Here is a 288,358-nt window from a genome sequence, read left to right as displayed (position 1 = left end):
CCACCTTTTGAAAGAAGGGTCTTGGTATAGGGGATGGTGTATTTTGAAGGGGATATAGTAGGTGGGGTAAAGCCATCATTTTATACAAAGCAGCCCTGCCCATCCGAGAAAGCAGCAATGTTCACCAGTGTCCCATCGCTCGTTGGAGTCTGTCTACTATCCCATACAGATTCCTCCTCAGAAACTCTGTTGCATCCTGGGTAATCTATATGTCTAAATAGGCGAACCCCTCTAACTCTACTGGTAGTACTGATCCACATGGCATGCATGGTGTGTCACCTACCAGCGGGAACAAGCAGGATTCAATCCAATTAATACGATATACGAGTGGTCTCCGAATATCCGGAAGACTTGCAGGACTCTATCTATAGCCATGATAAGATTACTAAAGTAAAGCAAAATTTTGTATACGTAGAGGGAGGTGCATTATTCTTATTTACCTGAGCCCAGGCTGCCAACAGCTCCAGTGCAAGTGCAAATATCATGGGCGATAATAGACACCCTTGTTGGGTACCTTTACCCAGATTGAACATTCCGGACAGCACACCATTAACTCTGATCCCTGCCACCGATTTTGCATAGAGAAGATGGACCCATGACCAAAAGTCAGTGTCACCCTGGAGATGTTGGTGAGCGGCAAAGAGGTAGTCCCACTCAACACTATCAAAAGCCATCCGCACACCTAAAAATAGGATCACCGCCAGGCCTTTTTGGGCCTCCTGTGTAACACTCCATAGCGATGTCTCAAATTAAGACGTGTTCCCCTACGTGGCACACACCCTGACTGGTCAGGGTGTATTACCGTAGTGATTATCTTGCACAGTCTTAGTGCTAGGACCTTGGCTAACACCTAACTTCTGCATTCGGGAGAGGAGAGATATAGGCTGATAGGATGAGCACTCTGTTGGTGGTTTATTTTTTTGGGGGGAATCACTGCGATAGTTGCCAATCTTTGGTCTATGGGGAGCTCTCCTTCCTGAAGCGTCACATGATGCATCGCTAACAGGTGTTTAGACACCTTCTATGTCATTCCCTTGTATATTTTGACCGTTAGGCCACTGGTGTCACACACCTTCCAGACCTGTAGGGCTCTCAGGGCTCCTATGATTCCATTTTACGTGATCCCACTCTCCAGGGCAGGGGTCCTCAAACTTTTTAAACAGGGGGCCAGTTCACTGTCCCTTAGAGACTGTTGGGGGCCGGACTACAGTTTGAAAAAAATATGAACAAATTCCTATGCACATTGCACATATTTTACACCCAGTACAGTGATCAATAAATGCAGCCTAGGTGATCAACACCCCAACTTCAGTGTGCCACCCCACCCATGAGCAATAAGAACGTATTATGTCTATTGCACTTTTCGGCGGCCTGGCAGGTTGGTCACGCCCCACTGCACAGTCCCCACTGCTAATGACATAATAACCACATTCACACCTCTCACCCACTCTTTACTCTTTGGTTCCCCCAGTAAAAAAATGCACCTCTGAACTGCCAAATCCTAGTAGCACCATTGAAAAATTAAGGGCCTCTGGGACGGAGCCTAGACTTGAGGAGAATGAAAAATTTTCTAGCTTACGCGTTAAGAATTTTCAATTCTATTAAGGACACGGAGGCGAGGATTATGCTTTCTCTTTCTTTACTGGAAAATCACAGCAGCCAATTAAAACACATTTAAACAAAAAACAACATTTCCCAAGGTGCTCTAGTGTATAAGTCACATGCACCAATCATCCATAGTTACCTTAGTCCATAAAGCCCTTAACCTCGAACGTCATATCCTCTTTCTTTGCTTCAACCAAAAACTGTAATTCCTTTCTCACGAGCTCAAAGTCTTTAGATGATACCAACTCTCATCTAGGATGGAAGAAACCAACGAAGGAGACCAGACTGAACATCAAGTCGGTTTTCCAAGAACGTAGACAACTGGATGGAAAGAACTTCAGGAATTCTTCTGATCCGTTCCTAAGAAATAATAATAAAAAACCAGCCGGTAATATCTTCAAACTAATGGTAAAACCATTTAATATCTTTCACATCTTAATATACAATATAAAATTTGGGAGGGTAACAATGAATAAAAAAAAATTTAAGAGCAATAAAATTATCCATATTCATGAAAGGGTGGGATAATCCTCGCCTCCGTGTCCTTAATAGAATTGAAAATTCTTAACGCGTAAGCTAGAAAAATTTTCATTCTATATCAGGACAGGAGGCTCGGATTATGCTAGTTCAAAGCTGACCCATAACAACAGAGGCCACATCCAAAACAGGCTTAAAATAAAACTTACGAAAAGTACTTTCAGATGACTAGTCTGCAGATTTCATAATGTCCGTTAAACTGGAACCTAACATAAAAGACTTAGATGCCATTGCTCCTCTTACTGAATGAGCTCCAAAATGGCTAGTATCAATGCCTGCTTCATTCATATGCCATCTTAACCATCTCGCAAGAGTGGCCGAAGCAACTGGTTTAAAAGGTTTCTGAAGTGCAATTAATACTTGCCCATTCATGTCTTGTCTATGCTCTTCTGTAGATATTTCATAATCTTTAAGACACTGTGCCACACATAATTTTAAGTTATCTGGAAACCAAGGGTACGTTACTGACCTGCAATTGTTCTTGGTTCTTCTGGAGATAGAAAAGGTTACTCCCTCCGGAGAATAAAGTCTCCCAGCTAGATCTAGGGCTCTCACATCTGAGACTCTCTTGCATGAGACTAAACATAGTAACATAGTTAATTTAGCTGACAGTTGTTTCCGGGATAAGTACTTGTTACTAGGCCAAGAATCCAAGAATTTGAGGATCCGGCCTCCAACTGAAAAAATTCAGAACCTGGTTGTTGAGGCGAGACGCAAAAAGATCTATCTCACAGATACCCCAAGCCTGGACAATCTGTTGAAATATCTGTGGATCCAGCTTCCAATCCCTGGGATCCGTCAGATATCTGGAGTTCCAGTCTGCTACTATGTTCTGATCTCCCGGAAGATACTCCGCCAACACCACTAGTCTGTGACTCAGGCAATAATGCCAAAATTCCTTGGCAATCTCTGCCAGAATTCTGGATTGCGTCCCCCCCAGTTTGTTCACATATCGTACCGCCGATATATTGTCCATTCTCAGAAGAATGCAACAATCTGTCCTGATCGGGGATAAACTCTTTATTGCGAAAGACCCCGCCAAGAGCTCCAAGCAATTTATGTGCAAATCTTTCTTTGTTGATGACCACCGACCCCCTGTCGTCATTGAGCCGCAACGAGCTCCTCAGCCCCACTGGCTGGCGTCCGATTCTATGACAACTTCTGGGTGAGATCCGAAAATGGCCTTGCCATTCCACGCCTCCATGTGGTGAAGCCACCACTGAATCTCTTACTTGACCTTTGGCGTCAGCGGAACCTGGGCTGAGTAACTCAGACCTTGCCTCAAATATTGTATCTTCAATCTCTGGAGGGCCCGATAGTGTAAGGGGGCAGGAAATATTGCTTGAATGGATGAGGCTAACAGACCCACTAATCGAGCAATGCTCCTTAGAGAAATATTCGGGCTGAGAAGTGCCGCTCTCAATTCTCTTTTGATATTGCAAATTTTTGCAGCTGGAAGTATCAATAGGGAGAGAATGGAATCTATCCTGAAACCCAAAAACTCTATCGTTTGGGATGGTTTCAACAATGACTTCTGCGCATTGATAAGGAAACCTAATTCCTGTAGTAAAGTGACTGTCCAATTCAGATGTGTCAGTAACGTCGTTGCATCCTGCGCCATCAGTAAGATGTCATCCAGATATATGATAAGACGAACACCCTTGGTCCTCAACCATTCCACTACTGGTCTCAAGAGCTTTGTGAAGCACCAGGGAGCCGAGGATAGGCCGAATGGGAGAGCCATGAATTCTAGGCAACGCCCCTTCCACTGGAACTGAAGATACTTCCTGTGGGGGGCAAAAATCGGGATTGAGAGGTACGCATCTTTTAGATCCAAGTGAACCATCCAATCCCCTTCTAAAAGAATATCTCGCAACATGTGAATTCCTTCCATCTTGAAGTGTCTGTAAACAATCCAAGAATTGAAGTCTTTCAGATTTAATACCAACCGGTGACTGCCTCCTTTTTTGTCTACTACAAAAATAGGATTGCAGAATCCGGTAGGGTGTGGAGTTGAAAAAGTTACAGCACCTTTGTCTAACAAAGCTTGTACCTCTAGATCTATAAAATTCTGACTTGTTTGGGAAAAACACATGTTTATTGGAGGAGCATGCTGAAACGGAGTGTTGAGGAACTCCAGGGGAAAGCCTGACACTGTCTGAATAACCCAGGGATCTCCTGAAATCTCTCTCCATTTGTGCACAAACAGACCGACCCTTTCCCCAAGAATAACCTGTGAATGTAGAATAATTCTTACCGGTAAAGGAGGCGTCTTGTATAGCTCCTTGCTGGCCTCTACGGTACCCTCTGCGGAACCTGGCTCTTCCTCCACGGGGACGTGAAGGGTAGAACGTGGTGTCTGCTTGATCTCCAGACTAGTTACCTCTACCCCTCGGGTAGTAATTTTGGGGACTGACAAAACTACCTTGGCCGGGCATTCGTCCGCCGTAACGCCTGGCCCTGACAAAAAGGCCCCTTCGAAAAACCTTTTTAAGGGACAGTTGAGCCTTGTCCAAAGTCGAAAAAGTAGAGCAAAATTTGGCCAGTTCCTTAATAAAGGATGAGCCAAAGAGAAGACCTTCAGCTGCTGGTCCCGCTTCGGAGGAGGCCAAGTCTACTAGTTTAGGATCCATCCGCATCAGTATGGATTTCCTGCGTTCAGTGGAGATAGCACAGTTTGTATTGCCTAAAAGGCATACTGCCCTCTGGGCCCAGCCCAATAAAACATCAGTGTTCACTGGGGTGCCTGATTCCTTGGAAGTGGTAGCCAGATCTAAGATTTTTGTCAATGGGCCTGCCATGTCTAGTAATTTGTCCTGGCAAAGGCGCCAGGATCTGTCTAGACCCTTTTTAGGATCTTTCGCGTATTTCTTCATGAATGTAATCAATGTGGGGTCAATTTCGGGAGTTTCCGCCACATTATTATCTAGTTCCGGTCTGGGGCATTCTGCCTTGAGTCTGGAACGCACCTCTTTATCGAAACCCTTCCTTAAGTTCGCGTGAACGTAGAGTGCTACTTCAGGAGATGGAAGCCAATTTGAAGATCTAAGGTGTATAATCTCAGAAGGATTAAAATCTAAAATCTGAGGTGTAGTGGAGGAAGTTTTTGATTTTTTACTAAGGTTTAGGGTGGTAATATCATCCGAATCTGGATCATCGGAGTCTTCCGATGAAGAGGAATTACGATAGGAGCTATAATTGTGCTCCGCGCTTCTTTTCTTGCGCAATTTGTCAAACATGTTGGCATGTAACTCTACAACAGGATCCTCTTGTGAGATATTCTTAGATTTTGATTTTGTAGGAACAGGTGTAGCAGTGTCTTCGGAGGAGGGGGAGGGGTCCCCGGTCATCCAGCCCTGCGCTTGGGCGTACTCTAATAATTGGCCTGAAAAGGGGCCAAGAGCTCTTCCCAGAGCATCATTAACCGACTGTTGCACTCTGGAATCTAGTGCTTCAACCAAATTTATCTCTAGTTGGTTGTCGGTATCATCAGGGTAGAACCCTGCATCCAGGTGGCTCCATTGAGCCATAGTGATAAATATATGACCAGAAGACAAGAAGATAAAAGGGGGAGTGAAAAAACCCCAGCAGGTGAATTTAGCAGGTCAAAATTAAATATATATATTCTTAAAACCACATCCAGAGAGAGAAAAAAGTATATATATATACCACCAAGAGTGAGAAGAAGGATGCCTGCCACAAAAAAAAAAATTCACTCTAGGCCCAGCCTTTGTATACATTTTACAACCCACTAAGAGTCTTCCTTAACTGGGCGTCAGGGAGGAGGTGATTAATTGATCCAGGCAAGCTCCGATGCCCCACGCGCTGTCTATAAACGAACCGATCTCAAGCCAAGTCAAAGGGGAATGAGATTGGCTCGTAAAAGACGCGCGCATTTGGCAACACCGGTTGCCAGTGAAAACAGACTGCGCGTATAGCGCGCAGTCCTCTCTCGGGTTCCCTTCACAAGGGGAATCCAATTAAAGGAATAACTCGACGGGAAGCCGAGCCGAAAAGCGCCGCGCGCTCTGCATTTAAGAGAAAAATCAATAAACAAGAGAATTCCCTCGGCGAGGGAAAAAATCAATAAATGAAATTAACTCGGCGGGAAGCCGACTTGCACAGCTAAACGCTAATAGCTTTTTAAGCAAAACTCAATAAAACACAATTAACTCGGCGAGAAGCCGAAACCAAAGAATTAAAGTGAACACTAAAGCACGCGGAATCGCGGCGCCTATAACATTTAACAATTCTTTAACTGTAATACATCATTATAATAGATTTTAAATAAAGTGAAAAGTTACTTATCTGCTGCGAAGCAGCAAAGAAAGAGGATATGACGTTCGAGGTTAAGGGCTTTATGGACTAAGGTCACTATGGATGATTGGTGCATGTGACTTATACACTAGAGCACCTTGGGAAATGTTGTTTTTTGTTTAAATGTGTTTTAATTGGCTGCTGTGATTTTCCAGTAAAGAAAGAGAAAGCATAATCCGAGCCTCCGGTCCCGATATAGAATTGGTGCTCGATAACACGACTCTGCTGAGCTCGGCCCTTCAATATGTGAATCAGGAATTTTTATGGACATTGACATACCTTATCTGACTGGGAAATCACAAAGAGGTTGGAGGCTTCTGCTACAGCCCGAGATGCGAATTCCAGTGAAAATGTTGTGAGGAAAATGGAAAGCACACGGAAGAAGGATTCAGGTGTGTGCGGGTAGCGCCGAGATACACATTTCCCTTGGTAATATTACAGATACATACACACAGACATACATACATATGCATACACACACACAGACAGACACATACTAACATACATACATATGCATACATACTGACATACACACAGCAAATTTTTCTTACCTTTTTTTTTTTTGCAGGAGTGTGGCTGTGGCTGATGGAAGTCGGTGCGGCTCTCCTGTCATCGTGGCTTGTCTCTCTTCCCTCCCGCGCGGAGGGAGCTGGGAGGAAGTGGCCGGCCGTCACTTAGTCCCAGCATAACCTTACGGCTCCAACTTTTTCAAGATGCCCGGTTGCGTTATTGCACAGCTGCAGCGCTGACCGGGCCCCTGAAGCTATAAGGCTCATCTGGTGGTCAGGGGTTCAGGACCCCTGCCAGGCCGGATCCGGCCTGCAGGCCGTAGTTTGCGGACCCCTGCTCTAGGGCCTCCCTATCAACATGCAACAGGGTTTGGACTAGATTAACACCAAGAAACCTAGCGCAATCCTCCAATGTGTCCCCCAAGGAGGTTGCATAGAGTGTCTCATAGTAATCAACAAAGGCCTATGTGATCCCATCCGCTGATCTACAGAGTTCTCCTCTATCTCGTCGGATTTGGAGCACCCCTCCCCTATCTTGGTCTCTCCTCTCTAGCCCCACCATGAGTCTGCCCGCTTTATTTCCAACCTAGTACAATCGGCGTTGTGTGCTGAGTGCTTTGCCTGATCCTGGTCCCCACCCACCAGCTCCTGAAACTCTCTTTCTACAACTTCCAATGCTGCCCGTTGTTCTTTCTTGATTCCCGCGATCATAGAGATCGCTTACCCACGTCTTACCATTTTGAACGCTTCCCAGCATGTGCTGAGGGATTCTACTGTACCTACGTTGTCCTGACAGCACTGCTCTGCAGCCGCTTTTATACAGGGATCTATACACGGAATCACTTTCCATCGTGACATTAACCCTTGAAAGGTTGTTTCTAGAGGTGTGTGATTTGAAATGCTCCTGGCCTTATGTCAGGACCCCACAAATCTATGCACGTTTGTACGATAGGTCAATAGGTAGTCTAAGCGAGAGCCGTTGGTGTGGGCTGCAAAGTAGAAGCTATATTGGTGTTCGAGGGATAATGTTCTCTCCAAATGTCTACCAAGCTGAAGGCATCCATTAATGTAGGCTACAGGGAAGACCTGCCCTCACCGTCCCTTAGCCCTGACCTGTCTGTCGCAGAATCCACGACTGTGTTCCAGTCCCCCCCCATTAATCAAGAACCCAGGTGGAGTTCTCACTATAGTTGCAGTAAGTTCTGGCAGTGTTTGTGCGTGTGGAAGGGGTGGAATGTATACTGAACATATGTTTCAGGAACAACCCTGCCAACTGCCGGATTGTGTCACGAATCTCCCTAAAGAGTTGTGCAATGTAGTTTGTGGAATGTATGGGAGAGACTCTTTAGTCTGTATTCCAACCCTTCTGGAATTGGATATGAAACCTGCATGTGCCATCAGGACATATCCCATCCTGTCAAGAGCATGATATTTGTTGCCCTTTGAATTAGTCTCTTGTATAAGGGCTATGTCTGGGGACTGCTGATTCACCTACTGCAGCACCTTCGTTCTCTTTATTTTATTTCCCATCCCATTAACATTCCAGGTCATTATCTGTAAAGTATTCCTGGACAAGGACTGTCACCCCCCAGGTGCCGGCCAACATATCATCCCTGTATGGCATAGTCATCCTGTCCATAATAAACCCACCTAGCTATGCCCCTTGGCCAAAGCTTCACCTCTATCACAGACCTGGCCTGCAGCTAAAACAGCTTACAGTAAAAAACTAAAACATCACGTGCAGTGAACTGAAATCTTACTCCTCCCCCACACCCTCGTGCAAGGCAGGCATAAAACTGCCCACCACCCCAACATGCAGAGTGCCTGTCGCCCCAATATAAGCATAATATAATCAGAGCATTACTTGTGCGACGGTCCAAAAATCAATTGTCAATGAAACATCCCAATGCAGAATAATTCTTGTCGTAGTATGCGTGTGGCCTAACATGCCCTTTAACAATATCACAGAAACAGACAAGTGTGACTGGTAATTGGTCCTTCTTTACAGTCTTTACATCTCAGAAAGGGTTCTCCGTCCACAACTCTGAGATCATTCCGGACCCTCACGATTGTCTTTCTTATTGTTCTTGTGTCTCTTCCTCACGACTTGCGAGTCCCCTAACCAGTCCCATGCCTCCTCAGGTGTACCAAAGTGCCAGACCTTACCTTTGGCAATGACTATGAGTCTGGCGGGGAGAAACGTATATTTCAATTACACATCTTGAAGGGCTTTCTTAACCTCCAGGAAGCTGCAATACTGGTGTTGTACCTGAAGTGTAAAGTCTGGGAAGAAATGGATTGTTGTGTTGTGTTTTCAAATTGAAGATCAACCCGGAGTCTTATGAACTCTCGTCTTGATTACAGCAACTCCCTGTATCCCTGTAACTCCAAGTAGTTCAAACTGCTGCCAATAGAATTCTTCATAAGCTACCAAAGCATCAATCAGCCAGACAAGCTCTAGCAGCCCTGAACTGGCGTCCAGTTCAAAAGATAATTCACTTTAAGGTTCTCTGCATAGCGCACCGGGCCCTTTATAGAAACTGCCCTCTGATTATCTGATCCCTGCTTACTCCTTATGCTCCAGAAAGAAACCTTTCTAATAACCAGGGACTACTAGTGGTGCCAAAGATCAAAAGAGCAAAGAGAAGAGATCGCTCTTTTGCTTTTCTCACCTCCAGGCTTTGGAATGCGCTCCTGGTTCCCCTTTGAAAGCAACTGCTGGAAGCATGTTTTAAGACTCATCTTTTTTTAAAGTTGGCCTGGGGAAAATGATCGATCTTGGTTTTCTGGAAGGGTTGTCTTACATTTAGCTCTGGGAAGCCCAGTTGCGTAGCCATGCACTATAAAACTATAACTGAACTGAACTGAATTACTTGAGCCGTTTAGAGTATGGCTTTCCGGTTCCTGTAGATGAATATCAGTGCATAGTGGTTCTGGGCGGCACGCCCAACTTGGGTTGTGAGACTGATGCCCTGTGTGCCCTCTCAACTGTGAAGAAGTGGAAGAGTATCTTTGGTTTTAGGTTTCTGGTGATGAGCTCCTCCAGAAAGAGCTCAACACTCGGGCCTTCTGCCTTCTCCGGTACTCCCACTTCCCGGATATTATTGCACTCGGCCCTACCATCCTGGTCTTCCAGTTTTCCCACCATCAGATGAAGAAGAACCTTCTCTTCAAGAGATTTTGTGGACACTTGCAGGGCGACAACATTTGATCCGTCAAAGTGACCTTCTCCAACATTTAGTCTTTAGTCTGAGTATAATCCTTTCTCTTACCTCTTACGCTGACCTCAGTCTTGTGTCCTCCTTCACTTTTCCCACGGTATTCTTCTTTTCTTCAGTATTTGGTATTGTCTCCCCCTTTCTGTTTTTCAGTGTCCTGAAAAGAACGTGAAGAACAGCTATCAGAACATTGATACCGGTCCAGGTTTGTAATTTTCTCGTGGGCTCCAGTTATAACCATCCCTGCCGGATTCCTGAGAAGCGAACAATCCAGTCTGTCTTTGACTTTTTGCATTTCTCTTCCCTTCCATTGCAGATTTCTCCTTAACAGATCCCTAAGTGTAATTTTTAGGTTTTAAGTGTGGTTTGACAGGCTGAGTACCTAAGGTATCTCTGCCTACAGCGGTTTAAACTTACACAATTACTTTCAGTGTTTTCCATTCACGGTCTTGAACTGGAACTGCTTCCAGTCTCTTACACCTAGCCAGAACTGAAGCTTTTCCCTTTATGTTGCTTATGATGATGCAGAAAAGTTCCCCATTAATTTCATTCCTAAATCCAAACCTGGTGCAGTTCTATGCGGGGAGGACTACTAATAAAGTCATGCCATTGATACTGGTGTAAATGCATGCAAAGATTAATCCCCATGAGTTACCCTCTCTACTTGAGGCACAATCCCAAGAGAATAACACATAGTCAATACTCTGTATTTATCCTGTGGGGTAGTGTACGGATACACTGCTTCTAACTGGTTGGTCTAATGAGCAATACAGAATGCCATTTCATCACAATTTGTGGACACTTTTTCCACAAAGGAGTTAATAGGCTGTGGACTAATGGTTTGTATTTGTGCAGGAGTGGCAAGCCCTGCTGCCCTGTCAGGTCTGGAGCTCAAAGTTCATTGTACAAACTGTACAAACCTCCTATATAAGGCAACTGTTTAATTTAATACCCCTACTACCTCGGTATGCGGTAAGTAGTCAGGGCAAGGAACAGGCGTGTAACTAGCCAAGACTGGCCACGTAGCCCCATCGTTGTTCAGAGGCCCCACAGGGACATGTCTGTGCATAAGTGGCAATTGACAACCAAACCAATGTTGGTGTCCCTGATAAGTTAAAGGGATTTCCAAATCTAGGTAAGCCCTATAATGTGCTGGCGGGTCTACCCCTGTATATTCATGTAACTACCGAGAGGGATCATCAATAGGTTCAAACTCCACCCAGGAGTAAAAAGTTTAAAAAGCATATGCTGGATGTGTAGCTATTACAAAAGTAACTGCTCCCCCCCACTTCAAGGGTGCCTCGTGATTTGAGGTGTTGTGTAACAGTTTCTCAGAAATATACCCCCTATAACTATACTATTTTGGTTGTATGTCTGTATGTATTCTTAATTATCCTTAACATGGTGAAAGGTGACCCAGACAAATTCAGTTGTGTCTGTTTCATTAATCGAATAGCTTGACAGTTTCACAGTTATCAGAAAGATAACGACAGGTGACATCTGTATTGAATGGCAGACATGATAATGATTTTGCATAAATTGGGAAAGATGGTGACTTCCAATCTGTGAAAGTGGGAAGATGGTGACATCCTCTAGTCTAGGCGAGGCCTACATACGATGGATCTGGACCTTAGGCCCTTTACATCACACTGGAACCCCTGTACAGGTCACACTTCCCAGAGCGACCCCAATTCCCAACAGACTAGCCCAGCAAAGAATAAAAGTTGTTTAAACTGACAACTGAGCTTGAAGAGATTGTTAAGGGCAATGTGGTATTAGACATTTTGGGACACTACACTGAGAGTAAATTGAGCTACTTAAGCAAATAAACTACAAGGGTGGCACAGGAAGCATATGCAAGGCTGGTGACACTGGCGGATGAGTGTGGGTATGATCTGACTCATAGAAAGAAGTTAGAAAGCAATTCTAGGATGACTACCAGTGGCAGGGACTAAAGGGCACTGAAATCAAAGGGGTTAAGGAGCTCATCGAATGCATCAAAGAATGGAGTGACTTGGAGAAGTTCAAGGCGCAATGATCTAAGAAAGAGATTATGTGCATGTTCCGTAGTTTTGAGCAGATCTGTTTCACTTCACCAATACCCTCCCTACATTATTGGAAAACCCAGACAAGTCATATACATAAACAGATCAGATTGTGACTATCTCAAAGGTGTTATGGGAAGAGTTGTATATGTTGTTCAAAGTGGCAGTCTGGAAGGATGTATGGGCAGAATACTGGTTGACACAAGAGTAGCAAACACAAATGTTTCACCACTGATAGTGAAAGCCAAATATGATGCATTTATTGCCCACCATAAAACAAAGGTCTCCCAGAAGGAAACCAGTTGGCCCAAGATCTTCAGAAGCCAACAGTAATACAAGTAATCAATCCATGTTTATTACAAGTGACTGATATAGGTGTATAGAGAACAGACCAGCAAGAACGATCCACTGGGTGAAAACATGGGAGACTTCTTCATGTTCTTTGTGTATGGGCTCCAACCTGAGATCAGTTCACAGTTATTACAAGTTGTGCTTTGCTCGTATTCAAAGCCGTTGGATGAGATCCTACACTATGCCAAGCATCATAGGAACTTTTGAGAGGCCAGTTGAAAGGGGTTGAATGAAAGGTCTATGATAGCCCAGACCAAACTGGTGCAGAGTGGAGGAATGAGTATGACTGACACAAGATTTGGGTTAGAAGCGAACAATGGAATAAACATGCAGGGAGTCACCATGCCATAAGAAGGGAGTGTGCGTTGGCATGCAAGTGACTAGGGAGTGTGAAAGGTAACGAACGTTGGTGCTTTAAAGGAAGTTACCTCATGTAACATTTGCAACAAGGTTGGTCACTGAAAGAGGGATTGCCATTACAGTCCTGCTAGAGTGCACACTGATGCTCAAATATCAACCCTCATGAGTCAAGAGGAAGTTCCTCCAATGCTAAAGCCCCTGACAAACCCTAAATTTCTAGGACAGGGTTGCACCAAGCCCCTTTTAGTTTTAGTTAGTTTAGTTTTACAGTTTTATAAAGCGCGTAGCTACCCTAGGGCATCCCAGCGCTGAAGATACGTTACAACAGCTGAGGTGAAAAAAGCGGTAGAACCGAAGTTAACTACTAAAAAGGACGGTTTTAAGTTTTTTGCTGAACTAACTATCCGAGGGCTCGTGCCGAAGCTCTGAAGGGAGTGCATTCCAGAGACGTGCAGCTTTGACCAAAAAGGAATTACCTCCCCACGATCTCTTAAACCGTGCTATATGAGCTAGCCGGGAGGTAGAGGATCTCAGACTTCTAATAGGAGTGTGAAAGAAAATGCGTTGTCTGAGAAAGAGAGGACCCTTATTGTGAAGGGCTTTATTGGTCAAACATAGGGCTTTGAAATGGACACGTTGCTTTATGGGCAGCCAATAAAGTGATGTAAGAGCTGGCTTCGCCGAGTGATGTCTGGGTAGGTTTGTGAGGAGCCTGGCTGCTGCATTTTGCACAACCTGTAGTTTTTTCACCACATATTCAGGGGAGCTAAGAAATAAAGAGTTACCGTAGTCGAGGTGGGAGAGAATCATAGTCTGAATGAGGATTCTTCTGGCCGTAAAAGGTAGAAGATAAAAAATCTTCCTAAGAGATCTTAAGAGCCCAAAACATATGGAAGAGATTTCTTTGGACTGATGTTCCATGGTTAGACAGGGATCCAGCCAAAAACCCAGGCTTTTAATGTGTGCCTTGGGAGCGGGAGACTATTAAAAGCCTCCGAATACAATGCCAAAGGGATAGACCCATTGCCCACAATCCTCATCTCTGATTTCCCGTCGTTAAATTTCAATTTAGATCGGGTCATCCAGTTACCAATGTCAGCCAAACAACGGGACCGATTGGTAGAAGAGGAAGCCCCGGTACTCGAGAGGGATACTATTAATTGGGTATCATCAGCGTAGGTGACCCTTGAGAGGTTGTGGGTGTTAACAACTTTAGCCAGGGAAGATAAATAGATATTAAAAAGAGTCGGCTCAAGGAGGAGCCCTGGGGAACTCCACAGGTCAAAGGACAGATATCACATAGGAATGAGCGGTCTAATACTTGAAAGGTTCTTCCTATCAGAAAAGAGGAGAGCCAGGATAATGTAGTGCCTTCTATCCCCATCTTAGAAAGTCTGTGGCGGAAGAGGTTATGATCCACCGTGTCAAAGGCTGCACTGAGATCAAACAGGATGATGGCTGCATGTCCTCCATGATCTAGAATTCAACTCAGTGCTGTGTTGGGCTCTACAACCCATTTGGGTGGGGTCTAGGAGCTCATGATTCTCAAGAAATCTGGTCAGTTGGTAATTAACATGCTTTTCCAGGATCTTTGCTAGAATGGGGAGAAGAGCAATAAGCCTATAGTTATCGAGAACAGCGGGGTCTAATTTGGGCTTTTTCAAAAGGGGTTTGATAATGGCGTGCTTAAAGGACTGAGGCAAGGAACCTGGGGAGAGGGAATGATTTAAGATTTTCGTCAGGGGCGGAACAATGATGTCTGAGGCCAGGGACAGAATAGACGGAGGGGCGGGATCAAGAGGAGAGCCCGATTTAATATTAAGAAGAGAGTTGGTGACCAGAGCGTCTGTAAGAGGTTGAAAGACAGTCAGCGAGATCCCTGAGAGTAGAGGAACAAGAGCCTGGCAATCCGGAGGTTCTTGTGGTGAGGCAGAGGAGAACGAAGAATATATATTAGTGATTTTATCCTGAAAGGGAGCAGCTAACAGGTTACTGTGTATAATAGATGCTTCTATAGGAGAGTCGGTTTGGGAGGCCAAGGTAAGTTCCTTAAAAATCTGGAAGATTTATTTCTGAGAGTTGGCTGATTGTTCAATTTTGGTGCTATAGTAAGCGACTGAGCTAATTTGATGTTTTGATGGTAACATCTGATGGCTTACCTATAGGTTTCCTTGGAAGAGGAGTTGTAATTGTTCCTCCAAATTCTTTCCATTTTTTTACAGTTCTTTTTATGTTCTAACAGAAAAGGAGCAAACCAAGGATTAACCTTGTGAGTTGCTTTTTTTAATCTAGTCTTAATAGGCAGGATGAAGTCCAGGGAGGTAGAGATCAACTTATTAAACAACTCTACAGTGGTAGGGTTAGAATGGTTGTGAGACGAAGAAGAGGAGCAAAGTGCCTTGTGCCATTCATTTGGCACCAGTTTTGACCAGATATGCCCAGAGATTTTAGTCAGGACTTGCAAACCCGAAGGGAAGTTGTACGAGGGAGTGAATGACAAGAGATAATGATCTGTCCAGGGGAGAGGCAGAGGGGAACAGATAGAGAGATCAGGGGAGTTGCTAAATACAAGATCAATAGTATGGCCCTTAAAGTGGGTGGATCCAGTAGAGTACTCACACTCATGCAGATGTAGAATGGAAATCCCTATTTCCAGCCCAGTCACAGAACTCAGGTTCTCAGACTTCACAGGTCCCCATCATGTTTGAGAATTAATTTGGAGTCAAACAGGCCCAATGACAGGAGCCTGAGGGGGAAGGGGGATTGCATAATTGGCACAGCTCTGGAAGTGGATCAGAGTGGCCCTTATGTGGAGGGAAAAGTTAATGGTCACCTTGAGTCCTTTGTGATTGACACTAGAGCTACTAGTTCAGCCTTGTGGATGGTTGCGTCCTGAACCTACCCCTCTCGGGAAAAAAAGTACAAGTTGTAGGCCAGTTGTTCCCAACCTGTGGTCAAGGGACCCCTGGGGGTCCGCGAAGCCTCCGAAGGAGGGGCGTGAATGCTTAGAAAATTAAATAATATTAACAGATTTGGTCCCCAGATTTTAGTAATGACTCAGTGGGTGGTCCCTGGCTTTCAATAACGATTCAGTGGGGGTCCTGAGTTCCAGTAATGATAAAGTGAGGGTCCACAGAAGTCAAAAGGTTGGGAACTGCTGTTGTAGGCATTTTAAATCAGCAACACACAAATGAAGTTTCTGCTTCTGTCCCAGTAAATATAGGAACAATCAAAGATCAGCACCAATTTGTCATTTGCGACTCCAGCCCTGTGAATTTCATTGGCAGCAAAGATGCTGCCCCTTTAAAGATCACCTTTAGTCCTGGTGCATTTTTCACCCAAACATGCCCTTACAAACTGGCACCAGAAGCAAAATCTGGGATAACACTAATCAATGAGAATATGAATGAACAGGGCATCTTGAAGGAGGTCATTGGGAGTCCATATACCTCCCTGACTATGGCTTGGCAAAACACAAATAAGAAGTGGAGAGTAGTGCAGGACCTTAGACAAAGAAATCAACTAGTCGTTCCATGCTGTCCTACGGTACCGAACCCAGCCACGATCCTGTTCCAAGTTCCCCCAGAAGCTGGGTGATTCATGGTCAATGACTTATGTCAGGCACTCCATTCTTCTCCAAGAAGAGAGCCAGTATCTCTTTGCATTTGGTTATAGGAGAAAACTCTTATGTGGTGCTGTGCTCTTCAAGGGTTTAGAGAGAGTTTCTCATACTTCAACCAGGTTTTAAAACAAAATCTGGAGACACTGCAACTACTGTGCAGTTCCACTCAGGTTCATTAAACTGATGACTTGCTTGTGGCATTGATAACAAAAGAAGTTTCCAGACAAGATACCATAGCTCTACTCCACCATCTTGCTTAGAATAGTCATAAGGTTTCTCCCGAGAAATTACAGTACTATCAAAGACAGGTCAAATACTTGGGACAATAGTTTTGGAAGGGAGTCAGGAGAGAGTCCCTTAAGTACATTTAGGTTGTCCTCAAAATTAAATTCCCGACCACACAGGGAGGAGGGCACATGTTTTGGACATGGTTGGCTACTGCCAATATTGGATTCCCAACTTTTCGGTTGTGGTGAATCTCCTACAGTGGCTTATGCATACTGATATCAGTGACCTAGTACCAAAGGATGACGAGAACATGGAAGCCTTCCAAGAGCTCAAAAATATACTCTGCAGTGCACCGGCTCTTGGAATGCCCGGCTACACCAAAGATCTTGCACTGTTTTGTCATCAACAAGGTTGGTGTCTGTTGTCTGTGTTGACACAGGCTCAGGGTGACTCAAGGAGATTTGTAGCTTACCTATCTGTGACTCTTTATCCTACAGCCAGAACACTGACTTGCTATCTCAAAGAAGTTGCAGGTTAGCTTGAGTATCCAACAAATTAAAGACACCATACTGGTTCACTTGTTAATTGTCATAGTGCATCATTCCATCAAGATCCTCATGACCCTTATACACATACAGAAACTCACAAATAGTCACCTAACCCACAAAGAGACAATCATTCTAGCAGCAGAAAAAGTGTCTTTGAGCCGGTGTAATGGCCTCAATCTTGCAACTTTGTTGCCTACCCCAGACAAAGGTGATGAATGTGAGTTCGACCATAACTGTGTAGATGCAACGGAATTACACACAAAACAGAGACCAGACATATTCCATGCGTCCCTTACTGAACCAGATCAGAACCTGTGTGTCAATAGCTCATGTTTTATAGACAGACATGGGCTGTGTGTACCTTCAGTGGAATCGTAGAAGCCTCCTTCCTGTGCCATGTAACTTCTGCACAAGCGGCCAATCGATTACCCTCATGAGAGCCTGTTGTACCTCTCACAGATTGTGAATCTTTGAGAATCACCATTTACACCAACAGCTAGTATGGCATCATAGCTGTGCATGATGTTGGGCAGCTGTAATCCCAGAGAGGCTTACTGACCTCCTCTGGTTCACCTATTAAAAATTGCTTGTACATTTTGAACTTGTTGAATGTACTCCACTTAGCAAAGAAGATTGCGGTTTTGAAATGTGCTGCACATAAGAGCAGTGATGATTTTGTGACCTGAGTTAATTGCTATTCAGAAGAAATGGCCCAATATTGCGCTTTTAAGTCCATCACATGCCACTTGCAATGCTGAAAGAGGAGCAATTTAAAAAATGTTGAGGGAGTTACAACATAAAGTACCCAAAGGAGAAACAGGAGAAAGAAGGGTGTACGAAAGTTGCTAGTAACATTTGGTTGTCAAGGGATGGTAAACCTGTCTAGCCCAATTCCATGTTACCCGCCATGAAACGAGGCATGCATGTCCTGACCCATGTAGGATAAAAAGGTGTGGTGCTAACCTTCAAACGTTATTGGGACATTCCCTAGTTTCAAAACATGGCTGAGAACCTATGTCAGCAATGTATTGTGTGACAGAAGCAAAATGATGGCAAAAGGGTTATGGTGACCATAAGTCACATAGGAAGATCCAATGGTACTTTCAACTGTCTCCAGATTGATTGTGAGGAGATGCCCAATGTAACCAGCTAAGGTACATATTAGTTATTGTTTGTTTATTTTCTCACTGGGTCATGACATATCCCACCAGGAGATGGGACAAACTTAGAGTTGTCAAGATGCTATTAAGAGAGCTGATTCCTTTTTTTGGGGTGCCAGTTCACCTCGCAACAGATAAAGGAAGTTACTTCAGGAATTAAGTAATCCAGTTACCTTGCGCTACGTTAAGGCTTACCAGAGATTGCATTGCAGTTACCAGAAACATCAGGAGCAGTGGAGAGGGTAAATGGGACGATCAAAGCAAAGCTGAAGAGTCCCTGAAGTGTCTGAAGTGTCCTGATGCTCTTCCTTAGTACTCATGGGTGTTCGAAGCACTCCTTGCAGGAGAAGAGGAGGAATGTCATGAGAATCCATTCTGTTCTAGCGGCTGCTCTTGTGACTATCACAGTTTAACTGGTTCTCGGGTACTGCAAAGCACTGGCTGGTGTGGTGCTTTATCTTTCACCACGTCGATGTTTTTACCCCATCCGAGAGCACACCCCTGTCATGACTCTGGAGACTGGGTTCATGTCATGGGTATGTTCGCAAGTCATGCTTGGAAGAATAGTGGAGAGGTCCCTGCCAGATCATTCTGACAACCGTCATAGTTGTGAAATGCAACAAGCAGAGGAAGAAGTAGAGCCAACATCTGCCAATTCGCCAAGTCCACCTCGATTTGAAGTCTCTGAAGAATTCAAAGAGGAGGAGGAAAAAGGCCAATCTGAGGCTCCTTGCCTTCAGAAGAGAAGCAGCAATCCCCAAAGCAGAGATGGAGATCATGGTCAACAGTCACCAAAAATCGAGAATCTAGAGTAAGAATGCGCATCCACAGAAAAGACAGAGATAATTGGAGAACTGAGAATGAACAGCCTGGAACAAGTGCTTCAGAATCTGAGAGCATATGCGGAGGCACTATCAAGGAAAACTCTGCTTCAGAAAGTGAACTTGTCCCTCGTGCTTCAGAAATAAGCAGTATTTATGAAGAAAAGGTGTATGAAGAAAGCTGGCCAAAGACAGGACTTGGATGGAAGAGACTGCTATGTAGTCAGACGGGCTCTGCTAGCAATTTCTGCAAATGTACCAGAGGACAGGAGATGATTAGAACAAATTGATACAATTATGTGTAGAGTAGGCTAAATGTACTTTCCAAGGACTTGAACAGTGGAAGCACTGACTAAAAGACTGTGGGCAACAATTTTGTTACCTGGAGAGCCTGTTGATGTTCTTATAGACAGAAGGACCAATCATATTAATGGAACTTGATACTTGAACCGACGCAAACAAGTGGGAAACAAAAACTATAGGTTAGAATCATAACCCCTGATGAGGTTGACCAATTAGCAATTTGTGGGACGGACTGAGAGACCCTAATAAAAAGTCATGACAAGGGAAGGAAATTCAGAGCGGAGAGGCAAAGGTTGATGACGTCAGGAGACGCTGTCTGAAGTGCTGATAGTTGGGCTTACTCTCTGTGAGCCTGATACTTGCTGATGACTGATGACCTGGAGACAAAGACTGACTCATTGCTGATCTATCTTGGAAAGGTAGCTATAACAATGTGACTGATTAATGTGTGCTTTCTCTTCGAGGTACCAACTGCTCTGTTTTAAAATGTTTTTCTCTCTTAGATAGATTTTTCCAAATTAATGATTTTTGCCTAAATTGTTTTCGCATGAAGACCCACATGCTGATGCTGATCTGAGTTAGGAAGGCTGACAAGGGTGACTTAACGGTGACAGTTGACTGACTGATTTGCATTGCTGAATTATTCAAATGTTAAAGAATTTGCTGACTTATGTTGATGCTCGTTTTTGCGTATCAATAAAATCTTGGTGAATAGTAGCTTATGATGCTCATAAAGTTTGATTAACAAATAAAGTCGAAATAAAGGTTTTGATTAGAATTGTAACTAATAGGGAATAAAAAAACGATTAACCTTTTTGAGAGTGATGGTATTTTCTTATTAGATAAGGCTTTTTCATGGTGTTTTCTTATTGATTATAATGTTTATTGATGATCCATTGGTTACCGCTCGACTAGGATACTCCATGCGATCCAAAAGATTCATCGACCTATACGCGTCCCCTTGTAAGTTTACTTACAAAGGACTAGGCGCGCTAGCAGTTTTTGGTAGCAGCTTGATGGTTAGTTTACTTGGGGAACTAGTTAGGTGGTGACTAGTGGTTATGGTAGTAGTTTAAGTTAGGTACAGTTGTTTGAATTTTATGAGGTTTGAATTTTCTTTTTCTAAAATGGCAATGGTAGCAAAGATAATGTCCCCTTAAACCCAGAAATGACTTTCCCAGATCCTGGATCCACTTTGGTAAGATTGAGTATGTTCTTGGCATATTTTGAAATAGTAGGAGAGTAGTAGATTGCGCTTGCACAAGCTTAAGCAAATCGCAGGTGAATTGTGATGTATGTGAGGTAAAAGTAGGGAGTCTGCGTACTCCAGTTAAGGGTTAGTAGGAGTGTGCGTACTCCAAGGTGTGAGAGTAGGGAAGTCATCGAACTTCATATGTGTGTGGCGTTTTGTGCTAAAAAATTGTCCACGTGGTTGTTGATGATGTACGGACCTTGCGTGGTCTAAGACTCCGGAGTATTTTGACAAGTGTAGGAGACACTTGGTTATATGTTGTAATCTGTCTGGTTTAGTGGGTTGATCAGGCGTGGTCAACAAGTCGGAGTGAATGTTAGACGAATAAAAGAAGCTTTAACCGAGATTTGGCGAGTCCTATGTGCACCAGGACAGACCCATTGATCAGTTAAGAGTAAAGTTTGCGGGTCGAATTTTACTTGCAAATATGGGGGAATGAGAAAGAGGAATAGCTAAAGAGCCAATAAGAGGCATTAGTGAAAATCCGTAAGGTCCCTGAAGTGACTGTGTCCCTTCCTGTAGTAAACCAGTAGGTTTGTTTTAATTATTATTTGGTGAAAACACTTGCAATAAATTGCATTAGTTGAGTGAAATTGAGTTGAGGAGGACAAGCTGCAAGACTTTGTCAGCCGCTGTGAGTCAGTGTGTGCCGCGCTGGGATAGGTCAGTTAGTGAGAAGAGCCGCAACCGGCTTGGCAGCCGTCCGTAAGAGGCAACTGGTTGAGTAAACGGGTGAAGGGAATCTTGGGAGTAAAAGTCATTTCATTTATTGAATTTGTAGTTCACAAAACAGGCAAAATGAAGTTTTTCAAGGCATTTAAGAGTGCAATGAAGGGTGATTCTTACATCAAGGCGTCAGTGGGGGAGTCAAACCCACCGGAGAATACGCCGGCGCATCTTGTGATGACAGAGAAAGGCATAGCTTTGTGTCTTTGGTTAAAGCAATGGAGTAAATTGACTAAGAATTAAGGGACATTTTCCGGAGCATGGAACATTTAATTTGAGAATTTTGGACCAGTTGCGATTATCATTGTCTGACATGAGGCCGTTACCGAGACCAGTTTGAGGCTTTAGCAATTTGGGAGTTAGTGGCCAGACAGCAGCAAAGGCTGAAGTTCAATAGAAGGATGAAGAAGATAGAAAAGTCACTAGCAGAAGCTAGATGGGATTGAGAGCAAAAGAGATGGAGGATGGCAACTATGAAAGAGATTAAGATGTTCCCAGCAATCACAGAGGGTGGTGACTCAGATAAAGGGGATAGTGCCAAGGAAGAGGAGAGTGAGGAGAAAAAGAAAAGAAAGAAGTCTTATGTGGATGATGATGATTCTGAAGTTGAGGATCTCATTACACAGTTGCTGAGAGACAGACCTCCACCTATGACGACCTATGCAGGGGGTCCGGGAACTAGTGCTACTGCCCCTCCTGCTACTCCTGGAACATCCCTGGGAGCTGTACAAGCAGAAGGAGGACAGTTGGCAGGGGCAGTACAGAGTACACCTGTCACAGGAACTAGTGTGGTAGCTCAGGCGCAGGTACATACACCTTTGGTACCAAGGGTTTATCCAGATGTGCCAGTTCTTGAGACTGTTTCAAATATCATAGTGCTGAGGGAGCAGGTACTTCTGAAACCAATGTTGGTTCAGACAGACCCAACACCAATGTTATTACCCCCAGCACAGACAAAGGGTATGACGAAGTTTAACCTGGTGACAGGGACTTCGGTGGATCTCACACCAGTGATGAACCAGACAATGGGAGTACCACTCACACAGGGTGCAGGTGCTAGGGCAGCCCCAGATGCGATATTGCTACCAATCACTGTTGGTCCAGCAGTACCTTTATATGCACAGAAGAAAACGGAAGCAGGGGAACAGACTGAGATGTCACAGAGTTTGGTGAGAAGTGGAGCGGGAGATTCAATACAATCGACATCATCTGCAGGACCCTGTCCTGGTGAGCTTAGATCTCCTACGGGTTTTAGTCCTCTTGTAACATTGCCGGATGCGGCAAACGTCTCTAATGCAAATCAGAGCTTGAGACTCTTGACACTGCAAGCCTTGGGTACAGTGGCACAGCAGCTGCCAGTCAGTAATGCGAGTAATATCTCATTACAACGGTTAATAGCTCAGCAGTTAACTAGTTGGATGGATAGTTTAAATTCTTCGCAAGGTGCATCAAAAGGGGAAGATCTGCTGAACCGAGTGGGACTAAATATCGAAGCAAATTAATTAGTCGAGGGAACAATGGGATTGAATAGGTTAGAATCCTACACTGAAGAAGAGCTGGGGTATTTATGCCCAAGGATCACAAAAGAGATAGGGAAAATACACCAGAAATTAGCAGAAGTGGCAGAGAAGCATGACGTTGATCTTAAAACAATGAAGCATTTAAGACGAAGTTACAGATTAGGTTTCGAGGCAAAAGTTTTTGAACACATGAGATCAGCTGGAATGAAAGCACATTTGAGGGACTTGCTGCAGAGTGCACAAATTTGGGTAGCATTAGAGAAGTGGGAAGGCAGATGGGCAAGGAAAAAGGAGAAACAAAAACGAGATTCTCAAGAAGAAAGCCCACATCCCCCACCCAGACACCTCGTAAAGCACGCAGTGTCAGCTGAATGAGACTGTACTCCCCCCCTTGTGGCTGCTGTGATGCCCTCAAGAGCACATCCAACTCCGGATATGCCACCACCAGGATCCGGAACATCAGGGGGGTCATGGTGCGACGGGCACCCCTTCCACGTTGGGAGGCCATCCCCAGCTTGGCCTCCGCCGTCTTCTTGCTCTAGCAGCGCAGGTCCTCCCATCTCCTGCGACAGTAAGTGCTCCATCTATGATAGACCCCCAGGGTCCGCACTTCCTTGGCGATGGCATGCCAAATACCCTTCTTCTGGTGGGCGCTGACCTAGAGGAAAGGTACAGGATGAAAGGAAATTACTCTCCCGTCCGGACCGTCATACTCATTGCCCACCAATTTCCACCCATGCCCTGACGCACATACACTCACCATCCTCACATGCAGGCCTCAGCCCCCACATGTATTCCATCCACACCACTTACATACATTCATGGCCCACGCATCATGCTCACAGTGTACTCACCTGTTTGTCTGGAGGGCCATAGAGTAGCGTGTACTGGGGGAGGACCCCATCCACCAGTTTGTCCAACTCCTCCGCGGTGAAGGAAGGGACCCTTTCCACAGACACATGAGCCATTGTCGCTTCCAGACTGAAGTCAAGCAGTACTTGCAGTGTAGGTCCTCTCCTGTTGAAGGTCAGGTATCAAGTGAGTGAACAGATAGAAAATGGTGGTCACGTCCACGGCGGTGCGTACCGTCACCGGGGGAGTACATTGTCATTGGCTCCTGGAACCCATCGGGCCCAATGATAACCAATGCTAAATTGCGCTGCGGTCTTCGGCCGCCTACCGTGACGCTGCACAATGCCAGCGCAGTTACCTCATTTCCTCTTGTCCCTCCTTATAGGTCAGGCAGCCGCCATTTCAGGGCGGCACATGGCATGGCACCTAACTGCGTCACAGCACATTTTGGCAGACATAAGGAATAAGTATGCCACACATGGATTTACTCACATTACAGCAAAAACACCTGTGCAACCTATGTGGTACATGACCCTCTGCTCACCACTCTCCTCCATAGGGCACATCCACTGGGGCAGATGATGAGATGGCATCATCCTCCAGTGTACAGACCCCTGGTGGACCTGTCGACAATGGAAGACAGAACCATCATTATCACCTACAGACTTGATAGTGTCACAATCCAAGAACTTTGCACCCAATTGGAGCCAGAACTGATGTCAGCTATACGCCATCTCACAGGAATACCCCCTCTACTGCAGGTCCTGTCATTGCTCCATTTTCTGGCAAGTGGCCCCTTTCAAACTACAGTGGCCATGACATCAGGGATGTCTCAGCCAATGTTTTCTAACGTGTTGACCAGGGTGTTGTCAGCCCTGCTGAAACACATGCACAGCTACATCGTACTCCCCCAGGTGGAGGATTTGCCCACAGTGAAAGCTGATTTCTATGCCCTGGGACATATCCCCAACATCATTGATGCCATTGATGGTACACATGTAGCATTTGTCCCCCCTGGAGAAATGAACAAGTTTTCAGCAATAGAAAAAGCTATCACTCTATGAATGTGCAGATGGTGTGTTTGGCGGACCAGCACATCTCCCATGTGAATGCCAAGTATCCTGGCTCTGTGCATGACGCCTTTATCTTGAGGAACAGCAGCATCCCATATGTGATGAGCCATTGATGGTACACTGCAGCAGAAATGAACAGGTGTACAGAAAGTGAAAAAGCTACCATTCTATGAACGTGCAGATGGTGTGTTTGGCAGACCAGTACATCTCTCATGTGAATGCCAAGTATCCTGGCTCTGTGCATGATGCTTACATTTTGACATTTTGAGGAATAGCAGCATCCCTTATGTGATGGGCAAACTCCAGAGGCACCGGGTGTGGCTAATAGGTGAGCCCAAGGTCACCACACAGTATTAATAGGTGTCCGGGTATGTGGTAGTCACTAAGGGTTAGTGTGTGTCTAACAGATTTCCCTCGACATTTGCAGGTGACTCTGGTTACCCCAGCCTCTCATGGCTACTGACCCCAGTGAGGAATGCCAGGACAAGGGCAGAGGAACGCTACAATGAGGCACATGGGCGAACTAGGCGTATTATTGAGAGGCCTTTCAGCCTCCTGAAGGCCAGATTCTGGTGCCTCCATCTAACAGGTGGCTCCCTATACTGCTCACCGAAGAAGGTGTGCTAGATAATCATGGCATGCTGCATTTTGCACAACCTGGCTTTGCGACGCCAGGTGCCTTTTCTGCAGGAGGATGGGCCTGATGATGGTATTGTGGCAGCTGTGGAGCCTGTGGACAGTGAGGAAGAGGAAGCAGAGGAAGAAGATATTGACAACCAAAACAACATCATCATGCAGTACTTCCAGTGAGACACAGGTAAGAGACCGGAACTGCTCATCTCATATCTGGCTACTGTAGGACATTGTATAAGTCAGCCTCTTAACCTCTGTGTATGGACACTGACAGTTCACTTTGGCTTTCCATTTCACGGATCTGGGTACCTCATTCTGCCTTCTGCTATATTTACTGCTGCCCAACAACTGTCATACATTGGTATGTGCAAATGAACATTTACATTGATATTTGTGGAAGAAGTTGTAATTATACATTTGTGAAAGTACAGACTGACTCCAGATTGGTTTTGTGATTCAAGGGTGTTTATTTATGGGCTAATGTGTATTGGGGTATGTGGAAGGGGCTGGGGTGATGGTGGAGGAAGGTCCATAGTAGAGTCCACTCTCTCGGTATCACAGGTGCATTGTCCAAGGGGGCATAGGAAGTGAAGCAATGTCAGTTAAAGGTGGACAGGGTGACAGAGTGGGACACAAGGGTAACAATCAGGAGAGTCTTATTTCCTGGCGGGGGTCTTGGCAATATTCTCTGTCTTCTGCTTGGATCACAGTGACCGTTTGCGGGGTGGTTCTCCTTCTGCAGGGGGTGGGGTGCTGGTGGCCTGTTGGCCCTGTGGCGGGACCTCCTGTCCACTAGCGCCGGCGGACGTGGAAGGCTGTTCATCATTCGGGCTGGTGTCAGGGGCCCGGTGGTATGCCACTGTCTCCCTCATGGTGTTGGCCATGTCTACCAGCACCCCTGCAATGGTGACCAGGGTGGTGTTAATGGACTTCAAGGTACTGTCCTTCCTGCAGCCACTGGGTCTCCTGAAACTTGGCCAGTACCGTGCCCATGGTCTCCTGGGAATGGTGGTATGCTCCCATGATGTTTGGTAGTGCCTCGTGGAGGGTCGGTTCCCTGAGCCTTTCCCCCCTCCCTGTCGCACAGCAGCCCTCCCAGCTTCCCTGTTATCCTGTGCCTCTGTCCCCTGAACCGTGTGCCCACTGCCACTGACCCCAGGTCCCTGATTTGCTCGGGTTAGTGGGTTTGCCTGGGGTCCCTGTAGTGGTGGACACACTGCTGACTGACGTGTTGCGGGACAGAGGCATGGGCCCGCTGGGTGGGTGCTGTGGTGGTATTTCCTGAGGGGGGAGGTTCTGTGGTGGGTTGGGACTGTGGCAGGGGAACCGACTGTCCAGAGTTCACTGATGGGCCGGGTTGGTCATCTTGATCCAGGTGTGCAGAGCTGCTGTCATCACTGTGGGCCTCTTCTGTGGGGGGGCTGGATATGGCTGGCACCTCCTGTCCGGTGACGTTGTGTAGGGGTCCTGTTCGGGTGTAAATGCATTGTTATTGTATCTGTTTGTGCCATCTTGTGCAATGGGTGTGTTTCCCTCTACTACTGTGCTTGCAATATCGCCTTGGCCCTTGTGTGAGTGGTGATTGTTTGCCCTGGGTGAGTCTCTCCCTTGGACATGCTGGTCTGTGATGGGTGTCCATGCATTGGTGTAACATGCAGGGCTTCGTATTGGGATGGGTGGGTTGTAATAGTGGGGTATATGTGAGGTGGTGGAGTGATGGGTGCGAGGGTAGGGGTAGGTGTTTGTGGTGGCATGCAGGTAGGGTGAGGGATATAGTAGTAAAGATTTGCCTTACCAGAGTCCAGTCCTCCTGCTACTCCTGCGAGGCCCTCAGGATGCATGATCGCCAAGACTTACTCCTCCCATGTTGTTAGTTGTGGGGGAGAGATGGGGGTCCACCGCCAGTCCTCTGTACGGCTACCTGGTGTGTAGATACCACGGAACATACCTTCCCCGTAGGTCGTTCCACCTCTTCCTGATGTCATCCTGTGTTCTTGGATGCTGTCCCACTGCGTTGACCCTGTCGACAATTCTCCGCCATAGCTCCACCTTCCTAGCAATGGATGTCTGCTGCACCTGTGATCCAAATAGCTGTGGCTCTACCTGGATTATTTCCTCCATCATGACCCTGAGCTCCTCTTCAGAAAACCTGGGGTGTCTTTGAGGTGCCATGATGTGGTGTGAGTGATGTGTGAGGTGATGTGTGTGTTGATGTTTTGGGGTGTGTGGTGTTTTGTGCGTGGATGGTGTATGAGTGATGGTGTTGTGTGCCTCTGGATGCTGGTGTGGTCTTTTCTTTTCTGTCTCTCTGCTTCTTCAAAACATTTCGTTGTAAGGGGTTGTGGGTAATGTGGGTGTGTGTTTTGTATTGGATTGGGTGTGTGGTTGTGGTGTGTGTAGGTGTATCAGGTGTGTGTATTGTCCAATGTGGTTGTGTTATGTAAGTGTGTGTGTATTTTGAGCGTAGCGGTGTGTACCGCCAATGGTTTACCGCGATTGAATGACCGCTGTGTTGATTCGTGGGTCGTGATAGTGTGGGCATATTCCTGTTGGTGTAACGGTGTGGGTTTTGCGACCGCCAATTTATCACTGACCTTTGGTGTGGCGAACTTTTGTGGGTGTCTGTGTTGTGGAGGATTTCTAAGTGTGGGTCATAATACCCGTAGCGGATTTCCGCCACGGACACGGTATGTTGGCAGCCGTCGGCACGGCGGTCAGCTGCCTTTACCGCAAGGGTTGTAATGAGGGCCATAGTAAGTAACATTTCATGTGCTAAGAACATATGTACTGAACATTAGAACTTTACATAGTAGCATAGTGAGGAAATCTTCAGATGTATTCAGTCACAACTGTTGCACCTTTGCTTGATTTCTATTGACTATGAGCATGTGAACCATGTACTGATGTAGTAAACGTATGAAGCTTTTAGCCAAAGCACTGTTAAAGATTGTAATTTCTCCATGCTAGGAAGAGACCCTTTCCCCACCCTTTTAAGGCAAATCTATGTAGAATTTTATTTTTACTGAGTTCTTTGCTATATTCTTTATTGCTCCGTATGTATGTTGACTATATCATTTGATGGCCCAACTTGTGCATTTCTGTACTTTAGTTTATTGAGTAAACCCTTAAACTGAGATCCTTGTCTGTTGGTCTGGAACAGAAATGCTTTAGTCTTGCCTTCTGTACCTTCACATTTTAACTTTAAAAGAGACGGGTCCAGTGGGGAGCACCAAAGGTAGATAGGTATTACATCTGAGGGAGATCACTTTTAATTAATTAATTAACGGCATAGAAGTAGCATATGGCAACTAATAAATCTGCAGTTTAAAAGTTTAACTGAGAAAAATATTGTAGAAATGAAAATGTGAACGTTTGAATTACAGTGAGCCATTTGTGCCTAGTAATCGTATTCTGACACCATGTTTAACAAGAAAACATTGTGCATTTATTTTTGAGTGAATTATTAATAAATATTAACTTTAAAGTATTATTTTCAGTGAAAGCTGCAGAAGACTTAGGGGGTCATTCTAACCCTGGCGGTAAAAACCGCCAGGGCGAATGACCGCGGTAGCACCGCCAACAGGCTGGCGGTGCACCGCTGGGCATTCTGACCGCGGCGGTTCTGCCGCGGTCAGTAGCGGGAAACCGGCGGTCTCCCGCCGGTTTCCCGCTGCCCTGCAGAATCCCCCATGGCGGCGGAGCGCGCTCCGCCGCCATGGGGATTCTGACACCCCCTACCGCCATCCTGTTCCTGGTGGGTCTCCCGCCAGGAACAGGATGGCGGTAGGGGGTGCCGCGGGGCCCCTGGGGGCCCCTGCAGTGCCCATGCCAATGGCATGGGCACTGCAGGGGCCCCCGTAAGCGGGCCCCAAAAGGAATTTCAGTGTCTGCTTTGCAGACACTGAAATTCTCGACGGGTGCTACTGCACCCGTCGCACTCCAGCAACTCCGCCGGCTCCATTCAGAGCCGGCTTCATTGTTGCTGGGTCTTTCTCGCTGTGCTGGCGGACGGCCTTTTGGCGGTCGCCCGCCAGCACAGCGGGAAAGCCAGAATGGCCGCCGCGGTCTTGTGACCGCGGTGCGGTCATTTGGCGGTAACCGCATGGCGGGCGGCGACCGCCGCCCGCCGCGGTTAGAATCACCACCTTAATGTATTATGAGTGTTAATTAAACACACTTACATTGATCATAATGAATTATGTGTTTAGAATATGAATACATGTTTAAAAACTGCTTTAACATAACATAAATAATTAGTTTTGCATATTTGATTTGAATTTAAGGTGAGCAATAGTTTTAGTAATGTATTAATTGTATTAATGCACATTAGGCTTCCTTAACATGGCTAGGCCTGAAAGTTCATTTCTGCAAGCAGCAGTGGAAACGTTTCTATTAATTTGTCCTTTAACCTGAATTCGTTTTCATATGCAGCAAATGTAATGTTGAATGTTCTATTGTATTCCATAAGCTAATGTAACAATATTTGTTCTAGCTGCTGAGTTCCACAGGAAGATTCATGAAGCTTATGTGAAAGAACATTAGCATAGTTTATTGTGTGCCAGGGGGAAAGGAAATGTTACTTGCATATTTTTAGAAACTGTAATATTTTAGTGGAACCATATTAAGTTATAGTAGAAACAATTGACTATTGCTGAAGGAATCTCTGTATGTATCAAAACTTGGTGGTGCTATCTACAATGACTGGATGCTGAGATCAACGTCCAGTGTGTGCCCACCCAACGGACCTATCAAATGGATTCTGGCTATTTTAATTAGTGAAGAACTTTGGAACAGAAGTCAGTTCCCCCTGAACTTTCTTGAAGTCAGTTCTCCTCCTGCCTCGGTGCTGTCCAGAACCCAGCTTAAGTCTGCTCGCTCATATTTCTGTTCTGAGTTTCCTGATGAGTTCCCTCAGCATAGTCTTAACTGTCCTATTTTGGTATGTGGTGCAGTAGTAATAAGACTAACTAATTCTGAATTGCTGATCTGTCTTATGTGCAGCTTGTGTTCTGCACTGTCTTGATGCTGCTGCCAATGGATGCCGGAAGAAAGTTAATTTTCTGCACGACCATTCAACGCATCATGCTGTCCCATGAAGAGAGGTGTAACTAAATGTGGTTTCCTCTTTCCCTTTTTCAGTTAGGAATTTACACCAGCATATTTTTATAGTTAGTTATCCTAGTTAGATGTTTTCAAAATTAATATTGTCTTCTTTTATTTTTGCTTTTGCCCACTTTAGCCTGTTCCCACATATACAAGTCACAATTCTGGTTAGTGTTAGGAATGACCCAGCTCTGAAACCTGAAATTGATTGGCAAAACTGTATTTTGTGCATATTGTGTTGTTTAGTAGATTGAATCTTTCCAGACGCATTAGTCAGCCTATGATATTTATGTATGTTTACAATTTAGTTTTGTGCACCAATTATGTGACATTGATTTTGGGATTGTAATAAAGCTTTGAAACTTATTCAGTTTGGAGTTTTGTTTTAGTGTTGAATTATTCTTGGATATTTAATATTGTTTATTAGGTTTATGTTGTTGGTTTGTGGTTGATTCATCCTAACTACTGACTTCGTCATCAAGTCCAAAAGTTCAGTCAACCTCTGAGGTTGAGTATTTATGATGATATCTCACCTGTGAATGCTTTGACAGTTTGGTAGAAGAGTTAATGGTTTTGTCTTATGAGGAGAGTTAGGAATGGTTATGTTTTGTGAAGAGTAGAGTCAGAATTTTCCCACATTGTGAGTTGTTCTTGGTGTAATGTAAGGGTTGATGAAATCTCAGCTTTGTGTCACAAGTGTGCGGTATGTAATTTGATTAGGGTTTTGAGCTTGAAATGCTTTGGCAAATTGGGGTGAAATGTAATGTATGAGTGAAGTAGGGAGTTTGCGTACTCTGAGGTAGTTGAGTAGGGAGTTGGCGTACTCCAAGGTGTGAGAGTAGGGGAGTTGGCATACTCCAAGTGAATGTGGCGCTTTGTGCTAAAAAATTGCCCATGTGGTTGATGTTGACGGGTGATCCTGGGAGACCTAAGGCTTTGGAGTGTATAAAGTGTATGGAGACACTTGATTAATTTATTGTCTGCAGGTAAGGTATTGGTCGATTGAGCACTGTCGAAAACCCCTGTAGTATTTCCTTGAGAGTGTGTGTTGTTAGTTGGTATTAGGTGAATTCTGGGTGCACATGGAGGATCCGTACTAATCAGAGTGAGGTTGCGGGTCAAATCTTACTTGTGTTTGTGAAAAAAACACAGGCAGAAGAGTAGCTGTTTGTGCGAAAGGCCACAATTTCTGTACCACTTCCGAAGTGCTTGAATCTTATCTGCAGTGAGCAGACAGGTTTTTCTGCTCGCAATATTTTGCATTTAGGGTTGCGTGAGAGATGTATGAGACGGCTCCGAAGTGAGTCACAGCTGCTGAACGGAGTGAGTGTAACGTCATTTGGTCCACGCTGAGATTGGTCAGTTGCTGTGAAAGGCTGCACACAGATTGGTGGACAAGACTGCACCGCTATAGGTTGAGAACAGCTTACGAAAAGCACTGTGGAATTGAAAATTACTTCCTGGTTTTGTAGATTTGTGTTTGTGAATTAGATTTGTGCAAAAATTACGTTTTTCAAAGCTTTATAGAGAGCGCTGAGAGGAGATGTTTTTATTCCAGTTAGGGAGGGTGAGCCTACTCCACCTCAGGGTACACAAGCATTCGAGGTAATGGAAGAGAGAAGCATTTAAGCATGTCTTTGGGTAAATCAATGGTGCAAATTAACTTAGAAGGAAGGTACCATAGCCTTTCCTAGTTATGGAACATTTAATTTAAGAATTTTGTAGAATCTGATGAGGGTGATGTATGAATCAAAGCCCCTTCCTAGACCTGAACAATTTGAAGCACTTGTCGTTTAGGAATTGGTTACGAGACAAAAAGAGGCTCAGAAATTCAAAGGGAGAATAAGGAAAGCAGAGAACACGCTAGCAGAAGCTAGGTGGGATGCGTAGCAGAAAATGTGGAGAACAAATACTTTACATGCAGTGAAATTATTTCCAACAATTACTCAGGAAGGTGATGGAAGTGTTAAGCCTAAAGCCAAAATGAAATCTGAGGAAGATATAGAACAGAAATTGAGTGAAAATTAATGGGTAGCTGATTTTGAGAGTGATTCAGATGATGAATTTATAACTAAGTTGTTGCAGAATCGTCCCCCACCGTATAATGCAGTTGAATCAGTAAATCAGAATGTAGTCCCGAATGTTGCCACAGCTCCAGTTGTACAAGGCTAGACTCTGCCAGTGCTTTTTCAGACAATTCCAAATGTTAACACAGTTCAGAAATGTCCCAATTCAGGTTACGCCACGGCCAAATCAGAATGCAGGAATGACTCAGTTTGAGTCCCCACCTAATGTACAGACTCCTGCACAGATTGTGAATCAGAGACAAGTAATGCCAATGTATTCCCCTGTAATGACACTGCAGAATGTCGTCCCAAATCAGTCAAATCAGACTTTTGGTACAGAATTGACTGGCCAAAGTAAAGGATTAATGTTCCCGCAAAGTCAGACGAATTTGACAGGTCCAGAAGCATAAATAGTTCCTGTAACTATAGGTCCAGTAGTCCTGTTGTATGCCCAGGGTGATAACGAGAGTGGACCCCAGATTTCAAATCCAGTATCACCGATGAATTCAACTTTCAGACCAACTACAGAAACTGAGCACTCCTGTGCCAGCCATGACCCCTATGAATTATTTTGGTTCGAACCCGACAGATAATGGATTTAGTCCACTAATTGACGTGACATGTCCTCCATGCTCAATGGGATCATCTGTGATGATTCAAGAGCAGGTTATAAGAGCCCATTGTAATGTTCCACAGTTTGTGCCCCTAAATAACGGCAATAACTTTAGCTTACAAGGATTGACAGCCCAACAACTGACTGAATGGTTAGACAATTTGAGTGGAACTTTCGCTTCAGGAAATATGCCTGAGGGAGAAAGAACATTGAACATGGTAGATGAAAACTGGGATTACATTAAATGATTGAGGGAACCCTTGAATTAGATAGACTGGATTCTTACAATGAGAATGAATTGTACTATATGTCCGAGGATGCTACTCTTAGAGCAGGGCATGTTTATCAGAAATTTGCTAATTTGGCAGAGAAATAGGAAATTGAGATGAATACATCCAAACAGTTAAAGAAGAGTTACAGATTAGAATTTGATTCAAGAGACATTGCAAACATATTATCACATGGAATGAAAATTCACATTAAGGAATTAATCCAGAATAATAAAAAATGGGGAGCATTAGATAAATGGGAAGGTTGATGGGCAAAGAAAAGAGAACAGAAGAAAAAGCTGAGTGCATCTTTAAGTGATGTACAGCAGCCTGAAGGAGTTAGAAGTGACATATTGTCATTTACAAATGATTACCCAAAGTTGAGGGAGAAACCAGTAGAATGGTACCAGCAAACAGAGAGGTTTGTCAAGCTTGCAAAGTGTTTGTAAGAAGACATATATACTAAATTTGAAATTGTGGTTCGAGCAGATTTGTGGGTTGAGTGTAAGAGGAGTATTGATTGGCCAATGCATGAGCTGCCAAAAGATCCAGTAACAGGTGCGCCGTCAGGAGAGGTCATAAAAAACTATTACAAGGTGATTGAGTTTCTGAAAACTAGAGTTTCCCCTAAAGATATTGATTGGCAAATAATTGACAAGACATCTCAGGAAGCAAAGGAGTCAGTTCATGTATATCATAAGAGACTGCTGAAAGCATTTAGACAATACAATGACACAAAGATTATTGAGCCGAGAGATATGATTCATTTTGTGTTTAGATTTGTTCAAAGATTGAAGCCTGAAATTAGTAACATGATTAATAGTCATTTGATTTGCTGGAAAGGAAAGCTGATTGATAAAGTGCTGCAGTATGCTAAATACTGTAATGATGAGATTGAAATGAACAAGTAAAAGTTGAAGTAAAAGGTAATGGTAGCATGTATGCAGAGATCGCATGGTATGGTGAATGCAGGAGAAATGCAAGGGATACAACAGCAAGGCAATTTGGTGCCTCGCTTCAGAGGTAGAGGTCATAGCGTTAGCGTAGATCGGAATATGAATGTGGCAGATGTTCAGAACATGAAAAAAAATGCTGCTTTGCTATGCATCAAGCATTGTCGGACATTGGAAACGGAAGTGCCCCTTTAATAATGTAAATAATTTGGTGCAAGGTGGTGGTGCTGCACAGATGATTGACAACAGTCGATTTAAAAAAGCAAGAGTTTTAAGACCCCAAAATCAAAGCATGAATGTCCCTAAGGAAGCAGTCCAAATGCAGGTTCCTCAGCAACACGTACAATTTCCCCAAAAGCAAATTCATGTCCCACAGCAGATGCAGATACCACAAGCTCCGATGGCACAGCAACAGGTGATGGTTCCTCAGCAGAACTTGAACCAAAGAGTAAATCAAATGGAAAAAAGTTAATAACACAGTACCAATTGAGTAATTTCAGCAATGATGAAGCGAGTGAAGAATGCATGAGTGAAAGTTCGGAAGAAGAATGTGTGTTGGATGCCTCTTTGGAGGTAGATCAGCGTGGTCCTTATGTGAATGCAAATGTTATGGGTCATGATGTTTCATTCCTTGTTGACACAGAAGTAACACGTTACTATGTCAGACCTGAAGAAGTCCCAGATGTGCCCCTTTCAGGAAGGTCAGTTCAGGTTGTAGGAGTAGCAAACCAGCACTTCGTAAATCCAATTACAGAGCCTATTCTAGTTAAGATAGGTACTGTTGAAGGTCTGCACCGATTTGTAGTTTACGATTCAAGTCCTGTGAGTCTGTTAGAAAGATACTTACTATGCAAGTTAAAATGTTGCATTCATTTTACACACAAAGGAACAGAAATTCTGACTAATAGCAATGATGAAGCTTCTAGTCAAATTGATGAGATGTATCCTCTTGTTACGTTATTTCCTGCCATGACAGTTAAAGATTTGCCTGAGAATTACAAGAGACAGTAACACTGAGAGTTTTGGATCTCTCTGGAAAGGATATTGGACTTATTAGAGGAGTTGATCCAGTCAAAGTGACTGTAAAGCCAAATGCCGTTTTCTCCAGAACACCACAGTATCACATGACCCCAGAAATTATTGAAGAAATGACCGCAGTAATTGCAGATTTTGTTAAGAAGGGTGTATTTAAAGAAGTAATTAGCAACCCATGCAACTCACCAATTATAGATGTGCAAAAGCCAAGAGGGAAATATCGCATAGTTCAGGATTTAAGAAAAGTGAATGAATTTGTGGCATCCTTTTGTCCCACAATGCCAAATTCAGCAGTGATTTTTTTTCAGATTCCATGTGAAGCAGGGTGTTTTTCAGTGATTGATTTGTCGCAAGCATTTTTCTCAGTGACACTGCACAAGGATAGTCAGTCCTCGTTTGTTTCCGATTTGGCAACTGTGTGTATTCATGGTGCCGTACTCGACAGGGATTTTCAGAATCACCGTCTATTTTCAATCAGATCCTGAAGAAGAATTTAGAGTCTTCGAAAATGCCATTTAAGTCTGCCTTAGTGCAATACATTGATGGCCTGATGGTTGTGTCCAATACACGTGAAGCTTGCAGATTCCATAGCGTTACTGAATCATCTACGTGGAAACAGACACAAGGTTCCCCCTGCTAATTGCTAAATTACAGTATTGTCAGAAAAAAGTGAAGTATTTGGGTCATCAAATTGAGAAAGGTGCAAGAAAAGTGTCCAGAGAGAGAGCTGCAGCAATTATGCAAAGTAATCCACCAGTTACACTGAGATATGTCAGAATGTTTTGGGGAATGGTGAGCTATTGTCGCCAATGGATCCCAAATTTTTCAGTAATTTCCAAACTGTTGCAGAATTTGACACATAAAGAAGTCACAGATCCAGTCCCCTTTGATGAAGATTGAATGAAAGTGTTTACTAAGTTGAGAGAGAGTTTGTGCAGAGCTCTAGCTTTGGGAATGGCTGATTACAAGAAAGGTTTTGCACTGTTTTGTCATGAACATGATGGTTGTGCTCTTTCTGTTTTAATGCAGTCACATGGAGTAACGAACAAGCCAGTGGCATATTTTTCCACCACACTGCATCTTGTTGGTGCTGCTTTGCCTGGTGGTTTAAAAGCCACTACTGGTGTGAGAAATAGCCAATATTAAGGCATTGTGATGGGACATACTTTAACTGCTTTCGTCCCTCACTCGGTTGAAATTCTCTTGACTCAATCCAAAACCCAATATTTGACCAGTGCCTGTCCTCCTAATGTAGTGATCAAGGGGTGTTTGCGTTTGAACCCCGCCAAATTAATGCCTGTACATGTTGATGATACAGTTGATGTTAATAAAAGGGAACATGACTGCCTCCATGTTACTGAACTGTGCACCAAACCCAGACCTGATACTCACGATATTCCTCTAGAGGAGGAAAATGACCAAGTTGTCTTTGTTGATGGCTCCTGTTTAAGAGACAGTGAAGGTACTCTGAGAGCTACCTATGCAGTTTGCCCACTCTCAGGAGTTGTTGAAACTTCATGGCTTCAAGGAGTCATTTTAGACCAAGTAGCTGAATTGGTTGCTCTTACAAGAGTATGTATCTGAGCAGCTCAAAGTGACAAAATTCACAGATAGTCAATATGGATTTGGTGTTGTACACCCCTCGGGCAGTTATGGCACCAGCGAGGTTTAATTACCTCTTCTGGATCCCCTATTCGAAATGGTGAAAGAATTCATGATTTGTTAAAAGCTTTACAGTTACCTCAGAAGATTGCTGTTGTGAAATATACCACTCATGTAAAAGTGAATGACTATGTATTGTTGGGTAAGGCCTATGCTGACCAAATTGCCAGATATTGTGCACTTCATTGCATCACCTTCTATGAAGAGTGGAGTAATGAAAGTGACACCAGTGAGACACATCCACATTTCTTGCTATCAGTAGTTGATACCTGGGATGAAATTAAGAGGTTGCCGGAAGAGGCAATGGAGGAAGAAAACAGAGGTTGGATAAAATCAGGTTGTGCCCAGAGAGAGGGAGATGATGTCTGGATTTCAAATGAAGGGAAAGTCGTTTTGTCAGATTGTTTGTTGAACTCAATGGTGAGGTATTATCATGGTTACGTTCACCTCGGCAGAGATGCAATGATTCACATTTTCAAACAGATAAGGTACAACCCCAAATTTAGATTGGTTGCTAGAGCGGTTTGTCAGAGATGTGTTATATGCCAACAAATGAATGTAGGGAAACACACTATGTTAATTTGAGCCACATAGGCAGATCGGGAGGTCCACTTAACAGAATGCAACTTGATTTCATTGAGATGCCGGCTTGCAATGGATTGAAGTATGTGTTAGTCATGGTGTATGTTCGTTAAGTGGATAGAGGCTTATCCAACACAAAGGTATGATAGTCTCAATGTAGCTAAGCTGCTGCTCAGGGAACTTATTCCATATATTGGATTCCCGACTTCTTTGGAATCAAATCGAGGAATACACTTTACTAATGAGATCATAAAGTTGTTGTGTGCAGCATTCAACATTGAGCAAAAATTGCATTGCAGTTACCGACCAGAGGCATCTGGATTGGTGGAGCAAATGAACGGAACACTGAAAGCTCGACTGGCAAAGGTTTGTGCCTCCACAGCAATGAAATGGCCTGATGCATTGCTACTTGCCCTAATGAGCATGCGTATCACCCCTAACAGGAAGACAGGACTGTTCCCTCATAAAGTCCTGATGGGTCGTGCAATGAGATTAAAGATAACTTAGTGCTGGAGTATTGCAAAGGTCTAGCTGATGTGGTTCAATCTTTGTCTCATCAAGTTGAAGCAACAACAATTCAACCAGCACAAGAACAATGCCACAGCCAGAAGGCTGGTGAGTGGGTTTTGGATAAGAAGCAGTAAGGAAGACTTGCCTAGAGCTAAAGAGGAAAGGTCCTTTTTAAATCATCTTGGTGACGACAACAGCTGTGAAGTGTGCTGGTCTTCCGAACTTGATCTATGCAAGCCACACGCACAAAGTTCTGTGTCCTCTTGAAAACACAGAGTCTAGTCCTGGAAGAGCAAATGCTGATGAAGAAGTTGTTCAACTTGACAAAGCTGTGAGGACGGAACCAGTGACTGATGCAGAAAACATGCAAAGTGGTGAAGGCACAAGCCGGTTACATATAGACAAAGCCCTTGATAAAGGCGCAAACAAAAATGCAGGCTGGCTGTAAAAATACAAAAGTGCAGGAGAACCCAATCGAAGTCAAAATCAACTGATTCCAATTATTACAGCAAATGTTCTGAAAGCAGTTGCATCCAGGAAAAAAACTGAGAAAGGGGACAAATGGCCTGCAGCTTTACATGAACAGGTTGCTGATAAATTCCCATCAGTAGCAAAAGTAGTCGAAGAGTCAAATCAGAGTGAAGATGAAGATGATGCTGTGAGGACAAAGAAAAGAAAAAGAGTGCCAAGTCACAGATACTCCTCAGCTGAATGGAACTATCTTGTCACAAATTAATGGGAGAACAAGTTTTGACTGTGAGAATTCAGCTGAATATTCTGGAACTTGAAATCGCATTTGAATTGAATTTTGAAATAAGCTTGCCAATTGATCAGCAAAGACATTACACTCTGGACGTTCTGATAAGTGATCAACAGAGTGTGTTCTACTGAAACCGAACATTTGAACTATTTTTTTGATGATTTTTGCTGAGCTCAAGAACTTTCTTGAAGCTTGAGAACTGCTGCAATAGTGCAAAAAGACTTTAAAAGAAATTGTTTGTTTTCATTTTTGTTTGCTTTTGTTTTTTATATAATTTTCTTTTTCTTTCTGTCTCAGACGCCATTAATCCTGTACAGGGCAAACATAGTAGATGTAAATATGCGTGCATTGGTTGGATAATAGTATGTATTGCGAGCATTGTATTGATTGCAGGAATTAATGTTTTAATGAAAGGAGAGGTGCAAAGAACAGAGACTCCAGTGCTGAGAATGGCAACATCTAAGCAGGATACGTTTTATGACAGTGAGGGATTGCTTCACTTAGATGACACAAAGAGAGATTTATTTTCCAATGTACATTATACCTCCCTGTATGGGTATGTGAACATGATGAATGTGCGTGGTTATTATATGTGTGCACAAATTCCTTCATGAGTGCAAGAAGGAATCACCTATCGTAGCTTACCATTAACTTATGTGATTAGTTGTAGTCTATTATTAACACGTTTGTACAACCAGGAGCACATTCAGTATTTTTATTCAAACTTCAACATACTCTTTTCTTTGTTCCCATTAATCATCATTTGAGTAGCATTTCAAAGGCTAGGATTCTTTGAGCCTACGCTGACTTTTGGCACAGCATATGCACACAGGAATAACCTAACATGCATTCTTACACAGGTAGAAAAGAAGTTCATTAACCAGGTAGATGACAGAAGAAAAGCAATGAAAGAAAGGATATAAAAGGGTATTGTTAGCAAGAAGAGATAATTTCACAACACACCTGATACACAATGGTGCTTAGCTTTAAATTGGCAACATGTAGGAGTGCTTTGTATATACAGGCCACCATCAAAAGCTGACAATAAGTTTGTGGGTATGAGTGAATGTTGACATGTATTTCTGTTCAAGAGTATATGGGATTTTTTGCTGAATGGACAAGCCCCTGCTGTACCTGGTGTTTCTTACATCTGTGGTAAGAACGCTTATTATAAATTGCCAAAAGGCTGGTATGGTACATGCTATTTGGGAGTGGTATTCCCGCCATAAACAAACATGTATTAATACGAGGAAATAATATCTGATTAAATTGTATTGTGTTTAATAATAATTTAATGTACTGAAAAATAAATATTAATATATACTAAAAGGATTAATAGTATAAATAGTATGAAATGTTTTCTTCTTCATGTTTTAGCATTGGTTTTAAAAGGCCTCACGTTTTAGTAATTTCCCAGAGGCAATGTTTTAAAAGTGTTAACTCTGCAAAATGATGTTCCTCTGAGCATCCTTTGTGACTTGCTCACTGTGGAAAAGTTATGTTCTTCTGTTGTAACATTTGTCTGTCTTCCTGGGATGAGATAATGTGTCCCCAGGAATAATAGTCTTCAGTACGTATGTATAACCAGCCACAAATGTATTCTACTGTGGAAACTGGTGACCAGGAGAAGAGAGGAAGAGCCAATCGTGAGTGCAGAAAATGAAGAAAGATACTTTTGAAACGTGGATCAGAAGTTATTGGTCGAACACTAAAACACCCCATAGTCTGACCAATAGAAACTTAGTTAGTTGCTTTCTATGGTTAAATATAGCAAAGTTTAGATGGTGTACGCTCAGATTCATTCTTTCTAAGCTAGAGAGATGATGTGCTCCTGTTTCTTAGCACTTTGCTTATGATTCTGTCAGTTCAGATGCATTAAGGCCAAACATTACTGAACTGTTCCCTTTTATGCCATTGCTCAATGAAAAAAACCAGATGCTCAACTGATGAAGATGGTGCTGCTTGCTGATCCATTAAGGAGAGGTATAACCTAATGTGCATTTGTTTCTCCTTACAGATTTTCAAGTTTTCTCTATTTAGAAACTCCAACCACTTGTTTTTGGTTAGCGCCATAGCTACAGGGTGTGAGAAAGTAGCCTCTTTTTAGCATGGTTATCCCCATTTTTGGCCTGTTTGTCAGTGTGTTTAGTTGTGTTACTGGGATCCTGCTAGTTAGGACCCCAATGCTTATGGTTTTTGCCCCACTTGTCAGTATGTTTCACTTTTTTCTGTCAGTATGCTTGACTGTGTCACTGGGATCCTGCTAACCGGGACCCCAGTGCTTATGCTCTCTGTTCCAAAATTTGTCACTACATACTGGTAACCTAGTATTTCATCCCAAATTGGCATACTGGTCACCCATTATAAGTGCCTAGTACATGGTACTTAGGTACCCACGGCATTGGGGTTCCAGGGGATCCCTATGGGCTGCAGCATTACTCTTGCCACCCATAGGGAGCCCATGCAAGGACTTCTACAGGACTGCCATTGCAGCCTGTGTGAAATGGTGCATGCACCATTTCACAACCATTCACACTGCACCAGGTCACTTATAAGTCACCTATATGTCAGCCCTTCCAACCCTGAAGGCTGGGTGCAAAGTACCTGTGTGTGAGGGCACCCCTGCACTAGCAGAGGTGCCCCCACATTGTCCAGAGCTATTTTCCTGGACTTCGTGAGAGTGGAGACTCCATTTTACCCGTGCACTGGACATAGGTCAATACCTATGCCCAGCTTCACAATGGTAACCCCAAATAAGGCCATGTAAGGTGTCTAACAACTGGGAATTGTACCCCAATACGGATTCCAGTATTGGTTGTACAATCCTATGCACTCTGGGGGCTCCACAGTGGACCCCCAGTACTGCCATACCAGCCTTCTGAGGTTTTCCAGGCAGCCCCAGCTGCTGCCATCTCACAGACAGGTTTCTGCCCTCCTGTTGCTTGAGCAGCTCAATCCCAGGAAGGCAGAACAAATGATTTTTTTGGGAGGGGGTGTTACACCCTCTCCCTTTGGAAATAGGTGCTACAGGCATGGGAGGGGTAGCCTCCCAGAGCCTCTGGAAATGCTTTGAAGGGCACAGATCGTGCCCTCCTTGCATAATCCAGTCTACACCGGTTCAGGGACCCCCAATCCCTGCTCTGGTGTGAAAATGGACAAAGGAAAGGGGAGTGACCACACCCCTGTCTATCACCACGCCAGGGGTGGTGCCTAGAGCTCCTCCAGAGTGTCCCTGGGTTTTGCCATCTTGGATTCCAAGGTGGTGGGCACTCTGGAAGCATCTGAGTGGCCAGTGCCAGCAGGTGATGTCAGAGGCCTCCCCTGATAGGTGCTTACCCGGTTAGGTGACCAATCCACCTTTCAGGGCTATTTAGGGTCTCTCCTCCGGGTGTTTCTTCAGATTCGGATTGCAAGACTCCAGCAGGAATCCTCTGCATCCTTTACTTCATCTTCTACCCACAGAACCACAACTGAACCCTCCATGAGCTCTACAGACTGCAACAAAGAAGCAAAGACAACTTCTGCAACATTGTATCTTCAGCTCCTGCCAGCAACTGCAACAATTTCCAGGTCGTGCATCCTCCGAGGACTGTCTGTCTTCAGTCTGCACCAGAAGAACCGAAGGAATCTCCAGTGGAGTGATGGAGTCACTTCCTTGCTTCAGCAGGCACCTCCCTCCAGTTATGACTGTTGGCGTGGGTCCCCTCTCCAGACGATGAGCTTGGATCCAGCAACAGGCTGGTGGACAAAAGTGACCCCGACAGTCCCAACGTCCAACTTTGGTGGAGGTAAGAGCTTGCCTCCCCACGCATGATAGTACCCCCGTGCACTGCGTGACTTACAGTTGCAAAAGCTTGTGTGCGATCTTCCGCGAAGTTCTTCGTACACAGCACAGCTTAGGCCTACAGCACTCCATCCTGCGAAGCACAGCTTCTCCGGCGGTGTGGGATCCCTTTGTGTCATACTGCGTGGGCCTCCATTTGCACCTTCTTTGTCCCCGTGTCCTGTGCATGCTGCCTGGTCTTCTGAGGGCTCTCTGAGTTGCCGAGCACCGCCTCTGTCTCCCCCTCCTGGGTAGAGGCCACCAGGTCCCTCCTGGTCCCAGGCAGCACCATTTCCCTCCAACCGAGATCATTGCGTGTGCCAAGGCTTGTTGGCGGAATCCAGTGATGCAAACCAAACTGCAATCGTCCATCCGGCCTGTGGCATCTTCTGCACCAACCAGGAACCCACATCTGTCTTCTTGGGTGCATAACTGACTTTGTCTTCTCACCGGTGGTACTTCTTTTGCACCTTCATCCGGGTTAGCAGGGGCTCCTGTTCTCCCTGGACTCTTCAATGATTCTTGGATTTGGTCCCCTTCTTCCACAGGTCTTGAGGTCCAGGAATTAATTGTTGGTGTCTTGCAGTCTCTTCTGGTTCTTGCATAATCTTCTATCACAACTTCTTGTGTGTTTCAGGAACCTTACTGTGATTTACTCCTGTTTTCCTGGGTTCGGGTGGGTTCTATTACTTACCTTTAGTGTTTTCTTATACTCCCAGCACCACTCTACACACTACACTTGCCTAGGTGGGAAACCGACTTTCGCATTCCACTATTTTAGTATATGGTTTGTGTTCCCTCTAGACCCACTACAACCTATTGTGATTTTTACTATTTGCACTGTTTTCTGACTGTGTACTTACCTGATTTGGGATACTAGAGTAAATATTGTGTATATTACTTACCTCCTAAGGGAGTATAGTCTCTAAGGTATTTTTGGCATTTGTGTCACCAAAATAAAGTACCTTTATTTTTGTAACACTAAGTATTTTCTTTCATGTGTGTGAGTCCTATGTGACTACAGTGGTATTTCAAGAGCTTTACATGTCTCCTAGTTCAGTCTTGGCTGCTCTGCTACAGCTACCCTAGCTACTAGACACTGACTACATTTCACTAATAAAGGATATCTGGACCTGGTATATGGTGTAAGTACTTTTGGTACCCACTACAAACCAGGCCAGCCTCCTACAGAGGGTTTCCAAATTAATGTTTGTCTTCTTTTCTTTTTGCATGAAGCCCAAACATGCTTATTGAATTGAAGTAACAGTTAAGGATGCCAATTTCTAAATTTGACTGTTTTATATAATTTGATTGTAATTCAATTAATCTGCGATAACTAAGGGGTCGTTACGACCCTGGCGGTCGCTCTGGTGGTCTGACGACTGCAAAGTGTTGGTCCGACAGCTTTGGACGGTGTCTAACCGCCACATTACGACCGTGGCAGTTGCGCCACAGTCGGACTGCCAGCACCACCAGTTTCCCTCCACAGGAGGGGTTGGCGGTGGTGGTGGTCCTAATCCGCCAGGGCAGCGCTGCATGCAGCACTGCTCTGGGGAATACGACCCCCTCTCTGCCAGCTTTTAAATGGCGGTAGCACCGCCATGTAAAGGCTGGCGGAGTCTGGGTACAGGGGCCCCCCGCAGCATGCCCTGTCCTACAATTCACTGATTGCAGACAGTGAACTGCGCAACGGGTGCTGGTGAACCATAAGCACTGCAAAATTGCTGCTGGCTCAATTAGGACCTGCTGTCAAAGTTGTAAGCCGTTCCCCGCTGGGCCAGTGGGCGGAGTTGACTCAGCAGGGAACTCATAATGGGGCCCGTGGGAAGGCAGCCGCACTCGCGGCAACCTGACCGTGGGAGTTTGGCGGGCAGTCTTTTCTGTTCGCCAAACTTAAAATGACACCCTAAATGTATGCTGTTTCTATCATTCATCTATTATTGTTATTCTGCATTGTGATTCTAGAATGTTTATTGATAAATATTCTGTCTAGGTTAAGATTCTTCCGAAGATTTGGTCAGCCTGTGTTATCCTTGTATTTTTATCATTTGGTCTTGTGTTTGAGTTATATGATCTTAGCATTGTTAATCTAAAGATCAATACATGTTTGAACTTTTGGTAAACCGGTGCGGTGATTCATGGCAACATAGGTCATGGTGCCTATAAATTACTGACTCCAAAATTAAAAGTGATGTTTATTGATTTGATTTTGTTAATGTTGATTGCTAGGACATTATTACACTCTAATCTGAGTCCGAAGATATGTGTCAACCTCTAAGGGTAATTGATGGTTACCCGATACGTGTCACCTCATAAATAAAATATCAAAAGAAATGTTTGGACACGCCCACAACACTGCCTTATGCCACAATTCTGCTATTTTCCAAATCAAATTAAGAATGCACCCACCCCTTCATAAGCAGCTCTGGTAACGAGTGTTTTCCATATGTAGCAGTCAATAATGATTTCTCCAAATGACCTTAGTTCTCTAACAAATGAATGGTGTGTTGTTACCGCAAAACATTAAAAAGAAAAGTCTGGGAGTCGCATGCCCCCTCTACCCACAGAAGTGCTTTACATGGAAATACAAAAGTGCAGGTAATCACTATTTAGAGTACCTATTTAAACCTGAAAAATGCTGGTACTCCCCCTTTAAATGTATTGCAACAGTGCTGGGAAAATATTTTGCAGCACCTAAAGACAATGAGACAGGAAGACCCACTTTACCACTGATATTCGTCCCATGACTGAAAGGTGTAGCGTTTTCCAGCACACGCGTGAGAATTAATCGCAGCTTATATTTTTAAGCAAAAGAGGCAATCTTAAATTATATCCAGGTAACCATGACTTTGGCCACACTTGCGAAGCCTATTATGCGGAGTTCGTTGCATAGATCTGCCTCTGACGTATACTTTCTACTTCATCTCTAGCACCGTCCCCAGAGTCTGTAGGTGGTCTTGTCAAACATAGGAAAAAGTACACGAGCCACATACGTCCTGTCTCTCTGTCTGCATAAGGGGGTTTCGGCTACTTCAACGGACACCATTTCCCACAAGGCCATCGGTCGGATCAGGAAGTGAGTGAGTCTCCGGTGCTTGCATTCTGTTGAGCGCGTTGCATTGTGGGAGGGAGGGGGGCTTCCATCATGGCGGCTTCCATTTCTGGTTATACCTTCAGTTCCGTGTGTTTCCACAGCGCCAACAGCGGAGCGGACCATGTGAGCGGGGCAGGGGGAAAGAGGGAGGAGGGCAAGGGAAAGGTGGGCAACTTGTTGTTAGGGATGGTTTGTTGTGATAACTTGGCAGATTACAAGAGAGAGTAAGATCCTGGAGTTAGAGTGTAGTGGGGCGTGGGCAGATGGGGCTAAAAAGAGGAAGCCTCATTAATAGACAGCGACCTGAGGAATGGAACCTCTGACAGCCTGTGTAGTAGTAACGATGAATCGCTTGCCCGGTGAAGCAGTGCCTTGAAAAAACATTTACAGTATGTTCTTTGAGGAACGTGAGTCCTTAAAATGCAGTGTCATGAGAACGAGACTTGTAACAGATAGACATTCATTGACATGTGGGAGGAGACAACCTCTGGAAGCCGACAACTTGGGGAATGACACCAGTGGCAGTACAGACAATTTTGGCAGGCAGTGTACCGTGAATATTGATGCCAACGAGGAATGAATGAGGCCTCGTGAAGGGTGGTTCTCTGAAGAATGTAAGCTAATTAAAGGCCTTTCAGGAATGAGATCTTGTGACGGTGGGCTGAGACCGATATCACAGGCAGCTGGTGGGTGCGTTGAAGAGTAAGCAGCCCTGACAGGTTGAATCCTAAGGAATAGCCACTCCACTCTTCGGTAATGCCCCGAGGAATGAGACTCAATGATCCTATGTGACAGGTGGTCTCTAAAGACGCTCTACCTATTGACAGGTGGTGTCCTAATTAACACGACTTTAGTAAAGATAGTGTCCCTGGGAGTGACACAGTGTGATAGGTGCTGCCCTCAAGATTGAAACCCAGTGACAGGTTGTGCTTTGAGAATGGAGTCCTAATTTGGGCAGAGGATTCAGGCCAAGCGATAGGCAGTGTTCTGAGGAATGGATCACAGTTAGTGACATGAGACCGCTGATGAATGGTGAACTGAGGAGTGAAAGCCACCAAGCTACAGTAGCCCGAGTAATGCAATTCCACTACCTACTTATGTCGCTGTGAACGATACTCCTATCAGGCAATGTTGAGGTCTATGTCCTTAGGTGCCTCGTAAAATACGACCCACTGCTATGTCTTGCCCTCAGGAGAGAAACCTAGTAATAAGTGTGCATTCTTGATCAGTGCCTTTGACTGGTGGCACCCTAAGGAATTAGACCTAGTGACAGTGTCTATATGAGAGAAATCCAGTTGTAGTGTGTTGGGGAGTGAGCCATTCTGCCATGTTCTGCACTGAGGAATCCCCCCTCCCCCACAAGCTATAACTTGTGGCGTGGTCCCTTTAGAATGCCACTTCTGACATGATCTCTGAGAGATGAGACCTGACAGTAGGTGCCCATAGGAATACGACCGGGTGACTCGCAGCACCATGAGCAATAAGCAGTCATGGCAACCAGTCCCTAGAGTTAGGATACCTGGTGACAGGCTTTTCTTTGTCTGAGCAATGAGATGTCATATCTGACCGTAAACGGAGACTTAGGCACCCTAATTTCTTTTTTTATTATTCACTTTTATTTACCCCTACCGTACAGCAGTGAATGCCCGAGGTGCAATACGAGCTACAATTAATAATAGCAGATGAGCAGATGTGTAGATTAGGTGACTGTGCAATTTGAGAACAGTTTGCCACCATTATGTTTTTTAGTAGAAGCCATAGGTGAGGTTTGGGTTAACGTTCTTTGGAGAGGCGTTTGCAAGCTAGAGCATGGCTAATGAATATCCAGGGACAGTGATTTGTAAATTGTGGTATAAGTGGTTGTGCAGATTTGAGCAGTGGGCTTCGGTTTTTCTGTAGAGATTAATTTTAAGATAATTTTTACTATAGGCGTGAAGGAGCAATTCCTAATTAGAACGTAGCATGGTATTTGGAATTTACTTTCTTTCTAGTTTCTTATTTGAAGGTAATGGATTTTCAATATTTAGCTGGTTTCTAAGAGCACGCTTCAACTGTCACTGCATCATAACGAATTGCTCTTTAAAGAGGTATATTATCAGTTCTTTTCTAAATTAAAACAATGTTGGGGCAGACCTTATGGATACCAGGAATGTATTTGGCCTGTTGCATTGTTTTTTGCACTACTCTGCCTCCAGGCTGTTGGTGTCCTGTCTGTGGATGTACTGAAAGCCATAGCAGTTGTAAAATATGTTAGTCACCAGGGGTGTGGAATTTTATCAAATATCTATTTGTCCATGGAACAGGTTGCTTCATACATCTTCTTGACCTGTAAACAATCTACTTGTCCCTTTGATACCATGTAGTGCAGTGACACATTGTGGCAGCAATCTCATTATTTAAGAGCTCTGTTACTAGCCTCTCTAATTATGCCAGGGCTCATACTATTGTAGGGGTTTAATATTAGCAATTCCTTTATTATGGCACCTTTCAACAGATCAACATCCTGAGGCTGTAGATGGGGGTGAGCAATAATTCTAAGACTAGAATGCCCTTTTAGACTGTGTAAACTCAATAACATGCATTCTTTAAGGGTTTTCATCATCTCGTCTGTAATCATTTCCATGCAGAGAAAGGTTGGAAATTTACTCCTGACAAGGGCAGAAATAAAACTACTTCCTGGGTTGAGAAAAAGTGGTTGGAGGGAAAGAGAATTTGTAAGCACTCAACAGATTTGACATGAGCAAATCTACACATGCGTATTTGCTCATGCTAAAATGCAATTCGGAAATATTTTGCTTTTCTTGGCCTACCTCTGTAAGTTCATGTGAATTCATGAGTGCAGTAAACCTGCACGAATGGGAGAACATTTACTGTTTGTACACTTTTGTGATTTTTCTTGAAGAAGTGGACCCCTAATTGGTTATCCAAAATGTTTTGTTTTTATTAAAATTCTAACTCTCTGTATTTATTGGCTGTCTTCACTTTGAGTAACAACATTCTACTCTTTCACAAGGAACATATTGACACATAGATTTGTTCAGTTTTCTGAACTACTATAGCAAGGTGTGCTTTTTAAGACCAAAAATATTTTTTGCTTTGCCAATGTTTGTTATGATGGTGAGGGCCCGACAGCTCCCACAACAATAACATTTTTACAAAAACTAAGTCAAAACACGGCACACATTGACAAAACCAAAAGGTTAATCACCAAAGTCAGAGCTATTGGCTTAGCTAATGCTAGTTTATTTTCATGTTTCCCATAATCTTTTTGGAAATGGTTACACTGATCTTTCCATTATGAATATCTTTTTTGGAAAAAGTACCATGCATCAACACATTTCACTGAATGATGCTTCAAAGAAATGGTACCTAAATTTCACAGTAGCAAAACGTTTTTTTCCTGTTTGCATTTTTTTGTGCACATTGTATTTTGAAAGCCGATATTCCATAATCTTGCTTTCAAGCTTCTGCAAATATTTGCATCAAACCAGAGAGTATGCTGGTAGCATTATACATAGCTGCATATTATCAAACTTTGCAAATGTGTGTACACATTTTTATACTACAACAACTGTCAGTGCAGTTCGAGCTTACGTTTTCTTAGTCTTCACCCTAATAATAAAGACTTTGCATTAGTGAACCATAAATATTAGTTTGAACATCACTAACATTTGGGCACAAATATTACCTTATTTGCAGGCAGTGCTCTTCCTTGAACCATAATGTGGTACTGTAACTGGCAGCTAAAGGGTTTGTGCTGCAGGGGTCTGGGCCTACTTGTCCTAAGGAGAACATAAACATAAAAACATGTTCTCCTTGACCCCAAACAGTATGTCCTGAGAGTCGGTGGTCATATAAGCATAAGTGCGTGGCAGTTGTGATGGCTTTTTAGATGATGCAGCTCATTTTGAAGATAGTGTGGGCTGGCACTGCCAGCCAGTGGAGTTATTTGAGGGTGGGGGTTGATGATGTCGTAGTTTTTCAAGCCAATGAGACATGCTGATGCATGTCCTTAATAGAGGCAAGTGTGGCCTCTGTGAGACTTTGGGGCATCGTAGTGCCACCATTCATGTGCGAGTGTGCGAGAGCTCGAACAGTGGTTCTGAATTCAATTCTGGTAAGAATGGCTTTGCTTTCTTTAGTGTAGAGCTTGGTACCATGCCATCTTAATTTTATTGGTGATATTTTCTTTGAGAGTAAGATCGGTCTCCAGGGTGGATGTCAATGACTTGGCACTGTGTGAAAGTTGCAGTTTGAATCTGTCAAAGTTCATACCGTTGATCTAGGTTTGAACTAGATAGTGCCTATTCTTGACAAACAGCAGTCATTCCCTTTTAGTAGAGTTATGCCTCAGGTAGGTGTTGGCATCTGAATGATATACAACCAGCGTTTAAGGCATTGGTTGTCTGGAGCAGAGGAGACCTTCAAATAGAGCCTGAATGTCGTTAGTTTATTGGTGAATTTTTTTGTTATCTCGGATGAGAGCCCAAGGTGTTCCATGTTGAGGTTAAAGATGACAGGGTACAAGATAGGACACTGAGAACATTGCAGGTGCTCAGGTCTTCTTGGGCCTGGTGATGCCCATGTGAAGGAACTGATAATGGCTCGATAAGTAGGATGTAAACTAGTGAGTCCTGTTTGAGACTTTGTGGTCTGGATGAGGTTGTAGATACTGTTGAAGGCATTTGACAGGTTAAGTAATGTCAGAAGGAAAGGGTCATCTTTTTCTCTGGTCAGGAATGGATAGTCTGTGAGTTTGTAAGGTAGTTGTCGCTGTGCTGCAGTATGTTCTGAAGTATACAAAAAGTTATAGATGGAATACTTGAATTAATCTCAGCCACTGGTAATTACTCTGACTGCATCCGAATCCATCACTCCTTGTATTCCGGTTCAGGGAGGGCCTGGCAGTTCGGGCTAGACTGTTCCCATTGGAGCAGGGTCAGGACTGATTTGTGTATTGCTGAGTCCAAACTAAGGTGGCATGGAGTGCAAATTAATGATGGACTTGAAAGCAACCCCCAAGTAATTACCAATGGCGTTTTGTGTATACTGCAGTATGATCTGAAGCTGAATTTATAGCCATGTAGGAGATGGTTGGTGTTAATGTGGTCTTGAAGTAGGGCGGTGAATGCTTTTTCAATGTGAGCTTGCTGATGCAGGGTAGGTGAACAGTAGGTTGATAGCTGACAAGGTCTTATTTGCTGTGCGTGTTAAACATTTGCAAGACTTTGGAAAGTACAGTAGAATTGCTCACCTGATTGTATAAGCTACCCTACTTGTAGGGGGTACTTTCCCCATAGTTTAGGGTTGTAGGATGATTGAGGTTTCTGCATAGAGGTAGTCTGAGCTTTGAGTTAGATCTTGGGATAACCTCATGCAGATACTCCCAACATTGTACTACTTGGCCTCCACAAATGCCTAAAAATTGCTTTGGAGGGGGTCTGAAATGTTTAGTAAGTCTCAGCTTACTCCTAGCTAAATGAGAGATTGTAAAGACGTGGAGAAACAGAGAAGCACCTTGGGCCTCGGTGAGTTACTAGGTAGCATGGATAGGTGATGTCTTTTAGACACACACATGTATTTGGATGAGTTTGAGTTGCCTCCCCCTGTAAACACAATGTGATTTGGGGTCAGTGCCTAGAACATTTTACCATTGCTACTTGGTGGTGACATGGGCTGGAATATGCTCATTTGCTGCAGACCTCAGGAATCTCCTGTACCATTAAACTACTTGTGGGAGAGAGGCAACAGGGGAGGTTCTGAGTTGTCATACTGTTGCTCTCTTTTGTGCTGGCAACTGATTGCTCTCTTTCATATTGCTGTTGTCATTACCACACTAAATTTCATAATTTTGTTGCTTGTTCTCAAACTCCTATGGAGCTGTTTATATAAAAAAAACATTTATTTAACTCCAGGCAAGAGGTGTAAAGGATTGTACACTAGCTTTTAGGGTGTAGGAAGACAAATCTTAGATTCATTTCTGAGGTGCAGTTTTGCAGGAATGACTAGAAACAGGCTGTGGAATTTGGTGTCAGTGGTGAAAACATTGATTTTGCATAAGATTGACAATGGAGCAAGCAGATTTGTAAGGGTCGACAGTATGAGCTTTGGAGTCTAAAGTTAGGGTACAATAATTCAAAGATATAGAGGGGGTGAGTGTTCGGTATTGGATAATGGTCAGTATTAGAAAGATTACATTGAAGGAGGTTCATGGACTTTGGCTTCCAAATTCATTGAGGCAGTTTTTCACCTAGTAGTGTCTCTCACATCTGTTACCTTGATGGAGAATGTTTCTAAAGTAAATGCTTATTAGTATTAAAATCGTACATAGTATTTCTGTGTAAATTTTGAAGAGAGATGGCAGCAGTAGAGCTTTGAGGCATTCTGTAATGCACGGTCTGCACAAATTGTCAACAGTCTGACATGAAGGATGAGAGCTTCTGAGTTGTAATAATCATGCATGGGGAATATCTAATCAACAAGTTGAAGGATGCTGTTCTCAGTGCTATAGCTAGACTGGAATCTAGAGCAATAGAGTCAAAGGGCATAATGTGAATTGTTGTTCTAGATGATGCTTAGCACTACCTTTCAGAATATTACTGGAATATGTTTCATTAGCTAGGGTGTGACAGTATCATTAACGCAACACGTCTGTTTCATATTATGGAGAAAGGTTCTTGAATTCCACAGAGTTTCTCATAACAAACTGACTATTTTGAAATTGATGAATCAGTTGGACCAGGCACTCTTCTTCTGGATTTTGACTGAGTTTTCACAGAACACTGTAACTGGGACAGCTTAAGATGGCAATCATTTGGTCTGGAAGAAATGCTATGCTGATTTTAGTATTGTATTTGCTTTGTGCAATATTACTTGGGATTTTAAGTCATTGATGAGGACTTGGGGCTATGTGCTTATGCCAGAGCTTTAAATGCATAGCATTCTGTTTCTCTCCAGGGCTCGAAAAATTATAAAAATGTTACTAGACCTGCAGGTTGAGTAACTTAAATAGTCTACTTGACCTAACTGTAATGACCTTGAACCGTAAACGGGTTTCAAATTGTGTGATCCTAGACAAATAGTTTACAGAGTCGCCTTATTTCAATGTAAAAATGTGATGTGTCCATGTTGCATTTCCTGTCGCGAGCATTAGGCCTACCCACGTAGGTGAGGTACCATTTCTATCAGGAGACTTTGGGGAACACAGAATAGCAAAACAAGTGCTATTTCCCCTGTCTTTCTCTACATTTCTTCCTTCCAAATATAAGACAGTGTGTAAAAAAGACATCTATTTGAGAAATGCCCTGTAGTTCACATGCTAATATGGGCACCCCAGAATTCAGAGATGTGCAAATTACCACTGCTTCTTAACACCTTATCTTGTGCCAATTTTGGAAATAGAAAGGTTTTCTTGATACTTATTTTTCACTCTTTATATTTCAGCAAATGAATTGCTGTATATCCGGTATAGAATGAAAACTCATTGCAAGGTGCAGCTCATTTATTGGCTCTGGGTACCTAGAGTTCTTGATGAACCTACAAGCCCTAAATACCCGAAGCAGAAGTCAAGCAGACGTAACGGTATATTGCTTTGAAAAATCTGACATCGCAGGAAAAAGTTACAGAGTAAAACGTGGAGAAAAAAGGCTGTATTTTTTCACCTCAATTTCAATATTGTTTTTATTTCAGATGTTATTTTCTGTAGGAAACCCTTGTCGGATCTACACAAATTACCCCATGCTGAATTCAGAATTTTGTCTACTTTTCAGAAATGTTTTGCTTTCTGGGATCCAGCACTGGTTTCACACCCGTTTCTGTCACTAAGTGGAAGGAGGCTGAAAGCACAAAAAATAGTAAAAACGGGGTATGGCCCAGTAAAATGACAAAATTGTGTTGAAAAATTAGGTTTTCTGATTCAAGTCTGCCTGTTCCTAAAAGCTGGGAAAATTGTGATTTTAGCACCGTAAACCCTTTGATGCCATTTTCAGGGGAAAAACCACAATCCTTCTTCTGCAGCACTTTTTTCAAATTTTTTTTTTTAACAAGATTTTCACTGTATTTTGGCTACTTTCTTGGTCTCCTTCAGGGGAACACACAAAGTCTGCCTACCTCTAAATCCCTAGGATGTTGGGAAAAAAAGAACGCAAATTCGGCTTGGGTTGCTTATGTGGACAAAAAGTTATGAGGGCCTAAGCGCGAACTGCCCCAAACAACCAAAAAAAAGGCTTGGCACCTGAAGGGGAAAGGCCTGGCAGCGAGGGGGTTAAACACTCAATTTTAATAAATATATTACTAAACCATAATGTGGTATCATATTGTCGCCTACAAAAGTAACTTTCCAAGAAATGTCCAAAAACCTCTCCACTAACTTGCAGCTTTACTGATAAAACTACATAGTGTTTTAACAATCTGTGAAAATTGGGTATTTTGATTTGCTTTCATCCTATTAAAATATTTTTTCATCTCACTGAAATATAAAAAAGGGCTTTCACAACTACTGAAATATATTTTGAAATGTTTGCACAGTTGACTTAGTAATTTAAATGATGTGTGTTAGGAAAAAAACTGACACCTTATATCCTTTTATTTTCATTCTGAGCAGCAGGTCACACAGTTCAATTTACCAAGTCCTGGAACCCTGCAGTGAGAATGAAAATTAATTGTAAGAAAAACTGAATTTTGCCCTCTGTCTGTGAACACAGCAAATGTGACATAAGAACAAGATTCATAGGCATCTTTTATTGTCCCTCCACATTTCAACTGAACAGAACACCTGTTCAGTGCCTTCTTACCAGAAGGGATGACTAAGTATTAAAAATAGCGGAACCTGATCAAGTAAGACTCGCCAATGCTAGTGGTCGAGTGGATATTTCGAGCCCTGCTCTCATTTGAGGTTGGGAGTGAACTGGGCTTAGGACAGGCTTTAATGTTTTTTTATTTTTTTTTAAGTAAAGCGGTGCTAGACTGTTAATGATGATGTGAGTTTTCTTGTTGTGTTTGCATACAGAGGAGTCTATATCCAGAGTGTCTGGGTCATTGGGGGTGAAAATGCTGTAAAGGTTCAGGTTGGAGATTTTTTAGGCCATTGGGGAAGTTTCCGTGCGTTTTGAAAAGTGTAGAATGGGAAAGTAAGTGGTTATGATAGTAAATTTAATTTTGTATAGCACTTCTTAAGCTGATTGTAAGTACTGTAAATATTAGGGAGCACAATTACCCAATTTGATATTCAGTTTATTGACCATAGGAGAATATAAGGAGTTGCCCTTGCCTGAATTTGTACATATGACTCTGCAGATGGAACTAAATGTCAGCGGCAACTGAAATGGTTGGGAAATTGGTTGTAAGAGCTGATATAGATATTGTTTAAACACATATGTATGTGTGTGTGAATTGGGGTGATAATGGCAGAAGAGAGCTGGCTGCCACAAGGACAGCTTTCTGAAACTTTGCCATTTAGAACAATATCCTGTTTCATCATGTTTAGACGGCCCCATACCTGTGACACAGTGTGACTGTGAAGAGTCATCTGCTGAGATAAGATGTTTCCCTGGGCCTTGTGTCTAAGCCTTCTGCCCTCTAACTACTGGTTCTGCTTAAGCCCAGCAGTGAAGAGGGGCTGTTGCCAATGCTATAGGGCTGACACTGTGTTCAAGCTTCCATATAAGCTAGGACTGTGACATGCACAGAAGACTGCTACAACTTGGTCTGGTGGGAGCAGGTTGGTGAGTGCGGCTGGACGCCATCCTTGCCTGCTTTCTGGTGCATCAGATTGGTGGTGGTCTCCATTTTGAACATACTGGCTTGCCATTTGAAGCCAGGCTGAACTACTGTGCGTGTTACTACTGCTTCAGGGCACGTGTGGCTAGCCTGGTCTACCTCTTCAGCCTCTGCTCCACTGACCGGAGGCGCCATGGAACACAAATATCTGACAGCGATAATACATGTAACTGGTGGAGTTGTGATCCTGAGGCTTTCTTATGGTGTATGTGGTTACAGCATCTCAAGGGGCAGTGATATTTGCAGCAATTGCCTTCTCCAATCACCAGTGTTCTAGGAAAGCAGTTAACTTTGCAGATTGATAAGGCCACACCCTGATGTATTGATTGCCTCCAATATCCCAGCCTGACTGAGGTTATATTTGCTTTGTCCTGTCCTGCAAGATGAAGGTGCCAGGGCACTACACAGGACAAGGTGCACTTAGTTGTCCCACCAACTTATCTTAACTCTTCTGTAACCTAGCTCTCGGTTAACAACAATTGATCTCGGGGAACCTGCATCTGCTCAGGTTTGGTTCTAAGAAGATATAAGGGGTGCTGAACAAATATCACATCCCTGAACAAAGTGCACAATATGAAAAGGTGGAAATACAGCATGGTCTGAGGTGAATGACCTGTTTATGTCCATGCAGAAGAAATGTACGTACTAATGTTATGAACCTTGAGTGCTTCGAACCTCAACTTTAACCAAATGGCAAGTCACTTGGATTCTTCCTGGACACCAGCTTCACCCTGAACAACATATTCACAAAAAACAACAATAGTAGTGTTCCAGCTCTCTCTTTTAAAGAACGTGAAACAGTTTCTTTCAAAAAGAAACTTCAGAAATGCTGTTTTAAGCCCTAATTTTTTAACAATTTTTTTTATTGAGATTTATACCCATTCAGTGTACAGTTCTTTGGAAAATCGTATTACCGAATCGTAGCATACATAACGATAATAAATCGGCATACAAGTTTAGAATCAAGTAGTACACTGTCCAAGAATAAAAAAATAAACACAACTGAACTCAGTTTGATGAAATCTCCCCTTCCCCACCCACCCCAGGAGTCGGGACTATGAAGAGCACAGCTTTATGTCGCCACACCCGGTTTACTATCTGCGTGTTTTAGGGGGCAGTCCACTGAGGTTCTCGTGAGGGGTGTTCTACCTTACATCTTGTGTGCCTCTGTGGTGTGAGGGGTAGTATCTCCCTTAGTGTGTTTCAGGTGCAGGTGAATCCCGGGTGGGGATCCCAAAGATGTAGGGTCTGGATCTTTCAGGCTATCTACTATCACCTCCCAGACTTGGGCCGTCTTGACTGTTCCTATGCCTATTTGCACTTCTTGCAGCAGGACTGCTCCCGCGTACCCTGCCCATCTCTCCAGCTTCCTGTGCCTGATGGCTACTCTTGGACCCCATGGGGCTTTTCAATGTCTCGTAAGTTCTCGTTTTGCGAATGATAGTGCTAAGTCCTGGAACTTGCTAGTGACATTGTTTGTTTTTTGTGGTATGGGGAAATCAGTGTAGTAAGCAATGGCCCTGGGAGATAGGGACTTCTTTCTCAGTGACTCTCACCAGTACCCTCCTCCCCTCCTCCCAGTAAGAATTAGTACAGGGCAGTCCCATGGCATGTGAAGTAACTCTGCATTCCACTGAGCCACTCCTAGGGCGAGCTGCATCTGCCGTGTGAAAATATTTGTTAATACACCCCAGTGTAAGATATGCCCTGTATAGCATGTAGTATTTATCAATTTGAACCTGGCATTCCTAGAAACTCTGTGGACTCTGACCAGCAGTGCTTCTCAGTCTCTGTCTGCTGTCGGGGGTCGCTAAATCTTCTTCCCACTTGGCCCTCAACTTCTATAGCAGTTGGACTGTGTCCTCCAACGATCTCTTAGCGCCTTGAATGTTCCTGAAGAGAGTTCCTTGTATTGGTGACATCTGAGTCGAAGAGGTTTGGTGGATCCCGTCTTCCAATGTTTGCAGAAGGCCGCCATTACTGCTTGGTGTAATAAAAAGTGTCTCTATGGGAGGTCAAACGCCGTGCGGAAGTCCTCGAATGGTAGAGGTTTTGCCTCTCGGAACAGGTCACCAACTGTTGTTGTCCCTGCTTACATCCACTCCTGTACTATTATCACCACTGCACCGTGTGACCACCATGGGGCAAAACTGTCAGTGTTTTCATAGGGACCACCGGAGAGTAGGGGACATGGTTAAGTGTCTTCTGAAGGCATTTGTCTCAACATTCCACATGATCATGAACTCCCTGGACCCTTCAGTCAACAGGCACCCTGCCTTCAGCAGCACTCTGGTAAGGTTGCCAATATCAGGGATAATTGGACCAATTGTCCTTCCCGGGGCCTGTATGCCCTTAGCCATTGTTTGTACCATTTTAGTTGCCATGCAAGGTAGTATGCCTCGAAGTATGGAACTGCTAGTCAACACCAACCCCCACCCCCACAATGTCCGACATTGTAGCATGGATAGCGCCACCTGACTATGGCCATGTTCACATATGAATGCAGAAATTAGGGACCAACCTTGGGAGTGTCCCAAAAAAAGTATAATAAGCGGTAGAGAGCCACCATTTTCAGTAAGGCCATGCGCATCCCAACTGAGCAGTAGTGACTGGCAAAATTCGGTGTGCACTTTCAACTTTCTCTCCTCTGAACCCAGGTTCCCCTCTAACAGGTCAGACGGATCGTGAAAGATTGTCTCCCCCAGATAAGGCAGGAAACGAGATTCCCACTGTAGATCTCCCAATCCCTCTTGTGCTCCACGATTCTCTTCTATTGGGAAAAGCTTTGTTTTCTACCAGTTGGCCCTCAGGCCTGAAAGTGATCCAGTTTCTTCCAGAATATTCTCAGCCCCTTTGAGATCTGTCTCTGAGGAAAATCTGTCAATTAGCCACGAAGAGCGCAGTGTGTTGATGGGTCACACCAATCTGTATTCCCTGTTAGTGGTTGCCCGTTCTTGCCAGGCTAGCCAAAGTTTCCATGGCCAGCACAAAGAGCAGGCTCTAGAGGGGGCAACTATGCCGCATCCCTCGCCCACACTACAACTGTTGTATATAATCTGGCCTGTGTGGATTCTGGCCATCTGGTCTGTATAGAGTGCTGTTTAAGCCCTCATGCTGTCACATCTGGATGGTGTTAACACCCTGCTGATTAGCCTTCCAGACTCCACACTGGCACCCCATAGAGCCATTCAACATGCAGTAGAAAGTCTCATCCAGAGTTTGCAGAATCGTGATCACACCACCCCATACCGGTGCAACTTTATTGGTTTCCTTGCCAGCTTGCATCATCTTCTAAACCAGCTACATCATTTACAAAGCTATCAAATCAGCACCCTTCTTCACTTGCAGACAAACGTGCTATCTAAGGTGGTTCTTGGCACCCAGAAGCAAGATTTCATCAGACTGTAAACTAAAAAGTGTATACTCTATTAATAGCCTGCAACCATGCTACCTCTTCTATCACCGGTTGACTTTTTATGCTAGTCCTTGATTATATAGAGAGCTCTGCTTCCTTTTAAAAAAAAAAATATATATTTGGACAATAGACATACCATATACATACATACAATTTGCAACATAGACACGCTTATGATACACGTGGACCACATAAAAGAACAAGCAGATAATGTAGATTCACATGGTCAAGCAGAGAAGTTACATTGGAAGGTGACACGGCAACTTGAGGCAAGAAGCTGCTCATGATAACTGGGATCCTGGAGGTGGTCTGCAGAAGGAGTGAAGGCCTCCGGATCAACCCCAGTATAGTAATAATTGAATTGTTAGCATTCTGGAGTTGATAAAGATGACTTAGATGGAATCTTTAAAGGAAAGACAAGTGTGATAAAATGTTGGGCAAAGCAAACATCTCTAATTTACTTGTCTTCAGGAAGTCCCACATCACTCATGCTCAGAGGCTTGCCTCATTTAAGCAGCATAGGCATGTCAGCCTGCTTCCTCAGTTTCAGGGACCGAGACATCAGCCTTCACCTGGTGCACAAAAAGTATAGTCTGTCTTAAAACAGCACAGCTCTGTTTGTGTACATGGACTTCACCATGGTATTGCGGTAGGTGCGATGAACGTTGCCATGTGTGAAGAAGAGACTGCAAAAGATGGAGATTCTCAATGCAAACCTGTGCATGGTCAAATGTAAGCAGAAGATGCATGTTTTTGCTGATCCGTAGGCACCAGTGGCTTTCATAAAGCGGCACCTACAGTAGGACTGAGGGAACAGATGGAGAAACATCCTGAAGCAGGAGACTCGAATATCAGTATTATCAAGAACATGCTGAACTGCTTATGTTTTTCCTTCCTTGTGTGCTGGGAGGAATTCTGCTATTCTAACGCTTGAACATGATTGGGTGATAGCAACACTTATGTGTGAAGAGTTGCGACAGTGCAACTAAATGACCTCTGTTGTGCTCTCTGTCTCTACTGATACTCACTGGGATGTTTTTTTTAAGGTTGAGCTTGGCAGCACGCAGTGCTGTCTGCAAGGCATGTTGTATTATATCTCTAGGCTTTTAACCACGCCCACTCTTGCTATTCATTCTTTGTTGTGCTGGTCTTAAATGCTCCCTTTTTATTGGTGCATCTTTCAAAATGTCCCTTTCTTTGTGTGCTTAGTTCCTTCCCAGACGATTTCACTAAGAGAACATTATTGTTGGCCATTACACTACGTCACGCTTCCTCAAATTACAGCGTGTGTTGGCCCTGCCTCTCGTCTGGTTTCAGCTTTCCCTTCAAATTATGCTTTATGAAATTAGTACCTAACAAAGTGTAACATTACCCCTTATCTATTTTTTTTATATATATATATAAAATATACATATAGTGAAAAGTTTCTGGTTCAGTGAAAGCTGTACCATATTTTAAGTGGTAGTGTATTGTAAAAAGGCTACCGTATTTTTGTTACTGGAAGAAGCTTTTCCTGCATTTCAACTCTCGCTTTCACATCACAGGCGTGTAAATCGCATTTTATCAAGCCGCTTGCTGTCTTAGTTACCAAACACCCCGTGGGAAAAAGGTGGGCTCTTTATCAGGGGCGTTGATCACAAAATGTATGTGGCACTATTGTCAAGCTAGTTTCTTTTAATAGTGTAAGAAAAGTGGTGCATAGAATATAGGAAATAAAGGCATGTCCAAATCCATTGGATGACTGAGAACACATAAACATAAACACATAAACATACCATGCACTGTGCATCATCGACTTGTGTGCCTATTAGTAATGGAGTTTTTGTGCTGCCCGTGGCAGTTGAAAAGCGAGCGTACTAATTGTAGTTTTTTTAAAACATAATTTTTTAGCACCATAAATGATCTGTTACTTTTATCGAATTAATTGATGATTATTTATCACTCGACTTGAGAAGGATGAAGGGCTGCATTTATATTTCCGCAAATTGAGCTCATGACGTACAGCTCACTGCTGGTGTCAGCAGCCAGTCTTTAACTCACTGCAGGAGTGTGCAGGCTGTTGGTTATTAATTCACCTTGTTTCAGTGTTCCTGCGATATTTCGTCGTGCCAGTGTTCCTACGATTTAGACTGTGCCATCAGCCTCGTCGCTGAATGCTTGACACTCCACATATTTATGATGGCAATTTTATCTGGATATCAGTTGGTCTCACGTTTATACATGTGGGTCAACAGCCTGAATCTCTTCCAAGTGGATATTCGCCAGAAACATTGGTGCAATTTTAAAGTGTTTCGAATCCGATATGGTGTGTTGCTTTTGTTTTTTGTATCACAACAGGTTTCAAGCCAAAAATGTTGGATAAACTACCAGAAGATGGATAAACTCCCTAATATCTCTTGTTTCTGACATGTCTGGAGAGTGGAGGAGAAGAGTTTGTTTCAAAGGGCTTCCGAAAACTGACGCTGACAAGCAGTGCAGAAGCTCCTCTTCCGTTTATGGAGGCGTGAAGGCAGAACAGGGAGGAACGTCCTGCCACCCTAGTGAATCCTATTTTCGCAACATACAATTAAAATCCCTGAAATGGAACCTGGAGCAGTTACCGGCTAACAGAGATTTGGGTACAGGCACTATACTGCAGCGAGCATGGCTGTGTTCTCAAGTTCTTATCACTTGACAACCACAATACTTTCCCAGATATTGTAGTCTTTCAGCTCTTTCATTTGGAGACTGTTGTATTGTAATGTATGTATATAGTGTTTACTACCCCTAACAAGGTGTTTAAGTGCTTTGCACTGGGCAGGATGCTGCTGCGGAGCCCAAGCTTAGTGTTAGTTCTGTGTTACTGGTTATTGGGTTTATTTGGCTAGATTACTGTAGATGTTTTACCTTCGATACTTAAACTCCCATTTTCCCCTCTGAGTGAAGGGTTGAGGAACATCGGAATGAGAAACTAATACTATATCTGTGGTACCTGTTAATTTTTTAGGACAATTTGCAGTGACTTTGTCATTTTAAGTAAAAAGCTCCAAAATGATGGAAAACGCAGTTCAAAAAAGTCTGAAAACAAACCAGTTGAAAACAAAGCTTTGAAGAGTTTGAGAAGGTAGTTTAATTTCTTTTTTTCAGGTCCTGTCTCGTTTTCTTCATGGCACCTGGTTGTGGCACTGAAAAGAACATTTATAGCTGTGTTTGTATGCACAGCTTTATCTGCTGAAAACTTCAATCAATCAGTCGACTTGTAGCGCATGTCTTGTCACCCATGAGGGTATCCAGGCGCTGGCAGGATCCAGGGTCTCAAAGAGCCAGGTTTTTAGCATCCAACCCAACTCCCATAGAGTAGGGGGTTTCCTGAAGTGCAGGGGGAGGCCGTTCTAGGCTTTTGCTGTGAGGTAGGAGTGTCCTCATGCTCTGCTGCATTGTATGTGGGTGAGGGTGTGGGCCAGCACGATGGAGGCGAAGCAGGGGTGTCTGGAGGGTTTGTGGAATCTCAAATAATAACTCCTCCTACCTTTCAGTGTCTTTTTAAGCTCTCCCATGGCTGGAACGTTAGTCTTGAGGCTGAGAGTAGTTTGTGTTTTAAGGGTCTTGTTTGTAATATCATTATAGTAGGCCTGCTAGCCTTGAAAATGTGTAATGCACTATGCCCTCTAAGGGCTAAATATATGGTTGCACTGCATTATTTTCTGCCATTCTGTTTTTTGTGTGGCTGTGCCCCTAGGGGCTAACTATATGGTTACATGACCATGTTTCTTACAAATGCTATTTGTATTGTGGTGTCCTCTAGGGGCTCTTGTAAGCATTAAAGTCAACATACTATAGTATTTGCGGCACTCCGAAACTCATTCCATAATGAGTTCAAAACATTTTTGCCCATAATTCAGCCTATGGTGGTCCACCTTCAAAACGTTCACAAACGTTCACCACAACGTGGTTTACCATGGCCCAGTAAGGCCATTTGTGGATCTGACTCAAGTGTTTGGTCAAGCATGCGAGAGAGTGTAGTATAAAGGTCCTCCCAAAATGATTTGATCAGTGCACAGTTCCAATTAGGTGTGCGAAGTCTGCTTGATCAACCTTTTATTTGAGATAATGTTGGGGTCTATTGGTGTCCAGGATGTCTAGGTCCTTGTGGGTGGTGTATGCTCGATGTAAAAACGTATAGTGTAAAAGTTTATGACATTGATTGTTGGAAACATGATTGGTCTGCATGCAGCAGTAGTACCAGGTTTTATCTGGTGACTCAAGTTGTGCTGCCAGGCAGCTCTGAATCTCTCCACGCCAACGGGAGCTGCAGAGAGGTGTGACAAAACCTGGATATAATGTGGCAACTATCCGGGGAGGCGATAACCAATGTGAGGGGTGGAAAATCTTTGGGTTTCTTAGGATTCGCTGCCAAGTTATTGCAAAGCCTGCTAAGCATGCTATGCAATCAGTGGAATATAAACCCATTCATTGGAGTTGAGCGCCCTGTTTCTGCCATAGTGGAGCTGGGTTTAAGAGTGCAGTTAACAAATAGATCACCGACACCTGTAGTTTATGAGGAGCTAGGGAGCACTGAACCAGACGTTCCTGAGTCAGAGGCAACCAAGGGTTGTTTATGATGGGTATATGTGGGGAGTATACTGCTTTTCTGCCGATGTAGTGCAGGAGCTTAGACCAGGGCCTGCAGGTGTTAGCTATAGTCTGTATCTCAGTGGGGTTTCTAGGCAAGCCCCGCAGTAGTAGGGAGGAAAGGGCTAATTTTGGCACCTGAGCTCTTTCAGGCTTGAGTTCTGCTAGTCAGACATATAGGTGATACCAATAGTGAGCAAAGTTTGATTGAGCCATTAAGTAGTATTTCAGGTCGGGGACCTCAGATCCACCACGGTCATATGGAAGGGTCAGCGTGTTCCATCGTATTCTGGGCTGTCGACCTGCCCGTGGTAGGTTTGAGAGCAAGCCTCTTAGTGTGTTAGAAAACTGTTAGTAAGTGTAATGGGGATATTTAAAAATGGATAGAAAAAATATGGAAAAAAACACCATTTTAATTATGGCTATGTGTCCAGACATAGCTAGTGGCAATTTAATCCAGCATACTATTTGGGTTATGACTTTATCAATAGCAGGGCCATACTTGTGTCTTACTGCCTCTGAGTTATCTGTGTGTGTGTGTGTATATGTGTGTGTGTGTATATATATATATATATATATATATATATATATATACATACACATAATGTCCAGATACTTGAGGGAATATCTCTGATTTATTTCAGTTAATGGACAGCCCAAATAAAGTTCCCCTCGCAGATGAGCAGGGGTGATTGATGGGCGGGGTCACAAACAAACAGCAGGATGTCTTTGACATATAGAGATGCTAATAATGTACTGTGGGCGAGTCACTAAGTGTCGTTCTTGCAGATGCCTAACTAATGGGTCCATGGCAATAATGAGTAGGAGAGAGAAAAGCGGGGAGCCCTGTTGAGTGCCTCTTGTTAGGGCAAGGGTTCAGATAATGTGCCATTGACTTGGAGGTAGGCTAGGGGAGCCTTGTAGAGTAATATAATAAGGTTCCCGAAGCCATTCGGGATTCCCAGTTTGGTTAAAGTGGTGTGGAGGAAAGGCTTATCAAGGGAGTCAAATGCTTTTTTTAGCATCTAACAGGGTAACCGCTGCAGGGATACTAGGTGAGACCTGATTAATGACCTCAAACTGAGTGCGGGGATTTATTAATTTGGAATAAATCTTGATTGCGTGGGAGAGATTATGCATTTCAGTAACAGGGAAAGGCGTGTGGCTAATACCTTGGCCAGAATTGTATTACCATGATTTAATAACAATAGTGGTCTGTAAGAAGTGCGGAGCTATTGGATTTGAGTAGTAGGGCGATGACAGTTTTGTGCAATGTGGGAGGAAGTGTGCCTAGTTCAAGGGACTTCGCATACACTTCCAACAAGTGTGGAGCCAAAATTGTCTTATATGCTTTATAAAAGTTACTGGTGAAGCCATCCATCCCGGGGGCCCTGGAGCTGCTCAAGGCTTCAATAGCCTGTGTGATTCTCTCGCAGGTGACTGGGCAGGAAGGAATTGCTGTTGGCCAGATTCTAGTCAGACCATTGCAGTTTCGGATAGTCAGTTAGGGCAGTACTATCACTGGGCAAACAGGAAGTGTAGAGTTGCATATAGTATGCACTGAATTCATCTATAATGGTGCTGTTGGGGATGACAGTGACTTCGGATCTCTGAAGACTGGGCACATGGCATGCTAAGAAGGGCAGAGAAGACCAGCCAGCGTGAGACCTGGTCACTCACCCTTGCCGTATTGATGTTCCTTAGCATACTTTCCCAGATAGCTCACCTCTCGCGAATCCAGATCATGAAACTCCTGCAGTAGCATGGCTCTAGCGTGCAGAGACATGGAACCCGTGGCGGACATGATAAGTTCATCAGTATCACATAGTTGCCCCTCAATTTGGCTAAGTAATTTCTAATGCTGCAGAGGACCCCAGCAGGCTTTGCAATACAAATGCCTCTAATATAAGCCTTAGAGGCCTCCCACAGGGTAGAGAACGCCTGTCCAGTGCCAGTGTTGGTAACAAAATATTCAGCACAAATTTCTATATGAAAGACCTCATTAAGGAGGGTGTTTTCAGTCAAACGCCAGGGCTAGAAAAGTGTGAAGTGGCACAGGACATGCATTGTGGTAGCAACAGGGGGATTATCCAAAAGAATGCAGGCTGGTGCACAATGTCACCAAGCCATAACAACACTGCAGGAAAAGTACCAGTAATCAGTAAAGGTCCAAACATTATGCAGGGCTGAATAAAATGTATAGTCTCTCTCTGCGGATGCTGAAACCACCACATGTCTGAGAGTTGAAACGTATCTAAAAGGTCTGGGAGGGCCTTCAGTGAATGGGGTTTGGTGACCACAGTACATCCAGTGGAGTCAATGGCAGGGTGGTATGCAATATTAAAATCTCCCCCCAGCAAGGACGAAGTCAGCCTGAAACTGACCCATTTGGGTGGAAAGTTCATAATAGAACTCTGGGTTATTGATATTGGGTGCATATACATTCACTAGTAGCATGGATTTCCCATCCAGCTTCCCACCACCAGTAGGTAGCAACCTTCAGGGTTCGAGATACACCCTTGTGACATAAAAGGTATACTTCTGTTTATTAGAATACAGACTCCAGATGAATATGAGCTATAGCCGGCAAAGTATAGGTTGGGGCCCCTCTGAGTCGCATTAAAGCAGTCCGGGCATGGCATAGGTGGGTCTCTTGCAAATAGGCCCTCTTAATACCATGTTTGTGAAGATATGCGAGGACTTCCAATTCCACGTCCTGCAGGAGAGTAAGTGTCGGCCACCTAATGTGCATTGTCATAGAGCCAAAGATGAAAGTGAGTCATAAAGTAAGGAATGCAATGGTGTAGATTCAAATATTGAAGTGGAATTATTCTTCTGCAAACAAATACAAGAACATCATGAAATTCCCTCCTCCCACCCACACCAGCTCACACAGCTTCTGGCGAATCCTGAAAAAACCCAAACAAATCGGAAAAACAGCCATGTCGGTGTACACCTCGAGGTTCGGTGTGACAACGCTTAGGAGAAGCAGCACCCATCTAAACAAAACAGTATGTAAGACTGACATTTGACCATCCAGCAGGTCTGGCAGCCAGCAAGGTCACTTGTGACTTTGAATGTATGATGTAAGCACCAAGTCAGTTATACGACCAAACGCCTCACAGTCTAATGATAGTGTAGCAAAATTGGGGGGTCAGCGTGTAGATCTGATGCAAAAGCAGTGGGGTGCTCAGAGGGCAGGGTATGCCTCAACAAGGTCCCACCCCCTTTCATGTTGCTTACAGAACTTGACTGCATCAGCTGGGGTATTACACAAATATTGCCGCCCATGCATTTCCAAACGTAACCGTGTTGGGTAGATCATGCCATACTTGCCTTGTTTCTGAAAAGTATTTTTGACGTCTGCAAATTTGCGTTGTGCTTCTTGGACCAGTTGTGTTTAATCTTGAAAGAGAGACAGTGTGGCGCCCTAATATTGCAGTGAGACTTACTCCTGGAGAGGTGTAGGACCGTGTCCTGATCACTAAAATTGAGGAGCCTTGCACTGATTGAGCGTGGTGGCACTCCAGGTATGGGTTGGCGACTGATCGACCTGTGGGCTCTCTCAACAACAGGGTGTCAAATCTGGTGTCAATCGCCTTGAAGCAAGCCAGCCCTCAATTCGGCCATTATAGCAGCAGTACCATTGAGTGGGGGGGTTGGAGTCAGAGTTGGAAGGCAGCCCTTGCCACCTGGAGGAGAATGCTGCGTTTGCGGAGTCCGTGCTGCCTCAAGGGTAAATTGCTTTTGCTTAGGGTCTCCTCTGTCTGTTTTGACTGCGCTGGCGCTGACCAGGGAGCAACAGGAGTGCGACTGTCAAATACACAGTGTAGAGCACTAACTCAAGTCAGGACGACACTGAAATAAGGCAGTCAACCAGCTGATAATCTAAAAGTGTTGCTAATGGTGTCTGCCTTGGCGCATAGTATGCAGCAGGGGTGAGGACGGCGAACTAGGCCTAGATCCAGTACCACGGGGGGCCTCAACTGTATAGTTGAGGAAGTTGTAGATTGCAAGGGAGCCTCAGCTGGCAAGGTCCGGCATAGTGGCGAGGGCAGCACTGTCAGCAGACACCTGGGGCAATGTAGCATAGTTAACAGGTTACAAAATGCAACATTGGCGGATGGCAGGTCAAACAGCATGCCTCGTATAGTCAGTGCAGCACTGGGGCCGTGATATTTTGGCCTCGGGCACCATAGATGTTGGGGGGAATTATGGGTGCTGCAGTGTTAGCACTTTGGGCCCCCCAAGGGGCCAGATCAGTGACTCACCAACATTGCCATCGATGAGTGAGAGAACGAGCACGGACCTCTCCTCGGGCAAAAAGAACAAGTGATCGGAATGCTGAACAACGTCAAACGTTCACCCCCAATACAGAGATCTGGGCATAAATTCATCAATTCCACCCCCCCCCCTTCTCATGCCATTCTAGTTTGGACTCCGCCATATGCAAATCAGTTTTGACTCTTCTCCCCATGGGAACATTCCAGCCTGAACTGCCAAGCCAGGTCTTCACTGGACTGGAAACAAGCATCCTGGGCCCGGTTTCAGGGTATCACCCTTCATCAGCCAGGCTGGTTGACTCCCGGTTCATGGGGAGCAAGGGACCCACATCTGGGCATACTCTTCCCACTTAGGGTGACAAATGCAAAAAGAACAAGTGATGGACGGGCCGTAGCATCAATTGCAGGCTGCCACAGAAATCTCGGGTTGGCTGGGACAGGTCCATAAGGGTAGAGATCATTGGGTGCTGCAAGGAATCCTGAATGAGTCTCTGGTCCAAGATGATCCGGTCAGGAGAGCTTCCCAGGAGTGGAGCACCTAGTCTTATTCAGGGAGCCCCTGCGCCGCATCGAGAACGCCGTGGCTCCAGGCATCCTAACGATGCGAGGGCAGTAAGCAGGGAGGCCAGGGGCTATCCATGAAGTCTTGTAGCGGCTGAAGAGCTCTGCATGCGCGACAGCCCTGCCCTCACGCTCACCCACGGGCCGTGTCCCCACGGGCCCCCCTAAGGGCTCATCAGGCTGCAATGGCGGGCTCAAGCAGCAGCACCTGTTTTATCAGTCTCTCCACACACGGGCTGCATTACAAAGCAAGGCACTTCTTGTGTCATGGAAATCAATGAATTAAAGGCATTGCATCTGTCTTCCAGAGCTTCAGTGCCGAGCAGCCATTTTTGTAGCTGACTTGACCATGCCCCTCCCCCCGCTCCTCTATTGTGTTTTTTCTTCTGGGAGTCGTTTTTGGCTCTCTTTGGTGTTACCCTTTTCCCTGGTGAAATGGCAGTATGTGTTTCTACCCTTATTTTAAAGTGGCGAGCCCTCTGTCAGTAGACTTATCATCTGCACAGGAGCGGTTGGCCAACCGAAGAAGAGCCTGGAACCTGCCATTGGCTCAAAAAGAGGGTTTTGAGCTGATGGCGACCACCTTTCTTTAGTCTTAGTTGTTTCATTGAAGTTCTGTATTATCAACGGTACACTGATCAATATGGGAGATTTAGGTATGGATGATTGCATGGTGGCAGGAGTTGGCTTGTTTTCTTCTTTTTGGTTCATAAAATGGCTTATGTATGTATGTAAGACACCAAATACAGGTGCTGCTGTGGCTGCTTTCTTAAATTCTTAATTGCACGTGCCCAACTGAACTGATATGCATTGGATAAAATTGCACATGGCTGAGAATGTATGTTCCAGCCGTTAATCTGCATGGACTAAATGATGCATGCAAGACTTGTAACTTACTGGCACAATTTGGTGTTTGCATGTCTTTAGGTAACAGACCAGTCTTTTACTACCAATAGTTAGTTTGCGTGTAGATGAAGCAGTCATATATATTTAGCTTCAGGCCTCGAAAAATCTAAAAAATGTTAATAGACTTGCAGGTCGAGTAGCTTGAATAATCTACTCGACCTAACTGTAATGTACTTGACCCGGAAACGGGTCTCAAATTGTGTGATCCTAGGCAAATATTGTCACCTTTTTCTTCATTGTTACATATGAGTGCACATTCAAATATGTGAGTTCAGCATTTCTGCTGTTAAAAAAAAAAAAAAAAAAAAATGCATCCTCTTTTGTTTGATTAAATACACTAAACATTTTCTCCAGGTATAACAACAAATCTAGCCCACATATAGGGTACACATGATCCATGCATTACTTGTCTCTTTGTTTACTAATAGCTTTTTCATCAGGGCAAGAGTGTTTCTCAGTTTGTTTCAACACTCACTTTTTATAAATATATTACTAAAGCATGATGTGGTAGTAGACTGTCATTTGCAGACAGTAAATTTCCAAGAAATGTCAAAGAAACCTTCCCACTAACTTGAAGCTTTAATGAAAAAAACGATATAGCATATTAACGATAATCTGTGAAAATTGGATCCCAGAAAATATTTATCATTTGCACATCACCAAGTAAAGTGTTCTGACTTTTTTCATCCTATTAAAATATTTTTTTCATCACACAGAAGTACAGAAAACGGTCTTTCACTGCTACTGAAATATATTTTGAAATGTTTGTAAAGTTGACTTAGTTATATAAATGCTGTGTGTTTGGGAAAACCTGATACCAAAAGCCTTTCATTTCACATAGGTCAGACAGTACTCCTTGCAAAATCCTGGAACTCTGCAGTCACAAGGAAAAGTATTTGCATTGCAAGAAGACAAACTGACATTTGACCCCTGTCTCTGAACACAGAGCAAATGTGACAAGAATAAGATTTAAAGGCATCTTAATTGCTAATTCAGTTTCTGACTGAACAGAACACCTGTTCTTTGTCCACTTCCTGAAGGGTTGATTGGAATCTAAAAATAGCTCAACCTCATAAAATAGAACTCACCATAGGAGTGGTCCAGTATATTTTTTCTAGCCCTGAGCTTCTACAATACTTAACTCAAAGGAACTGAACTTTGTGCTTGTTACCACATTTACTGAATGATTGTACAAGTCATACTTGAAGGTAGACACATTTCCTTATTGAATTTTTATGGTCCTGTGAAATACTTACAATCCAAAGAAGATGCAATGAATGCACGTTTGTGACTGCATCCGGGCACTCTTATTTGGGATGTAGGCTTTAATCCAGTCTTTGATCATGCCTGTCATAGATTGATGTGTACGGACAGAGTGTTGATGCCGATGGCCAAAGCACTACCCCATATTGGTTGGCTGATACTAGGCAGTATGGACAGCCCTGAAACAATGTCAGTTCATGGCTTGATATCCCCAATTCGACTTTGTTTGTCAGGCAGATCATGGCAGGCTGGGACGTATCTGAGACTTTATCAGAGTACTCTCCTCTTGTGCTTTCATTTGCTCATCCTTCTGAAATCCACTATATATTGGGGATAGAAATTTCCTTTATAAGCTCTCCTGAACACAGTAGTTTGAAGTTGCTGTTATTGAGTAATTCAGTATTTAGTAGGATTCTCTTGCCAGTAGGCGCATGGGTTGGAAATATTTCAAAGCGTGTTTTTTTCCATTTTTTTTTCTCCATTTTTTTTTTTCAGAGGCTACTGGCTAAGTTAAAGGTCAAGCTTTCAGGCTTCGATTCTCATTATGCTGCCATGCACCAGGGGTACAGTATCAGAACTAAAAGCTGACCATGAGAATAAGTATCTCAGCAAGAACTTCTGCGCTAGGTTAGGGTGAGTGATCCTTTTGGACTTTGGCCAGACAGTTACAGAAGGCCTAGGGGCATCAAACTAGAGAGGCACACATGTGCTATAATACAAATGAGATACTTTGTGTATTCTGTAGATAAGAATTTTACCTTGCCACTTGTAAATTTACCTCCACCACAAACCTTAGTATCAAGATAAGAGAGTGATGTCCACAAAAGAGAATGCAGTAACTACTGTAACAGCTGACGTGGTACTGGAAATAAAATGTACAATCAAAAATTAGGCAAGGTGTGGGTTCACTTAATAATACAGATAAGAAAATGCTGCCAGTACTGTGGCCAACAGGCTTCTCCCATCATGTCTGGTGCGACTAAGCAGAATTCGTTCCTGCCAGGTCTTCTGCTCGCAGTCTGCTTACTATCTTTGCCTTATTGTACCAACTGCTTTCTGAAATACTATGAGCTGCAGCATTCTTAAATGCAGAAACATAATTCTGCCTCATAGAGTGAAATTTTATATTCAAAAAGTTGCAAAGAACCACAATAGGGATTGAAACCATGCACTTAGTACGTATGTTATATTCTAGACAGTTTCCCGGTTAATGCTAATTAATCCTTCTCTGCTCTTACGGGGCACCAGACAGTTACCTGCCCTTGCTGTCCCTATTTGGTGAACAGAGGAAGCAAAGTGCTTCCCCAATGAAAGTGTTTCTTTTTTTTTGTTTTCTTTTTTTTTAAACCCTCAAAAAAGTTTATGAACTGATGTTAAACTAACCTCTTCCTCCCCCCTCCTCCCCAGTGGAGAATGGTGGCTACATTGAAATTATGTAGAAAATCAAAAACAAAACAAGTTAGGTATTTCAATAATCAGATCTCCCAGTCACGCATATCACCATCTTTCACTTGTGAACAACCAAACACAATCATCAAATCATCGTATAGCCATATGGTAACCAATTCTCAGGAATATTTGGGGGGGGGGGGGCAAAAAAAACATAACTAAACAAATTGCTCGTAATCAACAATGCATCAGCTGCTTCTGTGGTCAGTCTGACAAATCAACGAGAAAGCCATAGAAAAAACTTACTATCAGTCATCATAGGGTTTGCTCTGCAAATGGAAAAATGTCTCTCAACTTCAAATTATGGGTGGTGTTCCATACAATCCAATATTTTTCATGATCATTACATCCAGCACAAGTGGTGGTGTTGCTCTAAGAAGACTGCAATGTCCAGCAGTGATAACAAGGATAACCTCCTATGATCAGAAGGTTTTTTCAGCATCTGCATTCCTCTGGATCAGTGGACATTGCCGGTGTATGAAAACCCATATATTTCCTTAATTCCTGCAGAGTGCTGACTTTTTGGTGTGCACCCAACTGACGATGCTGCCAAATTTATACTGGAATCATTTAGGTGATCTGTGCTTAATATCTACCGCTTACATTGGGCGAAGTCCATAGAATAAGGGCAGTTAGAAAAGGTTGGCTATCTGGCAACCCACAAAGGGGGAAATGTATTCTTCTGCCTCCCTGATCATGAACTGAGATCTCCAGAGTGTCCTTTTATTCTGACTTTGCCTGATGCATGAAGTAAATATTTTTCACGGGCAACTTCTAATTCGATCACAGATGTCTTCCAATCCCTCTGTGGAATGGCTGACGGACCAGATAGGTGGATGGTATTCCCTCTGTGGCTAGTTGAATTGTTCTACTTAATTCTCCATATATCTTCTGAACATACTGATCCTCTTGCTTCAAACATTTTTTTTTACACTCAATTCCTATGAGATTGTTATTGATGAACAGACCATCACGTATAACAAGGGCCCTCCGGCAGTATGAGTTTTGGAGTTCTAATCCTATGGAGCGCATTTTTTTATTTTTTATGTTTTTTAATTTATTTTTTTGCAGCCTGGTGCCATTGACATGAAAGGGGGGGAGAAGGGCAACCCAGTAACCCCTTGTGAGCTTGAATAATAGTATAAACTAAGGTAAATGTTCTACAAAGTGATCATTAAAAGAAATTTACAAGAAATTAGTCCATATTTATGCATCTTAGCAATCTTGGATGCGCTGAACAAAATGAACGCAAATTAATCAAAAGGTAAACTATACAGAAACCTACAAAAAGCGTAAAGAGAATAAATGAAGGAACAGGCACACCAAGAGTGTTAGTACAAACAATTAGCCTGTATTGAAACATCAGATACACAAAATTTTCAGGTACTTTTTTGTTGTTGTTGTAAATGATCCTCATGTAGGCCATTTACCTTAGTTCATACTATTGACATTGCCACCCCTGTTTCTACTGCATATGGTATTAGGAAAACCTGTCTGCTTCTAGATCAATGTGCACTGCTCTTGCATCCTCACTTTCCAGCCCTCAATCCCGAATTCTTACAGTGACGTTCACTAACTGACCAGTATTTTACCTAGGGATTGGATGGATGTTCTCTATGCCCATTAATACTGTTGTCCCTTTTCATTTGAATCTGGAGTCTGCGTGCAGTTGGATAAGTTGGGACTAACCTCTGGTTTATTCATGACACTAGCACACCTGAGAGATGAGTGGCAGTCATGGCATTGGAATTTTTCTATATAATTTAGATTGCATAAGACAATAAGGGCCATATGTACGAACACATTTTCCCATTGACACAGAATGGGAAAAACCCTTTGGTACATCTGGCCCTAAGATTCTAGAACCCTGCTTTGCCTGCCATATCTCAACATATCACTACTCTACAAATATGAGTAATACGACATTGGAACTACACTCACTTACTTGCTGGATATGTGTGGCAGTTTCGGAGAGTTGCAAGATTGGAAAGGGGAGGCTAGAAGCAGACGAAATGCTGAGCTAGGCATTGTGTCTTCTTAGAACCAAGGGTCTTTTTTGCAGTTTGCAAATTAGGAAGGTCTCCCAAATAATCAATACAGGATGTTAAACTACAGGTTTATGCACAGGGTCTACTACACTTTCATGAGGCTCAAAGAGTTCGCATTGAATGTGGGCACTGAATGTCTGAGATTCAGTCTCCACAACGCAGATGTTACAGCGCTATTCAGGTCTATTAGGATGATGGTTATTGAACCCTCAGCTATAACGTGGTGCAAAGTTGACTCAAATCAAGACTGGCTCTGTTCTAGTAAGTGTGCAAAATCTACTGTGTGGTATGGAAATTCACAACCCTGCTGGTATTAAAAAATAAAATTCTGACGATCATGTGATGATGTATGAGTCCAATACTATGCGTCTCAGCTGGGATAAAGTACATGGTTTACTCTAGGGATATGGTAATGGCATTTGACAGCCTGATGCCTAGTGCCACCTGCCTAAGGGATATCTGGGATCCCGTGAGAGACTGCATGGGAAACTTAGGATGATGGGTGGCGATTACCCTTTGTGGCAGCCTTATGTAAGCTGCTGATCATGTCCCCTATGCAGTGTTTAACATTAATCTATGTATATGGTGACAATCTTGTGCTTTAGTCGTACACCATTAGAAAATTAAATAAAGTTTAAAAATGGGAGACCATGAAGTACCATTACCTCAATCGAGAACAAGGAAAAAGATGTTATGAGAGGTAAGATGATTTCAGAACTTGGGCTCAACATTAACACTTATAACAAACAGCCTGACACATTGATAAGAAAGATACTGGAGTTCATTGAATGCATTGCTCAATAAATGTTTAACATAGTTGCAGAATGGAAGGTTGTAGGCAGTGTCCTGAGCATTGAGCCTTTGGGCTAAGTGGTATTCTGAAAAATTAAACCTAATGATCAGTAGTGCATTGAGAAATTAAGTCCCTGAAAGTCGGTGCCCAGAAGACTGAAACACCTGACGTTTGAAATCAAGTGATATATATAACAAAACAAAAATTGGTGGTTCATGCTAAATGTTCGCACATCCGCGTTCAGATGTCTGACAAGTAGTTAAAGTTCAATATGATTGTTGGGGGTGCCAACCTGGTAAGACACCCAACCACCACGGGTGTGAGTGCACTGATCGAAAAATCAATCTGTGCTGGAGCAAAATCAAAGAAAGCCAGGGCACACCATAAGTAGTCAGAGAAATAATTCCGAAGTGGAAAGAAGAGTTCAGAGTCCAAACACTCTGTAGAGATTGATGAAGATTTTATTCCTTGTAGACAAAGTATGGTCTCCGAACAGCCGACACGTGTTTCGTCACATGGACTTTTTCAAGGCTGTAGGTCAAAAACCATGGACACAGAACAATGTCTGATGTGAAGGAGACATTCACATAGAGTTTTTGTCATTGGTGAATCTTGATGATGTTTTGATCAGTGAATAGAGTCCCAATCTCTTTAAAGCTGAAAATGACTGGGGATGCGATTGAAACACTCTAGAAATTCATTGCGTGGATTAGAGCTGGATATTTGATGTCAAAGGCAGTTGAATGTTTCAGTAATGTAAGTAATGGGGCATCAACTATATCTGTTTTCTGTGATTTGTAAAATAACTGTCTACAAGCTGGACCTTTATGACGATTCAGAGTGATAGCCATAGAGGAGGCGTTCGGTATTGATGCAATAAATGGCAAGGTCATCAGGTCTAGTGCAAGTATCTTGCATCTAGTGCAAGGGTCAGGAGGCTATGGCTTGTTTTGGTAGTTTCTAGTAAGAATTCTTGATAATCGAACGCACCTCACCCAAACACTGTCAGATTTACCCACTGGCATACAATGAACGTTTGTTAAAAAACAAACGGCTATAGGCCATCTCCACTAAATGATAGGCATTCAGTTCAGGTGAATCTTTCACTCTTTGTCTCTGCAGAACAAGTCTAAGCAATCTCTAGAACTCCGTTTCACTCTTGTTTACACATATGAGGGATGCATCCATCCATTCCTGTCTTTCTTCATCTCGTAATTAAGTGGACATCTTTGAAGGCAGTTCGTGGGCTGTAAGGAACACTGTGCTGTACTAAGCAGAGAGCAGGTACATCTTTTGATACAAGATCAAAAAGCAGCCTGAAGACATGCCATTCTTATAGATAGACTGTAGTCTATTAGACAGGGATTTATAAGTACTCAGGAGCCATTCTTGCTTACTGCTTTGCAGGTTTAAACCTTTTAATTGGAAAATAGAGGATCATTTAATACTTCATTCAGGTATTAATAAGCAAACAAGTGTAATGTATGAGAATTATAAGCTGTTGATATTTATTACATATCTATAATAAAGGCGTAAAGTAAGTCCTGTTTAATAAATCCTTTTCAAACATACACATAATTTTGATAATAGGGACCAATTTCAGTCACAGGTTAAGTAGTGTTGAACTTTCAGTTTGTTATAATTGAAACCAGTGTTAATGTAATGACCCTTTGGCAGTTACTGTTCTGTAAATAATTTCTTAGATAGGCAGAAGGTAGATCCTGACATTGTAGCAAGAAACCAACCAATACATGTTTTGTTCCATCTGGAACTTTTTTCAATTAACAACTCATACAAGTTGAGATCCAGCAAGGCCTATATCATAAATCTACCTCTGTGACAACATGTTGGTCTGTTAAGGTGGTGTAAAAGGGACCAGGGCTCATATGTAGTCCCTCCCAATAGGTAAATGTATTCCAGAAAGAGTAAGTGAAATTTAAGTTGACTATGTTCAGAGAAAAGTGTGTCTGGGCAGAAAATGTCAGATAATGGAAGAATAGGGTATGATGACAATATGACAGTGAGGGTGAAATTTCATTACAAGTGTTGAAACAGTTTTTGTACATATGCTTACAGACAAGTGATGAGTATTTAAATAAAAGGGGAAATGAACGTCTGCAGCATGAAGTGGTATCACAATATTAATGTGTGTCTTGTTGAAATTGTATGATGAGAATCATGGTGGTAGAAATTACCCTTCTGGTGTAGTACAAAGGACTGAAGGTAATTAAAGAAAGGGCATAAGTCTTGAAGTAATGTTGCCTGGTCAATACCAAATTTTAGTCAGTAGAGGTGATGTTCTAGAATACACTCACCATTGTGATACTGTGAACAGAGGAGGTATTGAACCGTAGAACTGTAAATCGAAATAAAATATCAGTGGTTTACATGTGGGTCGGCCTTAGTTAGAAATATTATTAGGTATGATTATCTAGTCAATCCAGTTCTCAGTCAGAATTAACAAATGAAAGCTGGTAGTTATAGTTTGAAGTGTTTAAATGAAGGCAAGATGATATCAGATCATCTTAAAAATTGCTCATTACAAATCAAGATTGTAGTATGAAGTAAAAAATTGGCAATCTAGTCTGGTTATTAGGTATCCGTTGTAGTGTGGTAATAAAATGCCAAAAGAATGTGGTTATGAACCAGAAGGTATTTGGGCAGGTAAGCATGTAAAGGGGGTAAAACAATCATTTGGAAACTGATGCTGGGGTAAAGAGGAAATCAGGAGTAATAAGCTTGGGGATGCTGAAGAAAAACATTGTCTCTTGATTATAGTGATATCAGTATTTACAGTGAAAGCCAAAACTTCCTCAAAAGTTAAATTATTTGTGTATATATAGAGCTTTTGAAAATACAAAGCTGAATTAATCAGAAACATTTAGGGAAATAAAATCATATTTGTGTCAGGCTGCAGAAGAATGAAAATAAGTTGAAATTAAGGTTTCTCATAATGATAGGATGAAAACTATAAGCTTGGAAATTAGACAAACTGAATCATGTTAGTAGGTTTTGGTATCCTGCTCATGTAGATAGGAACAAGAATAATAAAGTAATTTTGCCTCAAATTAAAGTGAATTTCTTTTTCGAAAAATTGTATATAAACACTTTGAAGTAGAATCAATTCCAGTTTACGCTGCCTCCGGTAGATGTAGCCTACTACCATAATCGGCAAAGAAGAAAATATAATAGAGAAATATTGTTTAAAGCCAGCTTCTACTAATGTTTTTAGCTGAAATAAAGAGCTTACCAGCCTGGGTTTAAAGCTCGCGTCAAGTCAGTTTGAATAAAATTGAAAAGTAGAGGTGCCAGAAAACTCGGACTTTAATAGTCTAATGGATGTGTTTGTATAAGGGTTGTTGAATGGGTCAAAACATAGTCCATTTTGGAAGAATGTGAAAATAGTTAAGTGGTGGTAATACAACAACCAAAGAGAAAAAGTATGATAGAACAATTTTTGGGTAAAGACATAGTGTACAAAATATTTATACCAAAAAACCTAAACCTGGCATACTAAGTTTGAGCATATGTTGAGTCATTTTCAATGTAGGTGAAGTGCTGAGTTACCCGAAAAGCACCTGTTTGAGTAGTGAACCAGAACTGTTAGTGTGTGGGTCAGTGGGACAAAGTGCACATCATATCAGAAGAGTATGTGAATCAACCAAGTACCACTAAAGTAAGAGAAGAGGAAAAGGCGTGATATTACAAAGTGTACATTTTCTAGTTATTTTCTGCTGTAATGTTGACAGATGTTTGTGTTATACATTCTGAAAGTTGAAAACTGTAACATCACAATGTAAGACATTAGACTTTTGTTGGATAACAACTTAATGTTCTTCAGTGACATATTCCGCACAGTGTATATATGCTACATCAGATGCATGATATGAAGAATGAGTTTTCATTTCACTCATATGGGCTGCATGATACACACATAAACCAAACAGCTAGGTTACTAAGTTAATATACGTGCTGAATAACCATGTGTTGAGAATATAATCACTTTACATCTCTATCATTATATTCCTTTTAATACCAACATTAAAGCTATTGTGTAACATAAAATACAATAGACACTTTGTAAATTCAGTAATTAATACTCGTTCCGATCAGAAACATGTATTTTATCAAGTTCAGCTAGTGGATCAAATCTTTCACTGTTGTACATTTTAGAAGGAAAAGTGTACACTTTTTTTTTCATGACATACAAACTTTTTTGACTTGTCTTAGAGAGGAAGATAGTACTTTGACATTGAAAACTATTGCTCAGATGGATCTCTAAATTATGTTGTGTTGGCTGTGGATTCGACCTAGAGAGGCCCCTGCGTTAATTACTTAACACTAAAAACCAACACTAGAGCCTTTCTTGGTAACATACAGGAACACTGGTTTCAGAGTCATGTTGGGTATAGTCCGTAATTCTTTCTGAAACAGACAACAAGAGGGAAACATTTGGTCTACTACTACTTGATAAAGTGTATGTTTTTGCTTATCTGTACTATATTGGAGTGATAGCATATCTATTTTAAAGTGCTTACTGTTGGAGGTTTTTAATATACTAAACAACTGTATATGCAACAAACTGTTAGTTGGCATGAGTACTTTTAAGGTTTGAGATACCCTGAATCCAAACAACTATTTGCAGTTTCATCAACTACAATTTAATTCTGGAAGGAAGTATGAATGCGGTTGCATATAACACTGTCACCTCCCTGTAATTGATTTCTTAATCTTTAATTTGGCTCCTGTCATCACGTGCAAAGTCATCTAGAGGGTCTGTTCGCTGACTTCCAATCCTTTAGAGGCTAGTTTTAACCTAACGTCCAACTAGAGGGCTACCATTTGTAATACCCGTAAACAGATTTGTGCATCTTATGTGGCTGCTCATCCATGATAGCCACTCACTAATCTCTTCAAAGACTCTTTCTCTTATCCACCACAAGGAGAAGGAAGCCACCTGATCGTTCTGAATCATTGGAGGCATTCTTTCCTCAGGGGACCTAAAGCATTGCTTCAAGGGAGCCTTGTAGTTCCCTGCTTATCTCTCAGATACCTCTAACCTGACATGTCTGAATGATCTTCTGTAATGCTCTTTGTTTTTTTTAAAAATTGTTTTTATTAACGTTTTGCTGTTGTACCGATTCAAATCAATTTATGGCATTAACAGACTCTTATCGCACCCATTGGCGCCATTGATTACTACTCCTGGACATATTCCTTGATCTAACATTTACATCACATTGTTACTATATCATTACTTCCCTTTTGTATGTCCCCGGTATTGTACTTATAGGTGTTGCACCTACATAATCACGCCTGTCACATACCATATTATCATTCACTTACCCTCATAACAGTCTTTGTCAAACTCTAAACAACATCTTAACATGATGGTGCACTTGGGGGCGGGTAAAGTCTAGTTGCTGGGGGATGCCTCAGTGTATCTATGCCTAGGAGGGGCCTGGTCCCTCGCTCAATCTCCGTCAATACGTTTGTGTGTCAGGGGCCACTCAGTTCGATACTGTACCACTCTCCCACCCCTCTCTGTTCAGAATCCTCGAAGACCTACATCCCAGACCGGTAGCCAGCCACCCCCTTCTCTCGCTTAATATTGGTTCAGGTCCCTTCCATGCAGCTTGTTATGATATACAATGAGGCTCCTCACCTCTGATGTCTCCATTCCTTGTCTTGTATGTCAATCCGTCTCCTCCACAGCGTCTCCCCTGCCCCCATCACCATGCGCTCCCATTTCACCAATACTTCCTCCCACGCCGGGGCGATTGGTTTCTGGCGTAGGCCCGTGCCTCCTCGCTCTTCAGGACTTATAGTTCAGCCCTAGCCCATCTCGACACGTCTCGTCTCCATTCAGTCAAGGAAGGGCACCTGGGTGACCTCCAGCCCAAAGTGATTAATCTCCTCTATAGTACTAAGGTTAAATCCAGAAAACGTTCATTTACCTTCCCAATTGCTAATCCCGCTTTCAGGCCCAATAGTTACACAGTCGGGGCCAGGGTCATTTCCACTCCTAACAGGCCCTTCAAGTCCATTATCACTGCCCCCCAGCCCCGCTGGAGTTCAGGGCAGCACCATACCATGTGGTCGAAATCAGCATCTAAGTCGTCACATTTGGAGCACACCTTAGGGACACCTCCGTATATAAGAGTCAAGCGATGTGGAGTGAGATACAATTTTATCCACAGAACGTATTGGATGTATCTTAGGTGTGTGTTCCTCGAGACCACCCGTGGGTATGCTAACACCTTCCGCCATTCCGTGTCCGACAGATCCCTACCCAGTGTCCTTTCCCATCTCTCCCTCTGGGATTGTAGTGGGTCTAATATACGTTCCGTTTGAGCTCTGTACACTTTAGTGATTAGATGAGTATCTTCTCCCGATGTTAGCAGCAGGTGCAAGACCCGGTGTGTGGCGGGCTCTGCATTAACCGTGCCCCAATGTTCCCTTAAAATGTGTATCAGTCTCTGATATAATAGGAACTGTCCACGTGGAACCCCACTACTGTCCATTAGGTCAGCGAAGGGTCTCAGTACCCTATCGCGGAAGAGGCCTCCAATTGTCTCCACCCGCCTTCGTCTATACTCCCAGTCCTGCGCCCGTCAGGCTCCCTTCCACCGTATCTAACGTTAGTACCGATAATGGTAAGGCGGGGGAGTAACCCAGGCCCATTCCAACCTGCCGCCAGCATCTCTTCTAACAGGCTAAGGCTACTTTCGTCATTGCACTTTTTTCCTGGGGTTCCACCCTCCGGTTTATCATTTGTGCTATGATCCCATCGCTACTCTTCTCGCCATTGGCAGTACATCTATCCAGGTGACCTCTTCCTGCAAACCACCTGGAGGTCCACTGTAACTGGCACGCCAGGTAATAGAATTCAAAATCTGGGGCACCAAGTCCTCCCTCAAGGGTCGGCCTACAGAGAATCGAGAGTGCCGTGCGCCTTCGACCTCCATCCCATACAAGGTCCCTCCCTGAGCAGTGTTTTCAACTCCTGGAACCACGACAAGGGGATCAGTCCTGGCAGATTAGCAAAGTAATAAAGGAGGCGAGGTAACATATTCATTTTAGACAACGATATTCTGGCCATTATAGATAGCTTCAGTGACCGCCAGAACCCAACAGACGCCCGGAGGGAGCAGATCGCTCTACCAATGTTCCCGTCACGGAGGTCCTTCATGTCATGGAATACCTGTATACCCAGGTACTTAAAAGTGTGCGGTGCCTATACCACGACCCCCGGGCACGAGGAGGGGCGGTCAAATCCCGCCGTAATTGGGAAGACGAATGTCTTGCCCCTATTGAGGCGTAGTCCCGAGAGACCTCCGAAATAGTCTAGTTTGCAGGGCCCAGGGAAACCCAGACTCCCCATCTCTGAGATAGATTAGAATATCGTCAGCATAGAGTGAAATAATGTGTTCAGTCTGTCCCCACTCCACTCCCCTACCCACGCCATCTATCCGTAGCTGGGTCGCCAGAGACTCAATAGCCAGGGCGAATAGTAATGGTGACAACGTACATCCCTGCCTGGCGCCCCTGTATATGGGGTAGGGTTCTGAAATCATCATACCGGTTCTCCCTCTCGCTAGTGGGGTTGCCTATAGCAGGTCCACCCATCTTACCCATCCTTCCCCCAGACCCATCCTAAGCACCACTGTCCTCAAGTAGTCCCATCGAACCGAGTCAAAAGCTTTCTTGAAATCTATTGCAAGTAACGTCCCGGATGGGGGTCTCTTTGCCCTTGGTATTTGTAAGATGGCAAAGAGGCGTCTGAGATTCAGCGAGGTGCTACGGTTTGGAACAAACCCATTTTGGTCTGTGTGTACTAATGTGGGTTATATTATATGGGTTATAATATTGAAGCAAACCATTGGGCAGGATCTTGCTGAGAATTTTGACATCACTGTTCAACATTGATAGTGGACGAAAATCGGCGACGGATGCCCCTGGTGGGCAGAGGGACCACCAGGGCCTCCCTAAGCAAATCTGCTAGCAGGCCACGGTGTAATGCCTCCGCGTACAGTTCCACCAACTGGGGAGCTAACAGCGCTGCTTACTTCTTGTAAAAGTCCATTGGTAGACCGTCTGTACCGGGTGTCTTCCCTGGGGCTAGCTGCGAAATGGCTTCCTGTACCTCCTCCACTGTCACCGCCCCCCCCAGCCCGTCCCTTTCCTCGTGTGACAGGGTAGGCAGTGGGAGCGGGTGGAAAAAACTGTCTAGGCAGTCTGTCTCAAGTTTGTCCGAACTCCTTTACAGGGAGGTATAGTAATCTTTAAAATCATTCTTTATGGGGCCCGGCCTGAATCTGCGCTCACCTTTCATATCACGTACACTAACAATGGGCGCCCCATCCCCTCCCAGGCTCACCAACCAGGCCAGCATCTTACCGGACCTGCCCTCCTCTGCCTGCACCGAGGCTAAGTATCTCTGCGTACAATGGCATTGGAGCTGTTCTTCAACCTGAGAGTGGTATCTCCTCGCTTGCTCATACTCCTCCTGTTCTAGCGTCCCACTGCTCCCTCTCTTTTCCCCCTCGTGTATGGTTTTCTTTAGGCTAATCAGTTCCCGTTCCATTGTGTGTCTTATCCCGGCCATCTGTCCTATACTTGCTACTTTAAGTGTTTCCCACTCCATATATCTGGAGGAGGCAGATCCCTTATTAATATTGATGTGGTCTGTCAGATATAAGCGGAGCGCCTCTCTGAATGCCTGGTCCTCCAGAGCAGCTGGGGACAATCTCCACAGCGGTATGGGGGGTCTGTATTCATTCACCCTCCAGGTGAGCAACAAGGGATTGTGATCGGATAAGGTGCGCCCCAAGTATTCAGAGAATGGGTCATTACCCGCGCTAGGTTGGCTGAGCATACCACCCTGTCTATCCTAGTATGTACCAGGTGAAGGCCTAAGTAATATGAGTAGTCCTTGTCGTCAGGGTGCTGCTTGCGCCAAATGTCAATCAAGCCCCAGACGTGTACCCACTCTTTCAGTTTTCTAGCTGCTTTATGCGTTACTGCTCCTGGCAGCGGTGGAGTAGAGCGGTCCAGGTCTATATCCAGTATGCTGTTAGTCTTCCCCCTGTAACGACTCTCCATGCTGCTGGCGAGTAAGGTGGCTCGATAAACGCTGTAGGAAGGGGATCTGATCCTGGTTAGTGGCGTAAAAACTACCCAGTACTATTGGAACTCCATGAAGTTTCCCCTCCACTATCACAAACCTGCCCTCCTGATCTATGTCAGTAGATACTACCTCAAAGGGGACTCCTACACGAACCCAGACCAGCGCTCCTATGGCGTAAGCGGAGTACTTAGTAGCGAACACCTGCCCTCTCCATCTACGCCTCAGTTTCTCTGCCTCACCTGCTGTCAAATGGGTCTTCTGCAGCATTGCTACATGTATGCCTGTCCTCTTTAGGTGGGACAATATTCTGTGCCTTTTAGCTGGTGACCCCATCCCCCGTATATTCCACGTTAGGAAACTATAGTCTGTCATCTAGATATATCAAGAAAGTTGCAGGCCCCACCACCTCCCTCGGCATCCTGCTCCCCTTTGTCCATTTTCATGTGCCTCATATGAACAATCCACAATCCCCAAGCACCATCAAAACTCAAAATTGGAAAACCCAACTCCCCATCTCCAGGGCGCCTCCAACAGAAGGCTGCCCAAATAAACAGTGCAACTTTGTCAAGCAAGTAAATATAGTTCTCGCCAGTCTGAGTGGACGAGAAGCCGGTAGGGGGGTGGTCCATGCCCGTCGGGGCCTACTATCTACACAGTGCACCTCACCTCAGGACCAGTTTATGGATACAGTTACCCTAGTTCATCCGCCGTCTGCGATGTCACCCTCAGGGGCAGCCCTGAGCAGTCGGAGCCTTCCACTGATGAGACGATTGTGCCATCCAAGTCTCCCCCATTACTCTCCAGTGGGGATGCCTCTCTGCCCATGGAGGCCACTGCCTTCAGGGCCTCTTTCTTCCCCAACTCCTTTTGGGTCTGTGGTGGTTTGGCACAGGGGCGGGCCCGGTTCCGCTGCCTCCTTGGGCCCCCGCGAGACCCACGTCGCTCGACCCCGCATGCTGTCCTCTCTGTCCTCCGCGGGCCTTCAGCCACTCCCATACCTCCTCAGGGTTCTGGAAGAATGTGGTCCTGTCCTCCACGATCACTCTGTCTCGCTGGGAAGAGAAGCGAGTATTGGATCCCTTCGTCCCTAAGGGCCCTTTTCACTGCCAAAAACGAAGCTCTTTTAATTTGCACATCGATTGTAAAATCCGGGAAGAGAGTCACCTCTCCATTCTCCACTCTAAAGGGACCCGCCTCTCTAGCCCTCTGGAGCAGGATATCTCTGTCCTTGTAGTGGAGTAACCTGGCTACCACCACTCGGGTGGCCTCCCAGGTGCTAGGGGTCTTGAGGGAACTCAATGCGCTCGTTCCAGTGTGAAGAACGGAGTCAGTCGTCCTGGTGCTACAACTCTACGCAACCACTCCTTGCGGAATTCCACCATGTTCGTGCCTTCCACACATCCCGGGAGGCCTACCACTCGTAGATTGTTCCTTCGATTTCTACCCTCTGCATCCTCTGCTCTTTGTTCCAGCCGCGTCACTCTATCCGTTAGATTCATCACTGTTGCCGATAGTTCCTTTTGTCTCGGTGTGAGATCCGCTAGGGTGACCTCCGTCTCCTTAACTCTGTCAGCTTTTGGTGGTCCGCCCGTAGGAGGCCTACTTCCACTGCAACCTGCTTAATGTCATGCTGTAGAGTTGCTTTTGTGTCCTCAATTGCACCCAAAATATTGTCCAGAGTGTCCTGGACTTTAGACTGCGTGAGGTCTCGCAGGTCCCCTCCACTGTGGTCTGCAGATATTGTGTGATCCATAGCTTTACCCCCGCGTTGGTTCCTGGAGGTCATCGGCGCTAGAGGGCTTTGTACCAGGGTTTCCAATGTGGCTTGCAGCCCTTTACTGCGACACCGCTGACACCCACCGCTCCCAGACCAAGTTACTATGCCTGAGCGGTAGTGTCCTGGACCATTAGCGGCCCGTTCCTTTGGTCGTCGTGAAGTAGCAGATTCTTTGTGTGCCGGTTGCAATTATGCGGGAATGGCTGGGTCTGACTGTGCTCATCCTTCAAGGCCAGCCACGGGATCAACGTGGTGCCTCACTCAGCGCCGCAGGGTTTGAATCAGGGGCCGCCGGGCCCCCCTCGAATTCACAGGGCCAGCCGGCCTCGCACTGTCTCCAGGGGCTCCTCGGGCTTGTCCGCTATTAGGCTCAGGTCCTCTTCAGGGCACCGCCGGCGGCCTTGGCGTTCCGGCAGCCCAGCGCGGCCGGCGACAGCAGGGCTCCCACACCGAAGTCCGTGAGGGATCCTGCCCTGCAAATGGCGCTGCGAGTGGATGGGTGTCCCGCCTCGCCCTGCCGTGGTGCCCTGACGTCACCAAGGAGACCGAAACGTCCCCTGGCACTCTTCACTCCGCCGTTGAGGCTGAATCTTGGGCCCCTTGGCCCAGTGCCGTCCACGCGTTCAGGCTCCGGCATGCAGCTCCGTCCCTCTGGGACCGTCGCACGGAGGTCACCACGCGTTTCCACCGGAGTAGGTCAGGTCCGCCACTTCCCCGGGGTCCAGAGCAGACAAGACAGCCTTTGCCTCCAGCTGCAGGGGCCTCCGAGTTCGGGGCCGCCGTCTCTCCCTCCGTCGCGTCCCACGGTCCGGGTTGACCGCAGTCAGGCAGGACCCACCACTCGAGCCCACGGCTTCTGCGCCACGCTCCGGGCCGCCCCGCCGTCCCCGTTTGGAATTGCCTCAGGGGCCCGGAGACCAGGCTCCGCCATCAGCCCCGACGGGCTCCGCTCGCGGCACCTTCGCCGGTGGCCCCGAGGTTGGGCTCGATTTGTCGGATCATTGGTAGGCCCCTTCGGCGCCGACGAATTATGCACCCGCCATCTTGGCCTGTGTAGCCACGCCCCTCTGTAATGCTCTTTGTAATAACCATCAGCTCCATCTTGACCACTGACTCCATTTTGTGCTTGGCTTCAAACGCTGTCACATTGGTGGTGCAGGTACTTTTCCACACACAGCTTGTTAATGTGTTTCGCTGTTTCTCACCAAGGATGGGAACATAACATGGAGGAGTAAGGGAGATAGGGATGTACCAGGCTGAGATTATGTATGGTAGAGCCGGGTACAGCTCAGTCATGGAAGTACACCTTGGGATCTGGCCAGTCTCTAGCATGTTCTTTCAACGCTGACCTGGTATGGCCAGTGTTTGAACAACAACTTACTCCAAGGGAGGGGGGGTTTCTAGAACCTTCCTCTTTAAGTTTGTTTAAAGTAAGGTGGGGAAGCTTCACAACAGAGAGAAGAAGGAGCTCATCTGGGAATGGATGCATTGCCCAGAGTGTAAATCCCATCGGGTTTGTTCTCCCTCCTGTTTCAGTTGTCTAGGGTTCCGCAACCTGAAGTTGACAGATAAGGGATGATGTCAGAGTCCAGTCCCATGGTGATGCATTTTTTATTCTTATTTTTAGCTTTGCGGTGTGCATGCATGAATACGTAGTCACTATATACATATATAATTATATATATATATGTGTGTGTGTGTGTATATATATATATATATATATATTTGAAGTATTGCATTATCTTTGATCATGATCATTCTACTGTGATTGTGTTGCATGTGTGTTTCTGAATTTGAAATAAAAGCTCACGTTATTCTTTTTGTTTATGAAACTTGGAAAGTGCCTTAATAAATTAATTACTCAGACTAAGAATGCTGCATTCTTTGCATTTTATTCACTTAGTTTCCTCTCAGTTTGAAGCAGAGCAGAACACCTCCTCTATAAACTGGGGGCTAGATGTACAAAATATCAAGCCACTTGCCAGCCATAAACTCTGCAGAGGCTGTTTAATATTTACGAAACCCATTTTGTAATTCAGTAAGTGCTTACCATATAGCTAATTGGGGTTAGAAATTAACGTCGATTTGCGATTTGAAGGGGGGTACTAAGGGTGTCCCTTTTAAGCTGCGATTTGGAGTGCTGTGTATCAATGATTTGCAACGTCAATTTCAGTCACAAACCATTGATAGGTTACCTACTCCTCAACGGAGGTGGTAACTCATTTGCAATTCCCCTTTTTTTAAAGTAAAAAAAAAAAAAAAGTTTGGGATTAGACTGTGGTCTAGGGCTTTTTATATAAAGTAAATGTTTCCTTTAATGCAGACCTGTTTCCTTTAAGGAAAACAGCCTTCTAATAAAAAAAAAAAGCTTTATCTAAATGCTGTAACAGGCATGATGGTTTACTTAACCTAGCAGTGATGCATCCAATTTGTAGCTATGAGGTAGGTCAAATTGGGGTCCACTCTGAATAGTGATTTTGCAAACCAACCTAATATATATATATATAGGTTGGTTCAAAAAGTCAGAATCGATTCACAAAAGGTCGGTGTGCCTTTTCTTTTTCAGTCAAATCGATTTTTGGATCTGGCTCAAGGTCCCTACAGTGAAACTTTGCAAGTCATGCCATAAGCTCATTTACCTCCCAGTCTACACTCCTGCTGCTCATTCATGCAAACTCCAGGCACTCCACTCATTCACCTGGTCAGTTGCAGACTGCAGTTCATGACAGCCGCCTGGCTGTGCCACATTCTTTTTAATTGGACTTTTTTTATTGGTATGTTTTTGCAATAATGAAACACAGAGAAAATAGCTTACAATCCACGACTCGTGAGCACTGAGATGACAACATCACCCTTCAGAGATGTATTAACAGCACATATAGCACATACCATAACATAACATAACATGACAGGATGAACGCTAGAACCTGTAGAGGCGTCAAACAAGTAATGGAGCAGCATGTCATCATAGAAATAATATTTAAACAGAACTTAAATAGAATATGAAAGAAGAGAAGTAGCAAAATATCCAAGGTAAACCGAGACATATGAATATTGCTACTGCTCCGTGGAGGGGAGGGACTGAACAGAGACCAAAAGGGCAAGTCTGCAGGCTAAGGTGTGGACATGGAAGGGAACGGTGTGATAATTTCTTATGCAGCTAACATAGTGAGGGCCCATGAGTCCAGTGCAGAGCTCGAAGGTCACTTGAAATGTGTGTTTGATGAGGTGGCCTTTAGTGGTAGCTCTCGTTTAGTCCTTATTTAAGCTAGTCCATGACCCTCTGACTGTCCCTTGGATAGTACTTAAAGAAGAAATAGGCTCACACTCCGTCATTAGAGGATCCATAATACAATATCACAATAACTCATATAAAAGGTGCAGGAATTCTTATAGCCCGACTCCCAGGATATATAGTTTGGGTTCAAGGACAACAAGTTTTCATGTTTATTTTGTCTTTTGGACAAGTAGGCTGAACCCCCTGCAGCACAAACCCTTTGCCTGCCAGTTTAAGGTACCACATTATGGATCAAAGAAGGGTATAGTCTGCAGTTCAAGTAATATTTGTGTCCCTATGTTAATGCTGTTTGAACGTCTATTTATGGTTCAGTAAATCTTTTACTATTAGGGTGAGCTTTCTAAGGAATTGTTATAAGCTGGGACTGCACTGCTGATAATGGTCCCAGTATAAAAATGTGTACACACGTTTGCAAAGTTTAACAATATGAGGCTACGTATAATGATCCCAGAAGGCTCTCTATTTAGATGCAAATATTTGCAGAAGCTTGAAAGTAAGACTGAGGAGTCTTTGCTTTCAAATTCAATGGTCACAAAAACTGCAACTAGGAAAATAACTTTCTGCTTTAAACTAATGTGAAATTTAAGGTACCATTCTTTGAAGCATCATCCACTAAAACGTGTTGATGCATGCTAGTACTTCCAAAAACTATTCATAATTGAAAATCAGTGCAAACAGTTTCAACAAGATTATTGGAAACATGAAAATAAACAATCATTTGCAAAAACCAATAAGCCTGACATAGATGGTAAGTCTTTTAGTTTTGTCAATGCGTGTCTAGTTTTGACATGGTTTTTGTAAAACTTTGTTGTGGGAGCTGCTAGGCCCTCACCATTATAACAAACATTGGCAAAAAGCAATAATATTGTTTGGTCTCAAAAAGCACACATTGCCACATTAATCTCTGGCACTGAACAGAACTAATGTGTGTGCCGATATGCTTCTTGTGAAAGAGCAGAATGGTGTTACAGTGAAGCCAGTCTATAGATAGAAAGACAGAGACAGAATTTTAATTAAAACAAAAAGGCACTAATAATCTATGTCCTTGCATTAGTGCAGATTTACAGCTTTCATGTATTCACAATAATTTACAGAAGTAGGCCAGGAAATCATACTCGTAGTAAATATTTGTGAACTGCATTTTAGCACAAGCAAATATACAGCTGTTGATTTGCTTACGTGAAAATCTGTTGAACGTTTACAAGTTCACTTTCCCTCCAACCACTTTTTCCCCTACATTGGAAGAACTTATTTCTGCCCTTGTCAGGAGTAAATTTCCAACCTTTCTCAGTAAGAGCTGGTGAAAACCCCTATAACATGCAAAGTAGTAGGTTTGCATAGACTCCAGGGCACATTCGTCCCCTGGAACTATTGCTTAGTGCTACCTCCAGCCCATGTATGTAGATCTGTAAAAAGGTGACAAAATGTGAGAATTGCTAACATTCAAACACTACCCTGGTAGGGTTTGAATTCTAGTATAATCAGAATTATGCCATAATCAGAGGCTATTATCGGAGCTCTTATATAATGGGATTGCTGCCTCAATTTATCACCGCACTACGTGGCAACAAAGGGACAAGTGGATTTTTTCACAGGGCAAGTATATTTATAAAGGAGTCTGTCCCATGGACAAGTAGATATTTTTATAAAATTCCACCCCCTGAATTTGTAAACCTAATCTAAACAATGTGCCTGTTTCAGGACATTTCTTAGCTCATTCAAATATGTTTTACCCTTGATCTGTCTTGCTGCACTGTTTCCTTTGGTGTAAAGTTGCTCACTTGCTGTTTGTGTTATCTTGCTTATCTTCTCCTGCCTACAGTGTCTTGTTTCTCTCACCCCATTTGTTGTGCGCAGCTTTGGTAATTGATGTTTCTGCTCCTCTTCTGCAGGAAGGATTCCTACTTGGCGAGGTGAGGCAGGAAGAGACCTTCAACATCAGCGATTCCCATATCGGCAACACAGAATTGCTGCAAGTAATTGGTAAGCAGAAATCTCAGCCAATTAGAAAACCTCAAAGCCACACGGGTGAGGGTTGAAATGATAGTGTGGCAGACAATGCAGCAACCAGCCGTGTGGGTGGTGTCGGTCAGCATCCATAGTAAAGCACTTTCCCTATTGAAGACCGTCACTGTCTGCCTGTGAAGTGCGTGGCCTTCCTTAGCATAGTCCTGCTGTTTTGCTTTCAGCACTTGGTAAGCCATGCTGTGAAGTTAGGAGCTGCATTATCCTCGTGAAAAATGTGCCCTGCAGAATCAGCACAAAGTACAGCATCTCAAATAGTTTATCAACCTTTAAGAATTTGGATGAAGTACAACACCTAATTGAGGGGAGCCCTTCAGTGCATGCATGAAGAACAGCACCTCTTAGTACAGCCCTGCAGTGGCTGCGTGCAGTGCAGCAAAGACCTATTGGCAGGTTCCCAGTCTTACATGCTTACATAGCAGATGTTCAAAATAGCAGGCACTGCTTGTGGCACTAACAAAGATTTAAACTGTCCTTCACTTAGCATCATAGACATGTCCTGAGGACTTAAAGATTCATAGTGTCACAGTGAGAAAGAAAGGAAGGCACAACATGTCGCGTTGTGCTGCTGCTAGAGCCTCACTCTGAGTACTGATCAGATCAAACGTTTTGAATAGTCTTTGCTCAAGAGGCAATTGATGTCAATGGTAATGGATACTCCCTACACAGATGCCTCAGGGGGCAGCCTTATGTTAGGGCATCTATAACTCTCAGAATCAGTGGCTTTTGCCTGTTTCCAAACCCAACAATTGCCTGCTTGCCTTGTTTATTGTGGCCAGAAGTCATATTATTTGCCACTCTTATGTTAGCCTTTGTATGTGGCAGTTTCAAGCATCCTACCTTCAGGTTACAAGCAGCAATCTACTGATTACATTGAATATTGAAGGCAGTGACCATACTTACAGCAGGCCCTTTAATGCTTATTTCTCCAAGAGCCCAAAGGTGGATCATTTTATTCACCCCCCAGGGTAAGCTATGGTTCTGTGGCTGTTTACTTGTTTACTTGTTCACTCTCTCTCTTTTAGAGGCACCAAAGACATGTGATGCAGGACTGCTTATGAGTTACATGCCTATTATACATTAGGTTCATTTCTTTCTGGGTTAGGTCCATAGCAGAGCTTATTGGTCTTCTCTGTGCTTCTCTTAGATGTGGATGATTGCCTGGCAAAGCAAAGGTCCACTTACTCTGGACCTGTGAGCGGGTCACATGCTTTTTTTCACTTTATACCTACATCTACCCTCCAGGGATGTGGTGAGCTCTGATCTTACAACTGCTTTAGTCACTTCGTGGGGAATACCCCAAAGCAGGAAAAGTCTGACGAGACACTGTTTTTTCAAAGTGTTTACAGCAACAAAATAAGGTCCTATTTGGCAAAATAGCTCAGGCAGTTAAACATTTGTCACTGACATTTGCTATGATGTGCAGGTAATACATTCAGATCCTGTAAAGGGTGACTCAGCATCCGTCCATGTGAGGTAGGTGCACTGACAATCATTACATTGAGTGTTAGCAATTCCTGTAATGTAAAGTACTTCAGTATGGCAATGGTGGTGATCTAACATACTACATAAAGATTTTTTTTTATTATTGACATCCGCTTTGGTTTCTGGATGGTGTACCTCTTGGGTATAACAATATCATCTAGCTGTAATGCCAGGAAAATGCCCGTCGCCCAATCTTGTTTTGAATTTAAGTTAAGTTCCTTCTAAATGTAAAGTTCAGGCCATTTGTAAGGTTCTGGCCAATCAAAGGCTGCTTGGTATTCCTGAACACCATTTTTCCAGAACATCGCTTGACAAAGATTCTAACTTGGATTTCTTTGTAGAAATGCACCACATCTACGTGTCCAGGAGCCTACATTTGGTCAAGTCTTCTTATTCTAGTTTCTCACATTTCATTGATACTGTGGCTGATCTCCGATTTAGCACTAACGTGAGACTGCTGCTTTTGTCAGGGTCCTCCTACTTTATGAGCTCTTGAATAGCATTTGTTTGTTCTTAAGGGTTTGTGCAGCCATTCACATGGAGCTCTTTAAGAGTGAGTTCTACCAATTGGTTCCTCCATCACCCTACATCTTCTCTGGCTCCATTATGGGTCTGGTCGATGCTTTGCAAAGATTGTTGTCAGTTGTTGATAAAACTGCAGACCGAAATGGATTCAGCGGTGGTCGGTTCAGTGGAGTTCGGTGGTGTAGGTGAAGGTGACGTGGCTGCTGGTGGAGAAGATAGCGTTGAGTGTGTGGGCGGCTGAGTGGGTGGGTGTTGTAACGAGTTGCGTGAGGCTGAGGTTGGCAAGGCTGTCCAGTAGGGCTGAGGAGTTGCTGTCGCCGGTGTTTTCCAGGTGAAAATTCAGGACGCCGAGGAGCATGTAGTCCGTGGAGGTGAGGGCGTGGGTGCTGATTGTGTCGGCGATGGCGTTGCAGAATGGTAGGTGGGGGCCCAGGGGTCTGTAGACGAGGGTTCCTCTCAGGGTGGTGTTGGCGTTGACGTAAATCTAGAAGTGCAGCTGTTCAGCGGCATCTAGGGCGTCGTGGGTGTCGGTTGAGATCCTGATGGAGCTCCTGTGGACTATGGGGATTCCTCCTCCTGGTTTGTTGGTGCGGTCTCTTCGGGTGATTTTGTAGCCCTCAGGGATGGCTATGGTGATGTTGGGTTCCGAGGAGGGGTTCACCCAGGTTTCGGTGAGGAAGGAGATGTCTGGGGAGGTAAATTTGAGCAGGTCCCAGAGTTCGACGGCGTGCTTGTGGACGGAGTGGGTGTTGAGGAGGATGCCGCTGAGGTGGTTGTTGTGGGTGGCGTTGTTGTGGTGCTTGGTGGCTTGAACGCAGGTGAAGTTGCACGTCCGGCACGAGAAGGGTCCATGGGTGTGCCCAGGGGAGGTCTGGACGCAGGCAGAGGGTCGGCCAGGGTTGAATGCGTGGACTTCTTCTGCGGTGTAGCAGCGTCTGGCGGCGCGGGGTGCATGGGACAGGGGGACTGGCGCTAGGTGTGGTCCAGGTGCAGACGGGATTGCCTCTGGCGCGGCTGCCATTAAGAAGGGGAGGTGGGAGGGAGGAGCAGCTGGGAGGCGGGAGGTAGGGAGCGGTGGGCAAATGGAGGTCTGAGGGGGGCAGGGCCGCTGAGGAAGCAGCAGCGGGAACATGGGGAGCAGGACAAGCCGAAAATCAGTGAAAACTGGGCAAAAAAGACGAACAGAGCCAGAGAGCAGGAAAGGAACAGAAAGCAAAGTCCGAGAATGGAAAAGGCACAAAAAGGCACGCGAAGAGGAAAAACTGAAAAAAATAACACACAGACAAACTACAGGACAGACACACAATACTTACGGCAGCCACTAGACACCAGGGATGAGGCGCAGGCGGGTGCCTGCGGGTGGTGGAGGGCTTTGAACTCGCAGCAGTGAGAGCGGGGTCGGGGGCACAGAGGCAGACAGGTTGACCTGCGCAGCGCATAGAGTGAAACCTGGCCTTAAAGCAGGTCAAGGGTCACTCTGTGCACCACGCAGCGGCCACCATTAAGAAGGGGAGGTGGGAGGGAGGAGCAGCTGGGAGGGGTGGAGCAGTGGGCAAATGGGGGGATGGGGCCGCAGGGGAAGCAGCGGCGGGACGAGCCGAAAATCGGCAAAAACTGGGCATAAAAGACGAACAGAGCCAGAGAGCAGAAAAGGCACAGAAAGCAGAGTCTGAGAACAGAAAATGCACAAGAAGAGGAAAAATGGCACATCAGTTGTACTGATTAAGCAGATTATACCTTGGAGATTGGTGCGCCTAGCCGCCTGATTTTTCCTACAGCTGGTATATCCTGAGACTCAAAATAAAAATCTAAAAGGCCACTGGTATGAAACTTATGATCCCATAAATAAAGTTAATCTCAAGGATGAACTCTGCACAAATGGGAACGCCCCCAGCAGCATACTATTAAAATCTCATTAACACCCTGACAAAATCAGGATTTGTTTATTTTTTTACATTGTAGTCATCCTTACGAATTCTACTCATTGTACAAATGTAATCCTATCATCACATAATCTACTCTGTAATCGTTCAAGTTATTTCAGGAAAATAATGACATGCGTAAGACTTTTCAGGGTGTCCCCTACTTTTGAAATTCCTCCTCCGTGGTGACTGAACCTGAAAAGAAGATTCATGCCTTCTTTTTACTGAACATTTTTCCTACTTCACAGAATGGCATTAGAACAAGAATTTGGGATATTTAATCTGGCATGATACTGAAACCTCTGTTATGACTCTCATTAAGAGGAGCAGGATGAACAGTATTTCACTGAACGTTTGATCCTCTATAATAAATCCTTCTCTAAATGCAACATTTCTATTTGCATTGTCATACAGTTCCTAAGAACATGTCCACTTTGAATCCAGCAATAAAAGTCAGTTTTTAGCTTGTTTCTCAACTCACTTTTCCTACAAAAGTAAGGGAAACGTTTTGAACAAAGAACTCTGGTTTTTTTTTTTTTTTTTTTTTAGAAGAAAATAAACTTCTCGAGCAGATTCACTCTATGTTTAGACCCAACATTGCCCAGAGGTAGTCACTGGCCTTTACTTAATGATTGAAGTGGCCATGATCAAGGTAGCGTGACTGCGCTGGTGCTCTTTAGTCGTTCAGCTGCATTTATACAGCTTCTCATTCGAACACTCATCACAGAGTACCACTTTCTTCAGCCTGTGTGGCTCGCTTGGCAGAATGGATTCCTTTCCTATTTCACATAAGTTGGTGAAACTCACCTGGTATGGCAAGCTGAGTGACAAGTATGGCCAAAGACATTTACCTTTGAGGACTGCTGACTGGCTGAATTCTTGCATACAAATTCTTAATTCTCACCCTAATAGATGATGCTGTCTTTGCTAACCTTGAGAACACTTGGACTGAACACAACGCTGAATGTGGTTCCTCAACCTCCTTCTCTGAGTGTAATATCAGGAGTCATCTTCAATTCTGACCTTGCATATGAGGATCATAAGCATATGGTTGCCTTCTTATTTGATTTACTATCTCAAATTGGTTAAAAATTTTGCAACATGCATTCTGCCGGGTCTTAATTCATGCTCCCATATTTCCCCCCATTTGACTTTGCTTTGTTATTTCCATTTGCTAAGAGGTACATTTTCAAGGCACTTTGCCTCTTTCACAAGGCCTTTTACTAACAGAGCCCTCCTTTTGTTAGAAAACATTTTTCCCAGATTCAGACTTCTGGTCCTTTGGAACACACCTCCTGATGATTTCAAAGGTTCATTTAACATGTCTTGGGATTGGGTCTTTTCTATGTTGCCTGCCAATGCTTGGGGCTCTCTTCTTGTCAATTTAAGAGCCACAGATAATCATTTCATTTTTAGGTCTGGCCTCTTGCCCTTCTCTTGAGTTCCCAAAAATATCATATAAAAATAAATATATAGGGGCTGTCAAGCAACTTGTTTTTTTACCACGTATATGTTCCAATTCTTTCAAATTATGCTCTTTCCAACCACAGTCTATCCCATCATAATGCCAGAGCTTTAGTTAGTGCAAAGAGGAAATTGACAAGACATAGATAATTCAAGGTAATAACATTAGTAAGTCATCTAGAGGAATCTTTGATCGTGATGTTTTCCCTTCACTTCTTTAATGTCCTTTTCTGTAAAATTCCTGATAACCTAGCCTCACTATATATTTTAGCTGCTGAAGGTATCCCTTAAAAGCAGGTTTGTGGCCTCCGAGTTTGAAACCATAATAACTGATGGATGCCAACCTCTCCATCGAAAAGGCTCAAAACAACTACCATTGCGGCTTTGATGCCCCCTACTGTCTCTGAAAATAAAACTTGCCATGCCCTTTGAAACTTCAGTATTCCAAGCCCCAACACTTTAGCTGTTTATTACATTTAAAAACTGTGTTGGGGATTACAACAGTTAATACTCAGAAGCTTGTGAAAAACAATGCAGTTGAGCTGATATTTGGCATGGAAAGGGATAGCATTCCACAACATAGCTCCTAGATAAGCAAATATGTGAATACTGTGCAGAGATTACTGACTATTAGGCAGCACCAGGAGTTTAGAAGAATTACAAAGTGCTTTGGAAACAACATAAGGATTTAATATATGCTATAGAAAAGTAGGGTCGGTGTGGTCAATATCCCTTTGGCGTATGCACAGGCCTTTTAACAATAAATGCTTTGTGTTGGGGAGCCAGGGTAATTAGTCAGTAAGATCAAATGATCCTGTTGCTCTTCTTTGCTTGACCTTTCCAGGCTCATGCACTTTGTTCCCTAATAATCTCTTTCCATCCAATGGCATGTCTGAGACTGTCATTAGAAAACTCAACTTAATGGATCCAAGCATGTCTGTAGAGCATTGTTCCTGATCCCCTGGATATGGACATAACTTTCATTATCAAGGCCTATGTACAATCTTAAGTTCAGTGCTTTGGCTGCTTCACAATATGTGGTAAAAGAAGACAAATTCTAACACTCTAAAAATGAGCCAGAGAACAATATTGTGATTGAAGTATTAAGCCTGCTTACACTTTTCATGCCTGGAAAGAGACCCACCTCTGTGTCCACGATATGCAGCAAATTGTCAACCTATAATTCAATATCTTTGTCTCTAGTATTTAAAAAAGATATTTTGATCTGTAGCTCTGTAAGAACTTCAGTCCAAAAATGTTTTTTGTCCCAATTTAATTATCAGAGGGTTCCCATTACTAGTTTAAATTTGTATGTCTTCCCCTATTTCTGTCACTAGTATCCATATTTGTACCTCAACACTCTTACTCAGAAGTCAGTAGGAAGCAGTGCTTTGCCAATAAGGTACCAAGGGAGGCCCTAACACAAGCCTTCAGAGGGGCATTAGTCCTCAGTGGCACCTCGAGATGCTGAGACGAACTAGTGATCTGGCAAAAGAGTGTCAAAGTTCAGCTTTATTTAGGTCTTTGGATATCTGCATCATTGGCTACCAGAAGTTCTCACACTGCTCAAAGCTAGGTGAGGGTGAATGAAATAGTGCATGCAGCATTTATACACCCTAATTTGCTCCTTTGATGAAGATGGTAATAACTTTAGTGGAGCAAAGGAGAATATATTGACCAGTGCCTTTCAGAGCAGAAACCAAATGCAATCTCTTTCTTTCTTTTTTCTTATGGCAGCTGAAATAAGGGGATGAGTGGTGCCTCTAATCTCCTTGCAGTACCTTGTCTCAGATGATGCTTGTTTAGTGACTACAATGATCTGCTCCATACATAGGAGCAACTCAGAGTCCTCTCAAAATAATGGAGAGCCCAGACCTACTTTTGTATCCTTTCCTCGAATAGCCTTTAAATGTATCTGAAGGTGGGTCTTGCACATAGTCATATGTGAACTAGCACTGCTAAAGATCCATCACAAATTATCAGAGTTTACAAGAGTGAACATTTCACTCCTTTATCTTAGGAGTAGACCTAAAATCACCAAAAGGCCAGAAGACCTGTGCAGCTGTATTCATGCTGTTGTTGCATGCGGAAAAGGTATAAGGACATTGGTGGCATCCTTATTTACTATTTCTCTCGCCTGTAATGATGCTTCAGCAGCTTCACTTCTGGAGCAGTTCCCCTTTACCTAAAGTCCATTAAAAGGTGATGGTAAACATTTCTCAAACCAGTCTTGCACCTTCCTTATTTGTAGATGAGCAATCTGTGGAAAGTACTATTTGCTAGACACTGGACAGTAATTTGCAAAATCGAGTTGGGCATGATTTTTATCTTTTTTTTTTTTGTGTGTGTGTTTTTTTAAATTATAATTTCATCTTTACAGTCACTACAAGGTAAGCAAAGAAAGAAAGAGCACTGACCTTGCAGAAGAAAGGTGTCACAAGTTTGCATATGCAGGCCCCAGGAGTTGATGATGTGGTTAGCTCAGATTATCCGTTATTCACCAAAAAAGTTAAACAATTCTGGTCCTTAATGTTGACCATTAGCTACTCATCAAAAAACGGATAGCAGGCTTGATTTCACTCGAAAGTACTGTTCAATTAACATCAAACAAACTCTTTGCACATCTTCAGAGCGGATTCATATTATGTGTTAAGTTCATGAAATGTATGGATCAAAGTTAATTTTGTACAAATAAATAACGGAACACTGTAAGTTGCATGAGGGGTTAGGAGATGACCTACAAGATCATATACATCAAGTGGGGAATTAAATAAACATATTTTGTAGACCTGACATTAACATTTGTAACCACAGAGAGGTTAAATGATTTGCCCAGAATAACATGATGAGTCAAGAGTTGAGGCCAGGTTTTGAACTTGGATCAACAGATTCCAAAGGCAGTAGATCTAGCTTCTATGCCGCATCTCCTAGGGATTGTGGCCATTTCCTTTAGGGCTTCTATACTCATTCAGCTATAACGTTTAACAAAATACAGCTGCTATGCTAAGCTTTTATCAGTTCTAGGTGCAGTGGCTTAGATTATTTCAACCATTCCACGTTTTGGGATGGCGGTGTCTCCTGCATTATGTACAGGTGTCTCCCCTTTGCTGTGTGCCTAAACTGCAGATCTGTGATTCTGTTTTTAGGCTGAAGCCTACCAGACAGCACAGCACAGCTGTCTGTTTGCAAAGGCATACGGTGGACTGTAGGAAGCTGGCTCTTTATGATTTATCAAAATGAGGTATATCGTGCAGTCAAGAGGTTCCCTTACTAATGGACAGGGGCTTGCTCTGGAAATCCCAAGGTGCTCTTTTATGGGGTAGTGTGCTTGAGCAGCCTTAGGCTTATCAGAGAAGGAGATCCACACCAATTTACAAAAATAACAAGTATCTTTATGTGTTTTGGCACCAGACTCTATTTGTTCAGATAAATAGGTTTTGCAAGTAAAATCTTTACAGTTTTGAAAAGTCGACAGTGTAATTTCTAAAAAGTTGCAATGTTATCCTATGGGGGAAAACAAGTACTGCATTCAGGTATAACACAGCGACTTACGGGACCAGTCCCCTGGACTTAAGGTTAGTATTGGGCATGGGTCAGGACCACACGAACCGGTCACACCGTGCCACACTGAGGCGTCCAGGTGCAGAGGTGTAGGACTGTGTTGGATGCCCAATGTTAGTCAAAGGGGATCAGGCTGACTGCAAAGATGCTGCAGGTGAGGACTGGGGATCCAGTCAGGGGTGTGGGGGGTTCCAATCTTGGTATGTCTGGGGATGTGGGCCCATCTCGGGTCCTCTTTTCCATGGACCAGGGACGACAGGTGTAGAGGTTTCTTGTGGCTTTGGGTTTTCTTCACTGGAGCACTCGTGGTTGAGGGGGCCTGCAGAAAGAAGCTGCAGATGGCTTTGGTGAGTCAACAGTGGGCAAGCCCAAAGTAGGCTTCGTCTCTGGAGGACTGGGAGGACCACATTGGCACCCTCGGCCCACTTCAGCTCGGGCTAGGTGGCAAGGGTACAGTGGTGCTTCCTGGTGTTGGGGTTTCTGTGGCCTGGAGTCCTTGCTGTTGTCTTGGGGTGCCTGCAAGATGCAGGGAAGCAGCTTTGCTGATCAACAGGAGTTCCTGGGTCTTTGTTGAAGGCAGGAAGGCCTTTCGGGCTTTTGGGGGATCAGTAGCTTGCAGGATGAGTCAACTTTGGCACAAAAACAGGCTGGGGCAGCAGATAGGCCAGCAGGACTGAGGCCAAGTTAGGTGCTTCTTCCTCAGGCTTTGCTTTTGTAGCGCTTGGGTGTCCTTCGTACGTCAGCAGGGGCATTTCGGGGAGTATAGGCTAAGAGCCAATGGGCTACTTGCCCCAGTGGTCACTACACCCCTATATGACCACTTCCTGTGGGAACTGGGCATAACCATGTCCCAGAGTTCCTAAATCTGCCAACACCATAATGGCAGATTTCTAAAAGTTGTATCTACATCAGGCAGCTCGTAGGCCAAGCACATAGTCTAAAGCGTCTTTCTTGGTAACTAAATTATTTTCTAACTAACGCATCAAGAATTTTAGATTCTATTAGGGACTCGGAGGCGAAGATTATGCTTCTTCTTCTTTGCTGTTTATTAACTAGAAATCGGCAGTAGCCAATCAATTAGACTTTCTTCTTCAACAAACTATCTTTCCCATAAAACACAGCATGACATAATTTCACATGCACCAATCTCCATGCCTCTGTTCTATAAATTGCAGTGTCACCATGTTGACCACCTCTTTCTTTGCCTCAACAGCTGGATGAACTTCAGAGCATCTTCTTCCTTAGCCTGGTATGATTGGAGTGCTTCTCTCACAAACGAAAGATGAGGATAAACTTGGAAGTTAGAAAATTCAAGAGACCAATAGGGTCTTGAAGAATAGGAAAACTGTAGCACTACTCCTTAAAATATTTAGGCTTTTGATCAGACTCTGAAGAAAATAGAGAAAAAATACTATTGCAATATCCAATACTTTGCAGAATAAAAAATATCACATAGGAATGTCATATTACATATTACTTAAATGATGTAAAATTGGAGGGAGGAACAACATCAGAATACTTTATTACATGTTGGCAGGTAACATAATCAGCTTATGTTGCAGTGAATTAATCTAACATTATTAAAGTATGGGTGGGATAATCCTCACCTTTGAGTCCTTAATAGTCCTTTTGTGCTGCCCTGTATAGTGGAGCTTTTTACCCTGGTTCTACTTAACTGAGGTTTGCTACCCCTCTAATCTCCTTAACTCACTTGGTTATTTGCCGGGTGATATTTCTATTCCGTCAGCGTGTTTGATGTGAGTGGCATTTTCTTTTTAAGTAACTTGTAAAGGGTCTTCTATCCTGGTACCGGATCTATCGGGGGATCCAGCGACAAACTTTTACGGGATTTTTACTCAGGCTGCTTGCTTCAAATACATGGACAGCGATTTGACTGTTACCATTTAAGAATCTTTGTCGCTGCTGCAATTTGATTCTCAGTGTTCTCCTGTATTCTACAAACATTTTTTAGTAGTATATTGGGGGCACATCTTTACTTTATACCTCTGATTTGAGGTTTTATTGTTATTTATTTCTTCTTTCCTTCTAGAGGTCTAGTGAATATTGTGGAAAATATGAGGTTATTGTAACCATTAGAGTTTACCTTGGATGCTGGTGGGTTTGTTTGCAAATTAGGCTCCCTTAATCTTCCATCTTGAGCAAATGGAAGGCTGCTGATGCTGCCCTCCCCTCCTCAACAAACCTGATGTGCCAGGAATGTTAGGGATTCAAGTACCCTCAGCTAAATCAATGATGAGGTTGAGGCGGTTCTAACTCCTTCCCAACCCCATCTGAAACAGGGCCTGTGAATTGCACAAAAACCACAATACCCAATATTTTAGGCAAAAAGCCTAATTGAGCTCGGGCTAGTATGAGCAACCCTTCGCATGCCCTGGGTCTGTACAACTCGAAACCGTGGATGGGAGTCATCCAATGCTCCCTTGGTGCAACTCTCTCCCCCCCTACTTGAACCTGAAGTGGTTTGTTCCAACAAGTTCACTTCACTGTTGGAAACTGCAGGAATAGAACCACTACTACCAGATTGTAAGGGAGAAGAGGCTAGCATTATTACCTGGTCTCATGATGCAACAACTCATCTGTATGAGTCTGTTCTGGCCCTGCGCAATGAAGTAGTCTAAGATGGGTGGTTGAATCCCTAGAATCTAAATTGAATACAGTTACTCAGCTGTTAACACAGGCTATTAAATCACAGGGAAGTAGGGCTACTTCTGTTTTCCCTTTGCCTCTTCATCAACCAGCTCCTAGTATTCCTTGGTTAAATATATTGAGTAAGTCCTCGGATACATGTGGGTCATCACTAGCTTTCTCAGACCCTCCTTGCCTACTTATTAGGCATCACGGCAGACAAAGTGGGGCAGGTACTGGGCAGGATCCTTGAAGTGATCCAGTAGTCCTGATCCCTACAATGGAATTGCAGCCCTTGGATCTTGTGGGCCGTTGACCCTGGTGGTGGGAGGAGGGATAGCTCATCGACTGGGAATGCCTGTGGGGTAACCCATGAAAGGCACGATTACCTGGTTAATCCCTGTGTGGGTCATCCCAGGTTTTTCACTGGTTAACGTTCCTAAATTGGTAAAAGAGTGTTTTGAGCGCAGGGAGTCTCTATGCAACAATGTTTTTTATATCGGATAAGAGGTAGCTATACGTGCAAGTCGGTATTGTAATGCAAGACATTTTGAGTGTCCACAGGAGCTGGCTTAAGCCGGGATTATGATACTATTGAGGTTGTGGTTGCCTATTGGCAATAGAGCTTATCTATTCCCTTTTCTGTGTGGTTAGTCACTCTTCTTATTATTTATTTCACACAGATTATACTGTTACATATCGGGTGATTCCCCGCATCGGTAACTAATTGTGGAGCTATTAGTTGGGATGTCAAGGCCCCTAGTGACTGTTTTGTGGTCTATACACTTTGTGATGACTTCACAAGGGTGTTGGTCTCTTATATAGGTGGGTGTGCCTTTATGATCTTATATACATATACTAGCTATAATTATTGTACGATTGAGGCATTCTGCTACCCCTTCTTAGGGTAGAGCGCAGAAAGCGCCCTGTCCATGGTGTAATTACTCAATGGGCTTTTAACCACACCCATGTCGCGCCCATCAGTTTGGTTGGTTTGTGGGCTTGCCTTAAAATTCGCTTGAATGCACACGTCATGCCTTTTCCAGTGTTTAGCCTTCCTCGAGCGCATCGGCCAACTACTGAAAACATACGAGGCTCAATGTTTTCCCTATGGTTTCTGGACTACTTTTCTTTTTATTTCGTAGGCAGCGCGATCTCGCTGGGCAGTAATCGAGCACTTTGCATGCTTATTTAGACTTGTGTTCTCTTTTATAGGTTGCAACTATATTTTGTCCTGAGTCCCCCCCCCCCCCCCCAATCCTTTAAGATGGTCAAAACACCATTGAGTGTTACTAAGTGAACCTTACATTATGACCCTTTGTAATTAATTGGGTGTATAATTGGACAATTTATTATTTTAGGTCACTTGCATTTTGAATGTTGGAAACCTGTTTTTAAATGTGGTGAATGAGTTTTTATTTATTTTTTATTTTAAACTATGATGTTGTGGGTTCCATTTTGATTTGGACACCTTCCTTTACAATTTTTTTCTCACTTCAATGTTTTGATGTCTTTATATTTTGTCATATGAATAGAATTTTGACCAAATGTCAAAACAATTTTGGTTTCTTAATCAAAAGTGTGTTTCTTTTAGTCATCCTATAAGATTATCATCAATGTGATTGTGGCACTTATTATCAATTATACATATATTGGTTGACAAGAACCACTGTTCTTGATAGGCACTATATGGCCCAGGTTCTTAGCAAATAGGGCTGCGCTTGTTGTAATGTACATACTAGTGACAATAAAAGCACATGGGATCCGCACCACTAGTACAGGGATTCAACTCTCCTTTTGTAATATAGGGCAGGGTGGTTGGTCAAGAGTGGGGGAGCGCAATCACACAAGTGATTGACCTTTGAGTGTTGTTGATTGACTTTGGCCATACCTGCTCCTGGTTTCCCCGTGTCTTTCCCAAAGAAGTAGTGTATTGTTGTAGCCTAGGTAATTCAGTTAGAGACCGAGGCAGATGCAGTTCCTGGGGGTAATGATCATCTGAAGAACACTGTGACTGAGCAACACAAAAACCTCTAGATTTCTTCCTATTCTTTCTTGGAATCTTGCTGGGTTAAGGAGTAAGTTGGCCGATTCACACTGGAACAATTACATTGATTCTTTTCATCTCTGCCTCTTCCAGGAGAGTTCGGCCTTAGAGCCGTTACACAGGTCTGGTTTCGTCAGCTATTCAGTGTACGCACTGCTCTCATGGTCTGGTCACCCCTCTGGGAGCCTTCTGATATGGGATAAAATCTCACTGTATTGGGCCATCGAGGAGCTGGCCACTGGGACTCCTGATGTTTTGGGGGAGTCAAGAGTGATTATAATCCTTTGCACATTTAAGGCAGTGTTGTTCGATTCTAATACCCAGCCTAAAGCCTCTTAGTTCTCCATGGGGAACTTCAGGAGGGCCTTAAAGTGGTAACAGCTTGCCTTAATTTATTATCTCTTTACCTCTACTTTAGCACCATAAAAGAATACCAATATGCATGTTATCCCCCTCCTTTATTCATAGCAGAGGGTACTGGCAAATCGAAAATAGCTGCCACTGAATCAGCCTCTTTGTTCACAAATGAATGAAGATAGGCTAAGGCTTGTCTGATAACAGCCACAAGGTCCTTAAACCCTCTATTGATCTGAGAGGCTAGACAGCATTACAAGAAGGTGCCTGCAGCTAGCAAAAAGAGTTGGGAGGATCAGAACTGGCAAGACCTATTAGAGGCTTCCAAAAGGAAAGATACCTCCTCCTTTTGGCACATAATTGCTTATGGCAGTTTGAATGCTCGCACTATGAATGTACATCACATTCAACAGCAAGCATTGGTCCAACATTTTACTAAGCTATATTAACACCCCCCCCCCCCACCACCATTGTCCAGCAGTTATGTGCTGCGTTTGCCAGTTGATATTAATCCTTTGGCATCTGCCATAGACTTATTTTCCATGTCCAATAGTAAGGAAGCATTAGCATCTTTGAAACTTGGGAAATCTCCCCGCATGGATCTGATTCCAGGTGACTTGTACCATTCAGAGATTGAAATTTGGGAAATATCTTGTCCAACACCTTTAGGGCTGGTGCTCCCCTTCCTAAATCTTGGAGGGGTGCTGTAATTAAACCAATTTCTAAGAAGAGAGCCAGATCTGACCCTAGAAATTATAGGCCCATTAGTTTAATCAACATCCTCCAAAGGGTATTTTGCTGTCTGATTTAGCTAAACTCCAGGCGCGGGTTCTTGTTGAAGACCTTCTCTCTCCCTTTCCGGACAGGTTTAGATTTAAGGTTGGAACAGTTCACCAAATCCTCAGGGTTATGTAAATTTCATGGAAATACATCAAAATTCAAAAGGACCATATCTGTGTTGCCTCATCGGCCTCAGAGCTGCATTTGATCTGGTTCCCAGATCCTGTCTCTGGGACTCCCTTAGGTTGATGGGCGTACCTCTCCCCTTTGAAAGGATCTTAGAGAGGCTCGAAAAGAATAATTATGGTCAAGTATGGTGGGTTAAGGATAGGGTACTATCGGAGAGAATAAGCATTACGCCAGAGGTTCAGAAGAGATGCATCCTCGAGCAGACACTTTGTTTGCTGTATATAAATGATGTATTTAACCACCTAAATGACTCTATTCAGGGTGCATCTGGTGTTCCTATTCCCAGGTTGCAGGGTTTGCAGACATCTGCTCATCTCAAGAACTACTTTCGGAATTCAGAATTTACTAAAGTCCAAGACTTTTGTAACCTACGAGGGCTAGAGATAAATGTTCAGAAAACTAATTCCATGACCTTACAACCACATAGATTGTTCTGCAAGAACCTGTCACTCAGAAATGCATTACTTGAGAAGGTCAACTAATTTGATTACCTGGAAGTCCGAAACAGTAGTTCCCCGATGTGGTCCACTCACATTGAGAAGTGCAAGGCTACTATTTTGCATAAAACAGCTGCTAATGGAAGGCAAAAAATATTGTACTGTCTGCTTGTATCTGGTGAAAAACATTGAACATGTTCTATTTAGCTGCCCGATGTACAAACGTACCAGAACAAAGTGGTTGAAACCTTAATGCCAGAATCTAGAGTTACGGCATTATTCACCTGCTCTTCGTATACTCAGCTCAGACATGAGAAGGTTAACTGTCTTCTGTTTGATCATGATCTTATTAGCAGTGGGAGTGACCTGGAAGCCTCCCCCTCTAGTAGATGTGTGCTCTGGTCTTGGGGCATTAAATGAACCTGCAGCTTTTTCTCACCCAGGGTTGGAAGATCTGGATGTATTTAAGATGATTGGTTTCCTAGCATGCCTTTGTCTCTTGAGTCATTGCAAGTTATATGATTATATTTTTCCATTGTCTCGCCTACATCTTTTGAAGCCTGTATGTAAACTCATCGACAATTCAAATTGAGGACAACGAATCCGCCTGGTCAACCGAGGATCATTTTTCTCTACTTACAATGTTTTTATTGTAGAGCTGTTTTTGAGCACCTGCATTTTATCTAATTCAGTTGACCAGTGATATTTCAATGGGTGCAAATTTTTACTGTATGGGGCCTCTTTAGTTGCCTGCTGTGTGCTGTTACCATGGAGGGTCATACTGCGGTTTTTATACTTTTATATCAATGTTTGTTTTATACTTTGTAATTTTTTTGGAGCTTATCGGTGATTTGTAATGATTCACTTGTGTATACTGCTTTTGTGGTCCTCATGACTGAAATAGTGTTTGAGATGAGTATTGTAGATCATGCGTATAGTTGGAGATATTCACTCTTTATGAATTTCTGTGAAGGAGAACAGTTATGTTAATTTTCCTCAAACATTTGAAAATGTCTTTCTTGGGAATCCTAAAAGTTAGATTGTCTAGAAAATGTTTTACTGGCAAGCAGCATTAAAGTTTATTGACTGAGGAAAAAAATACCTTTAATTAGAACCATTTACCCAAGATGAAGCATCTTCTGATTTCTTCGCAAATGTTCAGCTCCCCTACCTGCTTCTCTCATTTAGGCCCTGTGTCCCTTCATGAGCCCGATGAGAAGTTCAGGTATTGTTTTTGGCTCAGGGCATTTGAGCTGGAGGCACATATGCTACACTCCTGTTAGTGCTACGATTGCTTTCTTCTAATTGGACTAACTTGAGAACTGGAATTATGCTTTCATCATTGTCCCTGAGAGCAGCATAGAGCTAAATTCCACACCAGTGCTGGTTTCTGTCTGTTCCTCTCATGAGTTTGACTGAGACAGAACTGATGGAAAGGGTTATGCAGAGGAAAGGAGAGAATAGAGCTTGTAAAAACCTATAATGAAAACACTGTTGACATCTTAAATTCCTTAAAATAACCTTTTAATGGTGTCCTTGATCTCCCTACAAATGCTCATCAGAGGTTTTCTTCCTATTTCACCATCAGTCTTCAATTGACAGGTGCAGTGAATGAAATATAATCTTCTGCTAGTATGAAAAAAAAATCCACTAAGCTGAAAACAGAACTTGCTCTTCTCATGTTTGGTAAATAACTGTCTTTTAAACTATCCTAGTTCTACGTTGCATAAATGGATGCGTTTGTGTACATGGTGGTATCATTTGTTTACATTCCTTTAATCTCCTTATTTTCTGGCTAATTTCTGTCACTTGTCTTGGAATTAGTTGTAGGAGCTATATTTGTTTTTAGTATTCCTGTACGGCCTGCTTTGGAGTGGTGTACCAACAGAAAATCCTCCCTTTGGTGAAGGAGATAAGGAAGTGCTGAATCTGAAGTAAATGCTGTTCGATGAGTTTCCACCTCCATAAGTATAATATCGTTCAGCAAATTCTGCCATTGGACATTAGCATGTTAGCACAAAACTCTAAATTGAGCCAATACTTTAATGTCGAACTTCTAACAAATATTTAATAGCAGTAGGCTTAAATGTTCAATAGCGCATGCACTTCGTATTCATGTACGGCTGTACAGATATATGCAGATTTGGATACACAGCCCCATATTTACTGACATCCTCTCCTACATAGCCACCCTTGAATACCTTCACACATAGTGTAGCAGGAAACATGCAGGAGTGCCATCAGCTATGGTCATTATTGTATTGTAATTGCATTCTATAATATTATATAATTTATATAATGCTTACTACTCCTGCCGGGGCATTGAAGCAGTTTGTACTGGCCAGCATGCTGCTCTGAAATTCAAGGTTTGTGATCTATCCAGTGGTTTTTGGTTGTTGGTGATTGTGGGGATTAGGTTTATGCTCTGAAAGCGACTATTCAATGCATTTTTTCAGTGTCTTTATGATGGTTTAAATTAGTAGGTGTTAGGTGTGATTATTAGTCGGGGGTATGTGAGTTCATGCAGTTGGTTACTGGGATTAATAGATGAGCTAGAGAAGATTAGGTATTGCTAGGTTGCAGGGTATGACTTTCAAAAGAAGACAGGTTATGATTTTTGAGATGAGGTGTGGGCAGTTTTCAGGAATACAGTAATAGATATGCAAACATGCACATCATTTAGATTAGACTGCTCAGACATGTGGCATGCAGAGACAGAAAAGTAAAGTGAGGTCATTCAAATAAAAAAAACGAGGGAACAATCAAAAGTTTTACGTCAAGGTAAAACATTTTCATGCAGGGTTCTAGGAACATTTGAGATAGCAAGCACTCTATGGATGCAACAATATAGAAATAATGGTCGTTATTTACATATAAGAGACTATTATTTGATAGCCTCTAGAATCAGATGAGGCTTATCAACTTTACAGTATTTATTGCTCAGTAGCCTCCTAAAAAAAAACGAAAGCATGGTAAACCCTTCAAAGACTACACATCCCAAGAGTGTATAATTTTTTTTTTTTAAATAAGCAGACCTCCTATAATGCACGGTCTTCAGGAAATAGCACTTCCTCTTTTTTGTGCTTCCATGTCAGCCACAGCATGTCCTTTTCCTCCTACTGCTAATCTTGCATCTGATTTATTCCTAATAGAAAGGATTAAGACACGTCTTTTTAACCCCCCCCCCCCCAACCTTCACACGCTTATCTATTCACAACTTTAGACTTTTACCCTCACTTAGACATTTACTAAACAACATTACAATATGTGTTAGCATTTTAGGTAAAAAGCATACTTATACCAGCCGGTGTTGTATAATCTTTTATTCAGGGTGAGTTGTTGAACGTCTGCGGCCAAGGGTGGATAATCCTCACCCCTGTGTCCTTAATACAATTTGAACTTTCCTTCACAATTTTCAGGAAATTTTACATTCTGTGTTAGGACTTCAGGCTTGTATTATGTGAGTTTAAAGGTTATTACCAATGATGTACAAAACCCTCTATCATGATGTAAATCACAACAACGTAGCTAGTTTACTTAAAAACTCCTTTCCTGACAAATATTGACTACCTTGTCATGATTCCAGAGGATTCAGGGCACAATTTATGTCCCATTACTGGATGTACCTTAGTTTTAGAGGAAAAGATAATCTAATACCCCTGAAGCAATTTGCATACAAGGAGGTGTTTCTCCTGCCTCCCCCATCCCAGCCCCCTAGCCTCCACTGGCACCCCATTGAGGAGCATATGATCCACCAAATCACTGAAATATAGGTTTTAACAGTTCTGGATGCAAACATTCTGTCAGCCACTTCAGAGAGAAAATATAATACTGCCAGTATATGTGCTCATGGAATCCAGATTCTGTCCCAAACACCACCGAGTCAATTTTGCCATGCTGACCTCCATCTCTTAGATGTAGTCTCTGCCCGTGCTTTCTTGAAGAAATGTGTAGCTTGCTCTGAAAGAAACGTAATTTCCCAGCCTCTGGTAATCTTCCATGCCATCACTGTAGTATTCTTTCCTCTGCCAGTTGGTTTAAGTTGCCCTCATAATCATTCAGAATATTTCGATGTTGGAGGGAAGAAGGATTGAAGAATCCCAATAAAGTTCCGTAACTGGAAACTAAGCATGCAGTCTCCTTACTGTTGTCACCAGAACCTGTTCTGTATTCTCACTTGCACCTTCAGTCAGTCATTGAGAAAAGAGGAAATTCATAATTAAAACTGTGGCTCCAATCTTGAGAGAGAAAGTCTGCAGTCTCTGCTGTATGGATTTGGCCTACACTAATAATATCTTTTGGACCTGGTGGCCGGGTAAAGATTCAAACAGATCAATCTCACATTGTCCCCATTTGCTTATCATCATCTGCCAGATCCAGTCTTCTTAAGTTTGTTTTTCAGGTGCCTAACATTCCTTTTCAGAATCCCTTTAATTTTTTCTAGTAGTACAATATTTTTATTGCATTAATCATAGTGATTACAATAAATAAAACGGTAGTTGTTCCACACTCGTCAAAGTTGATTTATAAAACAACATTAAAAAACGGCATTAAACATACGTAAATATGATTGCTTAACATTTTAGACGTTAACACTAACAATGTCATTAATTTGATAATCGAACGAGTTTTTTAAAATTAACAGTTTTTAACTGCTTCTGAGATTGATCCTGTATTAATGTCCTTAACAATGTTCCGCAAATAGCATCTCCTTAGGGGCAGAATTCTGGGGCAAATGCATAATAGGTGAGTGACTAAGGGTTTCCTCTTTATTGCCACAGAAACAACATGTCTTCTTTCACTGTGGAGACTGCTACCACAACCCCTCAAATTCAATGAAAGGATTATATATAGTAGTCGAAATCTTAACTACTTCCTATTTATCGCACCTTTTCAAGTTTGAATTGATACATTCCTAGTAAATAGTTTTGTATGCCAGATCCATGTGCTCATATATTTCGAACAAGATTAGAGCTTTTGAACGTGAGTTAAGATCTTCCTTACTGCATTCTTCTGTACAGATTGATTCATTTAGTTAAACTCTCAAAATCTCCTACATTAGGTGCTCTCATCACCTTGTTTAAAGAATAAATATTCCGTTCCATATCATTGTTTTTCTTGAGGTACAGATAAATCATAGATTTTAGGGTGGTGGGTTCTGTGTTTATACAGTCACACAGATAACTAAGTAGCTTCAATATGGGGTGACGAGATTGGTTTTAGATAAAACTCCACCCTGATGACGCACTGAAGGGTAGCTGATCGAAGATGTACAAGTTGTCAAAAACTCTGTAAATAGGTTTTCTCAAGTTCCATGACCGTCTTCCCATTCAAAACTGGCAAAGCGTAAATTAGGAATGTAGTGAGTTTCATTCATAAGGCTTTTAGAAAACAGTCTAAACCTCTGCCTCCAAATGCTTTGGCAAATCTCATAATTAATTTAGTCATGACGGTAGATTTGGACTTCCTGATTAAGAGATGACTTGACCATGATAAACTACTATTGATCAAGGTTCCAAGGTAATTGTACTGGTTAACAATTTCCGTGATGGCCCCACAGAGTTCCCAGGCTATCTTCCTTGTTGTCTTTCAAAACACTGTTATTTTGGTTTTAGAGTAATTTGTTGTTAATCCATTCACAAGATTGAACTTGTTTAATTGCCCTAAAAGATGTAATCTATTTGGCTTTTGTGAAAGAATCACTAAATCATCAGCATATGCCAAATGTGAGATCCTACACGTTCATTTTGGGGATACCGCTTGATCCTGATTGTGGAACTAGGGCAAGTTGGCCTTATATAATGGAAAATGTGAGTGGTGCCAAGACACAGCCTTGTTTGAGTCTGTTCTTGGTCTTTATTGTCGTAGACAGGATGTTCTCTGTAGTAAGTCTTATTTGTAGCCATATAGCGAAATGTAGCTTGATTAAAAGGTGCAGGAGTGTTGCGCGAATTTTCCATTTACTACGCTTATTCCACAGATGATGACGATCAACCTTGTTTAAAGCTGTGGAATAATCCGCAAAACGAGCATAAAGAGCTGTTATATTCTAGAATGCCTTTTTTTTAAGAAGGAACAGCGCAGCAGTATTATCAATTGTTGAGCATCTTGAGCAAAAATCTTTTTGAGATAAAGGTATTAGGACTTGATCCTTCGTCCACTTGTTTGAATAATTCAACAAGTATTTCACAAAAGGCTTACCCTTAATATCCAAAAGGCCAATTAGCCAATATTTTTTGGGGGATCTTGCTTTGAGCACTTCTTATGGATAGACTGTACTATTGATATACTATTGCTACTTCGGTAGTGATTATCTTTGAAAATAGATGACAAAGAAGAGTGCTCCAGAACCGGAAATTAGGTTGCAGCTTTCGATTGGTGGGTGTTATTAAAGTTATCGCCACCTGTAAAGTTGATACATAGGTTACTCTACAAATCTGAGGAATAGGAATGATTGATGTCTACAGTTCATTAGTATGCAAGCCCAATTTATCGTTTGAGATCAACAAGTCGTTTGTGCGTCGATAGGCCCCTGATCCATGTCTGATTTAAAAAAAAAAAAACAAAAAAAAAAAAATCCAGAATGCTTTCCCGTTCTGGGTTTTGATTGCATGCGATAATGTAGCCCAAGCTATTTTGTGTTATTTCCTTAATTCTGTTCCTGAGTTTTATCTTTAAATTCTTGATTTTTATACTACTAGCTTCAGAACGTGGGAGCTTCATAGTGAGAATTAAGCTGTTGCAGTATAGCCATTTGGCATTCACTATTTCCGGAGAAAAGGGATCAGTGACACCTTGATTTCCTTTTTGCCCCCCTGATAGTTTCCATGTTCAATGCTCTAGGATACACAGATTAATACTTGCCAAGATTGAATCCAGTCGCAATTGATGGTACCAAAAAAATGCATCAATCTGAGAAATTGGCGGTAGTGGAGGGAGGGCTATTTGAAGATTCAGAGCTTTAATCCTATTTTTTTTTTATTCCAAACAAGTTTCTTCCTGTTTACCACAAACATGTGGTTGCTATTTAAGGTTTTCTCTGTTTAAAACTGATTGAATTTAAGATCAAGTGTTTCCTTCCGGGAATCATGATCATTTTGAGTTCTAATTATTTCAAAGTTTTTGCATATAGTTGAAGCAGGTGTAATCAATGATGACTGCAAGGTCCTTGTGCACATTGTAGATTTCACTGGCTGATCCTTTGGCATTCTGCCATTTTGGCAGATCTGTACCCTGAGTTAGTTAAAAGATTCTGTTTATGTACTCAGTAAAGACCGTTGCTTATGTTTCTCTGACAAGTTTGCTTGAGGACATGGCATATTATAGGTTAAGTCTGGGTTTTTCTGCACTTGGATTGTATAACGTAGGTAGTAAGAGGTTTGATTTATTAAATTCCCAGTGATTTCTTTCTTTTTAAATCTGTAACTATGTTTATTGACATTTTTCAATAGAGAATAACAACTACAATGGCATACATTACAACATCATATCAGATTGGTTTTCATTCTGTCCCAGTTGGTGTCTGTGGTACAAAACCCAGAACACAGTATTGCAGTTAAGAGTCCTTCAAACAGTGGTTGAGATGAAGAACACATAAAACAGTTTTAGACATACGACGAGTGCAATATGTAAATGACAATGTAAAAGTACAGTAGAACAAAGAAAGCTTAAAACTAATAATAATAATAATGATAATAATAAGAGTAGGCAAACAGTGAGTTCCGATTGGTTGAGTTGGTAAGGCACAAAAATAGGAGACCAAGTAATGAGGAATGCGAAAGTGGACTGGAGAGGTTTGGTCCAGGACCACTCAATGGCGGCACCACAGTCGCGCCGCGCAGACAGGGCAGGACAAGACATACAGTGATACCACCATAGCATGACATTCTTGTCACTTCAAAGGGCAACCCAATCATGGTCCTGACAGCCACTAGCCATGGCTAGTTCCCCATTATGGTATAGCTGAATGTCCCTCATCTCCACTCCCAGACATCGAGACCTCCAAGGAAGACCCCTCGGGATCTCCTCGACCATCAAATGCTTTCAACACCTCCACCCACAAAGGCGCAATGGGGCGTCTACAGAGCACCTGATCCGCTGCTGTCACTAAATCCCTCACTGCTGATTCCCATCTGACCAGCACTAGCCCAGCGGCTGCCTTCCATGTCAAAGCAATGAGCCTCTTAGCCATGAAATCCCAAGTTATGATAAACAACAGATGGCTATATTTCTGTAAAAGAGTTTAACTCTACAAGTTTTGCTTCATATTTGTGTTTGTTTTTTTATAACTCTTGTGGAAAGTAGATATTCAGAATCAAATTTCCAATTGTGATGATTTATCAAAACTGCCAATATGTAGTTGGAAGTTAGATTGAGCCTATGACTCTTCAAGTTCAGTTTATTGTTGACCATAGTCAACAGGCATCCAGTAGGCCTTCCGATATCAGCTCTTCTTGCCAATGTTTTGTGGTAGAAAACGGTGGAATCAAAAGGTTTGTGGCCATCCAGTTTCCTGTAAACATATTATATGATGGGTAACCAAAAAAGAACTCGGGTTTTCTCCAGATAGATTTAAGTGTCTAACTAGACCCTCTGAATTCCATAGAATTAGGGATAGCTCTCCAAAAGAGTCGTACATTTTCTTAGAAACATTAGGTTTGCTGATTCATGAGTGGAGTTAATAAAGAGGTTTGACCACAAGGTTCTCCTGGAAGAAGTATTGAGCATCCAGATTGTAGATGTGCATTAGATGTAATCTCTCTCTCTTTATTTTGTTTTATTTTTAGCCCTTATCTTTCAGTTTCCGAAAACAACACATAAGTAAATCAGTAGTCCGTGATATGCACATGACATGTAATGTAGCATGACATTTTGACGGACAAGGTCATGTGCCATGTATCTGCAGCCCCCAATTTGGGCGAATCGGGCATTATGCTCTTGTAACTCTCCCTTGACAGCGTCCCGCAGTCTGAACCCTCTGTATTTTCCACACAGTCCCAAGCCTCGCCACAATCATTTGTTTGCATCATCGCTGTCTTCCGACACCATGTTAGAGTTTGGGTCAAGTAATGTGATACACAGTTCTCTCCACTCAGTTAGGGCATCCCCCACACTTTCATCATGTCTGTTGAGCTGCATGTGAGTCTCCTCCGCCAGGGTCCACTCCTTAGTATCCTTGTGCCATTGTGGTGGCTCTGGTGCCCTCTGCCCCATCCATGTGATAGCTACCCTCCATCTGGTTAAGACTAACACCAATTGCAGGAACTGTACTACACTTTGTTGACCTTCGGGTGCTTAATGTTGCCCAGCAGGCAACACTGGGGGGTGCATGTCATGTGTAGAGGCGTGAATCTGTTTGTCCGAACCCACCTGAGTCCAGAAGTCCATCCTGCACTGCCAATCTAAATGCATGAAGTCTACATCTCCCACACCACAGCGAGGCAACTGTTAGCTCGGGTTGGGGATATGCGATGCAGGTCCTGGGTGTTAAATATGTCTTCTGAAGGAAATTATAATGTATCAGTTGGAAGCAGGCATTACATGAAACAGTGTGTGCAAGCTCATTAACTCCTGACCAGTCCCCGTTTCCCAAGGGGATATCTAGATCAATGTCCCTGCCCGTGCTGGCCTGCGGAAGAGGCACCTCCGCATTCATGCACATGGCTGTGTTCAACACTGTGATCAAATGGCAGCCTGAACCACAAGATAGAAGAATTACAAGGGTTTGCATTGGTGCAGGCGCTGCAGGGGTAGCGTGGGAAAGCTGCCCTGACAATTTCGGCAAGGCCGGCATGATGCAAAAATTGACCAGGGCAGAGAGAGAATTCTTGGCAGGCATCCTCAAAGGAGAGAAGTCTCCTCTTGGTAGAGATTCGCCAAACAGGCACACCCTCCTTCCTGCTATGCCCTTAAGGACAGGTACTTTGTCATCTGCTGGACCAGTTTCAATGCTCAAACTATAAGTTCTTTATGGAAAGGGACCCATCTCAGAACTACCTGAGCAAATTGTTGCCAAATTGTTGCGGTCTGCCTGATTTTTTTGTATGGAATGTCAGCTGAAAGTCGGCGCTCTCCATCAGTAACGCGGGCAACCGTTCCACTGCAATTCTGCTAGACAATAGAAGTTTTTCCCAACTACCACCCAGCGGGCTGCATGCTTTGACACCGTCTGCCACCACACACTCCGCACACGCTTCCACAACATAAGAATTCACCACAAATCCTTAGACTGGCTCACCTCCTTCCTCACCGACCGGACCCAGAGAGTCCGCCTTCCACTCCACCGCTACCTAGATCATCTGCTGAGTCCCCCAGGGGTCCTCCCTCAGCCCCACACTCTTCAACATCTACATGATCCCCCTAGCCAACATCCTCTGATCACACGGAATCACTCTCCTCTCCTACCCAGATGACACCCAACTCATCCTCTCCCTCACCCGCAACCCCACCACCGCCAAAACCAACCTACACGCTGCTCTCCTCGACACCGCCAACTGGATGACAACTAACCACCTCAAGCTTAACTCCAACAAAACCGAGATCATCATCTTTGGCCCCAACAAAACCACATGGGACGACTCCTGGTGGCCCACCGCCCTAGGCCCCGCACCCACCCCCGAAAACCACGCACGCAACCTCGGCATCATCCTGGATCCCTCCCTCTCCATGACACAGCAAATCAATGCTCTAACCTCCTTCTGCTTCCACACACTCCGCACTCTAAAAAAAAAAAAAAAAAAAGAAAATCCTTCAAATGGATTCCCCCAGAGACCAGGAAGACAATCACCCATGCACTCATCAGCAGCAGACTAGACTACAGTAACGCCCTCTATGCCGGCACCACACTCCAACTCAAATGCAAACTCCAGAGAATCCAGAACACAGCTGCACGCCTTGTCCTTGGCCTCCCCTGCCACAAACGAATCTCACCACACCACAAATCCCTTCACTGGCTCCCCATAGACAAGAGAATCACTTTCAAGGTCCTCATCCACGCACACAAATCCCTCCACAACACCGGCCCAACCTACCTCAACGAAAGAGTGAACTTCCACACGCAACCTCCGATCAGCCGACCTCGCCCTAGCCACAGTCCCCCGTATCCAACGCACCACAACAGGTCCTTCTCCTACCTCGCCCCCAAAACCTGGAACTCCCTCCCCACCAACCTTCGCAAAACCAATGACCTCCTGCTCTTCAGAAAGAACCTCAAGACATGGTTGTTCGAACAGTGACCCTCCCTGCCCCCCCTTGACCTCCCCCAGCGCCTTGAGACTCTCACGGGTGAGTAGCACGCTCTATAAAATTTTTTGATTGATTGATTGTATTCAACATCTAGTCATTGTCGCCAAGGCTACTCTACTACACCAGCTTGCCTATAGCAGCGAGATAAGGGTGGAGTCTAGTTGCTTAAAAGCCCTTGAGGCGGAGTGGGGGCACAAAGAGTTCTGCAGCTCATACAGGCATCTGGGGAAGAGAGCCAATGACCGTCCTCGCCATCAAGGAGAGCAGCAGTGTGTTCCAGAAGGTAAGGGGTGACCTCAAGGCCTCCAAGACCCTGTCTACATTTAGTTGTAGCTGTAACTTCCATGTGTGCGCTACCTGAATCCCAAGGTACCTGAACTGCATCAGCTCACAGCGAAGTCCCATCAAGGGTAAGTGATCTATCAGAGTACCAACTAGTGAGGCAATAGGGAACAACTGAGATTTGTCGCGGTTAAGCCAGAGACCTGAAAGCTTCCTAAAGTTATCCAGAATCCGAAACATCACGGTGTCACTAGGGGATGAGAGATAAGAGGGCATTGCCTGCATAGAGTGAAATTACATGTGAAGTATCCCCTGTTAGTGAGCCATAATCGTGCATGTCCCAATGCTCCCACATCCCTAAGGACTCTATTGTGAGGGCAAATAAAAGCAGCAACAAAGGACAGCCCTGCTGTGTACCACAGCCCAGCCTCCATGGCTCTGGGCGGCATCTCCCCACACGCACCTTTGCAGTCTGTTCCGTGTAAAGCAACTGGATCCAGCCACAGAACCGTGGGCCAAAGCCTATAAGCCTCAGCACCTCGAACAGTCTACCATGTCGAAGCCTCTCTCGAGGTCGATCAAGACCAGAGGGAACTCCTCATCCCGGTGTTCATCCTCGTGCTGGATATGAGTCTATCGTCGAAGGTTCATGCTGGTACTGAAACCTGGAGCCAGTGATTTGCAAAGCACTTTAAAGTCAGAATTAATCACTTAGAGTAGGGTTGTCTGTGGCACCCCTTGGTTTAAGTAGTATGAAAATGTCACCCTCCAGCATGGTCGAGGGCAGTATCCCTACCTCCAGGAGGTCCTGCATTAAAGGGGCGAAGTACACCTGATAGAAGTCTGCCAGGAACTCATCGCTCCAAGATATCTTAGACCGGGAAAGCGATTCCAATGCCGTTCTGACCTATTCCAGGGCTAGTGGCTCATCCCAAGGCCTCTATCACAACCAGTTCAAGCCTGGGGAGGTCTAAACCTTCCAGGAATGGTGAGCGTGTATGAGGGACTATAGTTGGCTCTGCGGCATAGACTTTGTGCATGAAACGTGTCTACAGTACCCACTCTGGAGGTGAAGAAGCCACCACCTGGGGTGTCCAGACAAGTCATGAGTGGTGGTGAATGTTCTCTATGGAGGATCCAGGCCAGCAGCCACCCAGACTTATCGCTCTTCGGGTGCAGTCTTTGTCGATATTGTATCAAAGTGTACTTATCAAGACAGTTCCAAATATCTGTTACGTGCCTATGAATCGTATGCTCCTCTTGAGTGTGTTCTCTGTATATGGGTGCGCTGTTTGTACCTCAGTTAGGGCTGACTCCTCTCTAGTCGATTCGGCCTGCAGTTGTCACCGTACATCGCAGGTCAAGCCCATGCAGGCACCCCACAAGCCTGCTTTAAGAGTCTCCCATTCCATGGATCTACTCCCAGTAGAGCCTCAGTTTGTTGCAAAGTACCCTGTCGAGAACTGTGGTGTCTCTCAGTATACTTATAACAATTGAATTAATTTGTTCTTGTCTTTCTTTTCCCTCCTGGGTTATTTTAGTACTCATGTTTGCACATTAACTCTGTGTTCCTAAGAATGTTCTTTCACACCTTTAGGTTATGCTTGTCCCTCATATTTACTGTGTCTAATCCCACACAACGCTTCCCCCCGGCTCTACTTTCGCATTTGCTTCAGGTTCAGATCCCATAGCGTTAATAAACCAAGAAACCAGAGCAAAAGTCGCATTCTACACATCTTAAAAGTAATTACATCTTAAAAGTAATTATTTTACAAATAAACAGCAAGGTTATATACACAAGAAATGCGGTCTTGTTGAATAGCCCTCTAACTGGCTGTAGTGCTTTCCTCTTATTTAGTTTCTAAGCACATACATAAACCACTAGAAATGCACTTGTGAGGTCAAAGAAGACTTTTATTGTTGTTAATTCTTCCCCAACCACAATATTTATGTATGACGAATTAGTAGCTTTCAAGTCCGCGTTAATCAAACAAAATATATCAGTTTGCAATATACACAGCAGGTTATATTTATAAGATATTGAATGCAAAGCAAAACAAATACTTCACCGTGTGGGAACTATTCACAGCTTCATCTTTCTAAGGTCTGCAAGCTGATGACCCCTGTCAGCCGCGAGAAAGAGAGATTCATCTACCCACACGGGATTGCTGGCAGCTGGTGCCAAGCTCCAGCACGAGGTCCGGCAGATTCGAATCTGACTCTCTGCAGCCTGTTACATTCGTTACAAAGGTGTGCCCCCTCCTCTCAGACCTGGGAAACTGAGCAAGCCTTTTGGAGACTGGCCAGGTCTCCAAGACTACTCCTGTTCCCAAGCTCAAGCGAAGAAAAAACAACACCCATGTACTCTCTCTTATCAGGTCTAGTCTACTGTGAGAGCAAAACATCTTGGTTCATCTGGTGCAAAAACACAGCCTGGAAAAATACAGCTTGGATTCTCAACTGCAATGTCTAACTCCACGTTAAAGGCAATAGGCAGCTAACCTAGATATCAAATGCAATGTCATGTTAAAGGCAATTGGCAGCTAACCTAAATATCAAATGCAATGTCTAGTGTCATGTCAAAGCCAATAGGCAGCTGAGCTGAATACAAAATGCAATATATAATATCATGTCAAAGCCCATAGGCAGCTGAGCTGAATACAAAATGCAATATATAATATCATGTCAAAGCCCATAGGCAGAATATCTAATAGCATGTCAAAGTCAATAGGCAGCTAAATTGAATACATCATGTCAAAGCCAATAGGAATGCAATGTCAAAGCCAATAGGCGGCTAGACTGGATAAAACATACCATGTGCTACTGGTGAACATTGAGCAACTAATAGGCGCAGTGGTGAAACACAAAGTCATTGGTCAAAACAAAATTTATCAAATGGCAGTACATTCCGCCCTTTGACCAATGAATTTTTGTTTCACATATCTCCTGTTTCAAACAAAAACAAAAAAACATCAGCACAAAAAAAAAAACATTATCAGCCAATCAGATTTGAATGATCAAAGCAATCCCTGTAAAGCAATAGAAGTGAATTAACACATTGATTTCATAACCTTTCACATCAGATACATCTACATAGAAAAGACTGGGCAATTTTTATACTCTGAGTGAGTTTCTAATTCAACAGCGTTAGCAATTTGATGTGGCATGAGTTCTACTCATGTAAAGATGCACGGTCCACCTGAAAGGTTTGCTGGAAGGTAAGCAAAACTCAGAGTTCCATACGAGAAGGGAAAAAAAAAAATCACAGCTTAGTTCCAGTGGAAGAATGCAATCAAACAAGTTGAACTTGAACTGAAGGCGCAGTTTGAGCAAAATGGATCCATGGTGCTGGCACTTTACTCAGCCAGGTTCAGGTTGGGGATTCGGTCCCTTCCCCGACCCCACACGCACACACCGGAAGGGGGACCACACAGCACACTCAGGGACAGTGGCGAAACGTGGTAGGATCTGCAAAAGAAACAAGTATGACTTTTCTTGCAAACAACATTTTTCATTTAAACTGCACCCTTCCTCTTTCTTTCCCTGTTTTATAATCAGCAGGACGTTTTTGGGGCCCTTTGTTATATTCACTGCAGGTTCTGGAGGATCACTTGGGGCTTCAGCCCACACATCAGTACTGAGGTTTTTATCTGCTGCGCCACAGCTTCCCTTTTCTTGCACTGTCAGAAGGGCTGGGGCAGACTCATTCTTTACCAAACCTCCATTCACTGCATTTTTGCCAAGTTGGGCCATTCTGTCTCCAATTTGTATGAATGAATCAGATTCTTTTCTAGGTATCAGCATAATTTCTATTTTTCCTTGGTAATTTGCAGCAATCACTCTCCCTAAAACCTGATCAATTTGCCATTTCTGATCTGGTAACTTTCCTCTCCCCAACTGCTCTGTGACTGCTTGCATGACAGATTGCTTTTGTGCGTGCTGCACAGTCTTTATCAAATCTAGGGGAATGTGCATCTCTCTCATCTCTGCCCACCTGTAAGTGGCTTTTTCTCTCAGCTGTTCACATTTCTGGGGCACCCACTTAGCCATCCCCACTAAGGCAGAATTCTGGGTGAACACTTCTCTCTCTGAATTTTTCTCATTAACATCTGCAAGGTAATTGAACCAGTTAGGTGCTAAAACATTAGCAATGAACCAAAAATCAGCGTAAAAATGACACATCTCACGTAGCTCTTGCTTTAAAATCTTACACACATTATACAACGCTGTTCCTTCTCCTGTGCCAGAAAACATTATTTCAGTCAATGAATCATTAGTAAAACAAACATGCTTTTTATCTTCAGTAGACACGAATTCAAATGGTGCACACAACTTCATTGATAACTCTTTTACCTGTGGTACTCTAGCCCTGTCTTGCAAGTACCAGATCCATTGTATGATTCTATCTAGGGGCACTATTTTCTTTCCTTGTTCTTGATTTACATGTACATCAGTTTTTCCTTCTTGCACTGCGCAAAAACCTAAAGTCTGCATTATTTCATTTGCCAAATCACAAGCGCGCAACTGCATATAATTTTTCACAGTGACCATATACAAAAGTGTTAGCATTTCTCTCAAATGAGGGCTATTCTTTTTCCAAAAATCAAACAAGCTAATGAAACTCGGGGTGTATTGCTCTAAAATCCTTCGTTTTACTTGTGCATTTTGCAACGGTAACTCGTAAATCACATTCTGGTCTCTCTCGTCCGTGTTATCAGTTAAGGAATGCATTTTGGCTGCCAAAAACCCTGGCTCACACGGAAACTCAGTGCAGCTCGGAGCTGTCTTAACCCCCTCATTACTGGAATGGGACAAGAAAGATTCTTCAAAAACAGCCCTTTTATAACTTTCAGTCGGGCTAATTTGCTCACGTAAATTCCTATTTTCATGTTCCAACTTCCTACATTTCTCCTGCATTTGTCTGTAAGCAGATAAAGGTATCCAAACCTTTCTGTCATCATTACTTCCAAAAGACACGTTTTCTACAGGCATTTTAGCTACACATGCATTTTCTTCTGTAATTCCCCAAACAGAAAACAATTCACAGTTTTTCGTAGCACCATCAGGCAGTTTACCAATACATGCATTCCCAGACATGGTCTGCCGTGCTACTGTGATTCTCCAACAAAAAACTATTTCTGTAATTCTCAAAACAACAAAAAACAATTACACTTTTAAAGTGTGCACTTAGAAATCTACCAACTCGTCAACACCCTCTTAATCACCTCTTAATGACCGACCCCACTTCTGGTACCAATTGTAGTGCTTTCCTCTTATTTAGTTTCTAAGCACATACATAAACCACTAGAAATGCACTTGTGAGGTCAAAGAAGACTTTTATTGTTGTTAATTCTTCCCCAACCACAATATTTATGTATGACGAATTAGTAGCTTTCAAGTCCGCGTTAATCAAACAAAATATATCAGTTTGCAATATACACAGCAGGTTATATTTATAAGATATTGAATGCAAAGCAAAACAAATACTTCACCGTGTGGGAACTATTCACAGCTTCATCTTTCTAAGGTCTGCAAGCTGATGACCCCTGTCAGCCGCGAGAAAGAGAGATTCATCTACCCACACGGGATTGCTGGCAGCTGGCGCCAAGCTCCAGCACGAGGTCCGGCAGATTCGAATCTGACTCTCTGCAGCCTGTTACATTCGTTACAAAAGTGTGCCCCCTCCTCTCAGACCTGGGAAACTGAGCAAGCCTTTTGGAGACTGGCCAGGTCTCCAAGACTACTCCTGTTCCCAAGCTCAAGCGAAGAAAAAAACAACACCCATGTACTCTCTCTTATCAGGTCTAGTCTACTGTGAGAGCAAAACATCTTGGTTCATCTGGTGCAAAAACACAGCTTGGAAAAATACAGCTTGGATTCTCAACTGCAATGTTTAACTCCACGTTAAAGGCAATAGGCAGCTAACCTAGATATCAAATGCAATGTCATGTTAAAGGCAATAGGCAGCTAACCTAAATATCAAATGCAATGTCTAGTGTCATGTCAAAGCCAATAGGCAGCTGAGCTGAATACAAAATGCAATATATAATATCATGTCAAAGCCCATAGGCAGCTGAGCTGAATACAAAATGCAATATATAATATCATGTCAAAGCCCATAGGCAGAATATCTAATAGCATGTCAAAGTCAATAGGCAGCTAAATTGAATACATCATGTCAAAGCCAATAGGAATGCAATGTCAAAGCCAATAGGCGGCTAGACTGGATAAAACATACCATGTGCTACTGGTGAACATTGAGCAACTAATATGCGCAGTGGTGAAACACAAAGTCATTGGTCAAAACAAAATTTATCAAATGGCAGTACACTGGCAAAATATGTCACCTTAGTATCAGCATCCACATTTTTTTTAAAATGGGTCAAGAAATACCCCTCTTCAGGTGTGGTTAAGAGGCATATATCTTGTGGTTACCTTGCTGTTTAAAACTATTCACGAGTTATTGGGTAAAATCTTTACTTGCAAGGTAAGTGCAACACCTATTTTGCTAGTGACCTTTGGTGTGTTAAAGCTTTCTATGAGTGTGGTAAACCACGTAGGAGTGAGAAAATGTGTGAGTGGACCATAACTTGACCTCCCGGTTGCAACATGAATATACTAACAAGAGGGTCAGAGAGCACAAAACAATTGTGTGGATAGTGTAGTCTCATAAAAGTAATTTATAATTGTGCCAAGTAGAACGTATATAGAATTCTCTTTTTTTGGGGGGAAATCTATCTTGATTCTTATTTGAACTTAACACGTGGGTAAACTATTTTCATGACACTAAACTATTCAAAGTTTCTGCATCATCCGGATAGTGTCTTCTCTTTGTGCACTGTTTTTGGGTTTGATCTGATTCATAGTGACATCTTTGTTCTTTTCTCCATAACAGAGATCCATAACCACGAACCTTGCTCCAAGCTCTTCAGGTGAGTTTCCTGAATGCATTTTACTCTGTTTTCTTTAGTTATACCCTAAACGGAGCTGAGGAACAGTGTTGGTTAAATTCACTGCAAGACATGGGCACTTACCAAGATATTGTGGGGTTAGCACTATCTCAGGCACACTGGTGTAAAATCCTACTGAGGGATGGTGTTGACAGTACTCACTGAGAACACTGCTTTGAAAGTGCATTGAAGGACACTACCTTGAACACTCACTGAGGGACGTAGCCAGTAACACTCATCAATGGTCACTGCTGTCTGCATTATTTTAGATAATATGTAACAACTCCATGCTCACTTTATTTGTGAAATCTAAATTCGATACTCCATTTGTCTTATATGCATCTAATCCACAGCTATTTTCACACAAATGTAATTTGGTTTTCGAGACTAATAGATTTAACACACATTTTAGCAAAATAAGCATTACAGGCAACATCTAAATATACATTTATTTAGCATCATAGTCACAAATTGGATTCAGATGTTATTTCCAAGATGTGTGGAAAACCTTGCACGATAGACGATGTGTGCAGCAATCCTAATTCTGAAATGTTTTTGATCAAGAATTTTAAAACTGAACTTGACATAGTGGGAAGAACGAATGCTAATTACTAAGCATTAGGTGCTTTTGCTTCCTAACCTATGTCTTCACATCTAACCACTCAAGACTTCTTCACCATCCATTCTCCCATTATTTCTCCTGAATGTAAGATTTCCTGGCTCCAAAATGCTGTCTGTCGAAAGGTTTCTCTGGCCCCTCATGGAGCCTTCCCTTTGAGGAAACACTCCTTCTGTCATAGAGGACTTTAATCTGTTCCCTTGGAGGCCATAGTGTGACCTCTCCTCTCCAATCTATTCCACTCCACTCCAAAAAATCCAACCTGCTCCAAGAAAGCCACCCCACTCCAATCCACCTGACTCAATCTACCCCACCTGAATCCAATCCACCTCATTTCAGTCCACCCCAGCCCAATCCAAGCCACCCCAATCCAATTCAGTCCACCTCACTCCAATCCACCCCACTGCAACCCAATCCACTCCTGTCCACTTTACCCCACTCAACCAAGTCAACGTTAAAAGTACCCTCAACCATGAGGCACCCCTTGACTGCAGGATCGCCGCCAGTGGTGAAACGACGATGACTGACGTCGAGAGACTATTCAACTGAGTCCCCATCGGCGACCATACGCTATCTCAAGCCGTCGAACCCTGCGACATCGAGGGAAGTCCAATTGTCGTCTCACCATCACTCAACGTCAACGCAAATGTCTCCATCGTTGCCAGGTCCCCACGAGTCGACGACGTATGGTTCACAGTGGTATCCAAACATTACCAGTACTATGTGATGCTGTTTGGCCTGAAGTCAGCACTTTGCATATTTTCGAAGTGCATGGACGTCATAGCAGCAGTCTTACGAAGGAAAAGAATATTCGTGTACACATACTTACATGACTGGCTGGCCAAAAGCTCCTCTCCAGATCAGGCGAGAAAAACCTACCAAATCTGCATTTACACCATTCAGTCTTTAGGTCACAAAAGTGTGTCCTTCGGAGAAGAGACTATCATCAATTGCTCAGAAATATGCCAACCTACTCCACACCATCAGCCAGGCAGACAGCACCTCGTTTGGGATCAATGGCTTCATGCATCTACTTTGTTCCCAGTGACAGACTGCACATGAGACTTGCAGCAGAATCTGGAGGATCAGTGCAATCAACTCAGACCTTTGGGACAACAAGCTCACCCTGTCTCAGATTGCAAAAGCTTTAATACCGTGGTGGTCTCAACAACAAAACCTGATGATCGACGTCCCCTTTCACCAGGTCACTCCTACACAAGCGCTCATTACAGATGCGTCTCTCCAGGTCTGGGGTGGTCACATGGGTTCCCCACAGATGTAGGGCATGTGGTCGGCCAAGGAGCAAAGATACCATATCAACATGTTGGAACTCAAGTCGTTTTTTCCATCCATCCGTTCAAATCAGCTCTCTCGTGGCCCAAACCGACAACACGACCACTATGCACTATCTAAACAAACAAGGGGGCACATGATCCTGCCCTCTGTCCCTGGAAGTGCACTCCATCTGGCACTGCACTGGCTCATAGTGAGGAAGTTAACAATATCAGCTATTCACCTGCCAGGAGTCCAGAACACACAGACGGACTCTCTGTTGAAGTCGACACTTCGCAGAAATGCACAAACGGATTCTGCACAACAATGTCGTACAAGACATTTTCAGAAAATGGGGACATCTGCAAGAAGACCTGTTCGCTGAGGAAAGCAACAAAAAATGCCCAGTCTTCACATCCAGCTTCTACCCACCCGGGACAAAGGGGAATGCCTTCTTGATAAACTGATCCGGGACATTTCTTTTTGCGTTTTCCCCCATTCGTTGATCCCTGCAGTCATCAACTAACTGTACACAGACAGGACTAAAATGATCCTGAGAGCCTAGGTATGGCCCCGCCAGTGGTGGTACCCAAATCTCCTACACCTATCAGAAAGACCACACAGGAGGCTGCCATGTAGAGAGGCTCTACTCCACAAGTCCAGAGGGAAGATTTACCACCCCAACCTTCCCTCGTTGAGCTTGACAGCATGGCTCCTGAATTCCTCCAGTATGGACATTTAGGTCTCTCGCAGGGGTGCATGAATGTTCTTAGGGAGTCCAGATGGACATCAACTAGGTGTCCTTATACTTTTGTTTGGAAAAGATTTGACATGTGATGTGTACAGAATGACTTCCATGCAATATTGGGTTAGGAGGAAATTATATTACTGTATTCTCCTCTGCTTAGCAAAATCTGATCTACAATCAACCTCTATTCGGGTACTCTTCGCAGCGATTACTGCGTTCAGAAAGTCCCCTACACAGAGATCATTCTTTCACATACCTGTAGTAAATGATTTTTTAGAAGGACTGAGGAAGGTGTTCCCACCTGTCCGCAACCCCTCCCATCCTTGGGAATTGAATGCAGGGCTTTCAAATCTCGTGTATCCCCCTTTCCAACCTATATACAAAGCATCCTTGCAACACCTTACCTGGAAAACTGCTTTTCTGGTAGCTATTACTTCGACATGCAGAATCAGTGAGATTCAATCTCTCTGTGCCAAAGAGCCTTATAAGATGTTCCATGCCAACAGAGGGGTATTGAGAACTCATCCAAGTTTCCTTCCCAAAGTGATGTCTAATTACCACATTTACCAGACGATTTCACTTTTTTACATTCTTCCTTAGTTCCTCCTCACTGGCGGAAAGAGCGTTCCACTCTATAGCTCTTAAGTGAGTGCTGAAATACTATTTGAACAAGACCAAAACTATCTGACCATCTGTTTAACTATGGCCCTATAAGGACCGTCATTGATTCCTCTAAGGAGACCATTTCTAGATGGATAGTTTCTTGTATTCTATTGACATACCAGTTAGCCGATAAGAGGTTGTTTGCCAGACCCGAGCCCACTTTACCAGGGGCAAGTCGGCAACAACAGCCCTACTAAAGAATGTTCCCATTCTGAAATCTGCAAAGCTGCTACTTGGAGATCAGTGCATACTTTCACAAGGCATTACTGTGTAGATTCAGACACTAAGACAGACACCCAAGTAGGCATGGATGTCATTTAGGGGTCGCAGCTGTGACCCCCTGGTTTGCCCTTTGCAACCTCTGGCACTGCCTTTGCGACCCCTGGCCTCAGAGGTGGCAAACTCAGTACCAGGAACACAGGGGGTAGCTCATCCTAATGTTTATTCAGTCAATTTGTATTACCCCAATAGTGAATAATAACATATTATTCACTATTGGGGTAATAAAAATTCAGTTACCCGGGAATATGTCCTTCCATGGCAGCTGAGGTAAGTAAAAATGTCTTTAAATATATGTTGTGTGCATGCTTGCGGGTGAGAGTGTGTTAATGTGAGAATGTGTGTGTGTGTGTGTGTGTGTGTGTGTAACAGTAGAAGTCAAAGGGTGGGTGATGTAATTTCCACCCTTTGGCATTTTGGTGAATTGACGTCCTTGCAAGTAGGGCAGGCCCCCTTAAATCTATTTTGATAACGATGACATGTTTGTGCTTGCTCTTGATTCTTGCGCAGTGGTGTGAGATGGACTTGCTACTCTATTCAGTGCTTATGACTATTGATGAGGATCCCCTGGAAGAGAAGGAAAAGTTACTTACCTGTAATCCTAGTTCTCTTCCAGAGGAATCCTCATGAAAGTCAAAAGCAACCGGCCCACCTCCCCGGACGAATCTGGCATACAGCAGTTCATACATGTCTGTGTTGTATTCTTCATGTCACCGTAAAAAAAAGTACTGACCTAACTGTCACCATTGGGGCATGATGAGATACAGGAGGTCCTATGGGCCTTAAAGGTACGGTGCCCGTTTTCACTTGTGCTTTTAATGCAGCCTATTGGTTAACAATGCCTTTGTATTTTCTTGCAGTTTTATCCTCAATAAAGGCTGTTTTTTGCACCTTATAGTCTGGTAAGAGGTTTATTAAAGGAAAACTCAATATAAATTGGGCAGTTTTAGCCATTAATATAGGCTGCATAGATATATATATGTGTCTGTTACAGTACTACATACTTTTTTATGCTATACATACAGGGAGTGCAGAATTATTAGGCAAGTTGTATTTTTGAGGATTAATTTTATTATTGAACAACAACCATGTTCTCAATGAACCCAAAAAACTCATTAATATCAAAGCTGAATATTTTTGGAAGTAGTTTTTAGTTTGTTTTTAGTTTTAGCTATGTTAGGGGGATATCTGTGTGTGCAGGTGACTATTACTGTGCATAATTATTAGGCAACTTAACAAAAAAAAATATATACCCATTTCAATTATTTATTATTACCAGTGAAACCAATATAACATCTCAACATTCACAAATATACATTTCTGACATTCAAAAACAAAACAAAAACAAATCAGTGACCAATATAGCCACCTTTCTTTGCAAGGACACTCAAAAGCCTGCCATCCATGGATTCTGTCAGTGGTTTGATCTGTTCACCATCAACATTGCGTGCAGCAGCAACCACAGCCTCCCAGACACTGTTCAGAGAGGTGTACTGTTTTCCCTCCTTGTAAATCTCACATTTGATGATGGACCACAGGTTCTCAATGGGGTTCAGATCAGGTGAACAAGGAGGCCATGTCATTAGATTTCCTTCTTTTATACCCTTTCTTGCCAGCCACGCTGTGGAGTACTTGGACGCGTGTGATGGAGCATTGTCCTGCATGTAAACCATGTTTTTCTTGAAGGATGCAGACTTCTTCCTGTACCACTGCTTGAAGAGGGTGTCTTCCAGGAACTGGCAGTAGGACTGGGAGTTGAGCTTGACTCCATCCTCAACCCGAAAAGGCCCCACAAGCTCATCTTTGATGATACCAGCCCAAACTAGTACTCCACCTCCACCTTGCTGGCGTCTGAGTCGGACTGGAGCTCTCTGCCCTTTACCAATCCAGCCACGGGCCCATCCATCTGGCCCATCAAGACTCACTCTCATTTCATCAGTCCATAAAACCTTAGAAAAATCAGTCATGAGATATTTCTTGGCCCAGTCTTGACGTTTCAGCTTGTGTGTCTTGTTCAGTGGTGGTCGTCTTTCAGCCTTTCTTACCTTGGCCATGTCTCTGAGTATTGCACACCTTGTGCTTTTGGGCACTCCAGTGATGTTGCAGCTCTGAAATATGGCCAAACTGGTGGCAAGTGGCATCGTGGCAGCTGCACGCTTGACTTTTCTCAGTTCATGGGCAGTTATTTTGCGCCTTGGTTTTTCCACACGCTTCTTGCGACCCTGTTGACTATTTTGAATGAAACGCTTGATTGTTCGATGATCACGCTTCAGAAGCTTTGCAATTTTAAGAGTGCTGCATCCCTCTGCAAGATATCTCACTATTTTTGACTTTTCTGAGCCTGTCAAGTCCTTCTTTTGACCCATTTTGCCAAAGGAAAGGAAGTTGCCTAATAATTATGCACACCTGATATAGGGTGTTGATGTCATTAGACCACACCCCTTCTCATTACAGAGATGCACATCACCTAATATGCTTAATTGGTAGTAGGCTTTCGAGCCTATACAGCTTGGAGTAAGACAACATGCATAAAGAGGATGATGCGGTCAAAATACTAATTTGCCTAATAATTCTGCACTCCCTGTAGATATATATTTAATATGCGCTCTGGGTCCCTGCACGTAGGCAGGAATATTCAGTGCTTATGACTTTGATGAAGAGAAGAGAACTTGGATTACAGGTAAGTAACTTATTCTACTACTATAATATCATTTAGACATCAGAAGCAATATTACCAGACTAGCTAAATGTTTATGAATTTCGAACATTGCTTTTTTTTTTAAGCAGGGTGGCATAGATTTCTCTCTGGCAACTGTTACGTGGCTACCTCAACTTTAGACAACATGCATAGGATACCTCTGAGCTAATTTCAGTGCCCAGATGCTAAAGAGAATTATCCTGAAAGTTTGAGAGTTGAGGTAGCTGTTGACAGGGGCACCCCCAGGTGTTCAGTTTAGTGTAGTCATTGTACATAAGGACTCCTTACACCAGCAGTTCTTACCCTGGGGCCCATGGGCCTCTGGGAGTCCACCACATCTGTGCAGAGTCTACAACAATTTTGAAAATTAAATATTAGCCTATTTCTTCACCAAATCAACAGATGCAGCATTGCACCCCACTTACCATAAAAAGCACATTTTAAATGTTAACATTTGAAAACACCCCTGAAATTGGAGGCTGAAAATCATCTTTGTTTCCCTAACCACATTTGTGGGAGCAGCACAAGCATAGAACGCTGAACCTTCTATGGACAGTTGGCCTCAATCCAAGCACTTGCATGTGCTGACAGACAGAGCATTCATAACTAGCACTGGCATAGTCTGTGATAATGTCATGCTTTTAGTGGGAAGGTGGCAACTGAAGACACTCATACTATATTGAATTACGTTTTGGTTCTATATTAGTTTTTGTATGGCACTTTGTAGTGTGTAGTTTGCTAATGGGTGTGGCATTCCAAAGTGAGCATGGTGGATAAGAAATTGAACAGAGAACTAGCAGATGTTCTTAAATGTGTTTTTATAACAGTGGAAGTGGCAAAAGGCAGATCAGGAAGCTTTTCCAATAGTCTGGTTTGCACTGTAGTCTAACATGTAGTCCATGATATAATTGAATGATAAGTGGGGTACAATCCTGCATCTGGTGATTTGGTGGAGCACTTGAGATGATGCAAGGTAACTCTGTGTAGTTGTCTTAATGGAACGGAGGCTCTTGATTGAGAGCGCATAGATAATGATATCAGGCGAGAAGGGCTCTTTGTATAGCAGTGTCTTTGCACTGAATTATGGCAGTCAGTTCCTGTGGTTTGAAAATGAGAGTTGGATGAAGGGGGAAAGGCACATTTGGGTATGATTTCCAAAAAGACACTTGAATAAACCTAAAGAGGATATGCATACTAGAGAAATAGTTTCAAGTAAAAAGATTGGAAACTTGCACTAAGTGTGGGGGGCATGTCCATGGGTGTAGGCTGTATGAGGTACACCAACACCCTGTGCAGGATCAATCTGGTTTTCCAGGGCCTCATGTACATTTGATCATGGAATGGGATTTCTGTTTAGTGTATGATCCTTTTCACCACTTATATGTTATTTTTGTTATTTCATTTTTTAGCTTTTATGACTTTGCGAGTAAAGTCGACGAGGAGAGTTTGGACCAGATTCTTAAAGATCGACGAAAAGTAAGTGCTTTAAATACAACCAACATATATTGTCTTGTTAGCAGTCTTCTATAGCTGCAAATGCACCACATTACTCTTGGTGTCACCTGTAATTTTTTGCATTTCTTTACCATTGATAATTCTCATCTCTGCAAGGTGTGTAATATGGTAGGTCTTTTGAAGCAATTTCACGGTTTGTGCAGGCTCCTGATGCAATGATAATCCTTCGAAGAAGGAACCTAAACATAAACTTGGCAAGCAAATGAGCAGTGCTGAATTTTGAATGGAGACCCTAGAGAGGCATGTTTTACTAATTTTACGTTTTTAGTTGCTTTGTTAAACCAACTTTCCTGAAATGTTTCCCTGGGGTTGGGGTGTGGATGGATGAATGGGGGCGATTGGATACCGAATAGAACTTAAGTTCATCAAGGTCTGCATTCTGTGTTTTTGAACTTTAGAGTGACTGGACAAATTTTTAGACAGTCAGGGATTTTACCATAAGATTATAAAGTCTTAAATTAGTTGGATATGGAGTTAATAATGTACTTATTTTTCACATTTATCTCTGTCAAAGGGCCCACAAAGTGTGAGAAGGGCCTGATCTCAGCACCTGTTTTAGCTTGTTCAAGGATGTCCATCCTTTTGTGGATTTGCGGGATGGGGATTAGTTTGAAAACATTTCAGTTACGGAGAGGGAGAACTCTTTTTTTTTTTTTTTGTCAAGGAAATGCACCAATTTCTCAAGATTCTCTTTGAAGTTTGAAATAGATGGCACCATCTTATGCTGCTGGGGCCTTGTCACAATGTCAGAAAGCTTCTAGGAATAGTTTTTTGCCATGTTGTTATTCATCCTGAGTAACAGAATGATGCTTTTGCTTTTAAGATACATTTTTCTAAGCCTTGCATCAAATGCAGAGCGATTCCAAATCTCTGTTTAGATGGGTTCTGCTCCAGATTCTTTGGATCCATCAAAGCAATTTCCTCTCCTTATTTAGTGGACAAGATCATCAGTGATCATCATCTTGACTGAGATGTAGTTTTCTTTAATGGTGTTTGCATTCAGCTGCAATTGGTATTCTTCTAAAGTTCGAAGAAGCTTGGAAGGGATATGTGTTCACAGAATAGCCTGGTTAATTTATTTGAACTCTCACCCAGTCCTTTTTTATTTGACTATAGATTGATGTGTTGGTGCTTCATGAATGATGTAAGGTAGCGATATGCCCTATCTATTTTTACAGGAGAAGGCTTTCAGTACTGCCATTGTTTGAGTTTGACGGGAAGAATTACCCCCCTTTTTTTTTTTAAACCACTCTAGTTTGGCATTTGAAGGAACCAATTAGGTCATTTCAGTTAGGAGCGGTACAGTGAACAGGTAATTCCATCAGTAGGTACAATGTTTCTGTTTGATGTTAGTGGCAGAAAAGTACATTCTTTTTATAGGTTTGATTTGATTAATGGGTGTATATTGCATTCTCACAACCATCCACCTTAGTCTATGCAAAGCAGCATTATCTTCATTATCTCATAGGGGAGACATTGCCCATAACAGTTGAAATCTCTTTTGTCATGTGGGTGACAAAAGGGAGCCTTACCCTTTCAAACCTAGACACTGTCATGAATGTTTTTCATCGCACACAAAATATACCATACCTTTTCCTAACATATATTGTTTGATGAAGCGGTCTGTAGCTTCCTTATCTGGGCTAATGCCAATCTAGCTTTCAACAAGAGATGCAAGATTTGTTTCCCTATTAGAGTGATTGAATGGTACACATTATTTTCTCCCTGGTCCGGTTGAAGTGGCAATGTAATTTGCATTATAGCTCCAATGAGGGATAACATTTTGTACAAATATGTTTGAATGTGGATTCAGGGCCACCATATATGAAGCAATGTGCCTCCATATTTGCACTGTTTCCAGCAAATGTTGGACCCAAAAGCATTTCCTTTTATCTTGTGTGGAGAGTTTCCACCTGTTCAAGAGTTTATAGGCATTGTCCTTATGCTTTGTGCATATGAAGGAATTGGAAGCTATTTTCCAGATAGCTGACCAGGTTTCCTCTGGAATCTCTATTCCTGTATAGCCATCCCAGTTCAGTACATGTTTGTTGTTGCTGTCTGAGTTCTTGAATGTGTCAGTATAATCATGTGGTGCCCTTATGTTCCAATGTATTGGTGAACATGGATTGCAAGTGTTATCTTTTCTAACTTAGTCCTGAATTTCTCATTTACTAACCCACTATAATACCAGGGATAGATGAAATTCGTCTCCACAAGTTAGGCCTAGATTTCTCTGATTTTTCCCTTCGTAGGAGGTCACCGTCTTCGAAAAAGTCACCTTGGAGCAGCGGTTGTGCTTGGTTACAGCTAAAGAAACTGGTGTTATTGGGGAGGGATAAAAGAAGGAGGCATTTTTTCCTTGCGATTGATTGTCAGTTTTCTAGGAGGTTTTAAGTGGTATGCGAGTCTGGGACTAGCTACAGGGGAAAGCCATAACAAATACAGTAGTGCGTCTTTACAAAATGCGTGTCCTACATGAATCCACATTTGTTTTCTCAGGGTTGTAATCCAGTCTGAGGCGGGAAGGTTTTGGGCCTCTTCAATGTAAGTGTTTGTCTGGGGCTCCCAAGGAACCTATGCTGCAGTGTGGCATTGTGTAGTTTTCAAAAATCTTTGGTGCTCTATTGTGCCAGACCTAAGTCCAACATTTTTCTTTGTATTTGAATTATGTTTGTTTTGGTGAATTTGAGAGTTAGTGTCTTGGTCACATATAAAAGGCTTTATATAAAAAGATTATCTTTCTGTTAAAATATTGCATCTTTTCCATTGTAGGCATTACCTTGCTTGAGTGTGACTGTCGGTCAAAAAGTTAATGCTGAATGCTTGTGATGAGTGACACATTTTTAGTTAATATTACTGAATTCTGCAATGTAATAACCAATCTTACATGATTATATTTACAATATTTAATTTTAATGCTCACTGCTTTGTGTTACATTAGCTTGCAACCCCCTGCAGTAGCACTGTAAAATCTGTCTCCAGGCCTACCATTGTAGCCTAGCTGTGCAGTTTTAAACTGCAAATTCAACCTTGGTAAATAATCCTTTTTGACAGACCTAACGCTTTTAAATAATAATAATAAGGCCCCTCTAAGTCGGTCTTATTGCTCATAAGGCACAGTGCATGGTATTTAAAAGTAGGATATGTAAACGTTTAATGTTAAACATATCCTTAAAGGGAAAAAGCCTTTAAAGCTATTTTCACTGTGGGGGAGTTGGCTTCAGTTCTAGTTTAATAAGTGTTACCTCTGGCTAGGAAATGGACACAGATTTCATTTTTGAATATTATAAAATATTTTTTTTACAAGGCCATTTCACTGGTGAAGTTGGATTTGTAATACATATTTTTGAACAGGGACTTCTGGAAAGTTATGCTTGCCCTGCCTGATGTCCCTGGAATCGAAATCTTCATTTTGCTCTTCCACTTTGAGCAGTCAGTAATAAGAATTTGAAGGCGTGCATGAGGTGTGAACTTGCTCCCAGAAGCAAACAATACACTGACCTGAATGTGCAAACATTACCATGTGAACCTGAAAGAATGCCCAGGGTGGAGCTGTGAGAATACCTTTTAACGTTAATGTCAAACCCTGCTTGAATTTTACATCCTGCTTGATAGGTCTGCTGGGGTATTTCGTGAGACACTTGGGGCAGACTTCAGAGAAGCCTCCCCTGTCACAGGCAAATGTTAGCTGACACTTGGGTAGGGTCCTTCGTTAATCCCCCTCAGCCAGACAGAATTGGCCTCTTTTTTGACATTTAATTGTCACTGCTAGATTTTGCATTTTACTGTTGGGGTCCACTTCAAAGTAAGGAAACATGATGCCAAAGTAATTTGTATGTATCCAGTGTCTGATTGCTGAAAACACAGCTTTTGTTCTGCCAGACTTCTCTCTCTGAGGTTTTTGCCTCAAACTGGATGGATTTTAATGTGAAATGTGGGCGTACACTATGCTTATCATAGTACACTCTCCACAGCCCTCACATCCCAGGTTTAGTGCAGCTGAAGACTTTGTCAATCTTGAAAATGCCCAAAGTGGGTGGGGTTTGTCCCAGAAAACCTTTACCCTATTGGTTAGGACATTCCCAGAGGGGCATAAATGTGGCATCTCCAGGCACCTGCTCAGAACATTCCTGTGGAAGATCAGCAGAGGACTGAACCTGCTGTATGAACCCTGAAAAGAGCCTTGAAGACTGGATCTGCTCTCCCTCTTCTACCAAGGACAAAGGAGTGGACTCAGTGGGTCATGAGACTGACTTCCCATGTGAGCTGCAAGGGTTTTTTCCTGCAACTGCCCAGCTAACCACTGACAACTAGATATGGACCTATCTGTCCTGCTGATCTCTGCTTGACACCATGTTAGTCTCTGAGTGCTCCCCTGAAGTCCTGTGTTGTTTCAGAAGTGCACTCCTATGATGGATTCAGACTGAAAGGACCACTTTAGAAGGTAAAATATAGGAACAGGACGAACTGGATTAGTGTATCCGTCCAGCACTCCATCACAGTTGGCTTCAAATTGCGCCTAGGTCTCGTTCTACCATGACCATTGACTATCATCGGCGCTTTGTGCGTCTTGGCACTATTTCTCCTTGAAAACTTTAAAAAATCATATCTCAGGGTCCCCTTATTGGATTGTTTTCATTTTGGTGTCACTTTGTTTGTTACATTTTACTCTAATTCATTTTGTGATTTTTTTTAATTTATTTTTTTTAATTGTTTTGTGCTTCAACTTTATTACTATTTTAGTACTGCTTAAATATTTTACAAATTGTCTCTAAATTAATCCTATCTCCTCTGTGCCCTAGCTACCAAGGTGTTGAGTTCAGGTTAATAGGTTAATTTGGAGATTTTATGGGTTCACCCGGACAAGGATTATGATTATTACTTACTCCCCTTAACTAATGAGACAATTTCTTACAGTGTGCTTTTTGTAATGAGATTGGATAAATGCTTTCACGTTTGGGCCTGTTTAGATTTTATCAGGCAGTTTCTTCAAACACGACTAACCAACCCTGTCGAAGGCAGTCTTCGCATCTCGTGAAGGCCATCAGCTATTTATTTCATTCTGCCACTTCCATCCGAGCAACTTGCCAGTATTGTGTTGTCCCCTGTCCTTTGGTTTCTCCTGAAGCCAGACTGTTAACCCCTTGAGAGCCATTGACGTAATGGTTACATCCATGGCTGTGCCTCTTAGGCGCCACAGACGTAACCATTATGTCCGTTTACCGGCCCTTGGGGGAAGCGCTTAAGCCTCCCCCGAGGGCCCCAGTGACGTCTAACGATGTCAGCATGCAATCGTGTGCTGACTTCATCAGAGGTCACCTCCCATTGCGCTGATGCGGAAGAGAAATTCAAAAGTATTTCTCTTTCGCTCGGGAGGAGGGGGCCAGCAGAGACATAAAAGGAAAGGAAAGGCCTTTCCTTTCATGTCTCTGCAAGCATTTCTGCTGCCCGACTGCGATGCGATCAGGCAGCAGAAATGCCCAGTAGACACCAGGGATTTATTTTTTTGTTTGAAATGGACATGAGGGGAGCGGCCCCTTGGGCAAGGACCACTCCCCAGGGGGGGAAATAATTTTTCAGCCTAATATAATTAGTCTGATCTGCCCCCAAGGGGGACAGAAAACCCCTAGACACCAGGGATAAAACATTTTTCTTTCTTTTATGTGTAGAGAGCGACCCCTTAGGCAAGGGTCGCTCCCTGGGGGCCAAATTGTTTTTAGGCCATTTCTGCCCGTGGGGGGCAGAAACCACTGGACACCAGGTCTTTATTTGCCACTTATTGCAGAGTCCACAGAGGCTTATAATGTTTCATCTAGTGTGGTTTTCCAGTTTCTCAAGCATTGTTTATTGAGTCAAGGGCTATTCAGTCTCTTTTGTGTAACTATTCTGCCAAATTATCCTCCGTCTAGTCGCACTTCAGTTTTCTGAAGTGAGTGGTGTAATGCAGAGGGTGACTTGTTGAAGTTGTATCCAAATGAGTTGATGTCCTTCCTAAATTCAGTTAGACGTGATTGTGTTGTAATGTGGCTCACGGCTATATCTGTGTATTCTTGAGCCGCGAGCCTGGAATGTTTGTACGGCGTTCTCTCTCCCGGCAGTTGCTTGCTGACGGGGGAAAAGAGCACCGCGTTGGGAAAGAGCTCGGCAAGGAAAGGCTTTGATCAATAAATATTACCTTTTCAAGTACAACGCTGTTCCGGTTTCCATCTTTACATTTGTGGCGACGAGCATCAGCAAGCAGGTAGATTTCCTCCTCACGCGGATGCTATGAATCCACGCTTTCAGGTTTCGGCGTGGGAATCCTGATGCTGCATAAGGACCGGCGATCTGTGATGGTGTTTTTATTTTTTTCAGCTGTACTGTAATCTGACCGACGGCTGGGTGTTCATGAGTTTTAAATATTTGGCACCTGTTTAAAGTCGTGCACCTTTGTGAAGGCTGCACTGTGCACACGCTGTTTGAACTGCTGCTTCTCACCTGTTTGGTTTCCTGGCAACGCTGTGTTGACGTTAGCTGACGCTTCTGTGCGTTAGGAGGTGGCCATCTTTGAGAGTTGGGACTCATTTAACCAGACAGTGCCTACGAGGAATCGCTCACCATTGCATGGACGACTTGCCAGTTCTCTTCGTTTCTGTAAAAGGATTCCTTTACTGTGATAGGTACACATAATTACTCAAGGAGATAAGTGCCTTCTGCGGTGATAGGCACACTTGGACTCTACTGTGTTGCTACTTCGTGGTTGATCTGGCCTGTCAAACATCTGTGTGGGGGAACTTTACATTTTTTTCTTTTTTTCTCCTCTTTTGATCATACGGACATACTTGCTCTTAATGAACTTAATCACTAGTTTCGGATTTTTATGATGAATCTAGCGACCACTGTTGTGCACTCGCCTCCTCAGTTTTTGGTGCAACCTGGAAGTCCGCCCATACTTTGGGAGGAGTGGATAGACGTATTTGATAATTATCTTGAAGCTCTGGAAGGTTTAGAATTCTCCTCCAGTAGGAAGAAAGCTATCTTACTTAGTTCTTTAGGCAATGAAGGTCAGCATGTGTTCAAGTACTTGCCTATTTTTGGAAGCGAGGTGGAGATTAGAGTTGAGGTTTGCCAAGACTGAGAATGTGGTCATGCAAAGGTTTAAGTTTTACACACAACCGCAAAAGGAGGGTGAATCTGTGGATGAATTTGTTGCTCGGTTAAGGGAGCTTTCTGTTAGATGTAGATTTGGAGCGATCACGGACGAGTTAATTCGTGATCAGCTCATAGTACAGTGTAGGAGTAAGAAAATGCAGGAGAGATTGTGGGCAGCGAAGGACCCTAAGTTGAAGAATGCTATAGAAATTGCGAATGTGGTTGAAGAGTCGGAGTTTTGTATGAAACAAATGGAGAGGAGAGAAGTTAAGGGTTCTAAGGAGGTATCGCTGATTGAGGGTGATATAGCTGTTGCGGGTAAATCGTCCCGGGGAAGGTCCAGTGGTACTTCCTTTAATTTGAATAGGGTTAGTAGCGGGATGTGTAACAGGTGTGGGAGCAAGTATCATACTTCGGAGTCCAGAAATTGCTTTGCTCTGGGGAAAGAGTGTCGGAAGTGTGGGCGCAAAGGGCATTTTGCGAGAGTGTGTAGGGAGAAGGAACAGGTAATAGTGAAGGTGGCCATGGTTAGTGATGCTGTTGGTGACGTGCTCATGGGTGACAAATTTGAAAGTGTTTTGTGTGTGTCTGGGTCTGATAATGCGGGGGTGAAAGCGGAAAGAATGCAGAGTCCTAAGGCAGAATTTACTGTAAAAAATGTGCCTGTGGAACTAATGGGGGATTCTGGTTCTTTATATTCCATTGTTCCTAAAGATTTGTTTTGCCTGAAGTGACCTTCAACCAGATTATTGCGAAAGGGCATCAACCCTGGGGGTTGTTAAGGTAAATAGATAGATATCATCGGTTATATGCCCTCTGAAATAGAGTTTAAGGGAGAAAGGTGGTAGGCAAGGTTTATGTAGCGGAGTCCGGTCCACCTGTTTTGGGTTGACAACACTAGTATGACCTTCGCATCGTCATCAATCAATGTGCCCCTAGTCAGGTAGCAGTGATTGAGGATGTTTATCTTGCTGATATTTTGAATGGGGCTAATGAGGTGTTTAGAGAAGAGATGGGAGAGTTGAAAGGCTATGTTCATGAAATTAAGTTGAAGGTGGGTGCTGTTCCTGTGCAGTACAAGGTTAGGAAGGTTCCAGTGTCTGTAAGAGGGGGCTTAAAAGAGCTTCTAAAAGAAATTCTTGACTGTGGGGTGATTGTGCCTGTGGAGGCCTCTGAGTGGTTGTCGCCTGTTGTGATTTCTAAGAAGAGAGACGGCAAATTGAGGTTCTGTGTAGATTTGAGGGGGTTGAACCAGAACATTGTCACAGACAATTTTCCCTTGCCAAACATTAATGAATTGATCTTGCTTATGAAAGATGCTAAATATTTTTCAAAGTTGGATTTGAAGCACGCATATGACCAGATCAAACTTCATCCGGCTTCCAAAGCCCTCAACTCTTTCATCACCATGGAGGGTCCATTTCAGTTTACCCGGATGCCTTTTGGTCTGGCGTCGGCTGCCACCGTTTTTCAGAGGATGATGAACCATATTTTCAAAGGGTTGGACAATATTCTATTTTTTCAGCATGATATTCTAGTGTTCGGTGACACTATTGAGAACCATAATGTCTCTCTTAAGATGTTGTTGGACAGATTGTTGCAATCTGGTTTGACCTTACGTCGGGAAAAATGCCAATTTTTGATGAAGGAGGTGGAGTATCTTGGCCATTAACTGTCGCAAGATGGTGTTACGCCAAAGAAAGACCTGTTAGTTGCTATTAGATCTGCTCCAGTTCCCAAAGACAAGGATCAACTGCGGTCCTTTTTGTGTTTGATTGAGTACTACTCCAAATTCGTCAAGAACTTTGCCAGCAAGACTGAATGTCTGAAAGTACTTTTGCGCAAGGGAGCTAGTTTTGTATTGGAAGAAGCGCAATGCCAATGTTTTCAGTTGATAAAGGACGAAGTGTGCAATGCTGGTATTCTGGTACCTTTTGATACAAGGAGAAAAACAATTATTACTGTTGATGAAAGTGCAACGGATATTGGAGCTGTCTTGTCTCAAATGCATGGGTCTGCGGAGAAGACAGTTGCCTTCGCTTCACGGACTTTGACTACTGCTGAGAGACATTATGTGGTCGTTGAGCGTGAGACTTTGGCTGCAACATGGGGTGTGGCGTATTTTCGCATATATATCTGGGGCAGTACCATCACTCTGCGTTCTGATCATAAACCTTTGTTAAAATCTTTGTCACCTAGTGGGACTGGTAAGGGCAGCGAGACTAGCTAGGTTGGCCTCCCGTTTACAAGAATTTAATTATAAGATTGAGTTCATTCCTGGTTGGAAGAATGTGCAAGCGGACTGTCTTTCCCGTCTGCCTCTTGAGTGGCAGTCTGTTAATGGGGATAATGTGTTAGAGCATGAACAAGAGGGAGCTGTTGCGCCTGTAGGTGAAGTTGTGCATTAGAGTAAAGGTGCTGTGAAAGAAAATGACTGGTATTCTGCTATGAAAGGAGATGACGTTTTGTTGAAGATTGTTGATTTGATAAGGAAGGGTGGGAGGAGAGACAGTACTCTTCCAGCTTCAGTACGGCCTTTCAACAAAGTGTTGAATGAACTTTAAGAAGTTGATGGTCGGATGATCCTGCTGAGTGAAAAGGTTGTTTCGCCTGCGGGGGTGCGCAAATGTTTGTTTGATATTGCCCACGAAGGTCATCTTGGTCAAACAATTACCAAAAGAAGATTGAGAACGGAGTTTTGGTGGCCTGGCATGGATGATGATGTGGTGAGGTGGGTAGAGAGATGTTCTGAGTGTGTTCAGAGTGAGAAACGGTTAAGAGTAGGGGAGCAGTCTGTTGGGGTAGCATAACTGATCCTGGTAAATCTTGGCATAGTGTCTGCTTGGACTTCATTGGACCTTGGTCTGGTATCGTCAGAGGAAGGAATTTTTCCATGCTTATGATGGATGTGCACTCCAAATGGCTCATTGTCAAGTTTATGTGTGAGATTACAACGTCAGCTACCATAAGTGTCTTAAGAGAGATTTTTGCGGCGGAGGGGTTTCCATTGGTTTTGATTATGGTACTCAGTTAACGTCTGAGGAGATGAAAGCCTTTTTAGACTCATGTGGTATAAGGCATGCACGTAAAGCACTGTACAATCCTCGTGCCAATGGCATTGTGGAACAGGCTAACCGCATGATCAAGGGTGGCCTGCAATTGCCTGTGGTCAATGATTTAGATGCTGGATCAGTGATCTCGGAATTAGTGTGGGCATATCGCACCACAGTGAATACAACTTCAGGTAGAATACCGTTTGTTGACACGAGAGGTAGGAAACCTGTCAGTAAACTCAAACCTTCATGGATGGAGACATTGTTGGGAGGTGGTGGTGCATTCAGTGGGGACCTGGTGGGTGGAACTGGGTGCAATGTTGTGAGGATTAAACCTGGTGATTGGGTGAAAATTAAATCGGGAAGAGTAAAAAAATGACTTTGTAAGTTTTTAGGTCTGTTCAGAGTTTATCAAGTACACAGGTGGCATATTGTGCTTGAAAATGGTCAACGCTGGAATTTCAGGCGTGTTGCAGAATTTGCTGCTTCACTGAGTGAAAGGAATGGAGAGAGGTGTGATGATTGTAGTAGATATATGTTGATGAAAGATGAAGGTGTGACTGATCCTCGTGGTGGTGATGGTGATGCGAATGTTGGTGGCAGTGAAGGTGTTTCTAATGCTCGTTTGGGTTCCATGAGAGCTTCTCCTTGTGATCTGAGTGTTAGGTCTCCTAGGACTCCCAGACTCAGGAGACCTCCTGTGTTTTTGAATGATTATGTAACATGATATAAACATCTTTGTTTTGACTGTTATTTTCTGTGCTTTAGACTCTTATGTTTTTTCTTTGTTTTTATTTGTTCTGAAAGGGTTTTTTCACGTTCTTTAAATTGGGGTTTTTATTGTGGGTGTTAACGGAGAGGGATGTGTTATGATGTGGCTTGCGGCTGTATCTGTGTATTGTTGAGCCGCAAGCCTGGAAAGGTTGTACGGCGTTCTCCCTCCCGGCAGTTGCTTGCTGACAGGGGAAAAGAGCACCGCGTTGAGGAAGAGCTCAGCGAAGAAAGGCTTTGATCAATAAATCTTACCTGTTCAAGTACGACGCTGTTCCGGTTTCCATCTTTACAGGTTGTATATCCTTAATGACCGGTTGCTTGCCGGTCAGCACTCTCTGCTAAGTTTTATTTTTGAGCTGAAGAGGATTCAGTGTAAAGTTGGGTCTGTGTGAGGTCAGATTTCTGTACATCGGGCATGTCTCTTATTGACACTGGTTTGCTTGTTTTTGCCATGCTTCAAGCTCTTCACAGTGTAAGTTTGTTTTAGGAGAATTTAAAAAGATTGAGTAATCTGGAAGGGTCAGCACGGCCATACCTGTGCGATTTATTTATTGTATATGAAGTGGATTCTTTTGGAGTAAGCCCGGCCCTAAGTACACAGTGTTTCATGCCCTTGTACTTGTGAAATGAGGCCCAGTTTCCCAGTAGGTGACCATTAGCCTGAACACTAATTAGTAGAGCTTCTAGAGGGAAGTGTAGCTGGCAGCCCCCATTTTAATATAACTTAGTTTGTGATATGTTTGTCACCAAAAATACTCAAAGCAACATCAGGTGAGTGAAGTGTTGCCTGGCCGATCCCAGACTCTCCCGCTTTGCCCCCACCTCCTTCACCTTCCCAGGCAAGGTTCTAGTATTTGATTTCTGTGCGGCTTGTTCCTTCAAAAGCTTAACAGTATATTGTTTGAGTGTCTCCATTAGAGACCTCATTTAGCCTACCATCATGTATGGGGGGGGGTCATGAATACGTCCTCTTTTTAGTGTCGGATTGCCTTTCTGTTACATCACTTCTGTTATGGCCTCCTTGGTGCCTCCACATGCTCTGGCCCACTCCTCCAACTCTGAAGCTCATATGGCAGCTACCTTGGGAGAGCCTAGGTGGCTCCCAGAACTCCACTGAGTATAGGGCATCAAAATGGACATAACATAGCTCACCTCCGCCTGCTCTCGGCACCCCGCTCATGACATCAAATTTTGTCTGTGCTGACTTCCAGTGGCATTGTGGGACTCAGCAAGGGTTGGGCTCATGGAGCTTAGTGAGGATGCATCTTTGTGGGTCCTTACCTTGACCACGCCACCCAGTATTGCTCATTTTGAATGGGTTCCTATATGAGGATTGGTAAACTAGTAGTTAGAGATAGACATAGTTCTCAAGTATTATTTTCTTCATGAGACAAATAGATAATGAAAGGTATTTTTTTATTTCTGTATACGCAGAATCTGTACTAAATATTGATGCCAAGGATTTCTGCAGTTGGTTGGACAGAGTGGTTTGACATGTTGCTCAAAGGAGTACCTGATGTATTTTTCACAGTCAGCTTTAATTGTGGTGTAGGTGAGTCAAGGATCAAATATAGAGACAGTACAGCTTTTATGGTTCCATTTTGTCTCTGCACGGTGGTGTACAGATAAGGAGGTGTGTTCATTGCTGAGGAAGATATGATTGAAGTCCTTTTAGCTGATAGGTATTTAAATATGAGAGTACTGTGTGAGGAATCCATGATTGATGAGGGCCTCCTGTTAAGTGTAACACTTGTATTTGAAAACTGAGAGCGAGAGATGAGGTTGCTTGTTTGTATTCTAATGTATGCTTGTGAAGGACTATTGGGTAGGTGGGAAGAGGAAACATGTTTGAGAAGTGTAGGAGCATTTTACCGGGAAATAAGGTGGTTAGTGAAATGGATGTTAAATTGGACAAGAGCCTCATCTGGGGATTAAATCGTGATTTTGCCATTGTTACAAATTGAGTTGATACCTTATATTTCATGTGGAATGTGGCCACTTTTTCTCAGTATAAAGCAAGCTGCATGTTTGTGGAAATACTGCATTTTTATGAAAACTCCAGTAACTAGTTTACCCTCTTCTGCCTTGTACACCAGCACTGTGAAAAAAACGTGATGACGCCTCACTTTCCCAGCAAAGTTTATTTCCTCTCACTGCCTCAACTGTCCATCTCTCATCTAGCCTCGTACTTCCTGACCTGTTAGCAGAATTTGATACTGTACATAAGCCTGCATTATTGTCCTCCCCATACAAGAACAATATCATAGGATCTGCATTATAGTGGTTCTCTTCACGCCTCTCTAATCAGTCTTTTTCTAGTCTTGGGGTTTTAATCTGTCCCCATCTACTTATTTATAAGTTGCATCACCAAAGACTCACTCTGAAGACCACTTACTTTGTCTGCTCTATGTTGATGTCACTGCGTCTGGCTTTTCCTACCATTTATATGCCAGTAACAGCCACATCATCTACTTTCCCACCTGCTCTTCCTGCTCAAGGCAGGCATATCTGACAGCCATTCTCAAATGGATGGCCCTACGATCTTGTATGCTTAGTGCTTCAACTCCATCCGCTTCTACCTCCCTTCCTGTGGTTATTGATTTGGATTACAGTCTTTTCCCTCCAGTTTATAAAGACGATTGCATTATGTATAACAAAGGCATAATTGCATGCTCGATCAAGGAGAATTTCCAATGTATATTGGCACCCTCTTCGTAGCCCTAAAAGGTGCATTGGGATACTTTTTTTACTAGTGTGGTTTTGTTGCTTTCTTCTGTTTTGCAATCTTGATGTGTCCATGCTATGTTCACTAGGTAGTTCTATGTGACCACGAAACCAAGGAAGACTGTCATTGGATGTTGGAAGATGTAAATATATACCAGTATCCTTATACAGATGTACCCTCTGATATAACTTATACTGCAGAGTACCATAAATAATAAAAAATAAAAAAATAATAATGAGACAAATGAACTATGAGGAGAAGCCACAGTATGTGCGAAGAAGTTGGCCACCTTATTTGCCAGTGACCCTATATCAGCGGATGGTCATGCAAGAGGCCTGACTGCATCAACAGTGTTGTTGCTTTGGTCTTTTTAAGAAAGTCATACCTGGTACCTTTTGCAGATCTTCTGTTCTGGCAGATGCTCAGAAATGGAGCTTTGTTTTGTACTTCGACTGAGGAGCATGCAGCTTGGTGCTGCTAAATGTGAAGGTTTGTGTTGTATGTAGTTATGTGTTGAATTCCTGTGTCTGCTTAGTGCTTGTATCAACGATTGAAGAGTTCTTGAAATTATAATTTAGTGAAATGTTCTACATCCAAAGTTGAAAGTAGTGGTGGTGGGGGGAGTGCTGTGTGTGTGTTGGCCTGTAAATCAGCAGTAAGCTGTGACACCAGGACAGTCCTACTTTATCACTTATAAAGTGAGAGAAGGATTGATCATAGTTAATGGGGGCAACATAAATAGGCGAATCAACCAAAGCAGGCTATACATTCCCCAAGTAAACAGACCCACACTATCCTCAAAATGGATGGACAGCGTTAGCTCTGTGAGCGCTCCAAAGCATGCAATACATTGCCCTGCAGTACTAGTGTGTACCTAGAAGTGATAGTTATGTTGTTGGCATAATTATAGCATTATATAAAAAGAAATGCATGAAAGTTCTCTGAACACATCTTTATGCTTTTTGTGCCACACATAATATCTGTGTCAGACACTTCCATTCAGTCTGTCACCTAAAACCCATCTTGGACAGCATCTGGTGATCCTTATGCCCCATATCTTGCTTTTGTAGCCTGTTTTGCCACCCTCTGTGGGAATTCCGAGCCACACTTATGAAAGTTTTTGATCTTGCTAGGCACGCTTTGTGCCATAACTAATATCATATTCAGACATGACGTGTCACTTTTTGTGCCACTGTTAATTGTAACCCTGAGCTTACTTAGCTGTTTTTGTCTTCACAATAGCCCATCTCGCTCTGTTGCTGTTTATGACCACTTTAGCTCATCTTCGGTGGTGATTCTTTGCCTGTCTTAGCTTACACTATTTAAGCTCTACTCATAATGCTTGCCCCAGTCCATCTTAACGCAAACTAGATGCCAATCTAAATATCTCCCCTTCCTGTTGATGCCCTGCTTAGTCATGGTCTCAGTCATTTATAATAAACTAAAACCCATGCTTCATTTTATCCTTGCCCTAGTGGTCCATCTTGATTAAGCTTTTGAGCCAAGGATTGTTTAAGCAATGTGCTCTTCTTTTTTTTTTTTTTTTTTTTTTTTTTTTACAGAAAGTAATTGGCTGGTACAGATTTCGAAGGAACACACAACAACAAATGTCATATCGAGAGCAGATTCTCCACAAACAGCTTACTGAACTTCTTGGTGTTCCAGATCTCGTCTTTCTACTTATCAGCTTCATCTCTACCGCAAACAACTCAACCCATGCCCTGGAGCATGTGCTCTTCAGACCGAACCGCAGGTATCATGTTTGGAAGTTTTCTTAAACTATTATAATATCACTGTCTTTTCTACTGATGTGTTTTATGTTACATTTGGGAAACCAAGGGTGAGATGTACTGAAGTGAGGATGTTCATTGGCATGTAATATCTTCTGTTTGAAACTTTCTTGCTGAACACGCTCAGGTTTCACACTCTACACAAAATTACCTACTGTTGTGACATACCCTTTAAAGACGCATGGAGTTTAATTTAATCTTTCACATGTTGCCTACGTTTTTTGAGTCATCTATGCATCGCACAGATCTGTTTTATATTTAGAGGCTCTTGCCATGTGGAAGACGTGAACAGTCTTTGCAAACTTGAAAAACAAATCAGTTGACATCAGCCAGATGATGAAAGTGAACCCCTCTAGAATTGGCACATTCGACAAAAGTGATATAACTGCTATTATAAGAATGTTGCTTGCCCTCAGGAGGTGATTGTGTTCATCACAATAGACGTTTTGGCAAAGCCAGAGCTTTACAAAACAAAGCAGTATTGGTAAGTTGTGCCCACACAATCATGATCCGTGGCTTGGAACTGTATTTGCAACAATAAAAATGCAGTTCTTCTAAAATAATAATAAAATAAAATCTTAACAGTATTTAATCTTGCAAGGTTTGAAACTGGTGAGTATAATTGATGGAGAAGAGATTGTCCTCAACATTAGGAGTAAAAAAACATGTTGAACTGCTTGAAAAGAACTTGGGAAGTGTTCCACTCCGGGCAATAAAACTGTTGACCTGTGTATATTGTGAAGGTAGTCATCCCTGAAAGATAATCATCCCCAACATTTACACATAATTTTCCTGCTATACCGTTGGCCAACATGTTACTTTACCTTCAAATAATTGTATTACTTTGTCCGCTCTATATGTACAGATTAAACCAACTTGAAACATGCCTTGAAGTGTGTAATGGTATTATCCCACTGATGACAATTGCATTTTTTAGTATGAATATAATATTTTATATCAGATAACACCATATCCAATACCTGACGGGCAACATATTCCCCCCTTTTTTTAAATATATATATATATTTTTTTACTACCAAGTGAAGTTGCGTTGTACCAAGGCTTATAAATGGAATAGTAGACACCACAAATACGGACATGAAACAAAGATCTGAGGTAGGAAAAATATACTAGGGAGGAATGCCTGTTGGGTATCAGATCGCATGCTCAAATACAGTCAGTTAGCATTGTTATTTATATAAGACAAGGTTTTCACGTTTCAAGAAAAGTTAATTAATCAACCCTAACACTGTATGTCAGTCCCTACATCCAGTTCAGGTTTGTTCTGTTATATCAAAAATTTACCCATAGGTGCGAAGGAATATTTTTCGGTAGTGTTTTCTGTGAGACACAATATTTATTTATTCAAACTTCTGGAATATATTTGTGCTAGATTGCTTCCTTTAGACTGCCAAGAGTAACTTTTTCGTGTGACTGTTTAGCTTCCAATCTCTTGGTAATACATATTCTTCTATCAGTTTGTGATCTTTTAACACTCCACTTTCAAAAGCACAAAGGTAACATCTACCATCTTGAAAACATATTTTCGGTGATCAAATTATTTGTCTTTGCTGACCAATATATCATTATTACTGAAAAAGTTGAGTATATAGTTCATAGTTCACACAGGAAGTGTTAGAAATTTTCTCAGATACAGTACTGTATATTTTTTTTAAGTTGTTGTTTCAGTCAGATCTTTTTAGCAGAGATAGAAAATATGATGATGGGTTATTTTTTGAACACTTTTACGATCTTGCGATCTGTAGACCCAACTTAATGTAAAATAAAGGTTTGGCCTTGTTTTGTTTCTGTTATTAAAGATTGGTTTGGATATAAGGGCCATATGTACGAAAGCATTTTCCCATAGACACAGAATGGGTAAAATCCTTAGGTACATCTGGCCCCAAGTCTGCTTAGTCTCATATTTAAAATATACCTTGCAATAGATCACAGGGCTTCAGCTAGATGATATCATGAATTGTGGCATGTGTAGCTGAAGATGCGCATGCTGTGCATAGTTCTACCACCCAGTGTTGGGCTCAGACGTTTACAACATGTTTTTCTTTGAAGGAAGTCTTTCTGGGTCACGGGGTCTAGTGACTTCAAATATTAGTCGTATTGTGCATGTGCATCGGCTCCATAGTTTGTCATCCACGTCTCTGGTTTGACACCTTGTGGTGTTTTTGCCAGGCCCTTGGATCTGTCCTCTCGTTACCATCTACAAACAATCCTGCATTCTCGTCAGTTTACCACCATCGCGTACCTTTGACTCTGTGTCAAACATACACCCTCGACTCCAAACCGCTCGGGTTGAAAATGTTCCTGTGATGTAAAAGACTCCGTTTGAGTTCTGTCCTAGGTGTCAGACCAAGTATCCAAGATCAGATCTTCACGAAGTCCACGACCTCTGTTTGTCTCCGACCACAGTGAGGATAAAACTCTTTGGAACCGACATGCACGTTGTATCGCCTCCGCCGCCACGATGCAAAGATGGGAGGAAGAGGAGACTCCTGACATCTTTGCAGAGCATTAGAAGTCAGATGTCGAAGGGGTCTCCTGGTGTTGAAATAGAGGCAGCTTTTTCACATTAAACCGTGAATTCTGAGGCATATGTTGAGTCCGAAGAGCCACCGTCATCCTAGCGCCCTCAAAGTCACATTGATTATGGGTGTTCCCATGACTCCCCACACAAAGAAGCACGCCTCTAGCTCTCAGGTTGCTTATAAGGCCTCTGGTACACCCCTGCCATCCGGCCATGGTCTGCATCGGCATTCGGAGACAGACCAAGCTCCCCAGCCACATTCAGTCCCAAAGTCCCACTTCTAACCTTGAGCCTCAAGCACAGCTTCAGCACTGAAGGCATGTCCTCGGTCACGCTCTGATTTGAAAGGGCTGGAGAATTTTTTTTCGTAGCCGGGATATCCTGTCCCGAGACGTTCTGAGCGATGCAGAGTACGGCTCCGGTCCGCAAACATCTGCATTCCCATAAAAGATGCCTTCTACTGTGGCATCCTTTGCTGCTTCAGAGGAATTTGATCAGCCAGTTCGCGAATGGCTGTAGAAACACTTGGATGCTTGACAACAGTGCATTGATATCCAACTAGGCACAGGTCAGAGCTTAGCAAAGCCTCCACATGTGACAAAGCACCAAGAGTCTTCAAACGTTTTGGTAGTGGTGGTCGCCATTCTCCTGAGAAGCCGCATCCACGTGTTCCCCTTCCTAGACTGATCAAGAGGGCCAGGCAGCAATTCAGTCAAGAGCACACGCAGACCATAATTCACACCCTGCATAGTCTGGGTTGCGAGTGTGGGAAAAGCTTGCCACAGCCCAGTCAGGGTATGAGGCCTTCCAAAACTTGCTGCCTCTTTTTCAGCCAGATTGGCAGCTAACAGTCAGAACTGTGATGCCGCTACTAGGCATGGCTATAGTCCCTCATGCCAGGCTCCACATGAGCCTGTTACAAGAGTGCTCAGGCAGAGCGTCATCCAGAAGATCTAATGTTGTTGTTGGGCTGCACATTGCTTTTCTGCAGTGGTGGAATACAAGCAACCTGTTGCACAGGCGAAACAATTCCCCAAGAGACCATAACAGCGGACACCTCACTCAAAGGTTTGGGAGCCCATCTCAAACTGTTCAGGGTCATTGGTCCCTTACCCAGCAACTTCTTCACATCAAGCACCTGGAGCTGCTGGCGTTTGAGCCTGGTCTATGTGCTTTTCTCCCCAATATTCACAACAAGACTGCCGAACACAACCCAACTGTCATGCTCTACCTGTTTAAAGAGAGGGGTACGCATTCACCACAGCTGTCCAGCGTATCGAGGTGGGCCATACATCACAGAATACTACTACTCATACAACATATTCCTAGGGTGGGCAATGATATTGCAGACCTGCTCAGCAGGACGCATCAACAAATGGGAACTGGGAACACCCCCAGATCCTACTCTGTACTTTAAGCACTGGGGTTTCCCACAAATAGTTCTGTTCGCCACTGCAGTCCATGGGCAACGCACAATGAATAGACTGGTCGAGAATATTTGCCTATGCTTTTCTGCCTCACCCTTGCCTACTAATTGTGGTGAAGGAACTGAGACACACATCTCTCGTGCTCATTCTAGTGGCGTCAACCTGGGCACATCATCCATGGTACTCCACGCTTCTAGAAAGCTCTGTAGTCATACACAAGAAGCTCCCCAACAGACCAGACCTTCTCGCACAAAACCACAGCACTCTCAGGCATTTCAGCCATCAGGAACTCAATCTTCCAACCTGGCTCCTGAGGTCTTAGAATTTGGTTACCTCAGGCTTACCAGAAGAGTGTATGTCTGTTTCTAAAGAGGCACTTAGACCCACTACCAGGGCTTGTTACGCAGCCAGATGGAAACGTTTTGTACACTACTGCCTCTCAAAACACATTAATCTCCTCACAGCAGTTGTGCAGAACATTATTTGTCACCTTCTGCACTTTCAGAAATCAGACCTAGCCTATACTTCGATCCGATTACACTTGGCTGTCGTAACTGCCTACCTACAGTACAGACAACACATTTCCTTGTTCAGTATACCCATTATTAAGGCATTCATAGAAGGCCTTAAAGTTATTTCACCCAGGACACCCCCTGCTCCAGTTTGGAACCTAAACACTGTCCTCACTAGGCTTATGAGTCCTCCTTTTGATACCCTACACTCTTGCCCACTGCATTTCCTGTCTTGAACGATGGCCTTCATTGTGGATATCTCTTAAGACAAGTCAGTGAGATACACCCTCTTACCGTAGAAGAGTCCTTTTTCCAGGTACATTAAGATAGAGTGGTCCTCAGAACCAATCCAAAATTCCTTCCTAAGGAAGGTCTCCAGCTTCCACCTTTATCAGACAATTGAACTGCCAGAAACTGTAGCAGAATGTGCGGTGCATACCTTTGATGTCAAAAGAGCACTCATGTACTATATTGATAGAATAAAACCATTTCGTAAGACCCAACAACTATTTGTATCATACTCCAAGTCTCACAAGGGTTCTTCTCTCTCTCTCCAAAGCAAGCCTAGCACGTTGCTTATTGAATGTAAAGGGACTTGTTGTGCCAAAGCTAAAAGAACCCTTCCTGTACCTCTGAAACCCCATTACACTTGTAAGAAATGGGCTTCCAGGGCTTTTCTGGGTAATATACCATTTGCTAACATTTGGAAAGCAGCTATGTGGTCTGCCCTACATACCTTCACTAAACATTACTGTGAGGATGTTCTCATCAGAGAGCAAGCTAGATTTGGCCAGGCTGTCCTCCTTGCACTTTTTCAGCCTACTGTAACATTCTGTGGCTAAGCCACCACTTTTTAGGAGGACTGCTTTATAGTTGATGCACAGCATGTGTATTTACAGCTACACATGACACAAACTAAAAATTTTACCAAGTAAACATCTATTTGTGGCATATGGTGCTCTAGATTATCATGCACCCACCCCCTCCTCCGTCGCCTGAGGTTGTTGCAGGTTCTATTCTTTTTCTGTCATTCTTATTATTCTCCTTTGCATGGTGATCATCTTTTCTGCATTGAGTATGCTCCATCTTCAGACTTGCCCTCCGTGCGGGGGAAAAAACAGTCTAACACTGGAGCCTATGCGAATGTGCAATACCATTTATAGGTGGAGTCACTAGACCTGTGACCCGAAAGACTTCCTTAGAAGAAAAACAAGTTGTGTACATCCGAGCCTAACGCTGGATGGCGGAGGTTTTGCACAGATTATGAATCTACAGCACTACATACCACAAACTAATGATTACAGAGTTAGTAACATTTTCCTTTTGGTAATTAATCACTTGATTGGTTTATAATATTTGTGTCTGTCTAGATTTCCTTGATGTTTGCCAAAACATAAATATTTGTGATTTTCCAAATAGGAGAGATTTGAAGGGATGTGTTTTTTCATTTTAGATATCTTGATACTTGTCTTGATTGAAACGATTCCAAACAAAATGTGTATTTATATTTGTCTGTTTCTAAAGCATGAGGGCAGTAAAGAAAGTCAAAGTGAGGGTATCAAAAGACTCAATATGGATTCAAAGCCCATGTAGAGCATTGTGTCAACCACAGTGAATGAAGCAGTAGATTTAGCAGAATACTAGCGTAGGTGCTCAACAGTGATAGAATAAGACTTGGAAGAAAGGGGCTACATAAAAAAATATTCTTCACAGAGGAACTTGCATTAGGAATGAGATAGATCACCTAAGGCTTTTTGACCATTATGCCAGATTACATGGTATACTATGGAGAAAGCAATACTATCTTCCATCTAAGGGAAATGGTGTTCACAGAATTCCACCCAAGACTAGAAAAGTGTCCTAGATATTTAGCTGTGGTTTTGGGTGCTAGGAAGGCATGATTTGAAGACCGTGTTGTAGCTTGTAGTTGTGTTTTAGAAAGTGTTTTCAAAGGATGGTATTTAAACTGACTTTGACAATTCTTGAGCTTCTTAATGGTACCATTGTGGAATTTGATGTAGTGCGAAGATCTAATGGATTTACTTGGTTTGGAAAACCAATTTGGTCAATGAGTTTCTGATCTGTGGCCATTGCACAGTAACTCCTAACTGAACCATCCTCCTTTTCAGGATTATAGTCTAACTGCCTTCTCAATGAGTAATTATATATTTTGCTACAACATCTCCAAATTAGGCACAGCTTGACAGTAGTGCCTTTGGGCCTTTGCACCGGGCATACTGTTTCAGGCTTTTTTTTTTGCCATCTTCAGTGAGACTCTCTAAAGTGTTACATAACTGAAACACACAATGATGATGTCTATTTCTAGTATTCACTTTCAAAATAATAATATACATGTTTTGAAGCAGTCTAGGGCACGTCCCCTGTCTAATTATGCAATTAATGTTCTTTCTATTCAGACCGATCACATTTCTGAGCTCGGTTTAGAGTTTTGAAACTTTGATCATAAAGCTGGCATTTCTTACTCGTTTTGTCCACATTGTATGTACTCAGTTGTTGTAAATATTGATAAAGATGTTTATTTGACTCTGGCTTTAGTCTGGCAGGATGCAACTCTTTCAGTCTTATTCTCACTCACATCACCATAATGCAGGACTGCCTCTGGCAAACTTGAATAATAGCATTGAGGAACCAGAGCCATCATTCTCAATATTGTCATGAACTCTGAATAAATTGTTCCTTCAGATTCTGATGGGTTTTTAAATATTAATTTTCCTAATGAATATTTGATATTGAAATTTGCTTAGAAAACCATATAGGCCACGTCCCATCACCATTCTCACTAAAATAACCCCGGTATAATTTATTAGCCTACAGCAGGACCACTTATCTCCTGTGTTATTCAGCTGACCCTTAGAAATGACTTTCTGCTTCTTGCAGCAAATATAATACCTTGTATGAGTGACGGAGCTTGCCCTACTAATCATACGAAGTCTTTTAGCTTGAAAAAGACTTGAAATAAATAACAGCCATGGATGCTTTATAATCGTCTATCCAATGTTGATTCTTATAAAAGAGTAATAGTGTGTTAGACTGCCAAGATTTTAACCAGTATTCTCATAAATGTTTTGCTAATGATTTATACAGGTACATCAAAATAACAATATGGATTTAGCCATATTTTCCCGTCAGTACCTTATAACAATCTTAATCAATAAGATATCCTTTTTGTCAGCTTTTATCCTAGAGCTAGAAATAGGCGAATTATCCTAAATACCTAAAACCATAGGTTAAAGATCATTATATCCAGTTCCATTGTTGACACACAAGACACATTTTTTAGGCACCCTTGCCGTCAGGTCGCTGTGCCAAATGTTCAGTTATTGTTAGTAGTAGTGTTGTTGTTATCAGTATTATCCGCTTCAACCCTCGCTTCATTGTTTCACTATAGTTAACACAAAGTTTTGCAGCATGACTCCTTTTCTGGATTCACAGGCTGTGCATCATTCTGCCATCTAGTGGTTGGGTCCCGAATTGTCCCTTTGTTCTTAAGCCCCCCCCCCCCCCCCCCCCCGAACTGCCACCATAAAGTTGCTAAGTGCAACCTGCATGGTTTGCAACCTCTGCTTTCCAAAAGACCATGGAGATCAGGGCTGCGAGGCCTGCGTCACTTTTGTACCCAAAATCCTTAGGGCAGAGCGAATAACACCATGCAGCAACGCAGAGACAAAAACACCAGGAATCACTGAACGAATTGGCCTATCTAGCAACAAAGAATAACAGGCAGGAGGCTCAAAGTCGACCCACGGAGGGGGTCGGACGTCTAATTCCTCGAGAGGGACGCAGAGAAAAAACACCTGCTTAAGAAAACGATAAAGGATGATGAAAAAGGGCCGGAGAAGGTAAATAAACCACTGAAAATCTTGGAGGAGATAATCCCCCAGAAAATGTACCACAAGACAGCTCGACGTCAGAGAAAACAATGATCGAGGGCCAGCCACGAACAACAGTCCCATGGATCCCAGACATGGGATACCGAAAATAACCTGGCGCCAAAACAGGTGAAGCCCTCCACGGGGAAACAAACCCCAAAACCATTGGAGGAACAAATACTGAAAAAACTATTGTCGCTGACACAAGACGTCAAAGTCATCGAAGTTGGAGAAAAAGAGGCTTTGTCTAGAGGATGAAATGGCAGCGTTCCTGCAAAGAAAGAAAGTTTGATGACGCACTAAAGCAACTTCGAATCCCACCAATACCCTCGAAGGCCACAGATGCCGAAGAGGATAAGACTGTGCTTTTGAGGCATTGGTAATCCCTGACCCTCACGAAGAAGAGGCGAAGGAGGAACTCTACAACCCCGAAGGAGAGGAAGCAACAGGGAGTTTCGAGGACGATTGAAATGACCTCTAAACGGAGAGCCCAGAAGAGTAGGTTGACAGCTACTCCTTGAAGCCTTAGCTCCCCTGACATGACATATGCTATAACAGCGTAGTGAAGAGGGCAGCAGACCCCTGGAAGAAGAGAGGGGAGACTCCTGCTTCCTACTGGAAACCCTCATGCCATCAAGCAAGGGAAACCTCTATCTCCCCATGCTACCCACCATACTGGATCAGGGTAAGGAGGCCTTCAGAGAACCTGTGGCAGCAAAAGGATTGACACCAAGGGTGGAGAAGAAATACAAGCCCAAAGGACCCCAAATATATTTAGTGGAACACAGAAACACACTCCATTATTGTCACAACAGTAAGATGGAGCAGCAACGCACACACATCCACAGGCCCCCCTCCAGAAGGGGAAAGCAAGAGGCTGGACATAGGGGGGGACAAAGATGGAGAGAGAAGCGGCAACCCAGTGGTGTATAGCCAACTCCAACGCCCTTCTCAACATATATGGTCATCAGCAGTGGGATGAAATTGAAGAGCTCATGAAGAAATGCCCAGACGGAGATAAGAAAAGAGCAAAAGCGATTATACAGGAGGGGAAAATATTCGTCTATGCCTGCCGCAAATCGGCACTGGACGCCGCCGACACAACCAGCAGACAAATGTGCAAAGGAACAACACTGAGGAGGCATGCATGGCTCAGGAAATACGGCTTCAAACCTGAGGCACAGGCCTCTATAACAAACAAACGTTTCACTGGAGAGGCCTTATCACTGGATGAGTCCTTGCAGCAAATCAAAGAGGACAACGAAACAGCAAAGGCAATAGGGGTACTCCAATACAGAGGCAACTTCAAAAGAGCAAGCACCATCAGAAGGCCCATAGGAAGAGGAGCCTTTGCAGCAGGGCAGCAGCAACCACCCCAGGGAAGAACCCAACAAAGTGGCCAACAAACCTGGTACCAGCAATGGAAACACCCCGTGAGACAGCATTTTTTTAGGTAGATGGAGAGCAAGGGGCCAATGCGTGCCCCTCCCCCCCCCCCCCCCTCTCTCCACTGCTCCCCACCCCTCACCCCAAGGAGCAGGAGGAGAAGGAGGAAGAACCGCTAAGTGACTCGCAAATAGTCACAAGCCCACACACAACCCAGAGCAATGGGAAGAAATGACTACAGACAGTTGGATTTTAAACATGGGACGCCACAGCTACTGTATAGAACTCTCGAGCCTACCTCCACCAAACCCACCAAAGAAGAAAATATGTCAAAGAACAGAACTGGTAAAACTAAGAGGAGAAATTAAAGAACTCTTCCAAAAAACAAGCAATAGAAAGAGTACCAAAAATAAATTAAACAAGGGAAACTACTCCCTACAACCTGGTACCAAAAGAAGACCTTACTCGAAGGTCAATCCTAGACCTCAGGTTCGTAAACCAATTCATTCGCAATCAGCATTTCAAAATGACAACCCTACAGGAGGTAATCCCACTCCTGCAAAGAAGAGACTACATGGCAATCATAGACCTTCAGGACACTTATCAGCACATACCGATGACCCAGGCGCACAAAAGATACTTCAGATTCGTACTCAAAGGAGTTCACTATCAATTCAAGGTCTCACCCTTCGGAACAAAGTCCACACCAAGGGTTTTCACAAAATGCCTAGCGACAGTAGCAGCATTCTTAAGAAGAAAGGGAATTCACTTAAACCCTACCTGGACGACTGGCTTTTAAAGGCACATTCAAAGGAGAAATGTCAAAGGGATACCAGAAGAGTGATCACAACCCTACAAAAGCTAGGGTTCAGCATAAATCACAAAATATCACCAAAACCACAGCAAGAAAAGATCTTCCTAGGAGCCAGACTTGATGCAAGGAAGGCATAGACCAGGAAAGGACAGTACAGAGGCAGACAGACTAAGCTAATAGGAAAGCAGCACACATGAATGTGAGATGAAACAAAGGAGCCTAGAAAGAATCTTCATGATTTGGTGCACACCAATAATAGACTTTTTTGCTTCGGCAGAAAACAGAAAGTACCAACACTTCACCTCCATGTTTCCACACCACTGATCAGAAGGGAATACCCTATCACTAAACTGGTCAAGAAGATTTGCCTACGCCTTTCTGCCGATTTCCCCTAATACCAAAGATACTGGAAAGGGCCAGGAAACTAGTGAAAAACCTCATCCTAATAGCTCCTCAGTATGTTTCAACCCTACTAAGGGACAAATGAAAAAGATCAAAGTGGAACGGGACCTACTCACAATACAAAAGGAGGCAAGTGTCCCATCCGTAACCAGCAACACTCAATCAAGCAGAATGGTGCCTGAATACATAGAATTCGGACACTTCAACCTACCACCCAGAACCATGGAGATACTAAAGGAAGCTAGAAAACCAACAAGAAGAAAATGGTACGCATCAAAATGAAAGATACCTCCTATGGTGCACCGGAAATAATACCCAAGAAGCAATGTCTATGCAGGAAACAGTAATAACCTATGTCACACACTTGCTAGATAGCGGAATCAACTACTCTTCTCTCAAGGTACACTAGGTGACTACTGTGGCCTACACCAGAGGAGCATTATGTAAAAGTTTCATCACAACACCTGTTTATAAAGAGGTTTCTGGAAGGATCCAGCACTAAACCCCCCCCCCACCCCCCCATCCCCCCAAATACCCCCCCAATCTCTCACCACTCCCGAGATGGACACCAGCCTCGATGTTGAGCTTAAGCACAGTGACACAACTTATGACAAAACCATTTGAACCCATGCACAAAGCTGAACTCTGGTTTACCACACTAAAGACCTCCTTCCTCAAAGCTATCACATCACTACAAAGGGTATGCGAAATTCAAGCGATAACAATACAGGAACCATACATGAAAATTCACAACGACATGGTAGTTCTCAAGACGAACCCCCAATTCGTACCTAAAGTGGTGAATAAATTCCATGTCAACCAAACAATATAGTTGCCAGTCTTCTTTAAGAACCCTCAAACCCAACTGGAAAGAAAACTGCATACACTGGACGTAAGAAGGGCATTAATGTACCGCTTGGAGGAGACCAAGTGGCTCCGCAAAGGGAACCAACCATGGAAACAATCCAATCATGCTATGCAGCAGCTGGCAAACAACTTCCTCGCCGTCCAAAAGCACACTCAACAAGGAAAAAGGGCGCGTCACTAGCTCTCATGGCAAATGTACCCATAGACACTATCTGCGCATCAGCAACATTCCCACACACATTCACAAAACAGTATTGCGTGGTCATCCAAATGCATAAAGAAACCCAAGTGGGAGAGAAGGTACTATAACACCTGCTTGCAAGCTTATTTCAACCCACCAACCCAAATAAAGGGAAAATCCTCTGCACTATCTGATGCACAGCATGTGAATCCAGGAGAGGATTCATGCTGCAAAACGAAATGGTTACTTACCAGTAGGAGTAGTTTTGCAGTCTGGGGAGTTTTCTGGATTCACATGTGGACCCCAGGTGGGGATGACTTCTGATGTACATTAAAGCAATAAAAAAAAAAGAGAAGAAAAGGAAAAAGAGCTAAAGGAAAACACACAAAAATAATCTGAAGATGGCTACCACGCACAGGAACATCTGGGGTGCCCTCTGACATCATACAAGCGATGGGCCAAGCACCAAATGGTGGTTGACGACAAAATTGGGGGGGAGTGGGGGGAGAGAAACAAGAAAAAATATAGAATTCTGGACCGAACCACTAGATGGAATGATGCACAGCGTGTGTATCCAGAAAACTGTTCAGGCTGCAAAACTACTCCTACTGGTAAGTAACCGTTTCGTTTGGGATTTAATGAATAAAAAAAAAAAAATTCAAAACTAAATAGGTCATCCATCTTTTTCAGCCATGTTGACAGAAAATAGTGAGCTGATTCTTCCCAGATATTTTTCTCCGAAACAGTCCTAGACTAAGGTCTGGCTGTACAGGGAATATTAATCTATACTAAACAATTATTACTGTGTTCCTTGTCTTGTTTCTGTGTTTATTTTGTTATTATTATTTTTTGTAAGTATAAACCTGGCAAGGCTTTTGTTGTTTCTTCTGTCTTTTCATGGGTGAAAAACTTTTCTCACCAGATTTGTTTCAACCCTGGCAGTTCATTGCCCCAAGTGTAGCAATGACCTGCCATGCAAGGATCCTTGGTGGTCTTCAAGGTTTTACTAGTTTTAGTACCACAAAAGGATATTGCCAGTTGAGCTTGTCAAATACCCTTCTGGCTTCAAGACCATTGATGATTATTTGAATGAAATCAATGACTTTTCTAGTATTAATAGTGCTGTGTTTTTGTTGACGTCATTGGTTAACAAGTTCCTTTGCCACAAGCTGAGTTATTTTGAATGACAGCATTTTTTTAAATATATAGTGCTGGTGAACTTTATTCAGTTGAGGAATTAAGAATCCCTCCTACATTTCCATTGACATTGCCAGTATATTAGATATTAATGTAACTGCCTCATTAAGTTCTGGCTTTGTTTTTGCATTGTGTACTTCTCTGACGTGTTTGCAAAATCTGTTGTTAAACTGATTGAATATTTTGCTTTGAGATTTGCAGTTTCATTAGGGCTGTACTCAATTTCTATAAGTAATTTTAAGGCCTGACCTATAGGTCAACAAATGATGTACCATTTGTACGTAGCTTATATTATATGCCTGTATCACAGGCAAAGTTCTTTGGGAGTGGGGGTCCCCAATGTTTAAAGTGCAGGGCCCTGGATGCAGATTTTTTTGCATCTGGCATTAGAGTGCCCCTCGATCAGGCATTATTGGAATTAGGTGTTTAGAACCCTAAATGCAATGACGAGCCTGCCGCTGGCCGCAGACTCACTGATATCACTTCTGAGCTAGGTTAGGAAGGTCCCCAAGAATGTTCAAAACATTTTTGGGTCTGGTGCTACTGATGAGCAATTGAAGAGTAGCCATGCACTGGGGTAAAGGTAGGATGCGTATGACGGCAAAGTGGATCGCAGGCATGGTCACAGGTCGCTCACATACTGAGACTTATGATGAATTGCTGCCTACAAAATCTCACCTGAAAGACATGTAGTTACCATGGAGATCACACTTGGCAAAGGCTGTGGCTAGCCCAGACAGTGATACATCAAGGTCTAGTGACCTGTTGGTATAGTCACGTCGACTACACAACATGCAGGGCGCAACACATATCATGGATATTAATTCCGTCGCTGTATGATGACATAGTAAAGTTCAAATATATGATGTCTGACTGATCACATTATGGCAAGTGTGTACCTGATTATGACATATCAAACAGTTCTGTATTGCTGACAGTTTGATAGCTGCGCGATAAAGATAAAAAAATGATTTCTCAAATAATTTGTAAATTGTCATGTTTCTATATGTTAAATGTCTTGAATCTTTCATTTAGGGGGTTGTTTTGGATATATTGAAAATTGGTGGGGTTGTGTTATCCATTACCTGCCATCTCCTGAAAATCAAAGATATTTTATTTGATCCGTCCGATGTGATGGAACTGATCCATAGGAGATTTAACTGGAGTAAGTCTGAATATCACAGTACATAAAGCATGGCACTCAAGCTGCATGTAACAACTGTGCCAACTCGTACATGTTAAATAATAGCAATGATAATACAGATCTTTTGGGGTCACAACAGTTGAGTTTTTTCAGTCTCAGGATTAAAAAGGGGAAGGATAATGGTTTGTTCCATCTTGGCTAGAAAAACCTTCACTCACTTCTCTAGACTCTCACAGCTTTTATCTTCTTGGAGTCTAGTGATGAGAATGCAGTTATTAATGGTGTTAAAGGCATTGTAAAAAATTAAAAGAATCCGCACCCAACACCATCTTTATCCACCGTTCTTCCTACATCACCAATAACTGCAGTCGCCACCAATTTTGGGCACAAGACTTGGTTGACTTTGAGAAAGGCTTGTAACAGCGATATTACGTGATTTCCAAGTATTTTGCACTAATATGGTACCAATTTGTTAAACCAAATTTTGTTAAGCTAATCTGGTGAAGGAGAATGTTTTCAATAATCGCTCAGTTATGGCTATTTTTCGAATTGTGGTAATTGAATTGCCATGGAGGTTGGTGATAGTATTTTCATTATTTTAGCTGAACAAAGATCAGCTGGAGACTGTGATGGGTGGCTATTAGTGATGTGTTTTTCTCGTTCCTCTGAAGTGATTTCCTTAAACGGGCGCTGCCTTTGAGTATTGGTAAGTTCTAGGCCTGCAGGCAGCTGCTATTACGGAAGGTGCTGTGGACTCCTATACGATGTGGGCTCTTTGGTATTGTATTGTTTTATTGACATATCAAAACATAAAATTTAATAGCCAGACAAAAATCACAGTTTAAAAAAGCCGAAAGTAAAATCCCCAATACAATTTGCTGAATCGTTTAGAAATTCTTCCACCTAGATCGCAGTATACCACATTTTAAATATCAATAGTTAAAAATCATATAAATACAAATAATTAACGTGAGCATTAAAACAGTTCAATCTTAAAATTAGTTACAATTAATACCTTATAAAAAGAGACAAACCCTTCCTACCTAGGGCTGGGGAAATGCCCGTACGTGAAACTTCGCAGCTGTGACATTGTGTGCACGTTGATGAAGGTAGTAAAGAAAAAAATATTTAAATTTCTGTTATAACTAACAGCTTTGGGCTATGGTGGTACTAGCACCTATAAAGTACATCGGTGAAAACCACAAAGACAGAGTTCACATTGCAATACATATCAAACGTGGAAGCCATACAAATAGTCAGTGCAATCTTGAAACTTTGATTCAAATGGAGCTGTTAGAAATGGGGTCTCTAGTTGGCAGTCAGTTTGCACCCTGTCCAAGTAGGGATCCTCACTCTAGTCAGGATAAGGGAGATACCCGCTCAGATAACCCCTGCTGATCCCCTTGGTAGCTTGGCACAAGCATTCAGGCTTATCTCAGATGCAATGTGTAAAGTATTTGCATATAACGCATAGTAACACAGTGAAAACACTACAAAAGGACACCACACCAGTTTGAGCAAAATAGCCAAAATGTATATATTTAAAACAAGACCAAATATGATAAAAATCCAACATACAGTAATAAAAATATGAATTCTGCAAGATTTACTCAAAAATACAGTTCATTGAAGTCAGTAGCTCCACCTGGGGCTATCACTGCGTCCTAATCAACAAAACCAACAGTTAAGGCCAGCTGTGGCATTTCGGGCCAGCTACGGTGTCGTGTAGACCCGCAAACAGTACCTTGGATTTATAGGGCACCGTGATCCTCACGGTGAGCCCCGGAGAGTGGCGTCTCTGACATCACGGTGTCGGTTCCAGAATCGGTGCAGGCGTCATCGAGCCTTTGGAATCACACGCATTGCAGATCAAACTCTCGGCTGATGAAGTCAGGAGAGCTGGTGTGGATGGTGTTGGGGCTGCGGTGTGAATCGGGTCAATGTAACGTGCAGTGCCCACAGGTCACGGTGCACTGAGTGGCTCAATGATGGCGTCCAGCGGCATCTGTGTGCAACGTGCAGTGTCCACAGGTCACAGTGGAGGCTGCGCGTTGACGTTGTGGAAGTGCTGTCGTTGGTAGGCCCAAGCCAGTGGTGGGGACGGGACGGTGCTTTGTGACCCTCACAAGCAGTGTCCACAAGCCACGGTGCAGGCAGGATGCCTGGTGAGACACTGGAGTCGATGGTGCTGGTGTTGGTGGACCGGGGCTGCGTTGCGGGACGGGACAGTGCTTCGCGCTCCTCACGAGCGGTGCCCAGAGGCCACGGTGCATGCAGCGGCACTGGTGTCGGCAGGAGCATCATCAAGGCCCAGGCTGCGGTGTGAGCAGGTGATTCCGGAGGGTGGGGCCCACAGGTCGCGGTGCGAGCAGCGGCTCGGTGAAGTCATCTGATGACGGCGTCGGTGAGACCAGGATTGGGGTGTGCAGCGGGGCAATGCAGCTCCGTGCGGTGTCAGCAGGTCACGGTGCAGGCCAGTGGCGTCGTTGGTGGTGTCGCAGTGGTTTCTCCTTTTGAACAGCACAAAACACACAGCTCCCAGTGCTGCAGGTCGAGGAAACTGAAGTCTTTGGTGTCCCTGAGCCTTCCAGCAGGAAGCAAGCTCTACTCCCAGCCCTTGGAGAACTTTCTCACAAAACAAAGTTCACCCTTTGCACTCTTTTTCAGGCAGAAGCAGCAAAGCAAAGGGACAGTACTCCTCCTCCAGCTCTTCTCCTTCCTCATGATTCCAGAAAGATTCTGAAAGCCTGGGGTTTTGGGTCTTCTTCTTATACCCCTTTCTGCCTTTGAAGTTGGAAAGCTTCAAAGCAAAGTCTCAAGTGTTTGTGAGATACTTCCTTGTCCAGGCCAGGCTCTAGACTCACACCAGGGGGTTGGAGACTGCATTGTGTGAAGGCAGGCACAATCCTTTCAGGTGTGAACGACCACTTCTCCCTCCCCTCTAGCTCAGATGGCTCATCAGGATATGCAGGCTACACCCCTGCCCCGTTTGTGTCACTTGTCTAGTGAGGCGCAAACCAGCCCAACTGTCAAACTGACCCAGACAGACAATCCACAAAAGGGCAGAGTCAAAGAATGGTTTAAGCAAGAGAATGCCTACTTTCTAAAAGAGCCATTTTCAAACAGACAATTTAAAAACCAACTACACTAAAAGATATATTTTTAAATTGTGAGTTCAGAGACCCTAAACTCCACATTTTTATCTGCTCTCCAAGAGAATCTGTGCTACAAGGACATTTAAAGGCAGCCCCCATGTTAACCTATGAGAGAAACAGGCCTTGCACCTTGAAAACCGAATTTGGCAGTATTTCACTGTTAGAATATGTAAAACACACTAATATATGACCTACCTTAAACAAACACTGCACCCTGCCCCTAGGGCTACCTAGGTCCTATCTTAAGGGTGCCCGACCTGTAGTAAAAGGGAAGGTTTAGGCCTGGCAAGTGGGTACACTTGCCAAGTCGAATTGACAGTTTAAAACTGCATACACAGACACTGCAGTGGCAGGTCTGAGACATGTTTACAGGGCTACTAATGTGGGTATCACAACCAGTGCTGCAGGCCCACTAATAGCATTTGATTTACAGGCTCTGGGCACCTCTAGTGCACTTTACTAGGGACTTACCAGTAAATCAAATATGCCAGTCATGGATAAACCAATCAGCAGTACAATTTACACAGAGAGCATATACACTTTAGCAATGTTTTAGCAGTGGTAAAGTGCCCAGAGTCCGAAAGCCAACACAAGCTGGTCAGAAAAATTAGGAGCAAGGAGGCACTAAGACTAGAGATGACCCTGCAAAAAGGGCCATGTGCAACAGGAGCCATATAAGACCATTCTTACCGAGGGCTGGAACAATAATCACGTGCAAAACATCACAAAAAGATCATTAAATAAGCATTGATGAGGGTACAATAATAAAAATAGAAATTTACATTTTCTGGACTATGGAACTGGTCCCATTTCCCTGAGCAAACCAGCGCAAATAAACTCTCTATTTAAACATTCCCACCTAGATGCTATAAAAACTCTGGACCATTTCAGCCAAAAATTCTTATTCTGTGCCTTCCCCTCCCAAGTGCTATGAAGGCCCTACGGTGTGTGGACCAGGCAGCTGACAGATATTTGGTAACTGCACTTACTGCCAATGTAGATGTATAATTTTTGCAAATTCTGTAGGCGTTGGCGCGGTCATATAGATGCAAGGTCTTGCAAAGTGGTATGATACTTTTTTTTTTTTTTTTACTAGGTATCTTGTATGAAGGACAGAAGAAGAAAAAATATTCAGTTGTTTCCACACATGATTTGCACAGTTTACATTTGTTACCTTCAGAGCTATTTGGTGATCAGAAGGCATTGAAGGCATTAACAGGTAAAGTACCATATCTAAACTGAAGGAATAGGGAGCGAGCATAGGCCGGTATTGTCAGGTCAAAGAATTGTTCAGCACGTGGCTTCTGTTCGACAAGCAAAAATTCTGATGTTAATCGTCCCACCCCGTTCCTACGGAAGATCTGCTTGTTTACCTTGCTCCAATATCGCTGCTTAATTAATGTAGCAACATTGGTTGGGATTGAATCGGAGTTCCCCCCAAAACTGGCGGAAGCCCAGTTCGAAGCAGGCAGATTTATTTTCCCTCAGCCAACTAACCCTATGCCAACAGCTTGAGTTCTCCTTATAAGTCTCCGACTGTCTCTCGGAAAGGCTCCAATTCCTCTGTCTTCCAGAGGCGAATCCAGTATAAGGGAGACTTCAGGGCCACATGATCTTCAATATTATTCAACCCAAGATCCAATCTAGGGGGGGGATTAGTGGAGTGCTCTTCCCATCCTGGCTTTGTATCTGATGAAATTATTTTCTTTAACTTGTAGGATATTCTGTCTGTTAAAGCCCCACAATTCTGGGCTTTATAAATGTTTATGATAGGGTTTAATGGGGGACTAACTACAGCTTTAGCTTTGAGGCCCCATGCCAACCCCCAGGACACATAATATGGGACTTTTACTATTGTGTACATCCTATCTGGCCGAGTCCATCAATCTGATCCCTAAATAGTCGATCTCATTAACCCTTTCTAATATAATAGAGTTCATCATTATACCAGCATTCACTTTTTTCTTTCCATGGCAACAGATCATCAACTTTGTTTTCCCATTATTGACCTCCAGATCATAGTCTTTGCAAAACAGGCAGAATTGGTTGACTAAGTTTTGTAATCCCATAGGTGATTTTGCCATGATGATAGTATCATCCGCATAAAGCAGCCCTGGGATTTTCTGACCAACCAACTGTGACAAATCATTCTTGTAGCTGTTTAGATACTTAATGCAATTATTTATATACAGAAGAAAGAGAGTGGGGGCAAGAACACAGCCTTGCCGCACACCTTTCTCAGTAATGACTGGGTCTTTCAGTTCACCGTTCCTGACACATCTGATTTGGGCAAAAGTGCCTTCGTGGAGTCGTACGATTAAGTTCAAGAGTGCACTAGGAACTCCCATTTTGTTCAATGTCTGCTGCAGCTTATAAATCTGGGAACCAGGTCGAAGGCTGCATGGAGATAGATGAAGGCAACATATACGTTTCCTCCACCGATCTCCACTGTCTTCCATCCGATTGTCATGAACCTTACTATTTGATTGATTGTACTGACTGCAGGCCTAAATCCTGCCTATAAACTAGAAATGGCCCCACTCTCTTCAATCCATTCCTCCAGGTGAATCAGAATCTGCTTTGCAAAATTTCTTTGAGGTTATCTAACAGGCTTATAGGCCGATAGTTGGATGGATCACTAGGATTTCCCTTCTTGTAGCGGGGGACTATTTCTGCTCCTTTCCATGTATAGGGAACAGGTGCGCCTTCAGCCACTGCATTACAGACCTTATTTAAATAAGGTTCCCAGATATCAGGATTTGACCTATAGAGGTCACCTGGTATTTTCTCAAGGCCGGGGGCTTTGCCCAGCTTGAGGGATGCTATTGCTGCCTTGGTCTCGGCTAAGGAAAACTTAGTTAGGGATACACTTGCTTCCCTATTAATACTCTGCTGCATGGAGTCTAGCTCATCTCTCCCTGAGTAGAGTGAACTAAAATGTTTGACCCAAACATCTGGAAGAATTGATTCCCCAAGTGGAGGCTGGGATTCACCACTTTCAATCGAGACCAGTTCCCAAAACTTACAAGTGTCTTAAATTCTTGCAGCCTCTAAAAGGGCTGCCCAACGCTTCTCTTCCCAACTTCTCTGCGCCTTGGATAAATCCAACCTATAGTTCTCCCTCGATTGTTTAATTGGGTCTCTTATCCCCCTTCTGAGATCCCTCAATATCCTATTCTTAGCTTCTCTGCATGATCCATTAAACCACCTTTCACTGCGCTTGGTTCTCATTTTGCCAGTGGCTGCTTTGACGATTATTTTTTTCAGGCAGTCAAATAAATTTGAGTTTTCGGCTAGTACCCTTCTCTCATCCTGCCCGAGGCAGAGCATGTTCCATTTGGTCTGCCAGCAGTCTCTATATAGCTGCAGTGGTACATGGGGAGGAATTAATAGTGTCCCACTTAACATTCAGTTTGTTGTTTGTCATGGCGAGATACCCATCAAAAATCCCTAGAAACAGGCGACCCTATTACAGGTAGCAAATCCCTGATGGAAAGTATCAATGGGCATGGTCACTTTCCTCGTGCTCCTCTAGCACCATGTCCACTATGTGTCCCCACAAACTGATATCTAGTAAGAAATAGTCGATATGACTCCTATATGCTCCTCATCTAAATGTAGGAGAGGGATTTACATCTGAGCAAGAGCGCCCATTACATGCATGGAGACCGTGGGCAAGTGTAATATTAACAATTTGATGGGCCACCCAACCCAATCTATATCCTTTGTTCTTAGCTAATTGCAGAATGCCCCATAGAATATCCTCTTCTTCAAAGGTGGCATTGAAATACCCGGCAATCGGGATATAGTGGGTACTATTTCTGCTAGCTAAAATATTATCCAACGCACTTAAAACATCAGATTCACAACTTTTATCCACATTCCTGCTATAGATGTTTACCAGTAATAATGATTGTTCGCTTAGGGTGGACAGAAGTGAGCCCTGAAGATCAGCACAGCCTATGTTCAATTCTCTCACTTAGCACTTGATGGAGCAACTAATCCAAATGAGTTAACCCCCCCTTCCTGAACTTCTTCCAGAGGACACCCTTCTTGCTTGGGTCCCAGTAGTTCTTAAATGTTCCAGCTAATGACATTGGCTGGGGTCTCAGCCAATGCTTGTGGTGGAATCTGCGTTAAACCCACAGGAATAAAGTTTTCCATTAATTCTGCCTCTGTGCTATCATCTCTGTGCGTCTGTGCTACTCTGTACCTGGGCGCATCAGGTGCTGCCATCAACTCCCCATTCCCTGGAGGTCTCTGCTTAACCCCAACTTTGAGTCCGTCTACTTCTGACAATGTGGATGAAGTCCACCTACACTCAGTCTGTTGGAAAGAAGGATCTCCCTTTTGGGCACAGGAGCTGGGAGAGCCTCTGGGGCCGTATTCCACACTCCTTGTAAAAATTATAACCTGTTTGGGGATAGAAAGCTGCAAGTCTGCACAAAAAAATCCCCTGGACAAGGGGCCGACTTCACAACAATTAAAAAAGATCTGGTGAACTACAACAGGTGAGTTAAAATTTACAACAATGCATCCTCCATCACATAGCTTCCTCGACGAGCCAACCCAACCTATCCTCCTCACCATTTGTTTTGAGGATACCATTGAAAATAAAACATTGGCATTAACATGTAACCATTGGATGATCTTACTTTTCAGTTCTGTGTAGTCTCTGTACCATTTAACTGTAACCTAGGTGCATTAGTAATCACTGCCACGTATGGGCTGGCGTCTGGGTGGGAGGGGATGGGGGGGGGGGATGGGGGTAGGTGTAGTGCCCCATGCTGAACCCCATAATAACTAATGCTGGTTCTTACTAACTTCAGTGTATTTGCTGCTTGGCATTTATGGATCACCCCATCGGATTTGGTCATTGAATTGGTGCCAATTTCTCCCATATTAGTGGTAGTTGTGTCTGCAATGTGACAATCCTCCGAAACTTGACCGAAGCCCCCAGCCAATCCCTTTCTGATTATCAATCCAGATGAAGCATTTTCGCGGGCGCGATTAGATGTGCTGGGTTTCCTCATGGCGTAGTGGGCCTCCATCTTCTGTCCTCAGTGATGGAGAATTGCTCCGGGGTTTGGGATTGAAGGGAGGCTACCTTACTCAATAAATGATTAGACGTGCATAATTTGGCAATTCCCCCCCTCCCCCCCCCCGTCCCCCCCTGTTTCTCTTCAATGGCTATTATGCGGTTCTCTAAAGGACACAATCTTTTAGTTAACTCCTCTAATATATGCTCTGTCACTAAGGTGACTAAATCAGCAGGAACCTCTTGAAGCCTTTGTCAGGCCTCTTTCGATTCTAGAGCTGCTGGGGCCCACAATGCATGCACGCTTGTTATTTAGGGAGTTGTCACCGCGCTTTCTTTTCCCTTTTACTGTAGGAAGCTCTAAATTTGGTACACCAGCCAAAATGCCCAATGACACCGGTGGAGTTTCTGCCCCAGATAAACCAGTTCGGCAGGTGTCTGATGTACCTGACAACCGTCTTGCATGACTTTTGGGGCTAACTGAGATGTCTGCAACAACTGGGGTGGGGGGTGGCAGACCGAGGAAGCTGTGGTAGACGTCGCTCAGCAGATACAATCTTCTTTTCTATGGCTTCAACAGCCCTTTTTAGAACTGTCCTGGGAGGTTACTACCTTCATTTACCCTGCTTTGTGCTGGTGCCTAGTATCAAAGATGCAGTTGAAAACACTCTGCTTGCTTACCTCCCTTTGCTTGAGCCTGTATCTGCGTCTGCCGCTATTCTATGCTAGTGGGTCCTGTTCCTAATGAGGTCTTCAAAAAATACATTTGGTAGCCTCCTACACAGGGTTTGTAAAGGAGTGATTGATGTTTATATTGCTAAAGGTGACTTTAATTCCCCAGTAACGCAAAAACGTTCTTTCGTGTGATAAGGATTGATGGAATATGTATTTTCTATGAGTTTGGTTTAAGAGACTAGATTTTGAATGATTGCTACTAAGAATAAGACAGGGAGAAGTTATGATGTATATCTAGGTGTGCACAGGTCTTGATGCCAGAAAAGAACTATGTACATCATGCTTGGCAGCACACTCAAAACTAGCCAATATTTGCCCATTGATAGATATGTTGGATATAAATGGTGCAAGGTATATAATTAGCCACCTGGAATCTAAAGGGAATTAGTGATTATGTAAAAAGGTAGGCATGGGAGAAAAATTACTTTCCTACAACCAGCACACCTAATGGACACAGAGGAATGCAAGGTTAAAAAAAATGGAGGAGTCCGTTGTATTCTGTTCCATATTTTGCATACGCCAGTGGAATGTCACTTTGAATGACCCCTGGCGTCCCCTGTCAGTACTTCTGTTTCTCACCAGTGGAGGCAGAGGGGAGCTATGTGGTAGTGCTTGGGTTCTTAAATGGTATAGAACAATGCTTTATTAATGTACATGCACCAAATGTTGATGACAAAACCTTTTACTGGTGTCTTGTTATGGGAAATTACACCTTACCTCGGTCCTTCGATAATGGTGGGACTGGGGTGACTTTAACTGTATTCTGAACGATAATAAGGATAGGTACCCTGCTTTGACTATTCCACTGTCTGAAGTAATGTCTGAGATTGATTGAATTAATGGGTGGCAAGACCACACCTGCCTGACATAGAAAACAGTTATAGTAAGCTTGATTGTGTTAATTATAAGGGACATAGTTTCTAAGTTGCAGATGGCTAAACACTTGAATACATTCTCCTTGGATCACTTGCTCCTTATGAGAGTGCACTGATACTTCTGTTAGAGTACCCATACCAACATTGCAACTAAAATGAAAGAGCCTACCCTCCGTGGCAGCATGCGGGAAGTGCTAGATCATTTTTGCCAAGAACTGGAACATAACATCCACAAGGGCAAATGAGTGGGTCTGACAGTGGTACTACTGAGTGAGTGTATAACTAAAATATATTCAAATAAATGGTATTCGATAACAGCTACCGATTAATTTGTCCCAGAGAGAATGTTTGGTTAACAAACTACAGACAAGGCAAGAGTAAGATCCAAACTACCATTAACGATCCCATACACAAATATCTATCAAAACTGTACTTTTGATCCGCAACATCACAGCCAAACCTGATGGATAACATGTCCTGAGTCTCAAGTCTCAAGTGGAGAAGTGTGGCACAATGGTTAGAGCGGCAGACCCTGATGCAGAGATCTGGCCCGGGACCAGGGTTCAATTCCCGCCTCAGCAGTTCTTGGGCTCAATTCCCTTCGACCAGATAATTCTCGCCTTGGCGCCTAATCTAGTTAATGGGTCCCACTCTGTAACTCTGGGCAACAGCTTGCTTAATCTCCACAACGGCCCTGACAGCGCTTGGATGCCTGGCTTCACCCTGGGGGTTGCCCAGGAGTGGGCGCCTCACAGGGAAAAGCAAGGAGGGGTTCCACAGCGGTATGCGTACAGCACCTTGAGACCTTAACGGGTGAGTAGTGCGCTATACAAGTGCAAAGTTTACAGTTTTCAAGGTTGAACAGTCAGAGGGACTGGAGGAAACTCCCAAAAGGTAGATTTGATAGCAGCCATTCCAAGTATGTCTAGGGGGAAGCCCCAGGAATGAATTCTCTGCCTCTAGGGTTTTACCAATTATATCATGCATTTTTCTCTGAGAAATATCAGGAGGTTCATATGGAAGCCAAGCAGTTAGTCTCAATACCCTAATCTATGAGGGAAGCCAGTATAATTATGCTGTTAAAACCAGGTAAAAGCCCTGAGCTTCCAGGGTCCTATAAGTCTCTCTCAGAGATAGGAATAAATGTTAAGATGTTTAATGCAAGCCACCAGTCCTATGGAGCCTTTGGAACAGTCTGGAACTATATGTAAACTGTCCTATAACAAATGGGATTTGGCCCATATTTCCTGGGGTGGATTTACCTGTTCTGTACGGACCTACTGGCTGTGTTCAGGTCAGAAGGAGTAATATCTGAAAAATGGGAGATTCAGAGAGGTACCAGAAAGTTGCCCCCCTGTCACAGTTACTCTTTGCCATAGTGACAGAGCCCTTAGCAATTAGAGTGAAGAAGGTACTGCAGGAGTGGGAATATGTATTTGGTATGAGGTCCGTACTGTATCAGTGTAGTCCAACAACACATTGGTTTATTTGAGTCAACTCCAGAGATCGGTCCTTGTTCTCTTGCAGGAGTTGGAATTTTTTGACAACATGTTGTGCTACTTGTAAATAGGACAAAAATGTGCTATTTTCTTTGTGGCTCTTATTGCAAAAGAGAGATGTAAATCTGTTTTAGACTGGCTTGTGCTGACTAGCTTTTGATAACTGGGTATGCAGATTGCCCACTCTCAGGAGAAGCAGTATGATTACAACATAAGATGAGTAGTGAGGAGACTAGAACTATTGATATGATTCTGGAACACTATTCCACCTGTCAGTAGGGTAGGTTCACAGTGGCGAATAATTCAGTTTCTGCTTTGCTGTCTGTATGTACTGCAGAACACACTTTACCCCTCCACAAAGCTAATTAAAAAAATACATCATATTGATATCCCATGTATGGGTGGTGAAGAGGAGCAAGGTTTGATTAGAAATCCTAACATGCATTTGCAATGCAATAGGTTTCACATTTGCTTGAGTTAGAGCTATTGGCATTGTAAATGCATAACTGGACTTTTCGTGCCACATAAATTGGTAAACCTTGCCGCTAATTTGGTCTTCAATGCCACATAATTCCAGTGGCCCTGCATATAACTAAAGTACTTCCATTTATTGCAGTGACTCTTGCTCTGATGACGTTGAACATTTCTTAGATTGTTTTTAGTACTGTTTTCTTTTAATTTCTTTTTAATTTGGGTGTGAGGGACTGCTACTGACATTTTCAGAGAAATGTTGTTTGTTTCATGCAGCATCCATAAACAAAAGTTTCTTTAGGACCAAAACAGAACCTCACATATGAAAAAGGGGAGTGTGTCACAGAGATTATATGCTGTAATATTAGTGAGCTCGGCTATGTTACAAGCATTGAAAACACACATTAGTATCCCTGAATATTAGATGCAAACACATTAAGAATTTGGACGGGTGTGCCTGTGCATTGTCAGTGACCTGGCCAAAGAGGGCAAGAAAGAGCTGGATCATAAATTCAAATCTGGTATGAACCGGGCCCCCTGAAATAAATGTTTGTCCCAGGGACCCCAAAATCCTTAAGATGCCTGAGGAGAGAAAGAGAGCAAAAGTATGATAAATGTGGTTGCAAAAGTAGGGAAGTGAATTAGGCTGCAGTTGTCAGTAGCTGGGAGAGTATATTTTATGAAGACGGTTCTTCTCCTGAAAAGCATTTGCTAAAGAGTTAATGACAGACGTTGAGCTTTACATGAGGGAAAATTGAATCATGATGGCCGACATCTCCTTGCTGCTGTTACTAAGTAGAAGTTGGAACTGGAAGGGGCAGCTTTTAATCAACGTGACAAGCGCTAGTCTGTGTAGACACACTTTTTCATCCCACACTTTCAATGGCTGAAACATACTATTGTATGGTAAGCAGGGCACCCAAGAGGGGCTTAAAGGGCAGCAGAAAGAGTGACGAATGCGGATTTGTAGATGTAATCAGTGGGATAAAGCACATTACTTTGTGAAATGACCAACATTTTTTAAGTCTTTCCAAACGAAGAGAATTAGAGTGTGGATGCATTTTTGCCCGTGTGTAAAAATTCCTGGTGAAATTCGACACACTGCACCATACCCAACTGAAAGCACCTTTTCCGTGCCACAAAGGATGACAGGGTATACATTTTAAAGCGGCTTCAAGCTTGGCATCTATGTGAATTCTTGGTGCTGGACGACATATGGCTTAAAATCTTCTCTAAAATCATTGCGGTTATTTTGCAGTTTTATATAGCTTGAACTTGACAAGCAGGCATCAAAGCACTTTACAGGAGCACCAGTTATATTACACAAGTGCAGAGTCATTTGCTGGTGGCCATGGGGAGATTAAGTGAATTGCCCAGAATCATGGGATGGTGAACCGGTGGCGATACTCAAATTTTGTTGCCCAGTTACAAAGGGAGCAGCTTTGGTGCTATGCCAAGTTTGAGACATTTGTTGACAGAGAGTGTTAATTACAGAGGTAACTCTTTGGACAGCATCGACCAAAAAAACAAAACAAGATGAAGTAAAGCATGTGAAATGTAATCAGAAAGAACATGTTTACGTTAACACTTTTATACTTATAATATACTGGCTGCAAAAAACCTGTAACATTTACCGTTCTAATGTGCACAAAACAAGGAAAGGGTGCTGTATTGCAGACTGTCCCTAGGTGTCCCTTGGGACCTCTTATGACCACATAAGGTACTGCACCTTGCATTCTTGAATTCCACACATCTCCAATGACTTTCTGGCACTGTGCTGAAAAATGAAGAGAGGCGCCAATTTTGTGAAACATTTTACGCTCTGCATTCAGGTTATGAGACGAGGGGAGAAGAGTAATATGCCGGCTGAAAAAAACAAACATACAGACACCTTTGACAGTTGTGGAATGGGGAAGAGTATGTACAAGATTAAGTAAAGCATGTGAAATGTAAGCAGGAACAACATGGTTATGTTAACGTTTTTATACTTGTAATATGCTGGCTGCAAAACATCTAGAACATTTACTATTGTAATGTGCTTGTAGCAAGGAAAGGGTGCAGTACCACAGGCTGTCCCTAGGGGAAACTTGAGACCTCTTTTGGCCACATAAGGCACTGCACCCTGCAATGTTGAATTAAACACATCCTCAGTGATTTGCAGGTGCCCTGCTGAACAATGAAGCGTAGTGCCCATTTTGAGAAATGTTTTTCGCTGTGCAGTCAGGTTATGAGGGAGGGGAGATAAGAGTAATATGCTGGTTGGGAGAAAAAAAAAAAGTACAAGGTTGCGCTATTTGTAACTTCACGTAGTGATGAAAAGTGCTTTTCTGATTGAGTAAGCGATACATGCGTAGTAATGTAAAGCACTCTTCAACCAAGTTCAAGCTATATGCGTAGTCATGTAAATTGCTCTTCTGATCGAGTTCGTGCTATATGAAACTCCACATCCTCATGTAGAGCGCTCAGACACCACAAAGATATAGTGGCATGCCCAAAACAAGGAAGAGGAAGAAACAACAAATGGGCACGCAGTGCGAAGCGGCGAGACAAAAGAAAAAATAATAATTGTGCGCCACACTATAACCTTAGAACCCGCCGTAGCGGGCTCTACCGGCTATTAAAGGCCCGCTCCCCGCGTTAAATGCCCGAGCCGAAGTGAGTTTGGGGATCCGTTTGTGGCCTCTCCCTTTCGTCTCTTTGGCTATTAGCTATATGGCCGATCGTGCAATAACCCATGTAACCGGGTCGGTCTGCAAGGCGGTAACAAAACAGTCTCAAGGCAGAACAAACGTGAAGCATTTACCTACAAAATCAAGGGAATTGTGAAAGGCAGGCCAACAAAGGAATGAAAGTGATGGGCATGAGATGGGTCTGGTTAAAGCCCACAGATGTAGATTTCAACATGTTGAGAGACAGCGTTTATGTGCTGCCTAGACTCGACCTAAAAAGAGCTGGGGCAGAGGGCGACCTTAGTCTGCTGGACTTACAATTTGACTTCCTGGCAGCGCAACTGTAGCACGCAGCAAAATGGCATGATGAAACAAGCAACTTGGAAAAATAATGAGTAGGCAGCTCACTAGAAGGAGATATATTGCCCCAGGTGCTGATGATAGGAGTAAGTTTAGGAGGGCACCACACTTGTTTTGAGTGACATCGTCAGAATGTGAGGCATCTATGAAAAGCATTCTGAGATCAAACCCATCCCTCTTCTCAAGAAGTTTCGTCATTTGGTGGGTACAATTCTTCACACAACTTAGTAAGGACATATCATTGTCTCAGTTTGGGAGGGGAGGGAGAGACAGAGACCGACCGCGAGAGAGAGAGACCGCAAATCTCTGGGGAATTTGCAAATTCATCCACTTTGCAGAGACACATGAGGCCTTTTCGCAATTTCTTCAATATGACAGGCTGTCAAGAGCAGACATGGAGATCTGGCTAGATTTCCCTAATTCTCCAAACATCTCAGCCACTTTATGTTAATGCTGCTAACAATCCTTGAGAGCAAACAAAGTACAAATTCTGATACCAGCTAGATAATGAGAGATAAACATACAGAGACCTTTGACAGTTGTGGAATGGGGGAGGGTATGTACTGTGTTGCAGTATGTTTCTAGCGGTGCTAAATTTAAATTATTCCAGTTTAATTTCCTACGTACATGACCTCCCAGAATCTTAAGAAAATCAACCTTGACACATATGGTATGGCCATATAGATCCCAAAGGGCATATTGGAAGCAAATTGCAATATTGAGGGTGCAGTGCTAGATTGCCAATCAGGGATCATACCCAGAGCCGAGGACCACAAGCCCCGAGATAAACTTGTGAATGAAGGAGTCCCACTGTGTATCTCTAGCCACTGGATGTGCTGTAGTGGCCTAACTAATGAGGTATGGAAAATGACCTGTTGGAATGGGCTCCGGCAGAAGAGACATGAATCTAAGCAGTCAGGACAGAGGAACACATTCATTTTCCATGTGTTTCCAAATATAAATATCGATGTACACTTTTAAGCCTTAAGGATACAAGCTTCAACAGCAGTGAGAACATAGCAGCACCAAAATAACAAATATTAATTAGCCAAAGAATTTTCGAAAAACGGCGACAATCAATAAAGCTAGAGAGTGTAATGGTTAAGGAGATAACAGGTATAGAATGATTATTTGGAGAGCTGCAATTACTTTCCAAAGTTATTATATTAATTTGTAATCTAGCACAACGTCTGAAGATTTAATATTAAAACTCTAGATAACGTATGATTTCAGTAATCATGATACAATTAAGATGATTTTCATTGATGGTGATCAACACTACTTCTGTCTATAGATACCGAAAGTATAATATTGTTTGAACTTGATGTGGAAAAGGTTTCATTTTAATCATTTTATGAAATTTCTCCGTGGTGCAGCATGTGAATTGCTTATATGTTTTACGAACCTGCGTACATTCTAAATTTCGCATTCAATTTGTTGCAACAGCTGGAATGATATTTTACCTGTTGATTGCGTCACCTGCCCCCAGAATCCTGTGACCCAGTACAGGCCAGAGATGGATATTTTGTTAACGCAATCGCACGGAATACTTTAAGGGTTTTGGATCTTGCCACCCACTTTGACATATCCAGGTGGTTCCACTGTGATCATTGTTGTTAGGCCCTGTTGAGAAGGGCTTATATTGTTTTACAAGCTGCATATTGCTACGTATTTGTAATTTTAGAGGTGTATGAATAAGTGTACCAGTTTATGTGCTGATAAGGTGTGTTTAAAGTTCATGCATATTGTATAAACCATATAGACCTTTTTAGTTCCCTAGGAAAGCTATGCCGGATTCCATAGGCTTGATCCATTTATTGTGAAACATTATGACAAAGCCAGTTGGCCAAATGTATTATGAAAAGCATCTGTTTGAGTTAGTAGGCTTTTAAGAATGGATTATTATTACACTTTGCTGAAGCCTGTAGACGGATATTTTGTTTCATGGAGTTTCACAGATTACCATAGTAAGCAAGTGTTTCGGTGTTGGTGACCCACCCAAACAAACTGTGGTTAATGAATATTTACACTGTGAGAATTGTTAGGCCCTCTTAGGAGAGAATGTATTTTGCTTTGCCAACTGTAATGTCTTTGTACTTTTGTAATGTAAAGCCTATGCAAGATGGTTGACTTGTGTAAAAGCAAATGCACAATACATTTAGGCATATATGTTGGTTATGGTGACTAGCCAGTGATAATAGCTGAGAGGGCTGTTTGCTTGTCCCTCTGTAGTGCCCTGTATTTCAGCATTACCTCCTCTAAAACAGGCAACAATTTTGGGATGCTGTTGTCTGTTTGTGCATTATTGTTTTACTGTTCCTAGATGCTCAGCAGAGTCTAAAAATAGCAGCCGTGCTGGAACTTTAAAACAGTTATAGATTACGTGCAGCACCACTGGAACACTGACACCCGCTGCTATGTTTAGGTTCGTTATTGCAAACATATGAGCGCTATGTTTAGGCAGAAGAGTGTTTTCTTTTCTCTCCTTGCATTCTTTTAATTTATCTTGCATATTCTGGTGTGTTTGTGAGCATTTTATTGTGTTTGTGTCAGACAGATAATGAAGGAATGAGCTAGTGGATGGAAGAATGAGTGCAAAGATGATTGACAGAGTGCTTGTATGGTGACTTATTGAGTGCCTAAACCCATCAATGACACACAAGGCACTTACATTCCTAAGCCAAACCTATTGTCATTGCCAATGCTTGTCTGCAACCAAACTGTGAAGCAGCATGAAAATGGGACACCTTTCCCAGATCTTTACCATCAGAATAAGTTAACAATCATATTATTAATACTTTTTAAAGATGCCAGGCCTTTGCTCCAAGAAGATTCAATGATGCCAGTACATTTAATTCCAGTTCATAACTCCTGAAGTACCTCACTCATGAAGTACTTCAGTTCCTTTTAAGGAACACACATTTACAAATTGCAATGCACCTCTCGGGTTGAAGTTGTCGTGACCTATCAGCCAAAAAAGTGCATTTATGTCTCCTCTTCCCTAGATGGGCGGGGGTCCTCTTCAGAGAAAAAAACTCTTACCCTGCTGCTTCACAGCCTGATTCCCAGCCATTTCAGAAAAATACAATTTGATTCCCTCGAAAACCATCAGCTTTCCAATAGACGTCATAGTTTCTCGGAATGGTATGCTGTGTACCACACCTACTAAATAGATTATATTTCAGGAAGATCTTCTTTTTCCCAACGCCATGTCTCATAATCAAAATCAAGGTTGAGATTGTACCATAATTAAACATGTAGTGCACCATTATCACAAGCATTACTTGTGCTTATAGACCCATTAGACTACATTGCACCATATGGCAGAAATGTTATGTTACGTTAAGTTATGCTGTGGTGTTTTATAGTTACCACACATGCCGTTATATAATGCATGTAATACAGCATGCTGGCCTTTACAAGGCATTGTATTACATCATCATTGTATTTTACCACACAACTACTAGTATTTATTTTTATCTATGTTACACAGTGGCAGATGCCGTTGTTTAGCTATTGTTAGGTCAGAATTTCCATAGGAAGAGCAATTTTTGTTTCACTAATAACTTTGGTGCCATTTGACGAATCTTTGTTAAGCTTTTCCTAAAACAAGTTAATCCCTCTCAACTCCTTCCCGGAACATTTCACATTGATCCATCAAGCAGAGGCCAAGAAATGCTGGGGGTCCCAAAATATTGAGAGCCTGTGTTAATTTTTACAGGAAATTTTGGGAATAATATAGAAAAACATCTGAATCGAATTACACCAAATTTGCCTAAAAGTTTGAACTTTACTCAGTGCGTTTTTTGTTATTTTGGTGTAACTCTATTAAGCTGTTTTTGAGAAATTAATATTTAAAGAGGTGCTTGGAATGGTCATGAAGGGTTTAAAAAGTTAGTGATATTTGGACTGTTGTTGTCCAATTATGCTCTAGTCGGCCAATTTAAAGGGGACTAGTCAATCCTGATTGGCTGGCCACAACTTGAACAATATTTGACATGGTGTCTGTGTCCTGAAAACGGATTAAAAAATAAGGGGCAGGATAAGCACACCCTGATCACTAAGGGAATGTGGGGTGTTCTCAAAGGACTCCCTCTGATTGGCTAGTCCTCCACATGGACATCCTATTGTAGCAGCCATTATAAGACTTGGGGACATGGTTTCCATTGAAATGTATGTAGTCAATCCCTGTTGAATAGGGTGACAAAATGCTACCTAAATGTCACCCCCTTGTTGTTACTTGCACACCACAAACTTGCCATACTCTATCACACATCTTCCCAACCCCTCCCCCGTCCACTTAGTTTCCTGGACCGGTTGGCTCTCACTCTTAAGCACACCACCCATGGACTCTGGGTTACCATACAGAATTTATGTGTAGCTCAAGAACTGGCTCACAGTTTGAGTTTCTCACTAAATCCTTACGAGTTACAAGCAATGTTGAACACTAGCTACTTTAATGTCTTCCTGTAAGAACAAATGAAACTATATGCTAGATACATGTGTAGTTGCCCATGCCGTAGAAAACCGAAAACTCAATAAAGATGGTTAAAATAAAAATAACAATAGTAGTGACAAAAGGAGCACATATAAAGTGTGAAAACAATTGATAATCCTAATATGAAGTACTTCTTGGTAGTACCTGTAGGTGTATGGCTCAGTTTATGGTGTACACCCTATACTGAGTCAAGGCAACCCTTAGTGATGTTGAATAGGTGTCCATATAGCAGAGGCTCTCTAGGGAGCAACAAAAGCTTATCCAGGAAGAATGTAAAGCACATGCAGTACTGCAGTAGTTAAACAATAACTCAGTCGCAAGGAAGAACCACACATGTTGCCAAAATAAAGGATACTTTATTACAGCACTACTACTGTACTGACACTGGTATATCTCCTTTAACGATATTACATACAACTATATACAAATAGAATAACCATTAGAAATAGCATATACAGGGCCCTATGGGAGGGCCAAACCATATACGAAAAAAGTGGAATGTGAAAGTGAGACTCCAACTAAGGTAAGTGTGGTGGTTAGCTAGGGGCTGGGGCCAGTTAGAAATACCAGAGGTAAGTACAGTAGATGACCTCAGCAACCAGGAGTAAGTCAGTTACCCACTCAGTTGTCCCATAGGCTAACACAGAACGCAGTGGTTGGAGTTTGTGGAATTCAGGATCCTTCCCAGCGGACCCTGAGGAAACCAGCAGGCAAGAGGATAGATGGAGAGTGCCCCTACCCCAGGATACCTAGAAGACAGGAGTACCTACAGCAGGTACCAAGAAACAGAAGGGAGAAGAGACTGTCTTAGAAGACTGTGGATGCCTCTGATTGTTCAGCTGCTGTCAGGACCCATGGACCAGGCCGGTGGAAATCAGGGATGGATTCCGGACTTGAAGGACCTGCAAAGGAAGGGGACAGAGTCCAGCACCCAAGGAGGTGCCCAGATGGAGCAGGTGGCAATGCCAACCCTCCTGAAGGTACAATTCCTGCAAGTTAGTGGAAGAAGTTGTCCAGCTGCGGAGACCAGGAGTCGATGAAGATCCCAGGAGTCTACTACAAGCTGTCCCTCGCTGGTTGGCGGATTGCAGGAGGGTCAGTGACAACCACTTCACCAACCAGCACTGGCAAGTGTGAATAGAAGCAGAAGAAAAGTTTGCAGAGTTGGGGGACCAGCAAGGTCCAGGAGACTCTACCTAGGAGGGAGAGTCAGAGCTGACCTTCAGCACACAAAGGCCAACAGAAGTCAGTGGAGCCCCCACGAATGACTCACAGATGCCAGACACAGGGAGTCACAAGGAGGCCTTACCAGCCTAGCAAAACAGAAGTCCCACATCGCAGGAGTTGCAGGGCAGGACCTGATCTTCGGTTCGCAGAGAACTGGGGGCCAGGGCTTTTTGGAGGCAGAAGATGATCTGGAGGGAGAATTAACAATCATTGGCAAATGCCGCAGTCGTGGTGCACAGGGGTGCCAGTCCAGTCCAGTGGCAGGAGCAAGGGCCTACAGTCTCCTAACTTGTATAAAAGACAAGCAAGACCCAGAGGAGACCACAGACTCACCACCTGTGAAGCAGGATCTTCGGATGTCCAGAGACAGCAGATCCCACCAACAGGTCGACTATGCTTTGCGGTGCCTGTGGTTGCAGGGGTGTGACTCCTTCACTCCAAGAGAGATTCCTTCTGCCTTCCTGGTGCAAACTGAGTCCTTGTGACCCTGGAGATCCACAGCCTTGGATGCTGTAGAATTCTTGCAAGATCCAGAGAAACAATGTTGCAGTGGGAGCCTTCCCACCACAAACAGACTTGTTCTGTTCCAGGTGAAGACCAGCAGCGATGTCAGGGGCAGAGGACGTCTTGCAGGGAGTTTCTTTGTAGAGTCTCGCTTGACAAATCTGTGTGACTCACCTCCGAGGGAGCCCTTAAATAACTCTCAAAGAGGGTTGGTCACTCTCTGCAGTGACCTACCTATCAGAGGGGGTCAGGGACGTCACTTGCCTGGCATAACCAACAAAATGCTTCCAGGGGCTTCTGCACATCTTATTTTCAAGATGGCAGAATCAAGTGGCCACCTGGCAGAGCTCTGGGCACCTCCCTATGGGAGGAGCTGAACGGGGGGTGGTCACTCCCCTGTCCTTTGTGTAGTTTCGGGCCAGAGCTGAAATTGGGGGTTCCTGAACTGGTGCAAACTAGATCATTCAAGGAGGACACCAAATGTGCCCTTCAAAGCAGTCTGGTAGCACTCAGAGGCCACCCCATCCCAGCCCTTACACACACAATACACAGGGAGAGGTGATCACACCTTTCCCTTGCAGGAAATAATTTGCTCTGCTCCTCCGGCCTGAGCCTGACTTATCAGCAGGAGGGCATAACAGTGTCTGGGGTCAGCAGCAGCCCAGGCTGCCGGCTTAGCCCTGTAAGGCTGCACAAGCAGAGCTGGGGGATCCCCTAGGGAACCCTAACAGTACATTGTATCATGCAACTAACACTGGAATCAGTGTATTTGCATGATTCCAACTTCTTTGATACCAAACATGCCTAGGTTCCAGGTAGCCATTATGTATTTGGACCAGTCATGTTGACCAGTGTCCACTATACCTTCTGATGTCTTCCCCGCACATAGAGTCCAGGAATCGGCCTGTGGTCTGTCGGGGTACCATGCTCTTGCAGGGGTACCCTCACCCTTAGAGACTTGCACCCTGCCCTTGTGCTGAAAGACCTACCATAGGGGTGATTTATAAGGGTCTAAGTGCAGTGGTTAGGTTTGGCAGTGAAAGGGTGCATGCATCCTTTCACACAGGCTGCAATGGCAGCTGAAAGTCAAAGTTTGCATGGGCTCCCATGGGTGGCATAATACATGCTGCAGCCCATAGGTGACCTCTGGTGTACCAATGCCCTGGGTACCTAGATACCATGTACTAGGGACTTGCATGGTTGCACCAGTATGCCAATTGTGGGTGTGAAAGGTAACCAACAACTACATTTAGGGGAGAGAGCACTGTCACTGGGGTCCTAGTTCGCAGGATCTCAGCAAACTACAGTCCAAGCACACTGACATCAGGCAAAACGTGGGGCTAACTATGCCAGAAAGATGGCACTTTCCTACAGTACCATACTAATTTTAGTAATTGTGCTGTGTTCTGAGGTGATTTTTACCCTGTGAAAAAAACGCAGATTCTCTGCTGGGATTTGATGAACCATGTTTAAAAGAAAACTGTTTTCTCCCTTAATTATCTTATAGAGGTACTGAAAGGTGCTCCAGAAGCTAAAATGAGAGGACATTTTCTATAAATTGACACTCTCTTCCTTAGGCATGTCAGAACATAGTCTGATATTCTGAGTAAACCTGTATGTACAGCAGCAGCCTGTCGGGTGATTCCCTGGGGTTCTACTGCGTCCTACATCAGTGTTCTAATGAACAATTAGAGTGGTAAAATTATGTATTTAGCACATCTCGAGCTATATTGATAAATCAAAGCTGTTAAGCCCCTAAATGCAATTTTGTTTGAATAGGAAAGTTTGAATTTAAAGTCGTTTGCTCTTCTAAAAGGAGACAGAGACTTGAGGATAGTTTTTTTTTTTGGGGGGGGGGTTGACAGAGTTGCTAATATCTTTGGCCCCATTTAATGAATCTTGACAAAACTTTCCAAAAACAAAGCTCATCCACCTCAGCTAGCTCCTTCCCACAAAGATTTGGGGAAATCCGTTAATCGGGGACTTTGAATGAAGTGGGGGGGCTCCAAAAATGCAAAATCTCCATGCACTTTCTATAGGCTTTAAGACAGGCTGAAGCAAATACTGCTGAGTGGAATTACACAAAATTCAACTGGAAGCTAGACATTGGTCCGCAAATTGTGCTTTCTCTGATTTGGCGTAAATCCGTAAGTAGTTTTTGAAAAAGTAAAGGTAAAAAATAATTGTATATTTTGACAGTTGGGCTTGTGAGAATCTCCAAGACTCTCGCAGGAATGGCAATTTAATAATAAAGCATTCTGATTGGCTCAGGGAGCTTTATGCCATAGGCCAGGTCCTGTGGCAAACCCCAACTGCGAACAGCAAAATAACACGTGCTGCACTGGTTATATTTAAGTGTGTGTTTGCGTGCTAAAAAAAAAAAAAAACATAGAAATTTGCTGCATAAAGCAAAGGTTACAGGGATGTTATAGTTAGGTTCTGAATTTACTCACACAGAACCATAGACATTCAGCAGTTCTAGTTGTGGCTAACTCATGTAACTACAATTTCCATAGACAGAGCATTTTTAATTTTGCCAATAACTTGGGTGCTTTTTGACGCATCTTCACAAAAATTTCTGAACTTATACTTTGGCCAGTTCAGCTGCTGTCTCAAAAGTTTCTTGGTGATCAATCAAGCGGGTGCTGAGAAAGAGGAGGGGGGGGGGTCCCAAAACACTTTTTCCCCATACTACGTCAATGGGATTGTTCAAATATTTTAACATGACTACATCCTTAACCACTGAATGGAATGACACTAAATTTGGCAGAAAGCTAGCTCTTGGTCCAGAAAGCACACTCGTCATGATTTGGTGTAAACCCAATCAGTAGTTTTCTGAGATATTGTTTTTTAGAAACAAATAATTATATAGGAATGCGGATCCTCCGCGAATCTGGATTTGCGGTTCCAGATCCACAGATCTGGGGGAAAAGGCACTGATTGGCTGGCTGCAACCTGACGGAAAACTTGCGACTGCCATTTTGTTTGTTGCACCGGCTTGGGGGTGGGAAAAGAAGAGTGCAAAAACACATAAGGTAACAGGAAATGGGTATCCTGACCCCTTAGGGACCGCTTTGGGCAAAGAATTGCCCAATTGTTTTTTTTTCCGACTGATCCGCGGATCCATTAGTGGATCCGCAGATCCAGAGAAAAATTGAAAAAACACCTAATTAATCAATCCTTATGCTGCATACGGGAGCAGCTTGGGTTTGGGTGCATGCAGGAGTGTTGGCTGCCGGATCAGGGTATATTTATGTCTGTGCATGCTAAAAAAAAACAAAATAACATAGAAATTCACTGGAAAAAAAAAACAAGTTTACAGCGACATTATAGTTAGGTTCTGAATTTCCGTGCACAAGACCATAGAAATTCAGCCATTATAGTTATGGGTAACTTGAGTAATTATAGCTCGCGCCCTAAGGTAACTATGCCTTCGCCATGCACAGCTAATTACTCCACATATTCCATCATTGATGACACCTTCTATGGCATCGTTGATATGGCACCGTTGACATTATTACTGCAACATTTGCCATGAAATTATTGATGAGAAAACTGTGCATGGTGGGGGCACAAGTTATAGTTATTTTAGGGCGTGAGTTATTGTTACTTGAGTTAACCATAACTGCTGAATTTCTATTGCTTTGTGTGAGGAAATACAGAACCTAACTATAACAACCCTGTAACCGCTTGTTTTTTTCGGTGGGGATTTTTTTTTTATATACGTGTGTGTTTGTGTATATCACCAGAAATCACAAGTATTTTATTCAAAAGTATATTTCAGTAATACACTAAATGCAGTGTTTAATAAGCAATTATTGTAAAAATGTTTATTAAAGGTTTAATTGAAATAAATAGACTCAAGTCTCTGAGTCTTTTAACATTTTTCAGCCACCACAATGTAATCATAAAAACAATTACAAGAGGGCCTTGCACTCTTGCTGAAGTGTGCAGAGCTCCAGCTAGGAGTGTTTTTGATAAATAGGATATTTTCTCCTGGGGTCACAAATTTAATGACCCAGGAAACATAATGTTCTTTATGTTTTTATTTTTTTCTAAATGTTGCTGGTGGGCTATTGCACTCCCTGCAGCCAACACAACATTTAAAAAATGCTTGGCGGTGCCACTGCCCTTTATATGGATGTAATCAAGCTAAAGATAAGTGTAATCAGTCCTCACAGGGTATCATTGGGATGCTCCTTTAAGAAGTGCTTTATAATCAGTGAGCTGCTCCAATTGCTCATTGATTCTTCATTTGTAGTTATTTGTTTTATTTTTGACACCCACATGTTTAATTTTTGAAGGGTGCTGCGAGGGAAGCCCCAGCGAGAGGAAGATTGTCAAACATGACGCCAAGGTTATTAGCAAACCAAAAAATGCTTTTCCCTTGGAAACACAGACATAACTTTAACTACCCGACTGCCACTGGGTAAAAAAAAAAAAAAAAAAAGAAACACACACAAAACCAGTGACTGTCCCACCGCCACCTAATGGGTCAGTGCTTATGATGAGGATACCACCGAAGGGGAACTAGGATTACAGACAAGTAACCTTGTCGGTGTTTGGTTGTGTGCTGTCAGTTTGCTCAAGGTTTACTTTTAAACTGGTAGCTGAGAGTTAGTTGAAAGTGCAAATACGTTTGAATTAGGATTACATTTTGGTGTTTTTTTTTTATGTTGAGTGGTAGTGCCAAAGGATATTTCAGTTTTTCTCATTTAGGAAATCAGTTTTCAGTTGCTCCACCATAACATTGTGCTGTTTTTACACATGCATCACACACCAAATAGGTGTCTTAATTTGATGGTACGCATGTGAGGGTGTGCTGTGTGTTTAAGGTCGTGTTAATTGGTGTATATCTAGGATGTATGTTGGTGCGGTGCATGACAATTCTATTGATTGGGATTAGTGTGTACTGTGAGTTATGACCATTTGTACTTGAGGTTCGATTGTTTATTTGTGATATTGTTGGCTATGAAGTACCTTTACATGGCTGCTAACAGCCTTTTGTGTTGAGTGCTTGGGATAATTATAATCTGTTGACTTAGTGTTTGTCAGTTTTGGGTATGGACAATGGATTTAGTCAGAGGAAAAAGTCATTCTTCAAAATGTTATTCTTTTGTACATGTAATGCCTGGCATCCTAGGGGCTTGTATCCTGGCTCTTCTCTGAGATAAAAGCATAAGCTGAGGCCGTGCAAACGTTACAATCACTGATATGGGGATCCAAGAGCAGTTATTTGGTTAGGTTGAAAACCATTTTCAAATAAGTATTGGCATTCCCTACTCTCTTTTTATCCATGGTGTATTCAGTGTTGAAAAATACCCTGCATTTGGGCCAAACCTTATGGAAAATAACAGATGAGGTCACTTACTTCTATAGGTGCAGTTGCTCAGTTGGTCCCCTTCTGTTTGTTTCTGTCCCTCTACATATTTACATCGTTTCATCGGTATAGCCTCCCTGTGGGTTCAGAACCTTCTCACCTTGTTTTTGAGGTTTTCATTGGGGGACTAGAAATTGCTGAGTGGTGTATATTATAAGCAGTGTGAGGATCTGAAGTTTCATCAAGTTGTTTGTGTTGTTACTTGGTTTGCACACTTCTGCTCAGCAGATGTCTGTCTGTGTGCATGCCAAAGGAACTTAGCAATTACCTACAAATGTCTGTCTGGCAAAAGACATGTAAGCACTCTACAACATAGCCTCATTTTGTGACAAAGCATGAAAAAAGTGACAAGACACCTTTGAAAACAATAAAACTAGGAAGTGACCTGCATCTTTAGAATGACTTAGTTCCAGGGGTTAGCAGTGTAGTTGCAGGTTTCCTCTAAAATGGGTTGAAATATACGATGACAATATACTCACTGTAATGAAGATCGAGAAGGCCAGGTCCATATAAGCCAAATTCAGAACTGCCCATTTCTTTTTCACCTTTCAGTTTCTTTCCTGTATCTCTGGCAAATATTACAGTCTACCCTTTTATTGTATTAACCTGATAGAGAAGTAAAGTGTCTGAGGTGCTCTCCTGGAGGGTTACAATAGGTGCCCTTTTTGAAGTTGTCATTGTTCTCTTTTGGAAAGATTTTGGCTGCCGTCTCTGGAGATGATGGATTGGTTGAGGCACACCATTTTCTTTGAGATGAGGCATTTGCAGTGTCATCTGTACTTGGGTATTTTTGCTATGTTAGGCCTATCTATTTCTAAAAATTACAGCTTTTTTCCTTCTGTCTTTAAAGATACAATCAGAGGGTGTCACTCAACATCCCTAATCTGGGCAACACGAGTCAGCAAGAATATAAAGTGTCCTCTGTGCCAAACACATCTCAGAACTATGCCAAAGTAATCAAGGAGCATGGGTAAGTGAATGTAATAAGGAAACAGTCATGTTGCATCTGGAAAGGTTGTTACAAACTGCAGCTAGGGTAAAGGATGGAACTCAAAACCTTTTCATCATACTAAGCTAAATGCCTTGTAAGTCCTAGTGGTGTTGTCATTGTCATGTAATGGTGCTCACGGTTTTTAAACAATATTATTGTCTAGAAACAAAAATGTTACTTTCCTGTGTCAAGTCTTCCATGTAGGTTCTCATCGATGAATAGTTGCTAAAGGCAGAATCCTGGATTAATTTTGCAAATCTTTTTTAGGAACTGACTTTACAAGCATCCACCATATTGTATGAACCCCAAAACGTCCAGTATGCGCTTGAAAAAAAGTGGAGCTCTTCTGTGCCATACTGCTTTTCTTTCAAGACATGAAACCTATTGCATTCTGAAGATAGTAAAAAGTGAATCTGTATAAGACACCTTAACCTCAAATGTATTCATTTATGGATTAATTTCTACTAAAGACTAAGATTAGCTATAATTAAGTCTTCTTGAAATGAAGTTATTCATAATCATCAATTAATAAGAGGGCTGAAGAGCACACCTTTACAGGTTGTACAACTTGAGGATCTTCCTTGGAATTTCAATTTTGGAACAGGGACCAACTAGTGTATAATTATGCTTTATCATGTTTATCTGTTCTTTGGGAGACTTTTTCTTTTCTTGGTTTCCTGCTAGTGTTTGACGAAGCTTCCATTTTAATTTGCAGAGCATTCTTGCTGTCAGCTGAGCTTTACTGCAACACTGTAAATCAGGCTGTTATATCGGTTACATTTGCTAAGCATTCAAACACTGAGATCAAACAAATGCCCTCTCTCTGCTTATAGGCATTTTTCATTTGTTCTTTACATCCTACCACTTGTCTTATATCGGAGACTGAACAACGACAACCTGAGTTATATCACTGCTGGCATGTATGTGGAAGGAGGTATAAAAAACAAATTATCTCTGCCCCAAAATAAACATCGAAGAGGGATGAAAAACCAAGGCAGCCTTTCAATGGTACGACTGTTAGTGCAGGGGCCATGTCAATGTTGGTATGCACATAACTCCACGTAGTGTGGAAAGAAGTCAAAATGTAATTTCTTTCCAACAAACAGTGCTTTATATGAACGCTACCAGTACTGTGCTGTTTACAGTTTGTATTCATCACGGTTCTTCATCTTTTGTGGGATCTCATGCATATGAAATGTCCAACAATTTCCAACAGAAGTGTGCGGGTTCTGCCTCTGTTCTACACCTTTCATGAGATCATCCATATGTAACGTCCGACGATTTCTAACAAAACTGTGGCATGTTCTGCATTTGTTCTCCATCTTCAGTGGGAGCACCCCCGCGTAACATGGCCACGCTTTTAATAGAACGTCAATTGATTCTACCTCGTGTAACTGTTTTTTCCTGCGCGCTCTAGAATTCGCAGTGCTTCTGCTAACTGTTACCCAGAAGACGTTACTGACTATATTCTATTGGTCATGTCCATGCTTCGCTTGTTTTAGTTACTCTCCCAGGGTGTGTGTCCATCACCTACTTTGTCCAGGTATGGTGGGCTTCTGCACTGTCCCTGGCTTATCTCTGTGGTGTCCTCCAAGGGGAACGACAGACAGCCAGTGGGCACTTCACTGTTTGGGCCTATACAATTGAAGACCATGCAGAGCTTGGAGGGTGGCATTGGGGCTGAGTTGACTGGTATCTTGAACCGAGGTGAGAAGGTGGTAATTTAGCAGTCATTCCACCTGCACTGTACATTCCTTTACAAACAGATTGATGATTTGTATGTTAGTTACATAACTAGAGAGTCTGGGGCTTGATGGATGGCTTGTGTGGGATTTGTTTATTGACCAGTGCATGTCACTGATTGTTATGAAGCACATAATGTTGCTACAAAAGCCACTTTTTAACCTGCATGGCCCTTGTTTCCATATCACAGTAGTAATTCCTCATTCTTAGTCATCTAGGCAGTGCTGCTAGCTGCTTCTCTGGTCCTGTGAATAACTCCTCCATTCTAAATCCTCTAGGCAGTCCTGCAGCTGACTCTGTTCCCCATGATAATTCCTCATTCTTAGTCCTGTAGACAGTGCTGCAGCTGCGTCTCTGTTCATACATTACTTGCATTCCTATCCAAAACTCATAGATAAGACATTGTCATTTACAACGCCAAAAGCTCTAACTCTCACAAATTTGAGACCTATTGCATTACAAATGCTTGTTTCAGATGTGGCTTTGAACTTTAGCTTCATATCTTTTTTCTTTTTTTGTTTTGCTACAAAAGCAGCTGTTTTTCAGTAAAACTATTGCAGTGACCAGGAGTGTCTGAGAGATTCTTGGAATGACACAAAGTGCGGGCGACAGGAGCATGGGCGTGCGAACACACACACTTTTTTTTTTTCTTCTTCAAAAGAATGCCACAACGAAAGTTTTCCTGTGCTATGACCACCCTCTTCCCACTTTTCAGGAACAGGCACAGTTGTAATAAATATAATTATTTACCACTGTGTTGCATTTTTCAAAGTGTTTAATCTATTTTTCATATTTTTTGTGGTTTCTACCTACTTGCACTGAAAGCGTAGATACCTAATCTTAGCTGTGGCTTATTGGTAAATTGCTTGTTGGCATAGGTTGCCAACCGGCACCAAGCAGAATTGGCGAGTAACTGGTCTAAACTCTCTAAGTCTCACCATAGGTAGTGTATGAAATTTATGCCCTATCGTAGGCCTTGTTTATTTTAAATTAATATAAATGTATTTAAAGTACAGTTTCTTTTTGTATAAGTGTTATGGTTTAATTAACTAAAGCAATAAACTTTGGAGACTTGCATATTGTAGCGGGAACAGGTGTGAACCCAGACAGCTTATACCTTTCTCAAAACTTGGCAAAGTTCGGAATTCACCAAAGGGTCATTTGTGTAGATCCCTCATGGTTTATCCAAAGAAAGTGATTGAATGACAATAAGTAGGGAAATGAAATGGGTGACAATGCTTCATCTGTGATTTTTTGCCCCGTTGGCCCATTCACAAAATAATATGCAAGTATATTTTATAGACCCTCTGTGTAAGTTGGTTGCAAATCGACCTGTTTTGTCAACGTGGGTAGCTGCGGTGTTTGGGCCCATGCCTGGCTAGGGGAACATATTGAACCCAATTTTTCCTGAATAGTACAAATTGAGTTATAATCTGAAAACTACTAATTCAGCCGTAAGCTCAGCCGAGCAAGTAGTGAGTACTGTTTTAATTGTGAGAATGGTACAAATATTCAGTGGTATTAATTTTATGGATCCCTGGAGATTCCTGAATTGTCCTTCACTGAATTATGAGGACAATGTGTGATTTTTAACCAAGGTTTGACACCAGCAGGCCATTCTGGTCAAGAAATTATAGTGGGATCTATGTAAGTTGCAACCCCCTTGACACCCCCAATCCGCCCAGCCACCCCCCCCCCCGGTGTATGTTTCAGAAATGTCTGGGTTTGGTTAGTCTTCCTGGTTACTAGACAATTCTTGGTCCAGATTCTTCAGTCACAACCCATGTGAAGCCCTCATTGACTGCATTTGGGTGTAGCATCAAACCGTTCCTTTTCCATAGAGAACACTCAAACATAGTTCCCAGAATAACTGCACTTGTCAGAAATGTGAGAATAATTAATCTTGTAGTGTTACTCAATTAATAGTTACTTCACAGGTACAAGAATTGCTTTGCCAATTCAGTTGTAAGTTTCTTTATTCTAAGGACTATGAGTTGAACATTGTAATGGAAAGGAGACATTTAACTTCATAGCATCATCATCCGATCCTCCCTTCTAGCATTAGGGATCTTCCTTTTGTATTGTCTGGAATTTGTAAAGTGTACCAGTGCCACAAGATTGCAGAGTTTACAGATTGACCTGTATGATTGGCTGAGGTGTATTTGTAGTACAGCCTGTGTACTAGTAATGATGAGAACAGTCATTTGTGAGCTACTCCTACCCTGGTAATCTACCTTCTACCTACAAGTGGTCCCTATGAAAACAAGTTGAGTCTAAGATTTGACTACATCTACATATTTCGGTCTCACTAGGAGTCCTAAGTAATATCGCGTAGGTGCTAGGTGAATCTTTACTAACGCCTCCCCAGGGCAGGCTGCTTAAGCTCAGGAGAAGTTGTCTTTTTTTGTTGCGCCTATAGCTCACTCACTGTGGAAAATTCAACTCAGTCTAATGTGTGGTAGCAAGTTGTTGGGTGCTGGAGGGGTTTATGTGGACCCATTCTTGAGTGTGTGAGCATACCTACATTTAAAAAGTAGGGTAAAAATCAAGGGGTAGACTCTCCAAACTTCCTTAAAAAGCACTTCCAGAAAGACTAAGCACTTTAGGGATCTGTAGACAGGGTATGCTTCAAAACGTATATGCAGTGCATTCACTGGAATGCACTTGTAATATGGAGTTCGAAAGATCCACCATGTTTTGAACGTTAGATAAATGTATCAAGCAGGACACGAGTATGACCATTGTGAGTAGTATTGGGTGTGTCACTCCCATCTTGACAGTTTGCCTTCTACCTAAACATGATCCTTATGAAAACAAGTTGAAGCTAAGCTTTGACTATCTCTTTACGGTCTTCTCACTCGTTGTCCTCACTAATACTGTGCTGGTGGCAGAAAAACCTTTACTAATGCCTCCCAAAGACAGTATGTTACTCTCAGGAAGATGTCTTTTATGTGCTTTTTATGCAGGGACTGTGTGAAATCTACGTCCTTCCAGTGTGTTAGTAAGTTGGGTTTGTTTTTTATGTCTTATACATGTATCAATCATGCAGTTCGAGAATACCAACATTTGAAAACTACTGTAAAAAAAGAAAAACAGGAACACCTCTCATAAGCTCCCTAAAAGTAATTTTCAGAAAGACTAAATAGCTTAGGGTCTGCCAGTCAGTGTATTCTGTCAAAACAAAGCACTTTCTAATCCATTGTTATGTGCAGTGCATTGTCTGTAAAGTATGTGTAATACAGCAGGAGGACTAGCTGCCACGTTTTGATGGAGGAATGATGGTCACAAGCAAGACACAAGATAAAGATACAATGGCTCAGATCTAATATAGGAAGTAAAACAGATATGAATTATGGTAGTACTTTGTGTGCAAACCACTAGAAAGATTTTCCAAATTAGGAGGAAAATCTGAAAGGTCGCATATCAAGTCAGATAATGCCCCATGTAAGGTATGTATCCATGCAAGGCCAGTGAGTTAGTTTAACAGAACTTCACCCTTAGGTGGTATGACGTGTAGCAAGTTGGAAGATAGAGTAGAGGCTAGTTGTGCATTGGGGACACTTGTAATGACTTGTGTCTCTTTCCTTGTGGACTATAAATTATTTATCTGCGATATGGCTTACTTTTATTCTGTTGCAGGAATGCAGTCTGCAAAGTGCTGATCGTACAGACTTGCAGTGTCCTCCACAACAGGCTACTGCTTCTACAGCAGAAAAACTATCAATAATTGCTAAGTCAAGGAAGGACATCAGTCTTCCTATGGTAGTCTAACGATAGGCAGCAAATGCATTGTACATTGTCAAATGGATCAGGTGGACAGCCAGCTTCTTTTACTGCATGCAAGTTTTATGAGTTAGATCATATTGGTTAAGTAACTGGTGAGTCTTTTTGTCTCCACCCATGTACTTTATTATAATCTAATATACAGTTGGGCTTGTGCGCTTCTGCCAGCTGACCCAAGACCATGATTGGAGAAATGATCTCATCGTGAATTGTAATGAGCATGTACATCCCCCCTGCCTGAGAATGTCATAGCCTGCAGTTTGTTGCAGTGGCCTTTTTGGTGCTTCTTACATGCAAAGTCCTGATGGAATCCTATGTGGTGACTTGTAATGCTAGCCACAGTGCCAGGTTTGTTCAGCCAGCTGAACAGCTGGAATTCTGCATAGAAATTGTCCACGTAAGGGTTATATCCTTGATAATTGAGTGGTTGAGGAAGATTCTATCTTTTCACTATTTTTTTTATGTGGAGGGGAAACTTGCAAGTGTTATATGGGAGGCCTTACCTGTATACACAATCTAACTGTATACCTAACAGTTGGAGCTCCAGCAAAACATTTACGGCCTAATGAGCTTTTGTGATTGGTATGTACTGCCTAAACAGCAGCGACCCTTGGAACTGCATCAAAGACTCATCAACTGATGTATTATTCCCTCAAGTATAAATCCCTGGAAAATTGGCAGAGACACATTCCATGGCAAGTTGTATTCTGAGCAATCTGTCATGTTTTGGGTAGTCTTATTGCAATACTGCAGAGTTACCACTGAAATGCAACATAAGCTGCATAATCAAAGAATTATCTCTGGTCATGACAGATGGGAAGCTAGGTATTGACCAGACCGTACAATAATACCACTGAGTCAAGTATCGGTTTGTGCTGTAGTCCTATGAACAGCGTTAAGGCCCCAAAATGTCTTCCGCTGTGCAAGTAAATTGGGAATCCGCAGATTTGTCTTATAATAAGGCTCCAGTGCTGACCCATGCTCCCCCAGAAACTGTTTGATACATATTTTCCTCAAGTAACACATCGTCCACAAAAAGATGGGAGAAGCAAGTAGGCACAAAATAGCAATATTTGACTTTACATCCACCCTCTTCAGTGAATGGGGACATTTGTGGTTGATATCTATTAGGGGGCCGTCAAGTGGGAAATGCTTGATACATGCCTGCACTCAAAATAGGGCAATGCTGCCACTGTCTCTTAGCCAGACATATTGTGCTTTCTAAGCAATATTGCTACTTCCTAGCTGTATTGCATTGCCATGTGTAGGAAGTTGGCTCTGTATGTGCTATTTCAAAGTAAGGAATAGCATGCACAGAGTCCAAGGGTTCCCCTTAGAGGTAAAATAGTGGTAAAAATAGATAATACTAATGCTCTATTTTGTGGTAGTGTGGTCGAGCAGTAGGCTTATCCAAGGAGTAGTGTTAAGCATTTGTTGTACATACACATAGACAATAAATGAGGTACACACACTCCGAGACAAATCCAGCCAATAGGTTTTGTTATAGAAAAATATCTTTTCTTAGTTTATTTTAAGAACCACAGGTTCAAATTTAACATGTAATATCTTGTTTGAAAGGTATTGCAGGTAAGTACATTAGGAACTTTGAATCATTTCAATTGCATGTATACTTTTTAAGTTATTCACAAATAGCTACTTTAAAAGTGGACACTTAGTGCAATTTTCACAGTTCCTGGGGGAGGTAGGTTTTTGTTAGTTTTACCAGGTAAGTAAGACACTTACAGGGTTCAGTTCTTGGTCCAAGGTAGCCCACCGTTGGGGGTTCAGAGCAACCCCAAAGTTACCACACCAGCAGCTCAGGGCCGGTCAGGTGCAGAGTTCAAAGTGGTGCCCAAAACGCATAGGCTTCAATGGAGAGAAGGGGGTGCCCCGGTTCCGGTCTGCTTGTAGGTAAGTACCCGCGTCTTCGGAGGGCAGACCAGGGGGGTTTTGTAGGGCACCGGGGGGGACACAAGCCCACACAGAAATTTCACCCTCAGCGGCGCGGGGGCGGCCGGGTGCAGTGTTAGAACAAGCGTTGGGTTCGCAATGGAAGTCAATGAGAGATCAAGGGATCTCTTCAGCGCTGCAGGCAGGCAAGGGGGGGCTTCCTCGGGGAAACCTCCACTTGGGCAAGGGAGAGGGACTCCTGGGGGTCACTTCCGCAGTGAAAGTCCGGTCCTTCAGGTCCTGGGGGCTGCGGGTGCAGGGTCTTTTCCAGGCGTCGGGACTTAGGTTTCAGAGAGTCGCGGTCAGGGGAAGCCTCGGGATTCCCTCTGCAGGCGGCGCTGTGGGGACTCAGGGGGGACAGGTTTTGGTACTCACAGTCGTAGAGTAGTCCGGGGGTCCTCCCTGAGGTGTTGGTTCTCCACCAGCCGAGTCAGGGTCGCCGGGTGCAGTGTTGCAAGTCTCACGCTTCTTGCGGGGAGATTGCAGGGGTCTTTAAAGCTGCTCCTTTGGATAAAGTTGCAGTCTTTTTGGAGCAGGTCCGCTGTCCTCGGGAGTTTCTTGTCGTCGTCGAAGCAGGGCAGTCCTCAGAGGAGTCAGAGGTCGCTGGTCCCTTTGGAAGGCGTCGCTGGAGCAGAGTTCTTTGGAAGGCAGGAGACAGGCCGGTGAGTTTCTGGAGCCAAGGCAGTTGTTGTCTTCTGGTCTTCCTCTGCAGGGGTTTTCAGCTAGGCAGTCCTTCTTCTTGTTGTTGCAGGAATCTAGTTTCTAGGTTCAGGGAGAGCCCTTAAATACTAAATTTAAGTGTGTGTTTAGGTCTGGGGGGTTAGTAGCCAATGGCTACTAGCCCTGAGGGTGAGTACACCCTCTTTGTGCCTCCTCCCAAGGGGAGGGGGGTCACATCCCTAATCCTATTGGGGGAATCCTCCATCTGCAAGATGGAGGATTTCTAAAAGTTAGAGTCACCTCAGCTCAGGACACCTTAGGGGCTGTCCTGACTGGCCAGTGACTCCTCCTTGTTATTTTCTTTGTTCCCTCCAGCCTTGCCGCCAAAAGTGGGTGCTGTGGCCGGAGGGGGCGGGCAACTCCACTAAGCTGGTGTGCCCTGCTGGGCTGTGACAAAGGGGTGAGCCTTTGAGGCTCACCGCCAGGTGTTACAGCTCCTGCCTGGGGGAGGTGTTAGCATCTCCACCCAGTGCAGGCTTTGTTACTGGCCTCAGAGTGACAAAGGCACTCTCCCCATGGGGCCAGCAACATGTCTCTAGTGTGGCAGGCTGCTGGAACCAGTCAGCCTACACAGATAGTCGGTTAAGTTTCAGGGGGCACCTCTAAGGTGCCCTCTGTGGTGTATTTTACAATAAAATGTACACTGGCATCAGTGTGCATTTATTGTGCTGAGAAGTTTGATACCAAACTTCTCAGTTTTCAGTGTAGCCATTATGGTGCTGTGGAGTTCGTGTAAAACAGACTCCCAGACCATATACTCTTATGGCTACCCTGCACTTACAATGTCTAAAGTTTTGCTTAGACACTGTAGGGGCACAGTGCTCATGCACTGGTACCCTCACCTATGGTATAGTGCACCCTGCCTTAGGGCTGTAAGGCCTGCTAGAGGGGTGTCTTACCTATACTGCATAGGCAGTGAGAGGCTGGCATGGCACCCTGAGGGGAGTGCCATGTCGACTTACTCATTTTGTTCTCACTAGCACACACAAGCTGGTAAGCAGTGTGTCTGTGCTGAGTGAGGGGTCTCTAGGGTGGCATAATACATGCTGCAGCCCTTAGAGACCTTCCCTGGCATCAGGGCCCTTGGTACCAGAGGTACCAGTTACAAGGGACTTATCTGGATGCCAGGGTGTGCCAATTGTGGAATCAATGGTACATTTTAGGTGAAAGAACACTGGTGCTGGGACCTGGTTAGCAGGGTCCCAGCACACTTCTCAGTCAAGTCAGCATCAGTATCAGGCAAAAAGTGGGGGGTAACTGCAACAGGGAGCCATTTCTTTACACCATGTTATTCAGAATTGTCGTGAAGACCCTTTAGGTCCCAGGTTGGTCATACCTGTTATGGCTTACTTTACAGAGCTTGTTTTTATTTATATTTTATTTATGTCAGTTAAGCTGCTTTTTAGTGATGGCTTTTTACATATTTTATCAGTTTGCTTTTATTCTAGGAAAGCAAGGACCATGGTCCTCCTTTAGCTAAGTCTTTGCGCAACATGATCAGTACTTTCTATGGAATGTGGTACACAGTATGCTAGCTTGCGTTGCCCTTTAAGGAGACAGCTTCCATAACCTAGACACACCATTGCACTAGAACTGTATTGCCATTGTGGTATGGTTTATTACATAAACAGTGCACTGACCCAAGGAGAGCAGAAGGCATTTCGGCCTGGACGATCCAAGGATGCACGCTCTGTGGCATGCAGCTCGTGTGTGACATGCAGCTCGGCTGGCGCTGATCTGCAAGCTTCCCGAGAGGATTGCTATCTACACCACAGGCTGATTTCTGACACTCTTTTCAGGTTTGGGGCTGGTGCTAATCCCTTAGATCGGGCCAGGCCGAGGATTAAAACCACTAGGCTCTCAGAATAGACATAGGGTTAAGTAGGCACCTCTAATACATCTAGAACCACACACATCACGGTTGGATTGTTCATCCTCTTTACCATGTTCAAAATGCTGATTACCTTGCTTTGTTTCATTTGCAGTCTTCCTCTGTTCTACTACCAAAATAGGAACCACATACCAGACACACCGGAAGAGGAGTCGTCATCAGTTAGAATTCCACCAACTAAAAGATCATTTCTAGATTCTAATCCTTGATTCTCTCCCTCAGATGTAATCTCATTGTTAGAACCGGCCTCAGTACTCTCCTCCATTATTTGAGTTAAGGCCTGAGCAGCAGTCTTCTACTGAGATGCCATCTCTATTTCCTATCTGAAACTATTTCTCAAATCTTATGTGCTAGGTAGGATGCAGAGGTTCCCTTAGAATTATAATGCACTGGGAATGCTGTATTTGCTTTATGAGCTGACATTGAAAGTGTAACGAAGTGCTGTGCAGTTGAAAGTGTGGAACAAGGCAGCAAACAAATGAATCAGTAAATGAAATGTCTTGGCTGTTAAGAGGTCGACCCTGCTAATTACCATGACCAAGAGGAACAAAATTACAAGAGAAAATAAAGAAAAAAACAACTTGTAGCTCACACATCAAGGCAAACAAATGCAATTACTTTACAATAGTATATTATCCCTTCTCTGGGAATGGGCTTAGGGCGAACAGGGCCCATTTACCCAACCTCATATCTCTAGGAATGGAAAATGTTAATTACCACTATGTGGTGGGTGGCCCTTATGCCATCTGGGGGAGGTCAAACCATCTTCCCCCACCCCAAAAAATAATAATCCTGGTGTCAAGTGTTGGATTCCTGCTTGGGCACTGTGGGCTGACCACAATCCCCAAGGCCTGGTGTGTGCTGCTAACCTTTTGCTTTGTCAATTTTGGGACCTTTCCAGTCTGAAATAAAATACATAGAGCAGAACACAGATATTGTTTTTAGTCTATGCTAAACCTGGCTACTGAAGGGAACTACCTTGTGAGAGGATATACATCTTGTTAAAGAACCATTACTCAAAATGAAGGAAGCCAATGGTGGAAGGGAGCTGACTCTTCGGACCATATGTTGGCTGTAGCTGGTGGAAGAAAATGTGAATTAGACAACTGAAGTGTGAGACAGAGTACTCCCTTTCTGTTTTTAAGAAGGCTCCCTTGAGCCAACAAGCTCTGGTTGAAGCACCTGCGTGCAAGTGAGTGGTACATAAACCTGAGAGGACTTTTGACAGCATTTCCAGCAACCCCACAGACACAGCTGCTCTCTGCTGATGAATGGCGGAACCCAGAAACACATGTCCAGAGATTTACAGCACTTTCTGCACCTACTAAGGTGAAAAACTTTAGATTACTTTATGGATACAAAACAAACTTGTACTGCATTTACCATGATGCATCGGGCTGACTACATGCTGGAGTGAGAGGCAGAGTGCTCCCTATCTGTTTTTCATTTCATTTCCTTTCGTGAGGCTGGCTTCAAGCCCTGTGGCGCTATCACTGCTCGCTGTCAGTGACAGACCTGCACCTTGTGTGCCACTGGTGCCTCAAGTATGACCAGAACCCAAAGGCCTGCATCGATTGCTGCGCCATGAACCCGAAGAACTTGAGGGAATGATCCCTCAAACTCCTTGGTGGCTTGACGTGCAACATCATGATGAACAAGATCCCAGTTGAGAGGAAGGTCGTGAGTGAGGTGTCAGAGCCTTATACCTTTGTCACACTCAGTCACTTGGTCACTCGGATAAGTCCCGCCACAAGAAGTCATCAAAGGTGTCTTTGACTTCACCTCGTCCATCAGCTGATGAGACGAGGGAGTGTTATTCATTAAAGCCTGGCTGTGCCTTTGAGCCAGCGCCTGAGCTGTCTGAGCTTCTCCTGAGTTTCTTGGAACCGGAGCGACCGCAGCCCAACTCAAGGAGTTCTAAAAGGCCATGTACCTAATGTTTGGGTGGCCTGTTCCCTCCGGCAGTCCTTCAGTCCCAAAGGGTTTGGGAGGGATTCCTTCTGGTTCCATGAGACAGGAGCCATCAAACGGCATGTCCATGAGCGATGCTTGGACATCCCAGAAAAGCCATTCATCCTCAACCATGCACCTTCCAGGCCCCTAGGATCCGTTCTTGGGTGTGGACTGAGGCAGGTCATGTCATGTCGACCTTCCCCAACCCCGATGTCAACGTTACCCTGTGCAGGTCTCAATGTCAGTGCTCCTGGTGCGCCCCATTCTGATCAAATCAGATACCAATCTGCCGATTACAGCTCTAACTGGAGCCATGCCTTCCAGGTTGCAGCCTGAGCCCTATTCCCATGGGCTAGGGCTTGGGGAGAAATGGAAGGGGGGGGGGGGTTACCTGGCCCTGAAGAATACGAACTTTATGAGACCATGGATTGGTGTGGGGATCTGAGTGAGGCCATTTGACTCGACGCTTCTCCAGATACTTGCATGCTTTCTCCTCCTACTGTGGTTACGGAGGCCGGAGCGTCATTCGCCATGGTGTTGAGGGCAGCTGATGTCATTGACATGGTCCTGATCTTTGGGGAAACTGCAAAAGATATGTAGTGGTCGCTAATGAACCGTGATTGGATCAGTGGCAGACCCCTCTCCCTTCCCCAGCCGGCTCCGACCGTAGTGACAGATGTGTCACTTCTAGGCTAGGGTGGCCACATAGGAGAGGTGGAGGTCAGAGGACTCTGGTCTCAGGCAGAGTCCAGACTCCACATTAATCTGTTGGCGCTCCGTTTGGCAATGAAATCGTTTGTGCCCTCCATCAAGGGAAGGGTAGTGCAGGCGTTCACGGACAACACCACTGCCATGTGGTACTGCAGAAAACCGGGTGGGTGGGCTCGTGGACCCTTTGTCAGGGGCCCTGCGTCTGTGGATATGGCTGGATTGTTGGGGCATATCCCTGTTGGTTCAACATCTGAAGGGGGGGCGGCTCTCTGAATGCCAGAGGGGGTGAAATCAGCTGTGGATGCCTAGCAGATCATGAATGGCATTGCCACTGGCGAGAACATGCCTTGTCAGCAGTTTTGTGCGCTGGGGTTTTCAAGGCTGCTCTCACTTGGAGATGCTTTTCATCTATAGTAGAGCTTAGGCCTCCTGAACACTTTTCCACCATACCACTTCTTCCCTTAGTTCTCAAGAATATCAGCGACGATCGGGCCTAAGTCATTATTATGGATCTGTACTGGGCACAGATAGTTCGGTACCCCAAGCTAGTGAGCATGGCCCCCGATCCTGCAATCAGTCTGCCTCTTCGGGAGGATCTTTTATTGCAGCAGCAGGAAAGGGTCCTCCACCAGAACCTGTCAACTCTTCACCTTCTTGAGTGGAGATTGAGTGGTGACAGTTGACAGCCTTCGACCTCCCACCCATAGTCTGTGATTTTATCTTGGCAGCTAGGTGTCCCTCTACCAAGACGGTATACTCTTGCTGTTGGCAAAAATTTGAGGCATGGTGTTCAGAAAAACAAATTGATCCCCTTTCTTCCCCCTTTCTCAGGTTCTTCTTTGTATTCTTTCTCTTGCCCAGCAGGGCACTGGTCTGGGCACTATGAAGGGCTAGTTCTGTGCTATATATTTTTTTTGTGGTTGCCTGATCAGCCATCTCTCTTCAAATTCCCTGTTGTAAATAGATTCTGGAAGGGTCTCAAACATATGTTTCTCCCTTCACCCTTTATTCTGCCTCTGTGGGACCTCAGTCTTGTTTTGACATTCCTGATGTGTGCTCCTTTTGAGCGGCTCCATAATTGTCCTCTCAGGCTACTTACTATCAAAACAGCATTCCTCATAACAATATCATCTGCCTAGAAGCGAGCGTCAGGCTTTATCATCCAAGATTCCTTACCTCTCAATCTATCTAGACAAACTGGTCCTTTCTTCCAAAAGTGGTCACTCCCTTTCACGTAGGCCAGTCCATCATCCTGCCTACTTTTTATGCTCTGCCGCTTCCTTCCCAGGAGGAGGAGCAACTCCACAGTTTGGACTTAAAGAGCGTTGTTCTTCCTTGACCGCGCACAAGAGTTCCGGATGGATGACCAACTCTTCATGGGGTATGTTGCAGCAATGAAAGGACAGGCCGTGCAGAAGCAGACCATCTCAAGATGGGTTGTCCTCTGTATAACGATCTACTACGCATTGGACAAGAAGCACCCCTGAGGGCTTGCAAGCTCATTCCACCAGAACTAAAGCTGTGACCACTGTGTTAGCACACAGAGTTTCAGTCCTGAACATCTGTCAGTCAGCAACGTGGTTCTCATTGCACACGCTTACGAAACACTACAGCCTGGACAGTCCGATCCATCGGTATGAGCATTGTGCCTATTTGGTTCTGCAGTTGGTCTGCAAACTCACCTCCCGGAAAGGTATTGCTTGGGTATTTATTCTAAGTTAGGGTGTCTGCAGCTAGAAGTCGCTTATGGGATGAACAGGTTACTTACTTTTAACACCTTGTCTGGTCGCGAGTATATCTAGCGCAGATTTGTTACCGACCCACCCATCCTCCCCACTCTGTGAACGGATTTCAGGGCCCTTGTTTTCTTACACCAGTGGTCAATTTCTTCGTGGCTCTGCACTTACAGGGTGGAAAGGTGCAAAAATAAACTGCCATCAGTGCACCTGGTTGATGCCTGTGCAGGCTCCACGAACGTCACTTCCGGCATGGTCAACAATGCCATGTGGCGTGTGGAGCTGAATGACTCCACCTACTGGCACTTAGGGTGTTCTGCATGCAAAATAAATCCCAGACGTAGTCTGACACCTGAGGATAATTCTGAAGTAAGACATTTGCAGCTAGAAAGAGTCTCTACCAGATAAGACCTTACGAAGAGAAGTAACTTGTTTGTCGGGGACCAAGGCAGGGAAGACTGTGCAGAAACTGATCAACGTGAGATGGATTGTGCACTGTATGAAGGTCTGCTACACACTAGCCAAGAAGCACCCCCTGGGTTCTTGCCTGCTAATTCCACCAGAGCCAAGTTTGCAACAACTGCATTAGCTCACTAGATCCCTGTCCTGGATTTCTGTCATGGAGCACGTCTGCACACGTTTAACAAGCGTTATTGCTTAGACAATCTGGTCTGTACTAACTGACATTTTGCTGGTTCAGTCCTGCAGGACTTTCTGGTTTAAATATGTTTTGCAGATCCACCTCTGGGAGTTGTCATTTGAGAACCTTTTCTAAGGTGAGGAATCTTCAGCTGGAAGTCTCTATCAGATGAGCAAGCTACTTACCTTCGGTAACGCCTTAAGTGGTAGAGAGTCTATCTAGCTACAGATTGCTTGCCGGCCCTCCCATCCTCCCTGCTCTGCAATCTGATTATAATGTGAAGGTCACCCTTCTAAGGGCTTTCAAAATTTGCAACAGTTGTCAATCTCCATTGTAGCATCGCGCTGCTGGTGTAGAAAGTCACGAAATAAAAAACTGACATCAGCGTGCTGGAGTCGCACCTATATATGCAGGACCCAATTCACTTCTGGCACGGACAGTGCTACCGGTAAGGAGCCGAACGTTGCCACCTACTGTTGTGCAGGAGTAGTGCTCGAAAACTTCCAGTTCCAGTCTGATGTCTGGAGAATATTCTAAGGTGAAGAATCTGCGACTTGATAGTCTCTACCAAATAAGGCGTTACTGAAGGTACATGACTTGATCAATAATGTTGGAACTGAAGAGAAGCAGCCTGAGAAGTGATGCTTGAAGAATCACAGTTTGAAGTGGGTAAAATGCACAGAGATTTTCCATGTAATTGAAAAAGGTAAGAAGAGATGCAGTAAAGCATAGCACACTCTCGGCCTGCAGCAGAGAGGGAGGAAAAGGAGTAGGGCTCTTTAGTTTGCCAAAAGCAGCAGAAGGGTGAAGAATGATGAGGTTAGAAGCCTGTTATTAAGTTTTTAGCAAAGAAGGAATAGACTTAAAGCAAAGCAATTTTGGTAGAGTGAATAGGATGAAAACTAGATAAGAGATTGTGTTCATAGAGAAAAGCTGAAATTTATGAAAAAAGGCAATATGTTTCAAATCTTTGAGAGAAATGGTAGGAATTAATTTGGCATGTTTTCATACTGAGAGGAAGTAAAAGTGCTGTCTCAATAGGTGAAGGAAATGTAACATCTGACCTTCAAGAAGCTACTGAAAGAATACCTCCTAAACCAACCCTCACATCAATAAGGGTCTCTCACTCCCCACCCCTCCATCTTCGGATCGCTACCCTTCTATTCATGTGAACCCCTCCGTATTATCGTTCTGTAATGTGACTCTTGACTTCTCATACGTGTTTCTTATGTTTATTTTCTATTCTGTTGTAAAGCGCTCTGATACCCTCTCGGTGTTGCCAGCGCTATAGAAAACTCTCAAATAAATAAATAACATAGAAACTAAAAAGATTGAATAAGGTGAGCAGTCTAAAAAGATAATATAATTTCAGTCCTTAGAGATGGATGATGATGCTCGGAGGAGGCTGTAGGTGGAGCTGCCTGAAGAATGAGTAAAACTTTGACCTCCCAGACAAGAAAGAAGGAATTGAGACAATGAAGGGCATGATTGGGAGTGGATTTGGGGCATGGAACAGCAATAGAAGCAACAGACTAAATCCGAGAAGTTGAATGAGAACGAAAGAGAGACACATATGCTGGAAAGCTTCAAAGTAAATGAGCAGCAAAATCCTGAGCAGAACAAGTAGAAGAAAATCATGTGCTTGCTCTGAGTTTTTGAAAGAAGGATTATTTAGCAGCTTTTAGCTGAAGTACAGAACTGCTGTGAGCAGACATTAAAAGAGACAAGTGGTCAGCCGACCAGTGTTTAAGACATACATGTTCAATTGACGTACACAAAGAAGAAAAGTCGGACATGAACCAGGTTTGCACATGCTTCCGTGTAGGCTTAAAAGTGTTTTGTGGGGCGAGAGAATCCAAGATTGAGGACAAAGACCTAAAAAAGAAAGTACAGTCAAGAGTGAGGAAGGAGGAAATGTAGGTAATGGGTAAAGAGTAGTGGGACCAGTTTTGCTGGAGAAATGTGACTTTTTACAATGAAGCTATGTAGGCTAGTAAGAGTAAAGGGGAACAGGAAGGATTAACTGAGAGGGTAGTAAATGTAAGAAAATTATCACATTGTCGACAGTAAGCAGAGAATAGTGCAGAAACTTTTAGTCCCACTTCATGTGACTGTGAGAAGTTGGCACATCATGTACCATGACAATTTTATGTCTGTCAGAGCATTCATCATCAACCAGGCTCAACAGGGTGCATCAGTTGCCCTCTCAAGGTTCCAACTTATTGTTCCATGCACTTTTCAGATGACACAGTAGCTGATAAAGTTGCATTCTACCTGACTCAGCACATAGGCCAAACTAGATTACGTTCCCCACCCCAGAGAATGAAAAATTTTAAAAATGAAAACTAACAGCCTGCATGAAATACAAAGATATAACTACAAACATGCATGGATATAAACTCAAGGCTTTGAGTGCCCATCACATCAATGCACAAAATAAAAACAGTATTACTCAAGATAGGTATTGTAAACAAAATGTTTATCAGATGGACATAATTAAGTTCTAGAACATTTACGTAAATAGTGCAGAACATTGCACTAACATTGCACATTAATTCGCAATGCTGCATAGAGAATAAATGGGGCCTGATTTAGAGTTTGGCGGACGGGTTTCTCTGTCACAAACGTGACGTATATCCTGTCCACCGTATTACGATCTCCATAGGTTGTTATGGGATCACGATACAGTGGATGGAATATCCATCACGTTTGTGACTGATATCCTGCCAAACTCTAAATCGGGCCCATGGTGATTAACTGCCCACTTAATCGTTGAATCATACACGGCATCTATTTATGACACAGGAAAGTCCTTAGTTGTGACCTGCTTCTACAGCTTTTCCAACAATGGGGCTCTACTCAGTCAGCCAACATTTGCACAGTCATCCAGTGCACTGGTGTGCATACATGTTACCAGACTCGGCATCCTCCAAACATCACGCATGTCCACTTCCCTAGGATTTCTCCTTAATGATCCTGAAAGGGTCCAAGAAACCCTGAAGTTCCCTTCCCCATTTTTTTTTTTTTTTTTTTTTTTTTTAACCACACCTTCCATCACCCACACAACATTTGCTCCTTTTGAATGTGTGTCTGATTGTACAAACCTTTATACTTGCTTTGATGTTCAGGAATATTGACACACATCAGACTTTGCAATGCACTTGTCCATGCATACATTTTTTGCCAAAAGGGATTCAGTTTCATTCTTGTTACATGCCACTTTAAAACAGTGACCACCCCGCTCTCCTCGTCATATTGTGCGGTGTGGTTCTATGGACCCAGGTAGTGTCCCTCAATACCTGTTTCAGTGGTATGCTGAATTGTAATTTCTTTTGCACCTGAGCCTTCACTAACCTGTTTATGCTTTCCACCAACCTGCTTGCCTGGGTTGATATACTACTGTACTATGATGTGCAATTAATAAGTCACTGAGGAATTCTTGCCTGTTTTTGGACACATTGCACTCCTTAGTTCACCATGATATGCTTTTAATGGCAAAAGAATGCGTCAACACCAGTCCAATTGCAGCAAAATTTGCACATGTGGCAGCAGTCCAGTTGGTCGTACAGCCAGCAAAAAAGTATACTTTTGTCTATGGTGCAGCAAATAAAGAAGAGCATATAATGCTGACTTTGATCCATGGCTCACTAAGCACCTCTTCTGGAGATAAGGGGTCTTGTTGCCGTTATCAAAACGTGCACCCTTCATATGGCCTTCATAACACCTTCCATCATCCAATACTTCTTGGGCCACCAATACCTGTCCTTAACTCTTTACTAATTTCCTCTTCAGGTGGCCGTCATGGGCCAGATTCACCATCTTTTCCTGAAACTCCTTTTAAGTGCCTCTATTCTATGTCATCTATGCAACGCCTCATCAACCAAATCTGCTAACAAAAGAACAGTTCTAAGGTAAAAAAAAAAAAATGGTTTACTAAACCAAAAAAGAATCAAAAATATCAAAGTTCTTTTACAAAATTTGTTTAAAAAATAATTAGAATCCTAATTCAAATTAATGGAAAGTCCACCAGAAAGTGAAATGCCCAGCGCAATGCCAGCACATGGTTTAAAATTAAATGTCTTGCTTCCTTACGGCATAAAGGGTTACGCTTCACATTTCAACACATAATATTGGTAGGTCAATCAAGACTTTTCATTTTCCACTTAAATGGAAAGTTCAACGCAACTGAAATATCAAAATGATTTTCTCAAGCATAATTGGCTTAAAAGCTTTTAGACAAATTGTAAATTATGTTCAATTCTTGTCCCATTTTGATTTGCAGTCTTGTCTTCTTGATGCTTGTATTTCCTTCTTCCTCTTTTGTTCATTGTTTGACCAAATCTAATTTGTAACCACTCAAAACAAACCACATATTCACCACTCTTGTCCAACACCTCATCCTTCATTTATGCCTCTGACTACTCCTCTCACCATAGCACATTGACTTACCCACAACACTGACAAGGGGTACAGTCCAATGGTAACTGAGAGATAATCATTACTACCATTCTTAGGGCCTGGTGCATACTCTGTCGGGAACTTACATTCTCTAACACTTTCTTTCCACTTCCTCATGCATGGAGTCGCCTCTCTCCCCCTTTATATGATCCAGTTGTCTATGGTTATTCCAGGCCAAAAACAGTAGATGCCACAAACAATTCTGTATTGCCCATATGAAAGCTAGTGCCTCACTTTCAAGTTGAGTACTTGGCCTCAGCCTCCTTAAGGAACCAGGAAACAAATACTTCCACCATTTCCTCTCTGTTCTCAATCTTTAATCCGTTTTGTGATAACCCCGGATTGGCTTCCTCCTCTCTTCACTTCATTGGAAACTTATCTTTCCATGCAAACATCTCTTTTTTAATCATTAGACTCTTAAAGGATGGATTGTATTGTATTGGTTTATTTATAGAGTGCATTCCGGCAAAAGCATCGAAGCGCTAGTCAAACCAGAGACACAGGGGAAAAAAAGCACAAGCTACCCCAAAAGAGTCTAATTTGCAAAAAGCCAAGTTTTAAGGCTTTTCCTAAAAGAAAGATGAATCGACATTTGACGAAGCGAGAGGGACAGGCCATTCCAGAGCTTGGCCGCTTCCACCGTAAAGGCCCGGTCTCCCCATCTGGCCTTGTTACAACAAGAATTGGTACTTCTCTCTTTTTATTGTGAGGTCACGCATCTTTAGCAAAAGTACCTCATGATGATCGTTCCTGTCCTTACCATAACCACAATATGGTCCTAGAAAGATTCTTACTTGACACTAGCAATTCAATGCCACCTTAATAACAGGCTACATAAGATGACAGCAAATTAAGGCATCCAGTAAAAACGAAACTCCGCCACAGATCTAAAAAGATGTCAGTGGCATAAATTCTTCACTTAGTGGTAGCCAAATACATATCCATTATGCTGAACATTTGCGCTGCGTTTACAATCGGCTGCTCCTAAGCAACACTACACAACAGCTGTCTATCCAGTTACAATTAAAGGTTCACACACCTTTTTGAGACATACCCTTTGAATGCAATTTGCATGGAATAGTATATACACTGTTGATTTTGGTTTTCTCATACCCAGTAGGGTTTATATTTAGCTTCCACAAGCCAGTTCCATCGGGACCAAACTCTCTCACTCCCAAATCTGGTCCCTGATGATTGTGATAAAGTGGCTTATTAATGGGGGTCGTTGTGAGACTTCACCAAGTAATAATGTCATGATTCTGTATCAGGTCCAGTTAGGTTACTTTACTTTAAACCTCATCTCAGTCCTGGGTAACTTTGGCACAGAGCAATGAAGCTTAACTCGAAGGAAACAAGTGCAAAGCAATCATCAGTTCCAAGTGTGAAAACACAACACAAAAATACCACTCCAATATATAAAAATAGTATGCATTTTAAGGCATAAATGGACTTTGAAAGGACAAAAATCAGATTAGGGGAACCAGAGATAAGATTTATTTGAGTATTAAAGTTTTCTAGTGCCAAGAAATGCAAAGCACCAACCGCCGGTATCTTGTCGTGCTAGACCTAGTTAAGGTTAAAAATTAAGGCTGACCGTGATTGAACGCAGGTTGGCTGTAGGAACCAGGTTTGCCCAGGCGAAAAGTTTACATCTGACTAAATCCTTTTTTCTAGAGGACTTTTCTTGTAGACAGGGTGGGCTGCTGGCTGGATCTGAGGGAGGGCTTGATGACGGCAGGGTGCAGCTCGGTGTTGATCCCACTTAAATACTCCATGATGGGACATAGAAACGTTTTTTCAAGAAGTGAAGCTGCTTTCAGCAGGTCAAACCATCAAGTTGAAATCAACTGGTGATATGAAGACTGCGATTCTGCAGCAGTTCCATGTTAGCCTCTGATTCTTTTGTGAAGAGGTTCAGAAAACATTTTTAGATGTACACTCTTGCAGTGTTGAGGTGGAGAGTGTACACTCTAACATCAGCAAGGTTCCACTACCTTTTGACCACCATTTGGCAAGTTAGGCTCAATCTCCCAGAAGCCACTAGCACTGTCCACAGCAAATTCCTTTGAAACTGTTCAGCTGGACTCTTCTTGGTTGCATGCTTCTTGCAGCTTTTGTAATCCTGGAACTTAACAGGGGGCTAGCCAACTACCCATTGGAGACATTGGAGCAGTTCCAGCATTTGAGATATCACTCTGCAAGTAAAACATCAGGCTCAGCCTTTCTTCTGAATTTGTCCTTTGGTTTGGCATGTGCAGTCCTTTTTCTACGGGTTCAGCAGTGTTCTGAGGAATGTTGCCAGGAACGCCACGTTTATGCCTGACACTAGCTTGTGCGTGGGAGTGACTCCCAAACCAGTAAGGTAGACATTTCCATGGGCAACCCTACTCACTTTGACATAACTTCTTAGGGATGTGGCCCCAAACAATCGCACAGTGCCCTGCTGTCCACCAAAATCTAACATGGCAGAATCTTTCACCTGATTATCAGAGGTTTAGGCACAACCCCAAGGTGTGGCAATGGAAATGAGCAACTCCCTGTGCAAAACCAGTCTGGGACGTACATATGCAACCTTCTACCTATGGAGCCTAAGCCAAGTTTTACTGTTGTCAGTATTATTACTTGTTGAAATATAGTTCAATTAGAGTGTCATCAACCAATCCTGAGTATCTCCACCAGGGATCCCAGATCTCATAACATTTATTGAGGGCAGCCCATCTCATGGAACCTTTTCATTGATCCATACCTCTTTTCCATTCTATTATAGTTGGAGGGTGTGCAATATTTCCATCTCTGTGTATTCTCCTTTCGTGAGTGAAAAGTCCATTACCAACATGTCTGTGTCTGTAGCTGTCCCAGTCACTCATGTCCCAAAGAAATCATAACTTTATATTGAATTCACAGAATGTGCGATACTTTTGTTCCTACCTGCTACCATATCTTGGAATTAGGAGGCACATTCAGATACCTTGAAACCAGACTGCATTGCCAGCTTCACATCAGGGGTAGGTGAGGGTATGTAATGAATCCCATCCTGTATAGCCTGGTGGTAGAATAGCGACATCTGTATAAGTATTTGATCTGAATGAGGCGTAGCTGAGCCAAAATGGCCTGCTCTTAATGTTCCAGCCTGACTGCGACTTAATCTTCATCTAATTTGCCAAAGTCTCTGTTGCCATATTTGTCTGAGTTTGATAAATACATCTGGTGCACCCACTGTGAGGAAGCAGTAAATATGTGATGTGCTTTATTTCTCTAATACTTTGACTTTGTCGCCTTAGCCTCTAGGGAATTAAACTTTACAATGGAGGAGCCTTTTATTCTTAGTGTGTTGTAATCATAAGTATTTGTAAAATTGAGAGTGGTGAAGAGTTAATTAGTCTGTGAGTGTTTCAAGGGACTTAACATGATCAGTTACCTAGATGGTATTTTCCTTAGATATGTTATTGAGATACCATTGTTTAAATTCTTCTAACATTGACATTTGTTTGAGTCTTGTACCAAGCTATAGACGGGATTTGTGTGTCATGACATCGACACTCTAATCCTCTTAATTGCCCTGTTACATCTGCTAAGGGTTGTTTTTGTGCGCTTTACAGGCAGGATCATAGTGTTCTTCTCGTCAATAGAGATAGTTTTTACTCGCTACAAATTGATGGGTCATCTCTATTCCTAAACATGCAGTCATTTATCACAGGGAGCTGAGAGGCCCAGTAGTATAGACAGATGTCAGCCATGCCAAGCTTGTCATTATACACAGACTGCATACATTTGTCCCAAGAGATTTTGGCGGTTTCTTTGCCTACACCACCCTCACTACCTGGTGAACCTCCTGGAGTTATCCCTAATAGAGTTCTAGGGGATAATCCTGTTTTACATATATATGTTTTGAGCATCTTGAATAATTCAACCTGATCAAAAGTGTTAATCGGAAAAGCGTTCTATTTTTTAACTCTTTACAGAGTTTTATAATCATTGGGGCCATGTTGAGATCCTATTAGGTTGATGAGTCTGAAGATATACCAGTGCCAAGATACTGTCTGTGTGAAGCTTCAGAAATGAAGCTCATTCCTCCCCTGGTGCTCCTTCTTTTTTATTGGAAAGATTATTGATTTGGCAAAGTTCACTGATAGTCCATTGGCCTTGCCCTATATCTCTAAGATGTGTATTAGGCATTCCCCTATCTGTCTGGCATGATTAATGAAGAGCATTATGTCATTCACATAAAGGGAGGCTGTCTTTCCCAGTAAAATCCCCAAACCAGCCTATCCCTCTGAATCCAAATTGCCAGGGCTTTCAGTATCAAAGCAAATAGTAATGCAGAGAGAGAACAGTCCTGTCTTATGTCATGTTCAATAGGGAAAGGGAATGATGGTATGTCATTGACTTTTACTTCTCTCCAGAGTTTGTTTTTGCAAATGTATGCAAAGGCCATGAAGGATTTTTTTCCCTTTTTTATATTAAATTCTACTTTAGTTCCGGCATATGCAGTTGTTATAAGCACCTCTGCTCTCCATGCATTGCTTTCAGCGCTCCTCCTTCACCATTGCTGTGCTGATTTGCATTGCCAAATCACATTTTCACTATGAATTTATCTTTTATTATCACTTACCTGAGGAGTACAGTGACATGGTGCCACCCTAAAATGGCTGCCACAACATGACCTTGTGTATAAATCATAGTGTGTTGCATCCTAGACAATGAAAGACGTATGTCTTCGTTATCGACACACAACTGCCTTAATACGCTAATGACAAGGATGTGGTGTTCTACAGTACTGTAAGATGCCATGCTCATGCAATGCCCATTGGTACTATTGATTCACAGGTACATATTCAGCATAGTACTTAGAAAAAAAACTTAGGCTATTCACAGTGCATCATCAACCTAGATTCTTCTGGTTTCCAAAGATCAGCCATTCCCCCACCACAGTGTGCAGTTATTTTCACTCAGCTACATCTATAATGGCTTGAGGTTTGCCACAGCAGAGGCGAACACATCACCATGTTTTTAGCCCCTCTTCGGGTGAATGAGGGAAGACAACTCCAAGCATCAGGACACTTTTTTTTGGTACCAAAGCATTCTCCAATAAACAGACCCAGTAGCTAAACATGGTACATCAACTACCGATCTCAGTGTTCCAGCTCACTTCTCTGTACATTCCAAATGACAAACTAGGTAATTATACCTGGCTAAGTATTTAGGACAAGCTGCAATATTGAAAGATGAAGGAAGGGCATGGCCAAGATGGCGGGGGGAGTAGGAGCGCTTCATCTCTGCTCCTTCACTTGGCCTCCTGTTTACCACTTATAAGTGCCTCTGGCCGAGCTTTGTCAGAGAGAGGGCGAGACACCCCAGCATCGCCTGTATGCCCCTTACTGCCTCGTGGAGAGCTGCCTGCTGCTGGGAGTACTTTGGCAGTGGAGAGATTGCGTGAGTCACACCTATCAGGGCACCTGTGATGTCTTCACCCCCAGGGAGCACCTCAGGGAGGACACAAGCGGTGATCAGCACCAACTCGAAGCCAGCTTGACTCTCCTGGGCACGGACGGTGCAGAGGCCTACAGGGCCTACCACAAGTACACCTGCACGGCTTGAGCCCTCGGGCGTGTGTCTGAAGAGTCAGCCCACTGGGGGGAGTCGACCATGCCCCTGTTCACTGCTTGGACTAATTGTTGGCCGACCCTTGGTACTGAGTCAGGGCCGTAAAAGACTCTGGAACGCCGCCTCAACATAGCAGATCAGGACAACGTGACTCGAGTACTCCGAGAACGCCTGGGCAAATATTAACTCAGAGGGACCGTACACTGTGAGAGTAAAGGAACTGTACCCCTCAAAGACTTACACCTGGCCCTGCCCCTGTTTGAGATAAGGTTCACTGGTTACCAGCTGTTGGGAGACCAGTGACTGGTGGGAAGACCGGGACCCCCGTTTCTGATTAGTGAGCCACAGATGAGTGTCCAGTGGAAAACCGGTGATCTACACACAGCAAGCCGCCAACTCTACACTTTACCAGTGTTGGCACTGCCAGTAGGCCATTGCGGTGGCAACTGTCTACTCTGGGTGTGATACATTGGAGGTGAGATAGGGCTCTAACACTTGAAGTCCAGCCCATACTGATCCTTCCAGCCCTGACCTTCCTCAGTTGTGGCGACCCACAAGTCACACAAAGACTCGTCTTTGAGAGCCCTGCTCGCTACAGGCCCCTCAAAGAAAACCGATGTGCACAGTGAGTGGAGTCCCAACAGGGAAGAGAGCCCTCAAGTCACAGTTGCACTGACAAGGGCAGAACCCCCATTAACTAGGGCCTTCACGGAGGGTCTCTTCAGTTAGCTTTGGCAGGATATAACACTCTTCTATGTAGAAGCTTCGAAAGGCATACATATTACATGCAACTTGAAGGGATTTAGAGAACTGGCACATGGGAAGATTTTCCTACCTAAGCTGTATAGTGGTGGTTAAGATGAGCCTGCTATAAAAAAAAATATACTGTATTACATGTTGGTGCTCTACAGCCAACTGGTGGGGGTATTCTATCTGTGATGCAACAGTTTATAAAGGGGTTTATATGGAAGGGAAATAAAGCCTGAATGTTGAGGCGACAACAGTATGCTCCCACATCTGATGGAGGACTTATTCCCTCCCTTAAAACTGCTATACAGCCACCCAACTATGCTATGTGGTAGACTGGCACCGCAAGACCTCAGAGAAGCACTGGTTCTTTATGGATCAATCAGTCACCAGCATTCATGGGTGAAATGCTCCCTGGCTGCCTAACAATCGCAGACCATGGGGGGAGCATATATCTGCCTGGTAATGCGGGCCACTATGATGGGATGGAACAGTGAAGCCCTCCCACTGGGCTTGACATCCGTGCCCTAACCATTGACTCTTGTAAATAGCAACCCGAGTTCCCGCCAGTCAGGAATGGCAGTGTCTTCCAGGCAGCTCACAAACTGTAAGCGTATAGGTGCTCTTTAAAACCAGCATGGTTTGCAGCCTTTAAACAACTACAGAGGGGCTACAGCCTGCCAGGGATATTAGTATAGGCACTACACCAAATATGCCTCTGGGTGGCACAGCTCCAGATAAAAGTACCTGCTGCCCATCCACTGGTCTCATTTGAGAAATGGCTGCTCACCAAATCTGATGATAAACATTTGGTCTCTGACCTATACAATCTACTCCTCAGACCTACCCCACAATCACGGTCGGCTGAGCAGAAGTGATAGGAAAAAGAGCTAGAACGCATATTAACAGATAAGGAATCCGGAATACATTTTATTGCACATGCGCAGCTGGAACCAGTGCCGTGGGAAGGAAAGCCATGATTAAGGTCATACTCTACAGGTACTGCCCGGGTCCACACTTGGTACCCGAACAAGTCTCCAGACTGCTGAATGGGATGTGGCTAGTCTGGCATCCTTACACATCTTTAATGGAACTGCCCAAAGCTTCGGTCCTATTGGTCAGCAGTACTCAGCAGCTTCAACAAAATATTCTATACAGACATCCTCCGCCTACGTTCTATTGGGACTACCCAATGCACTTAACTTCCCACTATTCTTGCACCGAGGGAGAGCGATGGCCCTGGCTGCGGCTAGATATGCTATTTTAATGCTGTGGGAAGGAGACCCAGTTCCAGGTTGTGAGGCATGGTTACACAGTCTTTGGAAACTAATGGGAATGAAAAAAAATTCCAGCAACACTCGAGGCAAAAGAGGCTTCATTTCAGAAAGCATGGGCACTGTGCATCAACTTTTTCCAACAAGAACTCACCTGACCCAGATACTTAAGGGTGCTTTACCACACCATCAGGGACACTACTGCATAGTCTAGCCCATTATTCCCTAAGAGTGGTAGTGGGTACATAGGGCATATATGATGTTCTTTGCCGGGCCAGAGCTAGGAGATGAAACCACTGGGCATTGTGAACGATGGAGAGTGGCGTGGGAGGGACTGTTTGGTTGGTGGGTGGAGCTTTAAGGCTCTGATTTGGAGAGGGACTTTGTTTTCTACATTTGTGTTTTTTTTTCTTCCTGTTGAATGCATGCCACCAGGTATGTTGTGCCCTGTGGCCTTTGGTAGTAGGTAGTATTCCAATGTATACCAATAGACCGATTTAAACCTAGAAAATGAAGGGAAAAAAAAAATTAAGTTCCAACGGATATTCATGAATGTGAATGGAAAGTAAAGCCAGCAGGGCAAGATAGAAAGATCCTCTGAGAATGTGCAGAGGTACCATTAACACATTGTCTGTTAGTTGAAAGTTGAAGTCACAAAGAGAAAGCAAAGTGGATGTGTGAGGGAGAGAAATCAGTGCCCATTCAAGACCATCAAAGGACTGATTTGTTTATATAGAATTAGAAGAAATAAAGAAAATGAATTAAAAGAAGCAGCAAAATTACTTCCAAAAGATGTGATATGAGAGAAATCAGTAGTGAAGAGCAGGGTGAGAAAAGCATTAGGAGACAGAGGCTGGGGTACTCAGGAAGGCAGCAGCTGTAGTAACGGTGGTAACCACAGAAGCTGAAGGTTTGATGAAAGAAAGGTGTCCAGGGTAGACATAAGTTCATTGTATAATGACTTTGCATTGCACCTCCCAAGAGAGAGAAAAGTGTTTGAAAGACATGGATGAACAATGTGGTAACATCTATAAGCATGATTGGAGTCAATCATTTATTACAACATAAAATGTTTTACTGACTAGTTCCCATCTTGGCTGATGCATTTGGTCACAGGAGTATGGTATGAATTTATTGAAACATCTTCTGTACCACAGACTTGATCCAGAAAGCATGATAGGGCACCAGAAAAGGAAACCTAATTTATACATTGCACATGGTAAATATTTAACAGTTAAAGCATTTAAGAAATTAATATTTCCGATAATGCCTATTCTCTGGAAAAACAGAAGGGAATGTCTGTATTATGAATGATGTTCAAGCTTGTAAGTGATAGTAATATAACTAGAAAAGTATTCTTTACCTTTCAGCATGGACTTCTTTGACAAAGATGGAGTTATGAAGGACATTCGGGCGATCTTTCAGGTTTATAATGCTCTACAGGAAAAAGTCCAGGTAAGACTACGCTTTGCTTTTTGCATCTGGATCATATTGATTAGTGTGTAACAGTGTCTGCAGGAAGCTTTAGTAAATATGTGTCCTGTGATTGCAAGTAGTTTTGTCAGCTTTTGTGCTGTGTTTTAACAATCCGTGTTGATCACTATCTGTGGTAGGTTTCAGGTTGCACCTGAACGAGTCTTACTACAGATAAGGAACTTTTTCTTCTAATGTCTACTTCTTCTTGGAGAGTCCTCACTTGTAGACTAGATTCCCAAGCAGTCCCTTTCTTAGGAGGGTTGATGGATGGTTATATGTGGAAGTATTGCAAGAGGGATCTAGCACAGTTGTCATTCCTGTGGATCTAGAAATACCGACAGTAATGCTTAGCAAAAGTGTGTAGGGACGCCAATGTACCTGTTTCTCAGATCTCTGCAATAGGAACCCCTTTAGCAAGGGCAGAGGTTGACGATTTATATCTGATGGAATGAGCCTTAATTACTTTTGGGGATTTCTTTCTTGCCCAAAGCTTAGCAGGTCTTGATGTAGAGAATAATTAATCTGGACACTATCTGCTTCTGGACCTTGCTTGGAACTGCAGTACCAACGAAGAGCTGGTAACCCACTCATATGCCCTTGATTCAGTCTAGGTAGAAGCTGAACACTCAACTAGGATCTAGCCTATGCAGCTGCTCTTCCTGATTCTTCGTAATGTGCGGTAGAAGGAAAGAAGGCCAGTTGTGTGATGGACTGGCTTAGGTGAAAAGTAGTCGCTACTCTAGGATGACAGCAAGCCTGGTTCACAACACCAATTTGTCAGGGAAAAATGAGAGTAACGAGGGACAGGAGCCCATGGTCTGTAATTTGCTTACCCTTCTCACCGAGATAATAGCTGCTGAAAGTACGGTCTTTAGGGTTAACACCTGCTGCTGGCAATTGTGAAGTGGCTCAAAAGCAGTCCCCATCAAAAAAGGGAAACCTTGATTATGGTCCCACCTGGAGCACAACAAAAGGAGTTTGTTACTGCAGATTAGTCAACCCTTTCAGAAAATGCATCACAATGGGGGATTTCAACATAGAATTCTTGTCTGGGATGCAGAGGAGCAGTGACAGCGCGTCCACATATAATTTTACAGTGCCTGTGTCACTGCCCTTCTGTGCTAGAGGGAGTGCGAATTGCAAGATCTGGGACAAATGGGCCTGAAGAGAGTCTACATTGTTGTCTGGGCACCAGAAATTAAGCTGTTCCATCTCCCAAGAATAAACAGATTTAATGGATGGGCGACAAGCTGACCGAGGTAAGTGCACCACCTCCGGTGCCAGCTGAAAGGAGCTTAGATGTGCATTCTCAGTCTCCAGGCATGATGATGGAGGCCTCAGAGATTGTGGTGCATTGCCATTCCCCCTGACTTGAAAAGAAAGTCCGGACTGAACAGCAGTTTTAGCAGAGGGCTGACGGTGACGCTTCAGAGGGCTGAATACTATAGCATCCTTGACCAGTTCAAGGCGATCGGAATGACATGGGCCCGGTCTTGGTGAATCTTCCTTAGAACTCAAGGAGTTAAGGGTGGGGATTTGGGCACGTATAATGCAGCTGAAAGTTCCACTTCAACTGAAATGCATTGCCCAAGGTTCCCTTCAACAGATATTGTAGGGCACAGAACTGCTGACATTGAGCATTTTCAGAGGAGACGGGCAAATGCATTGCCCAAGGTTCCCTTTAACAGATATTGCAGGGCACAGAACTGCTGACATTGAGCATTTTCAGAGAAGAGAGGCAAGTCCACTTGAGTACCCTACTGGGTGAAGATGTCCTGGACTACCGGCGGCAGGAGATGCTGTTGATGATCAGTAAGATAATGCTGGCTCAGACTGTCTGTTCTGACATTTAGGGACCCTGCAAGGTGATTGGCTGTTAACCATATCCCTTGGCGGTGTGCCCAAGACCAGAGTCTCAACATCACTAGGCAAAGGAGATGAGACCCCACTCCCTCCTGCTGGTGCACATACCACATTCTCATCGTATTGTCCATCAAGACTCAACAGACGGATTGAGGGGACTAAGCCTTTGAGCACAGCTGCATTGGCCACAGTACCAGTGCTTTGATGTTAAGCGCCTTTTCCTGTGAAGACTAGGGGCCTCTGATCGCCAGATTCTCTGGGTGAGCCCGCCACCCTGCAGTGGTGACATCCATCACTACCATGGCCACGGTCGAAGGGGAAATGAAGACCATCTCGGTGTGAAGGTTCCCCAGCCGTACCAACCAACTGCAGTGCTCGAGGAGATTACAGTGGAGCCCAGAAGGTTCTCCTGTCTTGGAACCGGTGGAGGCACCACTGCAGATCCCTCATATGCCAATGTACATGTGTTTCCACAAGAATGCTGAAAACCAGTAGACCTAGCAGGCATAATACTTTCTGGACTGGAACGCGCATGCCCTCTAGGGAGGATAAAATCTTCTTCAGGTTGTCGACAATTCACTGGGAAGGAGGGAAGACATGGAGAAGGGTTGTGTCCAGAACTGACCCTGTGAACTGAAGGTTCTGGGGCGGCACCAGATGAGATTTGACGCTGTTCATTGAAAAGTCCAGGTCAAACAGTAGGAAGACTGTGTACTGTAGATGACCCACCACCTCTGACGATCTGGTTTTGGTCAGCCAGTCAACTAAGTACGGGACGATTGGGATGCCTGACCTTTTGATTTGGGCCACAACTACCGCCATCACATTGATGTAGACTTGAGGTGCCAATATCAAGCCAAACAGGAGTAACTCAGATTGGTAGTGTATACAACCCACCCCAAAGCGCAAGTACTTACAATGAGAATGCAGGATCAGAATGTGAAAACATGCATCCTGTAGGACATGTGATACCATCCAGTCTCCGGCGTCCAACGCCAGCAGGAGCAGAGCTAGAATCAGCATTTCTGAGGAAGAAATTTAAGTTCTAGAGCTCCCAGAATGACTGATGCCGTTTGAGAAGGAAATATCCCTACTCCAGTAACTCCTCAGCTTATTTCAGTGGAAGTGCTACCACCTCTTGATGCAGGATGAAAAGTTGGTCGGGCGGAAGAAAGGCAGGGCAGGGATGAGGGGTGAAGCCTGAATGAAATGTAGGATATAACACCTTTCTATGATCTGAAGGACCCACTGGTGTGAAGAAATGTCATTCCAGCCCGGTAGGAGGGAAGACGCACGCCTCCCTACAGGCTCTGTGTAGATTTGGAGAAACAATCTAGATTTACTTTTCTCCTAGTGCAGGGGATGAAAAGGCTTGCTGAAGGGATCCATGACCTTTTCCTATGGTCCTACCATGTATTCCTTAACTAGAAGATTCTGGGTGTACTTTGCCTGTGGCTGAAAGGATTGGCACTGGAGGGAGGAAGGAGAATCCTCTTGAGAACCCCTGAAAGTCCCCAAAACGGTGGTAGTCCCTGGTAGGCTAGGTTATTGGAGTCCCAGTGGCCAGGCTGTGACTCCTTGAAGCATTCCAAAGTGAAGTCAGCTTTGTTCCCATACATGTGAGCGCCATCAAAGGGGAGGTCCATCAAATTGGTCTGTACATTGGAAGAAAACCCAGAGGTCCAAAGCCAGGCGTGCCGCCATAGAGATGTGGAGTTACCCATGGCATGCACCACAGAGCCTGCTGTGTCCAGACCGAACTTGATTGAGTGACAGGATTTGTTTTGTCCATCTCTCACAACTTTTTGGAAGTGGTATCTCGTGTCCTATAAGGAATGTGTGTATCGCTCCAGAACCCAGGTGGCATTAAGGGATTTGAGTGCCATGCTGCCCACTGAAAATGTTTTCTTCCCCCGCTGTTCAAGGAGTTTTGATGCAGTGTCTGAAGGCACAGATGGGAAGGTCTCTGATAATTGTCCTGAAGAGTATAATTAATGGGTGACCAGACTTTCTGGCAATTGGTATTCGAAGAGGAAGGATGGATCACCTGCAGCAGGGTGGTAGCGTCTTGCCACAGCCTGTTGATTGCCGGTGATGAGATGGGCTTCTCCCCAGCTGCCGTGATTGGATCCAACACCCAGGACAAAAGTAGTTCTGATGTGGCTGGGAGGAGCATTTCGGTTAGTACATTTCTCTGGAAATCTGCTGTCTGGAGCTGCAGCTCTAGCACTTTAGCAGATTTCTTGACCACTGAGTGTAAAGAAATCACTTCTGGGGTAGAGGGTCTACGTCTCTGGGCCAATACATAGGCCTGCTAGTAAATAGATTTGCTCTCCTCCCCATCGTCACCATAGGCAAAGAGATTTATAGATTCTGAGTCTCATCCAAAGAGTTTGTAGATCCTCTGTCTATATTCTTCCTCTTCTAAAAGTCTCTGTGCCTCCCTCATGGACCTCTGCTGAGGCACAGTCTCCATAAAAGTCCGAGGGTGCCCTGATGGATTTGTGTCTGGCGCAAGAGGAGGTGCCGTTGGCGGTGTTTGTGGCTTCTATGACAGGGATAGCCATAAAGTGGATGACTGCCACGTTGTATAGTTGAGTGCTGGAGAAAAAGCTAGAGGACCGGGAACTGATCCCGAACTGCCCAGAGCCGAGCGACACCAGGGCCAAGGGGATAACATTGGCAAGGCTGTAAGACTCAAGGGCATGCCTGGTGGTGCCCTGGCTCTAGCAAAAATGCTATTCATTGCTTTGAGGAATGGCTGGCATTGGAAATTCTGGGTAAGATGGGACTGATGCCAGTGCAGCAGAACATACCAAAGGCAATGTAAGAGACTGAGGTAACTCTGGGCCCTGGTTCTGTGTAGGCACTGGCGTGGGGGCCACTCAGAGGAGAATCTGCTACCTCTATGGCAACCAACTTTTCACTATGGATGAAGAGCCTGTGGGAGGTGAGAGATTTGTCACGCAAAAATCATGATGTTGAAGAACATAATATTCTATTTTCTTGTCTTGGGTTTAAGAACTTTGAGACTGATCCAAAAGGAACGATGCATTGCCAATCCATAACAGCAGTCATAAGCAGTTAGGTGTGATGAATCTACAGTTGCATTTATGACTTGGATGGAAAACATAATGTCCTCTGTCAGGGTATCTTGAAAATCTTCCATATCCTCATGCAGAGGTTTTTCACATACATTTTTCAATAAACATCTGCAAGGAATACCATAGTAACCTATAATTTGTTGAGTAAAGTCTTTGCTCAGGCAACTTTCATAACAGTATCACAGCACATAGAATTTAATTGCACATCAAGGAGTTTATTCTTTCTCTGGATGTAGTCTAGCATGATATTTCAAGCACTTGGAACAATGGTGGAATGTAGTTGTGGATTTGCTAGTGAGAAAAGTCTATATCTGGAGCTTTGCGTTCTTTTAGTAGTTTAGCTAGAGCTGACCTAGCTGTAACTTGAGTGAAAGCCATAGTCTGACATTCTGTGTCTAATTGTGGAAGTCCTAAGGAAGAATTGGTGTTGTAGTGGAATTGTGAAGGTGCATGAAGCTAGTACTATTCCTCAGCATCGCCAGTTATTTCTAGGTAGTGATGGCTTACTAGTGATGGTTGATTTACATGTAAAAATGTTTGAATAATGATTTGCAGGTTAAATTAATCAGTCTGATTCAGATGTTTGTGTGTTTGTGACAGTTGGTTTGAAAAGTAGCATAATTCAGTCTGGGTGGTGCTTCCACAGAGAGTTGGTCACTGTACTGTATGCTGGGGGGGTGCAGATCCTTTGATGTCTGGGTCTTGTTTTTAGATAGTATTTGTGAAGCAGACATCCCCTAATAAAAATATTTGTGCTTGCCTTCCTCTCTTGAAGTCATTAAGCACACCATAATAAAATGTGTCTCCTAAATCGGTGGAGAAGCATAAAACCACCAAACAGCGCAACGCAACATTTGTTGAAGACCTCATCAACACTCTGCTCTGCTATATAGCACAAGATTATTCACCGAATAAAGCAAGGAAAAATACTCTTGAAATATCGACTCCATAATCCCATGCACAAGAAATTGATAACATCAGGAAATTGATGAGGGCTGACAAATGTCTGCTCTTCCACCCTTAGATACAATCTTGTAAGGAAAACCAGAAAGGGAGCACCCTGCCTCACCCTCCAGCTTGCAGTCAGCCCTAAGGCATTATGGTAAATGCAGTTAAAGTCAGTTTTTTTTAATCCATAAAGTAAACTGTAGTTTTTCACCTTAGTAGGTAGCAAGTGCTGTAAATCTCTGGACACGTGTTTCTGGGTTCAGCCCTTCATCAGCAGAGAGCAACTTTGTCTGTGAGGTTGCTGGAAATGCTGCCAAAAGTCCTCTCAGGTTTATGTACCACTCACTGGCACGCAGGTGATCTTGTAACAGGTTTTATTGTCCAATTAAACACACATTGCAGATACGTGGAGAGCATCCTCTATGACATCTTCTAGCAAGGTTTATAGGGTGCCTAGCTTTACAGTTCCTTTAAGCACTAGCTAATATTCTGCCCAGCCACTCAGCTTTCTGTTGAGCACTAAAAATTACCGACTTAAAGTATGTATTAAGTATGCAGACTCCGGTGTCATGCCCACTTCATCCAGTTTGAGGACCCTGCTTAATGACCGTCCAGTGACTTGTATCCCAGGATTGTCAACCAGGTTGTTCATTTGGTTTCCAGGAAGTAACTTTCAAATGTATACTGATTTCAGGTAATATAGGTCAATGTGTGTTGTATGTTTTTAGGTAATATTGGTCTGGATGTTTGCAGATAGCGTCAGTCAGTGTTTCAGGGACAGGGGACTGCTAAAAATATTTGTGACTGCCTGTCGATCTTGATCCTTAACTTTTGTTAGTGTTGACTATTGTCACTTTCCTCTTTCCAGGTGCTAGCTTAACTGTAAGATGTATTTTGTGCTTTCAGGGAGTGTGTGCCGATGTGGAGAAAAGTGAGAGGGTTGTGGAATCATTCCTGACTGAAGTTAATAAACTAAGAAGACTAATCAATGAACAGAAAGAAGAGCGAGAACGTGAAAGTGAGTACATGCTCTGTTGTACCTGATCCTACAGACTTCTGTACTAGGTGTGCCATCTTACAGCATTCTGTGCCAGGTAATGTGCCACCCAAGCCCTGCAGCCCCAGCAACCATATGTATAGAAGGCGGGCGGTGTGAAAGTGTCCACCCATTTTCAATGCAGTCTTTAATAGGAAGTGTCCTCCTATCCTTTGCAGCCACATGTACGAGAGGTTTCATCCCAATCTGAAACCATGTGTGCCATAAGCACTGTCACTCCAGACCTGCAATTTATCTGACCCAGAGAGACTTCTTTAGCGAATAATAAACAAAAGAGGCTGCCTTGAAGAAAGGTTAGCAGATGGGAGAAACTTAATATATGAGATACTGTATGCTTCCTGTGATCACATGGCTCATAGGTGTATGTCTATGGGCACTACAAACACATTCCAAAGAGTTGGACATCATTTCTTTTGCAGCAGGTTAAAGATACTGATGATGATTGTCTCGAAGACTACTGTAATGTTAACTTGCCTGCATAACCACCTTCCCTGCATTCGGATGAACTCAGCTTCAACATACCATCTTTCTTGGACTAGGTGGCCTAGAGAAGATTTTGTTTGTCCATGGACATTAAAAAGTACTCTTAATTAGTTCTTCTTCTTTTAAACTCCTATGATGCAAAAAATATATATTAACTCAAATGTGCTGGTCATGTTTATCCCCTCTTACTCACTTTGATGAAGCATCACAAGAATGCAGTACACTCTTAAAATTAAAAGTTGAATGCATTTTTTAAGTTCCTTGGGTCCTCATTCACTTGAATCAAGATGTGGCTCCCATTCCATTCCTTCCTCAACCTTATTGATTACAATCTTAGAATTTGGCAATACAAATGTTCCTCAGACTTGTAAAAATAGAAGTGGGCACTCTTTTCAAAATGAGCACAGGCAATTAATCCATAGTCCCTCAAGTGAACGCATCAATTTCGGTATGATCCAAACCTCTTAACTTCAACTAACACCTTTTCATGATGCACTGTCTGGCACAGAGCCCTGAATCCCTTCAACAGGTGAACATGTTTTCTGTGATATGCCTGTGAAGTCGATCCAGACCTGCTACCTCAAAGCTTAAAGAACGCTTTCTGCCCATCTGGATTGCATTCCACCCATAAGAAAGGGGCCACTATGGCTTTCCATGGTAGTATCTGTATAGTTGACATTTGTAAGGCATCTACATAGTCCACTATACCCAACTTTACCAAACACTGTTGTGTGGATGTGCTAGCTCACAAACTAGCTATAATTGATCAGAATGCCTTAAGGACTTGTTGCAAACATCTGCACCATCCACTGCTTAAGGTCTATGCAGAATGTGTGTATCTACAGCCACATATGCTACATAAGGAAAATGTTTCTTACTCTGAAAGCATCTAGTGCTGTAGACTCGCATGCTTCCATCCACCTTCCCGGGTACTAGTGGTTGCCATAGATATTCTTCTCTTCAATATTTAAGCTGACATATACAACTTCATGCATGCTGTAGTATCTACTGATCCATCAGTACGCTCACCTGCTTTGTAAAAAGTTTTTAAAATGGAGTCGATGCCCATGCGCATCACCAACTCAGGGAGTAGTCACTGTATCTTGTGACTTGAAAGACTTAAAAAAAAAAAAAAAAAGGTTGCACACATCTGAGCCCAACATTAGATCCCAGGAGTATGCAGAGCATGTGAATCTACAGCACTACACGCCACAAACAGATGCTTACAGGGTAAATAATTTTTTTGTCTTAAGCTCCCACCCTCACACTTAGCCCATTTTCAGATCTTAATTGACCGACTTGCAAGGTATGGGCAGTCCCTTCCAGGGTCCTTTTTAAACGAGACCATTGTTACCATGACTTAGATTGCATATCAATATGGTACCTCAGAAAAAAGTTCAAGGCCATTAACAAAGCTTCCGGTTAGCTGAGCACCAGGACTTTGGAAAAATAGAGGTGTGCACTCTTTTCAAAATGAGCACAGACTATTAATCCATAGTCCCTCAAGTGAACGCACCAATTTCAGTATGATCCGAACCTCTTAACTTAAACTAACACCTTTTCATGATGCACAGAGCCCTGAATCCCTTCAACAAGTAAACGTGTTCGATGGCATCTGTAGCTGTAGATACACATGGTATGCATGAGCTCGCCATCTGGTGTTGGGTCGGAGTGTTACAAGTTGTTTTTCTTCGAAGAAGTGTTTTCGAGTCACGGGACCGAGTGACTCCTCCTTCTGTGCTCATTGCGCATGGGCGTCGACTCCATCTTCGATTGTTTTCTTTCCGCCATCGGGTTCGGACGTGTTCCTGTCGCTCCGGGTTTCGGAACGGAAAGATAGCTGAAAACGGAAGATTTTCGACGGTATCGTTGCGATCCGGTTCGAGATAGACACATACGACGACGCGTTGAACATCGAAGCGCTTCGGTGCCCTTCGGGGTAGATTTCGGCACCCCGTCGGGGCCTAGCCGGCCCGACCGCGTGGAGAACAACGCCGATGGAACGGACCCCGTTTCGATTCTGCCCCGAATGCCACAACAAATATCCTTATACGGACCTACACTCGGTCTGTAACCTGTGCCTGTCACCCGAGCACAACGAAGAATCCTGTGAGGCCTGTCGGGCGTTCCGGTCCCGAAAAACTCTGCGCGACCGTCGAGCGAGAAGACTGCAGATGGCGTCCACGCCAAAGGAGCGTCGACAGTTCGAGACAGAAGAGGAACAGGAGGAATCCTTTTCCATCCAGGATTCAGACTCCGACGAGCTAGACTCTACAAAAACTGTGAGTAAGACGTCGAGATCAGAACTTAAAAAAGGAAAGAAGGCCCAGGGGACGCCACTGCCAACCGGCCATGGCTCCACCCAAATTCTCGGTGACCAACAATCGGCACCGAAAAAGGCCCATTCAGTGTCGAGATCGTCCGACTTCGGTCGAGACACCGGCACGCAGCCTCCTCGGGACCGAGAGAGTGCTAAACAGAAGCATCGACACCGAGAGTTCGGTGTCGACACGGATCGACGCCGAGACAGTGGCGCCGAAGACCATAGAGGCCAAGAATTTTCGGCACAGAAAAAGAGGAAGGTTACCTCGGAGCCGAAACAATCAACAGGGTTTTCGGAGCCGAAAAAAGCGACATCAGACCCTGTTTCAGGCTCCTATACTGAAGAGCATTCTATGTCTTCACAAATGAAGAAACATAGATTTGAACAAGAACTGCAATCCACTGACGTGGATCACACGCAAAAGCGTATCTTTATTCAGCAGGGGACTGGGAAGATCAGTACCCTTCCACCTGTCAAACGAAAGAGAACGCTTCAGTTTACTCCTCAGCAACAAACAGCACAAAAGGTAACACCTCCTCCCTCGCCTCCACCTGTAACTCCGGCTTCGCCAACTTACACCCCGTCACATTCGCCAGCTCACACCGCCATGAGCCACGATGACCAAGATCAGGATGCGTGGGACTTGTACGATGCACCAGTGTCTGATAACAGCCCAGACACATACCCAACTAGGCCATCACCACCGGAAGACAGCACAGCCTACTCACAAGTGGTGGCTAGAGCAGCACTATTCCATAATGTGGAACTACACTCGGAACAAGTAGAGGATGATTTTTTATTTAACACCCTCTCTTCAACCCACAGCTCCTACCAAAGCCTGCCGATGCTCCCAGGCATGCTACGCCATGCAAAGGACATTTTCAAGGAGCCAGTTAAAAGTAGGGCAGTGACGCCTAGGGTGGACAGAAAGTATAAGGCGCCTCCTACGGACCCTGTATTCATCACCTCTCAGTTGCCACCAGATTCTGTGGTGGTAGGGGCTGCCAGAAAACGGGCAAATTCACACACTTCTGGGGATGCACCTCCCCCAGATAAAGAAAGCAGGAAGTTCGATGCAGCCGGGAAGAGGGTTGCTGTCCAAGCAGCAAACCAGTGGCGCATCGCAAATTCACAAGCGCTGCTAGCGCGATACGACAGAGCCCACTGGGATGAGATGCAGCATCTCATTGAACATCTCCCAAAAGATCTGCAAAAAAGAGCAAAACAGGTTGTTGAGGAGGGTCAAAACATTTCCAACAATCAAATACGCTCCTCCATGGATGCAGCAGACACGGCCGCAAGGACCATTAATACGTCGGTTACCATCCGTAGGCACGCATGGCTCAGAACGTCTGGATTCAAGCCAGAAATTCAGCAGGCAGTGCTTAACATGCCAGTAAACGAAAAACTTCTGTTCGGTCCGGAGGTCGACACAGCCATAGAAAAGCTCAAGAAGGACACTGACACTGCCAAGGCCATGGGCGCACTCTACTCCCCGCAGAGCAGAGGATCTTATAACACCTTCCGCAAAACACCTTTTAGAGGAGGGTTTCGGGGTCAGGCCACACAAGCTAGCACCTCACAGTCCGCACCGCCCACCTACCAGGGACAGTACAGGGGAGGTTTTCGGGGCCAGTATAGAGGGGGGCAATTCCCTAGGAATAGAGGAAGATTTCAAAGCCCCAAAACCACTACCAACAAGCAGTGACTCACACGTCACTCACCCCTCCCACACAACACCAGTGGGGGGGAGGATACGTCAATATTACGAAGCATGGGACAAAATAACTACAGACACATGGGTCCTAGCAATTATCCAACATGGTTATTGCATAGAATTCCTGCAATTCCCTCCAGACATACCACCAAAATCACAAAATTTATCAAAATACCATTCACAGCTTCTAGAGATAGAAGTTCAAGCACTACTGCAAAAAAATGCAATAGAATTAATACCAAGCACACAAATAAACACAGGAGTTTATTCACTGTACTTCTTGATACCAAAAAAGGACGAAACACTGAGACCAATTCTAGACCTCAGAGTAGTAAACACATTCATCAAATCAGACCACTTTCACATGGTCACACTACAAGAAGTGTTACCATTGCTCAAAAAACACAACTACATGACAACCCTAGACCTCAAGGACGCATATTTCCATATACCAATACATCAATCACACAGGAAATATCTAAGGTTTGTATTCAAAGGAATACATTACCAATTCAAAGTATTGCCTTTTGGTTTAACAACCGCTCCAAGAGTATTCACAAAATGCCTAGCAGTAGTCGCTGCACACATCAGAAGGCAGCAAATACATGTGTTCCCGTATCTAGACGACTGGCTAATCAAAACCAGTTCGCTCACACAATGCTCAAACCACACAAATCAAGTCATACAAACCCTCTACAAACTAGGGTTCACCGTCAACTTTGCAAAATCAAACATTCTGCCAAGCAAAGTACAGCAATATCTAGGAGCCATAATAGACACGACAAAAGGAGTAGCAACGCCAACTCCACAAAGGATCCACAATTTCAACAGAGTCATTCAACACATGTCTCCAAACCAAACAATACAAGCAAGAACAATACTACAGCTCCTAGGCATGATGTCCTCATGCATAGCCATTGTCCCAAACGCAAGACTGCACATGAGGCCCTTACAACAGTGCCTAGCCTCACAGTGGTCTCAAGCACAGGGTCACCTTCTAGATCTGGTGTTGCTAGACCGCCAAACTTACCTCTCGCTTCTATGGTGGAACAGTATAAATTTAAACATAGGGCGGCCTTTCCAAGACCCAGTGCCACAGTACGTAATAACAACAGATGCTTCCATGACAGGGTGGGGAGCACATCTCAATCAACACAACATAAGAGGACAATGGAACATACATCAAACAAAACTGCATATAAATCATCTAGAATTATTAGCAGTTTTTCAAGCACTAAAAGCTTTCCAACCAATCATAACCCACAAATACATCCTTGTCAAAACAGACAACATGACAACGATGTATTATCTAAACAAACAAGGAGGAACACATTCAACGCAGTTAAGCTTGTTAGCTCAAAAAATATGGAAGTGGGCAATCCACCATCAAATTGGTCTAATAGCACAGTTTATTCCGGGGATCCAGAATCAGCTGGCAGACAATCTCTCTCGAGATCACCAGCAAGTCCACGAATGGGAAATCCACCCACAGATTCTGAACACCTACTTCACACTCTGGGGAACACCACAAATAGACTTATTTGCAACAAAAGAGAACGCAAAATGCCAAAACTTCGCGTCCAGATACCCACACAAGCAATCCCAAGGCAATGCCCTATGGATGAACTGGTCAGGAATATTTGCTTACGCTTTTCCTCCTCTCCCTCTCCTTCCTTACCTAGTAAACAAATTGAGTCAAAACAAACTCAAACTCATTTTAATAGCACCAACTTGGGCAAGACAACCCTGGTACACAACACTGCTAGATCTGTCTGTAGTACCACACATCAAACTGCCCAACAAACCAGATCTGTTAACGCAACACAACCAACAGATCAGACACCCGGACCCAGCATCGCTGAATCTAGCAATCTGGCTCCTGAAATCCTAGAATTCGGACACTTACAACTTAGCCAAGAGTGTATGGAAGTCATAAAGCAGGCCAGAAGGCCATCCACTAGACACTGCTACGCAAGTAAGTGGAAAAGATTTGTTTGGTACTGCCATCATAATCAGATACAACCACTAGACGCAACTCCAAAACATATAGTAAATTACTTGCTCCATTTACAAAAAGCAAAGCTAGCCTTCTCTTCTATTAAAATACACCTTGCAGCAATATCTGCATACCTGCAAACTACCTATTCAACTTCCTTGTATAAAATACCAGTTATCAAAGCATTCATAGAAGGGCTTAAAAGAATTATACCACCAAGAACACCACCTGTTCCTTCATGGAACCTAAACGTGGTTCTAACAAGACTCATGGGCCCACCTTTCGAACCCATGCACTCTTGCGGAATACAATTCCTAACCTGGAAAGTTGCCTTTCTCATCGCCATTACATCTCTAAGAAGAGTAAGTGAAATTCAAGCGTTCACAACACAAGAGCCTTTTATACAAATACATAAAAATAAGGTCGTCCTACGACCTAATCCAAAATTTTTACCAAAAGTTATTTCACCATTCCATCTAAATCAAACGGTAGAACTACCAGTTTTTTTCCCACAGCCAGATTCTGTGGCTGAAAGAGCACTACATACATTAGATGTCAAAAGAGCATTAATGTACTACATTGACAGAACAAAAAACATCAGAAAAACTAAACAGCTATTTATTGCATTCCAAAAACCTCATGTAGGTAACCCAATATCAAAACAAGGTATAGCCAGATGGATAGTTAAATGCATCCAAATCTGCTACCTTAAAGCAAAAAGACAACTGCCCATTACTCCCAGGGCACATTCAACAAGGAAAAAAGGTGCTTCAATGGCCTTTTTAGGAAACATCCCAATGCAGGAAATATGTAAGGCAGCCACTTGGTCTACGCCTCACACATTCACCAAACACTACTGTATAGATGTGCTATCCGCACAACAAGCTACAGTAGGTCAAGCTGTATTAAGAACTCTATTTCAGACAACTTCTACTCCTACAGGCTAAACCACCGCTTATGGGGAACTAACTGCTTACTAGTCTATGCATACCATGTGTATCTACAGCGACAGATGCCATCGAACTGAAAATGTCACTTACCCAGTGTACATCTGTTCGTGGCATCAGTCGCTGAGATTCACATGGACCCACCCACCTCCCCGGAAGCCTGTAGCAGTTCAGAAGTTACCTTCAATTTTGTACATTTGTATATATATTATTTAATCCTTTAATAGGTACATACTTACATTTTTCATTGCGCGGGCACTATTACTATAGTACAACTCCTACCTCACCCTCTGCGGGGAAAACAATCGAAGATGGAGTCGACGCCCATGCGCAATGAGCACAGAAGGAGGAGTCACTCGGTCCTGTGACTCGAAAACACTTCTTCGAAGAAAAACAACTTGTAACACTCCGACCCAACACCAGATGGCGAGCTCATGCATACCATGTGAATCTCAGCGACTGATGCCACGAACAGATGTACACTGGGTAAGTGACATTTTCATTTCTGTGACATGCCTGAAGGAAGCCTGCTTTCATGTTCTTAATGGGCCCACTCAGTGTAGTTTTTCCCCATTGCTGTGTGCTTACTCGCTATCGATATAGAGTCCCTCCATTCAACCTCCCCTCAGCACCCTAACTTTTTACCAAGGCTATGGAGGCTCTGGGTGGTCACATTGGTAAAGAATGGATTCAGTTCTTAAATGGATGATTGGCTGAGCACTTGGTAATTGTATAAAGCACACAGTCGCCTCACCATGTAATTGTGCTGGAGTAAAACCTATTGTCATGCAAAAAAAAATTTTGAGTTACTTACAGAAAGTGAGATTGTTCTCCATTTCACAAAGGTTAACAAAGCTTCTTCCGGTTAGTAGCTACCAAACAAGAAAATACATTATCATCCAAGTAGCCTTTGTTGATCTGAAGGATAGCCAGCGGTCGGTGAGTTACCGAAGGTAGAATACGTGAGGGAAGATCATGTCTAAATTTACATTAAAGCTACTTAGGGCCCTTTTTGTGTACCGAATGGTGAACCATACTAAACTCTCTTGGCTACACCAGTGCACCTAGCTAGCTGATTGGATAAATGTTCTGATTTACACAGGCCAATCAATAGGCTGGTCACAGATCTCTAAATCATCTACATCCTATTCAGAAGATAATTGGAGTTGCCTAAATCCAAATCTTTCCCACAATCCTGGCAAGATGAAATTGCAGTCTGGATCACCAAATGTTATCTTGTAACCTCGAGAAACATTTGAATGTTCTGAAGTGGTTTGATGAGGTAGAAGCACGTGGATCAAGCTTTATTGATCTGATGTATAAAGGTTTCAACTGGCTTTGGAGCACAGCCAAGCGGACTAGGCCATAAAACAGATAGCCAAACAGAAAGAGCCCTACCAAACAGTAAAACTTTAATTTCATCTGAGAGTTTTCTGGCAACCAGCAACTGGTTATCTTCATCTTAGATTTGTATAGTTAAGTCAGCGATTGTAACAAGATCCTCCAGAGGATCCTCGTAAGCATTTAAAAGCACTGGAACAGTCCATGAAGTAATCCAAATAAAAGCAATCCAAAATCACAATTGAAAGGAAGCAATCACCCACGTGAAAATGAGCAGACAAAATTGGTGCATTCCATCTTGAGGTGTAAGATCACTTCTATGACACAGTGTCTATTGATCAGCGCAGGACGATGGACAGTGTCAAATGCAGCACAGATATCTAATAAAATTAAAGATGTGACCCTGCCTTCATCCAGAGCTAATCAGATTCCTGATGTCTAATCTGGTAATCTTGTTGATTAATTCCACAAACCCCAAGAATTCACCAAGGTGTTAAATACCATTTACTGCCTCGGAGGAGAATGTTCAGTGAGGATCAACAAACTATCTTATTTTGCATACACGTGTCCATGGCATGCAATAAATAAACTTATATTTTTTCAAAAAAGAGGTGCTTTGTCATCTCTGTATTTTTAGTAGTTTCCGAGCTACATTTTCTTTAATCATTTTTTTTCATGGGAGTCATTATAAGGCATTCATCAGGTCACTGTGATTAAGAGAAGGACTTCTAAACCTGGAATATTCTATTGCCAGATAGTTTGAAAGAGAGGCCTTCTTTGGGGGTACGTGAAATCATATGCTCCAGTGAGTTCAGTTGTATTGTTTACTCAAAAGTTTCTCTTAAAGCATATTTCTCAAAATACCGATGGGCTACAACTTTGGGGGCTTTGGGGAGTTCAGATCCACTACCCAGCGATGGACTTCAGGGTTTTAGCAATAACCATTGTCATGTGTCACCTTTAAATGTCATTTAGTTTGTCATAAAGAATTATTGCACACAGACACCACCACAGCTAGGTGTTACTTCACGAAGCAAGATAATACTCGCTCTACAGTCTCTTTTCACCTTCGGAAAGAGCTCTAGCTGACCACAGAGACTATCTTCCTTATAATACCACCTATCAAGGTTACATTGGTAAGTGAGACTAGATGGTCTTGCCCCTGACTTACTAGTGTCTAGAAAAAGTAAGTAGCCTATGTGGAGATGGGAGCCTCACAGCACTGACCTCTTAAAAGAAATAAATCTAAAAAGGGCTGTTTAAAAGACACATAGAAAGACAAAAAAGTGCAATTGCATCAAAGGGTGCAGTTGCAGCGAAGGGTAGGATGATTCAGAATAGAGCAATGGGAGTTGAATATAAACATGTGTTTGGCCACACACTTATTGAATCAACCTCATGGCAACAAGAGAAATGTCCAAGCCATGTGCTTTGTGTAAATATTAGTTAAATGTCAGGAGCCCAAGTTTTATTTCTGTAGCACAGAAATTATCCAAGAAGGATGTAAGTGCCCTTTTTAAGATCGTGACAATAATGGTAGAGAATATTATTGGTAGAACGGAGGTTAAAGGATACATGATGTAAAAGATACTAGAGGAGGCATAATCTACAGCCACATCAAATGTACAGGCATGGGGCATCACATGGCATGGTGCATACATGCAATGGCCCTAAACAGGGGAAAAAATGGAAAGTTAGTTGTATGAGATATTGTGACAAAGCATAAGTTGCAGGCATGTCGTAGGTGAAGCTATAGATATAATCTGGTCAAGGTGCCCAAAAATAATGCACTAGTCATAAAAAAGGATTAAGTTGCCTACAAGAAAGAGATATATATATATATATACATATATATATATATATATATGATATACAAGATATATTTTGACATGGCATACATAACAGACATAACATAGGTTGTAGGTGAAAACAAACATCGCAGAATAAAGGCAGATCGAGATTGAGGGTGACACTTTTCTTCTCAAGTGACGCTCAGGCTTTCTGTACATCTTCCTGCCCATACCACTCATGCCCAGAGTTCTCAAGAAGATCAGGGAGAACAGGGCCCAAGTCATCCAGACTGGGGTTGGAGAGTTTGGTATATCAAGCTGTTGAGCATGGCCATCAATCCTCTGATCAGACTGCCCCTTCATGAGGATCTTCTGTCGTAGCTGCAGCAGAGGGTCCTCCATCAGAACCTGTCAACTCGCCTTCTTGCGTGGAGATTGAGTGGCAGCAGTTGACAGTTTTTGAACTTCCTGTCTGTGACATTATCTTGGTGGCCAGGCGTCCCTCCACCAAATCGGTATATGCCTGCTGTTGGCAAACATTTGTGATGGTGTTCAGAAAAGCAAATTGTTCCCATTTCTGCCTCCCTTTGCCAAGTTCTTCTTTTTCTTGCCCAACATTGCTCTGCTGTGGGCACACTGTTGGACTATCTCTCTGCTATCCCTGCTTTTTTTTTTGTGGTTGCCTGATCAGCCATCCCTTTTCAAATCCCCTGTTATAAATAGGTTCTTGGAAAATTTTTAACATATGTTCCCTCCTTTTCCCTTTATCATGCCTCAGTGGGACCTGAATCTTGTCTTGACTTTTCGAATGCGCGCTCCCTTTGAGCCACTTCATAATTTCTCTCTCAGGCTACTAACCATCAAGACAGCCTTCCTCCTGGTGATAACATCTGTCAGAGGGTCATCGAACTTCAAGATTTTTCATCCAAGCTTCCTTACTTTACTATCTGTCCTGACAAACTGGTGCTTGCACGAGAGCCTCCTTCCTTCCAAGGGTGTCACTCCATTTCACATAGGCCAATCCATCACCCTGCCTACTTTTTGCACTCCACCACATCCCTCCAAGGAAGAGGAACAACTCCACTGACCGGACTCAAAAAGAGTGTTGTCATTCTACCTTGATTGCACACAAGGGTTCTGGGTGGATGACAACTCTTCATAGTGTATGTTACAGTGAAGAAGGTAATGGCTGTGCAGAAATGAACCATCCCTGATGGATCATGCTTTGCATTAAGATCTGCTGTACACTGGCCAAGAAGCAGACACCTGAGGGTTCGCAAGCATATTCCACCAGTGCTAAACCTATGACCACTATTAGCACGCAGAGTTCCAATCCTGGATATCTGCCAGGCAGCAATATGGGCCTCATTACAGGTCAATCGGGATGGGCACTTTGCCCATTCGGTCCTGTAGGACTTCCTTAACTGAAATTGATCTGTGCACCCACCTCAGGGGAAACCATTGTTTGGGTATCTAGTCTAAAGCAAGGAATCTGAGGCTAGAAGTCTCTATCAGATGAACAATTTACTTACCTTTGGGTGAAGTCTTACCTGCTAGAGCCTAGATCTAGCCGCAGATTGCTTACCAACCCACCCATCTTTCCCACTTTGCGACCTGTTTTCTAGGGACAGGGCATCTACTGTTTCAGTGCCCTAGATTTCCACACCTGTGGTGATTGTTCTTCGTGGCTCTGCACTCCTGGTATGGAAAGTTGCAAAAAGAAACTGATGTCAGCACACCTGGGTGACACCTATATGGGCACTGTGAACATCACTTTGGGTGCAGATAACAATTGCATGCGGAGCCAAACGACACCCGCTACTGTGCCCAGGGGTACTGCTCATGAAAAAAAATTCGGGTCCATTATGACACCTGGGGATAATTCTAAGGTAAGGAATCTGCCTCAGATATAGACTCTACCAGATAAGGCGTTACCGAAGGTAAGTAACTTTTTGTGTCAAGTATTTTGTAGGCATGCTCCTCAATGTTAAATATACCAGTTTCAGTGCTGTGTTCTGAGTGAAAATGTCAACTCTTTAAGAGATTTTTTTCATGAATTGATTGTTGTTTTGCTACACAGTCAGGCGAGTTGATGGGGTGTTATTTTTTTTTAGTGCAGTCAGGGTCAGTTTTTCTTTTTTTGTATCAGCTTGATTATTCCTTTCATATGGGAAGTGTGAGCAATGCCTTGATCAAGGTAGGTATTTATAGTGTTTTTCCTTAAGGCTGCTTGCAGATTTCCCTATGTTAGAGGAGATTGGATTTAGTTGGCATGTGGATGGTTTGGAAGTGGCAGTAATTCTCCCCAGGTCTTAATGTGAAAGAGAAAAAAACGATGTCCTGCTGTTAGTTGGTAGTTTCATCTGTTGCTTTAGTCTAGTGTGAGTACAAAACGTTGCTACATTAGCATGTGAGAGACCCTGAGTCTATTAGATTTGTTCTAAAGACACCTAACAGATACGAGGCCCTGGGTGCAGAGGCAATACATTGAGTCTCCTGCCCCACAATTGAGATCAGTTGGGGCGTTGCACGATCAGGGTTTGGGTCCAGTAGGATGTTTGACTGAGCTCTCATCTCTGGGGGCTTCCTTGCCTTCTGTACAGGGTGATAATGAATATAAATCCTCACACTTCACGATACTGGATGCTGCCTGGGGTTGTAATTCTGGCAAGAATGGCTCGGGCGATATGTTTAGTAGGACCGAAGTGCCATATCCACTTTGAGTGAGACATCACTACTTGTTTTGGATGGAGGGCTGCCCATGGGTGATCCCACTGGTCTAATTGCTTATGAGGACTGTAGCCTCTCGAGCTCTGTTGGGTGCTATTAATAGGTATACTGCTGCTAGCAGATGTTCTCGAGTGCCAGGTGCCTTTGGTGTCAATAGAGTCAATATCCCTGATGGCGCTGGAGGGTGCCAAACAGTATTGAGCCATAAAAATGGTGATACATTTTTGAGACTGGCTTCCTGGAATGTGGCAGGGTAAAGAATAAATGATCAGACCAGGACTGGTTCTCTTTCCTTAAATCTTTTTCCATAATATTGTCTTCAAGAGATCTGGAAATCTGCTAATTAGTTTTTCTTAGATGGTTATAAGTCTTTTTTTATGCCATACCTTCCTCAAGGGGTTGCTCTAAGGGCGGGGGGTGTGGGAGTGGGGGGTCATTAGCCATTGTTTCTCTTTCGTTGGCATGTAGGATGAGTAACTTGACCACATCTTCTCCCAATTTAAAGCTGCAGTTTTGTGGTTGTGAACTTTTATAATGCGACTCAGGACCCAAATGATTGTAATTTTGTTCTTGCCCCCTGGGCCCAGTGTTCGATATTGACTCAGGGTATTGTCAGAGCTGGTTTTATTTTCGTGGGTGATTTTAATACACACCTGTGTCAACATTCTTTTACCCCATGTGATCATTTTTATGGGCAAAACGTTCTTCATTTAGACCTTAGTCAAGCAGGAGGCTGTTTAAATGACATTCTGGTGCAGTTTAATTTGAAATGTGTCATGACCGAAGCACTTAAAAACTCCCCCCTACTTTTGTTGGGCATGGTATGAACATAACATCGGATTTCACTTTTGTTTCTCTCTGTGGAATCTGCTTGGCCCTTTCTATATAAGTGTTTCCGGTTTTAGCAACCACTATTGTATTTTTGTGTGCATCAGTGATTTGCTAGTACATGCCCCTGTGCCTGCCATAATACAAAAGCTGGATGGTGAAACAAGTGACCAGGGCAGAAGAATCAAGTGGGCTAGTGATTCTTGAGGTATTTTTTAAGGATCTCGTGGTCACAAAGGCTAAGGAATTTGCTTATTGCTTACAGGACTTTTTGGATGATGCTGTTTTTGAGCGCCTACCACGAGACGAGGCAGATGGTAAAGGAAAGGTTGTCTCTACCCCCCAAAAAGACACTTACAAAAAACCCAAGTGGTTTGATAAGGACTGCTGCAAAGCCCATAAATTGTTATTGTATTCGCCTAAAGCTCAGGCCAAAGATTGGGGTCTAATCCCACATAGTCGTGCCTTTTACAAAAAAAGAGTTAGAAGAAAACCAGCTTACAGAGGAGGCCTGGTCTGATCTGGTGGATGCAGCAACAAAGGCTAATAGTGCCTGATTTTGGGAGATTGTTAACCACCTGTTGTTTAGTACGAGTGGTGGTCATGCTATTTCCTCCCACATATCTCCTGAGAAATGGATTGCACATTTTAAGGGTGTCTGTGGTTTGGAAGATAATGTGCCCTCGTATGGGCACCCAATAGCACTGTTGCAGCAAGGTCATTTACCATTTGAAGTGGGGGATGTTCAGTAAGTAATAGCAGGCATGACAAGCCACAAGGATCCCGGCCCTGACAGGATGCTGGCCGACCTGTATAAATTGGCACTGAGTTTGTGGGACCCGATTTTAACAGGATCATTTAACTTGGTTGTGTGTGTTAGTTTACCTTGTTCTTGGTCTAAGTCCATTGTCATCCCAGTATACAAAAAGGGCTGTAGACACCTGCCTTGCTGTTACAGGCCCATTTCCCTGATAGACTCGGTTGTCAAAGTATTGCGCAGGCTGAACCTAGAGAGGCCCATGTCGTGGACCGAGGATGGGTCTGTTTTATCAGATCTCAAGTACGGTTTTCAGCCGGTCTGAGCACTTGTGCCCAGTGTTGACATTTTTATATGCTTATCAACAAGTATACTGTGGCTAAATCGGGATCTCTGTTTGTTGCATACATGGACTTGTCTTCGACATGAAGAATACATCTAAACTGGCAGATTTTGTTGGATGGGCGTGGATCCAGCTATTGTTTATTTTCTTAGTGAGCTACATAGGGACCTGAAGGCTGTTGTTCGGTATAAAATGGTTGGGTCCTGTACAAGCTCTTTTCTTTTCAGGAGTTGTGTTTGGCAGGGGTATATAATGTCTTCCTTTTTGTTTACCATGTATGTGAACGATTTAGGGGCTAGATTACTTGATGCGAAGTTGGATTGTGACACGAATAGGATCCCGCCAGATTCCCATATTGCAATATGCAGATAACACTGTTCTATTGGCCAGAACCCCATTGGGTTTTCAAACCTAGCGTGATGGTTTTGTGAGTTATATGAACCAGTTAGATCTTTCCACCAATTACAGTCTGTCTATGGTGCAGGTGTACACTTACCTGTACTTGTGATAACTTTTCCCCCATGACATATTGCGTTTTGTTTTTTTTGTGATTTTTTTTTTTTTTTTTTTTTTTTTTTTAATGAGAATCCCCAAAGAAAGTTTGTAATTTCTGTTTTTTTTCATTTTATTGACAAAAGCGGATTACAGATAAAGTATTTGGAATGTTACTGTGAAATGTTTTATGCCCCTATTGGAATGTTTTTATTCTTTGTGTGACTTACTAAGTGTATTCTTATCTTTTTATACTACTTGTTCGTTTATGGTCTTATTGAGACCAAATAAAGTTACTTTGACTTTGATATAATTTTGGCAGGGTATAACTGTTATTTCAGCAGTCATGTTGTGTATGCTGTGAATCTTATCGTCAAGGAATTTAGACAGCTCATTTCAGCAGGTGGTGTTCAGTTGTAGGTTTTGAGGATCTCTGTAGTTTGAGCTTTACTATAGTTAGAGCACCAGTTTTGCAGACAGAGTGATTCATTGTACTGGGTACACCACAGGGATGTGCCCGGGACTCCTCCCAACGAAAAGATGCATGTGCTATCTTGGTATAAGGTAGCTAGGGGTATCTTGGAATTGTTTGAGGGCCATACCCCCAGGAAGTGATGTAAAGTGGGATGGGTAGCCTCATGGGAACTATTGCCTCATTGTCTAGCGAGTCCTCCCCTCCCACAAAAAAGAAGAGGGCATAAAAGCAGCACCCCAGACCCAAAGTCCTCAGATCACTGCTGCACTGGCAAGAAGAGAGGACTGCCCTTGTGCTCCCTTAACCCAGCAAAGAGAGGCTGTACCAAGAAAGAACTGCACATGCTGAACTCAGGGGGTTGGCAAAGAGGATTCTGCTTGCTGTGTCCACTTGTGGAAAAGGATCTACGTATCTCGGGATAGAAGTGCCTCCAAGAGCTAGGTGTCTAGTCCCTTCCCTTGTTCAGTACTGGGGATGCACACGCTGAAGGAAGCCCACACTTTTGAGCCACAAGCTTTCCAGGATCATTTGCCCAGAGCTGGAAGCTGAAGTGCCTGCTTGGCGACCAAGTCCTGACCCACCTGGGGTCTCTCCAGGTCTGTGGGATTTGAGGCTGTTGTCGAAGTGGAGCCTGGTTCTCCTGCAGGAAAGAGACCCTCACAAACACTGAGGACCACTTTAAATGGAAACCAGTTGCAACCGGAGCTGCTCTGAACTCTACTGGGGCATCTTGGAAGATTTAGTTCTGAGGCCAGAGATGACCCCTGAAGTTCGGGGACGCTGGGGTGGCACCACTCCCACAGCTACAGTATCTTCAGCATCTCTATCTTCGTAGCATCCTGTATCCCTAAGATCAGGACCACTTGAAGACATTTCCTGTAAGGACTTTGTAACTTCTGGCCCAACAGGTAACTGTCTCTCTGGACCCAAGTGTCTCCTGTGACTGGCTCCCAACCTGTTGTGGTCAGTCCAAGGCAGGATTGGTAGTCATGCTAGCCTGCTGGCTCAACCGAAATGCCAGTTACAAAGATGTACTGGAAATTAAAATAACCTACTTACTTTTAAAAAATCTTCTCATTGATAGATTTTTGTTGTTTTGGTATCTAACGGAAGATAAAAATAGCTTTATTTTGATAAATTGGTGTTGTATTTCCATTGGTATGCTTCTTACCTGTTTCGGTATTTCTAAATGCTTTACACATTCCTTTGACTATTACATGGTGAGGTCTCACAACCACACAACATAATCCAGTTCCCTATATCATTGCAGCATCTTGTATACAAATGAGGGTTAAACTGTGAAGGGTGAAATAAAGAATAGAGAATAATAGACCTACATTGTAAACAGAGTTGAGACCTTTACTCATGATGCACTGTGCTGGCGGCTTGCTTCACCCAGTCAGTTTTTTCTAGCGCTAGTGAGATTGATGAGATTGATCCGAGAGTACGTCAGAGGATTTGTAACTCATTCTCAAAGTAGGAGTTTTGTGACAATTTATTCACTTGCACTTTGTTGTTTAACATCTTTTTATTGAGGGGGATATTTTGCTCCACTTTCTGGACCATTTTCCTCATAGAATACCTTTGTATTAAAGAAGTGCCACTCCTGTGGAAGAAAGAAGGTGGTTACAGAGCCTTACGAGGTCTATGCAGTATGCCTTCCTCCATCCCATTCTATCAAAAAACTGCAGTATTTGCCAGACTATGTCCAAGAGAACTCTCAAGAACACAGAGGGCATCAAGCTTTGAGGGATGTTTCAGTACATGAGGTCAAAGAAAAAAAAGAAAAGGCTGGATGAGGCAGACTCTCAGGCATCTCCTCATAAAAGGGCACACTTCGGTTAAGGACTCCTCACAATGGAGATCCTAAGAGGCAAGGTGAGGCAAAGGAGTTCGTTGTTGACCTAATCCTAGAATGAATTCAAAATCATTGTCATGTGTGTCTGTTGAGAGCCTTAGCTTTGACTTGCTCCTCCTCAAAAGTGGGTTCAGCATCTTCCCACCACCATCAGAGACAAGGTTCATTGATCTTCAGAACAGGTCGAAGGCACTGATGTCAAAGGCAAGAAGATTGTTATTGAAACCGCGCTGCTAAACTCCTCCAGTGTCAAAGTCCCAAAGGTGAACATTATCACCATCGAAACACCACTACTTGACGTCAAAAAAGCAGTCTGTGTCCTCAAGGCATCGTCACTGTATCCATTCATCATCAGTAAACATCTTCACTGGTATCAAGAAAATACAATAAAGCACAGTTTTCTGAGATTCCAGGGGGTTCACTGCATTTGAGTGTGTAGTTCTCTCATTCTCCATCTTCAAATATTCTCTGTAACTTCCACTCATTTTTCACGAAGCACTCCTGTGGCAGACCTGTCAGCTTCACCACTTCTGTGGAAGTTACTGTTTAGTTAACTTCCAAGCCGAGGAAGTTGCTGTGCAGTTGACTTCCAGGTCTCCTCAGTCAATGAGACCGCCTTTAACCCCAGAACCTCATCCCTTTCCACTTAGGCCATATAGGTCCCATTTGAAGATCCAGTACAAGAATCTCTTTCAACTTTGCAACTGTCTTCTCTGAGAAAGGTCCTCAAGACAGCCTCTGTGTCTCCTCTGTCTGCCTTTGTTTTACCTCTTTCATCTCATAGGTAATCTAGGTGCTCTCCTGAAAAAAGAAAACTGCCACTCAATCATCAAGGTCATGATCTCTCTTCTGATCCAGATTATTAGAACTGTTCATATACTCCAACCTCACCTTAAGCTTCTCCAACTCCTCTTTACCTAATCAATTTTATTGACACCTTTCATGAGTTTTTGGCTAGAGGTGTGGTTAAATTAAGTGTTCCTGTAGAGGCCTCAAAGCCAGCTGTTGCAGTCACCCTTGAAACAGTTAAGGGAATCACAGCTCCAAAACCAATGCTCCCTTTGGTGTCCTGGATGTCCTTTATATCGCTCAAAAGAACTTCTTTAAACCAGCAATGGTTAAGGCCACTATACCCAGGTTATTTTAAAAATATAAAGCTCTATATGAAGAACCAGATTTCTTAAAACTGATCCTAAACCAGATTCTATAATTGTAACTTCTGTCAGAGGGTGGCATGCATCTTCTCCAGAGACTACTGCACTACAGAAAAAGAGAGTAAGAAGCAGGACTCAGCTGGTAAAACAAAAGTATGTTGTGTATCAGCAATTCATCTAAAAGTCCTACCACCACTTCTTTTCTTGGAAGATACCAGAGATAGATTATTGAGAGTATGCATAACTTTGATGAGTTGCCCATACATTGGCAGCAGGTTTATTTGGAGCAACTGAGCAAAAGGTCATTAATAGCTTAAGTCATCAGTGCAGCCGGTGACTGAGCCAGTCTCATCTCAGCTGCTTACTGATATGGTTTGACTATTTGAAGGTCATCCTGACCTTACATAACATGTTTGAAGCCAGAACTGCAGCTGAAGTTGGCCAATCTTCCATTTGCAAGTACATTGTTATTTGGTCAGCACGCGGAGGAAGACAAGACACTGAAGACCAAAAATGAAGTAGAAACACAGTGTACAGTTGCCATGGAAGAGAAGAAGAGGTTCTTGACGTTGCGATTCAAGCTCTAGTAAAAACATGAAGGGTTAAACTACCAGAAGTCAAACCTGGTCCCAGTTCAAAGGCTGAACTAACTGGTTGCAAAGATAGACACGGTTAAGGAAGAGTGTATCCTTTGGAGAAGAGGGTGTTATCTATTCAGAGCAAGGCAGCACTTTGAGAAAAGTACTCAGACCAACTGCAAGAGAGATAACTTCGCTCCTAGGTTCTATTTCATCTTGTAGCTCCATTGTCCTAAATGTGTGTTATAGATGACACTACTCCAGCAAGGTTTGGAGCATCAGTGGGATCAGAAAGAAAACAGCCGGGATAATCAACAGGCACTATCAAGGATTAGATAGATAGACACATAAATAGATAAACTCTTTATTGTACAATTATTCAAAATCATTATAATAAAACATGCCTTCATAGATTTCTTTGTTAGGTGCGTAAAGTGTGGTGCTTGTATAAGCCACCTACTTATTGTAAACAATAGTTTTCAAATACTTCTCAGTTTTTAACTTTTGTTCTTAACTGTTAAGTCTAAAGTGCAGCAGATTGGGCCTAATTAAGGTGTCAGGCTGAGCTCCGGACCTCTATAGAATCCACAAAGCAAGCAAAGGTCTAATCAGAGGTACAAGACATAGTATCTAGTGCATTCAGTGGTGTGGACCAGGCCACTTTCAGGAACTTTATAAATTTAGCAGCCAACTGTGAACATCCACTCTCCAAGCATGTTTCCATGGCAGAAGCTAGAATACTCTTAAGTGGAAGCAGCTTCTTGCATACACAGAAAATGTGAATTAGTGATTCTTCTTGCCTGGCACAGAATATACAATGCCTGTCCTGTGCCTCAAATGTCTCCAGCCATACCTGTATGTTTTTTAGTGGGATTAGCCCCAGGCGCAGTCTCATTAACTCTTGTTTGAGAGCCGCGCTGAACGGCAAGGAGAGTTGATTGACAAAGACCCTGACTCATAAAGAGTGGCCGCCCAACTACCATGAGCATGTTTTTTTACTGTCCCACTGTCATGCTCCCTGGAGGTTAGCTTTGCTTGCTTAGGCAATATACAGACTATTGGTGCCTGGGAGATCACTTGCCCAGATCTCCCTAGCCTCAAGGGTGTCCAGTGCTTGACTAAGATATTTATGCCAATTGGTCTGATGATTGTTTATCATTTCCTTAATTATGCTTTTTAGTGTGCTTTCTTTTGCCTGCTTTCCTTTCATACAGTTTATTAGAAACTTAGCTTTAAGAGCCCAATGATGGGAAGTCAGACCGAACTCCTAATGGATTTGGGCATGCGCTGTGCAATTTGGTAGGGAGAGTACTTTGCGGTAACAGCCTGTTAGCCATTTTCTGTATATATATGATTGCACCATGTGTTATTGTTGGAAGTAGTTTGCAGCCCATCACTTTCAGTAATGGTCTTAAGTTGAAATTACGGCTGATTGCTGGACCTGGATTTGGACAGAAGTACGGCCCATGTGGTCGGTCCAACCAGACCCCCAAATATTTGTAGGCTTCCACTGCTTCCACAGGACTACCCTTAACGAACCAGGACCCATGCTTCTTCAGTTTTGCTGAGATTACCAAGACTTTTGTTTTTGTGACATTTATTTTTAAACTGTTTTCCCAGCAGTAGACTCTGAGACCATTAAAGAGAGACTGCAGCCAATAGGCCCAGGAGCACAGTATCATCTGCATATTGTAACAATTGTATTCTGGTGCCCGCCACTTTTGGAGGGAACTCCCTCATCCTTTCTAGATGGATTGGCAGGTCTGCAGATACAAATTAAATAGCAACGGTGCCAGTATGCCAGTTTTAGGCCCTTGTCGGTCCTGATTTTTCCTGTTGTGGCCCATCTGGTGCTAACCTTTACTTTTACCCATGTGTCTGTATAAAGAGCACTAATGGCATTTAAAACATTTGCTGGAATTACCCAGGACTGCAGTTCTTCGTAAAGCCTCGGTCTCGAAACGCTGTCAAAAGCTGTTTGAAAGTCTATAAAAACCTACATACAGAGCCTTTACCTTCATGGCCATAAATGCTTCGCTCAGGTGGGCCAAGCAAAAATAGATTATCCTTGCTATGGCTTCCTCTTTGGAAGCCTGTTTGGCTAAATGGGATTACATTGATGGACTTGGCCCAGGCTTGGAGTTCGGTATTTAGAGTGCTAGCAAAGCACTTCCCTTTTTATGTATTGGTATAAGTAGTGAGCCCCTCCATGACTCAGGGATGGCTGACCCCAGCAGGTCCTGCTGGAAAAGGGGGGCCATAACCGAGGCCCAACTCTTAGGATCCCATTTATATTCCGCAGCTGGGATACCACATAAACCATAGGCACCCCCTGGGCGCAGTTTTTGTTACTTGCACCAGGCTAATTGTTGTCAAGCCCCAGCCTAGGAAGTTAATAGTCTTGAAGGTGGGTGTAAGGTCCTTCCACAATCTACACTAACATTTCCATCTATGATGTTGAATTCCGCATGTTCCCTATACAGGCTTGAGACGTATAGTTCCCAGTCAGATGGAGCAATATTGCCATGTATCGCCTGAGGCTTTGGGGTGAGGGATTTATTAATCCACCTCCATAATTTTCTTTGATCAAATTTATGATTTTCTGTGAGGTGACCCATTTCTTTGTTTCTTCCTCCTTTTGTTGGATGTTAAGGGCTTTTCTATATTTTTCCCTAGCATAGAGACCTGGAATTAAAGCCACTTGTTCTCCCCCTTATTGTGACTTTTGATTTTCAAGGACTAAGTGAGTCCCCGAATTGGTGGTGCACCATAAACAATTTGATGCAGGTGGCTCTTTTTCAAAAAGAGAATCCGAAACAAACAATTGTCATAGATGCGCCTCTCCTAGTTTTTGGGGCCCATCTGGATCACGTCACCATCCAACATCAAAGGTAGAAAAAGGGAAAAGACTTAACATGTAAACCTGTAAGAACTGCTGAGAGCTATTCACTTTACTCTCAAAGCTTTCCTCCCATTACTACAAGCCTCTACGATGAGCAGGATTCAAACAGACCACAACCAGCATTTTCTACATCAACAAGCATGGAGGCACCAGATCGAGTACTCCTGCAAGAGAAGCTCAAACAATCTGTTACTGAGCTCTAGCAAAGAGGCTATCATTGCTATCAATACACATCCCACGGACAGTAAAAAGTCAAGCATATTTCCTATTTCAAGCCACTATGAAGAAAGTCACAAGTGGGTACGAGACGAAGGGTGATAGATGAAGTTCTCTACAACACCTTCGAAGAGTGTGGTACACTCTCTGTAGACGTCCTTTGCAATTTCACAGATCAGCAAATGTCAAAGTTTTGGGAGCAGAACAACAGTCAAAGGACAATTCCTTTTTGAGGACTTGGCCCTAAGAAGTTCTAAAATGCCATACCTTCACTACCACTGATTCTATTGGTAATCCAAAAACTGAGAAGGTTTTGAAATACCCACCAAACCACAAAGGAAGCTTCCGCACAAATCCAATTTATTGTTAAGACTTCAGGACCAAGTTCTTCACCTGAACCTAACATCTTTGAGTTTGGGGACATTGCTGTTGAGCTCAGACAGGACAGTCGTCTGAAATTGCCTTCTTCCTTTATGGAAAATTTAAGATCAGCAAAACATTCCTCCAGTAAAGTTCCATGAAGTGGAATGTTATTTGTATATGGTGTCAGAATAACAAATACAATCTAATTACATGTCAAGAAGACATTTTACAGTTTTATTTGCTTTGTTTGACCCTTTTTAAGTTACAATTTCCTTCAATAAAAGTGAATTTAGCAACCATTGCAGCTTACAAAAAAACTGAGAACAGGTCTTTCTTTAAGATACCTGTAATCTAATCCTTTTTGTAAGGTCTGAAGAACGCATTTCTTACAATTAAAGGGGCATCTACCCTGTGCATCTTAATCTAGTACTATCAAAATTAATGGGGCCTCCTTTAGAACCCATACAAAAAGCTTGTTGGACATGACCCTCTGTGCAGGATCATCTCCAAACCTTTAGCCTTTGACCCTCCATGTTTCGCTGAATTCATTTTTGTTGGCCTTAGGACTCTGTGTACTTTTCCACTGCTAAACTGTGCTAACGTGGTTGTGCTCACTCCCCTAAACATGGTTTGAATGGCGTATACCTAATTGGCATATTTAATTTACTTGAAAGTCTCTTGTAGAGTGGTATACCATCTACCCAGTAAATTAAATGCTACCAGTGGGCCTGCAGCACTAATTGTGCAACCCACCTAAGTAAACTTGTCCCAGGCCTGTCATTGCAGCCTGAATCCAATGTCACATTGCCATGTCGACTTGGCATTTAAACCTCCTTGCCAAGTCATAAACTTGCCTTTTTTTACATATGTCACCCCTAAGGAAAGGTACCACATACGGCAGGGACCTGGTATGACATGTACTTTTAAGTTTTACATTTCCTGGTAGTAAAAAACTCCAATTAGTTTTTTTCACTACTGAGGCCTAGTCCTCCCATAGGATAATATTGGTGATTCCTTTTTAGATTTAATAAGCTGTCATTTCTAATTAAAGGAGGTAGATAGGTCATGTTCAGTACCAATGGACCTGTAATGGCAAACCTTCTTTAATGGTAAAGTTGGATTTATCATTACAAATTTGAAAATGTCACTTTTTGAAAGTTGGAATTTTCCTGCCCTTAGCCCTTGGTGCCTGCAGCCCGTCTTGGGTCACATGGCTTGGTGTAGCTGACAGACTTTGTGATTTCCTCTCAGACAGTCACACAGTAGTGAGATTAAATTCCCTAAATGGACAATTAACTGGCAGAAACGGGGGCAGGATTGGGGGAATGGTGAAACAGAGCACAGACCCACTTGCACCTTAATAGGCTGTGTCCTGTCTCCCCCTAATATGCCTAACAACCCTGTATTATAACTGCAGCCAGCTTGGTGGCAGGGGAGGCAGGGAGACCCATGCACTTTAAAGAACCTCTCCAGAACGTTTTTCCACCTTCTAGGAGCAGGGCACTAGGGTATCAAAAGAGGACCCTTCAACCCACTCTTCAGTTCACCACTGGACCTACGGAAGAACTCTGAGGACTGGCTGCTGCTGTTACCAGCTGCGCACTCTGCCAGACTGCTGCCGTACCGGGAAGATATCACAGGGACATAACAGGCTTCCACCATCTTAAACCTGCACCTGGACCCAGCTTGAGTGAGTCCGAACCCCCAAGAGGTCTCCATCCACTCCTGGACCCAGAATTGTGGTGCTAAAGGTGCTCATAAGGCCAGTTTCCAAAATTGAGGACTTGGACGAATTTGGCTGAAAAGTGCTTTGAGAACCAGGAGAGAATTGGGACCAACCTGCTCGCATGCTCGCCCTAAGTGCTTTGCTGGTGGGCTTGACTTTGTGTCTTCTCCCGCTGTGTTCTCCGCAGCGGCAAATCCATTTCAGTGGTCTGTCACCAAGAGGTATCCAACCTTGTGGAACTGTCTTCAGCTACAACCCTCTGCTTCGTCTCGCTGGAGATTTCTGACTTCCATTTTGGTGACTAAGTCCGAAGGTTAAAATCTTGACTGCAGCTTCTCTCTATGACCATCCTAAGACGAATCTTCCTGGTCAGATACTCTTGCAGCTTTGCCTCGGTGAAGTTCTACCGTTACAGACATTTTTGTGCAGATTTTATTTTTAAGTCACAAGGTAAGCCCTGACAGGTCGGCCTTAACTTTTGACATTGATATAGTCTTGCGCGACCAGATGTTCGCAGTTGCTGCTTTGATCTTATAGGTGTTATTTTGAACCGTAAACTTTAAAAATTCGTAACTTCAGTTGTGCTGATTGGATTTTTGTCATTTTGGTGTCAAATATATATTAAAATTGACTCTGTTTTTTTAAATTGTTTTGATATTTTTCTGTCATTGTGTTTTCACTTTATTACTGTTTACTGCATAAATACTTTATTCATAACCTCTAGGTTAATCCTGAAGGCTTCTTGTGCCCAGCTACCCAGTGTTAAGCACAGGTTACTTTAGTGACTTTGTGGTTCACCCTGCAAGGGTTTGTGGCTGTTGCTTGACCACGGCTCACACCCCAGTCAGCCAACAACCCAATTTCTCACAAAGCTGCACTGCAGCATTTGTTTAGAAAGCAGACTTTTTAGTTTCTACCTCTTCAGCTCCGAGAGTGAGCGAAATACAAGCCTTGCCTTCTATAGAACGTACACAATTTTTCATTTTTATAGGGTAGTGTGACAAATCCTTCTTACCTTCATTAGATAGTTTCGGATTTCCAAGTTAATAAGACCATAACGTTACCCACTTGTTTTCAAAACCCTTCAACTCCTGCAGAACAGTCATTAGATATGAAGAGTCTTGAAGTTTTATCCTTATAAAACAAAAGACAAAACAAAGTCAGTGGTCATTTTAGTTAAGGTATTTTTTTTTTATATTGCTGGCCGAACATGAGCAGAAAGCAGTCCGGTTAGATAAAATGCAGCCACCATTTTATCTAACCGGACACGGTCCCTGGGGTTAAAAATAATTTTCCAAAGTAGTATTTAGAGTCAGGGTGGAGGTACTTTGACCCCCGGGTGACATATAGAGGTGTTTTTGTGACATCCTATGGGTTTTCAGTGTGGAAAATCTTTTTTCTGTGTGCAGTATTCGCAAATTCATGGAGAAGCACAGTGATGACCCCCATGTAAAAAAACAAAAGTTGTGCACTCCCACTGACTGTAATGGACTCACTCACAGACACTCTCTGAGACACTTGTACTCCAAGACCCACTCAGACACTAATGCATCCACTCACAGACCCAATTAAAAACTCATGCAGACATTCGCAGACCCACTGAGGCACTCATACACCCACTCACAGACCCATTCACACTCATGCACTCACTCATAGACTGTCAGGAATTCCATAGCAGGAACTAGAACTTCAGAGCCCGGCGATATCCCCATTGGTGGCATGGAAGGCCACCCGCAAAACTGTTGTTGAACACCATTCTTCGCATGTTTGCAACACACTTCAACTTTGAGAATTCAAAGATGGCGGACATCCCATGGAGGTTAGCAGTCTAGTGTTCGAGCTGGATATCCTGCTGGTGATGCAGGGTCTCGCCTTGGAAGGTGGCGCACTTCAACTGTACCTTTTGAGGCCCTGGTAGGGTAGCGTCTCTTCAGCATGTGTGCTTTCCTCACAGAAAAGGCTTCAGTTTTCAGGAACACTTATGAGCATGTATACCGGAGTAGTGTCTCAGTTCATTGTACCGCAAGTATTGTCTGTACCTTGCAGTATTCACAGTTCATAGGGACTTCAAGTCTCAGTTCAGCATATAATAACTTTAAAATGTCAGGAAGAGAAAATCTATTTGCAAGAGACATTCAGTTTGAAGATGGGAGTATGCTTGGGTGCACCCCTTCCTCAACAAAGCCTTGTTATCTGCTAGCTACCATCACCAAATATGATATTACTCTCAATGGACTCTGATTAAGTTCATTTGGTGGAAAAATCAAAAGGCAGGCTAGAATGTCAACAGGGGCAGAGTAGCATAGCTCTTCTTGCCGTGTAAGGACTATGCCTCAACACCCTTACTCCTAAGATATTGTGTCCATAACCTGTAATACAGCCTTAATACATACACACAATTCCAACACCCACACACTGATATTGTTGTCCCAGTGCATACACATCTAGCATGCCACAACATACTCTTTCCAGTGTCTGCACACTCACCAATCAACAGCCACACAAAAATGCTTTATGCCAATACCCAAATCCTACCCTACACCAGACTCCATCCTAGTGCATATGCAGCCAACACATTATAGCCAGTGGTCGCAGACCAAGCATACTGTATTTAATACCCATACCTAATGTACAGCATCCAGTATTGACTCACACACAATAGACTGTAAACTATACCAGTATATCAGATAATGTTTTATTGAAAATGTGCATTCCTTACATACTATATTTTAATACACACACATCTAATGTAATTTTTTACAAATACCCAGACTACTAAACTACACTTTTAATTTTCCAAAAACATTTTCTTCAAACGTTTTTATTGAAAGTTTTAAATACACAAAACAAAGGGTTAGCATACAGTCAAGAGCTGAGTACATTCTGTACATGTGATATATAATTTACTAGATGGTACAAATTCTGGTGTACAGTAAGCAGCTGTTTGAGCTAGTGAAGAATATTTCCATATTACAGCCGTGTGGTAGGAAAGAAAAATAAAAGTATAGAAAGTAGGGAAAAAGCTGTAAGTTGGGAAAGGAAAAAAAAGTATAGAAAGTGGGGAAAAAAGTCTGAGGAGAAGAAAGCTAGTGATTATCCAACCTTATCTTGAGACTGTGTTATGGATCCAGTCCATATCTTGCAGGATGTGACAATAGCTCATCGTAGTGGGTTAAAGGGGTACAGATGTGATCATCTTCTTGTAAGTTTGTCGAGCATGAGGAATTGAAGGTTCTGCAAATGGAGAATGAAAAGTTCCTGGGGAGTTCAGTTTGTTGGATATCATCAGTAATGTCATGGCCTTTACAGGGAGTGCAGAATTATTAGGCAAATTAGTATTTTGACCACATCATCCTCTTTATGCATGTTGTCTTACTCCAAGCTGTATAGGCTCGAAAGCCTACTACCAATTAAGCATATTAGGTGATGTGCATCTCTGTAATGAGAAGGGGTGTGGTCTAATGACATCAACACCCTATATCAGGTGTGCATAATTATTAGGCAACTTCCTTTCCTTTGGCAAAATGGGTCAAAAGAAGGACTTGACAGGCTCAGAAAAGTCAAAAATAGTGAGATATCTTGCAGAGGGATGCAGCACTCTTAAAATTGCAAAGCTTCTGAAGCGTGATCATCGAACAATCAAGCGTTTCATTCAAAATAGTCAACAGGGTCGCAAGAAGCGTGTGGAAAAACCAAGGCGCAAAATAGCTGCCCATGAACTGAGAAAAGTCAAGCGTGCAGCTGCCACGATGCCACTTGCCACCAGTTTGGCCATATTTCAGAGCTGCAACATCACTGGAGTGCCCAAAAGCACAAGGTGTGCAATACTCAGAGACATGGCCAAGGTAAGAAAGGCTGAAAGACGACCACCACTGAACAAGACACACAAGCTGAAACGTCAAGACTGGGCCAAGAAATATCTCAAGACTGATTTTTCTAAGGTTTTATGGACTGATGAAATGAGAGTGAGTCTTGATGGGCCAGATGGATGGGCCCGTGGCTGGATTGGTAAAGGGAAGAGAGCTCCAGTCCGACTCAGACGCCAGCAAGGTGGAGGTGGAGTACTGGTTTGGGCTGGTATCATCAAAGATGAGCTTGTGGGGCCTTTTTGGGTTGAGGATGGAGTCAAGCTCAACTCCCAGTCCTACTGCCAGTTCCTGGAAGACACCTTCTTCAAGCAGTGGTACAGGAAGAAGTCTGCATCCTTCAAGAAAAACATGATTTTCATGCAGGACAATGCTCCATCACACGCGTCCAAGTACTCCACAGCGTGGCTGGCAAGAAAGGGTATAAAAGAAGGAAATCTAATGACATGGCCTCCTTGTTCACCTGATCTGAACCCCATTGAGAACCTGTGGTCCATCATCAAATGTGAGATTTACAAGGAGGGAAAACAGTACACCTCTCTGAACAGTGTCTGGGAGGCTGTGGTTGCTGCTGCACGCAATGTTGATGGTGAACAGATCAAAACACTGACAGAATCCATGGATGGCAGGCTTTTGAGTGTCCTTGCAAAGAAAGGTGGCTATATTGGTCACTGATTTGTTTTTGTTTTGTTTTTGAATGTCAGAAATGTATATTTGTGAATGTTGAGATGTTATATTCGTTTCACTGGTAATAATAAATAATTGAAATGGGTATATATTTGTTTTTTGTTAAGTTGCCTAATAATTATGCACAGTAATAGTCACCTGCACACACAGATATCCCCCTAACATAGCTAAAACTAAAAACAAACTAAAAACTACTTCCAAAAATATTCAGCTTTGATATTAATGAGTTTTTTGGGTTCATTGAGAACATGGTTGTTGTTCAATAATAAAATTAATCCTCAAAAATACAACTTGCCTAATAATTCTGCACTCCCTGTAGTCCAGATGTTATGTAGCAAGGGGCAGTCATATAGCATGTGACGCAGGTCTGCATGTGGTGAGTTTGTCGTGGATCCATTTTAGTTTGCTCGGCTACAGGAGTTTAGCTTAGCTTCGGCTAGCAGGCCTGTGCCCTTTTACCTAGGTAAACATGCTCTGTTTTATTGTTCATTTTTATTCATTTTAGCAGTATTTGCAGTTCTTGCACTTTGGAAGAAATGTTTTTATTTCATAATCAGTTGCCATTCCATGAAAGAGTCATTATCTGTAATGTACGTATTGGATTCTCATCATGTCCCTTTGCTTCACAGAATGCGAACATGTCATGCATTTTGTTATTGTAGTGCCTATACAAGTTTGCACACTCAATCTAACGATTAGGTACATACCCACGTCAGGATGTCTGCACGGACAATAACATTAGCATTATAAAAACACTGTGAGACCAAGGTCATTAAAGGGGGTTCCACCAAGGATATTCCATCTATACTGCACGTCACTTTGCAGCAGACCTCAGCCTTGAGTATCTACACTACCTGATTTGGAGACTGGAGGCTGACCTTGTTCTAAGGTAACTGGGTTGGGGCGCTTTTCATGGACATGGCTTGGGCAGATTAGGTTTATCCTGCTTTGCTCTCTTTAGGGTAGACAATAGGCTTTGGGGAGGAATTTGTGTATCTGTTTCTTGCAAAATGTTGGGATTGTTTATATTCACATTTCTTATTCTCCAATCCTGCTTTTGTCTCTTGTCATTATCCTAATCCTTTCAGCTCATGCATTTTATCGTAGATTGCAGTCTTTTCAATACATTTATTGAAAACTATCCTGCATCTTCTTTCTTGCCTGTGTGTAAGAGACTCATTTCTGACCAGAGAAAAGGGTAGAACTTCTTGCACTGTGAATTTCCCGAGAGGATTTCAGAGTCTGTGTGCTAGGCTGCCAGAAATCACTTTTACTGTCTGTGGTTTGCTGGGGTGCTGCTACGAAAGCTGGAAGGGTTGGGCCGACATCTGTCAACTGGTGTAGGAGTGACTCAGTTGCTTACAATTAGAGGTGCTGCCGGCCCTAATCCAGCAGTCTTGTAGGGATACAGGGTTCCTTATGACAAGTTGCAGCTCCAGCAGTTATCCTTATCTGTTAGGCTCAGGGCTGTGAGTTGGTATGAGTTGTAATATGTTCTATGTTGTTTGGTCTGGGTAAGATTTGGGGTTATTTTGTTTAGTGAATGGGGAACACCTTAACTTTGGCAAGTCAATGTCTGACAGTTTGCTTAGGCCATTTGAGACCAGTCCATCTGCCATTTCTGTTGAGTGGCATCACATAGTGAGGTGGAAACTGGTCTAAACTTGGCATACATCTTAGAAGCCGCATGGCCGCCTCTTTGAAATATTGCCAGGAGGGTTGGGAGCAAGGCAGGGTTAAAAGGGAAAGCTTTGTGGTTAGAGACTGCGACCTTCAATTTGAGGAAGTCATAAAAATCAGAAGCGGGTTTTCCAAAATTTTTGTTGAAATATCGTAGAACAATAAAGGGTGTATTCTGGAGCCAAGCTCACCCACCACAGAGATCCCTATTGACCTCCATGAGCTGGGAATGGATACATTTGGGTCAAGTTCAATTTCCCTGTGGAACCAGATTGAGGACTGTAGAGTGTTTAATTGTTACATCTGAAAGGCAGAGATCAAGGTGTAATAGGGTGCGTGTGGTTTGATTTTAAAATTAAGCCATCAAGGATAAGATAAATTTTATAATTAGTTAAAAGGCACGTCAGAGGAGATTGTCTGTAAGCAACTGCTGCAAAGAGAGCCATGGTGATGTGAAGGTAGGAGTATTGTCAAACCATTTCTCCTCTTGGGCAGCCATAAAGGCTAGTTGGTATTTTCTGAAATCCAGTGGCCACTGCTGCAAATCTCAAGGGTAGGGGCAGGAGTAGGGGAGAAACAGGGGCTTAAAGTCGGGTCAGGGTGAGTGGGGGGTGTACATAAAAAGAAAAACACAAAAAAAGAAAAACACAAAAATGTACCCGTTTCAGAGACTCCTTCCTTGCTCCTCTTCGCTCCTAATGATGTTGGTGTCCCAGCAGTCCCTGGGACACCAGAACAGGCTCTCCAGCAATCCTAGTGCTGCTCTCATGTGATACCTTGCATGACAGCAGTGTCAGCATTGGTCTGAACGGCTTGGTCTGCTGCTCAGACAGTGCACTGGGGTATGTGCACTTTGTTGGAGAAGCCCAATTGTGCATTTCAGTTTGGCTGGCCTAAGATGGTCGGCCAAACTGACATGCGCACTTAGTGCACGGACTCCACTTTCCCTCCTCCTCCCTCCCATGGACCTGCTAGCTGAGCCAGCAGTTGAAAAATTAATTCTTATTTTGCAGCTGCTGGCTCAGACAGTGGGGCGACGCTCCACTAGCCATTGCGAAGGAGCCACCTCTGCTGAAATCAGCAGGGTTGGTACCACTTAAGTGTTTGGGTAAACAAAGTTTCTTTAGGGAAATGCATGACTTTTTAGAATTCCAAATTAAGATGTTGAGAAGGCGGCCTAAGTTATGCAAACATTTGTCCGAGCACAGGATGGAGGGCATGTTTAGTCAGTAGTTAACAATCGGAGTGATAACTATTTTTATTGATTCAAGCTTGCCCCACCAGGTCAGAAATTTTAGTGATCATCCCTTTAACACAGTGGTTCCCAACCCGTGGTCTGGGGACCCCCGGGGGGTCCACGAACCCTCCTGACGGGGTCCATAACTGCTTAGAAAATTAAATAATATCAACAGATTAACAAAGTGTATATAAATAAAATGGCTAAACCACAATTTAAAGTTTAAAACGAACTATAAATGTCAAGAAATTAGAGTCTAAAAATGTAATTGGTATTCTCAGATTTGTGGGAGCAGTGCAGGTGCACTAAAGAGAATATATTATGACCGATGTGTTGCTTCAGTTGAATTTAGAAAAGCTTCAACCTTCCTATTAAAAGTTATTTATATTTGCAAATTAAAGAAAATATTTTATCATTTGTGTATGTGTTTGATGGAATGCTTGTTTTTGGATTGTTTTGCTGTTCAAATCATTGACTCTGTTTTGGCCAGGGTCTTAGGCTTCCAGTAATCACTCAGTGGGGGGGAATCCCCCAATTCCGATAATGATTCAGTGGTGATCCCTGGTTTCCAGTAATAATCAAGTGGGAGTCCACAGGAGTCAAAAGGGGCGACTCCTCTGACCTTGTCAGCGTCTGTTCGCACTCCTCTGTGCAGCTCCGCCTGTTTGCTGCTGCCTCAGCTGCGAGCAAACTGAGATCCTGCCTGACTCTCAGTTCAAGGTCCACTTCCACCTGCAGGCTCCCACCTGTCCCTCATTCCTGGTGGCCTAGTGGCCATCTGCATGCGAGTATCTTGCTGTCTGTCTTTACTCCTGATTTTACTTCTGCTTTTTACTTCAATTTTTTACTTCTGCTTCTTTTTCTGTCTTATTTAATTTTGCTTTTCTTTCCTTTTCGTCTCTTTCTCTCTCCTTTCACTCTCCCTGCATTTTCCTGCGCCCCTGCTGCCCTGTCCCCTCCCTCCCTGTGAAGTGCTTTTCTGCCCTTTTGCCTCCCAGCTGACTGGACCCCCGCCCCCTCCCCACCCCACTTTTCAATGGGAGCCGCTGTGCTGCTGCACAGATGCCACATGCCGAAGGCGTGCCTGGATCGTGCCCAGCGCCTTGGGCCCTGGTTCTTGCTCCATTCGCCAGTTCAGCTCCAACACACTACACGCCCTCAACCCGGGAAGATCCTCAGTTCTGCCACCTAGCCGACCCTAGGAAGACTCATGGACCTTTTTTGTGCTGTGCATGCTCCTGCACCCTCCACAACCAATGCACGAGTCCGACAACACTCCGTTGGACCTTATTTTAGTGCTGGGATTTGAGTATAGGGCCATTACCATTTTTATGAATGATTTGCCTAGGTTAAAGCAGGATAAGGTGGCTTTCAAAAGAGGCCACGCAACCTTACTGAATGCTTTTTCAGCATTGAGTACTGTTGTGGCAACTGGGGAGTTCTTGGATTTGGAAATCTATATGACATGTCCCAAGAGTCCTACATTATCATTGGAGAGTCTGCCTTTGAGGAAACCGGCTTGGTGCATCGGATCAGGAGTGGCAGTACCACTTTGATAGGTTTACCCAGGATTTTAGTGTAAAGCTTACAGTCTAAATTGATGAGCGATATTGGCCTATGGGTTTTAGGGTGTGTTGTCTTTACCTTCTTTAGGGAGTAGTGCTATAGTGGATTCCGCGTTAGTGCCTCCAAAGTGCCCCATAGCCGCATATTCATGAGAGGATTAGTAGGGGTTTAAGCAACTCTTCAGTGAATGACTTATAGAATTGGGCAATTAGGCCATCCGGACTGGGGGCCTTCCCAACTTTGAGGGACTTAATTGTCGATTTCATTTCTGAGTCTGTGATGGCCTGAGTCAGTAAGGACTGGTGATGGTCATCTAGTTTGGTTAGGGTGAGCTTATTGAGGTAGGTAAGACTGTCTACCAGATTGATGTTAGTGTTTTCATCATCCAGTGATCTGTAAAACTCCAAGGATTTTGTGGGAATCTAGCTGTAATTGTCCCTGACAGGAGTCAATTGTGAGTTCTTTTTTTTTTTCTTTAAATAGCGGGCTAGAATTTTCCCAGCGGTGTTGCCTACACACAATTTTGTCAAATTGAATTTAGTCACCCATTCGCCAATGCTAAAGTTCAGGAGTTTGTTGTATTCATATTTTTTTCCGGTTTGGGGTTTCTAACAGGAGTGTGTCTTTCTGAATTGTGTCTGACGTCCAATTGCTTTATCTCAGTTTCTAGCTTTTCTAACTGGACATTTGCAGACTTGTTAATATGAGCGCAGAGGCCTATTAATAGCCCTCTAATAGTGGCCTTAAAGGCATCTCGGCGCGTTTGGGGTAGGCAGTTGCCAGGGGGTGGAGTTTCAAGAAAAATGTTTGTGATGGCTTTGCAGATCGTTTATTAGTGCTTTTTATCTTGCAGGATATCAGCATTAAGTCTCCATGATTTGGCTTCAGGAGAGGTTGTAGCCTAGCCCAAGGAAGTTAGTATGGCTGAATGATCAGAGACCAGTCTGGGTTCTATGGATGAGTCAAAGATCGTACTCCCCATGTTAATGGATACTAATACGTGGTGGAATCTAGAGAACGATTAATGTAGTGGGAAGTAGAAAGTGTAATCCCTTGCATCCGGGTTTTGAATACCCATGTGTCTACCAGGAAAAAGTTTGAACATATTTCATGGAGTAAACGTGGGATGTGATGGTCTAAATTTGCCTCTCGAAGTATGGTCAATCGTATAGTCAACTGGGAGATTTAAGTCTCCCCCCTATTATCATTCAGAAGTCTTTGGGAAGACCTGCAATCAATTTGTTGATGCGTTTCCAGACGTCAGTGTCATTAGAGTTTGCATATATATTCAGCAAGTAAAATTCATTACCAGATTTAGTTAATCTATTAAGTACCCATGTCCCATTCTGATCAGAATGTGTCCAAAATAATAATTTTTTGCTTGTTTGGTAATTATGGTAAGAACTCCATTTTTTGTTGTTGTGGGCGGATGAACCAATGATTTCTGAGAACCATGGAGCTTTAAAAGGGAAAATGTCTGACGAGGCAAGGTTAGTTTCCTGCTGGAATATTGTCACATTTAAATTTGTAAGCCTACTCAATAATTTTCCTCCTCCTTACCTAGATGGTTCAACCCTTTTATATTGAGGGAAAGAATTTATAAGGAGTCATACTTAGACATGGGTGATATGATGAGGGGGCCTGAGACGTGAGTAAGCGGAGTCACCCCAATGTACTGTAAGATGGGCCCGCCGAATTTCATGTGACGAGCTAGGTTTGGCGATCCAGCGTGAACTGCTAATGTGTCTTAATGCAATCCAGGATCGACCAGGTATGAGTAAGAGGTTAGGGTAATCACCAGAACATGAAAGAAAGAAGAGAAGAAAGACAAAAGGAAAGGAAAGAAAACAAAAACACCAGCTCCATAGCCCAACCCCAGCCCCCTTACCCACCCTACCCCTACCTGGAATAGTAATCACACGAGACCCGAAAGAGGAGACTGACCTTCTCCAAGGCACCATGATGTAGATTTGTGAATATTTATTATGCCACAGTTGTTAGAAGTTGTGTCTTGCTTTATATGAATGACTAGAGTTAAAATTGTGTGAGAGAAGTTCTGATATGCCAGTGGCAGAGATGAGAGTGGTTACTTAGCAAGAAAGAGGTCCAGCTGCAGCTACAACATTTCAGTTAACAGTAGTCAGTCAGGAAACGGATGGAACAGTGTGTGATATAGGACCACAAGGTGCCGTCTTCTGGCAGTGAGTCACCTTATGAAGAGACTATGGATGATGTCTACCTTACGTTGCACAAACATTGAGTATCCTAGTGTGCTGCCCATGATATCTAAAACAGCTACAGCATCTATAACATTTGTATTATCTTGTGACAGTATATGGACTTAAATTTAGTCAACCTGCATGGGAGTTATTCATTGGTTGAGAGGATTTGAAAGTTGAGAACTTGGCTATGCCTGTGGAGGCCTTTGTTAGCAGTGCTGGAAGGGATATCCTCGAACAAAGATTACATAACATCATATCTTACTGGATATGTGATGCACCAACTAGAAATTTATAGCATCAAATATCATCAAATACTAATCTAGTACGAGAAAGCAATATGGTATTGTGGACACCACACAGCTACCTTCTTAGCAAGTACTGCAGAAAGAGTAGAATAAAGAATAATAATACGTCCCTGCTTTGGAAGAAAAAATGTCCATCTCAGCCTCTTGTATGTTGTCTAGGATGTAGGCCAGATCCTGTTGGTTGTTGAACATGTGTGCTGACCCTTGGTAGATGACAGGAAATCTGACAGGGTCTGCAAACGAGAAGGGCATGTTTTTGCTTTGTAGTCTGGGCCTGAGAGAGAGAGAGGAAGCCTTTCCTCAATTGTACCATGTTTTTGGAGTAATCTTATGAGATGGTGCTCCATTGGCCTTCCTTGTTGATGTGGTTATGTTTGCGAATTCATTCCAGAATTAGTTCCACTTGTTGGTGTCTGAGGTATTTGCAGATTATTGGTCTGCGTGCTCCAGTTGAGTTTACTTGGTCATTTTGTCGTCTTGGAATGTGATGTGCTCTCTCAAGCTCAAACTGTTTATCGAAGAAAATGTTAGTATTACGGGGAATCTGTTTCTCCATAAAGGTGATGTAAATTGGAGCCATGTTGCCTTTCACAGTTTTCAGGAAAGCTAGAGAATCGTATATTGGCCCTCCTGTTTGTATCTTCCATTTCTGCAATGGAGTGTTGCCTCAAGATTGAGGGTTTGTGAAGGGAGCTGGGGTCTTTTTTTTGCAGTGAGATTTGTCCTCCAGATCGCTAATGCGCTGTTCTGCTGCAGCTAGTTTATCGTTTTTTTTGCTTGATGTCGGATCTCATACTCGCCGTATGCTGCTGCATTTTGTGTATGCTAAATTCTGTGGTTTGAGCAAGTTGTAAGACATCAAGTTTTTTTTAAGGATGGAGTCTATTGTGTCTTCACGCTCAGTTTTGCTTTTGATGGAAGATTCTGGGGTCGGTGGTTACAACTTTGTCTTTTCGATTCAGATTTCATGTCGTTTTAAGCCATCTTGATGCCTTGATCGTTCTGGGTATTGCAAATATTTTGCAGATGGTTAAGGCTGGGCTAAGATTTCAATCCTTTTCAGTAGTCCATTTTAGTAGAGGTGTTAATAATTTTCAGGTACTTTTCTGCTCATCTGCTGTACTTTTCTGCTTTACGGGTACTTTTATAGGCTCATAGGTGGTACTTTTCTGTTTGCAGGTGATTATATAGGCACACAGATGCTACTTTACTGCGTTTCAGGTAGCTTTCTGCTCATAGGCAAACAAGCTCAAATCTGGAATGCTGAGCTAGTAGACTTCCCACAATTTGTAGTATAGCATGAGGATAAAGAGGTGCAAAATACAGGAGGTGATTGCATCAAGATTAATTCTTCTGGTATTTAGCTGGAGGAATTGTGCATTTATGCTTTGTCCCTATGTATGATGTACACACTTATACCCTTGACTGCGCGCTTATATACACAGATTAAAATTTGTCTGGTATAGTGTCAGTGGAGTGATATCCAGCATATGCACAAGTGAACTAATTGCAGGCATGTGAAGATGCTCGGTGCAGGATTATGAAGTTGCTGATAATGCCAATACAGTGCTTCTGAGGTTGACAGTAATTTCGGACTGTTTGTTCGGTTGCAGTTCCCGCATACCTATATGGTTGTGGAAGTACTTTGCAGTTCCTTACAGATCTTAACAGCTCTTGATAATTCACAGATGAATTTAGCCTGAACGAGGAGTGACTGCGATTACATCTGCCGTGGGGTTGTAACTTGTTTAAGGATTCTCCTGTTCCTGCTCTTCTGTTATATAATGGTGCCTAGCTGGGGAGTGCGACTTTTTCAGGGGTTTTTCTTGCTTCAGCTTGCCTGCTTATGTTGTTACCTTGTTGGATGGTATCAAGCTGAGCCTGGCTTACAGCAGTGGTACTAATGTTAAAGGTCTAGAAGTCTAATTCACCTCACGGTTCCTGGAACAATTCCAGGCTGCATGCAGAAATTTTGGGCACAAAATGACTTCTCTTTTATGATGAGGTGGGAGTGTCACGCTTCTATTTGCGTAGAGTTGAGCTTACCCGTGGCGGCTCCGACGGGGTGTAAATAGGAGGCCTCACTGCTGGTGTACATGTTCTGCCACTCATACTGGTACTTCCTAGTGGCTTCTGAGGGTGATGCAGGTCAGGCACAGGTGAGTGCTGTGACACAGTAAGACGGCGATGGAGACCTGCATTGCATGGATAGCCCAATGTACGGTTGGATCACTGTGTAGAGAAAGCGCAGACAGAAGGTAGGTGTTGAATATTTTAAGAGGTGAGCTATTTGGTGGTAGTGATATCAGACCTTGTTTCATGGGTGAGGGCAGGGTTATGGGCTATCCCAGTTAATGTTTGGCCCTTGGCTCATCAAGAAGGAACCCACACAATGGTCACAAATTTGATAGCCAGGATCACTGCACTCACATTTGGTTCCGGTTTAGAGAAAGTAGGAGGTATTGCCTGTTTCTTTGTATGCCGGCTATTGTGATGGATCCTCGATCAGGGGCTTCGTCTCGTTGCGGGGATGGGAGCAGCGATATTGGCGACCACCGGGTGCTTGATTCAGAGCACTAGATTTCAGTGCAGTAGGGGCTACAGGAAGAATTTCAGAGCCAGAGCCCACTGTCCCTACATATTCCGGTGTCCTGTCCCTGTCCTAGCTCATTCTGAATGTGGAAATACGGCATTGAGGAGATGGAACTCTGGCATAAGCTGCCATTTTCCTCTTTCAGTCCACGCCCCCTTAGTTTTCCAAAAACTTTATTCACTCTCTGCACACCTAAACTTTTATTTCTATTATACTTGCAACTTACTACTTAACATACTCTATTACGTTGTCTGCAAGTCTAACGTACTTTGCACCATTTCAAAACATCTAGTATGTTGTACCAGTGCCCACAAATACTATCAATCTCTTTCAAATAGTCCTGCACCTAACGTACTGAATCCCAGCACTGTTTTATTACCAACACAATTGACACATTTTTCAGTGCCTGCATTGCTAAAATATTGCATATCATAATAAGACTGATTAATACTGTATAAAATTGTTTCCCAAAGCGTGGGTCGCGAGCTGATTTTGGTTGGTCATTGAAGTCAGAGCAATAAATGAAAATGCCTTTAAATTCTGTGTTTGTCATGTCACATTTGCCATGCTTCAAAGACACAAGTCAAATGTCAGGCTATGTCTTCTGACAAATCGCTGCTTATTCTTTTAATATGGGATTGGTGTTTACTGTGCTTTCTCGGAGTGTAAAGTAGAGGCAGTTTAAAGTGACATGTGACAGACTTGCTGGAGTAGTGTGAGTAAGCAAAGACTGTAAGATGTTTTGTTTTTTACAACACAACAAACTGTAGATACCTTAAATGAACTGTATGCATTCAGCAGTTAGGAAAGCTAAAATAATGGACATTTGGTGTAGTTCTCAAGTGTGCTGGAAACAAACATTTTAATAGGATCAAAACAAACCACTACACTTTACTTGGTAATGCACAAATAATGCATACTCGCAGAAACCCGATTTCTACACATCATAATTTGTGTGCGCTATAGTTGTACCAGCATAACTGTAAATGTGTGCAAACTTAGTGGGCATTCAGTGGAAAATGTGCTGTCTATAAATGACAGTGCTCTACCACACAATGCTTTAGTTGCTTTCAAAAATCGCCCTGCTTTGTGTCTATTAAAGGTAGGTGATTCGCAAAAGTTTTGTCGTTAATAAAATTGGGAAGTTTGGGAAGCATTGCTGTATAAGATAATCACACATCGTATACGCTGTTCTCAGTGTCTGCATATCCAACAGTCTGTTCATTACCTGCAGACATAACGTATTCTATTTTAAGCCCTAAATTATTCCATCCAGTACATTTGTGGAATAATCTGTCCATTCCTAAACACCTAACATTTCTAGGAATATTTTATGCAATACCCACTACTAAGACACACATTCTCAGCACTGAACATTTAGTGTAATGCAGCATCTGCACGTCACTTGCAATTTCCAGTAGTATCCAATCAGTAAAAACATATCTAATATTCCTACTCCAATACCTACACACCCAGTATCAGCTGTACAAAATTCTTATTCACAGTCAACACACACCAAAGATACTCCATCCGGTGCCTGCACAGATTGCATACTCCATTCCAGTACTCACACACCTAAAATACACCTTGGGCGCTTCAAGCTTTGCCAGACCATTCCACACGAGTCATCACACATCTGCATGCCTGCACTGTGTTTAGGTGCCGTTAACAAGTACTGCATGATTTTGCACATAGAACCAGAGTCAATTCGTTGCCTTATCGAAAAGGTGTATGTCATACTTGCATCACGTATATCTTGATACCATATTCGGTTCTTGTAGCCAGACAATAATCAAGGTGATTTTACTGCCAGTTTCCCTCCAATAGTGGTCAAGTCACCTGCAGAAAATAATCTTGGAATGCTAAATTCTCGAAAATTAATAAAATATGAAAATAGTTTGAAGGTTTGATACACTTACATCTATAATAATATAATCCTTTTACTTAACCAGTGCAAAAAGAATCTTGATGATTGTATTTCGGAAAATAATCAAAATGCCTCTGAAAAATGTTTTTATCTAATTTTGATCGGGACTTATTACGTTATCAGTGTCTGGTTTTATTGCAGCAGTACCTTCAAGTTTTGTCTAATGTAAAGTGCTGTCATGCCGCACTACATGTACCAAATTGACCTTTGTTTTAATATTCTCTTCTGTTATTTACTAGGACGGCAGCAAGCCATTTTAAGCCAACCTGTCCCTGCAAAAGACATGGAGCCTGCATTGATGTCGCTAGAAGGATCATGCTATCATTCTGCCAGCGAGGAGTGCACTCCGGAGCAGCCTGGGTTTTCTGACCTCCCGCCTCCGTACTCTGATTTGGATATGAGCAGCCAGGACAGCCTAGTGGGCCTTGCACACACTTCAAGTAACCCTTACATGCCACGACCTCAGGCAGTGGGATCTTCAAGTCATAATCCCATCAGTGCAGGTTTTAAATATTCTTCAAAGGGTGCAATTGTCCACCAACCCCAAAGAGCTACAGAGGAAATTCTTGAAGAACTTGGGAGTGGTGATAATGAGGACTCTCCTGCTGAGGGCTCTGATGGAGAAGTCTCTCTGTCTCAAGGTTCTCGGCCTGATGCACAGCCAGATGGGGACACAAATACTCCGGCTGCCCCGATTTGAGCTAAAGCTGTTGTAATGGCACCTCTATCAGTCGCGGTAGCTATGAGCTTTTTCTGTACCACCATCCCATGAAGAGGACTTCACAGGTCTGGGCGTGGTGGGGGAAATAAGCCTAAAAATAAAGCCTTTCCTTGTGGCCATGCTGCCATATGGATTGCCGCACCCAAGTGGTGCCCACGGCTCGCCTGCATTTTGCGAGTTTTGTAATGAAGTCTGTAGGATAATCAGGTTGTATACTAATGCCAGTGTGGTTTTCTGGACATCTTGTGAAATTAGACACGTTTCAGAACTTGGTAGATTTTGTTGCCATAAGTTGTTTAAGCCAGTAAGAAAAGTGAGATGCCAGCCCCATGGTGGGGAGGAAGCCCCCTGAATTAATCGCTAGTTCTGAGGAGTGTCCTTGGAACAGGCATGCCTATTGCACTTTGATCATGCCTTGAAGCCACATTCAAAAAGGGAAGAAAATCACTTGCAGCTTGCACAGCTGTTTTGTAACGAGCCAAATTTTGCTTTGCCAGAGAAAATTAAGTTAACCATTTGAAGGGCAACATAGAAAGGAATGGGCCATTCGGTCCACTGTCTTACTCTTCTTTATATCTGCACCTCACCTGGCCCTCTCATGTTTCCCTCTGCTTCCAGTCTCTTGCACTCTAGATGCCTTTATACACCATGTTCTCATTTTGTTTGCTCTAGCACAATCCATCGCACCTGGTTCAACAAGGGAAGAGCCATGAGGGTGATGTGAGACCTGGTGAACATGCAGCTGTACTGCCACAGTTGGAAATAAAAGAGACTGGATTCGGATATGATATAGCTTTATTTCCACATTCTAAGCTCTACCTCCCAGGATGACAGTGGAAATCCCCAAAGATGATCACCCACAGAAACCTAGTGTTACAGAGTAACTAACCTGTTCATATGAAAAATCCAATTATTTATAATTACCTATTAAACACAATTTCTATGACTCCATCAAGCACATTTTATGCAGTGTATTACTTAGAAGAAAGTGTAAACAAGTTCATGAACATTTTAACCGAGGTTGATAGCATACAGGGACAGATAACACAGTCCCTGTTCCACATTTTGCACAACTTCTTCATGCCTTTTAACTGCCTGTACCCGCAGCCCACAGAGCCATCGTGCCTTGTGCCACTCTGGTTTAAATTGTGATGTTTCTCACCGAAACCTGGTTACTTTATCTACCACTTGATATTTATGGCTGGTTTTGGTGGTAACAGTACATGGAGTGCTGCACAGAGGACAGCAAGGTGACCCCCCGACCCCTCCCCACATGCAATTTATAATCATGATTGATTATCCTTTTTTAACCTTCTCCCCATCAACTGTCGTTCTTCATCTCCTAATCTTTCATCTTATTCCTATACTGGGCCGAGTTCTTTTCTCAATCCTTTATCATATTCTCTCCTGTTCTCTACCTGTAGGAAGTTCTGCCTTATTGTGGCAAGACTGTAAAATTATCATTCAAGGCTGTTTGGTTAAAGCTATGCCTACCTGTACCATATATAGACGTCTTTCCATTTGGCGAGTCCTGTTTGGCTCTTTGTTTTTACCTCGGACTCCCAGTTGGATGGAGTGGATTGGAAACCTGCATGCCAGTCTACAGTCCATTTGTTAGAGTCGATTTAGCCAGGCTGCAGATTGCATGTTTCAGGGAGTGCAGAGTATTTTAAATCATCTTTTCAACAATTAGTAGGGCAAAGCTCTTCTACTCCATTCTTTTCAGACTGAAAGCATTTGTTTCGAGCTTATTTTGATCACTGAGCCTGTTTTTGCATCATGAATCTTTAGGTGATATGCTCGCTTTGTAAAATCATACTATCCAGTTGGTGAATCCAGAATAGATTCATAAAGCTTGAAAAAACATCCCAACACATGTTGACTCACAGGCAACCTATAAACCGATTCCTAACAGCATTGAGCATGACTTTAGAAAACATGGTGATTTAACAGCATCTACAGATTTTTTTGCCTACCATTGTATTTAATCTAGAATTAAGTGCTCTAGCCATTTAAAAAAAAACATTTTTAGGTTGACCCTAATAGACCTCACATGAGCTGTCTGTTGCGAGGCATTTTTTGAATTAGCAAGAACGCACAGTGGCTTGGACCCCGACCATTGCTTAAGAATGGCTTGCTTTCCTTGTCACTCATTTGCCTGCTCTTTATTCATGTCCCAGCTGTTTAATCCTATGTTTGTTCCTACCATGGAGTGTTCCCTCTTTACAGTCCCTTTACTTGGCTGGCATTGCTGCTTCCACTGCTTGCGTTTCAAACACGACTTTTTCTTTTGTGCGAATCACTCCAAAAGGGTACCTGCGTTTTCTAACAGTTTCCCTGGTGTACATCTCTTCTCCTGCACTTTGTGTTTTTCTCTGTTGCCCAACTGCTTCCCCCGCCTTCATCTTCTTCCCGCCCTCCTCCTCCTTGCACTTGACTGTGTGCTTCTCCCTATTGCTTCCCTCAGCCCAATGGTGTTCTCATTCTCTCCCTTTTCCATTGCTTGTGTGTCCCCTTCAGTCCTCACCCCTGTTGCTTTCACGCCCCCTCTCATGTTAATTCGGCATTATTCCCGCCCTACTCTGTTGCTACACCATGTGCCTTCCCACATGCCCACACTTTAAAAAGAGAAAAAGCTTCAGATTGTGTTATTTTCTTTTTAGTTACTGATCCAGCTCTGAAAGTTGTATCTGTGCCATTGTGTATCCTTGTACATTAATGGTGGGCCTTCAAATAACGTGTTGAGCTTCATCAAAGGCTTTTGGGGGAGTGGGGCTGAGTTCCTTTTTTTTTTGTTTTTTTTTTTTTTTTTTAATAACTTTAGCAGTGCTGCTCGGTATAACGGATGCTGTACAACGTGGCTAGAAACCGTTGGTAAATCCAGTACATCACAAAGCTGAGACCTGTTAGCTTTGCTAATACTTGTAGTAGAATTTTACCCTGCAGCAAATGGAAGAATTAGAACTTATGAGGTGATAACGCTAGCTTAGGGGTTGTTTCTTAGTTAGGCATAGGTCATAGTTCAGCTGTAAACATTTCACAAGTTGGTTTTACTTTCCAGGTTCCCATTGAGAATTGACAATTGGGGACAGCCCATTTTTGTTGTCTCTACGATAACATCTTGATTATTTAATGCAAGACAGTAGTGAGAATTGCCTGCCCTAGGATCATGCTGAGCCAAGTTTTGCAACCGAAGGTAGTTTGAGAGCAGTTCTGTGGAGACAAAGGGGAAATTGCTAAGAAAGTTGCACTGAAGTCGAACGTTACTTGATGATCAGTATCTAGTAGCAGGGACAAGACATGAATCCTACATTGCAATTCTGTTTGGAGACAGAACTATTAGGCAACGGCCCATAAACCATTACAACAGAATACATGATTATGATAAATACTAGCTCATTAACATCATAACTTATATCCGCTCGATACTGAAGCAAAACTATTTAGTGCCATTAGCCTCAAAATGCTCTGCCAATTATTGACGACTTAGACCTTAAAAGAACGCCCAATTAAATGGTGATTCAAGAGGGCGCAATATTTAGAATCACACGAGATACATTAATATATATAATAATAATAAATCTAAAAGGGGATTAATTTTATAGCCAGATTTGATCTTACCCATGCATCATAGTTCTAGCCCGATGGTAGACACTCTTGAATCTTCAGCTCAAGACATCCACATGTGGGTTCAAAAGGAAACTTGGGGACCAGTTAAGGCTGGAACTTTCAACATTGAAAGTGTTGACATCTGCAGGGCGATTTACAGGTAAAGACTTTTCAGTGCAAACGGCATCTGATGCCTGAACTGTTAGCCTTGACCCCCAATCGTCCACAAAAATGGAAGGTTTAACAGAACAAAAGGGTAAATGTTGGGAGAAACAAAAGGTCATGCTTTCCTTCAAACTCTCCCACAGTTCCTTTGAGATGACAACTGATCCTCACTGTAGAAGGTATTCTGAGACTGGTAATAGAGTAAGTAGGCCACGACTAGACAGAAGCAGACACAGATTAAGACAATGTAATTAAATGGTTGTTTATTTTGGAAATATGTATGGCACAGTGTATCACAAAAGTAATAAGATGGTTAAATCATATTAGGATAAGTTAATTTAAGACCTTTCAGAAAAGCTGTCTTATTGGGGACTGATGGGGAATGTCTCAGTATTGCTGCTTGCACTACAGTTATTTTCCAGGGAGTGAGTATTTAAATGGAGGAGGGGTGCCTAGTACATGTGTTAGTATTGAAGCCGTTCTCAGGGTCTTGCGGTAGAAGTTTTCAATTGATTTGTATTAGGGAGCCTCGGCCCTCTTTAACTCTGAGGAATTCACAGGCCTTATTGTAGCTGTAGCACCCAGTGTTTCGAATCAGGCTGGGTTCTGAGTTTTGGAACGCCTGGTATTGCCTTGAAAAGGTAAATTTCACACTTGCTAAAAAAAAAAGAAAACTGCAGTAATTTGAATTTTGCAGGTAAGTGCCCCGCTTACAGTCTTGTGCAGTTGCCGGAGCCTGACGAGTGGGTCTGTGCTTGTAGTACTACTATTTAATGGAACCCTAGGGGACCTTAGGCTTTGGAAATTTTTCAGTAATATTCAGGCGACTGTAAATTAATTGAAGAGAGGATGCAATATGCATATGTTTGTTAGCATCTTTTCCAGAGATGCCATTGTGAAGATGCACATACTGATTCTAATAATCAGTGGTACGTGCAGGAGAGTTGCGCTTAAGATGCAGAGAATGTGCTTTGGCATTCTTATATATATCGTTTTCAAGCATTATAGGTGAAAACAAAACAAAACTACTGAGCCAAAACCACATTAACAATTGTAGAAGAAATCCCACTGTGGATATAATTGCTGTCTGAGACTGTACCTCAGGCTAAAGATTATTATATTGACAAATGTAACAACAGCAGACTCTAACTTAAAACATCCACTTTAAATAACAAAACCCTTCATAGGCAGTGCTGTAAGATATAAGTTTAAAAAAAGGGGGGGCAGACAGGAGACATTTGTGTTTTATATACTAAATTCAATTAAAGAAACGCTTCAGCTTGAAGAAGAAAGGTACTCATGGGCTATATTGGGAAAGCTGCTACTGTAGGGGTGGGTGTTGCAATGGTGGCAGACTGTATTGTTTCATGCTAATATTAAAGATCCTTCTGGAGCTCCTGCTTTTTGGAAGTTTGAAATTTAAATTTCGTGTTACGAGCACTTTAGTCAACAGATGAATTAAGTACTTGGGAGCAGCATGATTTTCTCAACTGGTGAGACGTTTTGTGAGTGTATGACCTGATACTTGTCGGTTCACTTGGGAAAAGGGTTAGTTTTGCAGCGTGAATCTTTTCTGGATTCACATGCTGTGCATTATTCCTCCATCTAGTGGTTTAAGACTGATTTCTCCACTATCGTATAGTCCTTCATCTGTTTTTACTTTGTCTTGTTGGTGGGCGTCAATGGCAGTTCCCACTTTTGGTCCCAATCTTCAGAATCTTTGCTTCCACCGTTGGGTCTGGAAGCATATCGAAGGATCTCCTATACAGAGAGAAGTTACGATGAAAAAAATTACAGAAAATGCCAAAAAGTTCACTGAGTCTCTTTATAGATCACTGAGAGGAAGATTAGGAGAAGGAAAGTCTCATTTTGAGAGAATTTCGGAGAATGCACTTTCAGGATGCTTCCTGAAGGGCCTTGATGGAGAAAACACTTTTTCAGTTCTGTCAGAACTGCCGTCACAGGTTTTCCCAAGATGAAAAGCATCCAGTCTGCAATCTTTGTCTCCCCGTCGAACACCGGAGTGAAGATTGTAATGCCTGCTTAGCCTTCACATCGAAGACACTGAGGGTTAGGGAGAGATGGAAATGAGCACATCACAGTATGCACAGCCAGCAGATGACACCATCCCGGAGGGACTTTAGCCTCTCTAGTGAGAAGGAAGATAATGTTGCTGAAGAAGCAGGAGGACAGACTTCGTTCACGGGCGTAAAGATCATTGGTGTCGAGAAATAGGCAGTGAAAAAGAAAAGGGGCAAGGTAAGATAACTCTGCTGATTTTTTCGAGACAGATGTTTAAGACAGTTAGACTCGCGGAAATCAAAGGGGGACTCAGTCGAAGGTTCCATCGACTGCAGGCACACCCAGCGGGAAGGAACCCCCACAAATCACTGAAGGGGGAGTCCACTGGAAGAAAATCTTCTGAAAAGCCCAAGGCTTCAAAGGACGAACGGCAAAAATACACTTTGGCAAGGAAAAAAGACTGTTCTAGTACAGAAAATCGAAGCTCAATAACTGACACTTGAATTGAAGAATCTTCAATGTATAAGAGGAAGATGCTGAGTCGGGACCCCGAAGAACGGGTCGCTGAGATAGGAAGCGAAAGAGACTAGAGGCCTAAATGTCTGCTCTTCTACCAAAGGAGGAGTTTGATGTTACTCTAAAGGCATTAAAAAAAACATTGACGCTGAAGGAGACTACAATAAAGGGGGCAAGGATCTACACCTCCCCCACCACCACACTCCTGAACCTCAGGAAGAAGAGGAGGAGCTCTTATATGCAGAGGAAGAGGAGGAACTTGCAGAAATGTGCCAGGGTTCAGAGGAAGCTGAATTTGTCGTGTCTCAATGGCAAGATCTCGAGACAGATTCACTCGAGGAGTGTGTCTCGACAGTTATCCATCGAGGCCTTCGTCTCTGGATGACATTGGAATGTACAATCAATTCATAAAACAAGCAGCTGAAAGGTTTGGTGTACTGCTGGATGAAGAGAAGTCAGAATCACGTTTCCTGCTGGAAACACTATTGCCCAGTCAGGCAAGGAGTCAGTTTTTATGTTTGCTTCCTAGCCTACTCAACCAGGGTAAAGAGGCCTTTTGAGGAACCAGCCACGTGTAGAGCTGTTACTTCAAGAGCCGAAACGAAGTACAATTACTGCTCAAAGGGTCCAGCATATATGAAAGGTACTGTCTGTGTAGATTCTTTAATAACATCTGCAGCCAGGAAGAGGGCCAACATTCCCCCAACCCCATGCCCACCACCAGATAAGGAGTGTAAACAAATGGAGCGAATGGGTTTCAGAGTAAAACGCAGTGCTGCAAACCAGTGGAGAATCGCAAACTAATGCGCTGCTAAATAGACACGTACACCAGCAATGGAAAGAGATAGAGAATCTTATAAAACATTTCCCCGAACAGTATTGTACGAGGGCAGCATATCTTGCTGAATGTGGTGAGAACATTACCAACACCTGCCTAAAATCACTTTAGGTGCGGCAAACACATCCAGTCGACAGCTAATGATAGGAGGAACCTTAAGGTGCCATTCAAGGCTAAGTACTTTTGGACTTAGGCAGGAAGTCCAAGCAAACATCTTAAACACCCCCTTTAAAGGGGAGCAGTTATTTGGGAGCACCGTAGATGAAAATGTGAACCAATGGAAAAAAGACAATGAGACAGCAAAGTCTATGGGTGCACTGCAATTCTGGGATGGCATGCGAAGTGGCACCTTTGCAACAAGAAGACCTGCCCCCAGATCACAGAGCATTACTTACCCCCCATAAAATGGCACAAATGTATGCTACAGGAGGTGGAGGTTCCCCCGCTGTTCAGAACCGGAAGCAGGACTAGAACACGTTATGGTACTGTCTGACAATTGTGCCCTACTGGGAAGAGGTGTTTAGGAATATGCAGTTACAGACAGTGAGCTGGGACTATCCCCCTTAGCAGCTCTAATAGGAGATTTTCCCCGCCCTCATGCTAAAAAAAACGACCAATAAATATATTGACCTGGCATTAATTCTGCCCAAAAGAGAAATTACGATACACTGGAAGGACGCTGGGGGCCCTCACTTACAAAGGTGGCAGAATGCAGTGATAACATGGGGAGAGGCAGAGGGAAACATACTACATCAGCAGGCAGCACTGGGGTGTGGATCATGAGACATGGCGAGACAATGGGATACACTGTTATGTTGCCTCAAATATCCAGTGGAAACAACCTCCGATAACTCGCATGCAGCTTCTGATGAAGATCCTATTACAGAAATGCACGGACAACCGAATCTGGTCAGTTTTCATATCTGAATAGACTATGACGCCCGAGGAAAGATAGGTGATATGCTGGGAGCGAACAAGGAGGGCGTGGGGGAAGTACAATGTTTGTTAAAACTGGAAGATGTAAGGTCTTTATTGCCTTTATTTGTAAAATCAATAAAATATTTTAAAAAAAGTCCTGCCCCCAGACGGAGTTTCCAAGGTAGAACGTCACACCAAACTTTTCAAAGAAGCAGTAAGTCTGCATCTTATCAACAAAGCTGACATTATCAACAGCAGGGATGCCAGCCCTTTTGAGGAAGAGGCAAGGGAAAAGGGCATCATCAGAGGCTCAACCCCTTTCACACAAGAGCCTCTTCAAAAATACCAAGAGTTTCACAGATAGCATCTGTGAAAGTCACAGACAAGCAGTTCAACTTCTACACAAAACACCTGTGGGTGGAAGAATAAAAACACTCTCTTGAAGTGGGGCAAGATAACTTCAGACAAAAGGGTACTAAACACAATTCAATTTGGTTATCGTATAGAACTAGCAAAATTCCCACCAACCGTCCAAAGTCCATTCCAAAGAAGAAACCGCTCGTCTTCTCAAGGAAGCGCAAGAGCTTCCGGACAAGCAAGCAAAAGAACAGGTTCCAAGACACAAACTCAACACAGGAAACTACGCAACATATTTCCTAATCCCAAAGGTGGACGGCACATTACGTCCAACACTGGATCTCAGATATATCCACACATTTATGAAAATACAAGAGTTCAAGATGACAACCTTACAGGAAGTCATACCACAGCTACAAGAAGGAGATTAAAAGTGATTACATGGCAACGATAGACTTAAAAGATGCCTGCTTCCACAATCCAATGAACAGAGAGCACAAGAAATACCCGAGGTTTGTGGTAAACAAAACACATTATCATGTCACAGTACTGGCATTTATTATAAAATCAACACCAGGGGTGTTACAAAGTGTCTGGCGGCAGTAGGAGCGCACTTGAGAAGGAGGGGCATACATGTGTACCCGTACCTCGACTACTGGTTAGTGAGAACAAACTATTATACCGAATCCAGGAACTAATGGGGAGTCTTCATGCACGGGTTTTCTCTTTGAATAAAGAGAAGTCCCCTCTGGCGCCAGAACAGGAAAAGGTGTTTGCAAGAATCAGCTCCATTCAAGAGCAAATATGTACCCCAATGAGAAGAGGACTCAATCCTTACTAAAAGAAATTCACTACTACCAGAGAGGGCAAGCTCTGACAGCGAGGATGGTGGGGAAACTACAAGGGAAGCTGGTATCATGAATTCCTTTAATATCATATGCAAGCATTCACATGAGACCAATCCAGGAATGGCTTCAAAATAAATAAACCTTTTTAGAGACCCAACCCAGAAGGGGAAAACTTCAACAGAAAAAAAGTTTTTTTGTTAGAAAAACCCTCACCCACCAGGGTAGCCCTTGGTGGCATGCTTCATCATTGGGTTTCCTCCCGTTCTGCTGCAGAACAAGGCATGCTGCGTCCGACGAATTACGTGGGAGCACTGTTGGTGTCAACGATGTGGATGCTATAAAAGAATAGGAGTGTTGGGGTCTTGGTAAGTTAAAAACACTTCCCTCTGGATGATATCACTAGTTTAATATGTCTCACGGGGTGGTATGATGAAAAAGGGGTGTCAGGAGGGTGGGTATATTATGTACCTTTCCTCCTTAGTGGTCTACATGTTTCGGAGTTTACCCCTAAACTCCTCATCAGGACCAAAGTGATCTCCCTAGTATCACTCCTTGTGCACCTACCACTATTGGAAGTACTATTACTATTCACCGTGGTAAGGTAATATATACAGTTAAATTATTAAATACTACCCATCAGTGTCAGTGTTCTGCTGGGCAAATCTGTGGAAGAAAAGGGAAAATAGAAGCCGTAAATGCATCTTTCAGGGGTGTGATGCCGTTGTCACCATCATCCAGCCAAATGGCACCATTAATTCATACATAAAAACAAATACAAGACGTACAACATATAAGAAACAATTAAAACAGGTGAGGCACCTCTAAGAAAACACATGTGGTGCATGCATGACCTACTTTCAGTGTAGTGTAGTGTCTCTTTTGCTTCCTATCTTAGCGACCCGTTCTTCGGGGTCCAGACTCCGCATCTTCCTCTTATGCATTGAATTTCTTTCACCCACGTGTCAGTCATTGAGCTTCGATTTTCTGCCCTTGAACAGTCTTTTTTCCTTACCAAAGCGTCTTTTTGCTGTGCGTCCTTCGAAGCCTTAGGATTTTCAGAAGATTTTCTTCCAGTGGACTACTACATAGAAAGGACAAAGACTTTCAGAAGACAACAGTTTTTGTATTGTTTGCAGAACATTTGTTTGGCAGCAACTTGGTCATCAATACACTTTTACAAAACATTATTTCATCGAAATACAGATGACTAAAGTAGGTCAAGTGGAACAAAGAGTTTTATAGCATTTGTTTACAAGTCTATGTCCATCTTCAACCCAACCACCGTAAGGTTAGAAACCACTACCAAGTAAATGCACAGCATGTAAATCTAGAAAAAATCACTCTGCAAAAAGTATAGTTTTTTACCTGTAAGTGTAGTTTTGCAGCTAGAAGAATTTTCTGGTTTCACAAGTGACCCACTCACCTCCACCAGAAGACGGAAAAGAAAAAGAACATCTGAAGATGGTAACCAAAAATAGCCTCTTACAGTGAAAATGGGGTGACATCCCAGGGGACACCAAATGGATCTGCCTTTGACACCCACCACCAGAAAAAAGTTAAAACAGAAGAGAGACTGATAGTGGAGAATTCCAGATCCCACCACTAGATGGCAGAATAATGCACAGCATGTTAATCCAGAAAATACTTTGAGCTGCAAAATTACACCTTGAGGTAAGAAACTAAGTTTTCGAGATTCCCTCCATCCTATGATTTTTCAGATGTCATTAACTGCAAAAAGATAACTGCCTTTTGTTGGTGTACTTCTTGCAACCAGAAAGATATTCCTTGGGAGAATCCCCTAAGGATTGTTTGTGTTCATCCATGTAATGCTCCAAATTGGGTAATTTACAAACATTCCATGAGGATAAGATCTTACAAAGCCAGAGGGTTTAACATACCTTTTCACTTCTGAAAGTCTCCGCCAATAAAAAAGAGCCCTCCCCTAACTAACAGAATAACATACAGTGTGGCTTTCCTTTAGGAATCAGAGCTAAGAAGACCAAAAGCTATATAATCATACAGGTGGTGGTGCTAAACGTAAGACACTTTGTCTAAATGTAAAGATGATGTTATAGGTGATCCAGAATAAGTGGTGTTGACTTAGTCCTCATTGTGAGGAACTCATTGATTTAGCAATCAACAGTTCCTTCATTGTCATCCCTGAATAATTTGGTGCACCATAAATAAAACATATTTATCAAGAGCATCCGTATTGACACAAAAGGACCATGATTTGCCAGCAATACAATCTCTCACATAAAGATTAGCCCCTGCTGACCATTATCAGTCAACATGCAGTTCAATGCAGACAGAAGCAACTTTTATTCAAAAGGGACATTTAGTAGTTCCAGAGATGCAGCAGCAAAAACTACTAATCAGAAGGTCAAGAAGATTGTGATGATTATGGGGAAGAATTTTTGAGAGAGTTGGACCTTCAGTTGAGTTTCTAACCATTGGCAATCCACCAAGCTCCATTTATGCACAGCGCTTATTCTTTCCCCTACAAGGAGCAGCTAAAATATTTGGAATTTGTTGTTAGATCATAGAAATTGACTACTAAGTAGCTAAGTTGGATTAACAACCAAAAGGAAACATAGCATTCGTAGTTTTCAAAGATAACATTGAAACCAAGAGAACTGTTAACCATGCACATCCTCTCGAAAAGTAGTCCCAACTGTCATATCAGCAATAGAAGACTTCTTCGAGAAAAACAAGTTGCAGGGTCGGAGCCCAACACTAGGTGGCAAGAGTATGCATAGCATGTGAGTCTGCAGCACTACATGCTAGGAATTGATGCTTACAAGGTAAGTAGCATCCTCCTTCCTTTCTCGAGTTTGGTCATCACCCACTATCCTATAAGGAGAGTAGGAAAATAGATACCATTCAGTAAGGAAGCTATCAAAGCAATTGATATTTATTTTTATTTTTAAAGCACACAAATACCCAAGGGCGGCTTGGCACTTAGGAACTTGTAGCAAACTAAGAGAATCTGTAGGTTTAAAATGGAAGCGAATACAACCATGATTTCAACTGTTTATGAAAACTAAGGAGGTGAGATTGACCTTTAAGCTGTAAAGGCAGTCTATTTCAAATTTGGCAGATCATAGCCACAAAGCTACAACCTCCCCATGAGACTTTCTTTGTTATAGGGTCAACAACTGAAAAAAGGCAATAGGCTACAGCCTTCTATTGGTTGGTACTATTTAATTTTTCTTACCGGATAACTTTGCAGAGCTGTGTGTGCCAAGCACAGTGCCTTGAAAGCGACCCTTTTCTTTACAGGGAGCCAATGGAACTCCGTCAAGGCATTAGAAGCTGATTTGTGTTATGGAAAAAAAAAATCAGGAGGCGGGCGGTTACATTCAGCAACTGTATCTTTTTGAGTGCCATCTGTTTGATACCTAAATAAAGAGTGTTACAATAATATATCCTTGATAGAGCTAGGGCAATTACCACCGATTTTTTTTTTTAGATGAAATGGAATGAAACAACACTTTCCTCAGATCTGAGCATCGGAAGATGTTAATTTGTTTTTCTGTTCTCTAAAGGACATTTCAGCGTCAAAGATGACTCCAAGATTCTTTTTCTTAGAGACTGGCTCAGGGACAGAGCTAAGGCACTGCTGCCACCAGGAATATTTCCAGAAGCTGTTCAGCTTTCCAAATATCACGACCCCCGTCTTGTTCAAATTCAGTTTCTGGCAATTGGTTGACATCCAATTTCCAATGGCGTTCCTGTAGCAGGTAAACCTATCGGCCACCTCCACATCACTCAAAAATTATACCACAATCTGGGTATCGCCTGCATAGGCTACTGTGGCAAACCCGAAGGAGTGAATCAACTTAGCCAACTGCTCGAAATAAATGTTGAAAAGCACCAGACTAAGTGATGGTACAGCATGGAAGAGAAGGATTTGGAGATCAACTCCCCGAGCACCACTGATTGCTCCCTATCCCTCAGGAAAGATGGGAGAAGTTCATGCGCTAGTGATTTTAGGCACTCTAGCAACACTTTGTGGCTTACGGTATTGAAAGCTGCAGAAAGGTCCAATAGGACCGCTTATCATTCCCGCCGTTATCTATTGTGGCTCTAACCTCTTCTGCAACTGCTGTGAGGGCTATCTATGTGCTCTGACATGATCTAAAGCCATATTGTTCTGTATCCAAGAAGTTATTTTCTTCCAAATAGCCTGACAATCTAGTGTTAACATGTTTTTCCAAGGAGCTTGGGAGCGAAAGGAAGCTGTGAGATTGGGCGATAATTTTCTTCCTCCTTAGGATCTAAGAAGTGGTTTTTTTTTTGTTTTTTGTTTTTAAATAAAGGTAAGATTGAAGCCTTTTTCCATGCTGTAGACAAAATCCCTGCCATATTGATTATATTCAGCAGAATGGTAAAACTAGTGCAAGGTTATCTGCTGCATCTTGCACTACCTTGGGAGGGCAAGCATCCGAAGGGGCTTCTGACTTAATTTGGCCAATTAATTGGATCACTTGATTGCTAGACAGTAGTGGAAAACTGCATAACTCAGGTTTCCTTATACCATTAGGCAGTGATTGAGATTTAGTGTGTGCTTGATGACGGGAGAAGTCAAATTCCCTATAAACTGCCTCATCTTTATTTTTGAAGAATTCTGCTATTATATCACAGAAGGATTGACTAGGAGGTTGGCCAGAAGGAAGATTGGGGTTCGAGAGATACTAAACTTAAAAAGGTTCCTACGAGGAATTGGTGATTATTTTTTTCCATATAAAATTTAGATTTTTCTTCAAAAAGAAGTTTTTTTCAATTCAGCAATTGCTTCTCTATATCTGGCTTCACTTGTCTCAGTATAGTCACGCCTCCATGCTTTTTCAAGTTTATGGCAATTCTGTTTCTTAGCGGTAAGGGCCAAAGTGGACCAAGGGGCAGCGGGCCTTTTCTTATGAGAATTTACTTTTGCTGTTAGCACTTGTTCTAGGACTGCTTTCGTCAGCCAATTGTGGTAGCTAGCTACAGCTACATTGGGGTCGCATTTTAGGACTGACTATGATGCGACTAAGCTCTCATCCAAAACTCCCTGGTCTTTAACTTCTTTCATGACTGAACATATATGCTATTTTCATTCATTGTTGTATCAGATGTAGGAGCCTGAATATTTATGCTAAACTGGACTACAATTTGATCCAACCACAGGACAGGTAATAACTCTTAAGTCATCAGAGCAGTTTATATGATTCTGTGCAGACTAGCCTTGGTGAAGTGTTCATGTTATCAACAAGAAATCCAATCAAAGAAAGACATGACCAGTGATGACTGCAGTTTGGAAAGCAGACAAAACACTGTATTTGATCCGGAATGAAAAGGAAGCAGCTAAGGCCATGGGTGCTCTCAGCAGAAAGCACATTTTTCCTTCTTCTGTGTCAGATGTAGGTTGCACCTTAACAGAGTCACGTTCTACTGTATCAACCTTAGTGATCAGTTTCACGTATACATTCTCGTATGAGACAAAGAAAACAGTCTTCTTTTCATTCCAAATGCATGCATTAACGGGTGCCTCACAAATAAGAACATCCTCTTGCTCTAATATTCTGCTGAATTCTAGCCTAATTGATATGATCCATCTGTCAAATGCAGGCCGCAAGGCCTGCAGTAACAGCCCAGTTCATGTCTGTAACTTCAGCTCTACATCATCGTTTTTTTTCTTTCAAAATAACCTTTAATAATTTTTAAAACACAAGAGCAAAAAAACTTTAAATCAATAGAAAGAGGGAACAAATAAGGTTTAAATTAGTACATGGGTCACATGTCACTTAGGAAGGAAAGATGTGTTCATGTAAACAATGTAGATGTTTTTCCATACACAACACTGGAGTGGGTAAGTAGTTGAAACTAATACTTAGGGGAAAGCAGCAAAAAGGGAAGGCATAAAGAGAAAATGAAAAGGTCAACCATGTTGATTGGAGAGTCGGTATCACTGATAATAAGCAAGTGAGAATCAGCCATATCAGGTTTTAGGGTATAGACCAAGGACCATCAGTTTACAGAGGTTTGTTGGAAGCGAAGTAGTTATCTAAGGTTTTCCACTTAGATGTATGTTGTGGTTTCCAGGGGGAATGTTGCAGAGTAACGCTATCAGCACCCCTCATGTGAGATATCCAATCTAGTCAGGCTTTGAATGAAGGCTTGTGTATGGCCTTCCAGTTGAAAGGGGTTGTCTTCACTGCAGATGACAACAGAAGGTCGAGTAGAAGACAGTCAGCAGGACACCTGATGTTGGGATCAAGGAAACCTTTGATTAGAAATGAATATTCCTTCTTGGGGTGTATATTTAAAAGGTTTTAGATTAAGGAGAAAATACTGTCTCAGAAGGGCCAACTGATTTGCATTGGAGAATTAGATGAGCAAAGTCTCCAGTTTCCTTATTACAGTTCCAGCAAGAGGGGCTCTAGGATTTTCAGGGTGTGTAGGCGAGAGGGTGTTCAGTAGGTTTTGTGTATTAGCCAAAATTTGGCTTGGGAGAGTACAGGTGAAATTTATGTGAGGTGTCTGATTTCTAAATGGCATTCCAGTCAGCCTCAAGTGTGGAGTTAGAGGAGTGAGTGTCCCAGTAATCTATTATTTTGTTGCTTTCTTTCTATGTGTTAGGTTGTAATAAGTGATAGAATTTAGAAGCCTGGTGACCTAGCCTGTTAAATTTGTAGATGAGTGGTGGAAGGGATGGTTCCCTGTAGTGGTGTTTAGATTTGGTAATGGCTGTCTTAATTTTAAGTTGTAAAATTCCTGATCTTCTAACTGGTACTCTGTTTGTAAGTTTAAGACAGGGGAGAGGTTTTGGAGCCTAGTTTTTGAGGGGGAAAAAAAGATACCTTTGGTGATCCATGAGTCCCAATAGAGAGTACGGCCTTCATATATGATGTTTGGGTTGTGCTGGATAGAAGCTAGGTTGGAGAATTTCATTAGTGGAGGTAATTTGTTTATCAATAATTAATAGGGTGTTTCTAGTGTCTTTGAATATGTATTTGTAAGTAGTGAGGTGTTTGCAGTTGCTGCTGAGTAGAGTTGCAGGATCTAAGTTGTTCAAGATGGCTTTCTCGACCTCCAGCCAAGTGGGAGTATGTTGGTCAGGTGTATGGAACCAATGTGATCCTTGTTTGGCGAAAAAGGCTGTCTGGTTATCTCTAGAATTGGTGAGACTAACGCCTCCTAGTGTATTGGGCAGGCAAAGGTTTTTTCAGTGTTATTCTAGCTTTTTACCTCGCCAAATAAAATGTGTGATTAATTTTTCTAATTCAAGGTGGAAGTCGTTTGAGAGTAATAGAGGTAACAAGCTGATTAAGTAGTTAATTATTGGGGTGATCATTATTTTTCTAGCTTCATTTCGGCTGCACCAGGTGATCAATTTGGGCAACCAATTTTCTACTAGATCTGATGTTTTTGAAGGGTGAGTTTTTCACAATGTTTTATAGTGTCTATCAGATCTGAACCAAATTTGATGCCTAAATATTGTATATATTGGGATTGCCAAGACAGAGTCTCCTAATATGTCCTTTGTGCCATAGGAATTGAGGGATTTAACTTCCGATTTGTCTCTGTTCAGTTTGTAACCAGAGATTTTCTAATATTTTTCAATAGTTTCCATGAGAACAAGGATGGAGGATTCAGGATTACCCGTGACAATTATTATTTTGCTTGCATTTGCAGACAGTTTTACCCCTTTCCCTGTGAAAGTTGATTCCTGATATATCGTAATTGTTTTTATGTCTGTTAGAAGAGGTTCAAGAGCCAACAGGAAGAGGGAGGAGAAAAGCAAACAGCCCTGTCTGGTACCTTTTCCTAGTTTGTGGTTGGGATAAGGGGCCACTAGTATAGATACTGGTGCTTGGATTACTACATAAGGCCATAATCATTGTTATAAACTTATCACCCAATTTAAATGTTTTAAGGGATTGTTAAAGAAAGTTCTGTGATACCCTATCAAACACATTTCAGCATCTAGTGCTATTGCTACAGAAGCCGATGTAGATGTTATCGCCTTTTCCAGGACATGGCGAGGCAGACAGATGTCGTTGGAAAGATTAAGATGTTTGGCCAGAATCTTTGCATATATTTTACAATCCAGGTTTATTAATGAGATGAGTCTGTAGTTTTTGGGGAGTAATAGATATTTCCCTTCCTTGGAAATCATTACAAAGTTGGCTTTGGCTGTGGAACCACTAATAAAGCCAGAAGTTGCAAAATGTTTAAAAAGATCCAATATGGTCGGTTTGAGCAAATGTTTTATACAATTTGGCTGCAAAGCTGTCTGGACCAGGAGCTTGTTTTTTATTTTTTTATTTTTATAATAGCACCAATTGCATCAATAATTTCCATTAAAGAGATTGGTTTGGATAGGGATGCTTTATTTTCCTCTGATAAACAAGGGTTATGTAGGTTGCTTAGGTAGTCAGTACATTGATCTGGAGTACTCTTTTGAGCTTTGTTAGCTTCATATAGTTTGAGGCCTTTAAATCTGTTAATCTACATGCCAGCTTTTTCACTTAAGATCTTGTTGTATTCAATTTTTTTATGTGCGAGTAGAGAGTATTTTTATTTATTTTAATGTGTGCTAGTTCAAGTTGTTTAATTTCTTATTTGAGTTTCAGTAGTAAGGTGTTATTCTTTTTGTTGATGTGTTTTTTTTGTGTTTTTTTTTTGTTTTGCTTTTGCTTTCATGTGAATAAGAGTTCCTCTCAGTGTTGCTTTGAGAGCATCCCAAAATGTCTGTATGTTTGTCTGGTGAGGTATTGTCAAGAATGCAATTTGATATCATTTTCCCAGTTTTCGTTATGTTGTCTGGGTTGGTTAGAACATCATTATTGAAGTGTCACATCTTAGTGGGAGCTTTACAATTTTGTACTGGCCACGAGCGCATTAATACAGGCGTTGTCATAGAGTAACTTCAGAGATAAATTTGTTTGACCTATTAAATGTGTATTATGGGCCAGAAATGCGTATGTAATTGATTCTTGTGTTGGAGTTATGCAGTACAGGTTAGAAAGTATAATCCCTAGAGTCAGGTTGTTGCAAGCGCCAGGTGTCTTTGAGATTGTATTTAGAGCATATGTTTTGTGAGCTTTAGGTAGGTGGTACCTACAAGTGGATTGACAATCTAAGCTCAGGTTGAGCAGAAGGTTGGAATCACCACCTACAATAATAAGTAAGTTGGAGGGTAAACGTCCTATCCTGTCTGATAATTTGTTCCAGAAAGAGATGTCATCAGTATTTGGGATATATATATTGATTACATTAAATAATGATTCCCCTCTGCATAGAGTAGCAACAATTTATCTGCCTTCCTCATCAACAGAACATGTTTCGAGTGTAACATTGGAGTGTTTAGAAATCAGAGTAACAGCCCTGTTATTTGTGCATTGCGGGGAGCAATAAACTTCAGAGATCCAATTACTTTTAACAGAAATGGTTTCCTTTGAATTTATAGAGGTAGTCCATTATTTGACGTCTTTTAACTGAATGATTCAACCCCTTGACGTTCAGGGAGACAAAGTTAAGCTTGTGTGCTATTGTCCAGTCAGTCATGATTCTGAGGTGGATGATTTTGTAACAGAGTGCCAAGTAAATCCATTTTGGGCTTCAAATGCATAAATAGGTTATCATTTACATCGGATAGCGTAGTCTCTATGCGTGATGATGGGTATAAAGAGCCATGGACCTCACAATTGGGGTTAAGTCTGTGAATATACATTGTATGGGATACAGTCTTCAGAGATGACAATGAGAATAAGGATTTAAGACCTTCCCAAAAAGGATTAAAATCAGTGAACATGGAAAATGATTGATACCATTTTCTATGTTTGCATAAGTGACATGGTTAAGTGATAGCCATAAAGGAAAATTAAGAAGAGGGAACATATGGGAAACAAATACACAAAGAAAATAAAGAAGAAAAACTCACATGCTGACCCCCTCCCGCACTCTCCCCCCGGTCACTCCCCCAAACCACCCTCCGCACCCCATCCTCCTACCCACAACCATCAATCTCAGAGGAAGTGATGATGAAGAGCATCTGCCCTACAACAGGTAGCAGTAACATATGTTATGACTTGTTCAACATGGAATTAGATGTATAAAGATCATGAATGAGGTGAATTGAATAAGTATGAAATAGAAGGAGCATAAACAACTGTCGCTTATTAAATGCATTATAGCAGGAATTATTACCTGGGATAAAAAAACAACCTCTAATACGTTCCGAAATTATGTAAATAATGTGAATTACTGCCTGTATGAGGCGGATTGTAAACATGTCACTAGACACAGCATAAAAAGGAATGAAGGAGACAACTGGAAATGTTATATATTTAGAAAACGTTTTCATATTCTGAAAGAGCAGTACAACAAAGTCTGAACAGATCAATTAGAATGTATCATGGTGTCGGAAGCAGTGGGCAAACAGTGAACAAAGCAATAAGTGTATAGCGTATTAGGATGTTGGTTATATCCACCTGCACAAAGCAATGACTATGAATGGTCAGACAAAGCAATATGTTTAGTCACATTTGAAACTGTAGATGTAAGATATATTTATCCAAGCTGTTAACAAAGTAAAGCTCATGAGTAACAGTCGGGAACAGAGTAAACAGTGAAGTCACCAAAAGCCACTCATCACTTTCCTTTAGTGGATAAAGAGCTGGATGTTTCCATTTCTTGTTCAGAGCTCTCATCCAAGAAGTTTGACAGGTCTTTGGTATCTTCAAAGGTATGGAACTTGCCCTTTACCAAGATTTTGAATCTCACGGGTCCTGCAAAGGAAAATTGGAATTTTGTATCTTTCAGTCTGTCTTGTTGAGCTAGGAATCCTTTCCTGGTTTCTACCATTGTCTTGGAGTAGTCTTGCTGACCTTTCTGGTCGTTTTAAGTATTATGGTTGTTCTTGTGAATGTAGGACAATATAGTTTCAACATGTTGATATCATAGTGGCTTACAAGCTGTCTGCCTCGCTGTATTCCTATTAGTGGCTTGAAGGTTGGTACTCTATGAGCTCTCTAAAGTTCAAACTCTTTGGAGAACTTAGACTAGTGACTTGTGGAAGCTAGTTCTCAAGGAAGGATATGCTGGAGTTAGAGGCATCCTCAGAGCCCTCTGAAATACCAAAGATTCTTAGGTTCCCTCTTCTGTTTAAGTCTTCGAGTACTGCAATGAATTTTTTCATGAGTTTTGTAGAA

General features: G+C 43.1%; 1 protein-coding gene across 1 annotated transcript; it reads left to right on the top strand.

Annotated features, from left to right (window-relative positions):
- Positions 1–46,172: 46,172 nt before the first annotated feature.
- ABRAXAS2 (abraxas 2, BRISC complex subunit) lies at positions 46,173–268,837 on the top strand. The gene is made up of 9 exons (XM_069239121.1): positions 46,173–46,273; positions 91,354–91,444; positions 125,318–125,354; positions 133,061–133,127; positions 148,412–148,602; positions 190,263–190,382; positions 218,984–219,068; positions 225,911–226,022; positions 267,403–268,837. The coding sequence occupies exons 1-9, from the start codon at positions 46,202–46,204 to the stop codon at positions 267,861–267,863; spliced, it is 1,236 nt and encodes a 411-aa protein (XP_069095222.1). The 5' UTR covers positions 46,173–46,201; the 3' UTR covers positions 267,864–268,837.
- The last annotated feature ends 19,521 nt before the right edge of the window (positions 268,838–288,358 follow it).

The sequence above is a fragment of the Pleurodeles waltl genome, chromosome 6 (assembly GCF_031143425.1).
Source record: "Pleurodeles waltl isolate 20211129_DDA chromosome 6, aPleWal1.hap1.20221129, whole genome shotgun sequence".
NCBI lineage: Eukaryota > Metazoa > Chordata > Amphibia > Caudata > Salamandridae > Pleurodeles > Pleurodeles waltl.
The sequence above is the reverse complement of the archived record's forward strand: the minus strand, read 5'-3'. Positions and strand labels throughout refer to the sequence as shown.

Coding starts and splice junctions, on each gene's coding strand:
- ABRAXAS2 (XM_069239121.1), top strand. CDS start 46,202: ATGGCGGCTTCCATTTCTGGTTATACCTTCAGTTCCGTGTGTTTCCAC. Junction 46,274..91,353: donor CCAACAGCGGAGCGGACCAT/GTGAGCGGGGCA, acceptor CCTCTTCTGCAG/GAAGGATTCCTACTTGGCGA. Junction 91,445..125,317: donor AGAATTGCTGCAAGTAATTG/GTAAGCAGAAAT, acceptor TCTCCATAACAG/AGATCCATAACCACGAACCT.